The 288,358-nt window shown below is 36.3% G+C and overlaps 10 protein-coding genes across 16 annotated transcripts; 4 read left to right on the top strand and 6 right to left on the bottom strand.

Moving 5' to 3' along the window:
* Positions 1 to 518: 518 nt before the first annotated feature.
* LOC149083165 (uncharacterized) lies at positions 519 to 14,908 on the bottom strand. The gene is made up of 9 exons (XM_089236334.1): positions 14,725 to 14,908; positions 7,601 to 7,651; positions 7,368 to 7,448; positions 3,238 to 3,297; positions 2,020 to 2,085; positions 1,865 to 1,912; positions 1,692 to 1,766; positions 1,488 to 1,537; positions 519 to 721 (listed from the first exon to the last, which is right to left on the bottom strand). The coding sequence occupies exons 1-8, from the start codon at positions 14,803 to 14,805 to the stop codon at positions 1,505 to 1,507; spliced, it is 495 nt and encodes a 164-aa protein (XP_089092460.1). The 5' UTR covers positions 14,806 to 14,908; the 3' UTR covers positions 519 to 721; positions 1,488 to 1,504.
* A 31,683-nt stretch (positions 14,909 to 46,591) lies between these two features.
* dod ((peptidyl-prolyl cis/trans isomerase) NIMA-interacting 1 dodo) lies at positions 46,592 to 54,526 on the bottom strand. The gene is made up of 3 exons (XM_089236335.1): positions 54,332 to 54,526; positions 50,519 to 50,740; positions 46,592 to 49,263 (listed from the first exon to the last, which is right to left on the bottom strand). Exons 1-3 carry the CDS (start codon positions 54,387 to 54,389, stop codon positions 49,043 to 49,045), a joined length of 501 nt encoding a protein of 166 aa, XP_089092461.1. The 5' UTR covers positions 54,390 to 54,526; the 3' UTR covers positions 46,592 to 49,042.
* A 258-nt stretch (positions 54,527 to 54,784) lies between these two features.
* Positions 54,785 to 94,787, top strand: dor (vacuolar protein sorting-associated protein 18 dor). Of its 3 annotated transcripts, XM_089236337.1 has the most exons (30): positions 54,793 to 54,876; positions 58,559 to 58,639; positions 60,300 to 60,391; positions 61,771 to 61,877; positions 64,480 to 64,652; positions 64,853 to 64,937; positions 65,178 to 65,251; positions 66,214 to 66,347; positions 70,440 to 70,525; positions 71,258 to 71,371; positions 72,230 to 72,314; positions 72,976 to 73,044; positions 74,274 to 74,331; positions 77,124 to 77,227; positions 78,304 to 78,364; positions 78,600 to 78,664; positions 79,850 to 80,138; positions 80,435 to 80,528; positions 81,504 to 81,577; positions 83,179 to 83,334; positions 84,406 to 84,546; positions 84,679 to 84,810; positions 85,253 to 85,334; positions 85,481 to 85,608; positions 86,286 to 86,407; positions 87,034 to 87,151; positions 89,047 to 89,193; positions 91,702 to 91,760; positions 93,934 to 94,019; positions 94,622 to 94,787. In XM_089236337.1, exons 2-29 carry the CDS (start codon positions 58,559 to 58,561, stop codon positions 93,995 to 93,997), a joined length of 2,994 nt encoding a protein of 997 aa, XP_089092463.1. In that variant the 5' UTR covers positions 54,793 to 54,876; the 3' UTR covers positions 93,998 to 94,019; positions 94,622 to 94,787. The 3 variants fall into 3 exon arrangements, with proteins under 3 accessions (XP_089092462.1, XP_089092463.1, XP_089092464.1); XM_089236336.1 differs by lacking the exon at positions 94,622 to 94,787 and having other exon boundaries at positions 54,785 to 54,871; positions 93,934 to 94,030; XM_089236338.1 differs by lacking the exons at positions 60,300 to 60,391; positions 94,622 to 94,787 and having other exon boundaries at positions 54,804 to 54,876; positions 93,934 to 94,030.
* Positions 94,769 to 135,373, bottom strand: LOC149083168 (uncharacterized). Its single transcript, XM_089236339.1, has 6 exons — positions 133,975 to 135,373; positions 106,687 to 106,804; positions 103,398 to 103,540; positions 99,347 to 99,556; positions 98,022 to 98,156; positions 94,769 to 96,024 (listed from the first exon to the last, which is right to left on the bottom strand). Exons 1-6 carry the CDS (start codon positions 134,203 to 134,205, stop codon positions 95,251 to 95,253), a joined length of 1,611 nt encoding a protein of 536 aa, XP_089092465.1. The 5' UTR covers positions 134,206 to 135,373; the 3' UTR covers positions 94,769 to 95,250.
* Positions 135,374 to 141,964: 6,591 nt separating this feature from the next.
* LOC149083169 (sec1 family domain-containing protein 2-like) lies at positions 141,965 to 162,947 on the bottom strand. The gene is made up of 15 exons (XM_089236340.1): positions 162,367 to 162,947; positions 158,290 to 158,508; positions 156,439 to 156,570; positions 155,466 to 155,522; positions 155,198 to 155,326; positions 154,741 to 154,913; positions 154,310 to 154,419; positions 152,625 to 152,742; positions 151,161 to 151,358; positions 150,456 to 150,552; positions 149,871 to 149,934; positions 148,115 to 148,217; positions 147,870 to 148,019; positions 144,713 to 144,842; positions 141,965 to 144,200 (listed from the first exon to the last, which is right to left on the bottom strand). The coding sequence occupies exons 1-15, from the start codon at positions 162,544 to 162,546 to the stop codon at positions 144,093 to 144,095; spliced, it is 1,968 nt and encodes a 655-aa protein (XP_089092466.1). The 5' UTR covers positions 162,547 to 162,947; the 3' UTR covers positions 141,965 to 144,092.
* Positions 162,948 to 163,141: 194 nt separating this feature from the next.
* mRpL48 (mitochondrial ribosomal protein L48) lies at positions 163,142 to 171,111 on the top strand. Of its 2 annotated transcripts, none has more exons than XM_089236342.1 (5): positions 163,142 to 163,230; positions 166,051 to 166,161; positions 168,736 to 168,869; positions 169,786 to 169,888; positions 170,854 to 171,111. In XM_089236342.1, the coding sequence occupies exons 1-5, from the start codon at positions 163,216 to 163,218 to the stop codon at positions 171,046 to 171,048; spliced, it is 558 nt and encodes a 185-aa protein (XP_089092468.1). In that variant the 5' UTR covers positions 163,142 to 163,215; the 3' UTR covers positions 171,049 to 171,111. The 2 variants fall into 2 exon arrangements, with proteins under 2 accessions (XP_089092468.1, XP_089092469.1); XM_089236343.1 differs by having other exon boundaries at positions 169,786 to 169,843.
* A 6,951-nt stretch (positions 171,112 to 178,062) lies between these two features.
* Positions 178,063 to 185,099, bottom strand: LOC149083171 (leucine-rich repeat-containing protein 14-like). The gene is made up of 3 exons (XM_089236341.1): positions 183,652 to 185,099; positions 180,795 to 180,920; positions 178,063 to 179,167 (listed from the first exon to the last, which is right to left on the bottom strand). Exons 1-3 carry the CDS (start codon positions 184,800 to 184,802, stop codon positions 178,927 to 178,929), a joined length of 1,518 nt encoding a protein of 505 aa, XP_089092467.1. The 5' UTR covers positions 184,803 to 185,099; the 3' UTR covers positions 178,063 to 178,926.
* Positions 185,100 to 186,258: 1,159 nt separating this feature from the next.
* Positions 186,259 to 198,577, top strand: mRpL4 (mitochondrial ribosomal protein L4). 3 transcript variants are annotated; one of them, XM_089236344.1, is made up of 11 exons: positions 186,259 to 186,360; positions 187,643 to 187,749; positions 188,750 to 188,813; positions 189,949 to 190,141; positions 192,817 to 192,868; positions 193,890 to 194,007; positions 194,134 to 194,240; positions 194,328 to 194,378; positions 196,724 to 196,782; positions 196,883 to 196,956; positions 198,303 to 198,577. In XM_089236344.1, exons 2-11 carry the CDS (start codon positions 187,699 to 187,701, stop codon positions 198,494 to 198,496), a joined length of 963 nt encoding a protein of 320 aa, XP_089092470.1. In that variant the 5' UTR covers positions 186,259 to 186,360; positions 187,643 to 187,698; the 3' UTR covers positions 198,497 to 198,577. The 3 variants fall into 3 exon arrangements, with proteins under 3 accessions (XP_089092470.1, XP_089092472.1, XP_089092471.1); XM_089236346.1 differs by having other exon boundaries at positions 186,340 to 186,463; XM_089236345.1 differs by having other exon boundaries at positions 186,348 to 186,777.
* An 11,934-nt stretch (positions 198,578 to 210,511) lies between these two features.
* Positions 210,512 to 252,935, bottom strand: LOC149083173 (transmembrane channel-like protein 7). Its single transcript, XM_089236791.1, has 18 exons — positions 252,818 to 252,935; positions 251,574 to 251,873; positions 248,478 to 248,614; positions 247,010 to 247,143; positions 240,512 to 240,578; positions 237,989 to 238,070; positions 235,595 to 236,115; positions 229,204 to 229,349; positions 227,327 to 227,468; positions 226,972 to 227,133; positions 226,690 to 226,853; positions 224,053 to 224,170; positions 222,951 to 223,048; positions 220,270 to 220,377; positions 216,879 to 216,954; positions 216,097 to 216,224; positions 213,354 to 213,509; positions 210,512 to 213,183 (listed from the first exon to the last, which is right to left on the bottom strand). The coding sequence occupies exons 1-18, from the start codon at positions 252,933 to 252,935 to the stop codon at positions 213,027 to 213,029; spliced, it is 2,814 nt and encodes a 937-aa protein (XP_089092917.1). The 3' UTR covers positions 210,512 to 213,026.
* A 14,537-nt stretch (positions 252,936 to 267,472) lies between these two features.
* On the top strand, positions 267,473 to 284,542 carry LOC149083174 (proton-coupled zinc antiporter SLC30A1-like). Of its 2 annotated transcripts, XM_089236348.1 has the most exons (9): positions 267,663 to 267,892; positions 272,390 to 272,463; positions 272,754 to 273,017; positions 276,179 to 276,413; positions 276,553 to 276,714; positions 276,810 to 277,001; positions 278,415 to 278,497; positions 280,920 to 281,102; positions 283,556 to 284,542. In XM_089236348.1, the coding sequence occupies exons 3-9, from the start codon at positions 272,823 to 272,825 to the stop codon at positions 283,817 to 283,819; spliced, it is 1,314 nt and encodes a 437-aa protein (XP_089092474.1). In that variant the 5' UTR covers positions 267,663 to 267,892; positions 272,390 to 272,463; positions 272,754 to 272,822; the 3' UTR covers positions 283,820 to 284,542. The 2 variants fall into 2 exon arrangements, with proteins under 2 accessions (XP_089092473.1, XP_089092474.1); XM_089236347.1 differs by lacking the exon at positions 272,390 to 272,463 and having other exon boundaries at positions 267,473 to 267,892.
* The last annotated feature ends 3,816 nt before the right edge of the window (positions 284,543 to 288,358 follow it).

Genomic DNA, 288,358 nt, shown 5'->3' on the forward strand with positions numbered 1-288,358 from the left:
GCTCTCTGTGGCAAGACTTTTTAAAGGGGAGATCGGCTCGCATTCGTGCCTTGAAGTGGGGAACCACAGAAAACCAACTTCAGCCGACCACCACTGTGGTGACGATGGGGTTCGAACCCGAGACCTCGCGATGCGAGTCCACTATGACCACTCGACCACCACAGCGGCTTGTCTATATTACTGGAGGTGTAGGGGTCCCAAATTTCAGCACAATAGGAAAGAACGGGGGAGATATAAGTTTGGTAACAGAAGTCTGATATCCCGAGTAGAGTGGTTAAGGTTTGCTGAGCATCTCCCTCTCGGATTCCCGACTATTCCCATTAGCTTCATGTCATCTGTGAATTTGATAACAATCCATTTGCTACCTCGATCGAGTTCATTCATAATAAACTCAATCCAAACAGTAGTAGAAATCGAAATTCCACAGAGGAATGTGTATGAGGTGCATGTATGTTTAAGTAACAGTAGTAGCAAGAAATGTTTAAAACAAAAATTGTGAAAAAAAAAGATTAAACGAATTTAAAACAAACATTTTATTACCTTAACATTACAAGAAATTGTAAAAAAATTTCTGAATTCACATCCGTTCATCTTCAGCTGATTTCACTATACATTTTCTACAACACATAAAAAAAATGAACTGTTAAAAAAAGTGTTTCCTGTTCACTGGAATCTTCTCATAGTGTTGACGCTCTCAGAAAAAAGGCTTGAACAGGAAAAGCTAAAAATAGAAAGGAAAAAAATTCTTAATCTTAATTGATGCTCATGAATTATTTTCCTATGCACTGTTTCTAAAATTTCAAGATAAATAAAAAAAAAGAATTTTCTGCTCATTTTTTGAAATGGAAACAAAATAAGATATGAATTTTATTTTTTTTTCTGATGTTCATATTGCATCATAATTAGAATCAAGTAATTTTCTGATGATAAATTGATGATTTCATACATTAAGCCACAAGGGAAGAACTATCACACAGTTATTCTTGTTCCGTGTTATACTGGTTCTGCCACCTGTTTTTTATGTTTCATAAATGCCTGAATTTTCATGTTATGTAAGTATCGTGTTGAAGGTCTGCCTGCTCTCTGCGGAGACACTTTTTCAAATTGAGTCTAGGAAGAATTGCAGCCTGTTGTTTCTTATTTTATTTTGGTAATACTGAGAGGAGTGCAAAAATGTTTTGATAATTTTTATCATATTTTATCACAATCAAGATTTGATCTTTACATTTGTTATTGTGCAAATTATTTATAAATGCTGCATGCATATTTCTTGAATACTGGTATTTTATATAAAATATTTAGAATTTCTTGGAATAATCTTTTTGTGTTGTACTCATGATTCAAAAAGAAAATGGGGATCTGTGTAAAAACATTCTTTCAAGAGATGATTTGAAATTCTTATACAGTATATGTTTAATTTATAATTCAGCCTGTACGGAAATTGAAATAATTTTATTGATTATTAGAAGTGTTATATTAAATATTACCTCTTTTGAAAGGCTCTTTACGCAGAACCAGAGATCTTGATGTCACAAATCTGGGAAAAGAGAAAACAAAAACAATAAATTTTTGTATAAATAGGCTTTATTGAATCATATTTTAGAATCGAGTTTAAAAAATATTTCTGCGATGATAGTAAGTATAGATTAATCATCTCTCTAATTTGGAACCAAAAGAAAATATGAGCATACTTGTGTGATGTGATAGTCCATGCATGCTTGGTAGAGTTGAACTTGTTGGATATTCCTGTTGGGGAAGTTCTCCCTCTGCAAGATCACAATCAAAATTAAAATATGCACATGTGCACGCATGCTTTTTTTTCAAAATTCCTAAATGTTAACATTATAAAGATTAATATACTTACAGCTTCCTTTGTGCAATCTTCATGTTTGGCAAGAATCTGAGGAGCAACCTGCGCAAAAGATTACAAAAAATAAGGTTTTTTTTTCAAAATTGGGGGAAGGGAAGGTAGTACATGTACAATTCAAAAATAGCTTTTCTGTGTACACAGGGATTTACCTTCAAGTTCTTTCCTTCGATTTCCTTCTTTGCCCTGTCGAATTTGTAGGATCCATCAAAGTTGAACTGAAATCATAGAATAATAATTCCACTTTAGTAGTTGTATGAATTGCGGTCATTTTTTGTATCATTAAAATTGTATTTTTGATGTTATATGTGTATGACAGACTTATTTGATCCAGAACTTTAACTGCTCCAATCGCTTTCTGATGATAGCCTTAGTGTCCCGCTCAATCATCATGGGATTATTTGAGTTGTCTCGAGATGAAATTCTCAAAATGACGTATGGATGGCGTACGAACGTGTTCTAGTTTTTAATTATTATTTCAATATTCTCTGAAAGGTTCGCTTGTACTGTATTCCCCAGGGGCGTAACTAGGCTAACGTGGGAGAAATTTATCTATCCCGTAAAATACGGGACGATTCAACGAACTTGCACAATCCGCCCCTCCCGACACCGTCCTGGATCCGCGCCTGTACTGTGGGTGCTGGAGCACCCATTGCACCCTCAGCTCCTTAGAGGAGGTATAGGTAGGGCCGTCTTAAGAGCATCATGGGGCCCCCGGGCCAAGTGATTTTTCTGAAGCCCTACCTAGCAAATTCTCGAAAAATTCAAAATTCAACTACTCATTTTTTTGAGGTCCCGCTTCTCTTTAGGTGGTCGGGTGGGCCCCCATGCGTTAAGACGGCACAGGGTATAGGCTCTATACATCCTAGGCTTCTGTACCTCCTCTAATCCGATATCACTAAAATCAGATAATCGCATCGTAGACGAATAGTTTCGAACCTTTTCCCGTGAGATTTTCATCAATTAGTTTTCTTTTTATACATCGGCGATTTTTCTCCGCAAAGGAAAACAGATTTCAATGATGCAAGATTCTGCCTCTAGAAGCGCTTTTTTTTTTCCACATTAATTCTTTCACGTGTGGCCCTTCTGTTTCAACTTTCTGCAACCAAAAGCATTTTCTGTATGATAAAAGTGACCTCTACACGAGAAAGATTTGAATATTTTTCGCTGAAAGCGTTCGACTTGGAACGTCTTTCTCAATCGGCCCGGGTGTTGGAGTGTGTGACTGGCCGGATATTGCCAAACTCTTGTTGCAATTAAGTCGACATTAGTAACGCATGTTGACATTCGAATTAAGATAGAAATGTAAGGCATCTCTCGGTGAGTGAGAGGAATATAATAGTAACGAAAAAGAGAGATAAGAAACTCACCCAGCCTTCTGCCTGGAGGGCGCAGGTCGTGATAGTTTCTCGGTGGGATTCGAGCTGTTCCTGGAAGGAGAAAGTTAAATGTTTTTTTTTTCACTTTTGATATACAGTGATCACACTAATTTAACACGAGGAAAACCTGACCCACATCATTGACCCATTTATTTTGTCATCAGTTGAATTAATATTAGATGAATGACTAATTGCAATAAGTCCCTAGGATTTATTATTTTTGTCGTTATCATCATCTAATTCTGTTTCCGTTTGGTTGAATTTCCACGAAAATCAATTTGCATTTCGATTTTTACTTTATTTAGAAAAAGTGGATGTTATTCATAAAACAGGATTTTCAAGTATGACTAACATTTTTCTTTTTCTCCAGTTTGTTTGGTTTTATCATTGAATATTTTTCCTAGAGAGTTCTTATTCCTATAATTCTTTGAAAACTCGTTTCTCTCTGAAACAGGAAGTTTTTAGAAAGAAACAAAAACAAATGTTTTTAAAAACGATTTATCATTAGGTACCTGATCGACTTAACGGCGACTTTTTCATTTTGTTTCGTCGACGGATGTCTAGCGTTTTGATTGCTGATTAATTAATTAATCGAATCCAAGTCTTTTTTTAAACCACTTAAACCCCCCTGTAAAATACCATATATTTTTTTATGAAAAGGAGGCTTTCTTCCAATATTCAGCAGGTGCACAGTAAAGAGTATAGGGAAATGCGCTTCATTGAGAAATCAGCTTTACAAAATATCTGATATTGTCACATATTACTAAAATAAAAGGTTTTTAAGGCGAGATATCTCGTCAATGCCGTTTAAAGGGTTAAGGGGTATTCAAGTTAATATACCGTATATTTTATGAAATTAAGAAAGATGGAAAAATTTCGGAAGTTTTTTCCCATTTGTATATGATTCTTATTTAATGTACAGGAAAGTCCATAGGCCACATTTTACTGGCAAACCGTTGATCCTAGAGGAATACTTCCAATAAGAAAAAGTATCGGAACAACACGTGTAGAAACGTCATTCATATCCAAGGGGTTGCATAGTTATTAAAATACAAAAACCAACTTTTTATACGATCAACAGTTCGCTAGTAAAATGTGGCCGAGGGACTTTGCTCACTACCTTGTATATCGCTAATAGAAAATTGATATGATGCTATCAGCACCCCCCCCCCCCCGAACGTTTTGAGGGCTCCATGTTGAACCAATAAAAACTTTGATCTAGAGAGACCACAGATTTTTGAGCTTGTGGGAGTGGGAATAACTTTAATTATATTAGAATTAATTTTGGAGTCTGGCAGTGGACCATTTAGTTGAGAGAAACACTGTTCTAAAATATCCCATTTGAAAAATTCTCTCCACAGACCTTCAACGCGATACCCTCGTGACACAAAAACAAAATTCAGGCATCTGCCACTTTCACTTCAGAATATGGGAAATAGATGGCTGTGTCAGAAGGACGCGAAACAAGCATAACTCTGACAACATCAATACGTTAGATTCGTACTTACATTTAAAACAGGTGTTCCGGTATGCACTAATTCGTTAGAAATTCGTCAGAAGAATGTTTGCGAGAGAGTCATTATGCGGTTAAGTAGTTGTAGTAGTAATGCTCTTAACCACTTTGTCCTTGGAAAGGTTTTGGTTGAGGGGAGGGGGTTTTATAATGGGTAAAAAGTAATTTAATGTTCTTATATATGTGCTGAATAATATTCGCGGTTGTAAGGGTGTCTCTGGTTTTAGTGTTAATGGCGCAAAGCATTTAGAACACCCCCCACCATCCGATGTATAGTATTTTTCTGTCTTTCTCCTTCTCATGTAGCAATCTCTCAATACCACCCTTCTGAATATTTTCGTAAGAAAATACATAGACATTGGTTTAGTGATGAATAAACATGGGGTAATCGTATAATGTCCATGCTGTATAGTGTAGACTAAGATTGACCGCCTGATTTCTCACGTTTCGTCAGACTTCTAGATGGAGGGGAAAGACTTGGAGTTAGTTCAAACGGTTGCCCTTGGCCCAGAAAATGTCAGGGCTGAAATCGCCCTCCCGTTCTCTCCCCCGTCTCGTTCACTTGCACAGCATTAAAAACCGTCTAATTTGAATTCATGAGAAAGGTTTCTGGTTCTTACATGTCGCCTACACAACGGCGGCAACCTTCGAATATTCTCACTCAACATTTTTCAAGGTCCTCAGACCACATAGAAATTTGACCTTGAAAAAAAAAAAGCTACCCATTTTGTATTCCGGTGCACGATATCACACTGCACCTGCACATCAGATTGAAATGAAAAATATTGGAGACCATATATATATATCATGTAAACGTAATTAAAGTGATTCTAATTTAAAAACGGGACGCTTCTTGGAGGAAGAGAATTTCGTAACTCTTTTATCTCTGATGATTCCACGCTCTTCACTCTCTGAATTTTATGTAAGTGACCTACATTGTCCAAAACGGACCAAAATGATGTTTGATGGGGATTTTCCTCTCTCTGTAATTTTTTCCTCGTAGTCTGACAAAAAAAAAGTGAGGTGACATTTTTGTTAAACTTCAGTCGACGCCGCTCATTAAAATCACTGATAATGCTATCATTCGGGTATTGTTATCACTTTTGCAAAGAACATAACAAACCAGTATTATGACACGGGGGAAAAATATTCGTTTTTTGGTATCAGGACTTCGGATAATGTCATCTTTTTTCGTCGAAAGGTTTTTTTTGCGCATTCTGAAGCTGAGGTTTAACACGTATATGCTTAACTCATGACCAGCTGGCCAAATGAGACCCTCGGAGTCATCTGATGTGGCCCGTGACGTCAAACTTAATTTTGTAAAAATGAACGAAGCAGCACATGAACGGATTTCTTAAGTGGCCCGGGCACATTCCCAGACTGCTTTTGTTACCCGCAACACATTCCCAGACCACTCAAGGGACCCGGGGTGCTCTTTCGGATCACTTGAGTGGCCCGCAGCACATTTACAGATAACTTATTCGGCCCGCGACACGTTTTAAAACCAATTAAGTGGCGCGCACTCTTCAAAAGGTTAAGCACCCCCTGTTTCAACCAAACTTATTTCCCCCCTGTAATTTATCATTATCGCGCTGTAAGACTACGTAGGAGACTAGAAGGTGTTTCCTTTCACCTCCTCTCCTCCGTTGACAAACATTTCTGTAATTAATGTCGCGTAATCGGTCCGTAATATTCGCTGTTATGCATGTACATATGGAGCTGCTTTTGCAATGGCTTCCTATAGTGAAGGCAAATGTTTGACAAAAAAAAAAGTATTTTCCTTTCCCATTCTTGATCAGTTTCTTTCTGTTGACCAGATTCAATTTTCCTTTTCCGAAAAACTTTCTCAAGGGAATGTTCTGAACGTACCGTAACATCATAAAAAAAGCATCGTGATTCGTAATACACATTAGACAGTTTCATTCTAAAGGCTCACGATTTCTGAATAAAAGAAAAAAGCAGCATTTTAGCTTAAAGTAAAAAAAAGAAAAGAAAAAAAAGTCCCGTTTTAGAATTAAAAAAAAAAGAAAGAAATGGGATGAGTGAACATTGTGTGCAACAATTATGTGGGAATAATAACAGTTTTCCCGTTTTACCAACACCCGTTTAACATATAGGATGTATAGTTATCTCATTGCGAACGGGACTTTTTTCGGATATAGTTATCATTATCAGAATTCCCGATGTGATCGCATTAAGCGGCGTGGACTGTATTTGGTCTTAAATTTTTTTTCTGACTGGAAGTTAAAAATGTATGATGAAACTACTGGAACATAAAGAAAATGATCATAAAGATAAATTATTCAGGATTTGTCCCGTTGTTTTCTGGTGTAAAATGTTAAATTAGGCTTTTCGCACATAGTCCCCATAATTTATACACAAAGAAAAGATAATTTCGTAATTAAGGAAAATTCACATTCAATGAAAAAATAATTTCAGAATTCATGAAAAAAAAAAAGCCGCAGAATAAATGAAATTATCTAATAATATAGTGGGACCCCATCCCCGTTTAACTCCAAGGCCTCGGCCCAGTTGGACCCAGGACCCTGGTATTTGCCAGTTTCGGGAAACACTGATTTACAATAAGTTTGATAAATGCGAGTTATACCTTGGTAGGTTCCGAACCTGCAGCTGCAGATGGTGGTGGGTTCTTCTCCAGGCACTGCTCGATGACTTGTCCCTTGGCTCTCTGAAACACAAGCACAAATGAGACTTTCATAACTAAGAAACATCAATGTTTATCTCAGAAAATATGCATTTTCCGAGATATGCATCGATATTTAGATTACGCATCATCATGAAACTCTACTGAAATGTAGGATATTAATGAATAATATTTACCTGTTCAGATAGACTTGGCTCCAATTCAGGGCATTTTCCCCAGTTGACCTCCTATAAAATAATAGAAAGCATTCAAACATAAATCTGTATTCAAGAAAATGTGTATATATATATATACACTACATAACTTCCTGAAACTTCTACTCATTTCAGAACATCTGACTTGACAAAATGTTACACCAGTGTTTCTTAACCTTTATTGTCCATGATTCCCCCCCTTTGGACCATATTTTCTTCTCGAAACCCTCCCCCTCCCCTTTATCCAACGCCCACCCTCATTCACGAGAGAGAACCTTTATAGTTAATGAAATGATTTTTTGAGTAAATTTATCGCGTACAAAACTTAAGGTCAATCTCTGAACCCCTGGGCTTCGAGTTCAGTGAACTTCTTTGTTCCTTCTTGTGGAGGTTCAATGCAGGTCCATCTCAGCATCATGCCCAGGGCCGTCTTAAGAGAATCATGGGCCCCCGGGCCAAGTGATTTTTCTCAGGCCCTACCAGGCAAATTCTCCAAAATTTGAACTAATTCTCATTTTTGTGAGGCCCCTCTTCTCCTGAGGCCCCCGGGCCGTGCCCGGGTGGGCCCATGCGTTAAGACGGCACTGATCATGCCCCCCCCCCTTTCCCGAGCAAGGTGATGTTCTGTACAATCTTAAGAGCATCAGATGCCCCCCCCCCCACCCTTCCTGGTTAGATATAAATGCTTACCAGTTTACATACTTATTATCGAAAATTGTTATCAGATCTCATTATCATGAGGTCCCACTTTTTGCTTGAGGTCCCTAGGTCGTGTCTGGCACTGGTTTTGTGACCTCATACTTAGCCGGAAGAAACCTTGTATGTCCGAATACTTACTCATGAAAATCATTGCGCCATATCTCATCATGTAATCCCTCCTGTGGACATAAGGCCCCCAGATCATGCCGGGGTGGGGGAGGTCAAAGAGGGTCCAGGTTCTACATGCAGTTTTGTTGGATTCTGAAAGTATTTTTCCCCCACCATATTTCACTTGAACGTTCTATTTCTTTACAGCTCTTTTCGCCCCACTGAAACACCTATCATGGCTCACTTTCCACTTGATTTAAACCCGTGCCGCCCCCCCCCCCCAGAATAAAAGGCCATAATATGATTATGTTTAGGATAGTTTTTGCTGCTCAAGTCTTGTCAAACACATTAGATCTGTCCAGGGGCGACGGAAGTATTTTGAACCTGTGAATACTCATCTTGCATCTCATATAGGCAATTTTTTGACTTCTAAATCAATTCTGGTGGTGCTTGAACTAGAATCCTCTCTAGAAATATCCGTGAGTACTTGAGAACCCACTGCACCTCCGACTCTGGCGCCACTGGACCAACAAAATATAAAGTTCAAGTCCATTTACAACTATCAAATGCACCCATAGGCTTATAAAGTTATTGGAAATATTGGGAGCTAGGAGGGTTTAAATAATAGGGGGGGGGAAGGCTCAAACCTAATATTTCTATAGGTACTATGGAGATGGGAAAAATATTGGGGGTGGGGGGACGGGCTCACTGGCCGGATACAAGTTTGCGCTTCTGAATGCACTACGTTATCATGGAAACTTCAACGAAACCTTGAGCATTTCACCATTCTTTTTGGGTTTTTTTTTTACACTCGTATACACAATTTAAATGTTACAAATTAACCTTAATTATTGTGAAAAATGAATGAGAGCAATTTAGTTTCGATCATTTGATAATTTCGAAATAAGTCTGGCAAAAGTTTCGCGATGTTGTCGTCTTCAAAAGGGTGAAGGACCACTTTTGTGAACCTTATGTAGCGGGTTGTGGATTTCTAATTAGGTTTTCATTGTCGTCGTGTATATACACACACGCACAAATGTGTTTTTCTATGTCCCCCATTGGAAAAGAATCATTAGGAAGTCCAAAAGTCCATAGAGTGAGTGAATTCCGGAAATGGAATGCAATGGAAATGAATCCAAGTATGAATGCCATTGAGTGATGAAACCCACTTTGAATGTAGCCCCACAATGCGCAATCATTGATATCCGCCGATCCACTTGGCTGCACCTACAGATTTACAGCTTTGTTCTCACCCTCAACTTCAAAAAAAAACTTTCATCTTCTGTGACACTGTCATACGAAACGACATTATTTCCTATGGGTGACCTTCCCCCCTTTCTCAAAAAAAGGAAAAGAAAGATAAACATAATATGCAGGTATGTATGGAATTGGATCGCGTCCTTGCCACTACTACCATGTTAATTCCGTATAATAACCCCCTCGACCACAAGTTTTTAACGAGCTCAAGGACCTTTCCGCACCGCCTGAAAAAATCGGTGACTATCGTTATCTTGTTACTGTGGTGATATTCCATAATGTCACTAATACATTTCTATATTTTTCCGAATTCTTCAAGGAGCATAGCAAGGACATTATATTCTTATGCTTTTGCATAGAAAAATAGAAAAGGCGTATCGCTTGTATGTATACGAGGTGTGTGTTGCGTACCTTTCGAAATGCTCACGTAGGTTATGTACCCCCAATGATCCATCACGTACCCCACGGGGTTCGCGTGTCTCACAGGTTAGGAATCATTTCCCTAGTTGATGCATTTTAATTTCGTTTCAGTACTCTCTGCAATTTTTCGGTCAGGTGTTGCTGTATCCTTCGTACCTCCGTACGTCTGTCTACATGGTAGGAGATATGCACCCCCCCCCCACTCCTCCTCGCTAGCGCCAATGACGGAGCCGACTGATCTAATATATATGCATATGAATTGGCATCATCATTATCATGCTTCCCCCCAGCTTTCATTATCGTTCCCTTTCCAGCTTTTCACGTCTATTCCGCCTATGTCTGTCTACAGCAGGAGTTTGAGGGGGGCATTCGGTGGGAGAGGGGGATCCGTGAGCTTTGATGAGAAAATCTGACATAGCAACCGCTGCAGAAGTGAAAGTTTGTATAGATAATATCCGATGATATTCCGCATGATCTTATGGATAGTGGCCTATCCAACGCCTGTGCTACGCGACTGACACTAGTACCACGAGAATTTGAAGCTCTGCCCTCTTCCACCTGAAGCGAAATCTCATGTACTGCGCCTATAGAGAAACGGGTTTTCTTCCTCTTCCAAGTCCGATATTTCCGTAGAACAGTTACTGCGGAATTGATGTTTTGGTAAAACAATTTGACTAGGTAAACGCGATCTCGTAAATTTAACGTCATTGTGAGCAGCAAACACATTGAGAAACAAGATCTCCGCGAATGTTTCTAGGTTTTATAACAGCTGCTGTGTGACATCACATAAATTTACATGCTTACTACAAGAAATAGGAGCCCATGGAACGTAAAAGGTTGAAAATGCCTGGTCTACAGAATTCCCGTTTATTTAACATGCAACCATTGGCGTACGCAAGGGGGGGGGGGCTCTCAAGCCAAGATTATGGTGTTATTTTTCCGGTTAAAACGTAAACTCCCCCCCCCCACCCCCGAGAAAATTCGCATGCGACCAATGAAAAATTAAACCAAGTCTAACCTCACCCTGAGCGTCCGAAATACATATTTCTCTTAATGTGATAATAATTCCTCTTAATCTCAAAAGCTAATGAAAGAATCGTAAACGAAGCGTATGAGCCAAAGTTATCTTGACAATAAATTTAATAGTAATAATCCATATTGCACGCAATCATTGTCGAAAATTATTCCTTCTAGTTCCAGTCATCCGGATCAAGATACAGCAAGACTTGTCGCGTGTGTGTGTGTTCCGTTGTTTTCACACTGAATTAATTAAAATAATTAAAAGTAGATAATAATAATATCTTCTATTGCTAAGCAGCTTGTAACTCTTTCACGGATCAAGAATTCGTCGCTCTGATTAAATCAAACTATATTTTAATGAGAATTAGTTTCTTTTCTGTGGAGGGTAAAAAACCATCACGAAAGGGGGCGGGGGAATCAAATAAACATACGGGTTTTCAAAAACTAAAGCAACTGGCAAATTAATCGGAGCCTTATGATGAGTTCAATTTTAAAATGAGCACAAATAAATATTTACTTTTTATATTGCCACTGATTACACGGTAGCTTGCGTTTTGAATCCCAAGATTACGACAATTATCTGTTTGATAGTCATGTAATAGTTTTATTAATGTCCCACTAAACCCAAACGTTTAATTAATTTAGTTCTGAAATTATTGGCGGAAATCGTTGGAAAGATTAGTGAAATTTTATGTATAATTGCAAGTTTCTCGAAAGCATTAATATTATTGGATCGCGCGCGTGGTACGTATTTGACCAAGATTAAGCTTTTCATGTTCACTGCCGTTACGGTAAATGCTCCGTTGGACAACGAATTACTTTTTTTTCTAAGCTTAGACGAAGGAAAGTAAAAAAAAAAAGTGAAATGCGGTGGACACACATAGGGAGGAGAGTCGTCACAGAACATTTAAATCGGGTCAGAGAATCTGAGTCAATCTCCTCGATTGGGAAGAAAAAGCGTTTATGTGAAAAACCAGCCGAACTCTTACTTCCTTCCTGGTACCAGTAATAATAATACCCGACGTCCTTTTCTATTCATTTTGCATATGAGGTTTTTTTTTTCTTCTTCCATTTCTTTCTAGACTCTATGGTTTATCTTTTTTTTTTGGTAAAAAAAAACAAACAACTGGTTATACTTTGGTTTAATAAGATTTATAATGTCTATACTATATTTATATCTGCGTATACTTCTGTTGTGTACGAAATTGGGTCAATATTTTTTCTCTTATATGAATGAAATAGTGCGCTCTACATATCGAAATTATGCAATGAACGATATTGCACCTTTGTGTTGATATTCATTGTCCTGTTTGTAATTATTTCTTTTTTATTAATATTTTATTATTATATGCGGGTTTGATTCAGTCGAAATGATCGTCTTTTTTTTGCGGAATCGAATTAAATTGACCTGAAAAAAAAAAAGCAGACATAATGCAATTCTATAGGGGGTCAAATGTAGATTTTGAAAGTAGAAAAAAAATCACGAGTCAACAAATTCTTTTAAATTCTAGTTTAACATTTTGAAAGAGGCAAAAGAAATAGCTATTGTCTCTGTTTTTTGCCAGACGTTGCGAATCGTATTTATTGACTTCGATCGCAAATCGATTTTGGCCCAAAATTCTAGTTATTTGCCGACTCAACGAAATATTTCCAAAATTTCATTCCCCTCCCCACTTTCTCTCTTAAGATTTCTTTTCTTTTTTTTTCTTAGTTTTTCTATCCTATGTTTTTCACGTCATTTCACAATTGAATTTATGTTGTTTTACCTTATATGCACATATTTCTGTGTATACTCAAGCCGAGGAGAAGAAAAGTTATTAACTTGCTTAGAACTTGCAATTAACATAATCAAGAAAGCAATATTTTAACAATGCAATTTTTTTTAATATGAAGTTCAAATTGGTTTATTATCAAGAATGGAAAAATTCATGTTGCATTACTTATTTTATTCTAAGTTTAGACCAAACTTTGCCTCGACCAAGTTCTTAGATACTATTGTTTATTTACTATTTCAGTTGGTGATGGTGTCTAAGAAATTACTTATGCTATTATATGAGTTGACATGACATATGTACTTTAATAGTAGGCTGGTTGAGTGAAAATTCGGTTAAACGAGAGCCATTGAAAACAGATCAAAATTAATTAATAGCTTATGTATCACAAATTGAATCTGTTGGATATTTTCTAGCTTCTTCGCTCCAAGAGGTACACATATTATTTCTCCCTAGCATGGCCCAACCCAACCATGCAAACACCAAACATGGTCCCCGCTCTGTCCCTTGTGGGATATAAGCAGGCTACCTTGCGGCTGGGCCATGCTGGAAAGCCCAACCCAAACCGGGTAAAGGGCTAAAATCCCAGAAGGGACAGAGCCCGGGCCTTCTCTAGTCTGACACAGTGTACACATATGTGTACTCATTTTTAACGGTTTTAAATTGGTTTAAATAGTTAATATAATATATAATGATTATTATTTTTTAATTCAAGACCTGGGGTACACATATGTATACCTAACTAAAATGGTACTAGTAAAGATATCAACCCAAATTAATTAATTAATTAAAAAAATTCTTTATAAAGGACATTTTGACATGCAATAAACATAAATCAATTAAAAAAAATATTATTATTTTTGTCAGTTTTGCTTCAATGGAAAGAGGGCTGACGAAATATTTCAGCATGTATTACATTAACATTATTTAGCAGCAAGCACAATGGTGATCCTTAACGTAGGGGCATCTTTTTTTATCATGGGCATCTTTTCTCAGCCACCTCGTTTGGCATTTTGCCTGTTGTGGCGTTGTATTTGTATTTACCCCTTTTTGCGGCCTGAAAAAGAAATCGTTGAACCCCCTTTGAAATATCAGACTTTTGTTAATAAAACATAATTTCTTTCAATTTTCAGCAGGGGCGAAGTAAGGAGGAAAATTGTTCCATTGAGAAATCAACTTTACAAAATATCTGAGCTTGTCAATGCTGAAATTAGAGGCCTTTCACAAATTGCGAGATATCTTATCAATGCCTTTTTAGAAGGTTGAAAAACTCAGAAGAGCTCGATTATTTTGCACAATTTCATACTAGAGAGTTACTTATCTAGACTCCAATTTAAACGTTGGATTGAAAGATTAGCATTATGCTGATCTGATTTTGAGCGTATGCCAAAGTTGTCATATGTGTAGGTGTCGTATCAAAGAGGCATCTGAACACTCCACACTAAAATTGATTTTCTCCATGTGTGTATGTTCTCTATACAAATTTACAATTTAGACAGATCTTTGCCAAATTTTATAATTATGACAAAGAGCGAATATCATCGAGCGAACTTGAACGATAAGCTACTTTAAAAGTTCGTCAGAACTGAGCAAATGTCCGAAATAGGCGAGAAACAGTCGGGAAACAATGGTTTCTCGGCCTCGACAATGATTTTTGGAATGTTTACTTCGGCTACCATCGTTCCCAAACAATGCGTTTCAGATATGCCTAACCCTTCACAATGCCTTTGCCTTTTCTCTTATGCTGACAGTATATGAGGAAAACCCAGGTATTTTCGCTAGTAAGGGATTAAAAGTAAAATGATCGGATGAAAAATATTGCATACTCACCGGTGGTCCTGGAGGAGGATTCTGTCCCTGCTGAGCGAAAACCGCGACGATGACAACAGATAATACAACAAAGCACTTCATTTTAGGATGAGGAGTGAGAGGATTTGGTGTTTGGATATTATCGAAGAGGTGTTTTCACCGATGGGAATGAACGATCTCCAATGTACCGAAACCGAAAAGTGCGCTAGTATTTATATCGAAATCGAAGCCAATCCCGTGCGATCACGTGACCCTCCGAAGTCGTGACGTCATGATGGACGGTGGCACATTTCGAAGGGAAAACGCGATATCCATTATTATTAGGTTTTTTTTTCCGTATTTATTTTTTCCCCCTCGCTTTTATAAATTCTTTTTCCCTCTTTCAAAAGTAAAGGCTTTAGTTTTAAATTGCTCAGATTTAATCATTATGGCGGCGCCAAGAAAATGCACAATCGTGGGAAGCGAAACAAAACGTGCTTTCTAGAAAGTTTAATACTTAGGAGAAGAAAAGGAGGAGAGACCCACACACACTTTTTATTTCCCCTACGTGTGCGAGTGGAATTATGAGCGATTTAATTGAAAAAAAACAATTTTTTTTGTCGGGTAAATGCAATGGAAGTGCCTGAGTATATGCTAAGCAGAAATTTCAACAACCCCTACTTCAAACAACATTATTTATTAAGCGATTTCATCCACGCGTTTTCCATGACAAATTAAAATTCCTTCCACTTATTGCGAGTAATAATTGAATTAATAGGATGATAGTGTCCTGGTGTCTTTTCACGGAATTCAAAAAATATATAAAAATTGACATAGTTTCTGTTGCAAAAAATGCCCGGAATGAAAAATAACTGAGTTGATATGAATGGTCACGAAAGTTAGATTGGTGCTTCTATCTACACAGCATTAATATAGAACAATTTTTTATTTTACTTCAATATAGAAGAGGCTAGAACTATTTATTTTTAAAGTAGAAAAAATGTTGTTAAATTACATTTGACGTCGAATGAGTCATAATCGAAGTCATCTTTAACCCTTTATCTACTGATTGTGCTTTAATGTACCAAGTTAGATAACACTGGACAGCAATGAAATTGCGTCCACATGAAAATACAGCGAAACCTCTCAACAACGATACTCGATATAATGATAAATCTCTGTACAACGATATTTTCAAACCTCGTTTGGAATTGTCGATGGTCTAATGTTAAACTTCTCTCGATACAACGATATCTTTTACTATGATAAATCCCTCTATAACGATACTTTTAGGATAATTTTGAAACTACTATAACGATATTTTTGTTATATTTTGGTAAAAACTGATTCGAATTTAATTTTAACTTCTGTTCTTCTGAAGGTATCTAATAGCATCGAGATATTTTTCACTAAAGGATCACTGAAAGCTAAAGGAAGTTATTGGTATTTCTACTTCCTGTGTAAGACACAAAAGTGCGATGCAGTAAACTTCTTTATAGGGCAATGCATCTAAAAGTGAATTTTATTATAAATTAACCAATTTTTAATTTTTGAGGCGAATATATACATAAAAACACGTTTTCTGGAGTTATTAACAATGCCGATGTAGAAAAGATGACAAAAACCGCATAAATTTTATCACACGTAAGGATAATCTTGCCTCTCGATATAACGATAATTCCTCTACAACGGTATTTTTTCTTGGTCCGCAGAATATCATTATATCGAGGTTTCACTGTACACATTTTCAAATTGTTTAGACCAGCTGAACACGAATATCACCATGGAAATTGTTTTTGTTGGATATTACCCTGTTAACAGTTAAACAAGTACTTTACGAGCGTTAGTGTACAATGAAAAAGTGGTAAGGACCATAGAACAATGTTACCAGGGAAAAATGGTCAACCTCGATGCTGGCTGACTACTGTTTGACAATTGTAAGAGACGCTACTTATGCCCAGTACAAGCGCAAGGCAAAATGAAGTTCACCGATAAAGGAATTATTGTGCATTAGTAAGTACATTTGCGTTTCTTTGTATTTGTGTTGCATATTTTTATGTATACAGTATTAATGTTGTGCCTCTATATATTGGTGACATTTCTACAGAGGGTCGTTTGATAAGTAAGGTGAATCTGTATAAGATAGCAGCGTGATTGTTTTCAAATTATTACAACTGTAAGTACCACTCTTCAAAATCTGACACAACAAGTTTGAGTACGAAGAGCTCTGTGGTTTATTTTTTAATGCTTTTTCAAGTTCGGACTGTAGCAGCTACTTTGAAAGTAGATGATTATAAGTGCCTTGCAGTGAAAAAAAAAACACTTTTACCTAAAATAAAATAGTTGCAAGCAGCCCAGATCAAAGCCGAATTGTAAGTTCATTGAGACTCTGCACCATCAATAAATATCATTTGTTTGTTGATCAACGAATTTAAACCGGCCGCACATCCACCACGGGTGCCGGGATTGGTCACGATTGATCAAAAGCGAACGGAAAGGTCATTTCAAAAGAAAATCTGTCAATATTGGCTCATAACCCTTGGGCCATCAGTTTTTGACTAGGTGAAGCATGGGTTCGACTTTACACACCAGATTCAAAATCACAATCAAAGCAGTGGATGGAGGCGTGATGAGACGGTACCAAAAGGCAAAGGCTGTTTTGTCTACTAGACATTGTTTGCTGAATGTTGGTTTGATTACATCAGAAGGGCCAGAAATTGGACCAAGAGAATCAAAGAAGGTGATGCCATATTTCTGTGAAAATTTGAAAGAACAGCTGCAGGTGAAACGGCTAAGATTGGCACACAAGTAAAGCCACATTTCACTACGACAAAGCACCATCTCACAGATCCACCATTGCAGTATACAAATTTATGAATTAAGCTCTTTGCACCAATCTCACATTCACAAAATTCTACCGATTCGGACCCACGTGCTTTTTTCTGTTTGGCTTAGTGGAAAGAAAAGGAACTCATCAAATATGAAGAGGTCGTTGCAGCTGTAACATGAGCAGTTTTAAGAGCTAGAGGAAAACGTAATTTCTTGACGGGAAGAAAAATTTTAACACAATTGAAAAAGTGAAAGAGATAATGTTGAAAAATAAGACAGAATTTTTCCAAAAAAAAGAGGGTTGAACACTCTTTTTTTTTATCTTTCTTATCATATAAATTTGGTTGTTTTTCTAAGTGTTTAATTTGTTTTAAAATACTATCGCTGTGCTTCAATGTATTGTATTGTGTTATTACGTATATGTACATTAAATTTAGCCTTTCAGATAAACCCATAAGCAATCAAGTTTTTTTTTTATGGCTAGATTCGTATTCAGGGCACCCAATTACATAAGAAATAACTATTTTAGTTTTGGACGCAGAAACTTCGGCAAAATTTGTTGTCCAATGAATGTTATTTACTAACTCTGTATGACGAATGTAAATTGCACCGTGTCACAAAAGTGAAATTTAACAGGAGTTCAAAGGGGTTTTTTTGCATTCCTTTATTGTGGCATGATGCTTTTTATAAGGTAAAAATATCTCTGTCATTTATTTAAATAAGACTCGATGCCCTATACCTCTGTGTAGCGTAACGAAAGTACAGCAAGTTAATAACGTTATTTTAATATTAAACTACCCTTTACCTCCGTCATACATAACTAATTGTTTGAAAAAACAGTATTTTATTTATTCTTTTGTCTTTAATTAGAACTAAAGTGACCTACCAAATATTTTACACTATAATTATTTGTTATTAGCATTACATTTTTGTTTTATCTCTTAATCAGAATATAATAATTTTCCCAGAGGAAAAACACGAAGAAAATTTTATTTATTGTTTTATTTCTTATTTTATAGAAAAACTATCTTCTCTCGCATCAGTTACTGAGGCGGGGATTCTCGTATGCGTTTTGAATAATAACATTAGAATTAATAGTTATCCAGTCAAAGAGTATTTAAAAAATAGTCTATGAATTTATGAGCCAAACACTTTCACCATTTACAGTTTTTTTCTCATTTTCCTTCGACTTTATTAACGTTGACCTTGAATATTAAAATAAGACAAAATCCGTCTATTCATCACCACGCCTTCGGAATTTATTTCTTATAGTCAATGTCGAATATATCTGTATTTCTCAACCTTTTTCAGCCAATGGGCTTCTTTGGACCATATTTCCTTCTTATACCCCCCCCCACCCTCATCTAAGAGTGATATTCATTCTGCTTATTGAAATGAATTTAATCAAAACTAAATTTATGATATAAACAAAAAATTTATGTATAAGGTTGCGCTCTGGAACCCTGGGTCATGTGCAGATCCAGGATGTGGGTGATCTTCCCTCCCAAGAGCTTAATTATATGGAAAAAATAGATCTGCGTATATATAAAATTCTGGACGATCCAACGAACCTACGCAATAAATCGACCTTCTCGACACATCGCCCTGGATCCGCGCCTACCTTGGACAAGAGTTCAGTGACCTTTTTCCTGTGGGGGGTTTTATGCATGTCCGTCTCGATATTTGTTTTGTTCCCGGGTAAAGTGATGTTTTGGGGCCCCATACTTAGCTGCACATAAGTAACAGGTTACATATTTATATACTCATATTTGAAAATCATAGTACCAGATCTCATCGTGCTGGCCTCCTATAGATATGAAGCGCCTCACATATGTGTATCCGCACGGACCCAAGGAGTAAGATTATCACTGTTGCTATGGACAGCTCTACTGAATTCTGGAAGTAGTCACATTTTTTTCTACCATATTTCACTTGAAAGCTTTAATTTTTCACTGCCCTCCGTGACCCCTTCACCACTTTTCGTGGCTTTCCTTTCATATGATTTTTACCAGTGCCACCCCCCCCCCCCAGAACATCCCAGGACCACAAGAGGGGTCATATGGCCCCAGATTGAGAGGAGCTGTTACGGATACTTTATTTTTTTCTTCAACACAAAAAAAGCATAATTCCCCCTAAGCACTTTAGGGCCCCCTCACCATAGGTACGGTCTATGCATTAAGACATCCCGGTGGAAATTCCGGGAACCGGAAGTATATTAAAACGTGCGAAAAATGAATTGCCTCGGCGATGAATTTCTTTTATTGAATTTTTTTCTTTTCACTCGCGCTTGAATTTCGTCATCCGCGATATTCTCATTGTCATCACCAAGATCACCGCGAGTAATTTCTGTTCAACGTTAAGAGAAGCAAGAAAAGATAAGAAAGGAGATCGGCTCCGAATGGTCGCCGGGTAACCCATTAAAGCCGAATGTTGTGGCTCTCTATCATGTTGTTGTTATCTTTCACAATTCGCTTGACATGGAAGCGCGATCATGTCTGGAGGAAAAAATGCCTTACGCAATGAACGAGATGACGAGGAATTTTGAATGGCATAATACTCTTGTAATCCGAGTGAGAGAAAGAGAATCACTTTTTTCTCCATATTTATACACACACATATGGGTCACGTACATTCATCGGAGAAGAGCTCGCGCGTCGATGAATCTCTTCCAAAAATCTGTCTCTCATCACCCGTCTTTTAATTAATTTAGTGAAGACGAGCTGTGATATAATATACAACTTCAGGACTTTCTGCACATTCAATGATATCATTAAATTTCAACGAATATAGATTTGATTTTTCGATTTACGGAAAATTCACAGACAACAATTCACCGCCACATAATTTACCCGCCACACAATTTACCCCTATATTTATCACAGACAAATAATTTACCAACGGAAAAATATCCGCTGGGAAAATTCACCGACAACTGTTCATCACCAGTGAGTGAGTGACCGAGGGCATGGGTGAGTGAATAATCGTATGAATTATTGAGTGAGCGGGTAAGTAACCGTGCCAGTGATCGAATGAGTGGATGAGTTATCAAGTGAGTGTGTAATTCAGTGAGTGATCTAGTGACCGTATGAGTGAATGGGTAAATAGCCGAAGGAGTGAGCGATCGAGTGAGTCAGCGAACGTGCGAGTGAGAAACCGTAAGTGACCGAGTAAGTGAGACACCGTATGAATAACTGAGTTAGTGGATGAGTGACCGTATGTATGACCGAGTGAGTAACAATATGAATGACCTAGTGAATGACACGGGTTCGAACCCAACAGGCCTGTTGCTCTCTGGTGGTGGGATGAAGGTGGATTCCTGCGGTTAACAACTTTGAGGCTCGAATGCTAGCCGATCTTCCCTTTAAAAAGTCTCGCCACAGAGAGCAACAGGCCTACACACAACAGTACAATTATTCAATCATTGCACTTCGCTCACCGTTGGAAAAATAGATTGCAGGTAGCAGCACCACACATAACAAGTATTATACAGAAACAAACTTCACGTTGGGTTCACAGCTCGTACACGTACATTCTAACATGTACCAATTCGTTAGAAGTGCCTCAGAGGAATGTAGACGAGGCGCATGCTTAGTTTAGTAGTAGTAGTAGTTCAGCAAGCGTTCCATCAGACAGCTATTTGCACGAATTAGTTTTTGCATGAATAAATAGTTCTCATATGTCTGGCTGTTTCCAGAATAAACGAAACTCGAGAGGTTGTAAAGAATAAACTAACTGTGTGTGTGGATAAATCCTACGAGAGAAAGGAACCTTTTCGAGCTTTCTTTATTTTCTGCGAGAGATCAGGTTGTTCAAGGTAAAAATTATGTGCTTCGCATGACAAATTTCTTTATGCAAATGAAGGACGCCTATTGAATCTTATTGATTAGACGTATTGAAACATCAGTGAAAAGCTGCCCAATTGCATATATATATATATATACCTGTGAATGTGTATGTGTGTTTGAATACATGAAAGTGAAGGTCGTATACTTCGTTTACATGTCAGACAATTTTGTTCTTAATGTATAAGATATGAATATAAACGTGTGCATTGAGTGAGTGCCGGAGAAAGTCTCCACGCCTATTTAACTAATAACCTATTCACGTCGTTGTTTGATGCGTTTAATCATTCGCCCATCGACCGCGAGGCAAAATTAATGAATAAACAATGCCATGAACTCTCTCGTGACTTTTTTTTTACCATCATTCCCCCCCCCCCCTTAATTTTCTTTTTTTTTTAATTTTTTTTTTCTCAAACTCGTATTTGAAATTCAAAACTTCAAGGTTGTTGGGATTTCGTCGTCGTCGTTTCATTTTTATTCACCTCATTGACTTATGTAAAATGCTTATTTGTGCTGCTGTTAGGTAATGATTTATTCTCTTTTATCAAATACAAAATGGTTTGTCCTTCGCGTCTCGAACACATTACATATGAATGCCTATGTACAGGGTGTTTCGTGAAAAGTGTCCGAAAGAAAATAAAAATTTTAAAGTTTATTTTGAAAATTAAAAAGAAAAACAAACTCGAATCGATCCAAAATAAATCCACCCGCTTCATCCACGACTGCTGGTCACCTTTTGTATCCGTGTCCGAACTTGAAAACGAACTTAATCTCCTCTCTCCACTCTTCGTCTCACGGCACTATTCACAGTAAAAAAGTGATATCGGTCGCATTGTTTTAAAGCAGAAATTGAGATTGTTAATCGAGAAATCTAAATTTCTCGATTAACCTTGTTTTATAAAATTTTCATCTTTCAAAGCCATCTCAACTTTGACACTTCTGGTATATTCTAGCCAAACCATCCTACATCTCTAGGAGACTCGACCATTCCCTTAAAATAAAACCTATTTTCCTTTCACAACTGCTAATATAGCTTCTTTCCTCATACCATTGGTGAATAGAACAAACTCCCCAGCTCTATTGCCGACTCTCCCCGACTATCACTTTACAATATCATTTGATCATTTTTGTCGCACCACGGTCATCTTCTGCACACGAAGGCTAATGTGACCGGGACCTACAATTTATTACCGATTCCAAACAGCAACTTTTTCTTTACTCACCGAGAAGTTGATGCGCTAACCCCTCGATGTGGGACTCCCCAAGGTAGCAATCTTTCATCGTGGTCATGCCGCCTTACCTGTTGTACCCCTGTGTCAGGAAAGTTTCTGATAAGGACGAACCGGGTATCGAATTCGCGACACCTCTGGACATTCAATCGCATTCTTTTGTATAGGCCTACGGGGCCAACAATATTGTATAAATAGATTAATTAATTAAGAAGAAATACAGAGTAAAAGTACGTCGTAACGACAGTTTACAATCGAAAGGAAAATTGTCGTTTTAATGGATTGCTCGTTATAAGCGAATTTACACTTTTTGCTCTGTCAGGTTATAAAATAGTTGAAAATTAGTAGTGCTGTAATAAGTGGGAATATCAATTTTATATGGGTCTATTTTACATAGCCCCCTCCCCCCACACAATAAAAAAGAAATGTCAATAATTAAAATTATAGTACCTTTCTCTTCATTACACCGAATGAAATATACGAATACGCAAAAACAAAAGCCACGACAGGCAAACTGACTGGAAAAAAAGAAAAAGTACCCATAAAAAATGGGGATGGCAAATACAGGGTGGGCGAGAAGTCCTGAACACATTTTAAAAATTAGTAACAAATCAACCAATTGACATAAAAAGGTGTGGTTTGCACTAAAATACTGTCATAATACTTATCATGGCCTAGAGGGTTTTTTTTCCATAAATGTTCAAATTTTACTCACAGATGGCGCTGTAAAACGAAAAACTCGACATAACAGATGAAATGCGATACAAACAGTGCATAATTAATGTTTCTGTCGATTTGTGTTTCATGAAACTACCATATTTCAATTGATGAAATGATGATTGAGCATATGAGTGCCCTTTTTTGCTCGGGGCTGCATGTAAACGGGCGAAAGGGGTGCTCATGTTAAAATGTGATAGTTTTATGTAACGCAAATTATCACGAACATTAATTAATGCACTGTTTGCGTTGCATTTTATGCGTTATATCAAGTTTTTCGTTTTACATCTGCGAGTGGAAAATTTTAAATTTCTTTTTTAATTTATAAAAAAACTCTAGGCCATGCTAAGTATTTCAGTGTAAATAGTACTTTTTTTATGTCAATTGGTTGATTTGTTACTAATCTTAAGAATGTACCCAGGACTTCTCGTCCAACCTGTGTTTTTCAGGAATTGTTTTCAAAAATATAAATTTTTATTCCAAATTTACAGATAAAAGCTAAAGATAACATACGGTCTCTAATCCACACTAAGAAATTCAGCTGGTTTTTTTTTTACTTATAATAAACGGATTATACGCAGGAAGTCATGGGATAATCTTCATTCCATAATTATTTTATTCGCCGTGCATTTATTTCTGCTGTCACCATCAGTTCAACTTCAATATCATATCAAATCCATCTGCGTCATTAATATTGAACCTACCAAATTTCATGCTTATCGTGCAATTAACTGAAACTATTGATGCTGAAAAATACGTAAAACGAATAACAAATAGGTTGCCGGCACTCGTTCATGAGTTGGAGGGAGAGAAAAAAAAGGCTATCCCGATATTTCAAACAAGGTGGCAAACTCATCAATATTCGATATCGATGGAGAAAAAAATAAAGAGAGCCTTGGGATAAGGATAAAAAATGGTTTCTATTTTCGAAAGAAGTAATTCATCTCTTGTCCCTATAGGAATATATTTTTAATAGACGTCAAATTTTCTTTCACGAGAGAAGACCTCCCAAACCTTATTTTAACTTCGATGAAATACAGTTAAACTTCGTTCCCAAGCCTCGGTATACGAGTCGATCTCCCCTTTCAAAGTCCCTCCACAGAGAGCAACAGGCCTACACGGTGCAATTATTCGATCATTGCACTTCATTAATAGTTAGAAAAAGTTGATGGCAGGTGACAGCACACTACACATATAGCAAGTATTACACAATAACAAACTTCACGTTAGGTTCACAATACGTACACGCACATTCCAACATGTACCAATTCATTAGATATTCCGCAGAGGAATGTGGGCGAGGTGCATATGTGGTTTAGTTGTGGTAGTCAAACTTGGTTATAGTGATCCCCTCGGCAATAACGTCATTAATTGTTGGTCCCGACCAGTATTTGCCAATACGCAGGTAGATGCGTATTTTGCGCATAAAAAAATCCATTTTTACCCTCTAAGTTTTTTTAAGGAGTGAAAATACTCCTTAAAATTTCAGGAAGAATTTTTCCCTTTTTTTGAATTTCCGAAAATACGCATTTTTGTGCGACGAGAAAAGACAATAAACGTGTGGGGAAAAAAAACCCCAAAAAACTTTTACCAAAAAAAATCCCCAAATTTGAGAGAGGAGTGGAAATTACTCTTCGCAATTGCTTTCTCGGATAGCACTGGTCTCGACTGATGCCCATTGTGTGCCGGGGACCTCTGGACCGCGAGCTAGATGCGGCCCGCCAAGGTGTTCCATCAGTCAGCGGCGGAGTTCAAGATTAGATAAGAGAAGGAGCGAGAAAAAAAAGACTGCGTTTTCCCACCTTTCTTTCAGGACTGTAAAGAAATATACACCCAGTATAAGTGACACAAAATGATTTTTTCCCCAAAGAAAAGTATTTCCCTTCTCATAGAAAGCCACACACGTCATGGCAGGTGTTTGTATGTAACCCTGATAAAGGTTCGCGCTGCACGAAGAAGAAGTGAAACATACTTTGAGAACCACCGCTTTAGGGGAATATTCGTCTGTTGTTTCCATGAGGCTTTCCGCATGAACGTCGTAATTGTCGTCAGCATCACTTTGAGAGACAGGCACAGAAGTTTCCCCATAGAAATCAATGGTAAAAGTGCCGATTTCATTACGGAATAGCAAAAATTCAATGGGGTTTTTCGCTTCATGGGTAAACTTTTACAAATTTTATTGAATTCCTAATTTTTGAACTGATGATGATGCTTACGTCATCAACCACCCTTTATAAAAACATGAAATATTATTAATGGCATCCTGAACTAACAATCTACCTATTTATAAGTCTCCTAGAGAGCCACTTTAGTGATCTCTAAATGTTTCGTGGATCCTTCAAGTGATCTGGAAATGTGTTTGGGCCGCTTAAGTATTCTCGAACTGTGCCACGCATCATTCAAGTGATCCGTAATTATGCCGCGGATCATTTAAGTAATGTGGGAATGTGCCGGGGGGTAACTTGAGTGATGTAGAGCCACACTGGGGGGGTCACTTAAGTGCTCTAAAACTGTGCCAACTGTCACTCAAGGGATTTCTAAATGTGCCGATGGATCGCTTGAGTTTTCTGGAACTGCGTCACGGGTCACTTAAGTGATCTCAAGGAAACAGTTATTTTCCGGATATTATGCTGAAATGAACTCGGAAAGAAAAGTCATCACATCTCCGCCGGGACTCGAACCCAGGCCCTCTTGCATACCGGGCAAGCATGCTACCATCTACACCACTGGAGACATGACCTTGCCTCCAGTGGGGGTGATATCACGTGATCTAAAAACGCCTCATCGATACCTAACGAGAAAGAAAAAAGAATTAGTTGTATGTGGTTCGTTTCTCCGAATTTTGCTTATTGGTATGCTGGGACCATCCCGTATTTTTGATCGACTATTCGTACAAAAATGCCCCGTTTTTTCAATGAGGCTTATGTAAATTCTTTACAGAAATCGGATGTGGAGATAATTCGCGTAATTTATAAATGATATTTATTATAAAGGAATACGACTATAAATACAAAAATTAAAATCATTTACAGGACACTCTGTACATTGACGAAGTTTCTATACAAGGTGCACGCACCGCATTATATTGGCGAACCGTTGATCCTAGAGACATAGTTCCAACTAGAAAATGTATCCGAATAACGTGTATTACTCAGATATGTCACTCATATTGCAAGGGGTTGTATAATTATTAACGTAAAAATAAAAAATATTGACTTTTTATACAGTCCTCGTGTACCCAAAAACCCCATTAGAAAATTGTTGCTCTGTCCCTTCTGAGCCCCCCCCCCCCCCCACAACAAAAAAGAAATCCATGTTTTTAAGTGAATATTCGCTGAGATATTTGAATTAAAACAATCAACTGCGAAAAGAAGGGAAAGAAACGAGCTTGTCCATCAGTTTATGTGGTTCTTTCCCTCTCTGTATTTTTTTGGCCTTAGGAAAGAGACAGGGTATCAACTTTCTGATTCGGTTTTTTTACGACGGGGTGACCAAATAGAAAATTAATTTTTTTAAAAATTTTAATAACTATACAACCCTTTGCAATATGAATGACGTTCCATACGTTATTTGGATACCTTTCTTAATTGGAAGTGTGCTTCTAGGATCAACGGGGTTCGCCATTAATTTGCGGCGGGGGGGAGGGGCGGCGGCGTAAGCGTTCACCCTGTATTTTCCATACTTGAAACAGTCTCGAAAACGTCGATCTCAGTTGTGACGACAAAAATTTCGTTGTAACGTGAGTCCGGCTGTATTTCGTGCAGCATGACCTCACTCTCGACATAAATAGTTTCTATACAAATTCTTGGTGCAAATATTATAACCCGGTTATGGCTACGTGCCCTCAACTCACCAAAACGATTTTTTGATTCTTCTCGTTTCAAAACACATATATCAAAAGAAAGAAAAAGGAATAAGACGAGGTTCTCCTGAGATTTGTATTAAGATTCAGTTTGGAAACTGGAATGAATGAATGTTTTCAAAAAACACTCCGTGCCAGAGGAGGGGGTGGACTTTGTTGGATACATTCGCTTTCATCAATTCCGTCTTATATGACATTTTTTTTTATATTTATTTGCAAAGACACTCGTTAACAAATTCACGGCAGCGTGTTGCCAGAAAGCGAGAGAAAGGTGAATAATAATAATAAAAAAAAAGAGATGTATAATATATGGTTTCTTTATTATTTTTTATTTTATTTTGTACATGGCCTAGACTGGATATGGACGAGTGGTTTGATAACACACGTTTTTCGACCTTGTGACCCCATTCTTTCCGAGATGGCTGTGTATGTATGTATGAGTGAAAGAGGTGAGAGGCTCCCGCAGGCCAAGAAATTTAGTCAACATTCATGACATTTCCAGCTACTTGAGATTCTTGCACCAAATGGTCGAACTTCGTCTCTCGGATATTTTTTCTCTATTTTTTTTTAGGAGGAGGGAGTGCGAAAAATTCTGTCCTCGATTTTCACTTTTGGCCATCTTTTCACACATTCCCTGGTTCTTTCTTTTTTTTCGCATTTCGATCTACCTTCGTGAGCACCAGAAGAGGGCTTTCGATCAACCAGAACAACGTTTTAAAGACTGCTGCTGCTGCGTTGATCGAATACACGAAACTTTGCGTAATTCACCACTGAAAGAATATCGGCGATATTCGAACGGTTTTGCTTTCTGTCGCTATCATCGTATTATACAGGGTGGCCTTAAAATAACTGGGAAGATTCTGAACATCCGGTCGTACAGAAGACAAGTATCATATGTATCGTAACTGAGCAACCACCCCCCCTACTCCTCCTAATTTTATAACTCATACTAAATACGAGTAGAAATGCCACAAACTCATGTCAGTAATTTGCATACATATGCAGCATCTGCAATACAGTGTACGCGCCACTTAATGTGATCACATCGGAACTCGCGGTTTCTGATAACAGTAACCGATTGATAACTATATCCAAAAAAATACCAGTTGTAAGGTTGCAGGTTGCGGATTCCGGTTGCAGTTTTAACCACTTCACGTACAAGCTTTTGGCAACAAATTTTGATCATCTCTATTTTACGAATCAGCGATAAATCTGGTAACCTCGCTCTAACTTAACCCCGCGTTAGAAAAAAAAGGAAGGGGAAAGGAAAAGATATATAATATGTATAAAAGGAAAATGTATAATAGAGATAAGATAGTAAGAGAGGGGATTTTTTTTTAATCTCTTTTCACCCTCACACTACGTGTTCTTTTTCGCTCTTATATATATGGTAGATAGAAAGATACATTATATGTGTGGGGGGGGGGAATCATTAACAGAGAAAGAAAGGAGGGAAATAAAAAGCTACTTCATATTTGATAGGGTTACTATACAGCTTCGCGATGGTGCAGAGAGAGAGAGAGAGGGGAAAGAAAACACAGAGAACTTGTTTGTATTTATTCCACTCGTGTTTGGACGCAATATTACGTCCGTGATCGTAAAGAGGGTTAAACTAGGTCAAAAAATTCGAAATTATTTCAAGACATGACTCTTCACGATGAAAGTCACAAAAATGAAGTCGTACATGATGTTTGCGGATTAATCACTATTTCACCTGTTTGCATGAGAATGAGTAATGCTTTCAGTTTTGCAGTAGTAGTAGTAGTAGTTGATGTGGAAAAGTCGGTAGAACAGTGTTTCTTAACTTATTGGTCTTAACCCAAACTTGGGTCACAGGGTCTCTCGAGATGGGTCGTACAAATCCACTTGCAGGCCTGTTATAAATTCACCAATTGAGTTACTGGTTTCTCTGATTCAGAGCTGGAAAAAAAAGTCAAGAGCTCCTGCCGTAGAAATACAAAACTCACGATACCGCCCTCAGCCGAATCTATATTTGATGTCTTGCGGAAGATGTTTCCTCTTGAACGGAGCCGTTACGACTTCCGCATTTTTATCGGTTCCACCGGTAGAATACTAGTCTTGAAAATTTAGGAATGTTTACGAGAAGCATATACGGTTTAGCAGTAGTAGTAGTTGTCGACTTGGAAATAAAAATGAGGCAATCGACATTTTACTACGCCTACCAATCATCGAAGAAGAACATCGTTCGATAGGACAGACTGTGTGGAACTTCTATGCCAGACTCCCGTTTCTGGCGTTGTCTCTCTTTTATGTTGTCTCTTTTGTTCTGTTTAGCCTTAAGAGAAACGCTAAAAAGAGCGTGGATTATTTGCTTAAACTTCCCGGACGTTCCGTTTCATTTCATTCCATTTTTCAAAGATCTGCTCCGAAGAACACTCGTATAACAAAACCACTATAAAAACAAGATATTGGTCACGATGCTTATTTGAATGCTGTGCTTTTATTACTGTCGTGTGTGAATAAACTAATAGATGGACGGATGAAAATGCGCTCTGTTTCACGCGAAGCTTCTTTGTCGACATTTTTCCCTACCCTTTCCGTGAAAAAAAACAACTCAGACTTTGAAGCATGTCAACATTTGATGTCGTCTTTAGATTTCTAGATCTAGACCAGGGGTGGCCAACAGCCTGCGAGGTGATTTTGTGCGACCCGCAACTAGGTAAAAAAATACCGTGTACTAAATTTATTTTCTGATCATTATTTGAGCTATTGGTTCTAACAACAGACTTCCTGATAAACGCACTATTTATATACATTATTTCTAGTAACGCGATAGTAATTTTTTATAGTCACACCATACATGACAGGTTAGTGACATTCCATGTTAGAAAAGACTGGCACTTTTTCAAATCAATATATCGATAGTTTTCAAGAAACTGCACGGCATTTGAAAACTTTTTGCAATTGAAATTATGTTTCTGAAGTCTACGGTTGCATACATAGGCCTATCTGCTGTGTAAACAATTCGGAACAGCCTACATAAGTTTCGATCGTCACCAGACGTGTTGGCCGAACCCAGCTTTCCGCTCTTCTGAGGATTTGAGCGAAAGTTGCGAAAATGAAAGCAACACATGGGGATAAAGGTTAACGCCATCAGTAATTAACGAAACCTTAACTCTTGGGATTTAGAAAAAAAAAGTTCTTCGCTCCAGCGATGATCCAGAAATTAGGCTACCTCAGCAGTGTGAAAACACACAACCCATATTACTAACAACTTGGGTAGATTGCCTTGAAATCGCCGAGCCGTCAATCAATAGTATTATTATTAAAACCAATTAATGCTCGTTGATGTAAGTGAAGTACATAACTTGCACAGTATCGAGCAGTGATGCAGGAAAGGACTGTAGGAGGTGAGCTCCAGATTTTTCGTATCTATAACTAGATCTTCAGATTAGATTCATTATACAGGGTGTAACTAAACTGATGGTCACAGTTGTAACAGTCTTCGCAAGGAAACGATCTCATGCCCTCTCATTTACCGAACGAGTGCGCTAGACCACTACGCTACTAGAGCAACGAACATCTTTCCTTAGAGATTGTATGCGCTGAACGGGACCGTTCATGGAACCACCAGACATAACTTTGCCAACAGCCCGCAAATACTAACATTGCCACAAGATTGCGACTTATCCGAAGATGATGTCATACGAAGTTTTCCCCTCAAAGGAAGTTGAATTTTCTTTTCCGAACTTACTTTCACGTCAGCCAGTTGTGAAAAACTTCGCATGAATAGCGGAGATTGACATCAGCTTCGGATAATGCCAATCTATTTCATTCGCAGCACGTGTTTGTTTTGATGCATCCAAAATGTCAAATACCGTTTATTGTTATTAAAATGATTTTTAAGGGTAAGTAAGAAATTGCATTAACCAGAAAATTTAGGTGAGATTTGCTTTCGAGAAGAAGCGAGAAATATTGTTTTCAGAAACCTTATTTCTCGAAAAAGTAAAACAATAATTGTTGAGGTCGTGGCCTGCATTAAAGAAGCCATCGCTTGATTAATGGCTATTTTCTCTAGTTGAAGCGCCAGCGCATGAGTGCGAATAGTTTAGGGGACAGAAACTTGAGAGAATGTTTCTCAGATTTTGACTTTGTCCATCGGTCAGGAAAATAAAATAAATGAAGATCGAGGAGAGAGAAGAAAGTCGTTGGTCTTCTTTCAAAGGGCGATAAATCTTTCTTTCTTTTTTTTTCTCTTGCTTTAAAATCCGTGCTTTACCGAGATGACGACACGTGGCACAGTTCGGAAGTTGTTACGTGACAGAATTGCAATGACACGATAGTGTTAAGGAGAGCTCTTTCGATTCGCGTTGCGTCTCAAGGAGCGCGAGTTTTATTGGAGAATGAAATGCTTCCTGAAATTTCACCTCGACAGACCTTTCGATTAGAGCGGGTGACCACCACCGCCGGCAGAAAAGAATTCCACCGCATACTGTATTATGGTCACTTGATCTAGTGGTAATAGATTCACTCTTCTCCGTCGTTTGTTTCTAGAAAGAAATGTCTGTGTCTCGTCTTCAGGGACACCAAATTATCACCTCTACGTTATGCGCCAGAAACACAAACTGTCGGATCACATAGTCCGTGTCTGTACGTGCAATTCGTGCTGGTGACTGTGACATAACACAGGAAGAAGAAAAACAAGGCAAAAGTTTGAGAACCACTGTCCTAAGAGAGTGAGGGCAAAAAAATAAGGGTTCGGAACTATAAAATACGGGACATATGACCACTCACTAGGTCAAATCCCTTCCCGCTCTTGAGACACGTTGCTCTAGATCAGCACCTCCTCTCATGTGTTTTGACAGTGTTTTTCAACGTCAATGTTTGGAAGCCTGATGGCCAGCATACATACCAGCAACTCTGATAACATGTGAACACATTAAGTTCACATATACACACGTAACACGTTCCGGCAGGTACCAATTCGATATAAATTTCCCTAAGGAAAGTTTACGAGGTACATTTGCGGTTAAGTAGTAGTGTTTCTTAATCGGCACGTTCCGTGAATGCCAGAGTTTTTAAAGATATCGCTTTGAGCTGGGGTTTCTAGTGTAAAGCATCTTGCGGAACCCTTGATGATAATAAGGATGGCATAAGGGAATCGTCCTACCTCACCCCAGGTACGTCTCTCATCCCAATATGCGTTATTGGGGGGGGGGGTCAAAAATTTCTAAAAATCTTCTAACGTAATACTTGAATGGTCCCTTATACATGAAATGTGCCCTCTAACTTTCTTTCACAGATAGTGGGCATATTAATTTTATTTCACCTACACAGACCTGTTGTTTCTCTGCTCCCAGAATTTCGATATATCGATATCTGTGCGTAATGAAGAATAACATGCTACCTTATGCAATATAGGAACTTTTTTTTCTGCGCAGCGAAAAAAATCTGTGTACGCGGAAGCATTCTCATTCTCTAAACGGCTATAATTTGCACACCATAAAAAATATCACCTTTCGTTCTTACTTTTATCAATAACTAATAATCGGGTAAAATTAAAATTCTACCACTAATAATGTGCCTTCTAGAAAATATTGAAAATGAGTGTAAAGAGCACATAGTCAGGGCCGTCTTAAGAGCATTATAGGCTTCCGGGACCAGTAATTTTTCTGAGGGGGCAAATTCTTGAAAATTTCAACCAGATCTTATTTGTATGAGGCTCTTTTTGCCTTGAGGCCCCCGGGTTAGCCCATGCCTTAAGACGGCACTGCACATAGTATTGTCTTATATGTGGAGAGAAACATCAACGAACTGAAACCTCTTCTGCCACCTATCAAATAAAACTGTTATAATTCTTCGACTGAAATTGGTAACCGGTTTCTGATTAATATGCCGCATAGGAAAAAAGTCAATGTAGATATTAATAAATATTTCTATGAGCAATAATATCAATTAGATTGCCACGTTCCCTTCAAAATTTTAACAGTTGTTGTTTGTGTAAGGTAAACTAACGTTAGCTTTTTGTAATTATAATCGAATCTACATCATTTTCGATTGCAATCTCAAAAAAGCCCCGTATTTAATATTAGTTTACCGTACACAAACATCAACTGTTGAAATTTTAAAGCGAACGTGACGATCTAACTGGTATTATTGCTCATAAAATATTTATTAATGTCATACTACATTGACTTTTCCTATACGGCATGTTAATCAGAAACCGATCACCAATTTTAGTCAAAGGAATTATAAGTTTTATTTGATAGGTGGCAGAAGGGGTTCATTGATGTAAATATAATAATTTACACATTTATTACAATCAAGGGCGTACCCAGGATCTGAACTGGGGGGGGGGGGGGCAACTCACTGGTGCTAAATTGATACGTCTTTGCTGTGCGTCAATTACTACAGTTTAATTTCTCTTCGAGGGGGGGGGGAAGAAGTGGCAGGTGGCTCCCTCTGCCCCTCGCTGGGTACGCCCACGAATATAGTACTGTATACTTATTTTCAATGTTCTAGAAGGCACTACTGATAAAATTTTAATTTTAGCCGTTAATGTGTGAAAGGCACCATTTTTTCATGGTGAGTAAATTTACAAAGTATAAACGTTTAGAGTCTGAGAATGAGAATGCTTCCGCGTACACCGAGTTTTTTGCTGCGCAGAAAAAAAATTGTATATATTGTATAAGGTAGCATGTTATTTTGTCATTCCACACAGATATCGAAATTCTGTGCGTAGAGAAACAACAGGTTAGTGCAGTTAAAATAAAAGAAAATGTGCTCTCACCCCCCCCCCCCCAATGCGTAAAAAAAGGATCCCTCGTTTATACGATAACCATAATTGTTTTTTATACCACCGAAATGAAGAATTTTATTCAGCTCAGCCGGGTTTTTAAGCGGGCTGCATTTTCTATATATTGTAGATGGCAGCAAGGGTTCCAATGTAAATATACTCAATATTATTTATTATTTACTTACTCAATATGCGAGTGAAAGTATTGAAGTAAAGTGTTGGTTACGAGGTATATACTGTATATTCCTAGACTTGGACACGAGGAGGCATGCATTGGCTATGTTCCTTGCGCATGCTTGCAACAGAATGTGACACTACACCAAAAATGAACGACAGTAGCTTTTTCAACCAAAACAGAACCGCTTTTAATACGTAGGCTATACATTTTTGAAACGGTGCTTGCTTTTTATAACGGAGGGTATTTATTTATTCTCCAGAGTGAAACTTTTCGCAGAACCCTTGATGATAATGATGCTGTTCCACGGACCTCAAAGAAATTTTTTGAATATTTATCAAATCTCCTAGCACAGGACGAAACAAAAGAGGGTTTAGTCACCACCTCTTAATTTACATATTTATTGCCATAAATCATTGTGCCAGATCTTATCGTGGAGGCCGCCATGAAAATGAGGTTGCCGTGCCCGGGTGGGACTCGTGTGTTAAGATGGCCCTGAGTGTCTTCTCGTGAAGTACATTTGAATTCTGCAATTCGAGAATCCTCACTCTCAAGAATATCACTCTGGAGGATAAAAGAAATTTCGTTTTTTACAACTTATAATTTTCTGATGAAACGAAGAATGACATTTATGAACTCCTAGATCGGCAAAAAAAATGGAATGTTACTGTTTCTAAGTTATTGAGTCGTCCAAGAGTGGGTCTGATTTTTCTTAAACGAGAATATCTCGTTAATATTCGAAATAAAGAGCGGGTCTCAGCATAAGAAGAGATTTTTCTTCTTCAAAAGCTCTCCGGGTTCCGGGATGTCTAAGGGTTCCATGGCGTTTGATCATCTGGAACCCCGGGTTTTCGAGGAACACCAGTTGGAAACCCATGACTTGGAGGTCCGCGAGAATTCAGAAATAAATGACAATGCCAGATACATCGATTCAGGCTCGAATGCGTCAAAGTCTCGCCACAGAGAGCAATAGGTCTACAACGGTACAATTATTTAATCATTGCACTTTGTTCATAGTTAAAAAAAATTGATGGCAGATGGCAGCACTAGATAACAAGCATTGCACAGTAAGAAATTTCAGGTTAAGTTGACAACACGTGCACGCACATTCCAACATGTACCAATTCGTTAGAAATTGCACGGTTTAGTAGAAGTAATAGTGTCAGACACGGACGTAGAAGACAGATGGCAGCACCAATAAAAACACGAAAAAGCACAACTCTGACAGCATAAATATGTTAGGGGCACGCACCTCCCTAACACACACGCTACATATATATACAGCACGTTTCGGCATGCACCAGTTCCTTAGATATTCTGCAGAGGAATATATACGAGGTGCATGTATACGGTTAAGAATTTGTAGTGAAGATACGAATAGTTCTGGGATTACGGCAGTGGTTCTCAAATTTTTGACAACCGTGGCTCCCTTTTCCAATTTATGGTTTATCTACTGCTCCCTGTAATAGTTTATTTTACTTTATAAAAAAGCCAATTCCAAACATAAATAGGTACACAATATCTCCAGCTCTCCGCAACGCCCCGGCAAAGTTTGGTGATGCCTCTAGGAGCCGCGACGCACACTCTGGGGGGAGAGAGATTACACGGGTTTCCTGAAACATACATATTCTTACAAGTGTTCCGCAAGAGAAGAAAGGTTGAAGAACGCTATCGTAAAAGGAATGGGAACGATGGCCGAAACTTGGAAGATTTCTATGGTTTTTATGGTGATTTCTATGGTTGTAGAATTTCTCGCTGTTGTTGAAACGGTGCAAAAGTCGTTCCGTGCCGCAGAGATGATTAGCTTCAGAAACTCTTTAGATTCCGTTGGGCCAGGGTCGTTGATGAAAACACTTCCTCGGCTATTCTCTTACCACAGTAGATGCAGCCCATCTCTTTTATTGAACAGGAATAAAGGACTAGAAGATGCGGAGGAAACGGCATAAATCAGCTTGAGCCAAAAAAAAAAAACATTTGTTTGGTAAGGGCGCGAAAATAAGAGGAAAAAAAAGCGAATTGTCTTTCAAGAAAGTCTCTTCTTCAAGGTCTGTTGGTGCTTGTTTTACTTGAGAGAGATAACATAAAATGCTTTATTGGTGAACATCATAATGGCAGCTTTATGTGTATCGGAATCATTTTCTTGCTACAAGAAGTCACGGAAGAAGATTCCGTCTTTCACTACCAAAACTTTCTTTGTTCCGGTAGCAATTGATGGAATAACAGTCTTAGAAATCTTTGAATTGCGGGCGGCTTTCTTTCCCATTTATGTTAGAGAGGAACGCGTTGTTTCGGCATCCCGTAAAAAGGCATTGTATGGATCATTCTTAACAGCTATAATTACTAATGCTGTTCTTCAGATGACCTAGGAGAGTATTAATATTGGGAAGTTAGAACCAAGAACAGATGAAAGTCTCCCTTTTTTTTAGGAATTTACATACTCAAGTCATATCCTCATAGTTTTACCTAAAAGTCCAATGAGAATTGTAAAAATTTATACATCCCCCTCCCCCTACACAATTCCCGAAAAATATATAATAATCAATTAGTTTTCCTCTACTTCAATTTTCTCTCACACAACCCTCCTCATTATTGAAACTATAATAATCCATTGATTGGCAAGCATTGAAATATCCAGCGGAGGAAAATTTTAAGGGGTTATATCAAGCAAATGAATACTATTACATGACAAAAAAAAATATTGTCAATATTTTAAAAAATATGGGACGTTACACTTCAGGAACAAACACACTTATGATATACATGTGTTTCTCAAAGTGGGAAATATCGCCCCCTAGGGGCGACGGAAAGGTCCAGGGGGTGGGACGGTAGAAGCTTTGGATTTAGTATAGGATCTTATGGATTAGCTTGAGTTGGGGGGCGATGAGAAGGAAATTTTTTTGAACACGGGGGTGATGTGGAACAAAAAGTTTAAGAAACTATGATATATATAGATTTGAACTCTAATAGCATAATTTTCCCGATTCAACAACTAATATCTATTACGAAGGACTGCTTTCTGAAAATCCTCAGAGCTACTTCAAACGAGGAGAAAATAGAAATCTTCTTCAACTGTTTTCTAACTGCAGCTGAACACTTATTTGCTTCAACACTCACAAATGTCTAGTACACCAAATGTCGTGTTGCATAACATGAAGATCATGGCTTGGAATGCCCAAAGCTTGGTCTCTAGCATGACTGAGTTCAGGGACATCCTTGACACTGAGGGTGTTCACTTGGCACTGGTGGGGGAAACTTGGCTTCGTCCTTATCACACTGCCAAAGTAGCAAATTATGACTGTATCAGACAGGATAGAAGCTTTGGTCCAGGAGGAGGAGTAGCTATATATGTAAAGCGACACGTTAATTATGATATTATTCAGCTACCTCCCTCGACACAATGTGAGGTAATAGCAATAGAGATCTACGTAAACAATCAAAAAATTAGGATAGGAGTGTGCTATAAACCTCCGAGAAACACTATAGACATTCCACTTTTTAACGAATTTTTCAATTGTCAGTACCCAGTGATAATGTGTGGCGACATGAATGCTAAATCCTTTCTGTGGAACTCGTACTCTACAAACACCCAAGGCAGGGTGCTCGAAAATTTTTGTATCAGAAAGAGCATTCAACCTTATGCGCCATACACTCCAACTCATTTTCCTGACCAGGCTGGCCAGTCACCAGATATTCTTGACATAGCGCTTGCTAAGAACTTTACATTTGCTATGTCGGTTCACGTTCAACCTGTCACGGATTCTGATCACAACCCTATATTTCTGGTAGCGGATTTCAATATTCCTTTTATATGTAAACCAAAGAAAATAGTGATATGGCCATTATTTAAGCGAAAGCTGGCCAGAATCACCTTGTCTTCCTTCACGGGTGGCAATATTGATCAAATTGAATCTGACTTATTGTTTCTCACAGAAACCATCACTAACACTGCTAAGGAATCCACCCGAGATGCTCCCACTAATAATCCACTGGGTATTCCCCGCTGGATTAAGGAACGCATCAAATTAAAAAACAAATTTAGGAGGAAATGGCAAAGAACGTTAAATCCGTACTACCAAGATAGATACAGATCTATAAAAAGAGAAGTATCTAGAGAAATCAAAGAATTTATGAATGAGCGTTACTTCAGCTTTTTACGTGAGGCAAATTGTGCTGATGGCACGTTATACAAAGTGTATAAAACATGTAAGCCCACTTGTTTTATACACTTTGCAATGGGCTGCTGTTTAAAATGATTCGCATGGGAATGCCGTATAACATCATCAAATTTGTGAGCAATTATCTCGACTCGCGCTCCTTCCGAGTACAGATAAATGACTCAATATCTAATTCTAGACAGATTCGTTCATCAATAGCTCAGGGAAGTGTGTTAGGTCCCATCCTACACAATTTTCATATGAATGACTTCCCAGTTGCCCCTAAGGGTTTCACCGCTCTTTATGCCGACGATAGTGCCCTTTGTTGCACAGATAAGGACCCTGGCAAGGCCCTTTCAAACTTGCAAGAAATGGTAAGATTGGTCGAGCGCTGGTGTGTGCGAACCCGTGTTGAACTGAATGCAGATAAAACCAAATTCATGTGGTTCACTAACAAGTCCTCATTACCACGACAAGCACACATAGAGGTACAAAGAGTTATAATCAACCCAGTCATTCACAATAAATATTTGGGGGTGATAATGGACAAGAGATTCAGTTTCTCCCGGCAGTGTGTTGATGCCATCCGTAGGGCGACCGTGGCCTCGGTCATGCTCAACAGGCTAAGCCACAGGCACTCAAGTCTTTCAATTCGAAATAAAATTATTCTGTATAAGATGGCAATTAGACCGATTCTTCTGTATGCTGCGCCTGTCTGGTTGTTCTCGAAGAAAATGAATATCATCGCTCTGGAGAGATTTCAGAACAAGACTCTGAGGAGATACACCGGACTACCTTGGTACGTTAGAAACGTTAATATCAGACGTGATTCCGGAGTGGCTGATGTAACGTCATATGCAAAGAAACTGGCAAAGAACTTATTTGATAAATTGAACGATTCTGAATTTCCACACCTTGCGGAGATTTCATCATACGACAGTAGACACAAAGCACGATTAAAAAGACCAAAAAATTTTCTACACATGCCTCGACCTGTGTTGCCAGGTCTATGAAGATTTGAAAACTTTTGAAAGGAAAAAAAAAAAACCCTTGGGTCTCAGGTGAACCTACGTCTTCACCCACCTTATTAGAATCTAACTATCATTGCAAAGCGCACTACTGCACAGGAATTGGCAGAGTCATGATGAAGGGGGTTTGATGGATTATAACTATCCATTGGAACCCCGTTTCACCAATTACGGTTTTCGGTTTCATATCAGATAGGCACTCTGTAAAAATGACATTCTGTAAATGAAATTAAAAAAAAAACACCTGAACAGGAATCAAACTGCTTACATGCTCTTTGATTGTAATCACAGAATGCCAATGGCCGAAAACCGTAATTGGTGGAACGGGGTTCCACAATGGATAGTTATAATCCATCAAACCCCCTCATCATGACTCTGCCAATTCCTGTGCAGTAGTGCGCTTTGCAATGATAGAATAGTTGTGTTTTTTTTTATTTGATAGGTAGCAGAAGAGGTTTCAGTTTATATAATGACTAGCTGATACCCGGCGAGGTTGCCGGTCCCGTAAAAAAAATTATATATACATATAGCTTATTATAATTATTTCTTAATCAAAAAATTTCTGCATCAAGTAAGAAAAATTACTTTTATTTTTAAATATTTTAATTAAAAACTTGAGGCAATCGCTTGTGGTTACACAATATTTTTTCTTTTTCCATCTGGTGTGTAGATGTACAAATTTTTGGGATTACCAACGCGCGAACAGGCGACGAAAAGCTGTCCGTGAGAAATACAGGGCTCAAGTAGGTTGATACCTGCCACTGCTAACGACTGGCCTTGCGCTTTGTTGATTGTCATGGCAAAAGTTAAACCAATCGGGAACTGTAATCGCTTTAAAGTGAATGGCATTTCTTCAGTGAAAATTGGGATAGGGGCCATTCAAGTATTACGTAAGCAGATTTTCAGCCATTTTTGACCCCCTCCCTCCCCTTCCCCCGTCAGCAGCTTAGAATATTTCATATCTTCAAAAAGGGGTGGTTGATGACGTAAGCAACCTTCAACCCCCCCCCCCCCCCCTCGTAATGAGTCCAGTGCTTGGGTTCCTAAGGGAATTCTTCCATTCCCAAGTTTGATCAACTGACGTGAAAATGATAGCAGTGATGAGTCATTTTGCAGTTGAACTCGCATGTTAGTGGATAATGATAATTTTTTAACTTCGTGCCAGAGTGTTGATGATTTGAGGCAAGCATTGAGTTCATCAGCTGGCGTTAAACATATTTATTCCCAATTTTGTCGTCGTAATTGTTGTCCTCAGTTGTTAGCGACGTCATACGTCCAGCGAATATTATTCAAACGCCTTTTAAGCATTTTTTAAATTGCATGTAAAAAATATTTTTTCAATGTTTTCAATAACTTTCACATGCGTAGGTGCATGTACGAGTTAGTAGTAAGTAGTTAGTTTACAGGGTAAAAAAATGTAAAATGTATGAATTCAGTTCAGCTAATCATCAAAGCAAAAACATGTTTTTTTTGACTGAACGTTTTTCTTATTTTACTCAATCAAGTTTAAAATCAATCATTCCTTCCACGGCTTCGAATTTCGTTTGTCTGACCCTAGTAAGAGTAATTAAGGTCGATCAAGAATAAGAAATTTAAAAGGTGAAACTATTAAGGATCTCAGACTCACGTCAAATCGCTCTTGAGTTCAAGAGCTTTGAACATGAACATTTAGAGGAAAGAAGAGACAGACACGATCATTATTATTCCTTGATCCATTCGATTTTGTTTGATGAGCGGGGGCGGCCGGTCGTCGATCGCGTCTGAAACAACCTTCGAACGAAATCGAGGTCAACATGTTCCTTTTCTTGCAGGTGTTTTGATGGTGGTGGAGATTAGAAAGCATAATAATGACCTCCTTTTCCTTTGTTGAGTCTCACACTATTTTCTAATATGGCGACAAAAGAATTGCACTTCAACTCAAGGATTACGAAACAGCGTGCGCTATTAGCGACTATTGCACCTCTCCTTTGATGCGAATATACACAAAAAAAAAAAATTAGACACTTGCACACACAAAAAAGATCTGTATAAGCCTTTTGATCTTCAATATCTTGAAGGACAAACTAGTTTTGTTTCATGCTTAACAAATGTTTTTTTTTTCCCAGAGCAAGGAAATCCTTCAAAGATATGTAATTAATATTAAAAAAAAAAGCATTAATAATGATTTTTCAGGGAAAAGAGCAACGTGAAAGCGAGATAGTCTATTGCAAGTTGATGCAATTTTTAGTTTTTTAAAAAGAACTTTTTGAAGAAAACCTGCAATGCCCCATATTGGAAGTATTGCTACGTCTTCACCCGCCCCCAGTAATCCGGCGTTTTTTTTAAGCGATTTCGATAATCCGGCACACTTTGGTCTGATATGTACCGGATTAGCGGGAGTCTATTGTATTGTATTTCTGATTACTAATCAGTTTTTATGTTCTTCTAAGGCCATCTAATAGCATACCACTGTTTTGCGCAACGGTCCCTCAAAAGTTTTAAGTATTTTGAGAAGTATACAAAACTGTAATGCAGTAAACTTCTTTACAGGGGCAAAACATCTAACTGAATTTCATTAACTAAATAATTAAAATTTTTTGTGTTGCGAATAAATACTTGTTCGTACATCTTCCGGTGGTACTAACAATGCCGACTTAGAAAAGATGACTAGAACAGCATGAATATGGTAGCGCATGATGGTATTGTTACCTCTCGGTATAACGATAATCCCTCTACAACGATATTTTTTCCGGGTCCGCAAAGTATTGTATCGAGGTTTCACTGCATTATACCTGTAGCTTCCACCGCGGACGATGTCATCCCCCAAAGGGGCGATATTGCCCACTTTGAGGGAACACAGTTCTAGGAGCGTTCGGGTTTGTTAAAAAAAAGGATATATATATATATATTAACTGCACACCCTTCAAATACATAGTTGGATGCACAGCTCTCAATCAACGCCATCTATAGCTAGAGAAGGGAAAGGGGTGTTGTTTCAACTGACGGCATTTTAACTAATTAAGTGTTCTTAATCTCCTCAGCCCCTGCGTTGCCTGTGGCACTACCATTACTTAAACGTGAATTTACCTCGTACGCATTCCTTTGCGGAATTTCTAACGAATCGGTACATGCCGGAATGTGTGTTTTGTTTGTGTGGGGCCCCTAACGTATTTATGTAATCAGTTGTACTTGTTTCATGTTATACTACTTTACCGCACACTTAACTCCGGTCATACATCACCATACGGCAATTTCCGACCAGTGGAGTTGGGTGGGAAATGAAAACTCTATCCATCGGTTGTTACTCTCTGTGGCGAGACTTTTTAATGGGGAGATCGGCTCCCATTTGCTCCTCAAAGTTGGGAACCACAAGAAACCAACTTCAGTATGGAAGCCACTGAACAGCACTTCAGAAAAAAGTCCACCTAGCTAAGTGGAATGTTCACAGAGATGTCAAAATTAGTTCTAGATATCATAAACATAGTGACACATTTATAGTCGTCTGTCGGCAGAAACAAATTTTAGGCAGTTTCACACTGGTGTCCCCTTGTTGAAGCAGTTGATTGACAGTGTATTCATAATTCATGGTCCATCATATCCATCCCATTGAAAATATTAAACACTTTGATAACATATCCCCCCTTCCCCGATACTTGCATTCTTTCAATGTAAACATTCAAAAATCAAGTCTCTTTCCATAGCTCAAGCCTTGTGTGCCAACAAGAGCATGTGTGGCTCTTCTCTGTAACCCCCCCCCCTCCTGTAGGTATGTGGTCTCCAAAACCTTACAGCATACTCTAGTCCATGACAAACTAAGCCTAGGAAAAGTAGTTAGTATGTTATTCGAAACAATGGAACATATATTTCTTACAGATGGTCATATAACTACATATGGTCCCATGCACACTTCATTTCTCTGTACAATTGAATCAAATTTCCTTTGCTTATCTTATAACTGGAAAAGATTTTTTTTTTAAACATTCTAGCAGAGTAAAAGTGATATTTATTTTCAAAACAATCACGGAAATGTACACAATCTTAAGATATTTAAGAATGTCCAAGTTGACAACAGACAAGAACAAAAAATATTTTCCTAGTAATTGCTGAAAGTTATGCCATTCCAATAAGTGGAACGAGAAAAAAACAAATAATATAAGGTGAACAACCAATCTCCATAATTTCTCAAGGGGGGTCTAAAGATAGTCCCATAGATGATTAATGCTTCAATAAGTGTGCACCTTTATGAAAAAGGAACCCATCTAAAACAGAACATTATTTCGGTCTGTTGACAAAAGTGATAACAATATTTGTGATTCTAATAAGCGATGTTGACTGTATTAAAGAAATCTATTATATATATATATATATAGGTGATGTAAAATGTATCTTTCTTTAGCACCATTTATTGAGCGAGAACATAATAAAAAAGAAGAGATTGTACCAAAAACCATCGACTCCAAAACTAGAAGACTTACGAAAGAATTTCTTTGAGGAAAAACAATTTCAAAAGTTCTTGTTGATAGAACAATCAAATAAATCATAGAACTATTTAAATTACACTGATAATGGCTGGCACAAAATCAAATACAAATCTTTTGTTTTTCCCCCTCCTCAAAAAACTTATAACATAAAAAGATCGAGAACTGCACTTTGATCATATCCTTCATGTTTTGATTTTCAAGTCCTGCACAAAACTAGATGACTACAATTTTTTTAAATGGTCATCAACACTAATTATCATCATAATAATCATCATCATCATCAATACTAAAGTAAGATGATGGCGAATCCCAAAGAGACTTTTTTTGAGAAACAGTCTACCACATTTATAAGCTTTGTCAGAATTCTGCTTGATAAACCAATTAGTTGAATGACATTTATCAAAATGATTCTGCAAATAACATGGAAAGCACAAATTGTAATGCAATTTACAGCACACAGATTCTTCCTCAGATATTCACAACTAGAGCACAGGTATAGTCCTCCAACAACAAGATGAGAGAGACTTATCTATATCATGTCACAAAGTCAGATGACTATTATTTCCCAGAAGGAAAATTAAACAGAAAAAGCTATTCTCAATGCACAATTGTTTTACCTAAAAGAATTGAATACAACTCATCCAATGTGATGTGACATCAACTAGTCAAGTCTTATCTCATGGTTGGAGGAGTATATATAACAGTCGTGTGTTTTGTTTATATAAACATTCATATTATAAGAAAGGTAGTAAAAAAACTACAAAACCTTCAAGGTTCTTTCTTTTTCTTTTGTAAACATTACATTTTATAACATACAGCAGGATCACGATTTAACAAATGAAATTTCCAGTCTCACTCGCTTCGTTAAGTCAAGGCTCGACTGTATATGCATACAAATAGTTCAACAACAAACTCAACACAATATCAAAAATAGAATACCTCATTTCAATACCATCAATCAGCAAATACAATTTTCAAAATAAAAAGAAACAATTTTGAACAGCCAACGGAAGACTCTCATGAACATTCTGAGAGATATATTTTCTTTTGATTTGCATGAAAGTGAAATTGATTTGCTGAAATTTTTCTAGTAGTAATTTTAGATACGATACATTTAATGTTTATCCCGCTCAGATGGCAATGGCATAAAAAATATTATCCAACTAAACCATATCTAGTAAACTTGAATTACACAATGCAGTTCTTGTACATCAAAATGGGTAAACCTTGCCCCAAACAAGACAATTTGATTATGTATATATATTTTTTATTAAACTGTATTATGGGTAAACTGTATAACTGGTTTATTAGTAATAGTACTTACTGTAATAGTATTTATTCACAAGAAATGTTGATTCTAACATCAGGGGTGATAGGCATTATGCAAATTTTAAAAAAGTTTCTCTTACTATAGGTGCCAATTCCCCACACTCAAAAAATCTGTAGTTCATCATGTGACGAAACATTTCGCTGCTGAAGAAAACATCATGCAAGGGAAAATCTGGTATTTTTTGGGTGACCATGTGACCTATTCTCTTGGAACATTCCTGTAGTTTTCTGTAATTGTGTCCCTAATGACTTTTAAAAAAATAAAAATTGTCCCATTTTTCATCCTGTATTTTCAGTATATATAAAGCCTACTTAATCTTATTCTTCCCCACTACTGCTACACCACACAAGCATCTCGTTCATATTCCTCCATGGAATTTCTAATGAATGAGTACATGTTGGAATGCGCAAATATGTATTGTGAAACCAATGTGAAGTTTGTTTCTGTGTGATACTTGTTATAGTGCTGCCATCTATTCTTCAAACTATGAGTGAAGTATATGACTGAAATATCTATACTGTTGTAGGCCTGTTGCTATCAGTGGCGAGACTTTTTAACGAGAAGATAGGCTTGCCTTATTATTCACTGAAAGATGAAGCAAGATCAAGATTATTTTATTTTTATATTATTTAATATTTATATTATTAACAAGATTATTTTATTAAACTGAATATTAATTTCACATATTCTTCCCAATTTTTTTTCGTGGAATTTTAATACATTATGATTTGCAATAGCACTTTATTTCCCTTCAATGGTCATTTTCTTTTTTGGAGATTTTAACAGTAATTGGAAACTTTACTCAGTTTGGTACATATCTGGCAACAATCGATAATTCCCTACATTTTTTTGAGAAAACATGGTCATTTTGAAATTATAAGAACTGGGAGATCTTCTCTGAGGATTTGTTATTTGTGAAGCACAATTTGAGGATTTTTAGGGATTCTTCCATAAAGATATGAACGATCAAGAAGAATCTAATTTCTAAGCAGAAGATTTTGATAAGGCTAAAAAATCAAAAGGCCTCAGGGTGAATCCAAAGCATTGGCACCTATTGACTAAGTGTCCCCCCCCCCCCGAAATCAATAAAATTCCCTCTCTGATTCCAACAAAGATAGTTATATAATAGTGCAGGGCTGACAAATCCCCTTCGCCATAGTGAATATAAAATTGGTATTTTCGCCTCAAATTTTTTGCAAGTTATTGCTAAATTGCAGTCTATGGATGGCACAAAATTTTCTGATTTCCACTGCAGTGGGTATTTTAACATAGGAAAAGGATATAAAATCCTGGGAAAGTAAAAAAAAAACCAAAAAACATTTATATGGGACCATTTTTCTTGAGATTAAAATCATCCTTGTCTCCCAAGAAATTTTGCTGACACTTAAATATTTTTCAAGCCCTTTGTAGTAATATAATTGCACTAGGAAAAGCAGATGAATGGGCTGGTTCTTGTGTGTGGATCTTTGCTTGCCCAGCGAGTCTGGCATGATAAGCTGATAACCGTTTTGATCAAGCTATTATTACGGCGTATACCCAGCACGTTTAGTCTTTCTATAAAAATGGTTGCATAAGCCAGGAAATTCTCAATATCCCTTACAGTACCACATAGAAAATTTTCTCAATGGGGGAAGGGGGGGGGGTTATTTTTTACCACAAAAAATACTAGAACCAACCCTCCTCCATATACCAGTGATCCCTTGAGATATGACAGTTTTAGTCTAATTAGGATAGTTTCCTTAAAATTCTGACGGTACTGTCAATATGTCACTAAATGATGCTCATTAGTGAGCTCTGAGGTTGGGCATTTCATTGACATTTTTCTCGTCTATAACCCTAAATTAATCAACAGATTTTGACATTTCAACAATGACTTCATGTAATAGTTTAAAATTCCACTTTCCTAGGAACAAAGTTTTTTTACGCAGTATATAACATGAATCATCCAGTGCAACACACGTTTTACTCACCAATAGGAAAAGCAGCATGACCGTTTTCCTACAAAGCGAAACATGCCTCCTACCAGTGGTTTACGGCGGACATGATTGGCCGACTGGTTATGGACGAGTCCAATGTATCATATGCCTCTCATTTCACAGATCTTCTCTGCATTTTTGTCATGTTTAAAGTGGTTTTTATTGTGCAAAATGGCAAAAATATATGGCCATGAAGACAACAGAATTGATGTGCCATGTTAGGAAAATACAAATGTGCAGCGTGATAACATCATACATTTCTGCAGATGTGAAACGGTTCAATTCACTTGTTGCAAAAAACCTGCTCTTAGGAAAAATATGGCTTCAATCTTGAAAAAATGTGCTCAATTAAAATTAAACTCCAGCACAAATTTTACAGTACAGGTTGTAATTTCTTAAACTATATTCTCAAAATCTTGATATAGCGAAATTGTGTGAAGCAAGAGACTAAACAGTTTGGGTCACATAATCTGTTATTTACTATGGGTAATTTCAGGTATCTGAGGAAGAACATAAAACTGGCCAGAGAATGGCATAGATCTACTGTATTCTGATTCATCTTGGCATCACCAACATAAGGTATAGACAAATATATATACATAGACGTATGCAGAATTTTCTCTGGGGCAGGAGGTTCAACATTTTTTTTCTTCTCGGGGGGGGGGGGGGTGGTTATGTTCTTTCCCTGCAAAATTACACTATAATCTGGGCTTGAGGGGGGTGTATGTATACATATACACATACATACAATATGATACCTTGGCTAACAAAGGTTTTTTCATGTTTTTTCTGCCTTCAATAACGAATATGGATTTGGCTAATGACATTTTTTATTGATAGAATGTATGCTTTAACATAAAACAGTTGGGCTGCGAGCTGAATTTTAGAGCCAACCACCATCAAGATTATTGTCACTCAAGTCTGATTAGCCTAAGAATCTTTTTCAGATGTACTTCCACTTCTATATCTGGAAGTTTTGAACCATTCATGCAAAATGAAAGATACAGCTAATAGAAAATGTATTGAACAAAAAAAAAAAAAGAGCCTATGATTTCAGAGCATGTGACAAGACTCTGAGCATCAAACTGAATGGTATGGATATTCTAGGAGTTTATCTTTTGCATCTGCATAATTATGAGACATAGAAAAGAGTTGACTGAATCACAAATGGATGGGGACACTTACAAACTTGACTGGGTTGTGTCAACGTCAGCTTTATTAGACTGAAGATGGTGTTCGTATAGCACTACCTTGATGTCTTAAGAAAATTTTCTCTCTCAAAATTGTGGGCAGTACCTGGAATGAATCAAACGATTTTCCATAGAAACCTATGAGAATTCACGTTTTGGCTAAAGAGAATGGGATTCCGGAACAAATTATCTTTGCTTGCCAAGGTATCACTGTATTAACATTTCACACTAATAAAATAAAGCTTTTTATGATACTTATTTGAAAGACATTTGACTTTTTTTAAATAAAACATACGTAATTTCTGGGATTCAAAACTGCAAGTATACTAGTCTGTGGGGTCCAAAAAATTGGCAATCATGGCTTTAGTACATTTATGCAAATGATAAAATATAGGGTTGATATTAATTTGATTAATTTTTACATAATCAATATAAAACTAATTTCTTCTTTACATCAACTATACATATTTAAAATAACAAGCCAAACAATACTAAATGATTAGCAATGATTTGTTAAATGAATAATACTATAATGATTATCCAAAATTAAAAGAAATTAGAAAAGCTGATGAATGTCGAACACAAAAGCATTATGATAAGTAAGAAATGATAGATAAGGACTGAACATTGTCTTTGGGTCATCTGAATTTGTAGATCACAAGCCCATTACAGACGATGCCGGAAAAAAAATATAGGAAGTAATAGCAAAGCGAGACAACTTTTCAGGAAAAAAAGGTATAACTTTTCATAATATTCTACAATCGGGCTGATGATAATATCAAATTTACCAATCGATTCTCTATACAAGGCTTTAAGCAGTTCTCAGGATCAGATGAATCCCAGAATCTGTATAGACAGGTTGACTAAGTTCTCCAACTTTGAGTGTGAAAGAAGCATCTTCAAACGGCTTTTGCATAGCTCCACGTCCAAAAACGCCCAAATCACCACCATTTTTAGCCGAGTTGCAATCGCTGTGCTTGGATGCCAATTTTTCGAATGTAGCTTTTCCAGACACAATTTGCTTTCTGTGCTCTATAAAAAAAAAATTACCAAAAGTCAGTTTAAAAAATCATTAAAATTTCTTACAACAGATTATACGACACTGCATATTAACTAAAGTCCCCCCCCCCCCCAAAGTTGAAAAAAAGTATGCCACAAAAAATTTTCATGAACTAATGCCTTATGCAGGGTTAGGTTTTTGACGTCAAAAACTAGTTTAAACCATCAAAAATCTACATGAATGCTTTTAAATAATGTTTTGCAGGGATATAATATGATGATAACTTACTTTTTTGCATATTGCAATGTTTTATTTTGAAACATTAATTTATTACAATAACTAAAACAAAATATTAATTATAATTTACAATTTTGAATTTTTCAACATAGAGTCTAGAACATATAAAATATAATTTTCTGATTTATTAATGTGAACTACTATATAGATATGTTGAATAATAAAATATAAGGGCTATATATATGACATGAATGTCGCTCTCCACTTGTTAATACAAGATATACAGAAGACTGGATGTTGTGAAGATATTTATTATTTGAGATGTTAATTTTTTAAGGAAGGAAAAAACTCATCTCTGCCTCTACCGGGAGTCGAACCCGGGTCCCTCGATTGCCGGACGAGTGCTCTGACCACTAAGCTACAGAGGAGATAGAGATTTTCCTTCGCTAGAGCGTATATCTTGTATTAACAAGTGGAGAGCGACATTCATGTCATTTACTTTTATGTAGATTAAAGTGTTTTGCATTTTGAATTATAATTACTGAGTATAAAAATATCTATTTTAATATTTTAAACTTTCTGATCTCCCCAAAATGTTATTCCAAATTAAAAGTTTTCGCGCAGCATCTGTCAATACACTAATTAAACGAACTTATTCTTACCTAAAAGTTTCTTAGCTCAGGTTTTATAAATCCAGAGTTTTAAAGAGTATTTTTAATCAAAGCAGAACTGGCAGGACTTGATAACCAAAACATTGTTTTGCACGTTTGGATACAGCTCCAATAGGAAAATCATTGCATTATATAAATGTACCATACCATAGTCAAACTCTTATTTTTACAAAAGTTATTCTTACTTTTGCACTAAGAATAAGTTACAGGAGTTTCTTAAGCATCATATACAATCAGCACTGCCAAATTAAAGGACATTTTAGTATTTTGATTGCTAGGTATAATTCCAGCTACAAAACAAAAAACAATGTTGCAGAAAAATATACTTTGTGATCATAAGGCAAATTAATCTTCCATAAGATTCCACCCTCATCGTTACCTTTTATGATTTGAAGAGCTTCCTCTTTCGATCGGGTGATTTTTTCCTGCAGCCAGGAACTTGGACGCCTCGATTCTTTGTGTTTGACCAGTAGATGGCTGCAACGAACTCTATCGACATTGTTCTCAGCATCTGGAGGAGGACTTTGGCTGGGTTCAGCTGGTTTTGTGGGACGAACCCACTGGCTTTCTTTGGTATACACGTTCAGATAATACGACTGACCTGAAACAGTTTCCATTTGGACACATCAATAACAATAAAAACATCTCACTTTTACCCTCAAACAGAAGTTATTTATCATAAGTCCACTTGTACATTTCCATGTTTTGATTTAAAAAAAAAACACAGCAAATTCTGAGTGATACTTATATAGGTTGGGATACTCTTCCATTACAACCATACCACATATTTTTAAAACCAAATTGGTGTCATTTAGGCGTGTTTCTTCTTGCATGCCTTTGTTTTTAAAAAAAGAACAAATTTGTATGGACCACACCAAAGAAAATATTTAACGTTAAACAGAAAAAATAAAATTCTAAGAAAATTTACCAAAACAAAAAGGTACCAAGGGGTATGGTTATAACGGAAGAGTACCTAAGTTGACTATTATTGCCACTGTGATGGTCGAGTGACCATAGTGACAGACTCGTATCGCAAGGACCCAGGGGTTCGAACCCCACGGTGGTGCTTGGATGAAGTTGATTTTCTGTGGTTATCAACTTTGAAGCACTAATGCAAGAGAGAGAGCCAATCTTTTCTGTTAAAAAGTCCCGCCACAGAAAGCAACAGATCTACAGCAGTATAATTATTCAATCGTTGCACTTCATTCATAGTTAGAAAAATTGATGGCAGATGGCAGCACTACACATAACAAACACTGCACAGAAACATTGTGTTAGGGTCACAACATGTACATGCACATTCTAACATGTACCAATTCATTAGAAGTTTTGCAGAGGAATATGGATGAGTTGCATGTGTGGTTTAATAGTTAGTAGGTTAGCTATAATTAAACTGTTCAAAGCCCTCTGTAGCTTAATTTAAGAACCAGATTAGAACAAAATTTTGTTGTGGGTGCTTAGTATCCAACAGACATGGGCAGGATTCAGCTAAAATTTGCTGACGGGGGGGGGGGGGGGAATGGCATAGACCAGGGCTTGGAGAATTAAAAAAAAAATTCAGACAGCAGCAGCCAAATTTTTTTTGATCCAACCATGGGTGGTTTTTATCCCAGGATCACAGTCCTAAATAGGTTTTTTATTTTTCTTGAAGCTTAATGACCTCCTCCAATGTTGGAAAAGACAGTTATGAAATCAGAAAAATTTGTGTTATCTTTGGACTACTATAGCAGTCTTGCACATACACACTTGTGTTTCGCTCAGACTCCAATTTAGCAATCTACATAGGTGCCGGAACCTGGGAGCTTAGGTTATTTCAGCCCCCAAATAATTAATGAATAGACCAATACAATGCAGTGACTCCTCTCCTCCTACATACGGGATTGAGTCCCGTACACATGTTTGGCAACTTTTAGGCCCCCCCAATGCTTTTTTTTTCGTGGCAAGTCAATAATGATTTTCTAGTTGCCTTGGCAACTTGGGATTTGTCGAGTCCCAGCACAGACGTAAATAAGAACCTTGTAAGAAAATTTCACATGCCAACAAAAGAATTTTGCAACTAGGTCATAGATTTTTTTTTAAATTTCAATATCAACTATGTCTCTTCCATACACTCATCTGAAGGCCATTGAGCAACTTTGCACTTCCTAACCCAGCAGTGCTCAAGGGTATCTCTTGGAACCTATCTCAGAATCTATCACATTATGATAGTGCCAGAAAAACCGGCTTCATTTAGACCAGCGAGTCTCAATTACATGACTAGTGAACTCACTAACCAGAGTTGCACAAGAATCTCATTTCCCCCTTTTTTATTGACTTTTTTCTCTTTTGTTGTAAGCCAACGTGAATGGCAAAAAAAAGTAGCCCACTCTTCAACTTTACCTCCACTAGCAGAGCGAGTAACTAGTAACTGAGTCTTAACCACTAAACCATATGGGTCTAATCCCAGGAATTTTATCTGATTTTTATTATTGATTTCAATATTTGATTTAGGACTTTATATTCGAATTAAGGTTTAATATGGAATATATAGGATTATATGCTTGATTTCCGATTGTATACGTAGATTTGTGATCTCGCAATTGATTTTATAGATTATGATTTTACATGTAGATTATGATTTTATAGTTGTCATGAGTGTAATGTATGCTTTTTTATGAATAAATTGCCAGAGGTATCCAGTCCGTGTGGACAATGAGCCAATATTGCCATATGGTGATGTGGCCTGGGTATCTTTCGGTTTGACGGGCTAATCCCAGGGCTGCTACCAGTTCAACTGTGCATCTCACAAATGTGTAAATTTTAAACCATGAAACAGTGGTGCTTCAACAGCATCATGGAGGTCTCCCATACCTCTGAGAAAGAGGCATTTTGTGGCCCTCTAGCCTCTCAACAGTCATTGTACCAATCATCATCATCATGGAAACCTCCTACTTACTTAACAGCCCTCCCCCCCCCCCGTGTCTAAAGATGGCCCTGCTACAAGTTACATCTACGATTATTTATCGTTATTATTTATTATTTTAAGAATATTGTTGAAGCATCACAATAATTTTACAACATGCAAGCAATTAGTCAATGGGCATACAGTGAAGACCAAAGCTTTACCCATTTTAAAATTTTCTTGACCACTCATTTATCGAATTTGCTGGCATCAGCTTACCCATATGCTCTTATCTGTAAGTCATTCTTTTCATCACTCACACACTTTCATGCTATCTAGGCTATTCTTTTGTACACTAGGTCACTCCCATACTTACTCTTTTTGTTCCTCGCTCACTCTTTCACATGCTCTAGGTCAGAAGCTTTCAACCTTTCTTGTCTCGCACACTTTACAATTTCTATTTATGGTGGACATAGATATCTATGGTGGAACCCTGCAGGCATTTTTTAAAATTTATCAGACTTACTGATTCATTCTGTTGTCCTGGAACAACCGCGGAGCTCCTGGGACGTGCATATGGCATCCCAAGGGTTCCACAGAACACCGGTTGAGAACTGCTGCTCTAGATTACTCTTTCTCTCTCGTTCACTCCCATGCTTTCATACTCTATAGGCCATTCTTTTCGTCGCTCACTGATGCGGATCCTCACCCAATAGGTCTAATGCCGTAAGGGGTCTGGTTCCCCCTCCCCCCACTGAAATGTTTTATGGAATAACATGGTTAAATTTATTTTACCCCATTAGTTACTCTACTCATATCCCTCTCCTGTTATAAATTTCTCGCAATAGCCCTGGCTAGGTAACTCTTTCAATTACTTACTAACATGGCATCATACTCTTGAGGTCATTCTCATGCTTACACTTTCTATGCCACAGACATGCGTGTTTGCACACTTTCTTTGCAATTTTCTCGATCACTCCCATGCTCACACCCTTGAGGTCATTCTTTTGATAGCTCACATATAAATCCCTCGAGGCGAATTTAGTATTTCCCTTCCCACTTTAATTGCTTGAGCACTGTTCCCCAAATTTGCCGCTCTGGACTTTCCCTTCCCCCCGTAAATATATCCCCCGGACAAGATATAACCCATGTTGATGTTTGAATCTAATTTTCGAAGTTATAATGAAGAATAATGTATAAAAAAAAATTGGATTATTATTATGTACGTGTACACATATAAGAACCACGAGGGGACTCATGAGTAATGGATCGACTTTCTATTTAGCGGGATGCCCGCTAAATGAGACATACCCGTCGAACGACTCATTCGTTTCTCCCATCCTTTGGGCAATTCCTCTTCTTCACTCATCTTTATCGACCGACAATTATTGCTCTGATTGTCAATTTAGTTTTAAAAAAATCGTGGCTCTGGCGTCCAGTATTTTCACAGCTTTCACAGAAATGAAATTTAAAATGTTTATACGCCAAATCGATAAACTTCGACAGCCACGAATTATCGATATTTCACATTGAGATATTTTTTCATCGGTGGGGGAAAAATTACAATTCATTTTTCTTTTTTTTTTTTTGAAAAACAAAAATACAAAAATACTTTAAACAATAACGGAAAAAAGTATTTGCTTGATTTTTTTTAAAGACAAAATATATGAAATAAATCACGTTTTTCTAGAGTTGATATTCACGGTTATGAAAACGTTTTGATTTTGTTTGTGTGGCGGAAAGACCTCGTCGTGTTTACTGGCGGTTACTGTTTAGTGTGTATTGTTTGTGATTTTTTTATGTGTGGTGGGATTGTGTATATCGCCTCCCCAAGCAACTGGGTTGAATAAGGTGGAGTAAGTTATGATAATAATAATAAATATTATTTTTTCCTTTCCATATTGTTGTATTTTTATTCATCTTGTTGAAAATGTGTTTAAACATATTTTATTACATGCATTAAAAGAAATCGTGCACCAAATTTTAGTTTATAAATGAAACATCATACCGGACTAACAACAATGAAAAAAATGCCAGTATAAAAAAATTATGTTTGATATAAATGACACGTATACAGGGTGTAACAAAACTGATTGTCAGAACTCGCCAAAAGTGTTCACCCGTAGGTGGAGATAGACATGAAAGGGGGGGAGGGAGAAGCATGATGATGCAATTCATATACAGGGTGTTCTGTTAATGGACCGACAAACTCAGAGGGTTGTTAGTAGACAAAGGTAGTAGTAGGGAACAAAAAATTGCATTGGAACATGGTGTCACAAACCACGTTGAGATGGTGAAAATTGCAAAAAACGCATGCAGGTTTCAACATCATGCTGGAACGATAAAAAAATACGATCATAACTACAAAAAAGATTTATTTGATTAATTATTACAAGATTTGTTGGAAGTGGTGGCTGCTGACATCATTGCACAGTCTACAACGATGTAAAATCAATTCCTGGACACGCTCGAAAATACCAAGTATGCTTTTCATGGCTGCCGGAATGACAAAAATCCACGCCATGAGATCCTCCGGTGTGTCCAGAGGCGGCGCATAAACGAGGGATTTTAGGTGACCCCATAGGAAAAAGTCACAACGGATTGGGATCCGGCAAACGTGGAGGTCAAGCAATTGGTCCTGTGCGTCCAATCCACCTCCTTGGGCATGTAACATCAAAGTGATTACGCACCTCGTGGATATTGCTGTTGGTACATCCGCTGTGCTAAGCACCCGGAATCGCTGTCGTATGGTCCGCCACTTGGCGATTATTTGGCGCCACACATGCCTGATGGCCCAACGAAGAGTCGCCAAGGCCGCTGGACACTACGGACGCCGAAAAAAAACAGCGTGCAAAACATAATAGAAACCACCAAGCATAAGAATCGAAAAAAATATCAGTTAAAAAAAATTACACCTGGCGTATTTTTTTAATAATAAAAAGATTGGGGCATAAGGAATTCCGGGCATAAATATTCTATGTATTAAAACTAAAACCCGGACCCTTTTTTTTAATAAACGGATCCGGGCATGTTGAATAAGTAAATATTCTATGCACTAAAACCTGGACCCTTTTTTTAATAAACGGATCCGGGCATGAAAAATTCTGTAGGTTCATTTTAAATAATAAACCGATAAAACGGAAGGCATGGCAATGGATGAATAACTAATAAATACAACAAAATAATAAAACAGTAACCTATGATACAACCTGAGCAGTAGGTAATAATCCGTAATGACGTAAGCTACAGAAGGGAGGAATAATAATCAAAGAGAGAGAGAGAGACACGCTGGAAATGGAACAACTGCTGCTTAGAATTTTTGAAAAAACGCGGTGAACAAAAGAAAAATCCTGTTTGGCGAAGCTAGCACCATCTAGTATCACCCAACAAAACCGGAAAAGTGTTAAAAAATACGGCAACCCAGAGAAGCATTACGACGATCTTGGCGACTTATCGGGAGAAAAAAGTCGCCAAAGTCATGGCGGACCATACTGCATCTGTTCCAGCACCCATTGGCATCTGTTCAATGGTAAATCTGATACATATCACTGTATTCTTCGTTCGTGTAGTCTGCCATCACAGAACTCATTGAAACAGACAACTAACTGCTACATGTGCTTACTACTGCAATAGTGTTAATTTATGTTGTTTGCAGCGTGTGATCCTACCCCAGCGCATGCATTTCGTGATGCTGCATACATCAGATATAGTTAGTGAACCCATGAAAGCATTCAGCGATCAACTGACATCCACCTTTCGTCTCCTCTGGATTCAGAGCCTTCATGTGTTTTTTGCGATTTTCACCTTCTCAACGTGGTTTGTGACACCATGTTCCATTGTAATTTTTGTTCCTCTTGATGCCTACTAGCAACCCTCTGAGTTTGTAGGTCCATTAACCAGTCAACTGTCCAATTAATTTCTCCGAGTGTTACCCGCAGTGCCCACTTTTTTTTGAAAATGTGTGCGCTTTTCCCCGTTTTTTTCCTTTTCTTGGAAGTTTGAAATATTAAAATATTTTTTTTATAGCTCGAATGTGTCGAGACATAATATGACACCCTAAAAGTGGGGAGGGGCGGTCAAAATGTCCTGTGACTAAAAGAAATGCTGTTGATAGAATTTATGTGGAACCATAGTAGTTGAACCTTTGCTAAAACATATCTGAGTAATAAAACAGATGCATCTTCGCAAGGCAGTTGGGAAATTGAAGCAAAAGCGATGGGGATGCAGCTTTGCAAGTATAATAGTAATAATAATCTCAGACCTTGAAATATAATTGTCAACTCCATCTAGTGATGATATAATAAAGTAGAAAGATAGCTGTACAGAGATGGCAGCACATGTACAACAAATTATTTCGTCATTTCTATGTGAAAAAGACAGAAAAGTCTGTGTGTCTGCAAATGCCGTCGTAGGCAACACCATTACGTATATCAGCAACGGCATACGCCGTCGTAACCACTTGACTGGTTAACAGAACACCCTGTATATGTATATAGCAGTTCTGTCATTGATGCTTCCCCTCCAATGTCCTTTCCTATATCTCTGACCCTGCTTTCTTTTAACAATGCGGTGTCGGAAAGCAAGCAGCGAGAGGTAGCCTTTTACAGAACCTGTCATTCAGCTGCTATTCAACAGCAGAGATATTCGAATGTGGAGAAGGTCGATATTCACCTTACTTATGGAGCTGCGAACGGCCATGCAGTAGAAGTGGTAAAACTTTTCCAGGAGCGATTTCCAAACAGTTTACCCAATTGGAGAAAATTTAAATGCTTGCACAGGTAACTCATGGAGACAGGCTTGTTCCTTTTCCAAAGATATGACACAGGTCAAGCAACTAGCATAAGAGGGGTAAATCAGATAGAGGCAATCCTCGATGCAGTGGGCAACCAGCCTGAATGAAGCATGTAAACAATAGCTTGTGACCAAGGTGTCGACCATATGATAATATGGTGTGTTGCTTGAAGAAGGGTTTTATACTCTTACCACCTCCAACGGCCTTAAATGAAACAGATTTCCCACAATGTGTAACATTTGCATGTTGGTTCCTGCAACGGCATACTGAAACAACAGTTTGCAGCATCTGCCCTGTTTTTTGGACGAGAATATGTTCTCATGCAGCTGGTGGTCAGTCATTTGAGCATTTGTTATAATGTTTCCTATATTAAAGATTCTTAGTCCTTTATTATTTGTTTTTATTTTGTTCTACATTTTGCCACACAGGTGCCCTTTTTTGACTTTTCGTTTGCTTTCCAACCCCACATTATATAGTGAAAGTTTTTCTTTTTTTGGTGAGTTCTATCACCCCCTTGCAGTTCTGACCATCAGTTTAATTACACCGTATTTATATAATACAGTTCAAGTATCAGCATTGAATGCAGAAACGGGAAAGGGAGCAACTTTATGTCCTATAAAATTCAATTAACTACACTTGACACGTGTAAATGAGCACTTAGGTGCTCAGCACAATATAATAATTTAGTCACTGTAATTTGTGCTGAAAATCTTTTAATACAAGATTTTTAAAAAATTTCTTTGCAGATGGCGTTATTTGAGCAGTATCATAAAGCTTCATCCATTTCTTCTGATTATGTCTCTAGAGGTTCATTGATACCTGAAATGGTATGTTCAATTAATGTAACGTAATGTAATTGCTATGCACAGTAGAAATTCTGTATCCTGGTCCTCTTTTATTTGGATCCTTCCATAGCTTTGGGTTTTGAAGCAAAATCAAAAATATTTCCGACCTTAAAGCAAAATTTTTCTGACTAATGTTGTTATGATCAGAGCTTGACAAATCGAGAAAATATTGTGTTAGACGAATTTCCTTGAAGCCAATCATATATGTTTTCAAGAAGTTCTGAAATGATTTTTTTAGTCATTTTCCAGGACTTCTTACATGTTGGTGTACACATTAACATAATTTCAGAAAATGTTGTGTTGCACTCAGACTCCAATTTTGTATTTGCACATGGATAATTTTAGACATAAATGCCAATTTCTTTAGTCGCCATGGGGGACCTAATGCCTGAGATTCATCAATCCCTGATTATGACAGTTTTGTTTGGTTGTCGCACAAAGTTGTTATGAAAGATATGTGCATGAAACTCTACTAGAGATGTTCAGGCCCATCATTTAGGGGCTGAAAATACACTGCTTTTGAAAATACACTAAAAATGGTATATATATATATTCAAATATATATATATATATACATTGAGTACATGTGCTTTGTCCCCCGCCCCTCTGAAAAAGTTGAAATGACGGTCCTGGAGATGTTATGTAGAGATGATGATTATCATAATCTCTACTGAACAGTTTCGTGTATATCTTCCTACACAAGTAGGAAGTGATGTCTTATTCTATAAAGTGGTTGTGATTAAGAGGGGGGATGATCCCTTTCACTAAAAAGAAATGTATTTGGGGAAGGTGGAGTATTCCCGCCCTCTACTATACAAACTCACAGTTCACTATAACCTTCAGTTCCCCCAGTTAAAAAAGCCAGTGTCCATTTATGCTTCAGCATAATATGGTATTTGCCAGGGATTTTTTGAATACAGAACAACCTTTGGCCCACAAAAGGAAGAAAAGTATTAATACCCAAAACACGATAAATACCTAGGCTGACCATATTTCATTCACAAAAATACAGGGAATCAGGATCCGTACAGAATATTGCCAATAATTGCTAAAAAGTTATCAAAGCCTAATTAAGTTATCAGTTAGAGAAAACAATGATCAAAGTGAAGTAAATGTGTTTACAGCCGAAAAATTGTCAAAGATAAGTGAAATAGTTAATTACATTAAAAAAACTGTTGAAGGGAAGTAAAATTGTCAGTTACTGCAAAAAATTGTCCAAGTCAAGTTTGCCAATCATAGCTAAAAAATTGTCAAAGGCAGATAAAGTTGCCATTTATTGCTAAAATTTTTACTTTTATCCATTGGATAAAGGTGTAATTCACCAAAAAACATGTGGCAAATATGTAAGCCATATAGGCAAATATATATCTTGCCATATTTGTCATTCATCTTACTTGACCATAATTAATCATGATAGTCATAATTATCATAATATAATTTATGTCATGAATTTTCGGCCAAAATTACGAGAATTTTTTGTAAAATACATCTTATGATCACTCCATATATACAAGTTTCTGACCTACGAATGACAGAAATCCCGCATATCTGGCTCATGGACTGAAAAGTTTGTGCACCCCTGGTATTTTCCATTTACTATTTTAACGTACATAATTTCTTGAATTTTCTTTTTTTAATGCAGACAAGCACAGGCTTGATGAGTGCAAAAATGAAGTCCCTTGAAGCTCTTGAAGATGATGTCCCAATGTTCAGCAAGCAGAAAATCAATTTCCAGTAATCATTTTATTCACTCTTAAAATTCAACTTGTTCAATAATAAGTGAAATTAATTTTCATTCCCATATAAACATATTTAAAAAAAAAATCATAAACTATTTTTCTAGAGTTGTTTCATTGACAATAAGATTTCTTATAATGAAGTATCAAAAACTTAAGTTGGGGGGGGGGAAGGATACAGATTTAAATGATTTAAATTACATTTGTAATGATGAATAATGATTTGTAAGGAAACAGATATTTTCTGAATATTATGCTGAGGTGAACTCGGAAAGAAAAGTCCTCTTGTCTCCGGACGAACCCAAGGTCTCTTGCATACTGGGCAAGGATGCAACCATCTACATCACTGGAGACTTTTCTTTCTGAGTTTATCTCAGTATAATATCCAGAAAATATCTGTCTCCTTGATATCTTGGACTGAGAAAAAAAAGCTGTCTAATGATTTGTATGATTTAAATTCAAATTTGTAATTTAAAATAAGTGAAAGTCAAATACAACAAGTAGGACTTACAAGGAGAATCTCACTATAAGGAGGGATTTGCAAGTGATTTTCAAATAGCTAGTGTTAAAGATACAAAAAATATATTAGGTTATAGTGAGTTGAAAATTAGGAAGCATTTGCCATGACATCTTTTGAAAAATGCCAGTCTTTCCTGCTCTTTCTATTCAAGAATTGAACATGGTGACTCTTATCATGGCTCATGCTCTTCATAAAAATTACTATAAGGTGCTTCTAACAGAATGGACATAGAAAAGTCACATTTTTGGTCCTCCCCACTATACATAGGGATAATGTGATGATTTTATTTGCCTTTTGTCTCTCCCTGTGACTAAGAGACCACAGGACCAGAACTTACAGTTCAAACTTGTTTCCGAACGAATGATTGAAAAATATTATGCAAAAAAGACTTTTTGATTAGTGGAAAAATGTTGACGTGTCCATGAAACCAGTTATATGATAATTGGGAATTTTAATTGTTCTATTGGTTGACTAATATGTCAAGACAAGTTCTATGCAAAAATGTCTTGGGGAATCAACTGTTGTGAAACCAAAAATCAATTTCATGTCCAGAGTTCTGTTCATTCATTATTATTACAATGAAATGATCTAAAAGATGATTGCAATGCAAACAAAGCAGTGATTTTCTATAATTTTATAACTTGAGTGGGAAAAAATTGAAATTCACTTATAATGAGGTCTGCTATAATGACAATTTTCTTGGTGATTGTGAACTGTCATTAAAATGGACTTTTACAGTACATTGAAAAAAATTTCTTTAACACTTTTAAATCAATTGCATGTCAAAGTGGCTGTCAGGTTTCCAGCTATTTACAGTCACAAGCTCTATGTTAATTAGTTTCATTTCATCTCTACAGACCTGGTGACAATATCACTCATATGATTGTGTGCAGTAACCAACTTGCTTTGGGTATGAAAAACAAAATACGACGAATCGATCTTTTGAACCCAGATGTTATCGAAGGTATGGATATATTCTCTCTCTCTATATATATATATGAAAACTTTAGATTTCTGATCACAAACATTATCTCATTTGAAAATTCTTCTTTTTAAAATTCCACGTTTTTATTGTACATTGTTTTTTCTACTAAAGAATTCAAGTTTTTCACTTTTTACTGCTTACCAAGTTTTTGAAGTTTTAGGTTTTGACAAAACTTCAAAAAGTGTTTGTGAGATTGATGCACTTATATGTTTAACCCTTAGCAAAGTTTTATAAATTTCAGTGATCTGTATTATAACTGTCACATGGAAATAATGAAATCCTGTGGAGAATGCCACATGTTTTTTGAAGAAAAATATTTTTCTCCATATTTTGTGCAGGTGATAGTGCTTTCACTCCTCTTACTATTCTCTAACTCTGAGAGCAATAAACAAAGGAAGAAACATACTCTTACCTTTTTCTATTTTTTATATTGTTTACATATTCCTTTTCTATCTCAAAGGGAAGCGGGAAAAACCATCTCTCTCTCTCTATCTGTTATGAAACTTTGAACAAAAGTAATGCTGCCCACTGGCAGTTGATCTGACAGGTTGAAGATGGGGGGGGGGGGGGAAATGGAAAACATGTTCTTAGGTAAAGCATCATTACAAGTGTATTTGGGCTCGTCATTGCTGAAATGAGGGGTTTTAAAGGGGAGAGACATCTTGTAATTGTCAAAATACAAGAGTAAGTTAGGGCCAGATGTTTGGCATCAATGTCACTGTAAGGGTTTAAGAAAACTGAAATTAACTCCCTTCCACTTCACAAAGTAGGAATTCATTTGAGAAAACTTTATTGCTTTACTATACTTTATGCTTCCTACTTTGGTATACATTTAGTAGTCATTATGTGTAGAAATATGCTATATAAGCTATAAGCATTCACTTGATTTTTCCATTTGAAATATTGCTTGTATGGCATCTCTCAAATTCTATCACTGATCTCTTTCATTGATGCGTTGATATTAGGTAATTTATATCTGTCTATATTTGGGTGAACCTTTAAATAGGTGCTACAGCTCAGTATGGGAAATTTTTTAGACAATAATAAATCAAATAGATGGTTTATAGAGACACGCATGAGTGAAAAATTCTAGTTTGAGTGTATGCAACTTATAACTTTCATCATACAAGCATCACCGGGTTGGTAAAGTAACCATTCAGTTAAGACAGTTTGAGACAGCTTGTAAACTGAAGAGCCAAAAAAATTTGTACAGGCATGCGTATGCAAATAAAGAGATATGGAACCAATCAGAGTACGGCGCTGCGGTCGGCAACGCCTATATAACACAACAAGTGTCTGGCGTAGTTGTTAGATCGGTTACTGCTGCTACAATGGCAGGTTATCAAGATTTAAGTGAGTTTGAACGTGGTGTTATAGTCGTGCACGAGAGATGGGACATAGCATCTCCGAGGTAGCGATGAAATTTGGATTTTCACGTACGACCATTTCACGAGTGTACCGTGAATATCAGGAATCCGGTAAAAAATTAAATCTACGTCATCGCTGCGGCCGGAAAAAGATCAAGCAAGAACGGGACCAACGAGAATCATCAAACGTGACAGACGTGCAACCCTTCCGCAAATTGCTGCAGATTTCAATGCTGGGCCATCAACAAGTGTCAGCGTGCGAACCATTCAACGAAACATCATCGATGTGGGCTTTTGGAGCCGAAGGCCCACTCGTGTACCCTTGATGACTGCACGACACAAAGCTTTACTCCTCACCTGGGCGCCCGACAACACCGACATTGGGCTGTTGAGGACTGGAAACACGTTGTCTGGTCTGACGAGTCTCGGTTCCAATTGCTTCGAGCTGATGGACGTGTACGGGTATGGAGACAACCTCATGAATCCGTGGACCCTACATGTCAACAGGGGGACTGTTCAAGCTGGTGGAGGCTCTGTGACGGTATGGGGCGTGTGCAGTTGGCGTGATATGGGACCCCTGATACGTCTAGGTACGACTCTGACAGGTGACAGGTACGTAAGCATCCTGTCTGACCACCTGCACCCATTCATGTCCATTGTGCATTCCGACGGACTTGGACGATTTCAGCAGGACAATGCGACACCCCACGCGTCCAGAATTGCTACAAAGTGGCTCCACGAACACTCTTCTGACTTTAGACACTTCCGCTGGCCACCTAAATCCCCAGACATGAACATTATTGAACATATCTGGGATGCCTTGCAACGTGCTGTTCAGAAGAGATCTCCACACCCTCTTACTCCTATGGATTTATGGACAGCCCTGCAGGATTCATGGTGTCAATTACCTCCAGCACTACTTCAGACATTAGTCGAGTCCATGCCACGTTGTGTTGCGGCACTTCTGCGGGCTCGCGGGGGCCCTACACGATATTAGGCAGGTGGACCAGTTTTTTTGGCTCTTCAGTGTAGTATAGTGATGTGATACTTGTGGTTTTTAAATGGAAAGCTTTTATACATTGAGCAAGAAAAAACAAATGTAGCCAACACGACAAAAGTTAATGTAATTGCTATTTTTTATCTAGTTAAATTAATTACTAGTAGTGGGTGAATCATTTGCATTTCATCTGACAGAAGTAATTCTTGAATTTCAGATGTTAGCCTGGTCAAATCAGCAGCCGAAGATGTAATGATATATGAAATTTTTATGGATCCGTTTGGGAAGCATCTTTTAGTGAGTTTAGTGAATGCACAAAATGGAGAACCCCATGAAAATTTGTATTTGTTTCAAAACTCAAAGAAGCCGCAGGTGGCATCGAAGACAAAAGTAAACATTTCTCTCATTCAGTTTTTCTTCTATTATTTTATATTTTTACTATCAGTTTCAAATAAGTATAGAAGTGGGTATTAACATGTTATCACAAACTTTTCATTTTGTTATGTTGTGGTAAACTTTTACCTAAGTAGAGCAGGGGGAATTATAAATATATTTAAGGATAAGAAACATATATTTTTTTAATTACGTAGGGTCATGTCATTAGTGCTGTAGCTTGGAATTACCAAAACAAGAATGAAACTTCTACAGGGAGCATTTTAGTTGGCACTACAGAAGGTAATTGAATATAAGTTTTTTTTAACATTTCTTTTTCAACTGATTGTTGGAAACAGTTAGGGTTATCTGCATTTTCAAAGTAGTTCCCATGCAAAAAGGAAATAAAAAGTTGTGATTCTCTTTGCAGTAAACTACTAATAACCATTCATTATTTCATACATACTGCTGAACTATTAATAAAGGTTACTTTATTGTATTTGCAAGAATTTATTATTGACTTCATAATTTCTTCTGTTGAAGGTCTAATATTCGAAACAGAGTTAGCATATGAAGAACGATTCTTCCAGTCAACACCCGAACAGATTTGGAAGCAGGTTTGTCATTTTAGGCAGGATTTCTTAACTTATATGTATGCATTATATACATTCGCTTGAACATCACTTGGTTGTGATGGGCTACTGTGTGATCTACTTCCCTTTTCATAAGACCAAATGAATTAGTTTAGGTTTCAGCCTTACCCACAGTTGTTTAAAACAGGATTTCTTAGATGACAACCCAATAATTGTTTTTTCCTAGGAATTGTTATCAAGGTTTAACTTCTCTGTTCAACCAAAATTTCTTTCAAAACTTAATACTCAAATCAGATGACAATTTAAGTTCAAGATTTAACCCTGAAATGCATGATTTTTTTTTCGAGCTGATAATTTAATTTTTTTTCATAGTTACTGACATGTATAGAAAGCCGGAAAAAGCATTGAAAAAAGATCTATTTCGAATTGTATTGCTTATACAGGGCCTTAGAGAGGATGTGCAGAGCCTCAAAAATCTCATATGAAATAAATGTATGAAAGTAATATTACTTTCCAAATATATAACTACCTTCTTTATGATTCCAAATACAGTAAGGAAAAAAAATTGGTTTGCAAACTTCAAGGTGGAAAAAAAAAAGATGCCAACAAAACATTTTAACAAATTAGCAAAATCACAGCCACACATACTCTGCAACAAACAAAGAGTTGTTGGTATTAATTTGAACATCTATCAGCAAATTCAAAATATAAAATATCATGTGCAAAGGTGATTCTGAGTTTTTATCTTCAAACTGTCTGTAGTAATAAGCGTTTAAAGGACCCTTTGCACGTATGCAAATCTATGCATTTAAGGGTTAAGCTGGTTCAGGTAAGATAAAAGCTGGTGTTATCAAAACTAGGCATTAAATTATATTTTCTTCTGAAATTTGCCCTATGGTTCATATATTGTTTATGTATTTGATAATGCTAACTGGTAAACTGTAAAAAATATTTGTTCATATTTTTCTTTCGTTTCTCGTTGGTAGGTATACAATCTTGGTCAAAGTGGTGATAACAAAGGAGTTAAAAACCCTATTGACTCTGAATCATTAGCCATTACTGGTTTAGAATTCTATAGAGTTCCTTCAGGCAAATACATTGTATTGGCAACTACTCCATGGTACATACAATATTTAATCTGTTATTTTATCTATCCCGATGTTTATTTTTTTATGAATAAATAAATAGGTTTTAATTTGTATAATAATAATAGTTTTATAACATCATAAATTCAAACCAGAGAAATCAAAATTATTTAGAGTCTAAACTCAGACTTCCCAAAAACCTTTTTTGGAATAAAAAAAAAAATCCTCCTTTGTGAACATTCACAGGACTGCAAAATCCTTCTACAAAAAAAGAGGTGACCACAACAAAAGACAGGTTTGTTTTGAGACATCTAAAATATTGTAATTTTTAATTAAATTAATTCTTTTCATTCAGAAATAGACAATTTTGATAACTTAAGAAAAATTTGAAGTTGACCCCATGGCTTTATGTTCCCTTCAATATTGCAGTACAAAGAGGAAGAAAAACAAAGAGAAATACCACCAAAAAAAGCACATAATTTTTGTAACTTTGATATGCTATTTTTTAGGAATTTTTTATTGTTTTTTTGCAGAGTATGCCAATTTAAATCATTATTAAAATCACGATTTGAATCACTTGTTTTTTAAAAAAAATCATTGATTTAAATAAAAAAAATTTAATTTTGTTTTTTCTACCCATAACTTCAATGATATTGAAGTAAAAGCAACCTAGCATAATATGCATGTTGCTGATATGTGGTAAAGTTTGTGATTGAAGGAAGTATAGAAGATCTTTTTGGGGTAAATATTGCCTTAAACTTAATCCCTAGATACAGTGCAGAAAGAAAGCTGCTCTATTTCTAGATTTTGTGCATGGAAAAAATTGAAGAAAAAATAGGAAGTTGAACTAGCTAAACTGCACTAAGTATTTTTAATGCATTACAATGTGGCACTAGGATTCCCCTGATTAAAAACAGAGGAATAATTTTTTATGTAAAGCCTTGAATTCTATGCCCTACTTGCTGATCCAAAATAATAATAGATGTTGTACCCAGAGATGCCGCTGTAATTTACGGGGGTTCCGGGACCCAGGATATTCAAAAACTCTTGGTCCCTTTTGAGTGAAAGTGGGTCCCTCTCGAAAAAAATTATCTTGAATAAAAATATATCACCCCCCATAATTCACTGGTATCTCTATGAATTTTTTTCCAGCATGCCCCTGGTCTTTTATCACCTGTTCATATCTCTTCCTTGAGACAGAGCAGTGGGCCATGTTCTAGGTAGAAGGAGGAGGTATCTCTGTGAATCAAATAAACAATTCATTTATAAAACATGTTCTATCCAAATGTTCATTTACTCTTCATTGTCTACTTTAGTAGGAAAAGCTTGCAAAGAAGCCCATTAACACTGAGAATTTAACATATGGAATGTAGCACATGTAATAAATCTAAACCAAATATACAGTTGAGATCCTGCTTATAACATTCCCATTTAGAAAGTTTTTTCACTTAGTACAACTGATTTTCATGGTCCCAACTCTAAGTAATTCTTATTCAGATTTCCCATTTGAAGTGTTTTCCTGCTTACAATGTTTTTTATGAAAGTTTTTGAAAAACATTATAAGCAGGATCCACTGTAATTAAAAGTTAGAGGCACACATTTATATATTTACTAATAAATCAATCTATAAATTCCCTTCTGATTGACTTTTCATTTCTTTAAAAAATCGTAGCTCTTTCAATAATATCTTCTGATTAAATCATGGGCGGAGATACAGAGGGAAGGCATTGCCCCCTCCCCCCAGCAATAATGGCTGTGCCCCCCACCATACTTTCAAGTCTATCTCCGCCTGTGGATTAAATTTAAAGCAAATGAGATTCTCTATCTCTTCTCTTCTCTCAGTACACACTCTCTCAGAAACTTATCTTACCTATTCACAGGAGCAAAGATTTCATATAAATCCTTGTGAAGCGATGTCCTGGTAGAATGATTTTATTTTTCTCTCCCTGATGGTTCACCACTCTGATCTGTCGCAATTTAACTGCCACATATTTTCACACCTGAATATTGGAGCTATGTCAGATTTGTGTTGGTGAAAGTAAAGTGTACTTGTATGTGCTAAGAATTTAGCGTGTTTTGTGTTCAGTAGGTGGTGCCATCTATCTAGAGCCACAACTTGATACTTTCTCAAAACGGGGCGAGCACACATTTTGCACCTTGTGTAATGTAGAAGAAGCAGTTATAAAGGGTGAATTCGGCTCCTTCTCTAGTCCAGAGTCCGGGGGGGACACACACTAGACCTGCCTGCTCTCTTCCCCACCCTAGTTGCAGCCCTGCATCTATCCTCCATATTGGTAATGCATGGATTTGAAATTTAATATATGCATATCTGTGTTGTAGGTTTGTGTGATTGTTGTGGCAATCAGAGTTTTTTTTCAAAGGAATAGCCAACTCTCAAAACTAGAAAACCTTAGAAAATCATATTTTTAGCCAATTCCCACCGCGCAATTGCGGGTTCACCAAAGGCAAAATCTGGGGTATGAATGCTTGCCTCCCCCCTCCGCCCTAAGAAAATGTAAAATTTAAAATATTTTTATAAAATATTAAAGTATTGGAGAAAATAGTGCCATACTATGTTAATTTAAAATTCTTTTTGAGCGTTAGTGACCCACAATTTCTGTGGGAGAAATCCTTCTGCCCCCTTCAAAAGCTGATTCTGCATGCACATCAGTGATTTTTGTGATGAGATGCAGTGACACTACCGCATAGCAGATAGATGACAAAACTGTATATTCAAGGTTGAGTTTTTACAGATTCACTTGGTTTTTTCTGAACAATCTCGAAAAATGTTTTACACTTTGAACAAGTGTTCCAAATTCTTTATGATTTTTCAAAAAAATACATATTCCCAATCTTGTAAGAACAAGGCAAATTTACACCTTATAGAACGGTGTCTTTGAATGCCGGCAGATAGCTGCGGGAATACCGTAATTTCCAATATGTAACAGGAAGGGATAAAATCCGCAGGGGAATAGGAACTCAGAAATTCTCTTTGAAAATTCTGTACATGGCCCCTAATTAAGGGGAAACAACTAAATATTTTCAACAACCCTCGTATATAAATACAATACAGTTTACGAAGTAGTAAAACCACTTTTTCAAGGTCGCACGATCGTGATAGATTGAAAAGAAAAGGGAAAAAAAGTTGGGGAAGTTTTTTTCATCTTGGAACTAGGAATGAATGCATCCCGGAGGACGCGTGAACCAAATTTTTATGCATCCTTTTCTGAAATTTCGGGTATTTGACATGCTATAATGCATCAATGACATCTGTTGTACCAACATAAATATCATTGGGCTTTTGACTTTACTTTTTGTATTAAAATTTTGAGTTCACTTTTTTTTACCAAAACTCATCGAATCTGTGAAAGAATAAAAATGTGTTAACTATTAAGCAACATCATGCATGTTGGAAACACATCCACGAATGTGCAAGAAGCAATCTTGTCTCTAGAATTTATTTTATTTTGTTGATGCTGTATGACCCTTTGGCTGTACATCCAGTGAATTGAGGTACCTTCACCATATGAGATACTGAGTTGCCACCACTCATTTACTTTAATAAGGGGGGGGGAGGGAATTCATGAATAAAAGCACTTTTCGCTATAAAAAAAGTTGATCCACTGAGTTAATTTGAGCTCAATGACTTTTCACGTTACATAAACACAGATTTTTTGTGTTCGTATTTTTTGCTTATAGTTTATTCATTAATGCTGAATTAAATTTGGGCAATTAGGAGAAAAAGCAGTTAAGTGATATGAAAATATGCATTCTTAATGATTAACAAGATTTATTTTAATTCTTTCTGAAGAAGTCTGTTAATTAAAATGAAAAAAAAAAAAATCAGATTTTTTTTACTTTTTCATACCCTGGTTTTTTTGCCAAAACTGGTGTTAACTAGAAGAGAAAACTGAGAAAAAAACCATCTTTCTTGCTTTGAGTGTTAAGTAAATTTATTGCAATGATTAGTGTGGTGATTAAATAACTGTTAGTTAAATTTAAAGAAAAAATGATAGAATGCAATCATCTTCCATCCAATGAATTGTCTCATACTTTTTGTTTGTATGTGCATCTATATCAGTATAGCATAAGTGGATGGTGCTAATTTTTATGTTTTACCTTTGCAGTCGAATAATACTGTTTATTGGCTATGCTGCTAGTACTGAACCACCAGTTTTAGTGAATATTTTCAGTGGATACAAAGAAGTCCCAGGTAAGTCAATAATTTTATAATTTCTACATATTAAAGGAATTAATGCACCAATAGTCTTTTATTTTTTATATGATTGGGTACACTGAATTACCTTGTTAAAAATTTCTTGGTTTTGCTATCTAACTCTGAAAACAAGTATTCAGGAATCTTAAAGAAATAAGGCATTCTCACCAGAATCCCTTAAAGTTACAATGCCAGGAAAAAAATGTTATTGGACAGGCAACATGCAATGGCTTTGAATTATCTTTCAGAGCTAAAAATGTACAAAAGCTGTATTACCTGTAACTTTATTACAGAAAAATGTGGTGCATTGAACTGCATTGTTAAAACAACTCATTTAAATATTTTAGTCAAGTATTTAGCGTTGATGTTTATCTTCTAGCAAACATTATCTAACAAATGCTTACTTTGTGAAATAAAAGAAAACAAATTTTTCAAATGTTTTGCACGCGAAAGCTAGATTTTATTAAGAAGTCACCAACGAATAAGGTAAAAATAATATTCTTAATATTCTTGGGCAAAGTAAATCTACTCTTCCAAGCTAGAGAGAGAAAGGTATAGTGTATTTGGTAGATTTGTTTTTTAATCCTTAGTGAGCCTATACCAAACATACTAAAATTTAAAATAAGTTGTAAATAAACAGCTCAAAAAACATTTGTCTTTGATTTTTGTTTCATGATTGCATGAATTCCATTGCTTTTGTTTTTAAACAAGTGATATTTGCAATTTTAGAAGGCTATCTCCAACTTCCTGGAAGTATGCCATACAGTAAATTGCAGTTATATTACCCAAAACCTACTGAAGATACAGCAGAACTAAGGCCCCAGAAGCTAGCATGGATGACTGGTATTTGTGTTTCCTAACCATGAATTTAAAATGTTTTTACTGTGTAATTATCTTAAAAGTGTATGATTATGAAATTTAATAAAATTTAAACGTTAAAATGAGGAACAATTATTGTTTCTCAAACTCATTGATGCATATCCTCGTTGATCTTTCATTTTTTTTATACATGTCATGAATAAATGTTTAATGACGAAAAGCTGGTGAATAATAAACAATATCTTTTATATTTTATGAAGTATGTATCGATCATTGCCCAGACACCTATGTATATTGGTTGTAGATGAATTCTGGTTGTACGTGTTTTCTACTGGTACTGCCTCAGAACACTGTTCTTGGTTACTACGACCACCATTACAAGGAATAAGTACATCATTCCAGGCAATTACATTTATTGCTATATCTAGGCAGCATCATTGCCTGATTGTCTTTACCAGGATCTCAATGTATCATATCACAGAAGTGTGGCTGTTACAAAGATTTGGTTGTGAAATGATTTTTGTGGCTCACACAGAAGTCCCAGTTTCAACATAATCAAGTGGATAGGTGAGAATTTGCAATGGAGATTGGTGTCCACGTTCAGCAGTTCAAATTTTTCCTTATAACACTTACAGTGCCAGTGTGATTTATGGTCAAACCACAAACAGTTCGAGGACAGTGCCAGCAGAAAACATCCCAGATTAAAACTGCCTACTGCTGATACAGGCCTATATAAGTGTCTGAACATTTATTGGTTGGTAGTGTATATCTGATTATATTTGGTGTGCAAAAAATTTTACTGAAACAACTTATATTTTCCACTGCCAGTCTATTTTTTTCCCTAACGCATGTGAAAATTTCTTCTTTTTTATCCTTGTAAAGAACCTGGACTGCTCATAGGGGAGCTAAACCATAATGATCCTAAAACATTGTTAGAATGTGTTAATGGCACTAAAGAGCTGCTATCGTATCCTTTACATGATTAAATTGCTTTTCGATTTAGTTAGCTAATTTATTTTCCTTGATATTCTATGCTATCATGTGTTTAGAATGTTATGGCTTTTTAATTTTAATTTTTTGCTATTTTATGTTACATAATGCCATGATTATAATACTACTTCTATTACCACACTACATATGAATCTAAGGCTGGGATTACGGTGAAAGTTTGATAAAAGATCGTTTGCAAAACTTGAAATAAAGAACAACCAATAAGCATATTGGTTATATTTGCTCGAATATAAGCAGTACGCTTATTAATAAATTATAATCGTATTATCAAACCCAAAAGGTAATCCATTTCTAATTCTAATACGCTTATTGGTTGTATTTTTCAAGTTTTGTAAAAGAAATTTCTAGAACTTTTGTAGTATAATCCTGGCCTAATAAACATTCTTTTGAGGAACTTCTAATGAATTAGTGAATGCCAGAAAGTATACATATGTGTATGTCCCTAACATATTTTATTGCCTGAGTATCTTTGTACTATGTACTGCATTGATTATAACGCTGTGATCTTGTTGCTGTGTACATCTATCCACATTCATCCTTGAAATTTATGTGTGCTATTAATTAGTACTTACCCCCCCCCCCCTCCTGTCAGTATTTCTCTTAATTCCACATTTCAGATACAAAGAAAAAAATCCTTTGTCAATAGTTTTAACAGAATTTCATTTGTTGGTCTTATTTCATGACAGGTAATGAAAAATATCTAAAAATTCTTTTTGGAAATGTATTAAATTACATATTTTTAAACATATTAGAACATTCTATTTTGTATTCTTACATACACACTATTAAATACAAATCATTAACTATGCAGCAGTCTGTTATATTTTTCCATCAAAATTACCCAAATGGCAATTATGAATTACAATAGCTATTGCAAAAAAAAAAAAAAAACGATTTACATAAAATCATCTGTACCTTATGCAATTTTATTTGTTACCTTTTTTGCATTAATATTTGATGGGTTAGCATGCTGGTCTTTGTTTGTATGTGTGTGTTTTCAAATTCCAGTTTTATATAGGCATCTTTTTTTCTTAAGCTGTTCAGCTTAACAAATGAGACACATTCTAAAAAGTTACTTCATATTCTATAATGATAATCTCATTCTTCAAAAGTCTGGCACATTTTAAAAACTTGACTGTTTCAACATTACAGCACCAACTCTAAATTAATTTTCTGGTAAAAAAATTTAAAATTTGATAGTTTCCAGCATATTACCTTTATGTATGAACATTAAAATTAGGGAAAATGGGTTTTATATAAAAGTTTATAGGTTAAATGTTTAGGTGGTACTTTCTAGTGTCAGTGCAGTACAACCTCTGTTTATTGAATCCTCATTTATCCAGAATTCTGTTACCAGAAGTTTGGTTTCCTAATCAATATTTTTTCTTTAGTCACAAGATTATTGCTTAGTCTAAAATTCTGCTATCAATGGAAATGATGACAATGAAACTTTGCAATTACAAATAAGCTACAGGTTGCTTTGAAAAAGCCAATATTTAGGGTATCTTATACCGATGTGCAATCAAATATTTTACATTCCTGGACAAGAAACTTTAAGAAACATATTTTTCACAAAAATTGCCTTGCAAGAAATCACTTCCTTATGCCTAAATGCAGCCCTGCTTCTGAGTGATATATTTCAGGAACCATTTAGTTCTAGCAACAGGAAAATGTATACATGACCATTAATTTTTTTAAACAAAGAGTGTTTTTCTTTTTCAAAGGACCTTTGAATGGGGAAAAAGTAGGACAAATAGACTTGATGCTTTAAATAGATTGAAATCCTTATGATCTTTTCTATTACGTCTGGGTTTTAAATATATATATTTTCCTGTTGAATCTACTGGAATAATTTTATAAGGTTACAGTATTTCTGTTCCATATTTATAGTTTGTTTTCATCTTATTTTATTTAGGGTGAAAATATTCAGCATATTGCAGCGACAGTTGGTTCATGAAGACATTTTTGCTGAGGTTAATTTTTTCTTGCAATTATATATAAAATTTTTATATATAAGTTTTACAAAGAATATAAAAATATGTGCAAGATGGGCAAGGACATCCATGCATTCATACATTAAAATTAAATAAATATACTTATGTAAAATAACGAACATACAGTTTTCATCCATTTACAATGGATAGACTTACAAAATCTGAACCAATTATTGTTTGTTATAATTAAAAAATCCGAAGCAATTATTAATAAAGTTTATGTGGCCATCATTTGATGGAAATTGTTTGTTCGGGTTCGAAGATCGTTTTCATTTGAGTTAGTTCTCAATGTTTCCCCAACGCTAGTGGTTGGCATCATCAGGGGAATTGATAAAACTGGATCAAAAGTCAAGTTTTCCTGAGCTGAGCTGAGCTGAATTAAGATTTGTTTGCCAGTTCCATGTCACTATTTTTGATGGACATTCTACTGGTCTTATCCGCGGACCACTAAGGGGGTGGCCTATATTAAGTTTTCCTGAGTCTCAGGTTGTACCGTATTTATGTACACGAGTGGTTTGACATACACTATTGTTTTGTGATTGGTCAGTTGATCCTATGGCTGGCAGCGAATTGAAAACAGTTCTTATGCTGGGAGAACCTGAATGGCTGAGAGATGTGGAGTTATATGATTGGCTATTGTGGTCATTCTGTTGCTGGATCTTGAAGGGGAAGGTTCTCGTTCTTATGACAGCTGGTGTCTAGGATCTTCTCAATTTCAAAGTTTCTTCTCTTCTATTATAGCTGTTTTTATGCTTGTATATTTCAATAGCCCCTCTGTAGATTCATGGGAAGAAGTGGTCAACATTAGCTATTACCTGTGTTTTGCTGAATTGTACTGTGGTTGTCGTTAAGCGCATGGTCCACCACCACCAACTTTTCTGTTTGGACAATTCTGCAGCATCGTTCGTGCTCTTTGATTCTCGTGGCCACAGATCTTTTTGTGGTTCCAATATATATACCTGGCCACAGATCTTTTTGTGGTTTCAATATCTACCTGGCCACAGATCTTTTTGTGGTTTCAATATATACCTGGCCACAGGTACATGGTATTTGGTAGATTCCGGTGCTGATAGAGGGTCACGGTGGTCTTCAGCTGATTGCAGCATTTCACATATTTTTCTGGTTGGTTTGAAAATGATCTTTATATGATGTTTTTTCATGACCTTACTGATTCTTGCCATCACTCCGGGAATAAAAGGCAGCACAGCTTTTCCAATTGATTGTGACTCCTCATTTTTCGCTGGTGATTCCTTGATAGGGCGTAAGGCTTTGCCGATGTCGTCTTTGTTGTACCCATTAGAGCGGAAAACTGATTCTAAGTGCTCAATCTCTTTACTTAGATCTTTTTCTTAGATCGCACAGTCTTCATAAATTCATGAAAACATCAAGTTCACTATGGAAATAGAGAAAGTACAGCTCTCGTTTTTGGACGTTCTAGTCAGCAGTCAGGGTCAACGTTTAGGCCACAGCATCTATTGCAAGCCCACCCACACCAACAGATATGTCCATAAGCTCACCAATCATCATCCTCACCAAAAACGAGGCGTACTGAAAACCTTGATCGAGAGGACAAGAAGACTGTGAAGAAAAAGATCTAAGTAAAGAGATTGAGCACTTAAAATCAGTTTTCTGCTCTAATGGGTACACAAAAGATGACCGGAAAAAACCTTATGCCCTATCAAGGAAGTCACAATCAATTGGAAAAGCTGTGCTGCCTTTTATTCCCGGAGTGATGGCAAGAATCAGCAAGGTCATGAAAAAACATCATATAAAGACCATTTTCAAACCAACCAGAAAAATATGTGAAATGATGCAATCAGCGAAAGACCACCGTGACCCTCTATCAGCACTGGGATCTACCAAATACCATGTACCTGAGGCCAGGTATATATTGGAATCACAAAAAGATCTGTGGCCACAAGAATAAAAGAGCACGAATGATGCTGCACAATGGGCCAAACAGAAAAGTTGGTGGTGGCAGAGTATGCGCTTAATGACAACCACAGTACAATTCAGCAAAACACAGGTAATAGCTAATGTTGACCACTTCTTCCCATGAATCTACAGAGGCTATTGAAATATACAAGCACAAAAACAGCTATAATAGAAGAGAAGAAACTTTGAGATTGAGCAGATCCTGGACACCAGCTCTCATAAGAACGAGAACCTTCCCCTTCAAGATCCAGCAACAGAATGACGACAACAGCCAATCAGATAACTCCACAGCTCTCGGCCAATCAGGTTCTCCCAGCATAAGAACTGTTTTCAATTCGGTGCCAGCCATAGGATCAACTGACTAATCACAAAACAATAGTGTATGTCAAGCCACTCATGTATGTAAATACAACCAGAGACTCCGGGAAACTTGACTTTTGATCCAGTTTTATCAATTCTCCTGATGATGCCATCCACTAGCGTTGGGGAAACATTGAGAACGAACTCAAACGGATGACAGTCTTCAAACCCGAACAAACAATTTTCATGTACCAAGTATTGTTTGTTATAATTCAAAAACTACATTCTATTAAGTTTTATTCCTAACTTTCCATTATGAATGAACCCTAAAATTTTCTTTTAGTATTCATTTTGTTTTCTAATTTATTTTTTACTTCTATATTTTTCTATTTATAATAAAGGCAATAAATCTTGCAAATAAATGAAATCAGCTACACATATTTTTATCAGTAATGTGTAGTTGTTTATTTTCGTATTAAAGCTCATTCAATATATAAACTTGTTTTTATTATTTATGTTTAAATGTTTTTTTTTAGCTTTATGGTTCTTTAAAAGGAATTGTAAGAGATCCAGTGAAGAGAACGATATGGGTGTACTCCGATCAAGTGATATATCGTTACAGTGTTATTCGAGAAGATAGGTACAGATTTCTTAGTTTGAATAAGAGTTTATTTTCACCATTTATATGGTAATTGATAAATTTGAGAACAATTTATGTACAGATATTTAGAAACCTTCATGTATAACGCATTACAGATATTCTGCACTTCCTAATATTTAGATCCATTCCCGAAACTTTCTGAATTTTAGTCTCTTCAACCAAAGAAAAATTCAATTTAAAATCGGAAAACTGAATTTAAAACTGTAATTTTATCATTATATAAATTATGTAATAATTATTTTGTAAAACTTGCATAACTTTCACATGGTAATTATTACAATAGAGCATGTGTCTGCTGATTCGGTAATAACTACAGTTTTTGCATTTTTATTTAGGACGAGGAGGTAGTACACCCCCTGGTTCTTTGGCTTGAAAAAGCTATCAGGATAACTACGTAGCAGGACGCGGTAGCCCAGGTTGATAAGATACTAACCTAAAATACCGAAGGATGTTTCGAGGTCTCACGAGTTTGATACCGGTTCGTCCTTGTCAGAAAATTTTCCTGACACAGGGGTACAATAAAAAAAATGGCGACATGACCACAGAAAAAATTGCTACTGCAGGGAGTCCCCCATCTAGGGTTAACGCACCAACCTCTCAATGAGTATAAAAAAAACAAGCCTGCCATTCTGAATCGGAAATAAATTGTAGGTCCTGGGGGGGGGGGGCCTGATTAGCCCTTGTGGTGCGACAAAAATGATCAAATTAAGTTCGTAGCATTTGATATTGCAACTGTAACTGGAGTTCTCATGATTTCTCTACAACTTCATTTTACTTCATAAGTAGTTAGTTGTTCAAGAGTTTAGTTTTAAGTATTGATTATTTTTTAAGAATTCATAATATATATATAATATAAAATGTTTAGTATATATATTAATGTTTATATATGTAATGTTACTCAAAAAATTCATACAGCTGTATTAACACAATATTAAGAAGAATTTCTCTTATTTACCTGTAAGTTTTCAGTATGCGAGAATGAAATGACCATATTTTTAACCATTTGTTCATGCATGTTAGGTGAATAAGAATAATTTTTGTGTAATAACTTATAGGCATGTGTGGGAATATTATCTAAAGGAAGGAAACTTTCAAAAAGCAGTGCTGTATTGCAAAGTGAGTTATTACTTTTTAGTTTTTCTTTCCTGATATATCAATGCAAGTCATAAATATTAAAAATATCAATTTTTAAATCGGTAGATTTGTTTTAAAAATGCAAAAAATGAATCTTTAGTATTTATTTATTCTGGTGGACTATAATTGGAAATGTAATGTAATTTAGATGGTTAATTTAATTGTTTTGAAACATTAAAAATATATATTATTATATTTTGATTTCAACTGTTATCAGAGAGATGAAGAAAAGTTGAACCAGGTATATTCCAAACAAGCTGATGTGTTGTTTGAGCAGGAGAAGTAAGTTGATCGTGATTTTTAAATTCAAATGTTAATGTTAGTCTATTGTTCATATCAACAGATGGTTATTGGGCTTTTAATAGTACAGTAGCACATGCTCTAAGAGGAGACCTTGTGTATAATTTTTTTGCTAACACATTGTTAATAAGGAAACAGAGAAAGTTATTTATTCCAAGAGTTGATTTCAGGGAAAAAACAGTTTTCATTTCTCAAGTACATGAGATGGCAAACGCAGGTAAGGACGTAGTCCCCCCCCCCACCACCACCACCACTTTATAACCTAACCACAATACAACAAAATGTATAAAAATGCTTTTTATTAATTTAGTAAAGTAATGAAGAGCATGATGGTGGATGGAATATATCCAATTCTGCAGAGTTTGTCGAGGCCTACATTATACCAAAAATATACAGCGATTGAAGATATTTAGTTAGAAATCCCCTAAAGGAAGGTTTAAAAGGTTCATGTATGTATTATTTAGTAGCAATAAAAGATGTAAGATGCTTTAATGATAATACTTGATTCTGTGTCATTACATTAAAAAAGTTATAAATTATCGACCCACTAAATGGAGGGCTCAGCAGCTAATAAGTGCAAGTCAATTTTCTAAAAAATGACTTTCATATTGCAAGTTCCTCTTCATTATTAAAACTTTCAGTTGCCAAAGCATTCTAGTCCTTATCTTCATATTGCAACATCAGATAGCAACACTTATACTGACCCACAAACTAAAAAGGTATTTTATTAGTTTGAACATTTAGTTATATAAGCGGTTTTAAGATAGAAACCTTTGTGCATATGCTTTGGTTTTGTGATTCTGTGTGAACTAACTCATAGGGGGAAAAACATTTCTTACCCAAATTTATATGGATACATTACAATTTTATTTGAAAATAAAATTTGATGATTAGCAGTTATTCTCTTCTCGCTTGTGGCTGGTGATTGTTAGTTAATTGATTCATTGTTAGTTTATTTGTGAGGTATTGTGTTTTTTTAATTGTTTTGCTTTTGAGTGAGACAACAGACTAAGAGGAACTTGCTTCTTTGGTGGTTAGTAATCAAATGTTTTCAAGAAGAGATTCCTTGTGTTCTCTTCAAAGATTGGTTTTGTGTATGCCTCTGGGGGAGGAAGTGATCGATGGTGAAATAACACATACATTCAATTTGTTTTGGTTCTTTTGCAGATATGAAGAGAGTGCCAAAGTTTATGCTAGAGTTCATGGATCTTTTGAAGCAATAGCCTTGAAGTTTTTGCAGGCTGAACAAGTATCTGCGATAAAAGTTTTGCTTCTGGAGAAGCTGGATATGCTGGATAAAAATGACAAAACACAAATCACCATGACTGTACTCTGGCTAATAGAATTGTACTTGAATGAATTGGGAGTTATGCGAAATTCTGGGAGGCAACATTTAGATTCTTACAAAACACTTCAGAATGAATTCCGTTCAATATTTAGTAAAGATAGAGTCAAGGTATATTTGACATTGAAGTACATTGAATTTTTTTTTACTTTAGTTGAGCAAGTTATATGTTCTTTTTAAAGTTTTAAGTATGAATTGTACATTACTTCTTATCAGTGTATATTGGCCTTCTGAAATTGCCATCTCTGACAGACACAAAAGAAAAGTTTTTACTTATGATTTTGTTAAAATTTTATTTATATTTCTTCCCTTTTCCATTTTACCTATTCACTAATGTTTATATGACTGATGTTCTTTTGAATTTTGCATTCCTCTTTGATTGTATGAAATAATCTATCTTTTTAAAGATATCAGTATCGAACAATCAAGGAGCTGTTTACAAATTGATGAGCAGTCATGGGGATGAGGAAAACCTGATATATTTTGCTAAAGAAATGAAAGGTATGAATTTTTATTTGGTTTATGATTTTTGACAATTAAACATAATTACGTATATTTGCGATATATTCACGATGTTTACTTCTTCTTAATGCTTGGGAAATGTCGGTTTAAAAACACAATATATGATGATCGTGAAGAATGTTAACCAAAGATGGGAACAATATGTTGAAAGCAATATACCAAAGTTATGATAAAAATATTTTAGAAATTTTATGTACATCAAAAAGAGAAACCGTAATTATTAGATTGATCAACCATAAACACAATAACAATGAGGAATTCTGAAACTGGGTGTTAAACCTCTTGTTTGGGTGGTTATAGTAAAAAATTCACATTGTCATTTTGCAAACAATCAGGTCAAAATTAACTAAAGTTGTGGGTGAAATATTCTAATTTATGTTTGTTGCCATGACATGATTAATGGAAGTGGGTGGATATAGATAGATTTGGTAATGCAGATTTACCCTTAGTTATCACTGCACTCATAGGTGGAGATAGACATGAACGCTAGAGGGGGGCATGATGATGTCAATTCATATATATATGTATAAATAAGTCAGTCAGCTCCATCATTAATGCTCCTTCCCTTATCTCCATCCATGATGGTACTGTTTCAAGAGATTGAACAAAGATCTAATTATAAATTCATATAATGAATATTGAGATATAATTTTCTGTGTGGACCTTTGCTTTAGTAGAGTCAACTGTTCTTTATTCCAGCAAAGAAAAAGCTCTTTAAAATCCATCAAGCTCACAATTCTCTCGAAAAATTTACTCAATGTCTCTTTGTAATTTATCTATTTATCTGCATGCTATTATCTCAAAAAGCCACATTGCTTGAGATCGAAATAATTTCAGTGCAAATGCTCTAAATAAGCTTTACTTGACATTGCTAATATTTTGTTCAAATAATGACTTATTTAATTCTTGTTTCCTATGACTTTAATGTTTCTAACAAATTATTTTGATTTCCAGATGAACAAAAAGTAATTCAGTATTATATAGAACAGAAAGATTTCAATTTTGCCTTAGAGCGACTTACAAAACAGGCAAGTGTCAAAATCTGTGAATCATACATATTTTTTAATTCATATATTTCTTCTATTGTTTTATGTTTGAAATTTTTCCCAAAAATTGAAATTAAATCCGATTTTAACTGAATTAATTGAACCAAAAGTTCTGTGTTTTTTGGTCATCCAGAACAAATTTCCTGAGATAAGCCGCAACACATCCACCCAGAGTTGTAACTAGGATTTTTGTGGTGCAGGGCAGACATGATTTTGCTTGCCACTACAAAATTTGATGATTTTATAACAGTATTTTTGTTCTTTCCTAAAATTTTCTGCCCCCAAAGGTTGCTACCCAGGGCAGTTCCCCCGCTTTGTCCTAGTTCCAACCTGGTTAGCCAGGTCTTTTAGTTAATGCTTCAGGGAACAGGGCCATCCTATCATTCATGATGAGTCATCATATTCCCTTGGTTTCACCTGCTGCTCATAGATATTAACACTCCTGAATACGATTCCACCACTCATCAAGTGAAACTTGTTTGAAAGAAATGGGACCATTCTAGTACAGTTGAACCTCGCTATAGTGAACCTGGGATATAGTGAACTCTCGGTTATAGTAAACTTTTTCAGTTGTCCCAACTGAACACTTATTTAACTAACTTCAGTGTTCCAACAAATTTGGTGAACCTTGGGTTATAGTGAGCTTTTTATTGGGTCTGCAGACAGTTCACTATAACAGGGTTCGACTGTATAACATATGCACTAATATGGAAAGGAAGTTTTGCATTCACTGACTTTTGATGAAAAGGCTGGGGAGGGGTTCAAATGATGATTACATAAGCAACTGGGTATGAAAATACAAAACTGGGAAATGATGTATGATTTCCAAAAGTATGTATGTAAATAGGAAAAGCCATGTCCTTCTCTGGTACTTGCAATCAATTAGAGGAGTCCAGCAACATCACTTGGTCGAAGAGCCCCCCATGATGTTGTCAAGTTTTACAGAGATGGATTATAGCAAGATCAGGGTTGGTGAGGTAATGAAGGTTACATGTTGTGGGTGGCAATCTTGAGGAGACAGCAAATTTCAAGGAGAGGGGGCAGTATTGTTTTAAGTTTTCCTTTGGGGAGGCACACTGGTGGATGAAGGGTTAGGGGGAGAGCAGGATAAATCTTCAGAGAGAAGTTTTAAATTACTATCTTTCAAAACGCATTTTAAATTAACAGAAATTGATTTAAACTATGGTAACCAGATCTGACCCAAGGAATTGAATTGTGATAGAATGGCTAAATATAATTTAGTAGTTTGAAGACATAGTATGTTACACATAAAAAAGTGAATATACGAATACATAGACATAACAATATATAAAGGATTTTTTTTTCAATATTTAATTTTTTTTGCAAAAATATTTTAATTTTTCATGTTTGAGGAAGGGCAAGGGCTCCCTATGCCCCTGCATATTCCTCTTGGGGTCATGGAATCTCCTAGATTCATCAGTGCCCAACTAGGAGGCTTTGGCTCCAGCTTGTTTAATTTTGCTGACAAGGGAAAGGTCAAAATAGCCAAAATTCTGCTTATACACTACTTTAATGGCCCCAATGACATAAATGTCAATGAGATTTATGTTTTATAATTTCAGAGTCGTGTAGATCTATTCTACAAGTTTTCTCCTACTCTCATCCAAGCCATTCCTCAGAAAACAATTACTGCCTGGATAAGCCAAGGTTATAGGCTCGATCCAGCAAAGCTCATTCCTGCTCTCGTACATTATGAGTATAGAAAAGAAGCTAGTGAAGTAAGTGGTAAATTGTTTCCTATTTAGTTGATAGATGCTATCGGACTTGTGTGGTGTATATTTATTGTTTGCTATAGCTATAATTTTTTTAATGTATATTATGTTAAAATTATAGTTTTTTTAAGAATAAAAAAATTGTTTCCAAATTTTTAGAATGTATTCTTATATGTTTTTCTGCAATGAAGTAAATGAATGTGAATTTCATCTTTTATATTATTTACAATATTCTAACCTGAATATTTGTGATTTTGCATTTAAAAGAAATTTGATACAGGATCAATTTGATCACAGTGATAATACTAAAAAAAGAAAAAACTTGTTTGAATTATAATTTTTCGTTTTTACAACCATGTTGCAATCTGAAATGTAAATTATAGCTCTTATCTATTTGTTTGAAACAAGATATGAATAGAAAACTGACACGATTTAAATTCGGAATGATTCAAAATTATTCATCAGATTAAAAAAATATATAACGTGAAACATATAACTGCTTAATAGTAAGCAGGTATGAAGAAGCAAAGGTGAAATTTTTATTCCCACGCATCAATATTCCAAAAATGTTTTGTGTTTTGGAACATGCAACATCTTCGTTGTTTGTTTCAGTACTACAAGTGTAGCGAAGAAAATATGAAACACAGTCACTGTCCCATCAGACGAGCCTTTAAAGGTCTCGATCTTTTACTGTTTGTGACTTTTTCCTTTGGGATTTCATTAAAGGCATTGTGTACATTCCTCCACAATCAGCCACTTTGAATGGGCTCAAGAACTGAATTACCACTGCTTTTACAAACATTAATAGGCTACTGACATGTGGTACCAGGATGAATTGGACTACCATGCATATGTGTGCTTGTAAATGAAAGGAGGACTCATAGAACACTTATAAGCAGTGGAAAAAAACCTTGAAATGTCACTGCTGCTTTCAAGGTATTATCCATCTTGCTATCCATAGTACTTTTTGAAATGTATTATTTTGAAATCCAACTATTATTTTTGAATCACCCTGTATATTTATAATTGATTTCAAATAAGTTTTTTCTTATTCTCACAAGAATTCTTCACTTCCAGGTAAATTACGCGATAGAATATTTGAAATACTGTGTTGAAGAACTGCAGTGTAAGGATCCTGCTGTGCACAACTATTTGCTTTCTCTGTATGCACATTACGATCATCAGAAACTCAAATCATATTTAGAAGCCCATGTACAGGTGATTTACATGTTCGTTATATTTTACATTTATATTTTGGAAAATATGGGAATTTAATCAAAAAGTGTGTTTTTGTGAGATTTCTTTCCAAACACACAGTTTGAATTTTGTTTGCCTTATCTGTTTTTGTAGGAACCAGAATCAGTGCCTTATGATCAGAAATTCGCTTTACGACTATGTTCAGAACTTGGCTTAGATGAAGCTTGTGTTCATATGTATACTACAATGGGTCATTATGAAGAAGCCGTTGACTTAGCATTGAAGGTGAAAAAAAATATTTAATATTCCTTAAAATAGAATTTTATCTGAATTATAATTGTGATGTGTTTTTTCATTTAATGAAATTTTTTTCACAAAAATGATATTTATTTGTGAGAGATTTTAATGTTCATTTCTCTGGAAGTTGCTTTTTGAAAGTCTTGAGAAATGTCTGTTACCATCATTTGATTTTTTCACGCCTTTTCCGTTAGATTTGAAAAATAAAAAATATGCGGATGTTTCTTATATTCTACAAGATTTTTCACACCCAAATGTGTAAACTTTATTTCCATTGTAAAAACTACAATTTATAAATATGAATAAGCTTATATGGATTTTTCCCAACAATGCTTCATAATTTTAATCGAAATTCTCTTCTATGGCTCTTCAGTCTTTTTTTATTTATTCTTTTTAAGTTAAAAATGAAATTACTACCATTAAACTATAGGTGGATACAGATCTTGCAAAACAGAATGCAAATTTGCCTGATGATGACGAAGAACTTAAAAAGAAACTGTGGCTTAAGATTGGTAATAAATAATTTTTTATCTATTTATTTCTAATTCTTTCATTTTTCCAATGTATAATGGCTATTAATCTTCAAAATTTTCATCCATTTGACTTTTTTCTTTGGAATCGCAGTGTTTTCTGATGTATTTTTAATTTTCTGACATAGCTGAGCATGTTGTCAAGAAAAAGAATGACATTAAGGAAGCAATGGAGTTCTTGAAACAGTGTGATCTGATCAAAATTGAAGACATCTTGCCTTTCTTCCCAGACTTTGTTACCATAGACCATTTCAAAGTGAGTTAATGAGAACATAAAAAAAAGAATGTGAAAAAATAGAAATATTTTTTTACCTATCAGTGCTTCTGGAATTGTGATAATTTTGAATCATATTTTGTGTGTGAGGTGAACAGGCTATTGGAATTTTTTTTTGAAATATTCCAGTGAATTTCATTAGATAAGACCTATTATTTCCTTGTCTAATTCATTTACTTTTGCTGTTATCATATTTTGCATAAAGCTTTTTTTTTGTATTTCATAAGTGTACTGTTTACAATTTAGTTTTTATTTATGATTGTTATGATATAATACAGCATATGATATTTTTTATGAATAGTGATTCACACACACATAATTTTCATATTTATGAGATAGATGCAATAATGCAAAAGTGTGATTTTTATTATTTTCCCGTGAAATCTTGACACTTTTTGAAGTGAAAATAGTAATCTTTCTAGATACTTGAATTTCAGAACACACATACAGTACAGTAGTAAGATATACCTGGCTCCGCAGATGAACTATTAAAAAAATTGCATCGATAATTTAGTTCGTTTTTAGGAATGGATGTAAAATTTTTGATTTGAAATTTTTTTTTAAAAATTAATTTTTTTAAATAAATTTATGTATTTTTATTTATAAGTATAAATTTACTTTGAAATTTGCTTGTTTCTGAAAAAATGTTTGTTTGGTAGGATGCAATATGCTCTTCTTTGAAAAAGTACAATGAGCACATTGACAGCCTGAAGGAAGAAATGGCTGAAGCCACTCAGAGTGCACAAGATATAAGAACTGAGATACAGGTGTTTAGGAGCAGGCATGTATTTTTCCTTTTCTTTTCTTGTATGTATGTTACTGCTAAAGCCCAAAGTTGGCCACTGCGAACTGGCCGGCCCAGTTGAACCGGCCAATGTCCAAATTTCAGGCTTTCACTAGTCTTTGGGTGGCCCTATAAGTCTATCCCTTTATATAGATCACTAAGATAGTGATATTCAGATTCCTTTGATGGTTAGGGTTTTCATAGCTAACCATAATAATTATGGTTAACTATGGCTAATTATAAATGGTCATAATTATAGCAACAAAAAAAATAGCCAATGGGGCATTGTCTCAGAATTATAGGGATCAATATATAGGAACTGCCGAAAGTCCAAATTTCAGACATTGTCCGGGTCAACTAGACTGGCCAGTTTGCAAAGTGGCCAACTTCATTCTTTGGTAGCAACATATACGATCCGCAGTAAAATAAATGACATATCTAAAATAGGCGCGTTATTTGAACCTTTTTGTAATTGAAAATGTTTCTATAATCAACGGTTCACAAGTTATTTCAGCTTAAACTGACAAGTTTTCAACCTGTATACATGAAGCATCAATAATTTTTTTTTAAACTTCCCTACTATGTTTCTTATGCATTTATTTTTCTCATTTTTATAATTGCAGGTACAATCTTGTGAAAGCTGAGCAAAAGTGTGACATTTGTTCCTATCCTATTGTTAGGAGGTCGTTCTATGTTTTTCCTTGCCAGCACATGTTTCATTCCGATTGTCTTATTGAAGAGGTACTTGATTCCTGTGTTGAATTTTCATGTGAATGATATAAATTTCTTTGTAAAAGAAACAATCTGTTATGGATCTAAGACATCAAAATTTGTCATGTTTGTTAATGTGCCTTGAAATGCCTATATAACAATACTCAAGAGACTGGAAAAATATATCATTATAAAGGAATTATAGAGATAGAGTAAATTTACACTGAAAAATGTAACGGGACCAAAGTGTAATATCGTTATATGCAATTATTTCCAATGAGGGTATCATTATATAGAATTTTCACTGTATGTATGTGTATATGTATGGCTCAACATTCCCCTTTACAGAAACTTGAAAATGTACAAGATATTTTGTTATTCAAGATTTATCGTTTAACACTGAAGTACCCACCACATGTATCGTCACAAACTTCAAATATTCTTATATCCAAACTTCCTAGTCCATATATATAATTGATACAGGGCACATAAAAATTGGTGATCAGTAGAGCCCGGAGGTTTAGGCACCAGAAATGGTCGAAATAGGCAGGCAAAAAGGTCCATACATATACTTGATGCAGGGCACATAAAAATTGGTGATCAGTAGAGCCTGGAGGTTTAGGCACTAAAAATGGTCGAAATAGACAGGCAGAAAGGCACTAGAAATGCCTTAAAATAGGCACTAAAAGAAGGCGGTTATAATTTTTGGAAGGGGAAAAAACTACAAATAACTAAAACCTAAGGTATTAAGGGTCCAAAAACTAGCTGAAAAATCTATTGCTCTTAATCCGTCTATTGTTTTAATTACAGTGTATAATAACTGCATTATTATCCAAATTAAATTGATTTCAAGTCCAAAATAAAATGTTACTAGACACTCAGGATTAGGCCTTCCAGGGCTGCCATTACCAGAAGCAGAGTCAGTAGGGATAATGATCTGTGTGGCTCTCAAGTTGCAGATGATTCTCGTTTATTTGTTGTATCATTTTAAATAATCATTATAATTTTTATAGTTGAAACATGGCTTTCTTGTTCTATTTTTTTAAAAAGAAAAAATATTTTTTATATTACCCCCATATACAGGACTCCTTCAAGCATGGGGCCCTGGGTGACCTCATCTGTAACACACCCATGAGGGGGAACTCTTGTCAATTTCATCGAATACTAAATATGCATGTTTAATAAGTAGCTATGGTTGTTTGCAATGCATTTACGGTGCAAAAAAAAACAACATGGGGGGGGGGGCCCAGAGCCCTGTCTGCTCCTAATATGTCCTCTATGAGCCATAATGTCAATTCAAAACCTCTTGGGACAATCATCGGCCCACTATACACAACGCAGTTCAATTCTTGAGTGAGAAATAAATGAAGTCTGTGGGGAAACAAATTTCTAACTTTCTTCTGCTTTTCTAACATGGGCTGCGTTCATTTGAAACAAAATCATTCATGTCTGACACCATCCGGTGAAAGCAAAATTAATGCATCAATCTCTCAGATCACTTAGTTGCATCTAAATGGGGCTGGAAATGGGGGGGGGGAAGCTTTCTAATGATAATTAATACTTAGAGTTGGCAAATTTTTAAAAATAACAATTCTTTTGAAGTTTTCAATGCCCAAAATTTCTGTTTTACAGATTATGACCGCTGAGATTCACTAATAAATTAAAACTATGTTAAAATAGGCGCACATGCATTTATGGTGCAAAAATTTCAAAAAATGAATTTTTACCAAAAAAGTTTGAAAATAGGCAAAAAAAGTCATTTATGGTATTTTGCCTGAACTTCGGAGCTCTAGTGATCAGATTTACAATCATTCACTTTGGAAAAAATGTTTTCATTTGAGGATTTTGTTTAATAAACAATTTTAATATGGAAATTTTTTATTGTCATCATTAAGTATTGCTAGAATAAATTTTTCTTTTGAAAGGTATACCCTCGTCTTGTACCAACTAATAGGCATAGAGTGGAAGAAATACAGAGGCAGTTACAGATGCTTTCTGGCCGAGATGATACTGTTTCAGTGTCTTCAACTTCCATCGTGTCAGATGCTGTAACTTTCAAGGAAAAGCTTTGTGTAATTTTTTTTCTTGATGTTCATTGATATCACTTAACAGAATGCACATTATGAATATTGAATATATTATCAATTACTGTAATGAATTTTCTATTAGAGTTTCTGTATCCATGTTTGAACCGGAAGAAAAATATGCCTTCATAAATAAGATTTCATCTTCCTTCATAAATGAAAAAATTAGATTATACTTGTATTTTTTACTTTGAATCCTGTTTCTTATTTCATGTTTTACTATACTACTACTCCTCCTTAACCGTGCGCACACACACCTTGTTCATATATTCCTCTATAGAATTTCAACGAATGGGTACGTGACTTTCAAGCAGTTTCCAGGCAAGACGTGTGCCTGTGAATGGGTATAAGTCTGAATGTGTGTGTATAACTAACATGAAGTTTGTTTCTGAGAAATGCTTGTTATGTGTTCAACTATAGTCCGTTTCAAGTTAACTTTGCAGTGAAGAGGAAGCTACGGGGGAACCTCATCACTCGTTGCTATGGCAACAAAAGCCTCTTAACCAATGTATCGATACGCAGCCTCGGTAAGGTATGGACGATTTCTAGGGTATCGCACCAAAATGTCGTTGTGGTTGCTATAGATTTTTGGATGATGGTAAAAAATATTTTTTTCTAATTTAAAAATTTTAAACGAAGAAACATCGGTTCAAAACGATATTTTTTCATTATTTTTTCGAAATCAATAAAAAGAATTGAAATATTCTGCATAAATGATCATCATAAAACTACGATTTATGGGAACTTTATTTTGCGGCGAAGGAATGCACTCTCTACCTTTCTCTCCACTGCAAAGTATTTCTAGGGTATCGCACCAAAATGTCGTTGTGGTTGCTATAGATTTTTGGATGATGGTAAAAAATATTTTTTTCTAATTTAAAAATTTTAAACGAAGAAACATCGGTTCAAAACGATATTTTTTCATTATTTTTTCGAAATCAATAAAAAGAATTGAAATATTCTGCATAAATGATCATCATAAAACTACGATTTATGGGAACTTTATTTTGCGGCGAAGGAATGCACTCTCTACCTTTCTCTCCACTGCAAAGTTAACCTGAAACGAACTATAGTGCTGCCACGTGTCTTCTGAATTCAGTCAGACAACTCAGCAGACCATTTTTTACTGATATCATACATGAATTTTAGATGCTGTAAGCCTGATTGTGCTCTCCTCTGCAATTTATAATGTAAATGAGTCAGATCATTTTTCTATGTACATTACTTGAATGTAGAAGGAAAGAAAAAGGCAAAGAAAAGATTAGAAAGATGTAAAAAATTATGAAAATTTAAAAATGAAAAATATGTATGGATCCCCTTCATCACCCGTTTATGAATCTTCACTGAAGGGACCTGGAATAAAAATTTGAATAAAATCGTAAAAAAAAAAAATGTTACCTTCAATAAAAATTTGAATCATCAATTGTAGGCTTTATTTACATTTTTGTGACCTACTAATTAGCTATTGCAACAGAATGAAGAAGTGGTACTTTTTTTTGTAAATCCCCTGAAAACGAGAGTGCACAACCTTTAGCCGGTATTCCACAAGCGGAGCTCTATCTCACACCAGGGAGCTCTATCTAGCCAGTGAAAAGTGTTCCTAAAAGAAATACCAATCCACATAACACATTTTTGACCGCTCTTACAATTCATGACCAAATTGCACAATTTTTTTATATATGACGAATAGCTGCTTAAATAACGTATTTGCAAAGTTTCAAAAAATTGGACATCAATTTAGCATGTTTTTCTTTTCAATATGCAAATTTTCAATTAATTATTTAATTTAATCAAAGCAATAATTATGATTTCGGGAAATCTCATGTTCCATGTGAGAAAAAATTATTTTTATCCTATTTTTAAAAAAAAATATATAATTATTTCTTCTGATTTCAGGAAAAAAAATCCAAATAGGAAATCAGGATAAAATTTCTGAAAATTTCATAATTGAAAAGTCATAAGAAATCAAATTTCATTGTAAACAAATTTTAAAAAATACTATAACACGCCTTAGACCTTTTAGTTTCCAAAAATGTTCACTTCATATAAATTTTTGTATGAAAAATGTTTGAAAACAATTTTGAACAAAGTGTTGCACAAATGCAACATCAGTCGAAAATAGGATAACTTAATAGGTATACCAAATTTCAGCCGGTGAACGATAGCCACATCACATATGTGACTACTGAAAAGGTTTTGCACACCTTGTCTGACAACATTAGTGAAGGAAAACAAGAGCAATATGAAGAGACGTTTCATGTAAAAAAAAGGTGTTATTTTTCATGTTTGGAACAAAATGATAGTTAAGCTGACATCTATGAGGAATCAATCCTGTTTTTCTCTTTCAAAGCCTTTTCTTTTCAAAAATTTTATGGGTGTGTCATTTTTAATTTGATTACATTCAAAAGAAATCTGACAATATACTGAAGTTTCAAATATAAATATGTGATTATCTTATTTTGTTGCTCATGTGTTTTTTTATATATCTTTATGAAGATGGAATTGGATGATCTGATAGCTTATGAATGTCTTCTTTGTGGAGAGCAAATGATAAGGTATTTTAAAAACTTTGTACAAAAAATTAATTCATATATTTTCCTTATAGCATGATATTTCTGCTATTATACTGTTGGTCTTTGTTTGCCTTATCTTTTTTATTCCATCTTTTCGTCATTAAAAACAATCAGGATATGTAAGATATCATAAATATGAGTGGTATTTGAGCTCATTGAAATATTTATCTCTTAGGCCTGATTTGAATAACTGGATTGGTTAATTGATCAGATGTTAATGACAGTTAAGAATTTTAGTTGAGTTAATCAAGTTGTTCAATCCAATTAAAATTTGATTAAAGTTTTTATTGATAGTTTGAAATTTAACTTGATTTATATTTAATGAAACCAACTAGATGTCTCAAATTATGTTCTTATACATAATATTTCAAATATGTGACCATACTTAAAAATATTTGCATCCATGTTTCAATCAAATTTTTCAACATGGGAAAACAAGTGAATCCAAGGAAAACTGGTGATAATTTCAGTTTCCAAATTATTTTGATGGAAGTTTTGGAAAATAAGACTAGAATTTATTGTCTCCACAGCAGTTTTCGTATTTGGGAAACATCAGCCCCCCCCCCCCTCCACACCATTTGGGTACAATTTGTAGAGGAAACAAGGGACAGTATGAAGATCAAAATTAGTTTTGAAATCAGTTACTGAACTAAATATGAAGGTTTCGAGACAGCTTGCTGAGGAAATCCAGGAAAGAAAATTTTGCTGCCCTTATGGGGAATCGAACCCACATCCTCTCACTTGCCAGGTGAGTGCACTAGACTACAAAGGCAATGATCCTCTTTCCTTAGAGCTCATGTGTGCTGAATGGGACCGTCCATGGACAGCCAGACATAACTTGGGCCAAAGCTCACATTGCTGACACTGCCACCAGGTGGCAACTTATCCAAAGATATCACTCTCCGCTGATTAGTGGAAAGTGGCATCATCTTTAGACTAAACTAAATAACTGGTTTTCTGATAAAAATCTAAGTGAAAAAATTGGGTTTGACTAATGTGTTTAGCATATTAAATTGCTTCCAGCTGGCAGCCTTAATCCTTAATCTCTATTCCTACATCTGGCGAACTGGAGCAGTGCATGAAATGAATGAAAATATTTTTATACTATCAATTAATATTATCGTTATAAACAAAATGTTTGTTAAAAAAGGTTAACATTTGTAAATTTTTTATTAAAATTGCTTGATTAACCAGTTAAAAAATTTTAATCAATTCCCAGCCCTATTACTTATTAATTCATAAATAATATTCATGGAATCAGCAAGTCAATCGGCGAGCTAAATATGTTACAGGGTTTTCAGCATCCTGGAAAGTCAGGGAAATGAAAAACGATCAGGGAAATGTAAAATATTTGTCAAAAGAAAGAGAAATATGCAAAAATTTGCATATTTCACTGGTCACAAGTCAGGGAAAAGAGGGAAAAAAACAAACTTGAAAACATTTGGAAATTGAGATTTTGAAAAATATTTCTTACTTCCAGAGTTTTGGATAAAGTCAGGAAAATAAGGTTTACTCTGAACCTTGTGTAAGATGACTGCTACTTGCTGGCCACAAACTGCTATACTTTATTGTTTTATTGGGGATTGATACTTATTCTAGGAACACCTTTTGCAAGCTAGATGTTTTACTCTTGATTCAATTCACTTCTGTAGTGCATGTATTAAAAGAAAGCACTGCTTTCTCTCAACTAGCAAATTTACCCTGTCATCCAATGGTTCATGGAACATGAAAATAGATTTTCAAAATTGCCAGAGCACCTAATTCATGTGACTATTTACTGATTAAAATTTGTGGGATGTGTTTGAATAACATTTTAGCTTGATATACGTGAGAATTGGCAGATGTGGCTGTAAGAGACATAGTGTAATTGAACAAGCCTATGGAAAATATCTCTCAGTGGATTCAGTTGTATTTTATCTGTAAGCCAAAATTTGCTGAAAATGTGGGCTTACAAGACAGTTGTTTCAAATGTTATGCTCAATGTATACAGCATTCTTTTTCCTTTCTGATTTGAAATTTAAAAAAATAGAATTTTTTATGTATGATGATGATAATTGTATGTATTGTATTCTTATGGCAATTATTTGCCATGCAAATAGCTTGACACTGCTGCATTGCAATTTTTTTAAAAACGACCTCAATTTTTATATTTTAGGAGCATTGATGTCCCTTTCATTCCAATGGAGTTATATGAAATGGAACTTAATTCCTGGAAATGAAATAATGTTCCTTGTGCCATATGTAGGTGAAGAGTTGATCATTTTTTTTATTTTACTATAAGAAAAAGAATACAAGAAAGAACATATAAATTATATATTTACATAAACGTGTATGTGTGTACTGATGATATGAAGTGCAATAATCTATTTTGTTTTGGAGTCATCAAATTCATGAGAATAAATGCTTGTAATATATGCTAGACTTGCTCTCCTGTTTGTTTTTTCATTCAATTTTTTTCTCATTAAAAAATGTTTTAACACATATGTTCCTGTGTATAAATATATAAAGCCTGCATAATTGCTTTAAATGTTTTTAGTATATAAAGTTTGGTTTGAAATCAGTTATAAAAGGTCACACATTTGCATCATACAGTGACATATTTTGATGTACATTGTAAAAAATTCTCTTCGAACCCCCTTATTTTTGGCTTGCTATGTAAATTCATTGGCCAAACTCAATTCTTACTATGAAAGTATTCTCTACTTAAATAACTCCTCTTTAAATTTGACTACATTTTTTTAATTATTAATTTTTCTGATCTGTAGGGAATTTATTTCAACAAGAATCTGCCACATTCTTTGTTATGGCAAATTTTTGCTAAGTGTTGTATTTATATTGTTTAGGTTTGACAGTTTTTGCCACATGCGTTCATCTCATTCACCTATTAAAGTACAGAAAATCAATTCAATTTAATATGATGGAAAATTCCTGGAGAATGTTTGTCTTCTGTTTCTTTTCATCCATGATTTTAATATTGATCATGCACAATTAAATTTGACATGAAGTGAATTGTTCATTGTTTTGCCTTTTATATTAATTCAAGGTTTTGTCTGAGGCATAGATTAGTGTGATTTAAAACAAGCAATATACATGTTCACATGCATCATTCTTTAGGACCTGCTTGAGTTCAATGACATCATCTCCCATATCATCAACTTACATTCGAGTTTTTGTGAATCAGTTCACAATGGACTGCAGTCTATCATAAACACTTTAAAAAAATGTAGACATCAAACACTGTTGCACATTTTTTTTTTTTGCAAACCATTGCTGAAGATTTCTTCTTTCCATATAGACTTGAAAACATCTTGGCACTTCGTGTGACATCTCTCCTGAAGTCGAGGAGATTGTTAGCTTTGAAAGCTAATGAGAGAGAAAGAACTGCTCATTCAGCATGCTGCAGTATCATGAGATTTTTTAGATACATTATGGTTTTTGTTTAAAACATCTCGGTTAATCCACCAGGGAACCCTCAGCTGTTGAATAACCTGAGCGTTTCTAAAGACTGTGCCAACTTGCTGTGATTTTCTTTTAGACCGAAAGAGGTGAAAGTTTTTTTTGACGATGCTGTTCTGCTCTTGCTGGTCAACTCTTTAGACATCTGATCCGAACAGTTGATGGAAGATGATGATGTTTCTGACCTTATTCTGTCACTGTTGGCACCCTGAGATATGCCAGCACCAAAATCATTTCCAGTGTCTTCGTCACCAATTATCAGACTATCGTCAATTGCGATGGTTTTTCTGCTGGTTGCTCTGTCTAATCCGGAAACGGATTCGCTCCTTCGGTGACCGTAAGTCACTGGCAGTTGCTGCTGCGGATGTTTGGAATCCGCGGGAATTTGTTGATTTCTGGTAGGTGAAGGACCCGTGTATCTATCGCTGCTCCCTGCATCAGATATGCTGCTCTTAATTCTGGAAAAATCGAGCGTGTTGTAGTTACCAGAAGATCCCCTGCGTTTCGCTCTCCAATCGACGTCTACGAGAGGGCTACTATACTTATAACTGTCACCTTTGCCACCGAGAAGCACCTTCCTACTATTTTCTGCCTGTTGCTCTGCGGTGGGTGACAATTCGCCTGCTTCTGCCTGTTGCATTGGTAAACTAGTGGCCGATCCCCTACGGCTGCCTGATGCCATATAGGTCGGGTTCAACAGGCCGGGAGTAGACCACAGCGATTGCGTGCTCCCACTGTTTCTTCGGTAGGATAGTTGGGCTCGCCCATGGGCATCTTGGTGATTCTGAACCTTTGGTAGAAGAAAAAACAATTACATTGACCCACAAAAAAAAAATATCAAATAAAAGTACAGTGCACACCGCTCAATATGATCACGTGGAGACCCGTGGTTTCTGACAACAATAACCAATTGATAACTATATCCAAAAAAATCCTGGTTGTAAGTACGATGACCACATGTCCCATTTGAATGAATGAAAACGGGACTAGTCAGTTTTTCTCTCGCCACATAACAGGTTTTAGAATGCTAAATCGGGCTCCCTTCCCCCATATTGTTCCAAAACAGGATTTTTTCTTCCTTCAAGTAAAAAGATTTGAGCATACAAGTAACCAAGAAGGACTAACTTTGTGGAAAATTTCTCTTTCGTTTTAGGGCACACAAATAACAACTGTTAAAATTTGAGGTGCACTTAATTTAATTGCTTATAAAAATATTTATTGGTATCATATTGTATTATTTTTTTTATGTGGCACATCAATCGAAAACCGGTCACCTATTCAAATCGAAGAATTATAACAGTTTTTTTTTCTACTTAATAAGTGGCAGCAGAAGTCCAGTGTAACAATATTATTATTTACACTCTCAATATGAGAGAGACAATGTTGAACTAGGGTTACCAGAGATTGCGAAACGTGAACTTGGAGATGCATGCACGCCCATTTTCGACTATGCCCCATACATACGTTTACAACAGGGCTCCACTACACCAACAATGAGCAAATTGTTTTCTAACCAAAACACAGAACCGCTTTCGATATGTGTACATTTTTCACAACGACTTTAACGGTGCTTTCCAACATAGGGTACAGTGAAACCTCCCATAACAGCCACCCTCCATTAGTGGATACGTCCCGTTAACGAAAGCTTTTTAATTATCAATTCAGGCCTCGATCTGGTTTACCATTCATTAACGGACGATCCTCGTTAGAGAACAAAATTTTCGGTCCGCATAGTGTCCGTTATCAAGAGGTTCCACTGTATTTCCAGGCATTGAGTGTTTTACCAACTTTGTTTATTTGTGAATTGAAGAAGGAAGAGATCGTCTGATACTTTAATATATTACCCCAGGGCCCGCCAGGCATTGCCCGGGAAGACCTTCTCGGATGCATATGGACACTCCACGATAACGGGATCAGGTGCTATGATAAATAGCAGGTGCCGCTTAGACAAATGCTTCATTTTTTCAAACTAAAATTCGAGCGATTGACAAGGGCCACATAATTTTAGGAACCTCAGATTATAGCTTTGCCCCCCCCCCCTCCACAGCCAGATTAATGGTTTTAATCTGAAAATTTGTTCAGCCTGAAAGGCTGAACAAATTTTGCCATCCCACACCCATTCTAGTTCAGTTTTCTTAAACCTTCCCCTAAATTTCCCGCCCTGTGAAGCCCGCTTAGCCCCCCTCCTTACCGTAAACGTGCCTCTGAGTTCAAGTCACTCTTTTTGTTGTGCACATGCTTGCACACCCTCTAGGACACCTCATTCATACGGTCATTCAATCGCATACTCACTCGCTCATCCATACGGTCATTCAATCGCGTACTCACTCGGCCATCCATACTGTCACTCACCCACTCAGTTGGCCCCGTCCTGGTTGAAATATCCCAGGCGCCAAATGTCGGGGTCAAAACGTCGGAGCGGAGGCGAATTTTCCGGATCGCTCCCCCCCCCCCCCCTTCCTATACACGCGCAGAGTAAGTAGGATTTTTGTCGTCCCCAGAACTTTAAAATTCGATAATTCTATAACGGTGTTCTTTGTTCCCACCTAAAATTTCCCGCCCGGGGGGGGGGGGGCAGTTGCCCCCTCTAGTTCCGGCCCTGTACACGGGTAGCGTCATCTGTGTGGGGGCGCATTTCCATCATTAAACAGAAAATTGAGACGTAAAACTCTGACGGTAAAGACGAACAGAACAATACTCAAAACAATATCTGAACATTTTAGGCCGCATAAATAGAGCTGGATATGACGTGAAGTAAACTATTCATAGAAAAGGGGCTTTGGTTACCTGTCTGGAATCATGATTCAAGGCGTCCGTTTCCAACACTTCTATCTTCTTTTCGAGATCTTGAACTTGATGAAAGAGTTTCTGGATGTGATCCAAAAGCTGTTTGTTCTTCAACATCAACTGGTGGTTGTGCACCTGAAGGGGGGACATATACACAGAAATTATGAATTTGCTGTAACCAAGCTTTCTTTTTTTTAAACCGAGCCCAACTCCGGTCTATCGGTATGGGTAATTTACTACCGATTGAGTTGTGCCGGAAGTGTGAGTATGTGGTGCTTGTGCGTGAATTAGTGCTGTCATCTATGTTTCAAATTGTGAGTGAAGTGTAGTGATTGAATATTTGTACCGTTGTAGGCTTGTTGCTCTATGTGGCGAGCTTTTTCAACCGAGAGGTCGGCTCACATTCTGGCCGCGAAGTTGGGAAGCACAGAAAACCAACTTCAGTCCACCACCACTGTGGCGACGGTGGGGTTCGAACTCGGCGAATCCGTCACTGACCATTCGACCACCACAACGGCGCTGTAACCAAGCACGAAAAGTAGCGTAGGGGTCATTTGTAACTTTCCTTTCTAATTTTCAGTTTGTTTTAGCATATGCGGGAAAATAAATGGCTGTGAGATAGGCTTAAAATAGAGCAAATATTCTGTTATTTATTTTTTATACAAGCGAATACGTCAGGGGTTAACCTATGGGTTTCGCGAAGGGCGGATCTAGAGCTCGCTGTTGGGAGGGATAATTTTACAAATCGCTAAAAAAAATTAGTCTCGACATGAGATGACCATGTGTCCCGTATTTTCTGTTTTTTTTTCTGGATCCTGACTATTTTGAAAAATGCCCTGGTTTTACCCGTTTCTTATAGTCGAAGTTTTCTTGAATTTGTTGTTGCAATATTATCATATAGAAGTTCCGAAAATTTTATGAATTACCGCATTTCGCTTGGATCGCCTCGCCCCCCCCCCCCCCATAGATCCGCCCCTGTAACAGCCAGAGATTCTTGATCTATGGAACCTACCCGAACCTGATTAGCAGTGGCTTTTTTTTGATGTATGGTCGTACAAATCAGTTTTGTTAATACTGCATTTATTGCGTCACTGGATTCACTAATTTCGAAAAACAGTCCCATGGGTCGCGAAACTGATCTTGTTGATTTTTGGTCACGGCTTAAAAAGATTAAGCCCCCGAATACGGGGGGGTTATGTTTAGGCATTTTTTGTGCGGTTATGTTCTGTTTCTGCAATGCATATTCGTATCATGTGTGTGTATAAGGCATGTACAATTTCAGCTCCGTGATGTAATTGCGAAGGAAAGAAAGAAAGAGCGTGTACTTGGGCTTTGTAGCGAGCCGCGCTTTCGGCTTCCAACTGGTCCTTCAGCAGTTGAATTTGGTACATGGCCGTTTGCGTCTGCTGACGCTGTTGTTCCAACTGGTAGTTCAGGAGCTGAATCTGATGACGTGCGCTCGTGGGCAAAGGTTCAACGTTAGTTCCCAGATTCTTCACGGGCGACGTCGCATTTTCCTCCTCCTCTTCTATGAACTACATTGGGGGGAAAAAATTAGAAGTCATTTCAGCCCATTTTTTTTTTCATCGCTGATGCGAAAAATAAACAACGGATGACGTACGTATATTAGAGAAAAGAAAAGAATAAGAGCGAAATTTTTTATTTCCAAATGATTATGGACACGGAGACTTCTTTCTGACGAAGGAAGAAGAGCAATGACACGATGTTAGGTGAAAAGTATTTTGATCGCGAACACTTCAAGAATAGTTTTACCTACGATATCTTTAAGGTATCGTAATACCACGACCTCCTAAATTTCACAAGTTATCTAGGTGGTCGTGGTAATACTACGACTTAAGCTATCACGAGTTGCACGATTTCGGAGTTATCTCATTTTTCTGAGAAAAACTGCATATTTCTGAGATTCGAACATGATCACAGGATTGTTGCTGAGAGAGTAGATGCAATTGATTATTAAGTGAGGAATTTTTTTATTCGACCGACATTCATGATGTATGCAATGAAACTACACCGATTTTCGAAAGCCCAAAATGAAATATTCATCGAGATTTGTATAAATGTGTGCCCAAGACTTCTTGTATGGTAACTGACATTTTCGCAGAGGTCACAGTTTCATACCTGAAGTTCAACATTGTTGCCAGAACTAAAATAAAACAAAGATCGCTTAATGTGGTCATCAACATTGATGGCCACATTTTAACATATTTTATATGTTAAAAAAAATATAATAATAGTTCGTCTCTAATTAGCTACGAAAATTTTTTATTTTTCGCGTGGCATCTGTTTACTCAAATTTATCTTAACAGCCATGCTTTTGATTCCTGCATTGAATCCACGAATCCACCATCATTGAACCATGGATTCAATCGTTGATTCCATGATTGAATAGAATTGAAAAAAAATATTTTTAGAACTGTGATAAAAATGTACAATTAATGAAATAATAGTCGCAGAATTACTGACAGCGATAATTGAAATACTACTGATAGAAATTAAAACTATATTGAGCCGCCTGGCAGTCGAGTGGTTAGGGAACTTGCTTCTCACAGTGCAGGTCTGGGTTCGAATCCCGGTTCGGGCATGGATGTCTACTAACGCTAACAAATTCCCTGGACGGATCATGTTGATCCCTTGGGAATACGTGAAGATCACGTTGTTGTTATTATTATTAAAATAATTTTGGAATTAGCTATGAAAGTATTTTATTTTTCGCATTCTATTCGTTCACGTGCGTTTTTGGCCTAATTGCTCGGATGTAATTATTTAGTTCATTAAATTTGAATTTTTATTTATTTTCAAATATAACTTCCTTTCATTAATTAATTAACTCTTTTCGATTAAATCTGAAATTTGTCCCGATAATTTTGAAATGATTTTTTCCATTTATTTTGAATTTTCATCAATTATGAACTTATTTCTTTCTGATAATTCTGAAATTACTCTTGACAATTTCGAAATATTCTCAATAATTTTGATTTCTATCAGTAGTTCTGCAATTATCGCTTTCAGTAATTCTGTGACTATTTCTTCATTAATTGTTCATTTTTATCAGTTCTAAAATTATTATTTTTTCAATTCGATTCAATCATGGAAACAACGATTGAATCCATGGTTCAATGATGGTTGATTCAAGTGATTCATGGATTCAATGCAAAAATTAAAAGCATGCCTATTAGGATAAATTCGAGTAAACAGATGCCACGCGAGGAATAAAAGACTTTCGTAGCTGATTTTAGAGACGAACTATTATTATATTTTTTTAACATTGAATGTTCACAAGAATTTGAAGTTTTCATTTCAAGAGCTCACAAGTCCTATTTGATCATATTTTTTAAGACAAATAATTTAAAAAACTCCCCTACGTCCTATGGCGTTTTTCTTTGTAATCCCGCGTAACTCATGTTTGTTTGAAATTAGCGCTGCCGGTCGTGACGTCAAGCATTCCACACGTGACTTTCCACAAAAATTTCCACGATCATTTCCACAACCTTTTGGGAATAAGGCCTATTTTAAGGACTGAATTGCAGTCGAGGGATCTTAGAGAGTACACCGACTCAGCACATTGAATTTAGTCAGTCGTGATCAGGCCTACAACATTTAACAATCCACGCCAAGCAAAAATAAACCAGCCCCAAATAATTTATAATTTTCACTTTATTGGAAAGGGAAGGCAGATGGCAGCATTAGTATAAAACGAAACAAGCGTAACTCTGACAACATAAATACGTTATGACCACACATACACATGCAACACGTTCCTGGATGAACCGATTCGTTAAAAATTCTGCAGAGGAATATTTACGAGGTGCGTGCATGGTTAAGTAATAGCAGTCGCACAAGGCAAGTTAAATTTTATGAAGTCATATCAATGTACCATTGCGGTACATGCACACCAATAGTAAGAAAGAAAATGCCATATTTTTCAGAAATTTTGCTCCTAATTAACCCTCTAATACAGCGGTTCTCAACCCTTTTTTACTGGAGGAGATATTTTTAGTAAAAAAAACCTATCCCATTTGTTAATTATTCATCAAAGTTATTGATTTATTTTTTCCTCCGTGGAGCACCGGTTGAGAACCGCTGCTCTAATAATTGAATGTATTTGTACGCAAAATCGTACCCCGACTCACGTGGTTTCCGTCGGTCTCACCTATCGCGTGACTTCGGGGTATTACTGCATTTTAAGAAACTCTAGTTTTGCGATGTCTTTTTTTCTAAACATGTATGCAATTGGTGGTTCATCTCTCTTCATGTAAATTTCTCAAGGAACACATATCGTATGCACTCTGTGAAGACGATGAATACAAGCCAAAAGGCTACGTCAAGCAAACGAGTTGACAGGAAAAGAGATAGTAATTCCCATGGGACGAAATACGAGTGGTGACTCTGTACCGAAATACTATAATTACGCACTCAAGAGAATGATGAAGAAAATAAGTTATGCTTAAGTTATGTGGGAAGGTGCTTTGGGGCGCTCAAGTGCCACATAAGTGATGCAGAATCGCACCACAGAGCACTTCAGTGATCTGTAAATGCGCCGCGGGTCACTTGACTGATGTGGTGATGGGCTGCTTCGTTCATTTTTGCAAAATTGGGTGGTTTGAGGTCACAGGCCGCATCAGATGACTCCGACGACTACGGGTTGAGCATATGTGGTTAAGAGCAGGTGCGGCTCGAGCTTACCCGCCACACGGGTACCTCATGTGTCGCCCCTAAAGACGAGAAATTTATTTCAAAGGCGCTTCTGGTATTCCAGGGACCGGGCAAGTGAGAAACCGAATTATTTCCTTTGCGTTTGTTTGACTGTTCCGCAAAAATTACTGTTTGAGAACACCAAAATGCACACTTGCGCCTTGTGATAGAGTAGGCCTACATTTTTGTTTTTGGTATTACTGTCCCACGCCTTGTCTTTTTTCTCAAGTTTGCTCAACACCTCCGTTATCAACGTTTGGCTCAATGGCGTGATGTCACGTGAATTTTCACTTTTGGAAGTTTCAAATTTTTTTCGTGTACAACGAAAGTCCAAGCTTCCACCCAGGTGCATCGCACCCCTTGCATCCTCGCTGAAGCCGCCCCTGGTTAAGAGAGAATGAATTCGGGTCCAATCTTAATGATAGTCGTGAATTTTCCTACGATGTATTATTGAAGTTCGTGAAATGCTAAAAAAAAGAAAACGTATTTTGTAATTGGAAAATAAATGATCAAATGAGGGAGCTAGCTTCTGACTGCGCAGGTAAGGGTTAGAATCCCGGTTTGGACATGGATGTCTACTAACACTAACAAATTCCCTGAACAGATTATACAGATCTCTTGAGCACACGTGAGGATCACGTTATTATAAAAAAAATGTCTCACCTCGATAACCGGACACTTCATGGCGGCCGCTTCTGGCTTAGGAGGGGACAATACTTCCAGGTAATCTTGGTTTGTTGCTGTCGCTGGCAGCAGCAACTTTTGCCTATTCGAAGGCTTCGGCTTGACGTCTTCAAAAGGAAGTTCTGCGAAGGAAGAACACGCGTGAGTCGCAAATTAGTAAGAATCATTCCAAATCAATGAGCAAAATTATTCAACACACAATCGTAATGTATTTTTATATTATTAACCATAAAGAGCCCCTTTATAAGAAGGTTCAGAGCTCTAACCGTGAAGCCCAGCTACTACACAAGCGACTCGTAAACATTCATCTGAGGAACTAATAACGAACTGATGCATCTCGGAACGTATTTGTTTATGAGCAATGCCTGTAACGTGTTCCAGCACTGCTGCTATCTGTCTACCGAAAGCATCAACTCGGTAGGGTAATATTCCTGAATGCCAAACTTTGTCGGCCTGATTTCTTTCTGTGGAAAGACTTATTGAGATGAGAGATCGGCTCATATTCGCATCTTGAAGTTGGAAAACCACAGAAAACCAACTTCAGCCGACCATCACATCAGCCGTCAGCGGAGTTCGAAGTTGGGTCGTGGGGATGCGAGTCCAACACAATGCTCACGTGACCGCATTATGAAGTCCAACTTCTGTGCGGTCGTGTTGGCATCGCGAGTTAACGAGTTCCTGTATCTCTCTCTCTCTCTCTCGTCTTCCGATGGTAGATGGCAACACGAAACATGCACGAACATGCAAATGCACGGTTAGGTTTCACACTAATCAATTTCGACATAGCCTCATAAACAAACGCATTTTCGGAAATATAATGGTAGTGAATTGCCACTGTGTGTGTGGTGATAGGCCAGAGCTGTGTATGGTTAGAGACGTCTCTCTCTCGAGGATATCGTTTTATTTTTTACATTATATTTCATTAATTTCATTATCTTAAAGATAAAGAAATTTCTTAAAAAAAACGTGACACTGGCACTACTAGTATTTGACCGTACATACACTTCGTGAACATTCCTCCGGAGAATCTCTAACTATTTGGTGCATTCCGAAACGTGTTGCGCGTGTGTGTGTGTATGCGTGGCTCTAATGCATTTATGTTGTGCAGTTATGCACAAAACACCCAAACACGAAACCGAAAAAAAACATCAAACAAGAAAGCGAGAAAAAAAAAACCACGAACATAAAAAAGGGGGCATTCAAGTATTACGTCAGCATCGAGGGGGGGGGTTTCGGATTTGCTGACTTTTGATGACCAGGGGGGAGGGACGTTTGAAGGTTGCTTACGTCATCAACCACTTCTTTTTGAAGATATGAAATATTCTAAGCTGCTGACGAAATTTTGCTGACAGTGGGAGGGGGAGGGGGGGGGTCAGTGTTTTGCTGACTTTTGCTGACAAGGGGGGGGGGAAGGGGGTCAAAAATGGCTAAAAATCTGCTTATGTAATACTTGAATGGCCCAAAACTACCAAACAGGGAAAAGGGAAAAACATCCAAACACGAAACCAAAAAAAAACATCAAACAAGAAAGCCAAAAGAACATCAAACAGGAAGCGAAACAAACAAACGAGAAAAAAAAAAAACACCAAACAGGGAATCTGAGAAAATCGCGTTCAAAAAGTGTTTGTCATTTACACTCTATGAGTCATTATTTCTTCCTTTTATTTTGATAGAACAAATTGACAGATTGACACGAAATTTTTAGTATTTTATTTGCAATTGAATGCAATATTTTTTTGAAGTCTCAGAGGTCGTGAAACCTCTTAAATGCGAAGGAATTTGGATAGAGAGGGAGAGAGAGAAAATCAACAGAAAAGTAACGGAGAGAAAACGTCCCGGAAAAAATTCGAAGCATCTAAAAATTGAAAATTATTATTATTATCATTTCGCCAAGTTTACAAAAATAGCCTGGGAAAATGAAAAAAGAAAGAAAGAAAGTCGCAGCATGTAGCAGCGCAGGCAAAGACGACAAAGCATGTTGTCAATCACCGTGACAGTTATGACTCGCCTACTGCTTCCAGATGTCTGGCAATTTATTCTCGCGAAGAAATAAATACTGAAGGCTGCTGCTATACACGAGCAAATACGGGACGGGACGGACGGGGGTGGCTTTTGTTTTACTTTAAGGGTTTCCTTCTCAGCCTGCAAAATAAAAGTTATTGGCATGCTCGAGGACACGCAGCTGGAACATCTCCGCTGTCGGCTAATTTTCGTTTGCAGCCATGTTGTTTCAAAAATCAATCATTTCGTTTTATTAGCGTAGTACTTATTTTTTGACTGATGTGCACTGGTTCGAAATAAAATATCATTTGACGTTTTCCACACGCGCCCTCTTTTTTCTTCTGCCTAAAATAATATTCGTTAACCCTTTAAGCGGTTTTTAAAATTTACCTGATTCTCATTATAACTGCCACAGTGGAAGTCACTGAACCCTCTGTAAAATGCCATATTTTGTTTCAAGAAGAACGCTTTTTTTGTCTGATTTTGTGCAGTTGATAATGCCTGCCCCCTCCAATTTCGAGAATAATGTAAAAAAACAACCGAGGAAGAGAAAAAATCACAGTCTCTCTGCTTCTGTTATCAAACTTTGAACAAAAGATGACTCAACCCAATGGCAGTTGATCTGTAAGGTTGGAAAACATGCTTACGAACAAAGTCAGTTTTACAGGGATAGTGATCTCTTGGGCTCAATATTGCCGAAATAAGAGGGATTTAAGAAGGCGAGATGCCGAAATACAAGGCATTAAGTTAGGGGAGATATCTCGTCATTGCCGCTGAGAGGGTTAAATCGGGGTTCCAAAGTGTATGCCCTGGCTATTTATTCAGCCCCCCCCCCCATAACGGGAAGCCTGACGGGCACAAACCTTATATATATATATATATATATTAATTTTTTACATTATAAATTTACGAGAAAGGGAATATATAACATGTCCGCTGAAAGTCCCGGACTGGGGGGGCCCACGAGATTCTGGAAGAAAGACGTAAAATGGACGATTTTTATATAAAAAGAACCAAGCGCCATTTTTAACATTTTTGAGATATACCGACGTCTGAACTGTTGAAAGAGGTGGTATTTTTTATCTAAATAGAACTAAGTGACACATATAGGCTGTGATGCCGTCTGTGTGCACTTGAACCAACTACCAAACTGAAGAGATAACTGAATCGAAGATAACTTTAAATAGCTTTTTTCTCGGTTTCGATTTAATGGCGCTTGGTTCCTTTTATATAAAAGCCGTCCAAATGTCGTTATGCATTTATTAACCTGCTTCTCGGTCCTTGGAAACCTTAGGTTGGTCGATGTGCCTGCTTCGAGGATCTGGGGATCGAGATCTGTCTCTACTGCTCCCTGCTGGTTGCTGCTTCAAAACTTGTTCTTGGTCCTGAACAACAACAACAAAACAATAGTGATATTAATAAACATAACAACAAACAATATTCAATAGAACGTTTTTATACTAGCTATGTAATTTTCCAGTAACACAAGATGGCATAATATGATTAATTTCAATTTGAAATTCATTACCTCCTCACGAAAAAAGGGAAAAAATGACTCTCTCTCTCTAACTTGAGAGGTTGAACCGATCGATTGCAAAAATTTTTGCTCTGCACCTGGATTAGCATAGTTCTCAAAGTTATATAAAGTTGGCGATCATGGGTAGGAAAAATCATAAAGAATTCCTATTTCCATTCAACTTTCATTCCTGCGAGTCATGACGAATGGGAAATCATGATTAAAATGTTGAAGGTTTTCGTAATTGATGATGACGACGACTCTAACGAAGCTTCTGAGATGGAACGGCTATGCGGCGGGATCCGTAAGTTCCTGCTCGGATTCGAACACGATGCCGATACTATCTCAGAAAGCCCAAAATAGCTCAAAGTGTATTATAGGGGCGATGTTCTCTTTCGAAGAACCTTTCGTTTACATATGGAAGTTCAGAGCATGGCGAATCAAGGCAGCGTTCAGAAAGCTGTTTATGAGATTTTCGAAAATTTCTATATTCTCACGAATGTCACTCACTATGAATGACTTCTGTGACGTTAACAAGAGACGGAGTAAGTTTAAACCAAAGAAGAAGGAGGATAAAATCATGAGAGCAATACCAGGACCTAAAAACCTATGTTCACTCCGGAGAAATTTCTTTCTCTCGGGAAAAACTACTTCTGACACTGAAGTTGAGAGGTCCAGCCTGTTGCGAAGCTGACAAAACAGAAAACGGAGAAAAAATTGAGTCCCGGCTCTGGAAAAAATTCTGACTATCTGACAGCAGGACAATTACAACGTTCTGGGAGGATAATCAAATTGATGTTTGAAAGTGAGAAACCGGAGAGTTTCGTCATCAAAGGACTGGATCTTGCTATAGCCACTACAATAGGGGCCTTACAAGTCGCTTGTAATCGCTTGCTTCCTCTAGCGAGGATGTGATTCCCCCTTTTCAAGAACTAAACTTTCAGGTACTCAAGACGTAATAACTTCGAAGATGGCGGGATGGGATGGGAGGGGGGGGGGAACTTCCCATCTGGAGGGTAGACACGCGGAAAACGCATCAGCCTAACAAGATCTTGCAGCCGAGAGAGCTGGACCATCTGAAGATCAAGGTGGAAAAGTTCCGAAGCTTTTTCGGCAAAAATTTCTTCAATGTTTCCTGTGTATGGCATGGGACTATCATAGGTCTAGATCAGGGGTCTTCAACCTTTTTCCAGTCGCGAGCACTGACTGTACCCATCATCAAAATTAGAACACCCTTACGAATCAACATACGAATGCATGAAATAACGATGATTTCAATCCTTCAATGCACACAATTTTTCCAAGGTGTTTAATTGAAACGTAGATCAAGTGCTTGCGAGGACGAAGTCGGAAACGAGCATCAAGCACTCTGGGTACTTCAGGGAGCACCGTGGTGCTCGCGAGCAACGGGTTGAAGATGTCTGCTCTAGATGTTCTTCGGCATAGGCGCAGATACACATTATAGGTTGGGGGAGGGGGGGGGGGTGGCGACAAGATAATGGAAGAAGAAGATGATGATGATGTCAATTCATATACAGTTGAATCCCGTTTTAAAAAACACCATTATAGCGAAAATCTCGTTTTAACGAACACATTTCTAATCCCCCAGATCAGTTTACGTAAGAGCAAAATGCAAAAACCTGGAATTCCTTTATAACGAAATGATTTCTCCGGTCTCTTGGAGTTCGTTATAACGGGACTCGACTGTATATGCATATACCAGCTCCGTCATTGACGTTGGGGGGGGGGGGCGTATCTCCACCCATGATGCTCGGCACCGGAATGCATCTTAAATTGTAACCAACTGCACGCAAGCTGGCATGACCAAACGTACGTGGGGTAGACAAACCCCAGTGCTTCAGTTGCGACCTTTTCCACACGCCGAATTATAAGAACTGCGCCTTCTCGCCATATAGTTAGATTTTGAAGAAATCAGAGGAGTCAAAGCCCATTCCTGGGGCTTACATTAGGTAATATGGTGCGTATCCCGAGGAAAAAGCATTCTACTGCACAAACTGAGGTGGGAAGTTCACAGTCAGTGGTCTGCTGACTGTGAACTCAACGGAGGAAATTCCTGTCTCCGAAAAATCTGCAAAAACCGACAACTATGCTAGCTAATTCAGCTGGACACCTTACTCAAAAAGTCGTTCCATAAAATCTTGAGAAGAGATGGTAATAATCTGAATCCCAAGTAGATAATACAACTTCTACAAGAGAAGATCAACGAGGCACTGTCGAGTATTCGACTTTCCGTGACCCCCGCAAAGGTGAATAAAGTCATCACCAAGAGGTTTTATGCGTTACACCCTTAACAGTGCCGTCTTAACGCATGGGCCCACCCGGGCACGGCCCGGGGCCCTCACAAAAATGAGAACCGGTTCAAATTTTCGGGATTTCGCCAAGTAGGGCCTGAGTAAAATCACCTGGTCCGGGGGCCCATGATGCTCTTAAGACGGCTCTGACCCTTAATTGGGTGGTGATCCCCCCCCCCCAAATGTTTTATGTGAAACTGCAGTTTTCAAACGAAATTGTGGTGAAAAATTCCCGAAGCTTCAAATCTTTAATTCTAACCAGTGAGGAACAACATCTTTTCAATGAAGTTACAGAAAAGGAATTTGTATTTTATGGCGATAGAAAACTAAATGGAATACATTGTGGGATTTATCTCTACAAGATATATCTCCATCTCCGTTTTTGGGTGTTGAATTCAGTAAAAAAATCTCTTTATCACGTCACAGTTCTAAGTGAGATACACAATACAAAAATGTAGTATTGGCTAATATATTGACTGGTTTCAAATAAATTAAAAATAACCCCTCATAGTTTACTGATATTTTCCAGTTAATGTTTATGTAAAAGCATTTAAATTAATTATATATTTATTATTTTAGGTGCATTTGATTTGGAAAAATGAGATGAGACTTTTTCCTGTTGTGAAGTGATCAATCTCCCTGAACCAGCAGTAATAACCTTATCATTGAAGGGTTCCAATGCCGCTGATAACGATGCTCCATAGTGAGGATGCCTTGGTAAAAGCGTTCACGTTGTTCATCGCTAAAAGCACCTAAAGTTTTCGAAAGAAATCAGTTGAGTAAAAGTGAATTTTTAGTGATACATCTTTGATCCCCTGTTTTTGTTGTTGACTAATAAATCACTCACTATGGAAACATAGTTACCGTTTCACCAATTTTTTGAAGAAAAAAAGCACACAGGTATCAACGGAAAAAAAAATTTTAATACGCTACTTGTCGATTTTTAGTGAATAATTATTATTTCATAATAATATTAAAATTCGGGGTTTTTTTTTCTTTGAGAACTCCAGCATATTATATCACTCACATTCCCGCGATTCATGGTTTTTGTTTTCATCAGCAAACATGATGCAAACCCCCATTCTGTAGTGGTAGGTGGTAGTGAATGGTAGAAGTGTTTGCGAAGCCTTCCCTAGTTTTGGAAATGGTTTCAACTGAGCTCTCAGAAAAATTGTTCTAAATTAGAATTTTGAAAGTGCATTTGAATACGCTGGCTCACATTTCAATGAAACCATTTTGCACTAAATTGCCATCATTCATAGAATTAAGATCGAAAAAAATGGATCTAGTGTCACAAACAGAAAAAGAAACTTGACAAAAGCATGTCATAATTGCATATACTTTATGAGTGTGTGCTCCTCTAAATCCCTTCAAGCTGGAACATTCAAATTTCACGCAACACATTTCTGCAAGCGAAAGCTAAAAAATTACTTGTCAAAATTTAGGTTATGGATTCGTATTTTTGTATTTAAAAATTGAATTTTTCTCATCATTTCAATTTCTCCGAATAATCGATCAGCATGTTACAACGTTTTTTGGTTTTTTTCCCATCTCGCACCCCCAAAAATGCTTTCTCGCACCCCTGGTTAAGAACCACTGATTTTTAAAAGATGCTTTGACGTCAAAACGCATGAAACGGAACGTTAGTAACCTCCGGTCTAATTATTTATCAAGCATTCCTTTCGCAATAGCTGAAATACGGACAAGTAGCCACCGAAAGATTTCTTACGGGACAAAAAAAAGTCTCTTTCACGCTCGCTTGTGGCAAGCCCTCTCATATAATGACGCGTCATCTCTATTAATCATTTGCGTATTTGTTAGAAACATACTGAAACTGGAAACCGAGTTCAGCTGCAAAAGTGGCAACTCCACTTGATAATATTCATTTTATCCTCTTCAAACTTGAGCAAAAAAAACTAACCATCGAAATAAATTTTTTTCGATTCATTTGTGTTTATTGTATATCAAAATGCCCTTTAAAAAAATTAATTAATTAATTTGGGTCGATATCTTTATCAATACCATTTGAGTTAGGACCCCTCTCACGCATACCTCAAGCCTTAATTTGAAAAAAAGAATGATTAAAACCATTAAAAACCATTTAAAATGAAGGCACGCTTCCTACCTCCGGAGTGAAGAGGCTGTACTACTGTTTCATAATGAAAACTTACATTCATTTTCATTCAACTCTAACCCTCTATTTGGCAATGCTGCTCTCAAAAAAGCAACATGAGTTTCTTATATTTTTTCAAATAAAGGCATTGCGTAAGTTGAACTCGTTTCGGCATTGATGTTTTTACTTGTGGGTTGTTCATGAAGTTTCTAGAATTACCGGCAGAATGTGGATCAAAGGTACATGTCTCCCTATTTCTTGACAATCCAAACAAGAACGATTTTTAACCCTTGCGTTTTGGAGGGAAATACCTTGCGTGGGGAAGACATACTGCTGTTCATTTTTCAACAATGACAGAAAAGCAAGTTGGCAAACAATAAATGACATTTTTGTGCTGTTCAAATCCATGAATATCATGCAAATACAGTGTGCGTTCCCTGAAATGCACAACGTCCCATATTTTTTTAAATATTCACATTAAATTTTTATTTTGTCATGTAATAGCACATTCGGGGTATCTCATTTACTTATAATAACCCCTCAAAAAAATTTTCTTATGGATATATCAATGCTTGCCATTAGAAGGGTTAAAAGGCTTAAAAATCATAAACTAAAAGACTTTGACTAAAACAGAAAGAATGAACAACGTACGGAAAATTTATTTGCCGCACGTTGCCCTTTCTTTTTGTTTTAGTCTTATAAGTAGGCCTACGGATGGGAGGAAATACGGATCCTCCAGCGTCAATAACGGAGCCGACTGATCTAATGTGCAGGGTGGCCATAAAAAACGTCGCCAATATACGAGTCGCGAGCGGCCGCAAAAATCAACTAATGCAAATGAAATTCGAGATAAAAATGCTTATCTGAGTATGCGCTCGAGAATGAGAAGGAGAACAATAATTTAGCTCTTTCGGTTACTAGAACAACAAAATTTCGAAAAATTCAAAAAGTAACAATCACTTTTATGCAGTGCAAAATTATCGGTGCAGTAAAAAACCACGAATGGTGTTGAAACGGTACCTGTAGCACCATACACGCCGGCGCAGACAAAGAAAAAGAAAAACCTCTCCAAGGAGTTGGTGCGCTAACCGATCGGTCGGGGAGGGACTTCCGAGAGACATCAAATTGATGTAGAAATTTTCAAAGTTACACGTACCGTTTCAGTCATTTCCTTGAGGCATCCAAAAAGATGTTTCGATCATTCGGAGAAAGTGATGACATAGAGTCATCGAACTGTCCGTAAAATGAAGAAAGAAAAGCCGAACAACTTCCAAAGAATAAAGAAGGGAATGGGGGGGGGGGGAGGCATCCGACAAAGTAATCGGAAAATTGGAATAAAGAAATATTTGTTCGGAGAATTCTAATGTTAGGTTACGCGACGGATTCTTTCTTCTAATTAGATGTCTGTAGAAACAAAAGGAAGTTTGAAAATAAAATAAAATCACACACGTGTGCACGCACAGTGAGAGATTCTTCTCTTGCGCTGGAGAGAGAACAATAAAAGAGCGCAAGAACAAAAAGCGTACGCAGCCGCGGCGACGCACAAGAAATATGTTGTTGGTTCGGGTGCCAGAAGTCGACCTTTTAATTACGTCTTGATGTGTTTGTACATAGGCTTCCTTTTTCTATCTGTGGTGGCAGCAATGATCCCTTGCTCGCTCCGAGGAATAAAAGCTATATCTGGAACCTCCAGATTCGGGGAAATTTCGCTGCAACCACGAATACCTGTTTCTTTTCTTTTTATACGTACGGTAAATAACGCCCCCCCCCCACTTCCCATCCGTTCTTTTATACTTTTCCAGGTACAGTAGACGGGACTGATTGGAATCACAGATAACGTTATCATTTTTGGGAATTGTTATCACTTTCGCCGCGTACCGTATACCGGAGCAACTTTGCGACACATACGCCCCACAACACACTTTCGAATTTACCGGTCTTTCCAAGGGGATTGAGGGAGAAAACATTTCTGTGCGGACACAGATTCTTTCCTCCGTTGGTGCCTCTAAGACAGGGGTTTCTAACGTAAAAGCTCTCGCGGAACCGTTGATGGTGATAATGCTGTCCAACCGCACCAAACTAATTTCGAATATTTCTTTAATGACGTAGTGCCCCCAAGGCAAACCCGACACTATCAGAAGACCTCGAGTAAAGGGATATATATATGCTGGGGCTTCATCTCCTAATTTACACAGTTTATTTTCAGAATTTCCAAAAAAGCGTTACGAGTATAACTCCTTACGAGTATCAATAATTAGAAAATTCTTTCCCGTGAAAACCCTGTGTTCTGGTATTTTTGAGGGTTTGGTGGTTTGATTCCGAGGAACCGCCCAAAAAAAGCTTTTACGGAACACCAGAGGAAAGTCGAGGGAAAAACCCATGTTCCAAATTCAAGAAAAGAAAGCTGGTAACCCACTGAACAGAGTAGTTCAGAATCGATTACGCGGACGCGTTCAAGAGAGAGAGAGAGAAAACGAATCGGTAAGAGAAAATGTAATTCAAAATTTTATAGAGAGCACCTGAATCAGCGAAGAACTTAATTGAGACAGAGAAAAGGCAGACAAGAAACAGAAGAATCAATGAGGCGGCCCCTGGGAAGAGCACTTCTGCGTTGGATTTATAGAATTCATCAGTTGCAAATATCCCAGCACTTTCTGCATCTAACACAAAAAGTGACAAAAACAACTCTCGCCCGAAGATTCAAAACTTCTGATTCTTGATGTTAAAGTAAAGCAGAGTCTTGTAAGCAGAATCAAATAACAATTGGTATGAAAATGAATCAGAAGCCAATGTATTCGGACGATCAGGTAGCAATATAAAAAAATTAGGGGGGACGATCTATGTTGTTTTAGTTTATGAGGCTAAACATTATCCAGGAACGATTACCAAAGTTGGTAAACGAGGTAGAGTCTAGTGCAGTGGTTCTCAACCTATTTTAGCTTATGGCCCCCTTTGAACCACATTTTCTTCTCGTGGCCCCCCTCGTCTTACCTAGGACCCCCTACCCTCATGAAGGAGCGAAACACTTTCTACTTACTGAATTTAGTTTAATCCAAACTAAATTTATAATGAACAAAAATTTTTTATAGGTAAAATCAGTCAAAGCGGGTGGAAGGGGGGGGGGGGATTGCCACCTTTCTTACGGGGCAAATTATATGGGAATAATAGGTATGTGCGAAATAGCTCAGTGAACTTCCTTCTTTTGGGGGTTCTATGCATGGCCGTCTCAATATCGTGGTTCCCCGGGAAAAATTCTGGGGTGCCCCTTTACGTAATCGAAACAGCTTACACATATTTACACTCAAAAATTATAGTACCATATGTGAACATGAAGGGCCCCCATGAGCACCTCAAGCCATGCCCACATAGGTTTAGATGGCTCCTGCTTCATATGGACAGCTCCGCTGGATTCTGAAAGTTTAGTTACACTTTTTTCCCCAACATATTTCACTTGAAAACTATGTCTTCATATGCGGGGCCCCCTTCCTTAATAACTCCCTTTCCATCTGATTTTCACTCGTGGCCCCCTTAGAATATCCCATGACCGCAAGGGGGCCATATGGCCCCACGTTGAGAAACACTGGTCTAGTGAATGTGATGGAGAGATCAGGCAAACACTTTTGATGGCCTAATGAGAAGGTCAAAACCTGGTATCAAGACAAAGAAATAGTGCACAGGATAAATTCCAGTAAGCAAAGAGGAAAACGAGACATTTTTATGTTCCTGAAATAAATGGGTTGCCAGCAGAAGTATGATTATTAAAAACTTGTGCCTGTGCATCTTGATTTTTTCTTTTGTTTTCCTACATAATTTTCTTGTACTAACATCCAGTTATTGTGTTTTTGTACGTTCGCTCAAAACTGATAAATTCAGAAATAAATTCTGCCAAAATTCTATCAAAATTATTCAATATTTGTTTCCTTTTGTCCTTCAGTTTCAGTCTTAAAATAACCCCCCCATCCCCAAGGTAGAACTTTATGAGACATGTGCCATAAAGACGGCTAATGATGGGGGGAAACTCTGAATGTCACAAAGTTGTACTATAAGCAGGGGTAACTTTGTTAATAAGTGAAATGTTATCTGTCCAAATAATTCTTAACTAATTAAAAGACTCATCCATAATTAAAAGATGAGAGACCTACAACATAATATTTTTAAATAACATTCATATTTTTAATTTGGAACTTTACAAAACCATCAAAAAACTGTCACAAAACAGCACTGGTTTACGGTATGGAACGGACCATTGAGAAAAATTCGTTTTTAGTTTTATCGGGACTTCGGTTGATGTTAGCTTCGGATGTTATTCCGAAGCTAAGGTTCAATCTGATCCATTCCCCTCCCCCCATAAGTTATCATTATCAACCTGCAAGACTATGTAGGAGGTGGTCAGAGGGTGTACCTATTCCCTTGTTTAAAAACATTTTCGTACTCCAGAGGTCTTCAACCTTTTTCCAGTCGCGAGCGCTGCCTGTACCCATCATCAAAAGAAGAGCACCCTCACGACAAGTTTGACATATGAATGCACGAAGAGGCGATGATTTCAATCCTTTAATGCAATTACTCCAAGGCGTTTGATTGAAACGCTGATCAAGCGCTCGCGAGCACGAAATTGGACACGAGCATCGAGCACTCTGGGCACTTCAGGGAGCACCGTGGTGCTCGCGAGCAACGGGTTGAAGATGCCTGCCGTACTTGGTTCACAATGCCCTATTCCGGCAGTAGTAGCCGCTATAATCCATGCATCCATGTGAAGGTACTTTGAAGGAGACTTCCGGGTTTACTGTACTCATGGCCGTACAAGCCCACAAGGGTACAATTATTCAATCATTATACTTCACTCGTAGTTAGAAAACTTGATGGCAGATGGCAGCATTATACATAGCGAACATCACACAGAAACAAACTTCACGTTAGGCTCACTACACGCACGTTCATGCATGTACCAATTCGAGTAGTAGATTTCATTGCCCCCCACATTATGGAGAAGAGACCCTAGGCTAGGATCTTTGGTGGGTCCTTCCATAGTTAATTTATAGCATGAAAAACAAAAAGTTATGGTAACTGTCCTGGATCTCTGTCGGCCCCACTCATGGGGGGGGGGGGAGGGCCATGACAGTACTCTATGCAATCAAGCTCGTCATTTGGAGGAGAGGTCGGGGGGGGCAATATTGCTCCCCTTGGCTTTAAAAAATACAATAGAAATAGACAAACAAGGTGAAATATATACAGGGTGATTCAGAAAAGATGGGGAAAATTTTAAGAAATGGTAGTACACACCAATGCAAACAACTGTCATCAAAGAATGCATGGTCTAACATGAAACACAAACGTGCTAGCACGTTTCGAAACTGCCGCTCCGCAAACGTTAAAACGGCATCCCTCTGTTGACAGGCCCGTCATTTAGAGAGGAGAGTCCCCTGTCAGTCAAAACTGACTTAAAATTTTCTTACGTAATACTTGAACGGCCCCTATTATATTGAGGAATATGATTAAACTGGAATCCCCTTCTGTCATCTATCAAATACAAAATACAATACAATCACTAATGTATTCGAAATAGAATTAGTGAAAAATAAAGTGTGTATAAAAAAATATAATATAATGATAACATTTTAAGCAATAATATTAGTTACACTTTCAAGTCTGCTTTATAACTTTAACAATTGATGTTTGTGAAAAGTAAAGTAATATGAGTAATTCAAAAAATGTAAACTCCTTATTTTCTTTTAATTAGAATCGAAAGCATATATAACTAAAATGTGGGTAGTTTTTTCAGTTATAATTACACGTTGCGCTTTTTAATAATGTTATTTTACTGTACGAAAGTATCAACTGTTAAAGTTTTTAAGCAAATTTGTTAATTTATATATATATATATAATTTATATTATTACTTAAAACATTTATTGATATCTCACTATATTGTTTTTTTATGCTTACATTATTATTTACTAATTCTATTTTAAAAGATCATTAATGGTTGTGATTTTATTTGATATATATATAGGTGACAGAAGGGGTTCAGAAGGGGGACAGAAGTTTCATTGTTAATAAGTTTACAAAATATAGACATTTAGTCTCAGAATGGCGTGTATATAGTTTCTCTCTGCTGCGCAGGGGGAAAAAAAAGTCTGTACAGGTGAAATTACAGAGAATGTGCCCACTATCTGGAGAATAAAAAAGACCCTTAGTAACACCAAAATAAAACATTTTTTTCAGTTCAGCAGGGTTTTTTTCTCATTTCAGCCTCATTTTTCCACGAAATTCCAGCAATTTACCAGAACCACATAATTTAAGGCCCTCCGATGCCCCCCCCCCCTCCTTCCGGATGAGAATTAATCGTTTTGTGGCCTGTGTGTTATACAAATTTTGACGCAATACATTCATTCATTCTAGTCTATTGTTCTTGACTATTCATTTCCCCAAAACAGCCGTCAGGACCATAGCCTGAATAACCACAACGTGTGTGTCATATATGTCTGTGTGTTACTATCTTTCGGTTGTTCACATGTTTTCCCACCCTCTAGGTCACTGTTTTCGTCCCTCGCTCACCAGGTCATCCTTTTGGTCACTCACATACTTGCACACTGTTTTGGTCACTCCACATTCTCTAGATTAGTCATCCAAGTGGTCTGGATTTTTTTAAAAGGCGGCACTATCTCATTTAAAATTCAAAACAAAGACTACGAATATCAGCAACAAGAAAGTTTTCTTCTTTGAAAGCTCTCCGGTATCCGGAATATTTAAGGATTCGGTGGTGTTTTATCATGCGGAACCCCCAAAAGAACTGTCACGGAACCCCATGGTTCCGCGGAACACGAGTTGGAAACCCGTGTCCTAGACCCGCAACTGCCCACGTCCGGTCCTGCACCGATTATCGGCTATAATTCTATGTGACTATCTAGTGACTTCTTTTGGCGTTCTGACTAATTTTAGATGTTTAATTGATGGATGACCACATTCCTTTTGAATTTTCGTTATTTTTTCTTTAAGATCCTTTTTCGATATTTTTTATTCAAATGAATCAAATTGTTTTCTAAAATGTTTTGGAGTAAATCTATAGTGATAATATTTTCCGGGCGTACAAAATTTTGATTCGGGCATCTGTTATTCTAAGTTGTATGTCCGACCGGACATGTAAATGTTTTGAGACTTGTCCAACCTGTTTTCAACGTCACATTTGTAGAATAAATTTATTTTATTTTTATTTTTTTTCATTTATGCCGCATTTAGAATGATTAATTTTGCCAAAAATTTTCACTAGGAGAAAGAAAAAAAAAAAAAGAGTTATTGTTTTTTGTTTTCTCGTTTTAAACGTGCGTTGGTAGTGTGTTTGTATATGACCGACCGGATACTTTTTTGCCATGGGTTGAATAGTCTTTGATTGTGGTTTCTAGAATCGCGAACACACTCTGAAACATTTTAGTGTCATTCATAATACGCTAACTTGGTGACTCTCAAACTTTTGACACCCATGGCTGCTATCCTGCTTCAGTACGCCCTATTCCAGCAACGCCCTCATTGCAGTAACGCTTGTATACGTCCAGTAAACTTATTTCTCGTAATCACGGAGTAGGCGCGCATCAATATTCTTCGGAGTGACGCCTTTGACAAATTTCGTCGACGCCCCTACGGGGCCAGCCCACAGTTTTAGATCCATTGCCTAAAACATTTTTTTTTCTGTCCTCTAATGCCCTCCATGTTTTTTCAAACCCATTCGAACGCCTGAGCTTTAGCATTTGCTTGAGCCGTAAGAGAGCATCGTGTTGGCATCGCATCACCAAGGCCTCAGCGACACAGTGGTGGGCGGTTGAAACTGGTTAATTGCTAAAGAGCAACGGTTCTCTCTCTCTCCCTCAACTTGGGACCATATGACCCCCTTGCATAGGAATTTCTAAGGGGAGGGGCAGCAAGGTTAAAAATCAACCCTATCGTGCATAGAACCCCAATAAGAGAGAACAACTAGAACTCCAGACCCTTTGTAGCCAAAGGGTCACTCATATTCATTAAATTTTTGTTCATTATAAATTTACTCAAAGACAAATCAATTCAAAAAGAGAAAATGGGTCTCGCTCCTGGATAAAACAGGCGAGGAAGGAAGGGCGGAGGGGCACGAGAATAAAACATGGTCCAAAGAGGGCAATGGGCGAAAAAAAAATTAAGAAACGCTGAACTGATTCAGAGCAATACCTCCCAGATACTACGTCTAATAAAGCTATACTAATCTAGAAATAAAATACCTTTTGGGTTTGATAATACGATTGAATAATCGACGTTTGCGTGTACCCAAAATTCCACACGCAAACGTCGATTTTTCAATCGTATTATACTAATCTATCTTGATCATTTGATCATTTTTGTCGCACCACGGTCATTTTCTGCACACGAGGGCTAATTAGACCGGGACCTACAATTTATTGCCGATTCCGAACGGCAGGCTTGTTTTCTGACAAGGACGAACCGGGTATCGAACTCGCGACACCTCTAAACATCCTTTGGTACTCTAGGCGAGTATCTTATCGACCTGGGCTACCGCGCCCATAAGCTATCTTGGAGGTATTGTTCAGAGGCGTCGACGCATAGTGTGTTGTTTTGCCCATCTATAAGGGGGGGGGGCAAAAATATTTTCTCTGTTTTAAATTGATCGAGATTGATTTTTTGTGCCCTATCTCTTGTATCATTCGTGAATACATATACACTGGTGTAAGAAATTAAGAGAATTTGCAGACTTTTTCGATTATCTCTAGAACTACTGCACCGATTTTAATGAAATTTGATATGTACGTACATACATTGATACAATACAAAACAAATAACCATTCAATAATTGTAATACACACGCATGATCGTGCGCAACACTCGTTGGAGTCGGAAGGTATGAAACAGCGGTTGCAGAATAAACAAAAAAATAGGTTAATAGGGGGTATGGTCCCCTCTTACAGATATACAGGTCTCGCAGCGTGATTTCTTACTTGAAATAAGGCAGTTTATCATTTCCTGTGGCAATTGGTCCCACTCGTTCAGCAACGCTGTTTTCATTCCCTGGATGGTTCCCGGAGGGGGGTTGCGAGTTGCAATTGCCCTCCCCAGAGCGTCCCAGACATGCTCTATAGGGTTAAAGTCTGGAGATCTGGCTGGCAAATCCATCCGACGAATATCCTCACTCTCTAGAAAATCGTCGATCAGAAGAGCTCTATGTGGCCTCGCGTTATCGTCCATTAAAATGAACTCAGGGCCAACTGCACCCCTGAAAAGGCGAACATAGGGCTCCAAGACCTCATCCCTATACCTCACACCAGTCACAGTGCCTCTTTCAAAGACATGGAGAGGTGTCCGGCCATCTAACATGATGCCTGCCCAGACCATTAAACTTCCTCCGCCATAATGATCGATTTCGCGGACATTGGAGGGTAGGTAGCGGGTCCCATTCTCTCTATACGAACGTAAACGACGGCGAGAATCGGTGCTTAGGCTGAACCGGGACTAATCAGTGAAGAGAACGGTCGCCCATTGATCCATACTCCAATCTCTATGCTCTCTGCACCATGATAAACGGATTCTCCTGTCCGTAGAAGTGAGCGGGACGCAAACAGCAGGTCTTCTTGCAAACAACCCTCTCTCTCATGAAGTCTTTTGGAAACAGTCACCCTTGATACACGGGTTCCCTCTGGCTGCATACAAGTCACGAGAGAGCTGAGAAGCAGTAGCACTCCTGTTACGCCTCGCTATAATCGACAAATGGCGATCTTCTCTGGCCGTCGTGGCTCTTGGACGACCTTGCCCAGTCTTTCTCTCGATGGATCCGGTATCCTGGAACTGTTTCCATAAGTTACACACGACGCTGGGTGTTAAATTGAACTCTACAAATCTTGACTTGAGATTGGCCTGCTTCTAGCCTCCCCACAATTTTCCACCTCATTCCATCATCTGAACGTTGGTGGTTACTCATTTTTACTGTTACAATTTGAAATTAACCGATTGCTGCAAAATAACACCAAGAAATTCGCCGAGGTGTGCTAGCGAACGAAATGCGTCTTGACTTACGCGCGCTTATAAAGCCTGTTTCTTTACTGGCTCCGCCTACACACACGTGTACGCTTACGTATTTGACGTACAAGATTTGCATTTTTGTCTAGAAGCAGTGGTTTTACATTCAGTTCAGTTCTTTTCATGAAATTCGATAAAATATGCAAATTCTCTTAATTTATTTCATCAGTGTATATGTGCTCAGTAATATTTAGTTTATCCCATAAATTACAATGAAATTGCAACAAACGTTACACTATAATGCAGCATTTTTTTTTTTTATGAAATGCAGATATACATGTGGATTGGCTCCTTAAAATTCAACCATTACTCTTTTACATGAAGATAAACATGCAATACAAATTACATCGGGTGTTAATTCCATTATATCTCGCGCCGAAAATTACAAATAATTGTAAAAAAAAATACATGCAAACAAATAAAACAATAGTAAAAAAAATGTTAATAAAAATGATGGGAAAAAGCCTGCTCTTCATCACTGTTATGGATTTGATTTAACACAATATGGATTTGATTGGGATTCATCTGGATGATGAGTGGGATTTCTGTTGACATCTCTGTTATTTTGACGCCAGGTGGATGACAGAACAATTTTGATTCCTTAATTCTACAATAAGCAGGATGGAGTTCACGCTTAGTCTTTTGCTTGTAGGCGTAAGACTTTAGAATTGTGATACAAATGCTCCTAAATAGCACGAAAGCGTACCACTTTCGAGCACATGCAGCCAACGATATGTATTGGTAACCTTCATGCAATGTTACCAATAGTTTCATTGGTTGCATATGCTCGAAAGTGGCAGGTTTTCGTGCTACTTACTAGCATGTGTATCACGGGCCTTATACTCATGCGTTGAAAGATTAATATCCATCACCACAGCAAGCTCTTGATCTGCTGATAACGAAAATGATTTTTAAAGAATTGATCTGCAGACATTCTTTATCATACTTTTGAGAGGTATTTAGTTATTTTACTATAGTCGCCGAATCACTTTTACGAACTTTTCTCAGTGTTACTTCGATAGCTACGCATAATTCTTCTGTGCTGGTGGAGTTCCGAAGAGGTTTCACTTTTCGTGACTTCACTCTAGGAACGTGGTTGGTAAAGAGCTTATTGGGTCTTCCAGATCTTTTAAGGTACCCGACTACGTTGAAAACGTCATTTTGGAAGAAAATATCGATTTTTATTTTTTTATTTTTTATAAAAGCCCGATTGTTGTGATTCCAAAACGGGCCTTGTTTTGTTTATATGATGCTTAGAATCAAAGTTACGTTAACTTTAGTGTTGCGTTTTTACATACAAGTAATACGCGAATAAAGACTTCAAACGTGTTTTACGAAGAATGCTATTTTTGACATTTTACTTGACTTTGTGACATGATTTGTAAAAATTGTTTCATTGCATCCTTACGAAATTTTAATGTCATATTTTTCTATATATTGTTGAGGTTATGAACCAAAATCTAAGGTCTATCACATATATTTTTTGAATTACAGTGTTTTATAGACAAAATGTAGGATGAAATTTCAAAAAAATTCACACGTCCTTGAACATATTTTGGTGTAACTTATGAACATATCATGCAATCCTTTAAATTTTGGTTCATAACCTGCAACATTACTAGCTAAATGCACTGTGAAAAATCACAAAGCATTTCATTAATAAAATTTTTTGCAATCGTGTTTCGAATATCACATGAATTTTGCCTAAAATTTGACACGAAAACAACTTTTTCATAGAAAACATAATAGATAGACCAAAATTTGTCACTGTTTTCACCATTTCGAGACACTTTCTATCAAAAAATGTATTTAAAGTTCGTTCCAGAACCATTTTAAAGAAAAGTGACAAGATAGGTAGTCGGATAAAGGTAGTCGTTTCTTAATGGCAAAATTTTTTTATGATGGACCCGGAGCAGCTTCAAATAAACCTTCAGCATGTAATATAATATTTTCATATTGCATATATAGAAAAAAAAGAAATAAATATAATTTCATAATAATCTTTAAGAAATTGTTCCTCGTATCTTGCCACTTTTTTGCTACCATTTTTCAATTTTTTTCAAAATTGCCAAACAAAAATATTTCGAACATATACTTTAAAATTTTCCATTCATGCCTTAGAAATATCTTTATTGCCAATTTCTCCCAAAATAAAATTTAAAATGGCTTCAAATCTTGTAATGCTCTCGTTTCCTACCCCACATGCCAAACAATGACGTACGAGTAATTTGTCGACCCATCCGAAGAAAAAAGGCTAAATTGTTTTAGTCCGCAGATTTTCCGCAGCAGGTTTCTGAAGTTTTAATTAGTCAAACAGCTATAACTTGCACATGGTCAGAGCGCTCAATAACGCTTAATAATATACTGAAACCTTAAAAGAAATTAGAAAATAAAAATTTGTGATAAAAATCCCTTACTTTACAGAACAACGTCCTCGGGTTAATTATAAGCATATTAGAAAAGGATGTAAATTATTACCACTGAACAAAAACAGCGCAAAAGAAAATGTATGATATTGTGAGGTGTATGTCTGAAAACGGGCATGTTTAGACATGCTCAAACAGAATTGACAATGCTTAAAAAAGAAACTACCATATTTCTACAATGTGAGGACATTTTGCTATCGAGAAATATTATGTTTTCCCCTCTCCAGATCAGTCGAAAATTTAATGTTCTCTCGCCTCCCCCCCCCCCCCCCCAAGATCAGAGGTCTTCAACCTTTTTCTAGTCGCGAGCACTGCCTGTACCAATCATCAAAAGAAGAGCACTATTACGGCAAGTTTGACATACGAATGCATGCTTTGAATGCCGTTTGTAAAATGTGTTTAATTGGAACCTTGAACAAGTGCTCGTGAGCACAAAATCGGGCACGAGCATTGCGCAATCTAGGAGCCTCAGGGAGCACCGTGGTGCTCGCGAACAACGGGTTGAAGATGGCTTCCCTAGATTGCCAAAATGACACACTGTGTGACACGTGAAGAAAACATTGAGGGAGCTGAGAATTGCTAGTTGTCTCGTATATACAGGACTCGAACCCGTACGCGTGGAGGGAAGGGGGTGCGTTGCATTGTACATTCATTAATTATGGGGGGGGGGGCGCTCAAATAACCTGAGCCCACCAAGTTTCGGCGTCTATGAATGGAGTCGACAGCAGTATCGTTGCTTTCGAAATTCTAAACATCTATTTACTATTGTAATGCGCCAAAGATGTATCTAAAATACCGGTAATTATGGTGGGAGCACAGTTTTTTCTTCTGTTGTTTGCGGCATAGAGAGAGGGAGACAACGTAATGTCTCTCGACGTAAGACAAAAGACATCACGTCGTGGCAAAAGGACCAAGAAGTTCCCTCCACGAGTGGAAAGATTTGATACTTGTCAGCTCTGGCTCCGATCCAGAAAAATATCTCTTTCTTATTCTTCCCCTCAAAAATGAGAAGAAGAATTCCCAAGACAAATCTTTTTTGTGGGGGGGGAAAACATTTTCGATCATTTTTCACGCAAACCATCGTGACAAGAGAATTTTAATGAGCATCGTTCTGTCATGAAAGAAAACGGTTTAACCTTTAACCTAACTTTTGAGATTCTAATGAAAGTATTTGAACCTGGTACCGATGAGCGAAGATCCAAGAATTACACTGGACAACAATGAAATTGAGCGCCGACATGAAAATATATAATTCCGAATGGTTTTGAGCTGCTAAATATCCACGGCCGCAATTAGATACTTTGTCACCCGGGGCAAACCGGAATTTGGGTGCCCCTTGCATGTAGAAGAAGCAGTTAAAGGGTGAATTTGGCGTCCCTTCTGGCCCAGCGCCTGCTCACCATAGTTGTGGTTCTACAGAGACCGTGGAAAAGTTTTATTAGATTTCGTTTTGATATTACCCTGTTTACAGTTAAGTGGTTTATGAGCGTTATTGTATGGTGAGTAATGCAGAGTGTAATAAGGGCCATATAACAACGTTACCAGGAAAAATGGTCAATCCCGATATCGGCTGACTACTGTTGGGCAATTGTAGATGTTCGTTATACAAAGAGATGCTCCTCTTATATTATGTGTGTTATTTTTATGTATATTAATCCCTTAATTGTGTTAAATGATCACCCCCTCTAATCATAAATATTGCACTCACTTATCAATTGCTCAAACACAAATTCGGAAGACAGGAAAGTGGTTAATATTGGGTCACTGATCATTTTTGTCGCACCACGGTGATTTTCTGCACACGAGGGCTAATTAGACGGGGACCTACAATTTATCACCGATTCCGAACACGGCAGCTTTTTTGCATACTCATCGAGAGGTTGGTGAGCTAACCCCTTGACGTGGGACTCCCTGCGGTAGCAATCTTTTCTGCGGTCATGTCGCCATTTCTGTTGTACCCCTGTGTCAGGTAAGTTTTCTGACAAGGAAGAACCTGGTATCGAAGTCGCGACACCTCTAAACATCCTTTGATACTTTAGACGAGTATCTTATCGACCTGGGCTACCGCACCCCCGGTTAATATTGGGTTAATATAGTGCCTCTATACAAGGTGCATAGGTAACTCACCTTAGCCGCAAATTACTAACAAACCGTCGATCCTAAACGCATACCTCCAACCAGAGGCTATTGCATAATATCCAATTAAATCGTTAATCTAATTTATATAGACCCACTGTTATGACTTTTAGTCCCTTGAGGTCACAGAGTGTCTGTGACATCGTAATGTCTTTTTTGTCATATTTTTTGTGTTTTTCTCAGTTGTTTTGATTGTATGTTTTACGTGTTGTGTTCAGCCAAAAAATTTAGGAAAAGTACCTAAATAAGGTGTAGACTTCAGATACGCCATTCACATTCCAAGGGGTTGTATAGTTATTAAGATTAAAAAAATTAACTTTTTATACGAACATCCTGTGCTCAAAAACCCAATTAGAAGGCTAACTAAAACTGCTCCTTTGCCTCATTTATGCTGTTCTTCCCCAATTTTTCTCCGATGTTTGAATTCAAATACCTCAGCGAATATTGCACTTAAAAATGTGGAACTTTTTTTTATTGGCCTCAAGGGAGACAGGACAACATTTTTCTAATTGAGTTTTCACGACAGGGTGTCCGTATACAAAGTTAATTTTTTTATTTTCATAACTATACAACCCCTTGCAATGTGAGTGACGTATCTGAGTTTTAAAAGCGTTATTTGGAGACTTTTCTAATTGGAAGTATTGCCTCTAGGATCAACGGTATTACGAATGAAATAGAATTTTATTATTACTCAAACAAGATAATAAAAAAGTCATGAAATAAAGAGCTTATTTGCCTTTAAGCACCTTCTATAGCAGTGGTTCTTGACCTTCTTCCCGTTCCGCACCCCTAGCGCAATACCATTTAGCTCCCTGTACTCCCTTGATTAAAGTGTTTGCCCTTTCTTAGGAAATTTAGTTTTTCTAATCAATATTGACATTAAATTGATAAATTAATTATTCAGCAATTAATTTTCGTAAATTCTACATACAATAGTATTAAATTCTTTTTCTGACTATGGTTTATATATATATATATATATATATATATATATATATATATAGTTAGTTTCGTTTTCATTTTTTTCGAACACTAATTCAAAAATTAAACGAAAAAATAGGTATCATTTTTCAACATTTTTCATAATTTGGAAGAAAAAGATTCAATAAATTATGCGCGTTTATTGATTACTTATTGATTCCAGCTAAAACAACAATACATACAGGTTCGTATGACAATTGTTTTTTGACGTTTTTTCTGAGTCGTATACCAGATAATCGGCGTATCCTGTGCTCACCATACTATTAAATCTAAGCACAGCATTCCGTTAACACCACGAGGTAAGAATTTAAACACACCGTAAAATATTTTGAGTGTTAATGATGTTTCCTCAATCGAAATAAAAAACAAGTACAATTTTGCTAACCAAAAAAAAAAAAAAAAAAAAAAAAACTTCACAGCGGATTTCACGACACATTTCAACGTGAAAAGGTCGGTATTTTTCACATTTTTTAAAGAATTGAAAAATTCAATTTTCCTGAGTAATCAGTCAGCATATTATTATTATTATTATTTTTTTTTAATTTCGCACCCCCAAAGAATGTTTCGCCGCACCCCTGGTAAAGAACCCACTGTTCTATAGTGTCTGTATCATTACAGGTAGCACTCACTTTACATGATTTCAGTGTAATTCGAGTTTAATCCTAGAAATGCACTTGCAAATAGAAGATACATAACATAGTGGTTATTAAATCCTTTGACTATGAAACACGTTGGATTTGATGATGTAGATGAGGCAAATATGAGAAGAATTCTCAGCTAAAACTCACCGGAACTCACTGATGAACAGCGTTTGGGGGCACGTAGACAATGCCATGAGAAATTTAATCGAAAAAAGCGGTTCCAGTGAAACTAGAATTTTCATATCTGCGAGAAATATGCGGAAAAGTCTGACATTTTGCTACTAAAGGTTTTATAAGGAGACGAAAAATGTGCTGCTTGTCAGCCGAATCTCGACTGTTTCATTAAAAAGAGTTATCAGCCTATCATGGCAGGCTCTTCAGGAAAGGAAAACATCTACACACACAATAGAAAGAGTCAGAAGACAAAAAAAGTATTGATTCAATTGCCTAAATTTTCACGGGATTTATTCGTAAGTTTGATTAATTAATTCATTTAAAAAATCCTTGCTGTTGGGTTCACTTTTTTTAATTCTTCTAAAGAAAACTAACCCCCCCCCCCCCCCCATCCAGAGGCGTATTCACGGTCCCATTCTAGTCTAATTTTCTTGACTACTCTTTCCTCGAATTTGACACCATGCGCTATAACTCGCTTGGCTTGCCCCCACTCCCTCGAGTATAGCAGATATCTTTTGCGGGGCCCCCTACCCCCGGTCAGACTTTTCATCGGCCCTTCTATAGTTAGTTAATTTACAGCGTGAAAAAGCCAAAAAATGATGAGCATTGTCCCGGACCCCAGGGCTACAGCCCTGTCAGCCCCACCCTTGTGGGACACCACGGTCTCTAAGTCACTCTTTTGATCACTCCCAAACTCACCACACACACTCACTCATGCTTGCATTGTTTTGTTCACTCACGTGCTTGCACATTGTTTTTGTCACTCGCATGCTTGCACATTTTTTTGTCACTCGCATGCTTGCACATTTTTTGCCACTCACATGCTTGCACATTTTTTTTGTCACTCGCATGCTTGCATATTTTTTTGTCACTCGCATGCTTGCACATTTTTTTGCCACTCGCATGCTTGCACGTTGTTTTTGTCACTCACATGCTTGCACATTGTTTTGGCTAATCACATACCTGCACACGCTCTAGGATACTCTTTTGGTAGCTTACAGACATGGTTCATTACTTTATTTGTCAGTCTTTCTGTTGCACACTGACATGGTTCCTTGCCTTTTATCATTTATACGTTTACATGGTCACTCTTTCTTATCATTTGCACATGCTCTATAGGTCAGGGGTCCTCAACCTTTCTCGAGTCACGAACACTGCCAATGCCTGTCATCAAACGAGGAGCACACCCTTACGGCAAGTTTGACATACTTATGCTCGAAATCTGCATAATTGTAATCCTCGAAGGCAATTTTTACAAGGTCAGGCAAAGGAAGGCAATTTTTACAATTGAAGCCCATGTCAAGGGTGCATTGAAGCCTATGCAACTGCTATGTCAAGCGATTTCATGCTCGTGAGCATGAAATCGGACACAAGCACTGAGCACTCTTGATGCTTTGAAGAGCACCATGGTGCTAGTGAGTAACAGGTTGAAGATGGCTGCTCTAGGTCATTCACAGGCTTTAAGTCCCACTTTTGCTCACTCACGTGCTTGCAATAGGTCACTTTTTTGGTCATTCGCCGATCTAGTCCCTAGCTGTCTGGGCAGAGGCGGATTTATTAAGGGTAATACAAATTTTGCTACCCTTGTTCCATTCTACTAAATGTCTTTGTTTGGGAAAAACGTACGAAGACACTCCTATTTTTTTTTTTCTTTTTGCGATTGCAACTATTTAAAAAGAACTGAGTGATTGTTCGCGAATGTAGCTATTACTAGAGACAGAAATGAGCGCTTTTTATAGCAATCCCCATTATCTGCACCACGTACATTAAGGGCATAGAGATACAGTAAAATCTCCCAACAACTGCCACTAACGGGACCGTGAAAATGTGGCCGCTATTGGGAGGTGGCCGTTATAACATGTGAAATGACAATATTCTGCAACTGATTACGATAATTATATAATTTATTATTTTCATTATTAAAATACTATATGATTATATTTTGATTATATTATAATAATTGATTAATCGATCTACTGCAGTATTATGACATTCTAAAATTCAGGCCCTACCTGGCAAATTCTCGAAAAATTCAACTACTTCTCATATTTCTCAGGCCCCTATTCTATTTTTGGCCCCCGACCGGGTGGGCCCATGTGTTAAGACAGCACTATCGATATGCCGAAATCCTGCTGTGCTTTTGGTTGCAACGAAACCAAAGGTGGTAAGATTTCATTTTTCACAGGTGAATTAAATTTCCTTTTCTTTTTTGTATTTGTATTTATTAATTGCATACTAATGCTCCGCGAAATGTCCCACTGATAGAGGATTGGCGCACAATTTCATTTCCGATAACGCTGTTTTTCCTTTGTGTTATGCGTTAAAATACTTACATTATATAATATACATTATTATTTAGATAAATAATAATGTATATTGTCATAGTATATTAATTTAAAATGAACATATTGTGATTAAAATTTTTGAAATTGATAATTTCGGGTCTTCGAATGAGAAATATTTTTGCCGTTCAAAATTAGCGAGATTTTGACTATTTGGCAGATTAAATTAGGTACGGAATGTTCATGAAAATTAAATTTTCAGCTCTTACGGCTAGTTCATAGCCGTGGCTCTTTCTTTTTCTTGATGTTCTGGCCATAACCCGCAGAACTCCAGCTTGGGAGCGCGGAACAATTACCTTTTTTTTTTTAGTTTTCGGCACTTGGAATCACAAAAGGGTCTCGTGAAAAATCTGGCCCAGAGCACAGAGGCATACACAGGAGAGGGGGAGGCTTGTGGACTGCCGAAAACAACAAAAAATTACAAAAAAGTAATTAATATTTCGGTTAAGAAATTTGAAAAATCAAAAAAAAAAAAAATCTATGTGCAATTTTAACCAATTTCTGTTAATTTAAATGTATTTTGAAGGGTGCTAACTCTCTCTCTCGCAAAATTACTTGTGGGTAATATGAAGCTTCAGCGTGAAATTACTAATATTTAATTTTTCTTGAGCAAAATACTATGCTTGGCCCCTAAGAAATTGAGCTGGCACCTAAATATTTTTTGATTTGTCAATCCCTGTGACGCAGTAATATTTGTTATGGGCTGTTGTTTGTATTGATGGTTTTTCTTTCTTCTAAATTGCTGTATAAGTTTCAACAAAAATGGGACTAATAAATTATTATTGATTGCAACTGTTATCTTCTAGATTTAACAAAGACAAAAGTAGAAAATAATTGTGGGAGAAAGCTTTACTAAAAGAAAGGTGCATTGCATTGTTTTTTCTGAAATTATTGGGGAGGGGCTCAAAGTGCCTCAGCCCCCGGTGCCTATGATTGTGAGCTATAGCTCACCAAGTCCCCCTTTAAAAACGCCTCTGATAACACACCGCTTCCCTGTTTGTGTGTGGTACGAAAGCTGACAAAATTCAATCATTTATGAGACCATTTTGATCACGTGACATTTTCCTCTTTCAGTGAAGGGTTTAAGGGACATACAAACCGTATCCAAGGTAACCAATATGGCGACTTCCTCTGTGACTTATGAAAGAAACAACAATAAAGAAATGTAAAAAGGAATAATTTTTTTTCTTGTGGCGAGCGCTAAATATTTCTAAAATTGTTTTTGGAGTGCAAGTTACCGATCTGCCTGTTTTTGTTTAAAAAAAAAGCTTCAATTAAAACTGCGCAATTTCTTCAATGTAAATTTATGGGTCGTTATTAATTTTAAAAATCTTAAACTATATGAATTAATGCAGTTGAATATTAAAAGAGAATACGGAGAGATGTTAATTTTCATTGTTATACTTGGGAAGATATAAATAAAAAGTTCAAATCAATGTTAGTCATGAATATACAACTCATAAGTAGGTCCGGCTAATTATTTTATATTTAACTAGCTATATTACCCAGCGCTGCCCAGGTTTTTTTCAATTGCTGGGAGGACTGAAAGAGTGACAAACCATTATAAAGGAATGGAACTATTGTATTTATGGGCATCTTTTTATCAGCCACCTCGTTGGGCATTTTGCCTGTTGTGGCGTTGTATTTGTATTTGTACATAATACTGGTAGCAGGCAGTATTAAAGAAGTGACAAATCATTGTAAAGGCATATGCAATATGCATGTCTGAAGCGCATTGGTAAGGAACCACGGTGACCAAAGTAAGCATTCAACAAAGTGATTGTTGAGGCCCAGAAACCATTGTTTCCTGACGGTTTTTCGCTCTTTTCGGGCATTTGCCCTGCTGTAAGAACTTTTAAAGTAGCCTATCGTTTCATCCGGGCTCTGCTTGGTATATATGCAGAATTTGGCGACGATCGATCAAAAATTGTAGATTTGTATTGACATACAAACAGAGAGAAAATCAATTTTATATATGTAGACAGAGGCACCGACATGAAGAAAACATTGAAGGGGCTGAAAGTTGCTGGTCGTCCCGTATATACAGGACTCAAAAGCGTATGCAGGAGAGGAAGGGTGCATTGCATTGTTTTTTAAAGAAATTATTGGGGAGGGGAGCTCAGCCCTCTTATAAAATTTATTGGGGGCCCGAATGGCCTCAGTCCGTAGATTCCGGCGCTTATGTACAGGGTGATTATAAAAAAACTATCCCGACATATGGGTCCCTAACTATCATACCATTCACAGAAACTGAATGAAATTTTGGCATAAGGTATTTTGAGGTATGCGCTCAAGAATGATATGGAAAACAACAGTGTCACTCTAACAGTTACGGTTACAGTGAGAAAATTTCGAAAATATCAAATGGCAACACCAAGTTTTTTGTATTGGAATGTGATCTCCATTGTGAAAAACCCTAAATAGCGTTCGAACGGCAACTGTAGCATGAAAATCACCGGCGGTAGATAGGCTAAAAGTGAGGACAACCAATAAGGACAGAGAAGCAGCATGAAATAAAGCATTTTATTGTGTTTCACAAATTTTCCACATGACCTTGAGGAGGACTAATCAGGCTGGGATCTCAGCCGAAGAAACGGTGTGACGAATGAAACGAACATTAATGCTCTGGTGCACGGCAAAGTCCTTTTTACTTTTTCCTTGCCTAGCTCCGGGGATTTTCGTGCTACAGGTGTCATTCCAACGCTATTTAGTGTTTTTCAGTATGGAGATCGCATTCCAATACAAAAAACTTGGTGTTGCCATTTGATATTTTCGAAATTTTCTCACTGTAACCGTAACTGTTAGAGTGACACTGTTGTTTTCCATATCATTCTTGAGCGCATACCTCAAAATACCTTATGCCAAAATTTCATTCAGTTTCTGTGAATGGTATGATAGTTAGGGGCCCATATGTCGGGATAGTTTTTTTATAATCACCCCGTATATAGATTTTCTGAACTTCATATATCTCTAAGAGAACTCAATATTTCGAAAATCGAGAATACAATTCAATCTCAAAATTATTTGTGGCAGAAAAGCGCACTTGATTTCCGCATTTCTACTGTAAAACTGGCAATTTGAACATTGATTTCTAAGGGGGGGGGGGAATCATCCTGTGCCTGTCCCTGAAAGTGATGCTGATATGATTGTGTGATGTCTATGGGAAAGCCTCATATGTATGCCAAGTCTGTAAGTACATGTCTTTAGTTTTCCTGAGTTATATGTGCTGCTACTTGATAACTACACCTTCCAACAAACTGATGCCTACATTTTAGAACAAAAGTGATCAACTGATTAATAGATCAGCGTAAACCATAATTTCCTAAACTTTTTGTTCCATCGCCCCACCCCTTCCTCAAAATTTTTTTGCTTCTCATCGCCCCCCCCCCCCACATCATTCAAGCCACCCCATAGGATCAACGCCACACTAAGATGTGTACTGTACTGTATTTCTAGTGTAGTATTGATAGGATTCTATACTAAACATAAAACTTCTATCACCCCCTTTCCCAAGGGGTTATTGTCACTTTGGGACACATTGGTGTGAACCGTTGATATAATGATTTGACAGCCGGTAAAGTCCCAAAACTATATCTATTTCCTGGTACTATTGGAAATTTTGAATAATCATCACAGTGAATATTACCTCACTATTAGTGATTCAATCTGATTCTGGTTTTTCTATATTTATTTTTCCACTAGAACTATTCTTATTGGCATGATACAGGTCAACTCTTTGCCGCAATTTCAGTTCCCCCCCTCCCAGAGACCTACCCTTATGTTTCCCAATTATATCACCGGAGATTTGATGATTAAGAAGACTTTCCTGTGGTGCCATGTGGTATGTCAATCTATTATTACTTACCTCAGGATAGAAATCTTCCAAGTTTTGCGCTTCTCCTCGGAAGTAGTAATCCTTTTCTCGGGAATGTGAAGGTGTGAGTCCTCCTGGGGGTTCCGGCGGTTTCTCGACCTCGGGATCTTTGAAAGAAAGTTTTTTCTTCTGTTTTTGTTTCTCACCCTCGAACTGTTGTAGTTTGTTGTCGCTGCTGCTGTTGAACTTGGCAGAAGAGCCCTGCCTGAAGCTTTTGAACATTTCTCTTAACCTTTAGGAAGAAGAGGCCGCACTTCTATATCCTGACGCGCCACTTCGTAGTCTGGCATCGTTCCCGACCCTCGTGCTCTTGCACTCAAACTACCAAGAGTTGCTGGCGGCAGCGCGAAATAAAATATGGGCACTCATAGAAACGACTGCATACGTATGCGTGTCTGTATAGCTGCAATTCATACGAGGTGTATTTCGATTCCCCGAGTGGGAAGCATTTCTGGGCACAGCGAGCCCAACTCAAACACTTCGCCAATCGCTCGTATAGCTCATGTCATGATGAACATATCGAACGCCAACAGAATTGAAGTAATCATCAGAAAAAAAAAATCTGAAATTAAAACAATCCGATTATTCGAAAAATTGAGCTCAACATTTTCCGTTAACTCGTCGCTTGAAATCGATTTCGTTCGAAAATGACTCATTTGTACTTGATTAGTTGGCATCAGAAAAGTTCCCACGTGGAGCAACAACAATAATAATAATAATAATAATTACAGAATGCTGTGAAAACACGTGAATTTGAGATTCATTTTTGATTCGTCGTGAAACATCACGTACTCCGTCAAGAAAGAGGTAATCCAACCGCACAAGAAAGATTTCACATTCAAACAACCAAACATCGAGCTTGTACGCGGGAGAAGGTCAATGTCACGATGCAACGTCATCATCTGATTTGTTTTATGGATGTCGCAGGTTGAAGTATCCTTGTTACGTTAGGTGTGTTTTCTTTCGGACACAGATATTACGATTTATAGGACACTGAAAAAGAGGATTCAATCCTTCGTTTAGATTCATCTGACGGGCGCTTCTTTCACTGGGAACAATCCCGCGCAGCAGTCGATGCAATGGGATATAGAGATACTGGGGCCTCGGGCTCACCGTTTGCGACGACCGACATTCACGGGAAGCAAAGACAGATGGAGACGCGTATCTTCGTTTGAAATTTTCGAATTTATTTCTTACGTGTCCTCTATAGAAAGGAGATGATGATGTTTCCCGCTGTGTATTATGGCGATGCCAGGGAACCCGGATCAAGGGAGGAGAAAAAAACACCGTCACGAGCAGCGGGACGAGATCCCTGCAAATACACTTGCGCCATCAAATGCGACGGGTAGTGGTGGTGGTACTTTTCCTAGCAGCTAACCGAGAGATTTGTCGTAAGGCAAGAGAGAGAGAGAGAGACATGCCGCGCCAAGAAACTGAAAAATAAAATAAATAAATAAGAAAAGAAATTGCTTATGTGCGGCCAAAAAACTCCGATCTCCCCTTTTTTTAATTGTACCTTCTTCTGTTCTTTTCTTCACCTCCTCCTCACAAACCCCCTCCGTTTGCAAAGAAGAAGTATGTCAAACACGAAGATAATGGTGCCCGAATTGTTTTTGTTAAAACTGTGACATGTGCAGGGCGTGAGTCATTTGCTAATCGAGTTTTGAGATCTTCTTCGCCGCCGGTGCGAAATTGCAACTCGGGCATCGGAAAGCTCCATTACGATCCAAGCTGCAGCTGTGACAATGAGTGTCGTAAATCTTTTTGCTTCGGATCTCGATACATCTTCGTCATGCTATGCATTTGTTCCACCAATCAACGAGCTGATGAAATTTAATGAATTGAGCTCCACTCATTGTATCTATAAATGCTGATCTAATATTTCCGATCTTTTCCGACCATTTCCGATCTTTTATTTCGGAGAAATTTTATATATATATCTAGGGTCCAACAAAAAAAACATGTAAACTCTTCGACAAAAGTATTCATCTCAGTTGTCAGAAATTTCTGAAGCACCTTCCAATGGGACAAAAAAATGTTGTAGCTCACTCGGTTCTAACTACATTCACACACCAAATAAGAATGGAATGATCTTTGCAGGCATCATCCTCCTATTTCATTCAGGCATGTCTCTGTAGTATGACATTTTTCGTACATCAAATGCAAATACAAATGCACCAACAGGCAAAATGCCCAATGAGGTGGCTAAAAAAGTATTCCCATAAAAAATATGGATGTCAAATTAATTAAGTACAGCAGCAACCCAAAAAAGAGTAATTACCATGAAAAAAAATTAGTAATTATGGTAAAATTTAGGTCTAATGAACACTGTCCATTAAAAAACTATACTTGTCTTATGCAAGTATGGATATCTTCTCGATTTCTCCCAATATGAATATAGTATTTCGTTTTAAAAGTGTAAATTGTGGTGGAATTCAAAACTCCCAGAGATAAGCTATTCCATTTATTTACAACCCTGTTAGAAACCAATTCCCTGCGACACCATAACCTGGTGTCCCTTTGTCGAAACACTCGATCGACGGTGTAACTCATGGTTTATTCCATAGTTTCCCAATCAATAACGTAGGATCCTATGTTATACCCGTAGCTTCTATCCGCCCCCTGGAACTTTCCATCACCTCCAAGGGTGGGGGGGGGGGCGTTAACGCTCACGTTGAGAATCACTGGTCTATCCTACACATTCCGGTCCGGGCTTGAGCTGGTATACCAACAAGAGCGCGCGTGGCTCTTCTTTGTGCACCCGCTCTCAACCAACTCTATGTCCCTCAGTAGGTATGGGTCCCCAAAACCTTGACGCCTACCCCAATCCAAGACGAACTGACCCCCGGAGAGAACGCAAGGACTTTTTTAAGAATGAAACCGAGTATTCTACCAAGAGTCTACCATGTTGAACACGATCGAATGTTCTGGAAATCAAGATACACAACGTCCAACGTCAACGTTTTCGCCTTTGCCCAAGGATGTAGTCACGTGATGAAGGAAAGAAAGAAGATCAGTTACACAAGACTTTCCCTTCCTGTGAACAATAGGCGGAAGTCTGGGGGGCAAGATGATGATGATGATAATTCATTTACACATTAGATCAGTCGACTCCACCTTTAACGCTGGGGGAACAATGCACCCCCCCCCCTTATCTCCGCCCATGCTGGTTTTCCGCCAACACATTATTCTCGTCTATCCACTTCACCAGTTGTCTTTTGATAATAACTTCCAAAATTTCGAGAGAGCTCGTCAAACTCACCGGACACAATTTCTCTACTACAGCGGTTCTCAACCTTTTTTGACTAGCGGAGCTCTTTTTAGAAAAAAAAATCTATGGCGGAGCCCTGTATATAGGGAAATTTTTAATTATTCATCAAAGTTATTGATTTATTTTTACTATTAAGGAACATTTATAATTATTATTTTTAATTTCCCTGTCTTTTTTATTTTTCTTGAGCGGCCGCGGAGCCCCTGGAGAGTGCACCGTTTGAGGACCTCTGCTCTACTACATTTTTTTTCAATATCGGAACCACATTAGCATGCATCCAATCAAATATGACCAACCAAATAGAAACCGATTTTAAAAAAAATATATAGTTTAATACCCTGATCTTAAATTCATCATGGGCCCTTACTTAGCTCTAAGAACCTGTCTACCAATTTCTATTACTCTCGGAAATCATGGTACCAAACCTCATTATGGCAAAGACCCTACGCACTTGAGGCTTGTGCAGTAGTGTCGGAGTACAAAATTGATTTAGAAATAAAAATTTCTATATGAAGCTCAGATGTTGAGTTCGGGTCTGATCACTTTCGATATCACTGCCCCACAAGTTTCTACTCAATATCAAGTTTCTACTCAATATCAAGTTTCTATAACAATATCGACATCTGTTTACATTTTACTACATAAGAAAACGGATTTCGTGTAAACACAATGATCACTTCTCCATTACAATGAATCTAGAAACGTGAATATATATTTTTTGTCGAAAATGGACGAAAACGAAAAAAAAAACGCCATCTGCACTTCAGAAGAAAGGAAAAAAACAATGAAAGAAGGGAGAGAGAGAGAGCACGTGTAACTGCCGCGTTTCTCTGCAGTTTCTCTCTCTCTCTCTCAAAAGATGTGGCATTTGGGATGATGATGACGATGCTATCTCCAAGAAAGAAGAGAGTGCATGTCGAGAGAGAGAGCAGGGCGTTTTCGAAGATCATCCAGAAATAGAAGACGTCACCACTTATCTAGATGGCTACTTGCGGGGATGCCCCCGATTTAACTCCAAGGATGATCCCATCGGTTTTAGACAACAGCGACTACATAAGAGCAGCTGCGTCAATCTGTTTCATGATGGGGAGAAAAAGAAAGCAAACCCGTGAATGCTTTTCAAATTATCGACACCGGCGAGATAAGAAACCTTGTTCTAAAATCAGGAAGAACAACGCGATAAAGCCTATATATATTTAAAAAAAACCCCGAAATCCACGACTTGGTTCGTCACAAAAAAAGGTGGTGAACGCACACAGCATAAGTTCCAAAGAACGCATTCTCTTGTAACCTCAATTAGGTTGTTAATCCGAATCCAGGAGCAGCTTGAGCTTACGTGCCGCCCCTAAAGACGACTCTTGCGAGAGTTTGACCGAGCTTTAGCCTACGGGACCCTGGGATAAACATGATTTTTTTTAGCGCCGTAAACGCGGCTACTTTGGCCCAAAACGATAAAATAACGAAACTGTAATCTACTCTATAATCTCTACAATATACAATCATCAGTGCAACGTTTTATGTCTGTTTCTATGCAACGGAAATTGGTGACGGAAGTCAGTTACAATTTTGGGTCAAGCTTTTATTTAACTCCTGAATATTATCGGGAACCGTTTGACCCATCGGGACCAAGTTATGTGTATATACCGAGAGGTATGCATATATCACCAGTGCTCTCAATGTACAGGGTCCGGGTACCAACGGCAGGGACACTGACAAATACCTTCAATGGCCTTCCTGTACTGTAAAACACTGTCAACCCATTCCCTTCCATGTACAACCACCATTGGCGTACGCAAGCCCCCCCCCCCAAGCCGAGATTACAGTGTTATTTTGCAGAAAAAAAGTATCCCGAGAAGAAAAAAAAATTTAAACCCCCCCCCCCCCCGAGAAAACTTGCGTGCGCCTACTACAACCACAACAATAAAACATCATTTGCATGTAATGTACCAACCATATATTCATTGGATATGGGTGCTCTTAGGGCTTCTGTAGGAGCCCTGGGTTTTATCTATTGGTACAATTTCAATTTTTTTGTTCATGGCTTTTATATGGAAGTCCAAGGTTTCACCTGAAGGACCCGAGATGAGTCTCATTGGAATCCATGCTAGAGTGCCCACCTTGGGGGGAGGGGTCCTGGTTTAATTCATTTAGTTCTTGCAAATAAGTTTTATTATGTCACGTATATTATGGGGGGGGGGAAGGGTTGACAGGTTTCCTTAAGTCCGGGATGAATCTGATTGATTCTTGCTGCTTTAACACCATAAATTGGCAATAGAGGGGAGGCCGCGATAAATGTCTGGAGTCCCCACTAAATATCTGCGCACATTGGCACCCCGGCTTCCTCTCTGCCCAGGATGTGGTGATTCTTGATTTTATTCATTGATAAAGTGAATATAAATTAAGTTTTTTTTCCGTGGATCTCAAGGGTGGGAAGTTGACAGGTTTCATTTCGGAGTGGGAGGCTTGATGAATCTCATTAATTTTTGCTGTTTTAACATTGAAAAATTTGCGATAGCGGAAGCCCGAGGTAAATCCAGTCTGGGACCCACTAAAAATCTGGGACTGGGTCTCGAGTGCTTGGATAGGATCTCTTGAATTTTATTGATTGGTAAAATGAATACAAATGAAAATTTTTCGAGGCCTCATGAGATGGGGAGTGCAACAGGGGTCCAGGCTGGAGATCCCCTATGGGGAACTTGATTCATTTCGAGGGTCCTTGATGAATCTCAGTTTTTGTTGCTTTTAAGATGGTAAAATTCGTCAGTAAGCTGATGATTTCGCGTGCCACTTTTCATAGTACTCTTTCGAAGTGGGACGAAATAAACAAGATATGATGTGAAAAGAAAAAGCCCCCCCCCCTCCGCCAATTACTCTATCTATTACCCTAAAATCATTTTTGGAACTAGTTTCTGTAGTTTTTGCCAGGTAGCTGCACTAATGGACAGACTTTCTTCTCATTCTGATCAAGGAGAAAGACAATTTTTTTTTCTTACTACTTGTACTTTGCAATCATTTTTTGCTTTTTCATGTACTTGATTCAAAATGATACACCATGATAAAGTTTATACTGAATGGCACCCATATACTAGTGCATATGAAAAAGTGGTAAGCAAGAGTTGATTGTGAAGTAGTAGTAGTGAAAGCGAAAAAATTTTTTCTCCTTGATCTGGAATCACTTCAAATGATTCTGGAATCACAGATTACTCTGAAATCACCTATAATGATTCTGGAATCTCTAAAAATGATTCTGGAATAACTTAGAATGATTTTAGAGTAGATACACAAATTGATTCTCTGGAATCAATTATAATGACACTGGAATAATTTCAAATTGTTCTACAATCAGTTATGATTCTTGTATCACCTATTTTGATTCTGGAATTAATTCAAATGACTGCAATCACTTTACTGATTGCATATAACAATGTGTGTGTGTCTCACATCACCTATCTACATAGGCGTACAGAATTTTCTTGGGGTTTCAGATTTTTTCCCTTATGAATGGGGGATTACTTTTTTTCCTGCACAAAATAACACTATAATTTTGGCTCAAAGAGGGGGTTTAGAACCCCAAAATCCCCCTTTGCGTAAGCCAGTGCCTATCTAGTACATAACATTATGAGGTTATTTAATGTCATGTTGAGACATTTTCTGGCATACCAGCTTTTCTTGTTTTAGACATAGGTCATATTTTGGTATAGCAGTGAGCATAAAAGGGGAACCAAATCAGGGGAAAGCGAATAAAGTAATTGTAGAAATATTAGGATTTTTTTTTTTTTTTTTGTCAGTATAATTCAAACCTGTATATTGGATGGAATGACTCACAGAGAAAACTGCAGTTTTTCATGTATATGCATGCATATACAAATCTGAGTGTTCTCGTGCAGCTTATATGTCGGAGAGGATATTTTTTTTTAAACATACAATAGACATACACATCACCATTTATCAAAAAAAAAAAAAAAAAGAAGACAGGAAAACAACAAACTATCCCTATACAGGGCAATTCAGTAATTCCTCTTGCCTCATTTTACTGGCAAACCGTCTATTCTAAAGGCACACTTCCAATTAGAAACTGTATCCAAATAACGTGTGGAACTCAGATACGTCATTCATGTTGTTAGGTGTTGGATTGTTATGAAAATATAAAAATAACTTTTTATACGGACACCCTATCCTAAAAATCCCCCTCCCCCAATTAGAAAGTTGTTGCGCTGCCTCTTCTGAAGCCAACAAAAAAGAATTCCACATTTCTAAGTGCAATATTCACTGAGATATTTGAATTCAAAAAATAGGGAAAAGTGGGAAAAGAACAGCATAAATGAGGGCAAAAAATGTTTTTCGTTTATGCTGCTTTTTTCAACTTTTCTGTGAATTTTGAATTCAAATATATCAATGAATATTGCACTTGGGAACATGTTTTTTTTGCCTTAGAGGAGACAGGGCAACAACTTTCTAATAGGGTTTTGGATAATATTGGGTCTGCATATAAAGAATTAATTTTTATATTTTGATAACTACACAGTCCCTTGCAATATGAATGACATCTGAGGTCTACACCCTATTTGGATACTTTTCCAATTGGAAATATGCCTCTAAGATCAATAGTTCGCTAGTAAAATGCGGCAAGAGAAATCATGGAAATCACCCTGCATGTACAGTGCAGAAAAATATTTGCAAATAGATGTACACAAACACTATGAAAATATATAAATTCCATTAGCTTTATTACAATAGATTCTAATCAGATTTCACAAATATGAACTTTTTTTTAGATTTCCAATCTGAGAACATTCATAGTACAAAACAGGTTTTCAATACCATATTCTTTGGGTAAATGTTCCATACCTCTTTTATTTGGCTAGCTGAAATTTTCTTAAATTGTTTTAACACAAATTTCCATATTTGAAGGATTTTTTAAATACAACCAATTTCTATTAACACAGGGCCATTTTTACCCTCTTATATAATATACAATATACACATACACTGATTTTTCATTTATAACAGGTTTACTGGAACTCATAACACAAGAAAATTGAAACATGCATGCCTCTAAAGGTACGCAAACTTAAACGTTTTATATGTTTGCCAGAATGCATTCTCGATCATTCCATCTGAAAAAAACGTTCTGTATGCATGTTATGGCTGATGTCCAAAACAACTAGTCAGTTTGTAAAATGACCAGCGACTTTACAAAGAGACCTGACATAAACAAAGTTGAGTCACAGTATTGTAACCACCTTATATTTTTGACATCAACTGAGTGTAGCTAATAAAATAAGGCAAGAGTTGTTAGCAAGCTTGGAATGAATATGAAGTGAGATGTTAGCATTCAGAAAATGCATTTTTATGGTAGACATTAGCTAAGGGTGAGTTAGGATACTCTACAGTTGGGCCATTTATTCCAAATGAACCAGGGAACTACCACACTTTGGTCCAAAATATCAGGGTAACAAACCCAGCTGTTTGTAGTGCTCCAAAGTAGAAAAATCCAAAGTAGATGGAATGTGACTGCAATCGTGGTAACATCAGAAAAAAAATGGCTTCAATTAGCAGGGCAGTATCAGAGTTTCTAACTCTTTGTGCTTTTTCTAAGCCCTCAACTTTGCCCGTCTGACTGGCAAAGAGTTGCCTCCTTGGATGAGTCACTTTCTCTGATGCATAGAATAGACAGTTGCTGTTGTATCTCAGAGAATAAGACTCTGTAACCAGTGCTGGGAGAATACAGCCTCACTGCCAATTGTTTTTAAGCCATTTTCAACCATTATGAATTCATACTTCATCTAAGGTCATGCATACCATTAAATGCCTATTGTCTTTCTTGAGGGTGTATGGGATTTTCCAGAATGGTAATATAATATACTATATGGGCCTTGAAATGGCTGAAAATTGTAGAGAAAAACATAAGCAAGACTTCAACATATTTGATTTTTGAATTCTTCAAGCAAGAAGCCAATTGAACAAATTCAGACCAACTCTATCATCATTGTTCTTTTTCTCTATAGATTTTACGCTGTGTAGGCCTACACCAGCTACTAAATAGAATATAGTCTGCTTGGACAGCCGCTGTAGTGGTTGAGTGGTCATAGTAACATTCACAATGCAAGGACCCAGGTTCAAACCACACCGTCACCACTGTGGTGGGTGCCGGAAATTATTTTTCTATGGTTCCCAACTTTGAGGTGAGAATACAAGCTGATTTCCCTGTTTAAAAATCTTGCCATAAAAAGCAATAGGCCTACAACAGTAAAATCTTTCATCATTACTCTTCATTCATAGTTCGAAAAATAGGTGGCAGATGGTAGCACTATAACTATATTAGATTCACAAAACGGACACACACATTCCAACATGTGCCAATTTGTTAGAAGTTCCACAGAGGAATATGGATGAGGTGCATCAAGAACCAGACTAGTCTCAGGCTCTGTCCCGCAAGGGATGAGGTTCACGTGTGGCTTAGTAGTAGTCTGCTTGGATCTTGATGTAACAACCTTCCAGAATCTTGTGTTGCTTTCAGACCATCTTGCCTACTTTACCACACATCAACTCCAGTTATATATCACCATATGGCAGTTTCCAACCAGCGGAGTCGGGTGGAAAATGAAGGTGCCATCTATCAGTGATCACCCTAGGCTTGATAAGTAAAGAACTTCTTTCTGATATTCTTACCTGGATTCGAGCCCATGGAACTTGACGGTAACCTTCATAGTGGAAGACAGCGTGTCTTACTACTGCATCCAAGTGGCATAGTGGATTCTTTCCAGCTTATGCTGATGGTTACATTAATGTGACTCAACTGTGCATATGCACACACATACAGAAAATTATCACAAAATCAGAAGTCTTCAGAAACTTCTTTCGTTATCAATGCTTTCTGCACTGTTTTGAACAAATCTTGCATCACACATTCAGGCGTCAATATACTGGTGCTTCCAAACAAAATCTGAAGCATGAAATGCATTAATGTTAATATAGAATGATCCGATAAATTAAGCAATTCATTGACTAAAAGAGTACAAAGAATGAAAAACATTAGAGTAGATAGAAATATTAATTTTATAATTTCTTTTATGATATATTTTCTCAAATTAATTGAATTAAATTAAAATTAGAGCAAAAAAAAAAAAAAAAAGTGCTGGGATTACTTCATTTTCAGTGAGAAGTAATTTCCCATGGTAAAGTTTTGGTGCAACTTCAAACAATCAAATATTGAGCATATATTTTTTCTCTAATTCTATTTCAAAAAATACTTGTGAATCCAACTTCAACATGGTGACATCATTTCTATAGTCAAAATAATAATCCTTTGCATGAATAGCATAAACAGCTCATGCATCATGAATAAATTGCATTAAAATTGAAAGATCAAAATTTGAATTTTTGGAAAATTTTGATCTTTCAGCTGAGACACAGGAAAATGACAAAAATAAAATAACTGAAAACGCAACAACATACCTTGGTTGTTTTTTGATGAGAAATAATTTCATTCATCATCTTCAGTTCAGATGCTGTTACTCCCCCAATGACAAAGACGATAATTACAGGGTTGTCTTTCGGCAAAGGTTTAGCCATATTTATGAACAAACTGCAATGACAGATTATTTACCTGGCTTAAATCATGCACATGAATAATAGAGCATCATATAACTTGTTTTAATTTACAAAAAATAAACATACTGTCAGTCTCTCTTAAACAGATAAACGTATACCCTGGTTATTCAAATAAAATCCTCCTGAACCAAAATTTCTCCCATAGAAATTAAGTTAATTTTTCCTACTTAAATTAAACAAGTTCAGCAATTTTTTCCCTGTTTAATGGAATATTAGATTCACTCAATAACTGTTAATACACATCCACCACTATATATATAATGTTTTTTTTATATTTTTTTTAAACTGAGCACAACTCAGGTCTATTGCCATAGGCAATTTACTACCTAGTGAGTTGTGCCGGAAGTGTAAGTACCTAACAATCTGTGTGTATCTAGTGTTGTGTATGATTTTTCAGTGCTGCCATCTATATCTCAGAAGTGAAGTGAGTGATGTGTAGTGACTGAATATTTGTATTGTTTGTAGGCTTGTTGCTCTCTGTGGCGAGACTTTTTAACGGGGAGATCAGCTCGCATTAGCGCCTCGAAGTTGGGAACCACAGAAAACCAACTTCAGATATAATGTTTTTGTTGGATAAAATATTTGGAGTTAATAGCAAATATGTTGCCAAGTTAAGACTTGAAAAAAAACCAAGACTCGAGAACAGGTACTGGCCTCAAAGTATCTAAGTTGCCTTCAGTAAGTACATTTAATTGTTTCATTTTTGTCTTCTGTTGAATCCATACAGGGCGTTAAGGTTTTTACTTTTTATTGCAAAAGTTAAGATATTGAATTACAACAATTACAATAAATTTTCATTTCATTTTGATGTCTGATTTATTCCATAAGCTTTATTAATATTGAATTTTCAGTAGTTTTTAATATACAAGCTATAATAATGGTGTTAAACAGCAATTCAATTGTTCCCAGAAAAATCTAATATTAATCTAATATTGTGTGCTAGAACTGTTGATATCCATTTAACCAAGCCCGTTCATCGTTTGAGCCCTGGGCAAACGTAAATTTTGGGACCTCCTTATATAGGTTCTTTGAGATTATGTTGTTGGAGTTATGAATGTTTGTGTTCCATGGGTGCTGCCATATTTTGAAGTGAAATGGCATGACATCAACAATTCTTATGCATGCTATGGTATTAGCTTACTTTTCACTTTTATCAAGGTATTCAATTTTGCATTTGAAAATTCAACAAGATGAGAAATTAAATATGCAGACAAACTCATAATTTTAGACTGACAATAAACATGATGAAAATATAAACAAACATTAATATGCAGTGAGGATCTGTTTGTTCCAACTAGAGTATATTTCCATGAAAAAAGGCTTTTAGATATTATTCATGAATCGAAATTAATAAACAATTACGATAGACTATATTAACAAATTTTTACAAATTAATGAAAAGCATGAATTGCAGTCAGGTATGTTCATGAATTTGCAGTCATTTATTTGACTAGATGGAGTAACAAATGTTGTGTGGGTCAAAAAAGTCAATCGAATTGGCTTTTTTTCTTGTGCTGCAGTCTCTAATAAGATTATCATATTGTGAATTAGAAGCAGTCATTTCCAAATGAAAGTATCAAAAGTTCTGTAAGTATATCTTGACTCAATATGGTTCCTGGGGAAGACTTCAATATTGTTCTGGATAATTTCTCACAAGTTCTTGAAATAAGCAGAGGATGAAACAATTTTCACGATGTCACAGATTTACTCACAGAACCCACGTCTTTTCACTTTCCGGATGAACTCCTTAGACGACTATACTGCAGAGGCAATGAATATCTCAATCTTTCCTTGGAGCTCCTGTGCACTGAATGGGACCATTCATGGATGGTTAGACCTAACTCAGGCCAAAGATCACAATTGCTGATAATGCCACCAGATTTCGAGTTATCCAAGGATGATGTGACTCTCCACTATCCATACAAAGGTTTTTTAAAAACCTTTATATGGATAGCAGAGAGTGGTCCCGTTCAGTGCACATGAGCTCCAAGGAAAGATTGTGATATTTATTGCCTCTGTAGTCTAGTGGTCTAGGGTGTTCACCTAAGAAGTGAAAGGACATAGGTTCGATTCCCCGCAGGGGCAGTTGAATTTTCTCTTTCCAAAATATATCTTCACATCAGCCAGCTGTTGAAAAACCTTTTTATGGATAGCAGAGAGTGACATCATCCTCGGATAAGTCACCATTTGGTGGCTTGTCAGCAATTGTGATCTTTGGCCTGAGTTACGCCCGACTGTCCATGTACAGTCCCGTTCAGTGCTCCAAGGGAAGATTGAGATGCTCGTTGCCTCTGTAGTCTAGTGTGTTTACCCGGAAAGTGAAAGGACATGGGTTTGAATCCCTGCTGGGGCAGTTGAATTTTCTCTCTCCCCAAAATATATTTTTGCATCAGCCAGCTGTTAAAAAACTTTGTACCGACTCTATATGTAAAAATTAACAATAAAAAAAAGTTAGTTGAGAAAGTTGTGAAAAGCAGTTGGTTTGAGAAAATAAAGCTATTTTGTACACCTCACTCTTTTGTTTTTGTTTCCCCTTCTCTCATCAGACATAGGAAAAGAGAGGAAAATGAGTGCAATAGTATTAGATAGTCAAGATCTAATTTGATTAATTTACCCAAAAGACCTTAATTTGAACACTATTTCTTTCACTCTGTTTGAACATGTGAGAAAGGATTCCACACTCAACAAATTTTTACAGCTGAAAAACAAGTTTTAAATTCCAGTCAGACCAACTAAAAAGTCTCCACTTGTGCGATACGCTAAAGATGGTGCATAGGTCAGTCTGTATTTTCAAGGAACTTAAGGGTGGGGTGTATTTCTGTAGGCTTTTTGCGTAACGCATAAGATAAAAACTTGAACATTTTGGCAATCACCAAACATCACTGGTTGTCATTTTGGTTAAGCTATATTCTGTGTCAGGTTATACAAGAGATTTGTTTTTTAAAATTGACAAAAGGCAAATTATTGCACGAATTTCTAAGTTAATAAAAAACAAATTTACCTGAAACCTGTTTTTATATAATCTCGCAGACCTGCTGAGTGGAATTCCAGGTCAGCAATTTCATTAGAATTAAATATGTTATCCATAACTTGCTTCAACATAGGCCTATAAGTTGCAGGCATTGCTGCATCTCCCGGCTGAAGTATATTTCTAAAAATAACAATAGATATTTTAGTGAAAGCTTATTCAAACAATTGAACAAAAGGTTTTCATGAACTTTTGGAAAGAGAAAAAAAAAATCTTACTTGTATACTTTGAGATCTTTACGGGCATCCCTGAATTGTTTCAGAACAGAAAAAAATACCTTCACTGCATTTAAAATATCTTGGTCATCTGCATCATAGCCAGCTTTGATAAATAAAAGTATTTTAACAAAATAAATTTAGTGATTAAGATGAATAATGAAAGTGTAATGCATACACATCATGACAAAGCTCTTTTTGAGGGAATTAATGAAGAGACATAAGAACAAATTAATTTTATTTATTAAAGTCATAATCCATCTGAAATAGTCATTTTAAGTATAATTTTTAACAATACATATAATAATAAAAAATATATACAATCAAGTACAGTAAAAGACCTCTTAATGGATACCTGAGATGTGGTCACCCCCTCTTTTACAGCTAAATAATAATTTTCCTGTGTATAATAAAAGTACAGTCTTTAAACCCCTGATTAACGGTCAAACCTTTTTATGGACAAGTTTTTTTTGTCCCACCAGTGTTGGCAAGAGAGAGGTTTTACTGTACATAAAACCAATACATGAATACTTTAAAAAGAGACCACAACTGATATAATTTTATTTTTTATGATGATAAAGCTGAAAAGTTTAGACATATAACTATGTTATGTCTATGTTATATGTTTTGTAAAATCAGGTTTTTGACTGAATAGTGTTCTATGTAGTTTCTGTGCCTAAAAACAATGCCATAGGAGTTAAGGCAGAATAAATACAAATACAAATACAACGTCACAACAGGCAAATTGCCCAATGAGGTGGCTGACTTAAGAACATCATGGATCCCTGAGCCCTACCTACTACTGCTACACCACACATGCACACCCCCCTCCCCCGCGGAACCCCCAACGAATCGGTACATGCGGGAATGTGCGTGTACGTGTAGTGAAACCTGACGTGAAGTTTTTTGTTTCTCTGTAATGCTTGTTATGTGTAGTGCTGCCATCTGCCACCAGTTTTTCTAACTATGAGTGAAGTGTTATGATTGAATGATTTATCGTTGTAGGACTGTTGCTCTCTGTGGTGAGACTTTTTAACGGGGAGATCGGCTCGCATTTGCGCCTTGAAGTTGGGAACCACAGAAAACCAACTTCAGCCGACCACCTATAAAGGTCTATGTTACTTCCATGTAAAAAAAACACATTTCTCTAATTCAGCTATGACTTCCATTGTGTTTCCTCTAAAGTTTGAAAAACACCACATAGACGTTATTCGGCCAAACTGTTGACTTGTTCCAGCAATGCTGAACTCAGTATGAATTACTGCCAAAAAAAGTTCCAAAATAAATTCATACTTTTTATTACGTATGTAATACCTGTTCAGGTTATAAAAAATGCCATGAATGGAATCGTCTCATCTAATACATGACTATCTATGAATCCATGAATATCTCTATCGAATTTTAATTGATACAGTCACTTATTAGATGCAACATTCTGGATGGAATTTTTAAAAATTTCATTTCATTAGACATTCATGGAATTCAGATTTTCATACTGATATCATAGCCTATATGACAAAATAAAGAAAAATTATTAGGCAAAACAGCGTATACAGTCAAACCTCGTTAGTGCGTCAACTGGTTAACATGTCACTCCGCTTACTGGGTCACTTTTTGGAAGTCTCCATTGTCCTCAGGCAGGAATTGGCACAGCTATGGCTTACTCCGTTTAACGAGTCACTCGGCCTACTAAGTCATATTTTTGCTCTCTCAAGAGTGGCTCATTAACTAGGTTTGACTGTATATTCATCATTCTTACCTATACACTGCGTTACATTTCGTGTGTTTTCATCTTCTTGAAACAAGGCTTCAATAATAGATGCCTGTTGCAAATAAAAGCCATGTAAAATTTTTATTAAGTCCATAATTAAAAAAAAATTTTCATTATGAAAAATCAACAGCATCACAACACATTCAGTAATAACTATTATGAGAAATTGATTCTGTTTACAACGTTCCCACTTAGAACGTCTTCTCCCTTAGTATGACTTATTTTTGTGGTTTCGTAGTTCTAACTCTAATTTTCAACAAGATTTCCTGTTTAAAGCCTATTCCCACTTACAATAATTTCCATAACAGTTTTTTGAAAATCATTATAAGCGGGATCCACTATTTAAGAAACACACATGCAGTTCTTGAACATTCATCTGAAGAATTCAATGAGAAAGTACTGAATTGACAAAGAATTTTTCAGAACTGCATTCTTCAAAAGAATTACCCAGAAAACTCAAGAGATTGTTCATTCAGTGTTGTGATGTATTTTTATATAACTTTTTTTAAAAGAAATTCTTCATAACAATTTGAGTTACAGAAATTCATATTTGACAATCATAAAATATCCTACTTGAATAGATGCTTCTGACTCTGAATCCAGCACTCCTACATCAGATAGTGCATATAAAAATGCAACCAATGATAATATATCAGCCATCTTGTAATTCCTGTTAAAACAAAAAGTTATTAATCAAATACAATGTAAATTTAAAGAAAAATATGAGTAATTTTGTGTGTATAAGTATTGCATCTGTATAACATATCATAAATTAACGAAAAATTGCATTACATTATAGGAATCTTGACACATATATTTAGCTTTAATTAATGAAGATAATTTTAGGCATCTAAATTTTGTAAATATTTTCTTTCTTGTCACCTATAAAAACATATATGTCATGCTAAAAAGATTTTTTGTCAGATATTCAATGCTTTCATCTTCAACAGTTCATGATAAATCATTTCTCTTAAAAAATTTTTATAATATAAATACTATACCTTAGACCAGTGTTTAACAAAATGGGCAATATTGCCTCCTGAGGGCGATGGAATGGTCCAGAGGGGGCAGAAGCTTTGGGTTTTGTATAAGATTCTATGGGTTGGCTTGAGTTGGGGCAGATAAGAGAAATTTTTTGAAGGGGGGGGGGGCGATTGCACAAAATTTAATGTTTGGGAAACAATGAATTAGACCAAATTCTTCAACAATTTCTAAGATACCATCACAACTGAAAACATTAATTAGGTTGTTAATAATGTTAATAATTTTAGTTGTTACCTTTCTTTTCTGCTTGCTATCAAACGAGATAAGTCTTCGGCAATACCCTGTTTCGAAAGGGAATAGTTTTGAACAAGAAGTTTTTCAGTAGCTAGAAGATTATCGATATAGCCACTATCAGAATGCTCCAAGGTCTGGAGAATGCTAGTTGCTTGTTGAAGCAAACCACAATACTTTGAGAGTAAACCAGGCTTTTCCCTATAACATAAAAGAAAAATATGTGAAAAATACACATAAATGCTACAAATACACCCCTCCCCCAAAGCATCTATCAATAAATTTAAGTGATACTAGAATCAATATCTAATCATATTGTATGTATGTCAATGTGAAAATGTATTTGAAAAAAATAAACCAAACAATATAGCATTCAATATTCGGTTTATAAAAGTATGAATAAATATAATTTTTGTACCAATTTGATATTTCTGATATGGATTTAGAAAAACATCAAATATTCATTTTAAATAATGTGTAAATGAAGAAAAATAAAACTTCACAGGGTAATAAATATGAGAAGAGTGGGTATGTGTGTGTGTGTGAAAATCTGACATGTGCCACAAAAAAAATGTATGGAATTTGTTTCTCCCCATTATAGCAAACATCCAGGTGTTATTTTCTGCTTTTCTACTCTAAAAACTATGAAAAAAATAAAAATGTTTTTAACTTTTCCACAGAGAATTTAATTTCAGCCAAAATTCATAATAGAACGAGCGTAAATCTATTTTTAAAAATGCAACCTCTTTTCACAAACTTTAACCATGGCACATTCTGTCTCTCACAAGCGAATATTTTGATTTGCTTAAAGAACCTGATCCACTATATTCACAGGTAAAATTTACAAGGGAATAAAATTTTGCCACAATTTCTCACATGAAAACATAGTTTAATAGTCTTATTTCCTATTAGCTGTTACCTGCAGCTTCACTAGCATGGATTTTGTAATCTGAAAATTCCTAAAAGTATAAAAACTCACCTAAAAATTGAGTTTCATTTACCCCAGTAAACCATGTTTATGGTATTGTCTTTTGGGTTTAGATGACCAGGCTACTCGCGGAGCTCACTCTGGAACATGTGATATAGAACTGTCCATATGAGAAAACGTCCTCTTTCAAATTGTTATTATCTAAAGTTTTAAGAAAAATTTAACGATGTTTCTCCACATAAACTTTGAACCCCTTACGATCAGTTTGGGAGTTGAATTTTAAAAAATCCCCTCTTAGTGCGAGTATCTACATTATAAAATAAAATTACTGACCAAATTTCATATTTAAAGCTTCAGGAATTTCAGCGCGTGATGCCAGGATTCAATATTGGCAAAATTACATAGGTTCCTAAGTTAACCTTGAAGACTATCGAAAACAAAGACTGCTAAAACAAATCACAATATTTTCAAGGCAAATCAGATTGCTTCCAAAACATTTTTGAATGTAAAAAAATACAAAGCCAAAATGTAAAACAGACCCTAATGTAGATAATCCTTTTTTCAGCAGTTTCACAGCATTCATGTTGCTACCAGGTTCAATAGGCAATCCTTCAGTAGAGCTCAGCTGAGCAATTTTTCTATTAATATTCATAACTGCTTCCTAAAATTCAATTAAAGAGAAAAACATGCAAATAAAGTCAAAGGTGAAGAACAGGATAATCATATATTTATAAAGAACTAGAGATCTGGATGTAAACACAGTTTAAATTAAATTTAGATTTTAAAATCAATATGCTTACACAAGATTATTATATTAATAATGATCAAGATATCATTAAGATATCATGATAATATTTTTGATTATTCTTTGGATTAAAAAAATATTGAAACTTAATTTTTATGCACTCAAACAAAATTTTTTATAAAAGCAGACAAAATTATCTGGTTTTATTTTTTCCCCAATACTAAAAATGATGAAGGAAAATGAAAATGTCACCCCCCCCCCTATAATGGGGAAATTTCTATCATTTGATCATTTTTGTCACATCACGATCATTTTCTACACATGAGGACTAATTAGGTTGGGACCTACAATTTATTGCTGATTCCCAACACCAGCGGTCAACTTTTTTTTTTTTGGGGGGGGGGGAATTTCGAAGCAGTTATAAAAAAACTAATTTATGTTCATGTATCAACTAGATTACAACACAAAATAAATACCATTTAAGGCTATTTTTCTTGCACTAACATTAGAATTTGAAAATTTGATAATTTTAATATGTTAATCCAGAGGTTCTTAACCTATGGGTTGTCTTAAAAGTGTCATTTTTTTCTGAGGATCTATGTGGCAAATTCTCGAAAATTTCAACCAAATCTCAATTTTGTGAAGTCCTTTCTTCTGGTGCCCAGGTGGGGCCATGCATTAATACAGCACTGCCTATGGGTGGCAGAGCTTCTTAGATGGGTATGACTCAATAGAAGTGGTTTACGAATACACTTTTGCAATTTGGTTATAAATCCATTTGTTGCATAGTTCACTAGTTTCAGGGATATCTTAATGACTTTGGCGGCTTGGGCTGAGATGCAGGCATTTTTTGGCCCCCCCCCCTCTTGAGCCTTGATTTCATATATATTATTTTTGGGGAGAATTCACATCCGAAATGGCATGATATAAGTACAAAATGCAGAGGAATGCTGAAAATTATCTATGCCTATATGAAAATAAACAAGAACTCATCAAAAAAACATCAACCCTAGAATGCTAACTAAAATATAAACTGATAAAACTGCATGTTAACTGACTATATATCTACATTTCTGAGACGTAGAGTTGTTATTCTAGGATTAATCAAAATTCTATGAAAATTTGAAATTGACTCAAGGACAACTTAATTCCAGAATTAATGAAAAATATTTTCATTACCAATGGAAAACAATTCTAGAATAGATGAAAAATAATTCTAAAACTAATGAGAAATAATTGAAAAATAGCGGGAGAAATAATTCTAGGATTACTAAAAATTCACAATATATGAAAGAAACAATTCCACAATTAATGAAAATTGAGTATTTATGAAAGAAATACTTTTCCCCCCATTTGATTCTGAGCTTTAGGTCAGGCCCTGTGCCCACTCTTTAAGACACCATGTAGTGGTTTCACTATTTTGAAATTGAAAAATCAATTTCCACAAGAAAAAAATTAGTCACTATAAACTTCAGTTACCTGCCTTAAATTTACTTGTTAGCAATATCTTCAATAAATCGTCTTCCATAGAGTTATTTTTGTGGGCAATGCATCCAGGTGCAAGCAATGGAAAGTCAAAAACTTTTTCACTGAAAAAAATTCAAAAATTAGTTACGTAAAGCTGATGTAGAAAAGAATTGACACGATATAAATGATCAATGGCAAAATTAAATTATTACTAAAGTTGCTTATTGTACTTTCACTGCAATGATAACCATTTCGACTCATTTGCAATCCACTAAATATTAAATAAAAAACCAAATTCAATTATTTTTATTTCTTTTTCACATATTTTTATTGTCTTCTTTGAGAACAACAGTAAAAAATATTCTGAGAGTTTTAGACTACATTAGTCTCACATTTTAGCAATAGCAAATTCTTATGTAAAAAAAACCTGAAATTTTCCTTACTTTTTACAATTACATAAGTTTTCCATGTTAACACTAATGTCACAAACATGGCCAGGTAAATGAGACAAAGTACGTAACATCTTCCCATAAGGTGTGTCAGTGGTTTGGCTTAGTGGACCAGCTAAATCAAGAGATCTGTCAATGAGCACTACTGAAGCTTTTGATGAAATGACCTAAAAGTAACAATTATATCCTCACATAATGTACTTGCCATATTTATAATATTCATTTTGGTGGAACTCATTATTTTCATGAAATTAATTTATTTACTCAATTTAGGAATCGATACAACTTTGACTTTAATGAATTTAAATAATTATTTTTAACATGCAAAAAACCTGAAATACAAAGAATGTTTCAAACAAGCAACAAAAAATTACCAAAAAATGAAAAAAATAAAAATCAATTCCCCCAAGCAGTGAGATTGAGAGCTAGTTTAAAAACTATACATTTTTACCTTCTTTTTTGATGTGTGAATGATGTTTTCAAGTTCTACTCCAACATTGTGACTTAATTTACCCAAAGAAAAAATTTCACCTTTCAAGTGCATTCCTTCTAACATAGCATTCAGAAAATATGCCAGAACCTAAAACAGAAAAAAAACTATACAAGCATGCACAGCAACTTGAGAAAACATTTTTTGCAAATTCAAAAAACAATTACAAAAAATTATTCCAAAAAAATTAAGAGCTGAAATTCCTGAAAGATAGAAAAAAAAAACTTGCCTTAAAACCAAGTTTCAATACGTGAGGTATACTTTTCATTCCCCCTTCTAGAGCATACTAAAAGATGCAGGAAAATCACATCACAAGATAAAAAATTAATTATATGTATAATAAAGAGGTTGTAGTTATGTGTGTGTGCAACCAAAACATATATGACACAGTAAAAACATAGAGAATGATCAAGTCAAGGATGGCCCTCTTGCAATCTGAGCAAGTGTGCAGAGACTAGTGGACTCTTCTTTGATGAAAATGACAAAAAGAAGAAAACACGACAGTTTAGTCCATTCTTCAGTAGAAAAATGAAGAATTTTCTACTGAAGGGATTATATTAGTCTCAAAATGGCTGTTTGGTGTTTTAATGTTTTATTTTGAATCATTTCCATTAGACCTTACATCTTCTACACTGTGCTAAAAAAGTATTTTCCTTTCTATCGTCTTTCCAAGTTCACCTTGACATAATATCCAGAAAGTCTAGTAGTAGTTAGTATATGTATGTATCAATGTTTAGAAATTTCAATTTGACCTGGTTAAATTGTTGTAATTCCTTGGACAATCATGTGGGTGGGTGAATAATTTCATAATGTATAAATACAAATAAATGCATATTTGTATTTTGTGTTTGTGTGTATTGTGTTATTGTGCATGTCAATGTGTTATAACATGTGTTTGTGTAAATAAATTTCAAAATTTCAATCTTTTTCCTTGATTTATTGTGCGCAGAGCATAATCACCTTTATCTATTCAAAAAACATCTTACAATTTTTTAAATGAACTTTGTCAGTAGCAATAAAACACACACTTAAGCAAATGAAAGAATGATTAATAATGCATGACTTGAATGAAAACAGTAAAATTTAACAAATATAATTTTTCAAAATTGAACTTCTGTTGATGTTATCATGACAAATGGACATGTGCACATGCAAGATAAACTTTGCAGCACTATTATACTATATAGAATATTATACTTTACCTTCATGGAATTGTTCATTTCAAAATCTGAACTGACTGGAAAAAAGAACTTTGATAAGGTAGGAATGAAAAATAACCCAGGCAGCAAACATGCAGCAAAAACTGGAATGTGTAATACCTTTGCAGACTGCGCCTACATATATATATGTAACAGATTAATACAGATAATATAGTATAATATACAGATAATAATATAATTGAAAAAAATATACAAAACAATACGTGAAATATACCATAAAAATATTAAAATGCAAAATGAAGTGTTTCTAAACAGTTTTCTTGAAAACAGAATAATACAAGAAAAATCCTACATTTTGTAACCTGATGAACATTGTTCTGTAATGTATTTCAAGAAAGTTAATTTTTTTTCATTAGTGAAGATTCGTTAACATTTTCAAATAAAGCAAATCTTTCTAAGAAAATTTATCAACCAACACAATTTATAGTCACTAAACAAAGCACAAACTTTTATTAAGACCTTTTATTTTATCGAATTCAGTATTATTGTAATAAAAATCACTGTGGATATGTACACAATGCCATACATTTATTTGGTGCACTGCAGAAGACTATAAGCGTAAGTGATGTAATGCGCATGCACACTACAGCCAAAGTTGATACATATAATAATTTATTAACACTGCTAATGGTAACTCACATGGTAACGCCCAGGTGGTAGCAAGCAAGATCAGCACTAGCATGATCACTGGTTCAAATTAAAACTTGTGTTCTTCAAATTTTATTTTTCTGCTCTTTCATCTCTGTGTTTTTTGAAGATTTTTGATTTATTTTCCTTCATGATGGCTTCCTTTGATACTTACATATGATGCCGTCAACATTTTTTGTCAAAACCTGCAGAAATGTGGTTTAAAATATGTGATAAACTTAATGTTGACACGTGACTATATACGTTTAAATGTATATATATGTCATACGCCCCGAATAAATGCACCTACAATATACAAGCCATTAGCCACCGTATGTTGAATAAATGCAAAGTGTATTTCATCTTTAAACAATATGTCTGTGATGTAACTTCCATTACTCAGCCTCCACACATTAAAAGAACACATGGCAAAAGTGTACGTATCCTCAGTCAATAAAAATATCTTTCATATTAAATCAAGTTTAGTTCATGAAACTTCTAGGGAATTTAAAAGCATAATTCAGATTCAACAATCAATAAGATGATTAGGTATGTGGAATGAATGGTCAAGTCCCATGGCCACATTTTACTCATGAATCGTTGATACTAGAGGCATACTTTCAATTAAAAAGAGTATCAAAACATGTAGACTTCAGATACAACATTCATACTGCAAGGGGTTGTCAGGTCATTAAAATATAAAAAATAACTTTTTATACTGACACCGTCCTCAAAAACCCAATTCGGAAGCTGTTTCCCTGTCTCTCCTGAGACAAAAAAAAAAAATTCCACGTTTCCAAGTACCATATTTATTGAGATATTTTAATTCAAAACCAGAAAAGTGGGGAAAAACAGCAAAAATGAGGAAAAAAACAATCCTAAGTTTATGCAGTCCTTTCCCAAATTTTTTCCAATTTTTTTAATTTAAATATCTCCATGGATTCTAATTAGAAATGTGGATTTTTTTTTGTTGGCCTCACAAGGGACAGAGCAAGAACTTTCTCTAATTGGGTCTTTTAGGATGGGGAGCCAAATAAAAAAGTTAGTTTATTTTAATAACTTGCAACATGAATGCTATATCTGAAGTCTACACTTTATGTGGATACTTTTTCTAACTGGAAGCATTCCTCCAGGATCGAAAGATCACAAGTAAAAAGCGGCCAAGGGACTAAACCTTTCACCCTGTCTAATTGCATATTATTTTACTTTGTATCCCATCCAACTAATCAGCTGTCTTTCCAAATAACTAAACATCTGAGTGGAATCAGGCACATCAACTTCGTGACACTGTGCAGGAAGTGAACATATCACAATGCAATTGTTGAAACCACTGTTCCTCACGATAACCATTATAGTCCTTAAGATTTCAGTATCCAGAGGAGATGAAATAAGAAACACTCCTTTCTTATATGATGAATGCACTTTCTGAAAAGAAAGAGATGGGAAAAAAAACATTAATTGTAGCTACAGAATAAAAAAAGAAACATTAAAACTCTGCTTGGAAGGAAAAAAAATATTCTTCACAGCCAATATGAATTTGCCTACACACAGAAATGGAACTGAAAGGAGTTCTCTTCCTATATGATATTCTTGCATTAGATTCTTGCCTCTGGGTTTAGCAAACCAAATTTCTGGCCCTTTGAAGTTTGTAATAACAGGGTTTGAGCATGCATCCCCCTTCCCCACATACTGGAGCAGGGTTCCTAAAATGAGATCATTGGCTGGTCCCTAAGCCAGATTTCTTACAGGCCCTTCTATAGTGAATAATTGCCCTGAGTCTGTCAGCCTTATCCTTGTGGGAGATCATGGATTTGAACTGTATGCAATGAATATTTAATATGTATTTATTATTGACACTTGTTTTGTTTTATTATAACCTGGTATGATTTTAGGTGCATAGCATATATATATGTATCGTCAACATTTTTGGAGCATGTTTATATATAATCCGAGGATATCGTTATCCAATTCCAATATGACCCTGCTTTACTGAACCCATTACCCTCACTTAAACGAAGCTCTACTGTATTCAACTAATTCTCATTATAAATTACTATAACTCTTAAAACTAGAGATGTAAAATTCCCAAGAATAATCTTTCGGAGAATATTCTCATTGAGGAGAATATGCTCTGCTAGGACTACTATTATAAATAACTTCACAATATTCTTATAAGTTCTTGATGAGAACATTCTCCTCTTATTTATAATTTAGTTACACATAATATCCTTGAGAATATTTTCTGGAAGGACTACTTTCATAAATTACTGGGAAATATTCTTACAGAAAATAATAAGAATTATTCTGAAGTTATTAATAACAGTCCTTCCAGAGAATATTCTTCTTGATGAGAATATTCTTCAGTTACTGAAATCTTTCCAGAGAGTATTATCAAGAATAGCCTATATGTAATAACATGTATTATAATAAATAATCTCAATAAATAACTTGAGAATAGAAATTATTATTTTTGATAAGAATATTCTCTAGTATAATTTATAATAGTAGTCTGGAGAATGTCCCTGTCTCTTTTCCCGTCAAGAAGCTGGGAATATTGAAGTGTCTAGACCACAATATTAAAGTTTGAAAGCAAGAAAATTAAACCAACAGGGCTGAATTGCACAACTTCTAAAGAAATGTGAGTGATACAGAATTTAAGTGTATGTGCATTGAAGAAGACAACAGTTCTGTATCTTAGAATGAAGGTGATTATATAAGAATAGCTTCCTTTATCAATCAACTTTGATTTAATTTCTTTTGTGTTGTGAACTTATTTCTGAAAATTTATCTAATTTTAAAATAACTTTTTAGGTTTTAATCTAAAGGTTTCTAAAAATCATTATAACCAAACTTTTAAAACCTCTCATCATGACCTGGGGAATATTATGAGAATATTCTTGAACTAAAAGTTGTCGTTGGGGAGTGATTATACCAAAAATTGTTTTGTTGTAAATGTTTCAGGTAATGAAAACCGATTTATATTTCACAATATAAACAAAATTAGTAAAAAAAATTTAAATTATTCAAAAGAAAAATGAATATTCCTGATTATTCTCAAATTTTTACATCCAGGAGAATATTCTCTGAATATTCTTGTTCTCCGAGAATATTCTCACCTCACATCTCTACTTAAAACTATGTTTTGGATGGCGGGATTTTTACTAAGGAATACAGCCCTAGACTCTATACATAACGTATACACTGCACCATATTGTTTGGATATCATGCCAGAAGCACGAATGTGCAATGACCTTGGAGAAAAACAAAAAAAAAAGGGAAATGACATTTTGAATGTTTACTCTACCCATAGTACTCTATAGGAGTTATTTTTATAAATGTTTTGTAACATGTGTTTCAAAAGGGATACACATTTGTGTTTCAGGCAAAACTTAGCAAAATAAGGTATCAAATTAGCAGATTAAAAAAAGGGGGGGGGGAAATTCACACATTTGTGCTTATGGCAGGCAGGGGGATGATTTTTATACAGTGAAACCCCACTACAATATTCAATATAACAATAAATCTCTCTACAATATTTTTTCAAGTCTTGCTTGAAAATTTCTATACTCTAATGTTAAACTGCTGCCTCTCGATATTATGATAATTCCTTTACAACAATATTTTCCCCTGGTCTGTAGAGTATTGTTGTATCAAGGTTTCACTGTACTTATACACAACAGAATTCAGACATCTACCACTTTAACAACTCACTTTTAATATGAAAAACAGATGGCAGCACCAATATAACATGAAACAAACATAACTCTGACAACATAAATATGTTAGGGCCATGTATATACACACTTCACATTCCGCATGTGCCAAATTATTAGAAAATGCCCAGAGAAATGTTTACGAGATGCATGGGTTAATCATTGATGCATCTCGTAAAAAGGAATGCTAGTCATCTATAGATAACTAGCATTCTTGTAATCGACTGCCAACCCTAGTTATCAAGGTTTAAATGTGTAGTTAGCACATGTATACAGTGGATACTGCTTAAAATGTTTTCCTGCTTAGTACAACTTGCTTTTTGCTGTCTCAATTTTAACTTCAACTCGTCAAGGTTTTCATTTAAAGCATTACCCCACTTATGCTTTTTCATGATGATCTTTGATAATGCTGTGGATACATATATGGAGCCGGATATTTATTCAGTGCACGACAGAACAAGAAGTGAGGCCACTTCTGCGTGTCTAATGTGAGAGCGAATGCAAATTAGGGAGAAGTGGAAGCTGAACAATTGATAAATTAAATTAGGGTGCTGCTAGCATTCGCTGTTACTTCAGTTGTAATAAGTGCATAACTAGCAGTACGAAGGTTGATGATTCAAATCGCGCACACAACTGTAGTTCCCCTCCCCAAACTTACATCTACAATTTTTTGCACAATTGCTGATTTATTCATTTTATTCACTTGTTGATATTACGGTTGTTATTATTATAAAGATGATATTAAGGGTCCAGTCATCACTGGAGGGTCGTCACAAGGGAGGTGTACTCATAGGGCTCCAGCGTGGGGGCCTGGTACCATTCCATTCATGCAATTTTTTGTTTTTCACGCTAGACGTCACAATAAAAAGTTCCACCAAAGGTCCCAGCAACAAGTTGTGGAGGCCATGTCATGTGCCAAGACAATTTATTCCTTTTTAATGACTTGTATTGGGGGGGGGGAGGGTTTGTTAGCCGGGTCAGCATCTGGTGAAATTTGTATTTGGGAGTGAAGGGTCACGATGCTCTTACTGAGTGGGGTGGTACATCAGTGAGGGAAGCACGCACACCACTTCCTCCACACCACGCGTGCTCTCATGACAAAATAAAAGCAAAATTGAATCACGCTAATTATAATATAAATGCGATAATTATTTTCAAAAGGTAAGGCAAACTCCTGTACATAAACTAAGCCGAGACGTCATCAAATTTACTGTATATTGTATAAATGTCTGGTGTCACGTGACTTCAAAAGATTCTGCAAAGGAGAATGATGTCACAAACTCTTCTGCCACACACCGAATAAACATCTGGCTTTCTACATGTATCCATGTACAAATTGCCTTTTGAAAAATGCTATAAGTGGGATCCACTGTATTTAACATACTAGCTTATATGTGTGTCTTTCAAAAAAAACCACCACAAAAGGTGTAAGCAAGAAAACGCTATAAACGGGAAATATCAATGAGTATTAGTAAAAGTTGTGACCATGAAAATGAGGCATACTAAGCCACTTATAAGAACATTATAAGTGGGATTCACTGTATTTTTTTTTGAAGGACAGTTGACAAACCTCGAATATAGACAGATTGCGAACGGCAAGAACACCGTTGTCCAGCATTCGTGGCAGTCCTCCGTGCCAATGCAAGACCTCTGCAGATGCGTCATCCATCAACAGTATCGAGGAGTGTGTGTGTAAACAAACTTCTTTCAACCAGTCGTCGATTGCTGCACTTAACGGCTTCAAGGCCATTTCTAAAATTATATACCTCTGACAGTTTTAAAGACTTGAAGAATAATAGCCACTTGTAAATAGAATCCAAATAACAGCTCATATAAATGTAATGAACAATAATATAAAAACACTGCTCTTATCTAAAGAACAGTTCATTCATAATAATGAAAATGCTTGTGGTCTCAATATCTTTGACACGTTGAAAGATACAGCACACATTGATAGTTATAATAGACACGTTGATACAACAGCGAAAGCGTGCATGTCAACATCAACTTGTAATCTTCCTATCAAAGAGCACTTCTTAATACAGCTTTGCTTCCTACAAACGTCCGGTGTTTACGTGACTTCAAATACAGCTTTACCTTTTAAAAACGTTTACCAAAATGTTTACAATGAATTTCATCTCAAATGATGGTGATGATGCTTGTTGATTCCAGCTGGTCCTAGAAATTAAGCACTTTTATGTAAATTATATGTTATATACATTTTTTAAAAGCTATTAATATTTCTGAAATAGAAAAATGTGTCAAAAATGTTTCAAGGTGGGAATTTTTCGTTTTTTTTTGGAGCACCTAAACTCGGCTGTAACTGAGCCCTAATGGATTGTAAGCATTTTTTTTTTATCCTCACCAAAATAGTAAGAAGGTTTGTTTACATTTCGGTATCCACAACATTGCTTTGAAGATGCTAAAAATTTTGGTAATTTACTGGTTAAATTGATTTGATCCTAAATTGTTTTTTAACTAACGAAGGTTAAAATGATTATTTACCCCGATTAGGGTCTAACTGGAGCCAAGATCTCTCAGAACCCTCTGTGTAGTCCAAGTGTACTCACCTTACCTTTTGGGAAGTGCGGGCCACCTCATTGATTTAGATGTCGGGCCACTTGAGTTGAAATGTGCCTCGACTCACTCAGGCCATCACTAAGTATATTGAGTCTTCGGAAAATGTGTCGCGAGTCACTTGGATGATCTGAAAGTATGGCATGGGTCACTAGAGTGATCTGGAAATGTGTTGTGTGCAATTTTAATGATCTGTAATTGTGCCAAGAGTCACTCAGCTGATCTGAAAGTGTTCCGTGGGCCGCTTTAGTGGTTAAGAAATATGTCGTGGCCAATTGAAGTGATCTGAAAATGTGCCCAGGCCACTCATTTATTTTGTGCTTGGGGTCGCTTAAGTGACCTGGATGTGCGCTGTTGGCAACTTAATGATCTGCAAATGTATTGCAGGCCACTTGAGTAATGTGTAACTGCACCGCGGATGACTTCAAGGGATCTATGAATGTGCCTAAGCTAATGAACTAAGCGGCACATTTATAGATCACTTGAAGTCACCCGCGGTGCAGTTACACATTACTCAAGTGGCCTGCAATACATTAGCAGACTACTCAAGTGGCGCACAGTATATTTACAGAGCACTTGAGTGTTTTGTGACACAGTTCCAGAGCAATGAATCAGCCTGTGGCTCATTCCCAGATCACTTAAAAGAGCCCGCTGCATATTTCCAGATCACTTTAGTGGCCAGCGACATGTTTTTGAACAGATGAAGTGGCCCACACAATTCAAAAGGTTGAGCACCCTTGGTGTCATTATAGTCAATTCGTGACCCAAGGATCAGATGTGCCCCTCAGAGTCCTTTGACATGGCTTGTGACTGCAAACCAAATTTTTAAAAATGAAAGATTTAAAAAAATGAATGAATGTAAAAAAATATAATAATAGTGAGACTCACATAATGGGCTCCTATCAGCTTTACACCTCCCTCCACCTATGAGGGGTTATGCCGAGGGTCAGCTCATTGCAAAAATATTGATTTTGATGATGTCGATTGAAATCAATGCTAATTTAATAACTTATGTGTTATAAAATGTGGTCGTTTCAAAGAAACTGAAGATGAGCTGAAGAAAGGAACTTTTTATAACTAACACATGCCTTTACTATAGGAAAGAAATTGCAAAAACATTCATGTTTTTGCAATTTCAGTGTTTGCAAACAAACATTCTACATGTACACAGAATCATAGTGGCTATTACGACCCGATTAGGGCATTGTGTCAACAGAGCACATACATTTTTCTGAACAAGGGAGCTTGCTGACATCCTAGTCTTGCAGATTGATAATGATTGGGCTACTTGTAGGGAAAAAATGAGTCTGGTTGAACCTTAGCTTCAAAATATGAAAAAACCTTACAACAGGAAAAAAATTGTCCTGATAACTAAAAACAAAATTTTCCTATGTTATGATGTTGGTCCATTCTGTACATAGCGAAAGTGATAACAATACTCAAATGATAATATTATCTGTGATTATAATAAACAGGGGTCTATTGTATTATGATTTTGTCTTTTCAATTCAGAAAAATTTACTTAAAAAATTATTATTTAGCACATTTTGGCCAGAAACTGACAGTATTTCATAGCTGCCAAGTCTCCCAAATTTCACCCGTGATTGTAAAAAATACCTATATTTTGGGAAAAATTATTCCTCAAGAATTTACCCGGGAAAAAAAACAAACTGCTGCTTAATAAGTGTTGTGTAAATTGTAGTAATTTCTTCAAATCACAAAAGATATTTCATTTTTGGGAAGAAAACACAAAGTTCGTCAATCAGCAAGCGTCAGTCTGGCCTTTGGATATCTAAAATTTGCATGATCGCGTGTACCTGCTTTATTCATGTGTCCCGTTTTGGGTCCGAAGGAGATTTTTTGGTCTGCGAGATTTGAGTGGTAATTTAACCCAAGGACTAACCTACTGGTTGGACATGATTAGCGATGGCTTGCACAGTGTCACTATGTTTGCAATGGGAAAATATCCCTAACATTTCCCTTTTACTAATGAAAAATCCCTAAAATGTTTTAAAAGATCCTTTTTACATTTATTTTTGTACGGACTTCGAATCCTTGCGAAAACCTCCTGAATCTTCATTCTCCAAAGTTGGCAGCTATGGTATTTACGTTTATACTTATTGAAAAAGAATGATATGCTCTTCCTGGTGATTGCTAATGAACATTGAGATTCTATGCCAGATCTCCATGGACACTAGTTGAGAAAATAAGACACGCAAATCCTGATAACCATAAACAAATTTTTTCCCAAGTTATGATATTGGTCTGTTCCGTACTTAGAATTACCTGAATGATAATATTATCCGTGATTCTAATAAGTAGGTAGCATCTACTGTATCATGTGTTAATGCAGCCAAGGATCATTACACAGCAACTGTCCCATTATAATGACCAGTATGATTAGTTCAGAATGTTGTCTTATTTGCCCCATGTTGTTGTTTTTTTTTTGTCCAATATTAATGACCCACAAAGAACACATTCATTCTAATAAAACATCTGAACTGAGCCTATTTAAAAAAACAAAGCGTAAAATTCATCCTTAGGTGTATGCAATCTTGACCTTTAATATAAGAGAATTCGGTGTATAAGTAATGCGTGTCAGTTGTATTATGAATAATATCCGTACTTTGAGCAATACATACTTGTATAATCTTTTTGGGATTTTTTTTTCTTTCAGCGTGCATCACGTGGCCATCTGCAGTCTCTATCTATTTCCAACTTGACAAATAAATCTGGATTTCACTCATCAGGAATTAGATCTTTGGAAATGGAGCCAGATTACTTGAAAGTACTCAATGAATTACATTTTTTTAATAACCATTTCATCATGTTTTTGAGAACTCACTATCATTTTTAAAAATGAATCACATTGAGAATGTGACCCTCCTGAGTTGGTCATCAATTGAATTTGTTGCTAGTTGTTAGTTTTTATGAGATATTATACTGTGGAACTTCAGTAAATGAGTAACTTGGTTAATGAGCAGTTTGCATAACGAGCAAAAGTTTAAAAAAATTTTGGCTTGATTAATGAGTGATGATTCCTATTATGAGAAAAAATCTTGCACTTTGTTGACTCAGTTACGCATGATCACAACTGAACCGATGGTTCTAAGCTTTTGCCTACACACGTACTGTGGGTAATCTACTTCTGAGCGGTCTCCAGTCAGCATGCCAAACAGAACAAACCCTTCTAGAGTTTTAGAAAAACCATTTCCACATCTTGCACTGGCTTCAAGATCATAAAGCGTGGAATGAATGTCACGAAGAGAACCCTCAATTCTGCTTAAAAAATTCCGGGCTGTTTGTATTATTGAATGTAATTCTGAGGGTGTTAACTCAGTGTTTCTCAAAGTCTACATTGTGGTTCTTGGGCCGTTCCGGTAAGCTGGAGATATTCATTTGTGTGCCTTTTTATGCTTTGAAATGGTCTACTTTTAAGAGAAAATATCCAATAAACTATTTTGGGAGCCGCGGATGAATTATGAATTGAGCAAGGGAGCTGCAGGTGGCAAAAGTTCCAGAAACATTGGTTAGCTCACGAACAGAAGCCACCATTTGTCAAGATTTTGTCCTTGGAAAAGACCATGAGACTTGAGTTGAATCAGGATGACATTCAAGAAGGGATGGCATTGAAGTGGGAGAACATGGCAAAGAGTCAACCACAGATGAATTAATGGATCTCCATTGCATACAATAGCTTGTGGATGGGAATTTCTTCTAGAGGAAGAGAGAAATGAGAAGAAATCCCTCATTTATTTATTTATACAATATTGTTTGGCAGAGGTCTATACAAGAAGATGCAGTGATGGCATTTGACATAGGTGATTGATGCTATATACAAAATCAGAGATTGAATTACAGTCTACAGAATTTGATGGGAGGTTGTTTTAATCAATAATTGTACTGGGAAAAAACTAAATTTGAAGCAATCTGTGGATGCAAGAAATGGTTTCAATTTTTGGGAGTGATTGAATCTATTGGAAAAATGTGAAGATTTGATTAGAATGTGGGTAGTGTCAATGTTAAAATAGCCATGGACAATTTTGAAAAGCAGGGATAGGCGAGCGATATATCTATGGGAGATAAGTGGGAGGATATTAAGTTGGCGTTTGAGCTGTGCAATAGAAACAGGAAGATCAGCAGTTTAAAATAAAGTGGGTAGATTTATTTTGGATAGATTCCAACTTATCTATATTGCTTTGTATATGGGGATCTCAAATTTCCCCAGACATAGGAGAGGACAGGAAAAATATATAAGTTTGGAAGCATATGATGTCGGAGGTGGCAGGTGGAATATTTTAGGTTACAATGAAGGAAAAAAGTTTTTAAAGGCATTTCTGAAATATATAGTCCATGTGGAAGTTCCAATGAAGTTTAGCAGAAATTATCACACCCAGGTATTTGTAATGGGAAACCTCTGTGATTAAAGAAATATTAATTGAGTAAGGGAAATCGAGGGGAGATCTTTTACAGGTAAGTTTCATAAAAACTGTTTTGGAGATGTTAGGAGTAGTTGCCAAGATGAGCATCATTTGGATATAGTGTTAAGGTTGTGCTGGAGAGAATCTTGGTTGGATCTACTGTAAATTCTTTGATAAATAACTCAATCATTGGCGAAAAGTCTGATGAAGCAATTGGTTGATAATGGTATGTCATTAATATAAATTAGCAATACGTACCAGACTTGACCTGGAGGTATGAGGAGTTTCATTCTAATTTCAAATGAGATCAGAGATTTATAAAATGTGGGAAGCCATCCAGAGTTTTCCTTCACGGTAGGAAAGAACCACCCAAATGAATATATAGCAGTGCAAGCTATGAATCTGTTCAATGGCAATGTAATTTCCCATTTCCTTAAAATTCTCAAAAAGAGGCAAAGCATATGTTATTGAATAGATACCTTTTTAAAGTCACACAAAAAGAAAGGATTGCAGTGAGCCAGCAGATATATATAACAGTGAGTTATTGATTACTTAGATGGCATTTTTTTCAGTCATTTTTAGGTGCTTAATTGCAGAGCAAATCATTTCATTATTTCCTATGTGAAAGTTTGATTTGATATACGAGTGATTTGGGTAATGAGCATGCTCTCGGAACGAATTATATTCGTAAACGGAAGTTTCATTGTAGCTATATGATAACTACATAGGTGACCTAACAAAATAATTTTTTATTAATTCAAAATTGAAACTCTATATGTAGTAGCATGATAAAAACAAGAAGTTATAAATTACTTTATTATTATCTGTGAATAAAATCAAATTCATGATAAAGATAAGAATTATCCTTGTTTGTGAGTGAAGTTATAGTTTCCTTAAATGTATATGATGAGACACATTCAAATATTTTCTCATCTTTTCAGTTTTTGAAACCAGCTGTTCCTGTTTATGAAAAGCTCAATATTCAGATGAAATCTTTCGATTTTACGGTTTTAGAACATTATGGGCGTTATGTTCATCGAACAGCTATGCATATGGATATCGACGTAAAAGATGCGTATGTATGCTTATTTTGTATGATTTTTCTTTTTTTTGCGAGTAATTTCTTTTTCCTCCTTGAACTCTACCATAGTTATTAAAGTTATGCACATAGTGGTTATAAGATTCTTTTAAAGTTCATTAAAAGTTTGACTGCATTTACATTTGTATGTTGGAGGGGTGAATCCCAAGAGAAACTGGAATCCTCTGGTGGCAGCCTATTGTAGTACATGCTTCTGGCTTCTAGTCTTCCAATTAGTGTCATTGAATGAAGTTGTGGCGCTATGTAATGAAATTTTTTGTTGAGCGGCTCTCACTGGTTGGTTAATTGTTGTGTTGGCTGAAAAATTGGAACAATGCACACTTGCTAAATTCTGTTTCCTGTTAAGGAAAATGTGAAGACATATTCCCACACACACTCAGATTTCTAGGTACACACGCACACTTTCGGTACAAGTCATTCGATAGTAAATTGTCCATGGTAATAGACTGGAGTTGTGGTGGGTTGGGAAGAAAGAAAGACAATATAAGGGAATAAGTTGTAATGCTTGAAACAGTTGGAAGGAAGCTGCTCTGGGAAAAATACAAGTTTATTAGTGGGTTTCTTGATTCAGAAATGGTAACTAACATGAAAAAAATTCACATCATTCACACCATTATTCTATTTAATTTTAAAATCTAATAAGGGCCATACTACCTGTGTCTTTAGTTATATGCAAATACAAAGCTACAACAGGCAAAATGCCCTATGAGGTGGCTGAGAAAAAGATGCAATGTTCACATAAGCTCAGGTAATCAGAGCCTCATGTACTATGCATAAATTTTTATAATAAAATTCTGGTTTCTTTTTGGATCTCTATTGTGTATTTCTCCTGCATATAAGTAAGAACATGTGAACCAGTTTCAAAATAATCACCAATGTTTTCACCCACTAGATGGGCCACTCCTCATGAAGCGTGGAAAGTGACAAATGTAGAGGCAAACTCCACTAAGGTGACTGCAGAATATCAGCTTAATTCATATGAAAGAAATGTGCAGGTGACAATTTAAAAAAAAAAAATCAATTTCAGTGTTTTATAATTTTTTTGTTTTTAGTATTTTACAAAACCATTTTGTTATTTTTCTGAAAATATGGCAACAGGTTCTTTGAATCATTCTATTTTGAGGCAGGGCCATCTTAAGAGCATCATGGGCTCCCAGGCCAAGTGATTTTTCTGAGGCTCGATCTGGCAAATTCTCGAAATTTTCAACCAGAATTCATTTTTGTGAGGCAACTCTCGTCTCACGAAGCTCCTGGGCTATGCCTGGGTGGGCGTTATTTTTTAGTGGAGTGTTGGGTCCACTTGCCCCTGTCCACTCAAAGAGACAAGTGGAACCTAATGCTGATTGTACTTTAAAATCATTCATAAAATGATGATTGAAAGAAGTTTAAACAAAGAGAAAAATTTATTTAAACCATAAAAAAGCCTAAAAATTTTATTATTTTGGTATAAAAAGCTAATTACAACTTTAAGATGCAGAAAACTCACAATAATAATTAACAACTTTGAAATGTAGAAAATTCATATTAACAATATCATAAATCAAATCATAACTAATGTACGATACAGGACTGAACATAGGCTGGTGTGTACCTGCACCATTGACTCCCATGTAGGGGTTAACTGTTAGGGCTCCAGCATATATGCTCAAGATGAATCACATTTTTTACTTATATATTTATTATAGAAAGGCTTGTGGAAGATCCTTGTTTCAGGGACCTGCTCAATCGCAGAATTTAGATCCATGGCCACATAGGGTCTCAAAATATTAAGGCCATTAAAATAAATGAAAAATTTATAGGCATTTTTGAAATATGAACATCTAGCACATGTTTGATGCATGAAGTTTTATGTTTCTGATATGTGTGTTAAAAAAATTGTAATTTAATGAACATTTCCTTCTCCCAATTAGTCTATTCAAATGAGGATTAACTGTATATTTATTTTCCAAACTATTCACAGATATTAAATTTGCCAGCTTATTCTGCGCCACTCTTTTTTGAAGTGATAAGGACTGCATTGCCAGAAGGTGTAACAATATTAATTCAGCCACATGAAGAAGTTCATGAAGAAATTCGCTACGTACCAGACTTTGAGTTGATTGACTTGAAAGAACAGTTACAAGAACTGAATGAATTTTGTGAATCTAAGAAATGATTAGTCAAGTATGTAAAAAAATTAGCATGAGAGTTGACTCTGTAAATAAATATTCTACTTATATATTAGTTTTTTTAAACTTTCAAGCTATTTTTTTTTAATCAAAAAGAGTACAAAATACCTAGAATTTTTCAAGTATCAATGTTTAAAAAAAAGACATTTGCCCTGCTGACATAGATTTCCTCTTTTAACCTTTAAACTGTTCAGTCCTCAAAAAGAAAAAAAAACCTGTTAAATATGACTTCTTAAAACTTATGTACTACCATAATAATATTATCAACAAATGCATCTAAACTATTATATTACCTTAAAAAAATCTATAAAATGAAGATATTATGTTATGAAAAAAAAGAATTTTTATTATTAGCTTGCTGACAGAACTTATATGAAAAATATTCGTTGAATTTAAAAATGTTCTTGTTATAGCATAACAAGTAAGAACACATGATAAAAAAAGTTTTATTAATTTTGCTATTATAAAATCAATCTTTTTTTTATATTCACACTCTTTATATTGTAATTCAGTGATCTTTTTTTTCATAAATTCAATTCAATATACTGGCATTGTCAAGAGATCTTGCTAAAAACAATCATTGAATTTGTTGATAAAATTAAAATAAAAACTCTGATAGAATAGAGTTTTTTTTTTTAAATTTTGAACAAGAGAAGCAAAAATGTTATATTTTCTGCAATTTATCTTGACAAAGATTATGCCAGATTCAGAGAGATGTGATAAGTTATCAGTTCTTATATGGCTACATGGTGATACAGGCTGTCCTGGATTGTTTGCACTGCAAATCTCTCTCTAACCGATCACTTTAGAAACATACTTTCAGTTACAAAAAGTTTTAAGTTATGATGGTGCGGCACAGAGAAGTTATAGATAAAAAACCACATTTTTGAATCCAATATTAACTGATATTTGACTACGAAGTTTTCAGCATTATTGTTGCCAATGGTTGAGGGTGTGGCTGACAAAGTGTGGAACTTAAATTAAATTCAAAGTTGTAAAAATTCTGTAACTGTCAAAACAATTGTCAACAAATTTAATTGATATTTATTGTGAATGAAAAAAATAAAATGGTTGAGTTCATGCTATTTGTGTACAGTCCGTAAAATGGCAACTTTTGTAAGTCAATGGAAACATGCCAACACAATGACGGCTTGCCAAAAAATAATGATTTCATAGGTATATAATATCTCAATAAATATTGCATTTAAAAATATTAAATTGGTGACATATTAACTACACTAATTTTGGTGATGAAGTCCCCAAAGAGTTCAATAAGAGTTGCATAAATAATGCCCAGGAGATGAACCTACAAAAAGAAATCATGGGAAACAGGTGCTATGTAATAAAATAATTGTATTCAATCCATTGCAGCAGAAGTGTAGTGTTTGAGTAATTCCGTATTGCATTGAAAAATGGGCCTACTTCATTTATGCTGGAACCACATGCACCTGCAGATTGAATTTTTTTTTTTTTTTTTTTTTTTTTTGGAGAGAGAACCATCAAAAAATCATGCTGTGCCAAAAGATAATAAGCGGGTAATGACTTGTGGTAGATTTTGCATTACCTAGGTTGTACTACAAAAAGGCTTACCACATTACAACCCCTGCACCCTTAAATAGTTAGTAGCACATTGTATAAATCTGTTGGAAAAATATAATATTTGCTAAAGGCGAAGTGCTATCTCCTCTATTACCTTTCTTATTGTGATTCGACCATACATTCTATGACCAAAATGATTGTTTAGGTGCCTTATATCACCTCTTAAAGTTTGTCCCATGAATGGAGAATCACCCTGTAGTTATACAAGTATAACATAAAAAACATATAGACAATTCATAAATTTCCAGTTTATTCATGATCCAAGCATTGTAGAAATTTCATTTCATCTTGTGGAGATAAAAAAGTGAAATATGTCACAGCGTAAAAAAAAAAATTAAATAAATTGAAGATGAACACATTATAGTACAGATTCTCGATCTTTTTACACTCATGGCAATCTTGAAATTTAGATTAGAATTTTAAATATTTTGTCTCATCACAGAAGTTTAGAATCACTGTTCTTATTGCCACTTAATAACTTTTAAACTGCTCCCATCATGAATAGATGAACTTGGAAATAGATGGAAAAGTGATGTCAGTTGACAGAAAATAAGGGTCAGATAATCAAGTTTCTACTATCTCCAAAATATCTCGCAGCATCCTGGCTGATCTCACCTCATCTGGCAATCACTGCATAAGGCTGCTGGGTTGTTACATATAACTGCCATTCTCCTTAATAATATTCCAGTTTAGCATTAAATTAGCATAGAAATGGATTACCTTTTGGGTTTGATAATACGATTAAATACTCGTACGTTGGGTAAACCCAAACGTCGAGTATTTAATCGTATTAAATTAGCATATCATTATTTTTACCTTTTCAGCAATTTGTGAGTAATAAGTGAGATAATTTTGTGATAGCTAAAAAAGGTAATTCACTCATAAATCTAAATGGTATCTATCTATGGAATTAATACATCTACTTTTCATAACTACAATGGAAATTGAGCTATTGAAAGCTAACATTAAATCGGAAAACACTGGATTACACAGAAGGGGGGGGGGGGGGAGTTCCAGAGAAAATACTGCATACACTGCTATTGGAAAGCAACACAAAAGCTTCAGAAAATATCATTTTTATTGTGAAAATAGTGCAATGATGATGTATAAAAAGTCATATCATTGATGGTATAGTACCTCATTTCAAAGATGAGCAAAATTTCTCAGATAATATATTTAATTACCATCATGCAATTTTATTTCATGGTCTGTATGTGTTCAATTGAATTTAAATCTAGAAAACTATGCCAAGAGATTTTTCAAGATAATCTCTGAACCCCATATAGGGATATATTTTATGGTAGGGTCATCTCTTTAGAAATTTAGTGATACAGTGTAATTAACTGTATCCTCGTAAAATTACCATTATTTCTAGTACCATAATTCAGTATCATCCATTTTGTCCCACTAACCCATAGCTGCCAACTTTCAAAAATGAAAATTCGGGAGATTTTCGCGCAAACCCGTATTTTATGCTAAAACCACTCCCTAATAAATACAATAGGGATTTTTCCAAATAAAATAGGGATTTTCAAAACATAAAAGTTTAAACATAGGGAATAAAATCCCTACTCAAAAACTGAAGTCAAATTAAAATACGGATTTTACACACATGGAAGTTAAAACCTTGGGAATAAAATTTCTACGTGAAAAACAAGTGAAATTGGAGGCCAAAACTTCAATGATGTAAAAATAAATATTGTGTTCAATCAGAAACGCTGTGAATAAACATTCTGCGTGAATGACCCCAAAATCATCGGAAGATGAAGGAAAAAAAGCATAAATTTTTGAAGAACACTGACTTTTTGTGACACTTGCTTGATGGTTTTTTTTTTTTTCATTTTACGAGTGATGATGGCAGTCTTTCCATGACCGATGTTTATGTCCATAACACAACTTGTACAAAAAGGAAAAGTCTGTCCTCTTCTGGAACGTTTGATGAAAGGAAATTCATCGGAATAAGTATCTTTAAAATTGATTAAATATGTTTTTGTTCATCAGTATTCATGTTTTGTTATATCGCACGTACATAACTTCAACAAAAGAAATTTTGACCACATGCGCATCACTATAATCTTCAATTATTATCCAGGACTAAGCTATCCAGCCGCTAAGCTATTTCCCTGCACGATACGACAAACAACTTTCTTATTACCATCAGAGGGTTTGTAAAACTTTCTTAAAAAAGGGAATTCCCCCATTTACGACGTGTGACGTCATTTCGAAAGGGAAAAAAAAAGAGGTTTCATACCCCACAAAAAATTCCTTAGGGATTGTTTTCATAAGTGGGGATTTTTGTAATGAAGTAGGGAATTTTTAGGGACAATAGGGATTTTTTGTGATTTTTGTAAAAATTCGGGAGATTTAAGAACTTTTTGGGAGGTCGAGCGATGAAGCTAAAATTCGGGAGACTTGGCAGCTATGCACTAACCTAACACAAATTTTATTCAACTTATCAAGCTTTTTATTTTCCTGATTTAACAAGGTGCATTCCATTAGAACATAAAGTAAAAATCATAAAAAATCATAAAAAATCAAGAAATGTATTAGGTATAGCAAGGAATAATTTATTCTTTTTCCAAGTATCTTCTCTCAGATGATATACAATGGTCTCAATTGTTCAATCCACTTTTCAAAGTAAGTAGAGAAGGGAATTTTCTTTTTCTCCGGAAGCTGCCTCATCAAACCTTTTGCGCAACTGAAATTTCAACCCACAACACTTTCTCAGTATGTGTTGTCACAAACTTTAAAACTGAAACATAATAAGTAGATGCAATATTAAAACCATGCTACAACTGCCTTGCAGTCTGGATCTTGTACCATGTGATTCTTCCTATTTCCGCCATTAAAGGAGAAGCTCTGTGGGAAAATTATTAGTTATTTCAGCTGTGTGGAGGGATTCACTTGAAATTCCGAAAAAAACCAGGAAAAGCCTGGATTGAATGATAGGACCATTGCATATCACCTGAGGGAAGATATTTTGAAAAAAATAATTTCTTGCTGTACCTATATTCTTGATCTTTTATGATTTTTATTCCATTCTCATGGAACACACTTTATAGATTATAATCATTTTTACAATGATAAAATTTCTACAAACTGCCATTAAAGTAATTTACAATTAAAAACTATTTCTTATTTCTACTCCAACTCAAATTTATATAAAAGCTTTCAGTGAAAGTAAATATTTATATAACTTTTAATTCAATAGATTCAAGGCACCATCATTTTATAGATAAGTCTATAGTAACCTTTCTTTTAAATAATATATGTGTTTTTATTTGCATAAAAATAGGCTTTTTTTTTAATTCCTTGACATTTTATATATATAAGCTGTACATATTTCACGAGTTCTTTAATTGAATGGATTAAACTATGGTTAGAAATGCTATATCACCAAAATATTGACTCTATTTTCAAACTCGAGCAATATTTTCAGAACATTTGCATTTCTAAATAGAAAAATTAAGCTTCTGGCTTGAGAAAAATGGATTCAGTTATTTTCATCACAATTTTTCCAACTTTCCAAAGATAATACAAATTTCAAGCATTCTAAATTCAAAGTTCTATATCTAATCAACTATTATCTCATCAAGAGATGCTTATTAGGAAAAAAAGAAAATTCAAAATCAGATCTCCTGATTGTGTGGCTACTTGTATACGAATAGAACACAGGCAAAAGTAAAAATTGCATCAAAAAATATTAAACTTCAAACATAAATTCTTTTTGAAATAAACTCTCAAAATTTATCTACAGTAGAGTCTTGATAATTTGAGGTGAACGTGACCAGAACCACCTGGGATTTCTGAAAACTTGGATTGTCCGAAAAGTGTGTGGTTCTCATACTTCTGTTCTGCACTTAATTCTACAGCTTAATTCATAACATAACTGCCACGACCTATGGGCTCTGCATAACGAAGGCGGATAAGGAGCTCCAGCCCTGGGGAACCAAAATGAATGTTATTAATTTTGGTTTTTTTACTGTCGAGGAACCTATGAAAAATTCTGGCCTGGTGATCTGCTGGAGACCCCAATTAAGACCACTTCAAACTGAAATTACTTGCATTCCTTAGAAAAATGAAACAAAACCCATTCTTGATGAAAGACAGAGGTTTTGAAAAGGAATTTCAGAAAATTACACAACCTCTGATTAATCGGAACCTCAATGTTTCGGGGCTCGAATTATCAAGACTCTACTGTAGTTTCAATAAAGCTATCTTAAACTGAAGAGCCAAAAAAACTGGTACAGGCTGATGGAACCAATCAGAGTACGGCGCTGCGGTCGGCAACGCCTATATAACACAACAAGTGTCTGGCGTGGTTGTTAGATCGGTTACTGCTGCTACAATGGCAGGTTATCGAGATTTAAGTGAGTGTGAACGTGGTGTTATAGTCGGAGCACGAGAGATGGGGCACAGCATCTCCGAGGTAGCGATGAAATTTGGATTTTCATGTACGACCATTTCACGAGTGTACCGTGAATATCAGGAATCCGGTAAAATATTAAATCTACGACATCGCTGCGGCCGGAAAAAGATCATGCAAGAACGGGACCAACGACGACTGACGAGAATCATCAAACGTGACAGACGTGCAACCCTTCCGCAAATTGCTGCAGATTTCAATGCTGGGCCATCAACAAGTGTCAGCGTGCGAACCATTCAACAAAACATCATCAATATGGGCTTTTGAAGGCCCACTCGTGTACCATTGATGACAGCACGACACAAAGCTTTACGCCTCGCCTGGGCCCGACAACACCGACATTGGACTGCTGAGGACTGGAAACATGTTGCCTAGTCTGACGAGTCTTGGTTCCAATTTCTTCGAGCTGATGGACGTGTACGGGTATGGAGACAACCTCATGAATCCATGGACCCTACATGTCTACAGGGGACTGTTCAAGGTGGTGGAGGCTCTGTGATGGTATGGGGCGTATGCAGTTGGCGTGATATAGGACCCCTGATATGTCTAGATACGACTCTGACAGGTACGTAAGCATCCTGTCTGATCACCTGCACCCATTCATGTCCATTGTGCATTCCGATGGACTTGGACAATTTCAGCAGGACAATGTGACACCCCACACGTCCAGAATTGCTACAAAGTGGCTCCAGGAACACTCTTCTGACTTTAGACACTTCCGCTGGCCACCAAAATCCTCAGACATGAACATTATTGAACATATCTGGGGTGCCTTGCAACGTGCTGTTCAGAAGAGATCTCCACCCCCCACTCTTACTCCTACGGATTTATGGACAGCCCTGCAGGATTCATGGTGTCAATTACCTCCAGCACTACTTCAGACATTAGTCGAGTCCATGCCACGTTGTGTTGCGGCACTTCTGCGGGCTTGCGGGGGCTCTACACGATATTAGGCAGGTGAACCAGTTGTTTTGGCTCTTCAGTGTATATTTTCACTAGAAAACATTAAAAACCTTTTAAAGCAGCATTCTTCAACCGTTGATCCATGCAGGGGTGCATGCAGGACATACTTTTGGTTGAGGTACACTGGTGGGTGGGAGCATAGGGAGTCTTTTTCAGGGAAAAAACTTGGTAACTAACCTTCAAAGAGCATTGTTTGAGCAGCAGATGTTGCATTTTAACTGCGCTAAAATTGATCAAAATAGAATTTTAAGGTTTTTCAATATTTAAATTTTTTACAAAAATATTCTACGCTTTAGATAATGGCATAGAGGAGAGAACCCCCATTTTTGTATGCCCATAGGAATTTCCACTGGAATGACTGGACAACCACTGAATAACTGGAATGCTACAGCGTTGTGAGCCAAGTGGGATGCCTTTCAATTTTCCTACTGTATATAGATTTTTTCAGCTATGTCTGTAATAAAATCAAAGAAATCAAATAGATATTAACGATGGACTTCATCTCTCAGAAACAATGCTGCAGCCCTGTACATTGATTTTTCTAACAAAGAGGCGGCAGATGTTGCATTCACTAAAAATTGTAATTTTATATAATAAGATTTAATATATAAATTAACTGCTATGTACATTGGTTTATGATACTGTCTTAGCTGCCAGCTGGTTGTGAAATATTTCTCATATTTCCACCGGTTACTAGGTGTGAAAAAGTTGAAGAACGCTGTTTCAAAGCAAACACTCATCATGATCGAGAGACTTAGATTATAGTCTCACTTGAACAGTCCAAATGAAATAATGAAAAATAATGTTTGAAAGACATTTGGTTTTTGCTAAGCTTTGCAAATAGATAAAATATAATAATGGGGAATACTAATAATAATCAAACAATAACTTTGACAGATCTAGATGCATCAAAGCCATATTGCTGTAATGCAGTCCTCAACTTTTCTGTGTAATCCTTTTCAATATTGGGTGAATGCTTTGGGAACAAAAAACAACCATTTCTGCAGTCAGGATGCGAAACCTTCAAGCACTTCAAGTTCAACATGAGACTGATAGTATTTGCTTCCGACAAAATTTGCTCTATGTGGATACCTTCGAAATGAGCAATGTTTAAGTACCTGTAATTTAATCAAAACATGAAATTGCGTGATAATATAAAATATTTTTACATACAACACCCCCAAAGCAGAATGTTTCGTACTGTTCTGCGACGAGCCCTTGGCTGACTGGAAATGTTCTGCGGTAAAAATCCCCATACATGTAATAGTGTTTTTTGCACTTTTTCTTAAAATTCTTCCAAATTGTTCTGCAGTAGCAGTAATTGTTCTGCGACGTACGCCACAGATTTCGGCACATTCTGCTTTGGGGTGTAACACTACTTACAAATTTTATAGCACACACTTTTGTTTTTCACAAACATGCACTTGAAAAAGTAATTTATTGGTTACTAGCAGGTTATTGCTGCCATTGTTAATAGAATGAGAGTTTTTCAGGATGAAGGGCCAATCGTTAAGTTCATCCTCAATGTTTCCCAGTAGTAGATAGCATAAGGAAATGTTTGTGAATAGCTGTTGTCTATATCAGATATGTTTGGCTGGCTCAGTGCTTAAAAATGACGTGCTTGCCTCTTCAGAATATAAAACTACTACTTAACTAGAGATGCATCCCATGAACACTCTTCAGAGGAATTTATAACAAATTGGTGGCCCTAATGTATTTATATTGTCAGAGTTATGCATGTTTCATGTTATACTGGTGCTGACATCTGACTTCCATATTTTGAAGTGAAAATGGCAGATAGTAAGTATTATGTTGAAGGTCTGCCTGTTCTCTACAGACGTTTTCAAAAGGGGAAACCAGCTCTTATTCATGCCTCGAAGTTAGAAAACTGTCATCACATGTATTTGCAAATGATTGATCTAAGTTGCTATAGAAAATCAAAAGGGCATATTTTAAGCATTCCAAACCAAACAGTGCCCTCTACGAGTGATAAAAACAAAATGCACTGTGAATGTGAACATCATAAAGAACTTCACCAGGAATGCGGTGGTTAAGGAATTTGTTGCAGTTCTTGTGTTGATCTGGTACCTTGGATAATGGATTAATGGATCTAATTGATGATGAAAAAAAAATCAGTGTGATTTAAAGCACTTTTGATGGTAGCCCGACGTTTTTATTCATTCTTGTGAATAAAAACAAACTTGTGTGTTTGAACAGCAACTTTTTTTTGGATTATCAGAACACTCCCAAATAAGACTCAGTAGTTTTTTCATTACGATTGGCACTTGTCCCGATAGTCAATTAGATTTTCACCAGACATCACTTTAATAAATCAACAGTTTGATAGATTGCTAGAGCCTAAACATCCCTTGTGGATCATTGGGGTATTGTTTGAAAAGAAATTTTCGTTTGAATGTGCTGTATCATTTCTCTAAGAAGTTAATATTGAAAATATCTGTAAAGCTGTGTGGGAAGATTTTGGAGTGTTTCACTTTCATGAATTATTGAGATAACTCTACATTTCACTTGCACGAGTGTCAAGCACATTCAGCAAATAGTGATCAAGAGAATGACAAAATCATCATTTGAGCACTGTCTATTGAACATCTTCACCATTAATATGGGCTAAAAGCTGAGTTTTTTCACTCGTTCCCAACAATCGAACAGTACAAAAATTTCCATCATGGAGAAACTATAGTTGCAAAAGCCTAATAATGTTCAATCTATAAAGTTATTTAGATATACCTGAGATTCTTTAATTGAGAAAGTGATTCGAAAATCTCTGAAACGCTTGACTGATTTCCAGAAAATCTGCAGGATTCCATTTCAAGAACCGCCAGGTTTTCGCAGGCTGTCAACAGAGCTTTCAAGCTGTAAGAAAGAAAAATACATTTAATCATTAAACTTCATCTTGTTTAATCATCATATTTATATATATTTATCAGTGAAAAGTTTAGAATGTATTAATTTGTTTAAACGTTTACTTTAATATAAGATACACAGAAAAAAATTGGCAGTTATGTAGAGATGCTGAGTATTATTTTTATTTTTTTGAAAGAAGAACTCGCCTCTATGAGAACACAAACCCACGCCCTCTGGCATTTTGAATGAGTGCACTGCCACTATGCTATAGAAGCAGATATCTTCCTTGAAGTATATATAGAGCCACAGAGGCACATTTTCTTTCCAAAAAAATAACATCTCCACAAAACAATCAGTTTCTGTAAATCTTGTGTTTACCCCATTAATGGCCAAGTTATTTTAAAATCTGATTTTTGAAAAAAAAAATTCAGGTTACGTTCGAAATGTGTTGAAGACAGCGGGCAGATGTGTATTCCAAAAGTTGAAAATGGCAAAACAGTATTTTTATGTTGAAACTACTTTCCTGTTTGTACGGGGGAGGGGAGTACTCAAAATGACTGGAATCGCTTTACGGTAAGCAGAGCATGATGATACACTCCCACTAGGTAAGTGTAAAACCCACTCCTCTTGAGTCAATGTGCCCAGTGGTGTTGCTCTGAAAGGTTGTGATTCGCAGTCGTGAATTTTTTCTATGGAAGCTATTTAGCCTGTTCCTCATTTTCGGTCACAGCAGACTTATATGAACAGTGCTGGGCTACGAAGTTTTGCTTCCTGCTCGGGAAAAAACAGCAGAAAATGTTAAGATGTTGGAAACAGCTTACAGGGATGCTACTGTGGGTAAAACTTAAGTGTATGGATGTTTTTTACAAACTAGTTGCTAAGAAGATTGCACAACAGTATGCAAAGAAAAAAAATCTGATTTGTGAGAGACTGGTTTTTGCATCATGACAATGTTCTGTTTCACATATCCTTCACAGTGCACCAATTGTTTACAAAAAATGGTATGAATCCTGTGTCCCATCCAGACTATTCACCTGATTAACTCTTTGTGTATAGGATGTAGTAAAGGATATCAGTATGTTGAGAGGAGGACTATATAGGTAATTCCAAAGAAGATTTTCAAAAAATATCGTTGCAGAGAGATTTATTGTAATATCAAGTATTGTTGTAACAAGGTTCAGCTATATTATTATCTCCCTCAATCAACAACAATAGGAATGGCTATAGTATATTCCCTTATTTCGCTGGCAACTTTTCTTTTGGCAATTTCCTTTCTAGCCTGTCGATGCTTTTCTTCCTGGTTGATGATGATCGTCCATTTTTCTTCCTTTGGTGTTTTGTTTTTTTGCTGCTATTATTATTATTCCTTCTGCTTGTGGGTTACTATTTCCTTTTTTGCTATTGGTTATTGTCTGAAGGTGACACCACCTTTAGTGGTTCACTATCAATTAGGCTTATATATATATATATAAAAGGATTTACTGCAGCATTTGAATTCGAGTTCGTTAGCACACACACACATTTTCAGAGCTTATTTTTTTGCTTGTTATACATTATATCATACATACAGTTTTCGAGTATGTCACTTGGAATTTGTTCTCAGGATTACATATGGATTCTCTTAGGTTGTACATATTTCATTTCTATTTTAAGTAATTTTTTGTATACTGGCGGTTATATCCCAAAAAAAATTGTGTTTTATTCAACCCAGAGAGTTTTTTTGCTGTGACTATTGTATTATTTAAAAGAGAGTACAGCTTTATACTTATATTCCAAAGAATATTTATAGATGGTGTCCTGTAAGTGCTAATGCCTTTATCTCATAAACCGTTTGTCGTAAAGGTATGATTCCAATTTAAAAAAATACTTAAAATGTGTTTAAAAACTACCCTGTACCAGTTTTGAGAGTGAAAATACAGTGTGTAACAAAATGAAAATTTTTTATACAGTCCCCTTGTCCTCTAACTTTGAATTATAAAATTGTTGCCATTTTTTTCTGAACACAAAAAAAACCATGCTTTTAAGCACAATTTCCACTGAGGTATTTGAATTCAAAAATTGGAGAAATGTTGAGAAAGAATAGCAAAAACTAAACTCATTTACATTTTTCTACTTAAACTTTTCTCTAATTTTTGAACTTGAATATCTCAGCGAATATTGCACTTAAAAACTTAAGTTTTTTAGTTGGGCTCAAAAGTGACAGGGCGACATTGGAAGTTAGAGGATGGGGACCATGTAAAAATTTAGATTTTCCATTTCGTGACACACTACATTTTCAAAACTGGTACAGGGTGATTTTTGAACACATTTTGAGCATTTTTCTTTAAAATGGAATCATAAATCTGTGATGAACGGTTGATGAGATAAAGGTGGCATCAGCACTTACAGGGCACCCTGTATATAAGGAGGGATGGTTGTTTATGTGTGCGAGCCCTAGTTTTTATTATTTTCAATCTCATACATCTGGTCTAGAATATTTTATTTTTCATCTGGATCCACTATTTAGTCTGAGAATGTTATTGTTTTTTATGTTTGCTTTTTATTGTTTTAACAGCCATAGTGTTATCCCTTTTTGGCGATGCATTGGCAATTTTTTCTTCTACAAGAGAGACACCCAAAAGTATGACTCTGTTTCACTCTTGGCGACTTCTCGCCATGCTTTCGGACATATTTCTTACCAAAGGATAAAATTTCCAAAAGGAATTATACTAATTATAGCTGTTCCCAGCAGTTGTTTTACCATTCCAGAGTCAAACCATTTCCACTTATTTCCAAGTTTCTCAGAGCTGTAGCGTGATGCGACTGGCTCAAGAAAAGGAAGTCTGATTTCCCGAGGAAACAGCAATAGATCCCTAGATGTTTCAGCTGGTTAACTTTAGCAAGAAGCATTTGCAGGCATCCAGTGATTCGACTAAAGCTTAGGTGTAACTGTTCCAAGCGGGTTAAAGTTTGCAGCACTTCTGCCAGGACAGCGATTATTTCTGGGTTTCTCACACTGTCCAGAGCAATGTAAGTTAAGTCTAGAGTTTTCAAATTCTGAAAAGACTTCAAGTGATTATAGAGTGCAAAATGGGACACATTCGGCAGGTGACAAAATGAACAATTAAAAACTTCAATGAAGTTTGGATCCAAAACACTCAGACATCCAAGAGCAGGCTCGCAAAATGCTTCCGGCATGATACGTAGCGATGATATTTCCAGTTCTACGGGCGAGGATCCATTCTTACCGGCGACCCACGCTTCACAGAGGACCATCATCATCTTGCTTTTCTTGATTATGCAATTTAAGCGTATGACGACTTTGCTTGTGCTATAACACGAACATTTTCTCACTTTATACCTATCTTCTTTGGTTCGGCTACTGCAGTGTTTCGGAAGTTTCTGCAACCTGCACAAAGTTTTAATATTGTTGCATATCTTCAAGATAACCGTATCAGTAACAGGCAACTCCCTCAGATCTATACACTGGATGGTCTCGTGAATGTCCAAGTGCATTTGCAGCGAATTCATAACGCAGTCGATTACGGTAAGGACTATACTCTGCTGTTTTGATATTTGGTCGAGAATATCGTTGTTCGCCCAGCAAAATAGACGCCAAGTATCGAAAGCCAGCGGCGGCCGCAAATGAACAGTGGAGTCCTTCCAAGTAGTCATGAGTCGACGGATCGCCAAATCACGGTTGTGTCTGACGGCGGAATCCCATAGGATTTGTTGTATTGGCTGAGGCAGAGCTCTTTTCTCCGGGATGATTGAATGATTGGACACCAACTTGGTGGCGCAAAGCTCTGACAGAGTACTCGGATCGATATCGGAGATCTCGTCATCGTCTCGATCGTAAAAAATCTCCGTTCGGAGAGAAGAAAACTTCCTCGGGAAATCGATCACATTCATTATGTGCGATAATAAGTCCAACTATAAATAAAGCTCCACAAATTTTCCCCCTTAAGGTTTCAATGTGAAATAATCAAGATCGATGTTAGAGGTCGTCATACGTGGCAAAAAAAATCTCAAACCCCGATCTTGTATTGGTTGTAAATAAAATAACTAGCCGAGTTTCCATCACTCATAACTCTTTCCAATCTTCAACAAAAGTTTCAAGTTCAATATGAGTATTTTACACTTTTTTTTTTGACGTGACTCCACCTACAAATTTGAGACTTTGTTTACAATTTTTCGCGAATAATAGACGGCTATGACATAACAAACAGAAACCGAAAAAAATTTATGATTTTAATGACCATACGACCGGCATATTTCCAACTTCTTACTTTTTTTTGCTGTTTAATAATAGAAAATTTGGAAAATATAGTGATAAATTTTAATTACATGATCAAATAATCCGTATTCTCAAAATTCATAAATTATGTTATCATAAATACAAATATTAATCTTTTGCAGTAACCTTTTATTTTTCACTGATTTCGTAGCAATATCAGTCATGAATAGGCTGACCATATTTCCTCGAGAGAAATACGGGACATCGGGATTCCAAATACGGGAAAATACGGGACATCGCCAATTATCACCAAATACAATGCCAAAACCAAACAAAGTTGCCAAATATTGTTGAAATTACGAAAAACTCACAATGGCGGGAAATGATGCATTACTGCAAATTGCAGTGGATTAAAATGTATTCCACGAAAAAAAAAACGTTTACCAAAGCAAATGTGGGAGATTAATATCCCATATATAGTTGTAACTATCATAAAATAATTTATGAGTTGAAAAATAATCTCAATCTTCGACTTCAGTAAAGAATAAAAATTCAGGTAGGTGTCGTGTGAAATACGGGAAAAACCGGGACACTTTTGCCAAAAAGTCGGGACGGCCAAAAAAAGAGAAAATACCGGGACTGTCCCGGGAAATACGGGACGTATGGTCACCCTAGTCATGAATGGCAATTTCATGCTTTTTTGGCAGTTTTTTAAAACAAAAATCACTGATACTCCCGTATCTTTTCACATTAAATATGGTCAGGTATAGAATATATCACCTTGTCTGCTTATTGGATGCAGTATGGTGTCGTCATCTATCAGATGCAAATTAAGCTGTAACGTCTGCGAAAGGTTCACCTGTCTAGGGTTCAAGTATTACGTCAGCATCGGGGGGGGGGGGGGTTTCGGATTTGCTGATTTTTTATGACAAGGGGGGAGGGGGGGGTTTGAAGGTTGCTTACGTCATCAACCACCCCTTATCGAAGATATGAAATATTCTAAGTTTCTGACAAGGGGGGGGGGGGGTCAGTGTTTTGCTTACTTTTGCTGACAATGGGAGGAGGGGCTCGAAAATGGCTGAAAATCTGCTTACGTAATACTTGAATGGCCCCCTATCAGCGACATTACAGTTTTAATTTTATTTGATAGATAGCGCTGCCATATCGCAGGGATAATAGCATATAGTTGCGTAAAAGTTCCCGATGGACTTATTTTGCTTGTAAACAAACTCGGTAACTACCACATTCAATTTGTGTTTATTTCTATCGGAAAGAAAAATTTGGTGAAAGAGTTTTAAAAATTTTTCTGAAGATGAAAAAGAAACCTATTCACGTAGTAAAAAAGAAAATATCCAATATCCAATGAAGATTTTTAAATTGATGAATAAGATTTAATGCTTAGCTCCCCATATATAGTTTGAGCACAATTATTTCATATTAGATTTCTTTGAGGTTTCCTAATTTTTTTGTCGTGCTTTTTGATGGAATTCGTTTCAATAGAAGGTCTTCCCTCCTCCCCACATACTGTGTTTTGGGGCCCCAGTCATAACAATGAATTAATAATGTTTAGTGGGGTCTTTAATAAAGTGGCATCCTTTTCCGTGAAATCTAATGTTGAAAATGAAATTATAAGATTTATCACGCCTAAGGGTAAATTGAGCATTTTATTGACTTAACTCCGGCATGTTTGAATTTATTTTGTGGCAATAAAAAAATCTGTACCCCTCTAGTCTTGAATACAGTGAAATCAAGTGCGAATCCTGGGGAATGCGATCGCCCCTCCTACAAGCCAAATTATACGGGAGAAATTTATGTGTCCCATAAAATAGGGGGATGATCTAATACACCTATACTATAGGTCACGTCTCCGACACATTTTCCTGGATTCACCCCATTTTAATCTGAAGATGCCTGCCATTCGCTGCTGAAGCTGTCTGCCTTCGCTCAGGCATGGATCCAGAAATTGAGAGGGATCATTCTTATTGCCCCTATGAAAAGCCGAATAACATGAAAAAATTTGTCTGTCCTGTAAAATACGGGACGATCCAACGAACTTACAATCTGACCCTCTTGAGACATCTTCCTAGATCTGCATCCGGTGAAACATCCCAATAATAAGAATACCCATGAGACTAAACTTTATGTCCCTTAGATAGAGGTGTCCCTAAAAGCTTGTTTGCATGTGTTAAGCGATTTATTAGTTAATTAAATTTTAAGTTGTCAAGTACTTCAAAATGTATGCAGACGTTAATGTCTATTTACACACACTGTCAAGTTGTCAATTGATTTAATCAACAGGTGATTCAGTTGAGAAGTAAATAAGCCGGATTCTATTTTTTCAGTTAAGTAGACCTATGTACCAGTGGGCCTAGTACAAAAATTATCGAGTGAGCATATACTGAACCACACTTTTTTGAGAACTTGACAACTTAAAAGTTAGTTAACTATTAGATGACTTAATTTTAAGTCAATATTGAGTTAATAATAACTTAATATTAAGTTAATTTTATTCTAGGTTATACATGGATAAGCATGATTGAAATCTTTGAACACTGATCAAGACAAGGAAAAATGTTGAGTTTGCGCCAGTTTCTTCATCTTTCTTTTAATTCAAATCATCAGGTAAGTTACATTTTTAAGTGTATGAAAATCTGACTCTTAAAAGTATGTATGCAAGTATTAGACTTTTTTTTTGTAACTTTCATCACTGATCAGTGTTTTGAATTATGATCAACAATTATGTGTTGTGCTTTATGAAGTTTTATGCATGTTACTGCCAATGTCTGAAGTGTGGCCAATCTGTGAATTGGCAGAGAGTTTTGGATTGCAGAATGTCTGATTTGCAGAAATGATTTAGTCTTTGGCCGGCCGATTCACGAAGTGGCTGAAGATCCCTGGCCAATGTTTGATGTGATAGTGTAAAACGGTCCGGTAGGCTGTCATGAACGCCATTTACCCCTCCAAAATATTTAAACTTCTGAAATCGCATAGGTAGAATATTTCTCATTTTAATCAGAGAAACACACTTTTCGCTTTCAATCATCTCTTGCTTACCACTTTTTCATGTCCATGATTAAAACTAATGTGGCATGACTTTTGTGTACACTGATGGCACCCAGACATTAAAACATAAATGAAGATATCATTCCATTCCCAACAACTTCAATTAACCAGTCATATTAGAGCTTTTTCTTTTAACAGAATAAACTCTCAGTTACACTCACTTTCTTTGCTGCTTGCACGTGTGTAAGGGTTCGCATATAAGTAGCTCCCTGGAATGCTCATAATTTTTTGAGCAAGAGACCCCTTTAAAATATTAAAAATGCATTATTTAGTGCCTCTTGGCCTCAAGGGAGCCAGTGGAGATGAGCAGTACCTTGGTAAGTCCCATTTATTTTTGTGTGTGTGACATTTCATATATTTCAAACTTTAGCCAGAAATCTCCAGCCACTTCAGGCCAAAGCATGGAATTCGAACATTGTCTGGGTCAATTTGCAACAAAATTGGCCAATTTACGAACTTGCTGATTTTGGGCTTTGGCAGTAACATATATGAGATTTTTTCAAATAAAGAACAAGAAAAATTTATTAGTAGGGATTTATTGTATTGTTTAATTTTTCAGATTCTTCCTCGGCTGTCTTCATTGATTTGTTCATATTCGACTGATGAGTTTAGAGTTATTCGTGGTAAGTTAAATCCCTTTATTTAAGTTTGCTTTAACTACTTTATGTGTTATTTCTGGGTTTTTTTCATATTATGTCGGGATATGAAAGTATACGGTTTGACTCTGATTCAACAAATTGCTTGATTTGATTAATGTTTTCTGAAATTCTGGCAAAAATGGAGGCAAAACTCCTATTTAACAAATAAAAAAATAAAAAAAATCTTGATATAATGAATATTTTTAATATATCCAATTTTTTTCCTTATTTCTTATCACTCAAAACCACAATCCGAGGATTTGACTTTCTGGGCAGGCCCGTCATTTATGGGGGGGGGGGAGGCGTTGCCCCTCCTGGCTTTTGAAAATACATTAAAAATGATATATATATATATACACACACACATAGAGTTCATGTGCTTTGCCCCCCCCCCCGGAAAAAGTTGAAATGATGGCCCTGTTTCTAGGAATTGACCATCAGCATTTCTTTAGAGACAAACAAACAAAAAAGAAAAAAAAGGAGCCAGTAAAGCCATTCAGAATGACATGGGAAGGTTTTAGCAATCAGTGTAACACCAATACCATAAAACATTGTGCTGTCTGCATGTTTACATTTCAGTAGAAAAATAAATTTACTTTAATTTTGTGCTCTGTCTTTGCAAATAAAGAATAGTGGGTCACATCTAAAGAGAAAACATTTTTCGATCAGTGAAAAAATAATGATTTCAACAGAATTTGATAAAAAAAATTTATTTATCAAACAAACTTCTATCACAATTTTTTCATGCATTGTGATTTTATTTCAAGTTTATATATATTTTTTCAATTGCTGTCAGAAATAAGTTGTAACAGCAACCTCCAAAGTAAGTAACTTGTAAAATTTGCTATGTGTGTTTTGAGTGTGTTTTTGCTCCTGATCAATTTGATCTCGATTTAACGAATAAAATTGTTGATTTCTTCTGATTGTGGTTAAATCAGGGTTTGACTGTATTCACTTAACTGTCATCTAATTTCTCAATCATACGTTTTAGTTTGATTCTTTTGAATTACTATAAACTTTTCTTGCGACAAATTTATGTATGGCTCACACTGAAATATGTTGCATTTCTGAAACAACTATCAAAATAAACAGATTTATACATATTTACCTTTTGAATTAGAAAATGTGAATGAATCCGTGTCATGCACAGAAAATGAAGAGGTTGATATGATTTCTCAAAAAGACTTGCTGTATCTTCATACAATAAAACATATGGCACCTCGTCAGTCCTGGGTAACAAACTTAAATACGATAGAAGAAAAAAAGCTTGGTCTGATTGAACTTCATCCATCTGTGTTTGGAGCTATGCCAAGGTATGCTTCCACTTTCCAATGTATTTAATGTATTTTCAATGTACAGTAAAACTTTGGTTTGCAAACATAATTCGTTTGGTGAACGTGCTTATTTCCAAAACACTTGCATACGAAAGCAAACCGTCCAATAAGAAATATTGGAAACTAAAATGATTCATTCCACAACAGTCATACCAGGCACAAACCTTTTCAAAGATGAAGTTACAGGTTGATTTGTGTTATGTTATTGTATTTTTCACTCATTTTATATTGAAATCTTGATATATTTAGGAATGATGCGAAAGAGCAGGGATTCACTTTGTCCACTTGCATTAACACACAACAAGCATGTTGGGGGGGGGGGGGGTTGTATAGTTCTTCATGGATTCATGGACCTAGTAGTACAGGTAGTAGTTACTTGTGTTTTAATGAATGGGTCTATTTGGCATGAGCCCACCAAATTCAAACAGGGGAGAGGAGCCCTAAACTATTGAAAGTTTACATCAATACACATGTATGCAATTTTTTTTCAATTTTGTCCTTCATTATAATAATAAGAGCCCAGAAAAATGTTTGGACTCAGCCCCAAACTCATTAACACTAGAAAGATGGATCGGGAAGGTATACCTAGAAAGACGGGATGGGGTCAAAATGACTCGCCATAGTTTTTTTGCACTGTTCAGATACCTTAATGTTTCAAATCATGGTATATCATTTTTAATATATAAATAGAGGTTTAACACAAAAAACAAAGGGTGCAACCACTGATCTGTTAATATATTTTGTTTTTTTTATCTAGCACTCAAAGCATTCTGGGCAAATCACCTCTCTCAATGCGCGTTTGCCGCACACTGGTTTTTTTGCATTGCGTACAAGATTGAAGTGTTTTATTGAGTGTGCAGTTTCTTCTCACTTGGCGTTTTTGTCTCCATCAATAGGTGTTTTGCATATTATCACATTTTGAATTTAGTTTTCAAGTTGAAATACTCAGCATGGAGTTCTTCACATAACTGCAATATGTAAGTTCTCAGGGTGATTTTTTTCCTGTCACTTGTTTGCACAAAATCCAAGCATTTATCGCTGACATATCCAAAATGTTAGAAAATACATGCATTGGCCAGCGACGACTTCCAGTCTTGGTCGTGTATAATCGCACCATTTGATCCACTATGTCAAGTCCATAGGCCTATTTAGTTTTGTTATTATAGGCAACTGTTTCTGGGGTCTTTTTTTTTGACAAGGTATCATTTCTCACGATTTTATGTTTCTTATTTCTCAATGGTGTTCTATTCTGTAGCAACTGATGCACCATTGGAGAAATAATTTTATTTTGATTTAAATCTTCGTCATCAGAACCTTTACTTGCTTCTCCACAGTTCGGCTTCGGCATAGGGCAGATCTCATGCTCTTCTACACTTTCATCATCACTGCTTCTAGAGTTTCTCTCATCTAATCTAATCTTTGCAATTCCTGGAGTATTTCTTCTTCAGTAAATATACATTTTCTCGCCATTTCTAAACTGTTTGAAATGAACACGGGCACTCAAATTTTCTACATCTGAGGGCAAACAATTTATCAGATGGTATGGAAAGAATCTTGACAGCAACCGAAAATTACACACCTGCTGACGGACACTTGCAGATAAGAATGGGAGGGAAAGAAAGGTCACAAGGAAAGTCAAATGCAAAAAAAAAGACTTTCAGAAGGATTATAACCTACTTAGAAATCAATTGCGACGATGACAGTAGTATTTACTGCATAGTGTGCCATGATATAAGGAAGGGTCACAATGACTCCTTCCGTCTTTCTTTGTATTATCCGCTCGTATCTTTGTTGTTAAAAAAAGATAACAAAAAAAACTTTGGTATACAATAAGAACATGCTAATTCAGGAAAAGTCGAGCAATTTCAGGTGGTTCGGTTTATTCTTAGCAGAGATATACAAGCTTAAACAGTGTGCAGGGTCATAAAGACCCCCATCCGTCTTTCTAGTGTTAAGGTAACCTTTCCCAAAGTGAGAGAAATATAACTATTAGCTTAATTGTGTGATTACGCAAAGCCTCTTAGAGACTAGTCATCAAGGAGAATTTGTGATGTAAAACACTCGCATTTCAAGATATCGCTAGTTCACATCAAAATTTTAAATTTTTGCTAGTATTACAAAACACTTATAAACAGAATTCCCAAAATAGCTAACAAGATCAAATACATCCTGCCATCCTGTTTTACTGTTAAAGAGCACGACTATTCCAAAGAAAAAGTATATGTAAAGGCCTTTAGAAAATTCTTATCGTATCATAATCAAGTTCAACCTTCTTACATCTAATAACTAAGATTTCTAGATAGACATCGTAACATTATATCAATCAACACAATTCAGACTTTTCTGAAATCTGCTCTTATGTAGATCTTGAGATGCCTGTTTTTTGAAATTCCCACTGTGCTTACCATGAGTTAAGTTGACCTTTTATAGAACCAACCTTTGGATAACAATAATTGGGTTCAATAATTTCTGTTGCAAGAATGATGATTTCATCATAAACTTCTTGAAGGATCTCTTTGTCTTTAATAGAAATTTCTCACTTGTAATTTTGTTCAGTTTATGACATTCTTAAAATTGATTGTGTGCCTAATACTCTCACATTGCATCATTAATACTGCGTGCAAAAATTTACCTCTCTTACTCTTTCTTAACAGGTTGGATATACTGTATCATAATCTAAAGTGGCAAAGGTTGTATCGCAAAATTGTAAGTGCTACCCTTATATTTTTATTTGTCTTATGATATTGTTTTGAAGAAAAAAAAATTAGATTATATGAAATTTACATGATCATCTCTAAACTTCAACATTAGAAAAACAGGAGGTGTTTGTGTGACCCTCATATCTTCTTTCTTTATTTATTTTCCGCACATCTATCTCAATAGGTTGAGCCCAATTACAGAGATGGAAAACCACCACAGACATAAAAATACAATAAAGTAATGAAAATGTAAAAGAAAAGTAAAATAATACTTCCATCAAATTTACAGGTTAAGAATTAAATCATCAAACAAACACATAATGCAAAAGTATATATATGTAATGGAAATACAAATTGATAATTCTATCAAAGGAAGACAAAGCTACGTCTACTAAAAAAAATTGATTCAATATAGTTCATTATCAACGATTTGGAACAAAGAGGAATTGAAGAGAAAGTTCTTAGATAGTTCAAGAGGAGATTTGGAAAAAGTGTTCGTATTGATGGGGAAGCACTTTTTGAAGAGTTCGGATTGCATATTCAGACAAGAATGTGCAATAGTGACCTGGCCCTTGCTGAAAAAAATAGACATTAAATTTTGCATGATTATTATTCAACAGTTATTTTAGTGCAAAACATTTACCTTGCACAATCATATTAATTGGGGGGAAAAACAGTAATTAGTGATTGACAAATATTTTCATTGAATTATGTAAGATTTAAATTAAATTTTAACTTTTTTTCTAAATATATTATTCAATTTTTATTTTAAGAATGCTTAAAGTAGTGAAATATGCTTAATATGCATGTAAATTATGCTTCATTTCACTTCAAAGCATCATTTTCAAAACTGGTACAGATGTAATGAAGTTCACTTATACCGAATAGTTTTGCTGTTTTTTTTTCGACTTTGTTATAAGCAGGTTCAACTTTATTTGCATTTTAATGAGACCACACTGATGCTGTGTGAAACTCTGAGCTAAAACTTCTTTCCATTTGAGTTGAATTATCAATCTTTGGGTTTATAGGATTTCAAGACTGAGCGTTCGAGAGCAGAAATGCCTGGTGGTGGTAGGAAACCATGGCCACAAAAAGGAACTGGTAGAGCTCGCCACGGGAGCATCAGATCACCATTATGGATAGGAGGCAAGACATGTTACAAATTAGCCTTTATAGTTTTTATTTTGCACAGAACAAATTCTCGTAAGGTTATGAAGAATATATAAAAAATTGGACAGATCTTAATGCTAATTTAATTGTTATGAATTCCAGGAGGAAAGGCACATGGTAAACGAGGTCCAAAAACATATTTCTACATGTTGCCATATTATCAAAGAGTTCTTGGTCTTACAACGATGCTATCGTGTAAATTCGCTCAGGCAAGTTAATAGCTTAATTTTTTTTACATTTATCTGGAATTAAATTAATTTTCACATGTCTTCTATTAAAGAAATTTATTTTCATAGGATGATCTGATAATTGTGGATTCATTGGAAATACCTTCTGCTGAACAAAAGGTATACCTTTGGAATTTAATTTGTTACATGCCAGAGATTTCTTCCTTTGTTCTTCTAAAGCAGTGGTTCTTAACCAAGGGTCCTTTGAGAGATTTCGGGGAGGGGAAAACAAGCTTTTGACCAAAAAACAATTAACTCATTGTTTTTACATTTCTATCTACTGAAAATTATTTTTTGAAAAAGTTTGTTACATTCATTTTACTGGCACTGGGGATTGGTGGACCTCATGTTATTGGCTCAAAGGGCAAAATAAGGTTAAGAACACTCTGCTCTAAGGGTTAAATAAAGTTTTGGTAATTTTATTACAAAAGTATTTATTATTTTTAAATTCATCGATACACATTCAAGTTAAAATTATGCATAAATAATTTATGCATGTATATTAGGTTCAATTAAGACTAACTTTATCAGCTGCATAGATGCAAATCTTTCGTGTAATAAATCTTCAGCTTGGAATCTGCTGTTTGTTATACAGTAAAACCTGAATTAACCAATGTAATTATGACATACCCTACACATTGGTTGATCCGAATTTTCGAACAATCGAATATTCATCTATTCGAGGGTTTAGTATAATCTATACTAATTATATAATATAATTATAAGAATATAAATTGCACCAGAAATTGACAATTTTGCTATTTTTTGGGCAGATAGATCCATCACTACCATTAGTTCTGATGAATCACAATGTTATTACTAGGTCATTTTCACGAAATCAGACAAAAAATGAAAAAAAGTTATTAAAAAAAATGCAACCAAAAAATTCATGAGGATACTTCTTTACTTGCTAATAAATGCAATACAGTCAGCAATGAGGTTTGTTAAAAATTCATGGTGAAAATTTTTTTTAATTTAACCTTGTTGAGAGAGAATAAATATAGTTGGAGGTAAATCTGACGAGGCATTTTGCCTATTTCAGCACTTATTTATGCTAGAAAATCACAACTTGTTTTCTTCTATTTTGGTTTCTCATTTTCAAATTGAACGAGCATTGATACTCTGAAAAGTTATTTTTTGAAAAATATTTTTATTTGGGTTTCTCACTCTTTTTAATCAATTTTATGGGAATTGAAGATTTCTAATTTGTCGCTGTTTTGCTACAGCACGATGTGCATTCTCAAAGATGAAACATTACTGCAGCTTGATGTTGCAACCAAGAAATTTGGATTTTGTTTACTTCCCCCTCGACTTTTAATCTGAACCTTCCTTCTGGTTACTTAATGCCAGGAGTAGGAAATTTTTAAATGTTTTGCAAAACTGATCAAAAACTAAGCACGTTGAAAACCTGTGCTTTTTCAGCGATAACAGGTGAAAATAATTTTCAATTATATATTTCTCACAAAAAGAATAGCCAGGAGAACAAACATTTAATAAAAACACTCGCCTCTTTTTTCCTCAATAAACCTAGTTTGTGAATTAATTTAAGGTTCTAATTGATTTAAAAGGAGGTTCAAGTGATGGCTACAATCTTAATCTTCTCAATACTAAGTTTTTGATAGGTGGTAATTGGTGTTGTAGGATTTGAACCAATGTTTTCCAAATGTAATAAGTGGGGAAATTTTCATTTGGCTATAAACTATTGATAAAAAATATCTAAAATTATGAAAAAGATGAAAGTATACTGGCCTTAAAATATATATATTGTTTTTATATTGAAAAAAATAATATATTTTTGTTTTAGAATAGAATGTTATTTTTTAAAATTTGAAAAACGAGCTGGGGATAGCCAGGAGGAGGACATTTCCTTAGCAAATGAAAATTTGTTGGAGCAGTTTTTAACAATCTGATGATGAAAATATTGAAAATAGAGTCGCAACTTTTCAGAAACTGGAATATAAATAGAAAGTGACAAAAAAAAAGTTGTGTGTCAAATATATTCAGTCTGAACTGCTGGGGACACAATTTAAGCCAATTTAGAATGACCCTCCTACTGCAACCCAAGCCTTTTAAATACTCCAAGGAAAATCTTTTCTGTTTAAGCCATTTGTGCCCACGAGTATTTTTTTCCGGGAAAATTTGCAACACATGTTTTCTTGTTAAGCAGCACTCAAATGAGTAAGTACAGTGGGTACAAATCGGTTGGAAAGTTTTTTCTTTATTTTCATGCGCAAGAAAATTTCACAGTTTGGTTGATTTTCTTCATTATGTAGGGAAAAAATTATACTTAAGGAAACAAACGTCAGTTTGCAGAAAGGTCTGGATAAACAAGATTTTACTGTAATCAATTGTGAGCTTAATAACTGGAAAATAATATTTTCAACATAATTTAATTCAAGTTCTTAAAATTATGTTTTTATGTTAAAGTTTGCTTGAAATTGTTTTTTTTAATTCTTCATTCACAGTACATCGATGATATCGTGCAACATAGAAAATGGGGCCTCTCTGTGCTATTCTTAAATGAGTGAGCCTATTTTGAGATTTTTTTTTTTTAAATTTACATTCATATCGAGTTTTATTTAAAAATTGTGTGATATATAAAATATTTTCTCTTTGTTGTTTAGAATTGATGTAATGCCAAGAAATATAACAATTGCTACAGATAAAGCAAATTACTACACATTGATGCCTTATTATGGTAAGCTGATACACAAAATTCTTTCTCAGGTGTGGTTGCATATCATAAATTGGTATTGTTCACAAAATTAGCACTGTGACAAAAAAAAAATTGAATGGCAAAAGGATCTGAAGAATATCATTCTATCCATATCCTCAATTCTTGCAATTGATTGCAGTGAATTCATCTAAGTGAAATAAGTGATGAGATACCCTTGGACCTTAAATTGCACATACACAGTGCATACATGCAATTATGAATGCTTTATTATTTTCTAATTTGATACATTTTCATAGTGACTGATTACATAAAATTAAAATTATTATTATAATAATTAATTTCTCAAAACTTCAATATAACGACCTCCCAATATAAAGTCTGTTTTCCATGGAACAATGAGGGTCGTTTTAACGAGCGTTGACTATGTATTTTGAAAAAGCCATGATTTTCTTACATATTCCAAACATCCAAAACGGCTGCTATTCTAGCTTAGTCTTATTTCATCCCTGCAAAACTGCAAGTCCACGTACTTTTAGAATTTCATGTTAGTAGTTTATTTGATGTGCTAGGTCTCAAGGCACTTTATTATAGCATTTTATTTTCTCATTTCAGATAACTGATGTCGATAGTCAGTGAAAAAACAATGATCAAAAGTTAAGTTTTTGGTCACTATAAAAAGGGGGAAAAGTATGACGACTAAAAATAGAATGGACATGCTTGACCTTTAAAATCGATTGAGTAGGGGTGCACAACCTTTTCAGTCCACGGGCCAGAAAATTTCATATGTAGGGTGACCATATTAACTGTTATTTTCCAAGACATTTCAGTCATTTTTTATTGTCCCAACTTTGTAATAAAATGTCTTTTTTCCCTCTTATTTTCAACTAGGCTTACTTAAAATAGAATTTAGGTTATTTTCATGACATAAATTAATGCCTTTGGTAATATTGTTTTAGCTATAAGAGGCAACTTTACTTGCCTGTGAAATTTTTTTTTTTGGCTGTAATTGGCAACTATACTTGGACTTTAAAATTTTTTATGATAATTGGTGATTTCCCATATTTTTATGAAGGATATATAGTCAGCCTAGGCATTCATTGTGTGGTGTGTATTGATACTCTTTTTGCCTGCCAAATGAAACCTCTTGGCAGGTCGCATTTGGCTCTTGGGATAGAGGTTGTACAGTAGAGCATAAGAGATTCAGTATCTGTGTCTGTATTAATAGTATTGATTTGAATGTTCAAGAATTTCTTGACTGAAAATTACTCAAACTGAAAATAATTTAGGGGAAAAAATGTTTCTTGAAATTTTCTACTTGCATGCAATCCGTATTTGAATCTCAATTTTTCTTTTTTTCCCCGTTTCAGGTATGAATGTCCACAGCATGTTAAAATATGATAAGGTTGTCATGACATTAGGTGCCTTGAATAAAATAGAAGAACGTTTATTGTTCAACCTGAATAGAGCTGATTATAATGACTTAAATAAGGCATTCAACAGATTAGTGGTCAATCAGAAGGTGATTATTAACAGTACTCCTGATGTAGTGGGAAATGTTTGACTTGAAATAATGAAACTATTACAACCTGTGTGTAAATGTTTTAGCTTTAATCAATAAATTGATGTATGTATGTTGAGCTTATCACACTAGTCGTCGTTGTAATGGAATGGTCACTACTACAACAAACATTGACTGTATACATTGAAATCTTGCTACAATAATATTTTTTCAAATCTAGTAGGAATTGCCTATAGTCTAATGTTAAACTCCTCTCAATATAAAGATTTCCTTTGCTACGATTATCCCCCCCCCCCCCCCCATAACAATATTTTTTATATTTCACTCAAAAAATCACCTTTTATATACTTTTAAATTTTTCACCAGTGTTTTTCTCTCAAGAGTGTGTAATAAAATCAGCATTTTCACTATCCTTGGAAAGTGTTAATGAAGTTGTCATGAAGCTACTTTCTACATAGTGCACAAAGTGTTGTGCGGAAAACTACTTTACAGAGCAAGAACAAATATAACTGAATTTTATTAATCAACTAATCAATTCGTATTTTTTACTACAAATTAATACTTATCAATGCATTTTATCATAGTACTAACAACTCCAATTCAGAAAAGCCACCAACAGAAGCATAAATTTGGCAGTGCCCGATGGTAAAAGCTACCTCGTAATATAAAAATAGCCCTTCTACAACAGTTGCTTGGTCTGCAGAGTATCATTTTATTGAGTTTTCATATCAGTAGACTCTCGATAAGCCAGTGTTTTTTCGGAAGGTTTTCTCTCAGTATAGAAGAGGAAAACATGCCACTGTGTATGTCTACCAGCAGAAGTTTGTTATTTGAAGGGGCTTATTCAATTGACTTCCAGTAACTTGTCAATTATCTCATTCGGTAAAAAGATTTCTGGCTTTCTTCAAAGATTAGCTGTGTCCAGTATTGTGGCCCAAAACCGTTTTTCCTTCAATGATTTCATAACTCCATAAGGTTTGACACCTCTGCTCTGGATCAGTGCATCTAAGTAGGTGTTGCCATAAGCTAGAGTCCGATTCTAGCAACTGCATCTCACTGTTCTTTGTTTTAAAATCCCAAAGAAAAGGAAAAAAAATTTTTTTTTTTTTTTTTGGAAAGCTTGAAACAGCAACGGTTGGCCTAAAATATTTTGAAGCTATACTAGTTCCCTGTTCAATGCACATTTGGCTAATTCACGCTTTCAGTTAGAATCAATGTTAAATATTTGACTAGCACATCAGAAACTAGATAAATTTGTCAGTTACATTGTGCTTTCAGTATGGCACATCTCTTAACATAACGAGGCAACTAGGTGTAACTATATATTTAAGATGCATGTGGGTTATTCTTGAGTGGTTTGCCAAGATTTCCCATCCATGTTTACGGCTGTCACAAAATATTTCATTGTGAGCCAAGCAATGCACTCCAGACAACACTAAACTTCTGAGGCTTCACTCATGATGGAGACTCAGGAAAGAGCTACCATTGCCTCTTGATTTTGCATAGTCACGGTTGTGGTTGAAACCGGGTTGTATGTGGGGAGAGTAAGAAAAGAAAGGGAGGAAAAGCACAGCGAGCAGAGGTCAGAGCAAGTGAGCTTATGTAGACGCACAATCACTAGGTGGTCCATACTGAACATGCAGAACCAAAAACCTATTTGAAGGAATTGGCACCCACACAAATGATCCAATATGTCTAATGTAACCACACCCAGTGGACCATGTTTGTCCAAATGTGAAGTTGCTCAAGCAAACACTTAACTGCCAGAATAATTTTTGTTGGGCGGAGCCACTCCTCCAAATAGGTTTTAGTTTGGCTCGTGCTGCATGGTCATATGGACACATTTTGCAGCACCTACAAATTTGCAGCTCCAGCACAACTCGCTAGGTAGAAAATTGCCTATGGCGATAGACCTGAGTTGTGCTTGGTTTAAAAATAAAAAAAAACACCTACAAATATCATACACACATACGTAGAAACAACTTCTAAACAGCAACTAGCTCTTTTTTTATTAGTCTTACTGGAAAAAAGTATAGATAAAACAATACAGGGTGGACGAGAAGTCCTGGACACATTTTAAAAATAACAAATCAATTATCATAAAAAAAGGTGCAGTTTGCAATAAAATATTTATCATATGGCCTAGAGGGTTTTTTTTTATAAATTAAAAAAATTCAAATTGTATTTCACAGGTGGCTCTGTAAGGCGAAAACTTAGTTTTACGTAACATAAATTGCCGTAACACAATCACATTTCCAATGTGAATGCCTTTTGTTTTAGCTTGGGCTACATATAAGCAGGTGAAAGGGTGCTTAAGTTGAAATATACAGTTATGGGTTCTGGGAAGTTTTTTGTTTTAAAGTGCCACCTGTGAAGTGAAATTTGAACTTTTTAAATTTATCTAAAAAAAAACTTGAGGCCATGATAAGTATTTCAGCACAAACCGTACCTTTTTCTATCAATTGGTTGATTTGTTATTGCTTTTTGGAATGTGTCCAGTACTTCTCATCCATCCTGTATTTACTCGAGATTCATAATGGCCAAAACATAAAAAAAAAAAAACCCATCACATTCACTGTTTTTTCTTATTTTTCATCAATTTTTGTATCAAATAAACTTTGTCTTGAGATACCATTCCAATTTCAAGTTTCAGCATCTTGATCCTTGCGTTATATGCATACACTTGAACAACATAGTAAATGGAAAGCATGCTATAACAACCAAAAATTAATCAGTACACAAGGAGAAAACATTGCTTCTTACAGAAAAAAAAAACTCAATTTTTTTTCCTAATATAATAAAGTTTCATTTCTTAACTACTTAAAATAACATGAACTGGAAAAAAAAAATTTATCATTGAAAATTAGCAAAAATATTAGAATTATAAAATTCAGGGGAACGATCACAGGTATACATTACAAACAACTTCAAAGTACCGTGAAACCTCGCTACAATGACACTTGATATAACAATAAATCCCTCTATAATGATATTTTTAAAAATCTTGTTTGGAATCACCTATAGTCTAATGTTACACGACTATGTCCTTTACTATGATAAACCCCTCTATAACAATATTTTTTATATTTAGCTTGAAATATCCTTCGATCTATTTTCAAACTAGTCACATATCGGTATTTGGTATCACCTGATCACCGAAAGTGTTGATGAATTTTCTAGTATTGCTACTTTGTGTGTGATACACCAAAGTGTATTGCAATACCGTAAACCATAGTTTCTAATTTGGGGGGGGGGGGGGTTCTTATGGGTAGTATTGCAATATATATAAACCGTAAACCATAATTGGTGACTCGGGGTTCTGATGGGTAGTATTAACCCATCAAATCCCCTTCATTATTACTCTGCCAATTCCCATAGCAGTCCATCTTTGCAGAACAATACATTTAACTGAACTTTGTTTATCAACTAATCGATTAAAATTTTTCACAGCAAATAAATACTCCAAAGCACATTTTTGGTGGTACTAACACTAGATTGTCAGATTCAGAAACTGAGAACGGAAGATGCCTGCCCCCTTCTCATAATATCACTTGATAAATTTTCATAACAGATGGTGCCACTATACTAACAATATTTCACAATTTTCTCCAACTAAAACGGAACTGGCAGAAAAAAAGGACAAATGGTGATTTGTTCTGCTTTGCTAAAAATGAATTGTTTCCACTGTCTGGCCAGTTTTATTGCTTTGCCTGGAGCACGATGAGAGGTTTTCTTCGGCCAGCAATCTTGTTTTTTGCAAAAAAAAAATTCCACAGAAAAAAAAAGAAAAATAATGCCCAAAAGGATGGAATTTTATTAAAAACCTTGGAGGATACTTGAAAAGACATCAAAAAGGCAGGCGAATGTCTGGTAACCCTAACTAACAACATGATTTAGAAAAGATGCCATCAGCAGCATAAAAACGGCACATGATGATAATATTACTTCTGGATATATCTTTTCTGTGATATATCAATGTTTCATTGTACTTCAAGTACGCACTGTAATGTTCAAATGTTGCAAGTAAAATATAAGTCTGATGTAACGAGTACAGCTTATAGAATCTCACTATAATGAGAGATGTCAAATAGTTGATGCTACAGGTACAAAAATATTCGGTTATAGTATAAGCTTCATAATTATGAGTTGAAAATTATGAAGCTTTCGCTATAACATTAATAAAATTTTCCTAAAAAAAAATTCAGTTTTTCTTTCTCTCTCCTTCACGAATTAGACTAAAAGGATGGATTATTATCACTCATCATCACACTCACTTCTTGTAAACATCACACTCTACGGTACCTTCTAACAAAGAATGAATACAGAAAAATCACATTTTTTATCCCTGCCCCATCTTCATATGCACAAGATGTATAAGAATTTCAGTCAACTGCTGTATTTCTCAGAGATACTTCCTGTCACTGCCAGGGCTTATTTGACAGAAACTGGCAGTTTGAAGTATGTGAATGAATAATGCTAAGAAACTTTAAATAATAATTCACTGAAAAATAACTAGAGTCCACACAGCCATGGAATTGAGCAGTGATACACCAATTGAAAATTTTAAGTATTTGGTCAATCAGCTGAACCATTCTTGGAATACAAAATTCTATGCAAAAAAATGCCTTGAAGCATCAACTGCTGCAAGACCAATAATCAGTTTCATGATTGGAGTCTGTCCTGTTCATTTGCTATTATCAGAGGTATATCTACAGGAGAACTTAATTTGAAGAGGCTGCAAATTTGAGGAATAATTGGTTAAGAAAGCCAATAGAATAGGAGAAGGGCAGCAAAGTTGTAGTTGCCTCTGCATAGGTTAGCGAGTCATCATCACTACACATAACAAGTATTACACAGAAACAGAGTTCATGTTAGGTTCACAGCACATACATGCACACCTTCCAACATGGTCTAGGTCTTCTTTGACTACCTGCTAAAAGCTCTTCATTGAGACAGAATGGCGAACCATGATCTGGTTAGGAGGAGTAATCAAATGAGTGACCTGGATAGTTTGAATGCATGTGAATGAACAAAACAATGACGTAGAGAGCAAGAAACCAAGTGAGTGAGTGATCACAAGAGAGACCTAACCAGAGTATAAGCACGAGAGTGACCAAGACAGTGTTCACAAGCGAGTGACCAAAATAGAGAGCAAGGTACCAGGTCAGAGTGAATGAACTAAAGAGGAACCTAGAGCATGTGTAAACATGACAAGACAATAACCAAAAGAGTGACTTAGAGAGATGGACCATATCAGTGAGTGACCTAGAGATTTTGTGAACATAGAAGTAACAGTAGTAAAAAGGTAGGAGTAAGTTTTTGTGAGCATAAGTATGACCTAAAGAGCAATATCAGGTCAGTGAGAGACTAAAATGGTGACCTAGAGTGTGTGCAAGCATGGGAATGACCAAAAGAGTGACCTAGAGAAAGAACTAGGTCAATGAGTGACCAAAAGAGTGATTTAGAGAGAGTGTGGGCATGAGAATGAGACCAGATTCGTGAGTTACCAAAAGAGTGATCAAGAAAGTGTGCAAACATGTGAGTGACCAAAAGAATGACTGAGACTGGAGTATTTACAGGGATGAGGAGCTACAGCCGAAGGTGCCCTGAGTGACTCGGAGAAGGGGGGGGGGAGGTAAGATGCTAAGTGGCTATGGCCCAGGGCTGCAAAATTAGACTAGAATGGAACGGCAAAATGATTTGCATAGCCCACAGGCGGCAGAACCATAAATCTGCTTCTGGCAACAATTGGTACAAAACTATCTAAAAGATGAGTATAACGCACGAATTCTCTACAATTCGTCACCAGACAGAGCAAAAAAATGAGAGGAGTCAAAAAGGTAAAAAAACTTACAATGAGAAGTTTGTTACAATGACAATTTTCCCTGTGATCGTGAGCTCTTATTATAACAGACTTTTGCTGTACTTGATATAAACTGAAGAGCCAAAAAAACTGGTAGAGGCATGCGTATGCAAATAAAGAGATATGGAACCAATCAGAGTACGGCGTTGCGGTCGGCAATGCCTGTATAACACAACAAGTGTCTGGCATAGTTGTTAGATCGATTACTGCTGCTACATTGACAGGTTATCGAGATTTAAGTGAGTTTGAACGTGGTGTTATAGTTGGCGCACGAGAGATGGGACATAGCATCTCCGAGGTAGCGATGAAATTTGGATTTTCACGTACGGCCATTTCACGAGTGTACCGTGAATATCTGGAATCTGGTAAAAAATTGAATCTACGACATCGCTGCAGCCGGAAAAGATCATGCAAGAACAGGACCAACGACGACTGACGAGAATCATCAAACGTGACAGACGTGCAACCCTTCCGCAAATTGCTGCAAATTTCAATGCTGGGCCATCAACAAGTGTCAGCGTGCGAACCATTGAACGAAACATCATCGATATGGGCTTTCGAAGGCCCACTCGTGTACCATTGATGACCGCACGACACAAAGCTTTATGCCTCGCCTGGGCCCGACAACACCGACATTGGACTGTTGAGGACTGGAAACATGTTGCCTGGTCTGACGAGTCTCGGTTCCAATTGCTTCGAGCTGATGGACGTGTAGGGGTATGGAGACAACCTCATGAATCCATGGACCCTACATGTCAACAGGGTGGTGGAGGCTCTGTGATGGTATGGGGCGTATGCAGTTGGCATAATATGGGATCCCTGATACGTCTAGATACGACTCTGACAGGTGACAGGTACGTAAGCATCCTGTCTGATCACCTGCACCCATTCATGTCCATTGTGCATTCCGACAGACTTGGACAATTTCAGCAGGACAATGCGACACCCCACACGTCCAGAATTGCTACAAAGTGGCTCCAGGAACACTCTTCTGACTTTAGACACTTCCGCTGGCCACCAAAATCCTCAGACATGAACATTATTGAACATATCTGGGATGCCTTGCAACGTGCTGTTCAGAAGAGATCTCCACCCCCCACTCTTACTCCTACGGATTTATGGACAGCCCTGCAGGATTCATGGTGTCAATTACCTCCAGCACTACTTCAGACATTAGTCGAGTCTATGCCACGTCGTGTTGCGGCACTTCTGCGGGCTCGCGGGGGCCCTACACGATATTAGGCAGGGTCACCAGTTTTTTTTGGCTCTTCAGTGTAATTCCATTACTGTTATTTGTTTTTTTCTTTATTGCAGTGTATAGTAATTTAAAATAATCTTCATGAAAATGCTATTCAACCATTCACATCTTTATACGGTAGACTGAGGTTAGTGGAAAGTGTGGGGTAACTGAAACTCGTACAATTCCTAAAACTCAGGTACCTTCTGGGAAAGATCCCTGAAGTGGACTTATACTGGCAGTATTATTATTATTCTTTTATACTTATCTTATTTTATCTTAATTATTTTCTTTCATACTTGCTCTATTTTTAAGTAAAAATATAATTGGTACGATAGTTGCCCATACAAGATTACAAGGAGCTTTCATGTGGAGAAGTAAGGTTTATCATCATGTTGCTACTCTTTTTGTGCCCTTTACATTTAAACCATTTCTGAAAGCTTGAATTGATCTAATATTGGTATTTTGGTGTTAAGTTCTCCCTTTCTTAATGTCATTTTAATATAACTACGAAATTTTATCAAGGAAAGGAGGAACTAAGAAGGTTACACTCCCCCCCCCCTTTTCTTCCATTGAGGCAAGTAGAATCAATGAATATATGCTTATCTCGTACCTTCTTGCATTGGCTTTATCAATTGTGGTATGAAACTAAAGAAAGGGATAAAGCTCCTGATGCTTCTATAGATCTAAAGGATGAGTGTCTAGAAGTAGAGGAACAACGGAAATTCATAGATATAGTGTTAAAAACCATTCCAGAAGTAAAGGTTGGTGACTGGGTTGTTATCAACCTCACAAATAAAAAGTTAGTAAAGATGTTGGTTGTGCGACTAACCAAAGACTGATCAGGAAGCAAAATTTGGAAGAATCATTACCACATATACAAAAGTGTGATTAGAAGCACCAATGAAATTTTGTCATTTTTTTCACCACACATTTTTGATAGCATAGGAAAATTCAAATTTCCCTTCTCATTTGTCTCATATAATGTTGGTTAATATTTATGGAAAGGGTGGGGTATCATGTTGTGAGTTTTCTACATAGAAAGGTGGTTAATTAGCTCTGTATAACAGAATAGTAAAATGTTTGGGCTTTTTATTGCTCAAATATATTTTTTCCCTTTGTGTACACTTTTCATTTATTATCATTTTGAGAATGATTTGGAAGCACAATCAGAACCAACAACCCACTAAAAACTAAAATTAATTTTGAAAAGGGGACCTGCTGAGAAAATAAGGCTAAAGCAATGGCCCTAAAAAAGAATGATTTGAAATCATTCTTCCATATATTCAAGAAGTTTCATTGAGTTCTCCAATATAGTTGCTACATTTAACTTCCACTAATGAAAAAGAAAAGGTTTCACTTACCTCAGTCTACCTTACATTTATTTTATTTCAAAATGCCCATGTTTTCCAAGTATTTTGGTTATCTGAGTCTAGTCTACATTAGCTTGGATGGTTGGGACCTTCACTGTACAATTATTTTATACTCAAACAATGAAATCTCTCCATTTTGACTTGCCTGGGTCCATGGTATCCAATCATTGGAAAAAATGTGGATCCTTGCAGAGTAAAAGTGTGCTGCTAGATGTGTGAATCAGAGTTTAACACACCTTTTCCCAAAATATTAGACATTTGACATGCTACAGCACATCAGTGACTTCATCACTCAAAAGAATGAAAATTAAAAATAATCTTAAAATTGTCGAACACTACAAAAATCGTTCCAAGTACAAGGCTGAATGATATAACAGTTTAAAGATTTTGGCAATGTGTAAATTCATATAAAAAAACTGACAGAAAACATATTTTCATGATTGCAACAAATAGATTAAATTTTCTGAGTTTCAAAATTGCATTCAGCAAAAAATGTTTTGGCACATTTCATCTTATGAAAATCCTGTCATACAAAAATAAAAAAAAATCTTGTCACACAAACCATAGGTGGAGATAGGCTCGAAAGTCTGGGGGGGGGGGAAACAATGATGATGTCAATCATATACATTAGATCAGTCGGCTCCACCTTTGATGCTGGGGAAGGGGAGGCAATGCCCCCATATCTCCGCCCATGACACATACACATGAAATCTCACATAGTTTTTTCCGAAGCAGTCTCTCCTTCAATTAAACAATAAATTTGAAGGGGGAGGCAAGTAAATAAGAATGAAACAATTCCATACAAAGTACACTCATGTTATAAATCAAATGCTCACTTTGATTACACAAATACTTTAGAACCTCTCAAATCCGGACTAATGAAGAACTAGGTCATTCCAGATTAGGGAATCTTCTGGATTATGCTTAAACTTTTGTTTATTTCCCAAGTTTTCATATTTAGCACAATAATATGCCTCTTTGAGCGCTTTGATTCATATTTATCTTTTTCATATTTTTCTAAAATTAATTAAGCAATATACACAGTGTCTTGTAAGTGCTAATGCATAGTCTTTATCTCATTAACTGTTTGTCCTATAGATATGATTCCAATTTAAAAAATGCACAAAATGTGTTAAAAATCACCCTGTATTTGTTTTTTTTTTGGGGGGGGGGGAAGACAGTGTGTTACAAAATAAAGAACGTATATACAGCTCTTTTATTCACTTCCCCAAGTTCTCTAACTTCCAGTTAGAAAGTTGTTGCCCTATTTCTTCTGAGTCCAACAGGGGAAACAAAAATCCAATATTCAGTGAGATATTTGAATTAAAAAAATTGGAGAAAAGGTGGGAAATAACTGCCAAAACTAATTTTCAATGCTAATTTCCATCATTTTTCTGCTGTCTTTTCTCAACTTTTCCTCAAATTTTGAATTTTAATATCTCAGCGAATATTGCAGTTAAAACCATAGGATCTCTTTTGTTGGACTCAGGAGAGACAGGGCAACACCTTTTTAACCAAAAGTAAGTAGGTAAGTCAGGGAGATGTATAAAAATTTAGATTTTTTACTTTGTGACACACTGTATTTCTACTCTCAAAACTGATACAGGGTGATTTCTGAATACATTTTGAGCATTTTTTTAAATTAAAACCATACTTTTAGGATAAACGGTTGATAAGACAAATCAAATTAGAAAGTTGCTCTGTCTTTTCTGAGGCCAAAAAAAGAGTTTGTAAAGAATAAATTGCAATATTCACTGAGATATTCAAATTCAAAAATGAAGGAAAGTTATGAAAAACAGTTTTACCCACATTTAACACTGTTTTTTCCCAAATTTCATTTGTTTTTTGAATTCAAATATCTCAGCAAATATTGCACTTAGAAACATGGCAATTTTTTTTTGTTGGCCTCAGAAAAGACAGGTCAACAACTTTTCATGTATACGATCCCTCAAAAAATGTTTGCATTTTTAAGTAACTGCACGTCATTTGAAAACTTTTTGTGATCGAAAGTATGTTTCGAAAGGCAACGGTTTGCGAAGATATTCGCTGTGCAAACAATTTGGGACAGCCTGTGAAGTAACAGATAATTTAAATTAAAACCATAATTTATAATTTCACATTTTGTAACAAGTTATCCGTAGGAACAAAATCATTATTCATTCTTTAACTATTTTTTGTATGCATTGCTCTGAAGTAGATTTTCTGATTAAACAAACATATCAATGTTCATTTGTGTCAGCCAAAGTTGCTACACACACATTAATGTTTTTCGAGTCCATTCAAGTTAACTTTTCTACTTCCCAAGTTCCTGTTTTTGAATGTATGATATTTTCGTACCAGAGGAGAAAAACATCATGCAGTCTTGACTGAGAAAAAAATTCTTGGCAAAAATGTCCAGATTAGAGAGATTCTACTGTAATATAAAATTTTCAACTGCATACAAGACAAAAAGAAAGTCAACTCTCACGACAATCCCCCTTTGTATGATAGACTAATTTTGTTACTGCGTGGTAGTCAAACCATTACACTACTACTAAACCAGACATGCACCTCCTCCACATTCCACTGTGGAGATTCTAACGAATTGGTACATGTTGAAATTTGTGTGTATACATATAGTGAACCTTATATGAAGTTTGTTTCTGTGTAATGCTTGTTATGTGTAGTGCTGCCATCCGCAATGAATTTTTTAAACTATGAGTTTTTCTCAACTCGTGGTGAGTGAAGTGTAATGAATGAATAATTGTACCATCTGCAACAAGCCTACAACAGTACTTTTCAACAGGGAGATCGGCTCACATTAGAGCCTCGAAGTTGGGAACCGCAGAAAACCAAGACTGACCACCACTGTGACTATGGTGGGGTTTTTAACACTGGTTGAGATTTAAGAGTGAGAAACCATTACCACTGGTTGAGATTTGGAAATGAAAACAATCGTCTCCAAATTTACATTAGATCACAGAGAGAGAGCTAAAATAATTACATGTAAATCCAGGGGTGGAGTTGTCACATTCTCTTAAACACCAGATATGAACATCACAATCAAATAATCATATCATACGATTCTTATTTTAAAAAGTAATTTTTTTTCATATTAGACTCATATGAAGGAAGATAAAAATATTGTTACTTAACAAACAAATGAAATTTGATGCACACACATCACAAATATTTTGATAACGTAGTAATTCATATATAATTGTACAATGAAAAAAATATTCTCTCAAAGGTCTGTAAAATTTCTAATAATGTAGAGACATTCAAGATATTTCAGCAGATGTTATACTATTATCTCCAACAATAAATATTTTGACAAAGTTTGTTTTCTCGAATGTAAAAATAATGTATATAAAAATATGATTAGCATTATGGTATATACAGCAATTTATCAAATCTAGGGGGTTATTTTTAAACATTCATTTCACAAAAAATTTGAAGGGATATTGTTACAAAAATAATCAATAATATTTTTTCAATAAACAAGTTTATTAAAATATAAAATATATTGGTTTCAGAAGGGTAATATATACACAGGTGATATTAAAAATTTGAGTTATAGACATTCATAGGCTGTACATATAAAAAATTATATAACTGAAGCACATTTTTCAGTATAATGTTTTTTAACTCTTCTAGTGGTCATAGTTCCTTGAAAGATAAGAATAGTTTTCTGATATTTGATTTGATGCTATATTTAGTTGCATCATAAACATTTTACTCATGTTAACTAGACTAGAAGTTATAGTTCAAAAGATGGCCATATTCATTTTCAGGGTATATCCTACATCAAACCTGTATAACACCTCTTATGATAGTTGCTAAGCTCTAGCCTTTTCAACTCTTAAATGCATAGTCTTGCATATGTGCAAAGGGTCCTTCAAAAGTTCATTATTACAGCCAGTTTGAAGATACAAATTCAGAATCGCCTTCGCACATATGATGAGGTCATATTTTTTATATTTTGAATTTGCTGGTAGATGTCCCAATTACGGACAACGCCTTGTTTGCTGCAGAGCATGCGTGGCTGTGATTTCACTAATTTGTTTATATGTTTTGTAATATATATACACATATATATATATATGTGTGTATATGTATATATATTTTACTTTAACGTTAACAGTTCTAATTTTTTATAATTAGAGTTTGCATCATAAAAAAGGTAATTTTATGTATTTGGAAACTAATACTACTTCAATACATTTATTTCATGTGCAATTTTTGAGGCTTTGCATGTCTTCAATAAGGCCCCATTTAAGCAGCACGACTTTAAATAGATTTTTTTTTAGTGATTTTTCTGGCTTTCAAATATATGTCATTTACTATGAAAAAAAATTATCAGCTTAAAAAAAAAATGAGCATTTAAGGGTTAATGATTCCATTAATCTTCATCAGGGGTGGCTTGAGACAAAATTCTCACACTATGCAAGTTTCTGCACCCCCTCTGGAGCGTAAGCCGCACAGTGCCAGATTTCTCTATAGGCTAAGCAGGCTGTAGCCTAGGGCCTCGAGGTCTGCAGAAAGTCTGAAAAATTTCAAACCGTTATTTTTTGCAGTATTTTTTCTTCATTGTATTTCCGTGACTTCACAAAATACTATTTTGTTATGTGCGATTGGCTTTAGATATGTATTAGGTCCATAAATTACCATATATTATACATAATATTCAACACAAGGAACAATGACAATTTGTCATTGACAAAAGACAGCTAGAGTTGGACATACAGAGTGAAAATACTCTGTGAAATCTAAATCCAGCCCTGAAGCTGTATAATGTGTCAGAAAACTTGCAGCTATGTTTCCAGATTAAACGCATAAAAAATTACAGCTGTCTCTGCTAATCATTCTATGCAACATATTCATAGTTTAAATTTCACACAGTAAACATTTTTCTTAAATTTTTCTGTTGCTATTTTTTTCTTCACCTCTAATTTGGCACTCCTCCTATAATAGTCGCACAGCTCTAGAACTGCCCTTGATCTTCATATATATACATATGAGAAATTCACTAAAAATATTTCTTATATCCTTGTATGCAGAGGTGAATTTAACAGCGGTTCTTTACACTTCTTTCTAATTTAAGGGTGCCCAATATTTTTTCTGTGCCCGGGGCCTCAACTGACCAAAATCTGCTTCTGCTTGTATGAGTGAAAAAAATTGTATGATAAATAAAAAATGCGGGAAAATGCATTTTCTCCATAAAGGTATCACAAACCTCTTTTCATATACAGTATGAATAATCTTGATATATTCTTGACATATTCACTTGAACTGCTGAGAAAATCATGTAGTTAATTTCAAGCATCAATAATTCAGTTACACACAAACTAATAAAAAATGATTTTCTACCCGAATTTCTAAAATATCCAATGGTTCTGAATTATTTTGAACTTATTATTATTGTATGCACAGGTTCAGATAAATCCAGTGAGAATAACAGCATGGATCCTGACCAGGTATTGAGCGTAATCAAGAATTTTAATACTGTTTGTAATTCAACTGAAGAAAGCTTCAACTTAAGATTTTTTTCATTCTCTTCCACAGTCCAGTCCAATTTCATTAAAACAAACTTGTTTGATACAGATTTTAACTTCAGATTAACACAAATCAAATAATAAATTAAAATTTCACATTAGACATAATCAAATCGCTGTTTTGTTGGTTAATATGAAATTTGGTTGGTACAAACTACTTTCACTGTTTCTTCAACTTTGTTTACACAAGCATTGACTGCATATGATTTTTTCAGAAGTCATTTCATAGTTGAGGAACAATTTTTTGAGCAAAACTGTATATATGATCAAACTTTTAAAAAACACACACACATACACACTATAAATAACTTGACCTAACTAACTAACAATAATATTATAGTTATTGCACTAAATAACACCCTCATAATGCCCAAAAATAAATAACTATTCTAATGCACTTCGATTTTTTAAGGAAAATTATGTTCAAGAAAACAACAACTGAACAATGTGATTCTAAGAGAAGAAAAACAAACACACTTCAACATAACAATACACCAAGTACAAAAACGGCAAAAAAAAAAAAAAAAAAATCTTGAAAAAAATACTCTGATCCCAGCCCAAATGGTCATCGCAAGGTCATGGTGTTGAATCTAGGATTGATTTTAAGGATGCGACGCAAGAGGAATTGCTTGTCTTTGCCTTCCATGTTTAACTGGACTTTGAGAACTTTAATCATTTGTTTATGGGCCGCAGCTTTTGTGAGGTAGAAATATAGGACTAGGCTGCAAAGGAAATTAACAGGATGAACAAGTACAGTACTTAATATCATGTAAACATAAGAGTGTATGAGCCATTTCGAGGCTCAAATATAACAGCACTATTTCAAATGCTTGGAATCACTGTTCTGATCTTTTGATATTTTCAAGAAGAAAAACAAATTGAATGATCTTACCATAATAGAATGACAAATGGTACAGCAAATAATGGACTGAACATAAACAGCACCAAGTTACCCAGGACATTCGAGTAGGACTCCATGGATATTTTCATGGCATTTGTTGTCTTGTTATAGAAACGATAGGGGCCACATGCTGGAGAAGGTGGGAGCCTGTCATGAAATTCATTAGAAAACAAATTTTAGTTCACCAAAAAAACTTTCATGGAAAATAACTAAGTTCACACATATGTGGGAGGACACTGAAGAAGCTCAACAAGACTGCTAGAAGAGTTATTGTACAGTGAATAATACATTCCATAATTACTTTGCTAGCAGAAACACGATTTTCCATTGGTTTCAATGGAAAATCATTTAATTCGTTCCAGAAATGGTCCAAAATTTGAAGTTTTACTTAACACTAAGAAGCACTGTAAAGAAATAGAAATTGACCAAAGGCTGAAATAAACAACGTCACAATTGAATCGTCAGTTTTAAGAAGGGAATATAAACCAAAAATGGGAAAATCACTTTTTGTACTTTTTTTTTTCGCAAACGACATCAGCACACAAAACATGCTGAATTGATGTTACTTTTTTTACATTTTAGTTGCTTATTTTACTGTTTTAAGTGAGTGATCTCTCATTCATGGTCTTATTTCAGTGTTACAGGTATTTTTATTTATATCAAGTTATTTATTTTATTTATCAGACATATTTTAATTTTTATAATCTTTTTATAATTTATAAGCTAAGAAATGGATTAAATCCAAGAAATATCATAACCTTTGTGAGTTTATAATGTCTTTTGATATTAGCATTCAAAATAATAATATCTTCAAACATTTTACATTATGATTTTTTTATATATTTGCTTCCCAAAAATGTTTTTATATTGCAGTTGTATTGGTGACAACAAAGTCCAAGACTTCTAAAAGCTACACCTAATTCAAATGAAAACAAAAAGATAATAAAAAATTATTAGAAAGTTCAAAAGATAATTGAAATTATGTTTTGAATTGGCTTTCAATCAACACAATAAAAATTGGCTAATGTATGTGATTCAACTGAAATGGATGGATCTGAGAAAAATATTCTCAGTGGAAGTTACCTCAAAAGCAAATGCAAAATTTCTTATTTTAGATGTAATAATGGCAAGCCAATAAATATACAGATACTAATGAAAATAATCAAAAAGATCAGTCTGGAAAGAATTCAGTAAAAGGGGTGGTACAACAGTTGCAAACTATTATAATTATCAAGGTAGCAAAGCGGGTGCACTTGGTTCTGTTTGAGAAATGACACCACACATGACATCAGCTTGTACCACCTTTGTCGTAAAAGAACCCTTTCATGACATGAAATAGCCCTGATGTTATACAGTCAACTCATTTCTCTATCACACACATCAGATAGAAAAGTCCCTAGAATGTCCACGCTGTTCAGTTTGTTATAAAGTCTTACCATAACCACTAAAACTAGGGATAGACTAGTATAGGATGTTTTTTTTAAATGAATTTTCTCTTAGCTTAATCATTCAATTTTACATGAAATGGCTGAAACTTTTTCTGAAAGAGGGTGTATCTAAGAAATGATTCAGAGGTGGAAATAAATTGATCTGGCTCAAGTGACAATTACTGATTGGATTCATTGATTAGTATGAAAATTTAGCTCACCCTACGGCTGTTTTATGTTAGTGCATGCATCTATATTAACTAAAATTTTAATTAGCAAAATCCGTATTTGTAAGCCAAGGCATAAAAATGTCGAAAAAATCTTCGGTAGCCAAAAAATTTGTAAGACTGTTAGCAGAGATATCACTGTATAAACTTCTAAAATTCGCACAAGGGCGAAGTCATGAATCTTGATTTTAGGAAAAAAAATTGGAAAGATGTGTCGGACACAAAAGCGGCATAACACAGTAATTCAAAATGAATGATACAAGAAGAAAACATGTCTGTAACTGCTTTAATTAATTCATTTCACATATACAATATAATATGAAAGGTTGACTCTCTAAGTTTCACTTGGCAACACTGGAAAGCTGCCATCTCCTAAAAATGTTCACTAGAAACGCTGTTATTCGAAATGAAAGCACAAAATAAAAGCTTATGGTGTGCTAGAATAAGCAAAAACTTCAATGACTTGTGATTTTTTAGACTAATTTTGGGAAATTGCGGAAGCAGCTAGGTGATGCGTTGACTCAATTGCCTGGTTAATCTGGTATTTTAAGGAGCTTTTGATCAGGCTGTGTTGGCACAGATGCGGTAAAAACTAGCATCATTTCTATTGAACATATAAGGAGATGTCAGCTTTTTAGTGTTGCCAAATGAAACTTGAAGAGTTAACCATTCACATTATGTTGATATGTGTGAAATAAATTAAACACAGCAGTCATGAGAATGTTTTTTTTCGTACCATTCGTTTTGAATTATCTTGCATTGTAGTTACAGTGAAAATCCTATATAACAATATCATATGTATAAAAATGGTACTCTATGGTTTCTATGTGCATTTTCCATAGTGTTAACATATGCCATCTGTATAGCAATACCTCCTTTATAACAATATGTTTCTCACTTCCTTCGGGTATTGTTATATAGGCATTTTACTGTAGTAGAAAAATAAATTATAGCTTTTGTTCAGGATGAAAGAGTTTCAGTTGTGTCCTCCAACATAAAAAACGACAACAAAGATTGAGATTGATTAAAGAAATTTTCTAATCAAAAGTCATTTTGCATCACATGCACACATATACCTACTCTGTAAGCGAATATCCAAAGACAATGATTGTCAAGAAGAAGGAAACCATAAGTACGACAACAAAGATGGCATTAGATCGTGATGCTTTGAATCTTCCAGGAGTAGAACAGTTGTTTAAAACTGTGTACTAAAAGAAAAAACATAAGTGAATCGAATCAGTAAAACAATGTCAATCTTTATCAGCTGCTGTTGTAAGCAACAAACTTCAAATAGTTAAACATGAATTATGGTTAATATGATAAAATCATATGTGTTAAATATATGGTTTGATTATTTTCATAATGATTATTTTAATCAAGGTTAAGGTGTTATCAAGTTTTCATAAATTTAACATTAGTTGAAAAATAAAAAATAGTCAATTTAAATATATCCAGAGGATCCAAACACACACCAGCTAGTTCTGTGTCATCATAATTCATTAAAAATACAAACAAACAGTAGATTCTGCTTATGGGAATCAGGGATAATGTTATCATCTCAGTATTGTTATAACTTTTGCAAAGTGTAGACTGGTCATACATCATAACATGAGAAACATTTATTTATGGTTATTACAGGATTTTGGTTTATAATTTTTTTTATCCAAAGTATATGTATATTTTTTTTTTGCACATTTTGCAGCTGCTAGAATTGATCCAGGCATATTTTTTTCTCATTTCCGTTAGTTAGTTTGGTTTGTTTCAAATATAGTTATCAATCAATTATTATCAAAAACCGTGAGTGCCTGTGTGTCATGTCTATGGAAAATTAAAACTACTTAAGCAATAAAGAAATTAAATACCTTCTTTATATAAAACAAAATAAGTATCTTTAGAGCTGTAATGGCAGGTAATATTGGGCAATAAAATGTTCCGGCCCTATAATACAGAAACAAAAACAACCGAAAATAAAGGTGAGGAGAAAAAGCAGCTAAAGTATTGAATCAAAATAAAAATGAAGGTAAATCTAGTTTACGTGCATGGCAACAAAAATAAGAACACATTTTGGATGAAGTGTTGATGTCATGTATTGTTATGTTACATTAACTTGGCAGCATGCACATTAAAATCATTGATTAAGCATGTAAGACTTGATAATGTGTGTGAGGTCTATAATAAGTCTAATGTTCATTTTAGTTTTATTATTAAAATAAAGAAAAATTTATAAGATTTTCACATTCATGCAGCTTTGTTTTCGTTTTCAAAAGGAACCCACTTGAGCTTAATCAGAATTTTCTTCAATTAAACTAATTGCATCACTTTGTTTAATAGCTCTGCCACCTTATCTTGGTTGCTGAAAATTACTTCATGATTGCATTCAAGAGTTTCTGGTTCTGGAGAAAAATTTTGAATTTAGAAAAGCTCATGAAGCATACTTAAAGCTTACTAGACCCCCGATTGGTTTTCCTTATTAAAAAAAAAAAAATGTGTGACCAAACTGACATGTTTTCAAGTGCACTATGAAGAAAAGTATTTTGAACTCAGCTACACTGAAGGAATAAAAGTAGTTTATGTGCATGAGTTGAGAGGGCGAATCCTCTTTATAAGAGGTGGGGTCTGTTAGATTCCTTGCTTGTGCTGCCAGGTTGAATATGCTTTGCTCGGATCCTAGACATATAACATATACTCAAGAGCCCATGAGAATAATTCTTTGTCACTTTATTTACATAGATGCTCAAACCAGAGCATTCGATCTGCTCTCTTGTTCAACAGTCAACAGCCTTTTATCTCTCTACCCCCATGGATGTAAATCCAGATCTGGTTATCATACATTCATCTCACGCTCTGACACATCCTCCCTTTTATGTTAATTTTTTTAAAAAATGACTAGTTCAGACCATCAGTTTGAGGATATTGCTAGGGTTTCCTCACCACATAACTGGATCATGTTGCTCTGATAGTGATGGATGGTTGTTCTCCAGGCAACTGTCCAATTTACTTTTAAGGCATAGCATCATTCATCCTCCTGACTGACTGATCCCCTTGGCATCTTAATGAAGGATTTCAGGGTATCTGCCCTGTGCTCAATTTCACCCCATGTCTTCATGTCCACAATCCACACTGTGCCTCCAACACTCAGCTGCTCTCGACTGCGAGCACAGTGGCGATTATTATAAATTTTTCCTCTGACTTTGAATACTTGCCTTCTTCCTCTTTAGATGATCATCGTCGGGTTGGGAGATCTTTAGCAGATGAGGGTAAATCAGAACCATTGTTCTAAAGTGATGACCCCCCCATTAGCTGAGCTGGACTATAGCCATTCTCGAATGGCATGTTCCAGTACTGCATGAATGAATGTACGTCAGAACTTTGCCACTGGACTTATCCCGTTGTTGCCGAGATCTCTTCCAGCCCAGCTTTGTGGCAGAGTCTGGAACACTTTATTTTGTGTCAAAAAAAGAACAAAAAAATTTTTTTACAATATATTTTGCCCGGACAATTGGGTACTGTCGCGATTAACAAATTTTGTGGGATTACAGACGAGATGGCAGTGGGAGTTGGAGAAAAGTTTCTGGGTTTCGTTAAGACGGATGAATGTACACACATTAGGATGGAGGTATATTTTAAAAGCAATTGGTGGGGCCCCATGCCATCTCATCTGTTATCTTAAACTTGCCATATTATATTCACAGGATACAATACAAAAAAAAAGTGAATCTTATTGTGAAATATAAAATATCCATCAGAGCGAGTCATCTTGCTCAACATCTTATTGGTGAGCAAATGGGTTTGATAACTAGCAGACAAGAAGCCAGCATCAGTTTTATTGGGTTGAATTCACTCCCTCCGGTGGATTTGATGAAAATATGCAAAATAGTTCCAGTACTGCAGCATTGCTAGGCACATTTTTCTCCATCAGCCCTTTGGCCACCTTGAATATGGATTTGATGAATTAATTCATTTGCTTGCAGGAATCTTGGAATCGACATCACGTGTTGGAATCCATACATTTGTGTGAATTCTTGGAATTGAAAGTTTGTCACTGTGTATTTGAATTGACCCCTTATGCCACTGTGTACCTATTTCAGAATGCCAGGGTGGGCAAATATAGATTTGCAGTGCTTGATAATATTCGCTGCAGTGAGCGAGTCCAACTCTCTGGGTACTGAATGTAATAATCAGCTAGAAGTAAAAGCCATTTTCTGTTTAGCTTGAATAAGTAAATGTTTATCCTTTTCATGTTTTGCTTGGCCCTAGACATATAAGGTGTATGTATACTCTATAGTCAACAACCATATATAATCATTTTATTTACATAGATGGTCAAACCAGAACATTTGATCTGCTCTCTTGTTTAACAGTGAACATTACAACCTTTTATCTCTCGCCCCCTTGACCTTACATCCTGATCTGGTTATTCTACATTCATCTCACTTCTGACAGAATAAACCTTTTTTTTTTTTTTGGAGTTATCACAAACATTAGTATTTTACATCTTATTATAGACACTCTGAAGAGGAAAGTATCCCTGCTGAAAACATTGAACTAAACTCCTGAATGGGATACAGAACTTAATGATAATCTCATCACATTTTAATACAAAACTTGTTACACTTTGATTTTATTCATCAAAGCTTATCATGAAATATTGTACAGTGCTAAAATAATATTCCATTTCGATTTTTGTTTTATAAAGGTGTAAATCAAAGCACTTATCATTGAACAAACTATATTTTGATTCTGTTTAAGATAGTTTCCATCTCATACAGTATCTGTCTTAGACAGGTTTCACTGTATTCACTGTGTTTTTTTGTGTATCATCTGAGGATTAAGCTGATATGTTGCGAAAACATTGGTATTTTGTAGTGCGGATTAAATAACACTATGTTTTATCTGAAGATTTTCTTCTGAGAGGTTGGAATAGAAATAAGTATTTAAAAAACTAATTTGTAGGAATTTTTTTTTAAAAGATTTATAGATGGCATATAGATAATATAATTATCAACTGGTTTTTTTTTACAAAAACTTGGTAAACAATGTAGGAAGAAACAGGTAAGCTTCCATTTATTAAGATTTCACTATTGATGGAATTCTCATGAGATTCTTAGATTTTTTTATACTGCTGATATATGACAACATTTTCCTCAAATTAGCAAAATTTTTATCTGCAGATTATATATGGAAGAAATTATGGTAATTCTACAAAACAAACTCAAGGATTTCATGAAGAAGAAAATATATAAGCCTACTCACCAGCAAAGGGTTTGGGTGTACACTACACTGAGAACTTCTGTTGGAATTTCGAATATCGAACGACCCAATGCTTCAGTTATTTTATTTCGATATTTCTTGAAGAAATAGCTGTGAAAATAATATTATGTAGCAATATAAATATTTTCTATATCACAATATTTTCAGTAACTAATTCAATACATTGGCTCAAGAAAAAGTCTAACAATTACTAGATAAATTTCGCTTTGATAGCTGATCATAACAGCCTATCGTAATATAGTAAAACTTCTCTAATCCCTGGACTACAGAGACTTTTTTTTCCTCAACCAGGGACTTCTGATGTTTTTCCTCATCCGAATTCTGTTTCGATTTTTTTTCGAATGCAACTGCCATTATATTTCTTTTCTGTTGGCATCCGCTGTTAAAAAAGACTTGCTACAGAGAGCAACAGGCCTACAATGGTACAAATATTGTCTTTACACTTCACTCATAGTTTGAAATGTAGATGGCAGCATAAAAACCAGCATTACACAGAAAAAAAACTTAACACATACATGCACAGCTTCCAACATGGCCCAGGTTTCCTTCAACCACCTGCTTGTATCTCTTCAGTGAGACAGAGCAGGGAGCCATAATCTGATTAGAAGGAGGAGGCGAGATTTTCAGGCTTCTGGGAAGCAATGATGACACTTGTGTGTCTCAATGAATGTGGGATTCAGAAAGTCAGATTTGATCAAAAGAACTTTTCTGTCTTCATTACATTTCTCCATGCTGTACAATTAACCTTAATGTGTTAGAACTTGTCCAGTACTTTATCATTTTCTGTGATCGTCTAAGTGAATTTCTGAACGTGCCGAAAATGTCAAGTGATGTGACAGGTACAAGCTGCAAAAGGAAATACAATGTTTTACGTTTTTATGAGAAAGTTGAACTTTTAAAAAAATCTAGAACATGGAACACCAGCACGAATATTGTGTGGAAAATATGGAATAGGAAAATTTGCCATTTACGATATTCCAGAAACAAAAAAAAAATACTTTTGTTTTTTGCATCTGAGCAATGTTTAAAAAAATGTTCAAAGAATGAGTGAAGGGATTTTTTTTAAATGATTAACTGGTAACAATATACTGGGGGAAAAACAACGTGTGCAGACCCAAAATTGGAAAAAGGAACCGTGGCTAGACTCATTTTGAAAATGTATGAAGTTCCTTCATCAGTAGCAAAAAAAAAGAATTGGAAGATGATGAAAGTGAAAAACACTCCTTATAGCGGGAGTTACTCGCTATTCCAGACAAAGAGTCAAAATTAAAAATTGAAAAGAGTCTATATATAATTTTTGACACTTTGTCTGGAACAACGAGTAAACCCTACTATAAGGAGTATTTTCACTTTCACTATTCTTCTATTCTTTTCTTTGCTACTGATGGAGGAACTTCATACAGTTCTGAAACACATCTAGCCGTGGTTCCTTTTTCCAATTTTGGGTCTACACACGTTGTTTTTCCCACAGTATATTGTCTCACCCAAAAGGCAATTTCTATTTCTAACAGGTAACAGTAAGTGAAGGATAAATTATATGGTTAAAAATAAAAAATTATCGTTATTACATGGATATACAAGGTCTTTATAATTAAAGTTCCACTTTGAAATGGCCATAAAAGGAAAACTACTGGACAAAATGTTATCAAACTTGTTAATAGTTTACAGGAGGTCATGCAATTCAATTTTCCGCAAAAAAAGTTCAAAAACTCACCACCAGTGGGGAATGGCACTGTATGCAATATTTTGAGGCTTTGAGGTAACAACATAGCCAGAAATCACAGGAGTTGAGGTCTGGTGTCCGGGGTGGCCAAGAAATGCCGGATTATAAGCCCATTTATAATCCGGCCATCCGTTAAATGGTGCTGAAGCAACTGTTTGACACACGTACCAATGTGAGGTGGAGCCCCATCCTGCATAAAAATAGTGGTGTCTAAAATGCCATGTTGTTGAAGTTCAGTTATCACAAAACGTCTTAACATTGATTTAACTTGCTTTCAGAAAATGGTGGACGCCACATTGAACATGCTTTGTAACACGTTTTACAAACGATTAAAAACATTTCAAACCGATGTCTTCATGTCTTATTTCATCTAACAATATTGCATACAGCGCCATTCCCTGCTGGTAGTGAGTTTTTGAACTTTTTTTCCCCAGAAAATTGAATTCCATGACCTCCTGTAAACTATTACCAAGTTTGATAACATTTTGTCCAGTAGTTTTCCTTTTATGGCCATTTCAAAGTGGAACTTTAATTATAAAGACCCTGTATATTGCCTTACTAATTTTTTTTAAAGGAAAATGTGAATCAAAGTGCTCAAAGAGGTATATTACGGCTTTAAATATGAAAATTTGAGAAATACACAAAAGGTGATCCATAATAGGGAAGATTAACTAATACAGAACCACCTAGGTCCCAAGGAGTATGGATTAGAGAGGATCTACTATAATCAAATAATGCATTAAATATAAAACCCAAATATAATATTACATGTGTAAAGTCATAAAATGTCAAGATACCACATATCTCATGAATAAACAATGGAAAAAAAATGTGATCACTGAGTGTTTAAGTTCCAAAATTTTCAACCAATTCAATTATCAAAGTGGTTCAAAATCACGCAAAAGTTATACACACTTTTCCCATCGAAACTAAAACTTACTTTCGAGGTGTGTCCCACAAAAACACTATGGCCAATCCTATTAGAAAATCCAATACTGCAAGACGATACATCTGCTGTCCAATGTATGTCTCCCAGCACTAAAACAAATGTGAAAGCATTAGGTTATTCACAACAAGTCTAATGAGAGCTGTTTTTTTACACTCACATTATGTATTGAACCTATATCATGTTTTAAAATATAATGGAATGGTTTTAAAATTGCTTTGCTGGCTGGTAAAAATTCTCAAATTGGATCTTGACTTACATGCCAGGGTTTGTGCATCCATGTTTTAGATGAAGGATGTCAAACATTTTCAATTTCATGGGTTACATTAGTACAAGGGAAAAAAGCACACTGGGCCAAATTAGGAGGAAAATAAATTTTTTTGGGCCTCACATGAAATGTTAATGACAGCCAATGAGACAATTTTAAAGCCAAGTTTACCATTTTAAGTGGAAAAAAAATGTGCAAAGCTTTTTCCTTTTTTCTTTGTTGGCGACATATACTTAACTTAATAACAGTTAATAATAAATTTAGTGTAAATTACCATCATTCATAGAATTAAGACTGAAATGTAATGGATTTAGTATCAGTAACAGAAAACTTTGCAAAAGCATCTGAAAAGTGCATATATGAGTGTGTCCAGTAAATCCCTTTGAAATGGAAACATTCAAATCACATGCAACACATTTCTGCAAGAGAAAGCTTAAAAATGAGGTGTTCAAATATAGGTATGATTGTGCTATGGAATGAAAAATTAAATTTGTTTTATCCATCGTGCACCCAAAAGTGCTCAGGGGTGCAAAAGTCACCCCTGGTTAAGAACCACTGTATTAGAACAATATTTATTTTTGTAAGGTTGAGAGTGGTTGATGGACCATCAATATCTGTCTAGGCCACAGGCTGAACAGCCCTGATTTAGATGGAATTTTTCTCACTCATGTATCATTATAAAAAGAAATGACTATGGATTTTCTGACGATTGATATTATTTCTTTAAAAAAATCAAGCTTGTACAGTATATTGAATCAGTGGCATATCAGAATGGAAATTTTTTTCATGAATACGACACAAATGAATATGGCAATGAATATAACATACCATTGGTGATGAACATTTTCCAATGCCTCTATCACAGAGGTCACGAGGTTCACACATTATCTGTTTATTGAACGTAGTAAACAACAAGATTATGGATGCCAGTCTAAGGACGATGATTCTAAAAATAAAAAAAAAACACACTGAATGGAAAAACTTGTGAGTTTACATAGAAGAGTCATCACACAGGTCAATAATTTTAAGAGCATTTCCTGCCAAAACTAATAGGAAGAGACATTACTTCTTTAAGAAATTTAGATGCATGTATGTATAAAGCTTGTGTCTGTATCTCTTTTAGACCCTGTGCACATACAAATGTGGGAGTTGCTTTTTTCCTTACTGTAGATATATATATATATATTTTTTAACCACAAGGAGCGAAGCCCTGACTAAGATTGTGGGTGTTTTGAGTTAGAAACTGATGAATATGAACTTTGGGGGCATCCATCAGAGGAAAGCACTTGAACTTGCTATTTTTTTTCAAGATGGCTCACAGGAGAAGGTGCCTCCAGGATAAGTGTGATTATTACATAAAATTTAGCAATAAAATTCTGGGGAAAAAATTGTATATCAATAAAAATGTACCCTTCATCATCATCTTAACTGAAAAAATTCAAATGAGGTGAATTATTTCTTTACTTACGAAGCTCAAAACTTTGAAATGCACAATTCAGGATTAAACTGTTCTTTTATGCAAAAGTGTTTAAAATATTTTAGAATTTTCTATTTATTTTAAAGCAATTGCTGATGTTACATAACTGATACATTTTTATTCAAAATTAATGAACAGTTTTTGCATCCTAAGACTGAAAGCAGTTTATTTTCCTAGTAGTTTACAGATACAATACAATACAATACAAATACAACGGCACAACAGGCAAATTGCCCACCGAGGTGGCTGACTTAAGAACATCATGGATCCCCGAGCCCTACCTACTCATGATGGTTAGTCATTTGATTCAAAAAATGAGCTCTTAAACAATAAAAACTTGATGCAATACAGACAGACAAATATGACCCTCCCTTTTTTTACCAGATGTGCCCCGTTCCCCATCCGATACAGACATCAGAGCATTCCAGAAGGCCGGACACGCCCAGACATACCATTTTGGGATGGTTTGCACTTTTATGCAATACAGATAAAATTAAAACGAAAACTTTGGAACCTATGTAGTAAGAGATGAGCAATACAAAATATAATATTTTAACATGTATAAAGAACCCCCCTTTTTGCCAAAAATAAGAAAAGTCTCTTATACATATGGATAGTATTAGTCGAATCCCATTTTAATGAATACCGTTACAGCAAAAATCTTATTGTAACAAAAACTGTTATAATCCTTAAATAAGTTTATATAGAGACAATGTATTGCAAATTCCAATATTATGAAATGAAAAATCTGTTACAATGAATTCAAAAACAAGCTTCAGAAAATCACCAAAAGAGTTCTTTCTTTCAAACCGAGGACAACTCAGGTCTATATCACCATAGGCAATTTACTATTTAGTGAATTGTGCTGGAAGTGTAAGTGTGTGTACCTAACAGTCTCAGTGCGTATTTAGTGTTGTGTCTGATTTTTCAGTGCTGCCATCTATATTTCAGAAGTGAAGTGTGATGATTGAATACTTGAACAGTTTGTAGGCCTGTTGCTCTTTGTGGTGAGACTTTTAAGGAAAAGATCGGCATGCATTTGCGCCTTGAAGTTGGGAACCACAGAAAACCAACTTCAGCCAACCACCACTGTGGTGATGGTGGAGCTTGGACCAGCAATTCCTAGAGATAGAAGGCCTCCACACGCTGCTCATGACGTCAATAAGTAGTCCATTTTCCCTCAGAATATTCAAAGGAAAAAATTCCCTGCTCGTGCCAGTATCATTACTGGAAAAGAAATGATCGGGTTCAGAATTGGCGATTTCTATGCCCCACATCCAATCACCATGCGGTATTTGTGAGCCAATCAGGAAGATTCTACGCCAAAATAAGAAGAAACGAAATAGGATGCTGTGTTTCAAAATGTGGCAAACTTTCTGGGTAGTCTGAATGACGTTTATGGCAACCCATGCGGAGTCCTTCTATCTCTAGGAGGTGCTGCTTGAACCCGGTTCCCCGCAGTGTGAGTCTGTCATTATGACCACTCGACTACCACAATGGCAACCAGAGTTCAGAACGTTACAAAAATTATCCTCTAAAGTAAATTTTAAAGAATTAACTTGCTGAACTGTTGGGAAAAAAGGGTTGTTTTTCTATGGCTTATGAAAAGAAATTTTAACCAATGCAGTGCGTGAAAAAAAGAAATAAAATATGTGGTAAGATAGTGGGCTGTGGAAGAAGCATGAGATGCCAAAAATGTGACATATCTATGTCTGAGCAAAATCAAGAGCTGAAGAATACAGAATCAAACTGCTTTTACCAATATCATACCATGTCACATTTCATTTGCTGAAACCCAGACCACACATTTTTGTGGGTTCTGTATTTTAGATAAAATTTGAAAAAAAAATAAAGATTTGCTGAAATTTATATTTTTATTACATTTTTTTAACATAAATAATGCAAAAACACCTTAAAAATTTCAGAAAATGAATGCTTTGGTCTGAAAGGGTAAACAAATACGTACATACAAAATGCATATACCTCACCTGACAAGCTTGACACTTATCATTTGTCTTTCACTATAGCCCTCAAACTGGATCATAAAATTAACATACAAAGGTATTATGAAATTCAGGAATGTGAGAGTGAGGGACGGCAGAAAATTCACATACAGAATATACATCCCAGTACTTTTTGATGTTCTCTGCACCTGTGAAAAATGATTTCAGAAAATAAAAAAATACATTTGATTCAAAACACTAGTGGACAAATAATGTTAAAGGGGAGGGTGGAGGAAGCAAATAGGAAAAATTTTTAAGTTTAATCACCTTTACTTGCCAGTGAACAACATACACCAGCAAATAGTAAGTGCCGATCAGAGCAGCAATGTTTATAATGGTACTGATCACTCTTATACAATAAATTCTTGTTCTGTCCTTATTTGTCAATTTCTTCATCAGTTCTTTCCTACGATCTTCTGACAACAAACTCTGGAGATTGAATATATTGAAGCAAAAAAAAAAAAATTTATTTCTGAGATAAACTGGAGTAAAATCAAGTTTACATGTAAGTTTATCAGCAGATTAAACTGAATAATATTATTCATTCATCCAAGAAATAAAATTGTAACACACAACTTATGGAATATAAGCTTATCAGGTCAAATAATAATGAACTGATTACCATTAGTTCATTGAATATGTTAAGATGTCGATCTTTGGATGCCTTGTTTTCTTCTATGCAAAAGTCCCACCCACAAAATACAATGCCTGAATAGGCTCCTTTATGTTCTTCCAAAATTGATTCCTTCACTCCTTTTGATGCACTGCAGGAAAGAGTGATAAAAATTTTTATAGCATCTCTAATTGCAATTTAATTTTTTCTTCAAATAGGTTTTCATCCATCAGCATCCTTCCCAGAATTCTTTTGAAACTGGGTAGAGTGCGTAAAACATCTGGATTGAAAAATTGTGTGCAACGCATGATAAAAATGAGCAAGCATTGCACAATTTGTGAACGTAATGACTAAATCTTTACGAGGTAATTTACAAAAACTTCTGGGTCTAACGTGAAAAATAACGAAATATCTCTGAAAGAATGCCATAGCTGTGTGTATACACAGGGTGGTTCCAATTAAACTGACACTACTCAGACCTATATAGCAATCGTTCTGGTAGATGTATATATCTGGTATATATGTTACATGGATAATGGCAAAAAGAAAACTGCAATGGGGCCGTTCAAGTATTACGTAAGCAAATTTTTAGCCATTGTTGACCCCCTCCCCCTTGTCAGCAAATTTTTGTCATCACTGCCCACTACCTCCTAGCGCATATTGGTGGGATCAGAAACGTATGCGGGAGGGGGGTATGGGGGAACCCCTGCCCCCCCCCCCCCAGATGAAAAAAAAAATTTTAATGCAAAAATATTTTAAAAAAAAATTAAAATTTCGAAAGAAAATACCTTTTTTTATATGTTATTATAATCAATTTCAATGCTTTGATCTATTGATCATTTTTGTCGCACCACGGTCATTTTCTGCACACGAGGGCTAATTAGACCGGGACCTACAATTATTGCCAATTCTGAATGGCAGGCTTGTTTTTATACATTATTAATTTCAATGCTATTTGAAGGGTAAGAACTCAAAATTTCTCTTTTTAAGAAATTTATTGCGACCCACTCTTTAAGCCATATATGGTAAACCCTGACCTGCAGACCAAATGTGGCCCTGAATGTTATCTGATGTGGCTTGCACCCCAATTTTTTGCTTATGCTTACGGGAAAGCCTATCAAACTGAACTCTTTACTCAAACAAAATTATATTCGCGTATTTAAGTAAATTTCTTATATTTCCTTGCGATTTCCAATAACAAAACTTTAAGTTTGAAATTTTTTTTTCAGGGACACGATCAGGCGCAATTCATTTCACAGGTTGCATAGGCAATATAATAATCAATATCATTATTTCCTATTCAGATAATGATAAAGTAGGGGGCTGGAACATGTATGAACTATTGCAGGTATATAAAAAGAAATATTGATAACAATTTTGAAAATTCTGAAATCAAAAATACCTCTGCAATTGAGCAATTCATCTAACCGATTAATGTGCCCCTCACAAAAATCAACAGTGCCCTGAGAAGAAACCATGATACCCTTGTGCAGTGGTGGAGAGTCAGGAAGCTACTAGAGCCCCGCCCCCCCCCCAACCATTTCTCAATAAACCCTGCTCTTGACATGGAAAAAAAATGGGTACTTAATGTCACAGATTAGATGCGCCAGACTAAAGGTTTAACTTAGTTAATCCAGCAGAGCTTAGTTTACTGGGACTCAAATTATCTGGATAAATAAAATTTGCTAGAAATATGATTTTTCAATGATCTAACCAACCATCAATTTTAAAATACTAGTGAGTTAGATTTAAAAGAAGAAAAAAAAGCCACAAGGACACAGATATGGAAGAAAATGTTGCAAATAATATAATGTATAATCCAAATAAAGGATTCTCATAAAATGCTTATTTTACATAATGCAGTCTTTTGAAAACGATCCACTTACTAAGAAATCATCACAAGCATGTTAACAATACCACTAAATGCAATGACTAATATGAAGGCAACTGCTGGTGAATATTCAATATTTCCAAAATATTTTTCAGCCGGGAGATAGTAGCCCATAAACATGGTGGTGTTCTCCATCCATCCCTATAAAAAAAAAGTGAAACCCTTATGAAGAACTTTTGAGGTAGTTTAACTGAGCCTCGAGACAAAAATATCTGAAGAGAGATAGCATTTTGTTTTCATACATATTTTTATTTCTTTAATAATGGCAACATTGCCGTAGTTAGGCCATGAAGCAGAGCCAGACAATGTCATTCATACCAGGTAAGTAAAATATCTACCTTTCTTCAGAGCAGAAGAACTCGTCCTTTTCCCACCACATGCATGAGCAGTGATAACACGATAAGAGTAGTTGTAAACGGTATATTGCAGAATACAATCACAATGCTTCCAAAGCCAGAGAAGAGGACCCAGTTGAAAACTATTGTGCTAGAGGTCGCAATGCATGACAGTGCCACCAAGGATTAGTGTCATTCATTGCAACCTCCAGCACATTCAATTTTAAATTAGCTCCTCTGCTCTTACTTTGAAAACATTGTGACAGTGTTCAGACCAGGGTCATAGTCATATTTTCAGTAAAATGAGAAAGAAAATCTGAGAATGCAAAAGAAGTAGTAGCCACTTTTGCAAAAATGCATACAGGAGGTATGAAACGAGTAGACATCCATCCATCAATCATTAACATTCTGTGTGTGCTAAAGCTTTTTTTAATTTTATTTTCACTTTTTTGCTAAAGGAATTTTTTATCTAGCTTAAACCCTGGTTCAGACTGCCTCGTCCACAACTGCTCTGTTCCTCGTATCACTGCATATGCGTGCATAGAGGAGGGGGGTTCATTTGCTCTGAGCAAGGGTAGGTATTTAACTTACTTGTGGTATAAACGACATGGCCTGGCTCTTTCATGGCGTCACTACAGCACTATAAAAAATCAACCCACGTATATTCCCTAATTGATTCTCTCATACTGCAAATGACAGATTTTTTTTTAACTAAATAAACATGACTGGTCTGTTATGCATCCAATTATTAGTATGTGAAATTTTGCTTTCCAAAATTATACCCCATATATATAATGTTCTATCCAGTGTCCAGGAAAGAGCTCATAATGCTTGCTTGGCATTGGGAGATACAGTCTAACCCTGATTGAACAAATAGGAAGGGACTGAAATTTTAATTCTCTAAATTGGGGCTAACAATATAAATACATACTTTGAGACTAAGAAATAATTTGTTAAATCAAGGAAATTTTTAAAATATGATTCATTGAAAGTTCATTCAGTTCAACTGTACTTACATAATTTAAATTAAATGACTAGGTTCTCTTGATCTAAATTAATTCTTAAACTGCCACTTGATACTTCATAACCAAATATACAGTGTTTTTCAACAATGCTCAACAAAATTTCTGGTGTACAAGATGTGACTCAAATGACTGTTTCTTTGGGCTTGCAATAGCAATACGAACATCACTGAAGAATTTTTATGAATGTTTTCTCTTCACAACCAAACCACAAAAGAAGATATTTCTCACATTGAGGCAAAATGCATTAATTATGCACTTAGGAAGAATATCAACTTCCTATGAACAAACTTGTAGCAATGAAAAGGGTGGCACATCAGCAATGACCACTATTACTAAACCATGCATGCATCTCGCCCCCATATCTTGCATATAATTTCTAAGTAATGGGTACACTCATGTATGAGTTATGAATCTAATGTGAAGTTTGTTTTGTGAAATGCTTGTTATGTGTTGTTTGTGTCATGGATGCATGTTTAAAGGTTGTAGGCCTGATTGATCTTTGTGGAATTTTTTTTTAATGGGAGAGAGACTTACATTTGCACCTCAAAAAGTTGAAAAACAGAGAAAACCAACTTCAGCAGACCACTACTATGCCATCAGTGGGATTCAAATCAGGATCCTCTCAATGCCCCGACCACATAGTGGCCGTCAGCAATGACTGACGAAGTTTTGCTTAAAGACGATGAAAAGCAAAATTGAAGGAGATGTGTTCAGAAAATCTTGAATTGAAATATGTCCATTGCATCATTTACCAGCAGATCGTTTGCTGCAAAGAGCTGGAAATAACCAGCAGCATTCTCAAGCCTGTGACAAAATTCATCCAATCCAGAGAATCAAGCACAGTGCTTATTCTCCCAATTTCTTTAAAGACCAGGAGCAAATTCGACACGCTGCCCAAAAATATGTTGGTTGTCTTATCATAAAGTTCAAAAACATCTACGTTTTTGTTTTTAAAAGAGTTAAAACTGTTCTTAGAAATGAAAGATCAGTATGTTTCATTTTTTAATGATATGACAAGGGTGAAAAATTTTGCATTATTAATTGATGTCGCAGGACATTTGAATGACTTTAAATATCCAACTTCAAGAGAAAGATCAGCCAATAACAGATATTTTTTGTGCAGTGGCAAATTTCAGGAGTAAATTTAATTATGAAAGAGTAGATAACTTTGCTTAATTATACTAAAAAAATCACCAACGAATAAGGCAAATACAAGGAAATACTAAAAACTAATGCAATTCGGCATGTTATGAGTGTGCAGAAAATAAAAATATCATGTTGACAGAGTATCCAACTTGGATTGATTATCAAAATTCTCTAAATTGGGGTAATTAGATCAACCAAGATCAAAATTGATTCAACCATTTTGATCTTGGTTGCTCAGCAGAACATTCTTGTCACAACATTTGACTTGAACAGATGTATAGGCTTTTCGTTCTGCTGAACCAAGATTGAAGATTTGATGCTCAATCAAAGTGGGATACTCTCTCTCTGTCAGCATGATAATTTTATCCTCTGAAGAGTTTTCAGTATTTCTTTGTATTTGCCTTATTCGTTGGTGATTTTTCCAGTAAATTGAATTTTTCTCAGTCATTTACAATACTCAATTATTTTTTTATGTGTTAACAGTTGATCAATATGAATCATAATAGGTAGGCAGGGTTGGTCTGATTTTGCCCAACCTGAAAAAACCCAACAAACACTACACCTTAAAACTGCACTTACTTGTAAACAGTATACTTTCTAATGATGTCATTGCATTGTCATACTCTATCTCAAAAGAAATACATAAATAAATCTGTGTATTCAATGCTATTTAGATTATAGAGGTTAGAAAAAACCCTTGAAGGGTGGGGCTTGCAGGGCTCCAGCCAGGGACAAATCTTATTATTTTTTTTACACTATAAATTCATTACAGAGGGGCTCCACGAAAGATCTCTGCCAAGGGGTCCTGGCTCCAGGATGTGGGCGGGGGGGGGGGGGGGGGGGTCATGACTCTATCTTAAGAAAAACACATAAATAAATCTATGCATTTTCAATGCCATTTACATTATGTTTCGCCCATTATATTTTAAATGCCTTTTTTGTACAAGTAAAGAAAATAAACATTTTCATGAATGTTTTCTAACTAAAAATTACCAATCCTTTTCAATAACACTTTTTGACTTGAGTGATCTATACACTTTCACTAATATTTCTTTGCTTTTTCACATCCAAGTTTGTTTCTCAGTTTTGACCATGCTAGTCCAAAAGTAGAAAAAATACGCTAAATTGATACAGATGTGAATGTAATTAAATGCAGGTCTTCCAAAAATTTACAAGTCTGCATTTAAAATCTTATTTTTTTCTATCTTGCAACGCATGATTTTCCACCACTTTTTTGCTTCAACAGATTCCATCAAGTTTTGTGAAAACATTGTTCCTGGATAGAAATCTGCATCTTCTATTTGAAGCATCTGTAGTGCAGTAACAAATTCTATATTCAGTTTTTCAATCCACTGTTCAGCGGAAGCTTCTTGTTTCTTAGTTAATCTTTTTCCTCTTAAAGCAGGATCAGTCATATTTGCAAGGAAATGAAATGGAGTTAGTGCTTTTTCAAAGTGATGTGTAACACACTCCATTATACAAAGATAATTCTTTACTTTCCAATACATCTAGCCATATTTTTACTGTCTGCCCAAGAGTACAGCTATCTCTTTGTAAATTATCTAGGGCTTTACCAATACTCGAGAACTGTGCTTGCAAGTTGACACATTCTCTATATATAATCCTTTGTTATCTAAAAACATCATAATACTTTTTTCAATTTCTTCTTTGTGCTCAATGAATATTACTATGTATTTTTGGTAATTATGGATGAATGAGAAAAGACAAGCTTCTTCAGAATTCCACCTTGTTTTATTAGGTATAATTGTGGCTTTTGTCTTTTTCCATAAGCTACCCAAGTGGTCTATAGTGTTGTCTAAAATATTTTTGTATTTCTACTACATATTTTACCATATTTTTAGGGGTGATATCTTTAACAAGACGATTCATAAAATTGACTGAACAACTAAAAGCAAGGACATGTGGATGGTTTTGGACAATTGTGTCACAAAATTTTTTCATTTTGTTCTTGTTATCGCAATAAACAGGTAAAACACTTTTATTATACTCTTGCTTGATAGTATCTATAGTCCTTTCAGCTATTTCTGCACAGAATTCTGCTGTTTTCTTGTTTGAGCCACATTCTGCATCATCTATTAAGTGGGTGCTCTTGCCAGTGTGGATACTCACTGCGATGATGGAGTGAGCATTTGCATTTGACCAACCATTCAACTATCAGAGTGATAGTTGAATTTTTCAATTCCTCTATCATTAGCATATCAACAGTTTTATCTGCCTCATCTAATAATAGCTAATTTCTTCCTATTAGGAGGGATATAACCCAGATGTGCAAAGCATTAACCATTTCTCTAAATGCATCAGTATCGGCTATGTTAAAAGGTATATTATTAGCATTAAAAAATTTGGATACTTTTCGATCAGGAACTAACTTCTGGCAGTCACTTGTTTTAACAATAAATTGTCCTATTGACCTTTTGTGTTTGGGTTTTGATGTTCCAGTATACACAATAGTATTTCAACTTCCGCATGTAGAAACATCATCTTCAAGAAGTTGAGTTTTTTTCAATGAAGTAGATGTCTCTTCACTGCATGAAGATTCATTATCATCAGTGTTTGATGAATATGAAAACTAGGAATGAGCTTCAGATTTCTTATTCACATGAGCACAGATTCTTTCCACTTTTGTACTCTAACTATAGTATTGCAAAACTTACAAGTCACTGGCCATTTATTATTAGTTTTAATCACCATAGTCCATTCAATGGACTATTTTCTTCCAGAACCTTCAGTCCTTGGCATCGCTGACTAAATTTTACCACTGAAATTTACACTGCTTTCAAAGTAAAATTTTAGAACTTGGACAGTTTATACACACAATTCGTCTAGCTAAGCAGCAGAAAGAAATGGTGAAATGCTGTATCCAGAAGGGAAACATCCATTATCCAGTCCAGTCCAACTGTACTGGTATTGTTGAAACTGATCAAAGTAGTTTGAATGGGGGAAAGGGAGATAATGCTGAAAAAAAAGTGGAAAGAATTTTCATTGGTGCAATTTGTATATGTCATTGTAAACTCTATCCAATAAGAGATCAGATGGCTTGCAGCTGGTGCTTTTCAACTTAACTGTGGTGCAATATAAATTATTTCTAGAATGTCTCCCTTTCCCTCCACTTAAAAAAGAAAGTGTTGTAAACAAATACAAACAATACAAACTAAAATTATCTAAATACAACTTTTTAAGTATTCAGTTAAAGCAAAGGTATATACATCTAGAAAAAAATTAACTCTCAACCAACACTTTTGCAGAGAATAAGATTGATCTGTTTCAGAACTTAGTTGCTTACAAATAATTTGTTAGGGTTTTTGTTGTTTTAATCTGTAATAAACTGTTATACTCCTTCTTATCATTTGGGAACAGTGTTTTTCCACTAGAGATGTTAACTCTAGTTGTGCTTTAAGCACACATATAACCAGCTAAAATTTTTATCAATATTGATTTAATGTTCTGTGCTAATGATTATTAATATACTTATATACATAATAATTGTCATAAATTACTCAGTTTATTATACTTGTAGTTATTTACAGAATATATAACTTTCTTTCCTTTATGTTTCAATATCAAAAACCCTAAAAAACCCATTGGGTTGGGCTTTTTTCTGAAAAAACTCGGGTTTTTGCAAACCCTGTAGGTAGGTAAAATTAATTTTTTGTGTGGTTTATTTATTACTCTTTATTCACTTTCCCTCAATTCAAATTGAACAGTTTTTCCAAATGCATAAACCAATAACTTAAATAAACCAATTAAATAAACCAATAACTTAATCCCCTTCATTTACATTAAGAAATTGAAATATTTTTTTCATTTAGCTCTCTCAAAAAAATGAGGGGATGCAGAAATTACACACAAAACTACTTACTGTTCCTTCAAAAAGATCTAGCAGCTTCTCATGCCACGTTCTTCCCTCAGTCAAGTTTTTTAAATACTGTCTGTAAACATCCCAGCAGAAATCTGCAACTCGTTTTCTATGATCAATTGTACCATTGATGTGCTCAGAAGTTTGATTCATGAGCTCTTGGTTATGCTTCACATGATCATCTAGGAGAGATCCTAAGTCTTTTATCAGATCTGGGCTCGATACTAGATTTGCATATGGTTTTGAAGACACAGATAAATTTTCATCATCATCAACAAAGTGTAACATCTCACCAGTAAGTGGGATATGTTTGTACAATAATGCTGCATCGTGAAATCCTTCGGGGACATGGATGTTCGTATTGTGAGCCAAGCTTGGGAAACTCGTGTTATATCGCATCGGTGAATTTGAGAGCACTGAAGGCATGATAATGAAGAAAAATTTTATGGCAAAAAGGAAAACGTTCAACATCAACAGCCATTTGAGGAAAATAAAGTAAGACACTACGCCAGTACCCAAACGACCTATATGAATATAAATAAAAAGTATTTAGAAATTGAAATGGACATCATTCATAAAATAGATCATTTATAATCTTGTTCAGAATGACACCTAGAAAAATATAACAACGCTTTTGCCACTGCTGAGTGGCTATGACAATACCAGTCTCAAAAAAAAAGTTTATTCACAGGCAATTGTCTGCTAAGGATATCTATGGCTTTCAGTTCCAATACAGCAATCCTCGACTTAAGTCACCCTAGATCTACATTAGTTTTGCGACCCTAAAATCATTTGCTTTAAGGCAGGGATACACAACCTTCAGTCTGTGGGCCAAATGCGGTCAGCCAAAAAGTTTTATCTGGCCTGCAAAAGGTGTTTCAGTAGAAAAGTATTACAGTGGATTCCGCTACACTTCAGTTATAGTTAGAAAAACTGATGGCAGATGGCAGCAGTTAACAAGCATTACACAGAAACAATTTTCACATCAGGTTCAACACATACAAGTACATTCCAGCATGTAGGAATTCATTTGAAATTCAGCAGAGGAATGTGGATGAAGTGCATGTGTGGTTTAGTAGTAGTATTGAATCCTGTTTATTATAACGTTTTTCAAAAAACCATAATGAAGAACATTGTAAGCAGGAAAATGCTTTAAATGGGAAATCTTAATTAGAGTTGAGACCATGAAAATAAGTTGTACTAAGCAGGGAAAATGATCTAAATGGGATCTACTGCAATAAATACACAACACAATATAATATAATTATCCATAGGCTGACCATATTTATTTCATAAAAACATAAAAATACAGGACACTACAAAAAAGAAAATTGTCAAAGGTAAGTAAATTTGCAACTATTGCTAAGATCGCTGGAAAACCCCTGATGGTGGGAAACAGGGCTACTGCACATAGCAATGGATTATAATGTAATTCCAGAAAGAAAGAGTATTTGAGATGAATCCATTGATATGAATATAATTTATTATGGTAATTAACCATAATTATATCATAATACTAGCTATAATACCCGGCGCTGCCCAGGTTTTCTTCAATGACTGGGGGGATTGAAAAAGCAACAAACCATTATAAAGAAATAAACTATTATACTTGATACTGGCAGTTTAAAGAAGTGACAAACCATTGTAAAGGCATATACATGCCAAAAAACGCATTGTTAGGGAACCACGGTAATCATGAAACATGAACTTACATTCTGAAAGTCATTTTGAGGCTCAGAAACCATTTTTACCTGACAGTTTTTGGCCTATTTCGGGCATTTGCTTAGCCCTGACAAACTTTTAAAGTAGCCTATATCGTTCAAGTTGGATCCACTTTTGTATATATGGAAAATGACAATTATTGCAACACATTTATTTTATGTACTCAAATGAGAAATTTTGAATAGCTCATTTAAAAATTAATTTTAAATAACTATACACCCTTCCATGCTCCAGATATGATTCTGACCTAAACCAGCTGAACTTGAGGTTGTGAAAGTTACCTTTCAACAAGGTGACTGTGACTATTGCATAATTACAAGCTTAGTGCCTTCATTTATTAGCTACTGATCTATTAATACTAGATACAAACATCTTACCACCTACAGGTTAAAAAGTGCTAGATAAAGGCTCACATCCAGACAGAAAAGAATTGAGTAAGGTGAAAATTTGCTATGTTTAGAACATAGATCAGGAGAGTGTACAACCTCTCCAGATATGCAAGATATGTACGGCTTGTGGGCCATATACTGGTGCACTTATCATTTTGCAGGAGTAAATTCTTTATTTTAGAAACACCTGTCATGAGCCGGAGATGTGTATCTCTGGTCTAGATTTTAGTTTTTCCAAATGACACTGAAATAGGAAATAAATTCAAATGTTTCCCTTTTTATCTACCTTCTATTTCTTTGAAAGAGGAATCCCAAAATGAAAGTCTTTGAATCAGGAGTCTATATTTTTCAAAAAGTACTTCTTTAGCCTATAAAATAAGATGAAAATCACATTTGAACAACAAAGTTAGACGAACTAACAGAAATATACATAGTAACCTCATTAATGTTTTGAAATAAATTATATTTTCCAGACAGCTAAAGTATAATTTTATAAGTGTGACTACATGTACACTATATGCTGTCTTTGAGATTATCCATGTGAATGGCTGTCACAAAAAACTTCATCGCAAGCCAAGCAATACACAGTAGACAAATGCCAAACTTGACTTGGAAGACTCTGCTGACTATGGATTCAGGAGAAGAGCTAGTATTGCATCTCTTTGATTTGTATAGCAGATGCTCTTGGAACCGGGTTGCTCGGTTGTGTGCAGGTGAAAGGGGGGGGGGGAAGAAAAAAGAAAGGAGAGAAAGAGCACATCGAATTTGCAAAACAAAACCACAGTGAACAGAGATTAGGGTGAGTGAGCCCATGTTAATACACCCTAACATGCTTCTTTTTTTCTAACCCTTTCTCCTTTAACCTGGCAGCTCGCATGTGATAGTGGGACAGATCCCACTTTTCATAAAGTGAACTCATCCTCTCAACTCATGAACTTCATCCCTTCGGTAGCTATGCTCAGAGTTGTTACCTAATAGTTTAATTGAATAACATGAACTATTGTGATCATCAATTCGTTTTTTTTGATAAGGAAAATAATTAGGATATAGTTAGCTCCACCCTTGATTCCACATGATTTTTAAAATGTCTCAAAAGTTTTCCTCAGAATCAGTTATTGATTCTTATGAAGATGAAATACGATTGTTAGAAGCTATTTTGGCCATAATGTTCAAGGTAATCAATTTTTTTTTATTTAAATTTTTTGATTAGAAAATATTGAGAAAACAAACTATTGTAGATAGAGATAATGATTTAAAAAAAAAACCATCAAACAATTTTTCGTCACTAAGATGCACACAAAAAAAGGTAGAAGATCCAGAGAGGAATATTCAGATGAGGAAAAAAATTATTAAATACAATCAATCCTTATTGGGGGGGGGAGGGTCACCCCCACCTTTGAGAATGAAAAAATATGACCTCTTGCGTAATCAGAGTGGCCCAATAAACAGAATAAACCATGAGTTCACTATTTCCTCTTCCCCATTGATGCACATAAAACTAACTTTTTGTTATTAACACGAGTTTTTTTGAAAATTTATTAATTTAAGTTTAATTACATTAATTTATATTATTTCTTTTAATTTTCCCTTTCATCCAAAGATCATGGAGTTTTGCAAAATACAAAATAGGGCCATATTGACTGCAATATACTTTTATAATTCTATGTTAAAAAATTACTCCAATAAATAATAAGAAAATTTTCAAGATCATCAAAATGCATTGAAAAGAATAAAAATTACAATTATTCATCCAGACAATACTTGCTAAGCTCTTAAAACCACCAATAATTGAGCTTATCAGGCACATTATATGAAGAGTTTCTGATTTTTATGAAAAGTTTCGAGAGTGTACTTTCACAAGTGACCCCTTAAGCAGAGTGTGGAGATGCATTATCAGGAGTTAATAACATGAGAATGCCACAGAAGAAAGTCTGGATTTAAAAAAAAGTGACCTAGCACAGTGATGGGTAATCCAGGTAACCGCTAATGAATTTTGGCTGCATTAGTGCAGCATTTCTGAACTTATGGTCCATGGCAATGAGACAGATAGTCCTCAATCAGACTTGACAATTGAATTCCATTTAATGAAAAATTATTCAATTGCTGCGATATTGATATCTCTCTCTCTCAATAATATCCTGTAATATCCCTATGGGTTCAAAATGAAAAATTAGATCTTAATACTCAGGATGGCATATATCAAGGAAAATACTGGAAATTGCTATCCTAAAGATGAAATATCACTGATTGTAGCCAAAGAACACAACTATGTACAGATTTTTTTTTAATTATCAAAATTGCTGAAGGGTACCCATAATTAAAGGGCTACTGCAAATTGCAGACAACAAAAATCTATTTCATTAAAGAAAACATTCAAAGTGAAAATATTTTATTGATAAAAACACAGGGAATTATAATCCTATGGAAAAATACGGGACATGGCCAATTGTTGTTAAATTTATGAAAAAATTATCAATGGACAGAAAATGAAGGAGCAACTGAAAATCGTTCTGCATTGAAATTCACAGGAAAAATGTTGAACAAGAGAAATATGAGATGAATGTCTGTATTTATAGCCATAATTATCGTATTTTAACACTCAGTTGACTCTGTACAAAACAAAATCACTTTGTTTCTCAAAAAATTTGTTAAATACAAAATTTGTCATATATAGTTTTTTATGCAGAGTGAATTAACAAAAATCTGAGCATTACAGTAAAAGGTTTGTTATATGAAAAAATTTATTACATACATAGAGACACTCCACAGTATTATTTAAAAAATTCCATAAGTAAATGACTTAAATTACCTCCTTAACCGATTCCCACCTGTATTTCTTCTGCTCCTGAGCCTCAGTAGATTTGGACAATTCACGCCTGAGATAAAAATGTACATGTAATTTGAAAAATTCATCAAATTGTTAGTGCAGTGATTTTTTAAATAAATGCAGTAACAAATTAAAACCACTTTTTCTTTTTCTCACACTGCAGGCAGGTCTCGACTGGTTTAGGGAAACAAGTTTTTTTTTGAAATGCCTCTTACTATTTCAATATAAAACAGACTTAAAAAATATATGAGTTGCATGCATGTGGACCTTTAATAATATTGAGTCCTTGTTTGATTCGAGGTCCACTTGTATAAGACACCACTGACTGTGGTAAGTACGTCATCCAAAGCACAAGCCTCTTTATTACTATTACTACTACTACAGTGAAGCCTCAATAACTCGACACTCCAAAAGTATTGAACATGCCAACTTAAGTGAATGTCAAGTTAGTGAGGTTTCATTTGATCTCACTCTTTCAATTTTTAACATCATTTATGTCATGTATACATTATAATAGTTGAACAATTCCATTCCATCATTTATAAATTAACAAAAAAAAAATTATCCACAATTTTCTACGAGAATTTTCCGAATAATCTTGAATTATGGTGAAAAAAACCCATAAAGGTATTCAAATATCTGTTATTTGTGGAGGAGCAGTGTCATTGCTGAAAGTTAGAAACACTTTCATTTGTTTAACTTATAAATTTTGATAGAAAAAAACCTTTATTTTTTTAGCTTACTCAACCATTTCTTGCTCAAAAATTTCAGATATCATCCCCGATTATCTGTGACTTTCCTAAAGTACAGCTGACCCTGCCTCTATAGTATGAGGAAATATTTTCGACCAACAAATGAAAAAAAAGAAAAGAATTGTTGAAATATATGAGTTGTAATAAATGTTGTAAAAATTTATTAACTGGCCAATCCAAATAAAGAATGACATATCATATTGAAAGATTATCCTGGCTGCATGAAAATCAGTAAGGATTCCGAAAAGGTAAATCGGCTGAGCATGCTCTGTACATTCTGAAAGAGATAGAAGGAAAGAAAGCAAAAATGTGGTAGTTATTTCATTAGACATAAAAAGTGCTTTTGACAATCTACGATATGCCTCTATTATAGGTAAGCTTCGCCAATTTCCGATATCTGAGCAACTTCTGAAAACAGTCGAAGATATACTCCATAATAGAGAAGTAGTAATGATTACAGCTAGAGAAGAGGAAAGGAAACATCAATACAAAGGCTGTCCCCAAGGCTCATGTTCTGAACCACTCTTATGGAACCTTGTGGTTGAAGAAATCCTGAAAGAGCCATGGCCATCAAATGTGAAAGTACAGGCATATGCAGATGACATTCTCCTGATAGTTTCATATCACACAGTGAAAGGCACTGCAAAAATAGCGATGGAAGCCTTAGAAAAATTTATGACACGGTTGAGGAAAACATTACTTGACAGTCGCAGCAGATAAAACAAAGTTTCTATGGATATCTTCAAAAAACCTCCCACCATCAGAATGCTTGGGAAATCTAAAAAAAGAACAGATGTATTAAAATACCTCGGTGTGTACATCGATTCTAAACTAACTTGGAGTCCACAAATAGAAAAACAAACTGATAAAATTAATAAGCTTCTTCTCCAGCTCCAAAACATCGGCGGAGCTAAATGGGGAATCAAATATCAACACTGATGAGTTCTCTATTGGACAATAGCAACACGAATAATGGCTTACGCAACACCTATTTGGTACGCAGGAGCAACCAACTCCATGCAACAGAAATTAGACTCAGCTCAACGTAATTTATTATTATATATCACAGGAGCGTACCACACACCAAATAGTGCACTATATGTTACAGGTTGTCCGCCTTGGAGCCTATGGATGAATTATGAAGCACAAATGGGTTTACTGTTATGTCTACACCGACCACCAAAGATCGGTGCATTAAACTTTGCTCCAGAAGAGTACCAGCGATGAGAAAAAACAAATAACTATCCATCCATCTGAAGACTTACATCAACACCAAGTATCTATCGAGAATAACCAGAGCAAAGAAATAGGAGGTCAAAGAACTCATATATACACAGATGGCTCGAAAACTACACTGAAGAGCCAAAAAAACTGGTAAACCTGCCTAATATCGTGTAGGGTCCCCGCGAACCCGCAGAAGTGCCGCAACACGACGTGGCATAGACTCGACTAGTCTGAAGTAGTGCTGGAGGTAATTTACACCATGAATCCTGCAGGGCTGTCCATAAATCCGCAGGAGTAAGAGGGGGTGGAGATCTCTTCTGAACAGCACGTTGCAAGGCATCCCAGATATGTTCAATAATGTTCATGTGTGGGGATTTAGGTGGCCAGCGGAAGTGTCTAAAGTCAGAAGAGTGTTCCGGGAGCCACATTGTAGCAATTCTGGACGTGTGGGGTGTCACATTGTCCTGCTGAAATTGTCCAAGTCCGTCGGAATGCACAATGGACATGAATGGGTGCAGGTGATCAGACAGGATGCTTACGCACCTGTCACCTGTCAGAGTTGTATCTAGACGTATCAGGGGTCCCATATCACGCCAACTGCACACGCCCCATACCATCACAGAGCCTCCACCAGCTTGAACAGTCCCCTGTTGACACGTAGGGTCCATGGATTCATGAGGTTGTCTCCATGGCCGTACACGTCCATCAGCTCGAAGCAATTGGAACCGAGACTCGTCAGACCAGGCAGTCCTCAACAGCCCAATGTCGGTGTTGTCGGGCTCCCAGGTGAGGCGTAAAGCTTTGTGTCGTGCAGTCATCAAGGGTACACGAGTGGGCCTTCGGCTCCAAAAGCCCACATCGATGATGTTTCGTTGAATGGTTCGCACGCTGACACTTGTTGATGGCCCAGCATTGAAATCTGAAGCAATTTGCGGAAGGGTTGCACGTCTGTCACGTTTGATGATTCTCGTCAGTCGTCGTTGGTCCCGTTCTTGCATGATCTTTTCCGGCTGCAGCGATGTCGTAGATTCAATTTTTTACCAGATTCCCGATATTCACGGTACACTCGTGAAATGGCCGTACGTGAAAATCCAAATTTCATCGCTACCTCGGAGATTCTATGTCCCATCTCTCGTGCGCCAACTATAACACCACGTTCAAACTCACTTAAATCTCGATAACCTGTCATTGTAGCAGCAGTAATCGATCTAACAACTATGCCAGACACTTGTTGTGTTATACAGGCGTTGCCGACCGCAGCGCCGTACTCTGATTGGTTCCATATCTCTTTATTTGTATACGCATGCCTCTACCAGTTTTTTTGGCTCTTCAGTTTATCTCCGGAACAGCATCAGCATATGTAGTAGCGAAAGATCATAAGATCATCGAGTGCTGGAGTAATAAACTAGAAAACGACAATAATATCTTTCAAGCTGAATTACTAGCATTATGTATGGCAACCATAAAAGGTCAAGAATTCCAACAAGCAACTATAATCTATAGCGATAGCCTTTCAAGTATATATGCAATACAGAACCCGATGACCATCCATGTTATGGCTAGGGATATTCGGCAGGTCCTCCACAAGAACCCACAAATTTGCATATCTTGGATCAAAGCACACGTGGGTGAGTGGGGGAACGAAGAAGCAGACGCAATAGCCAAAGCAGCGACAATCAATGGCACACAATCAATTAAAAAATTATTATTAGTATCATCTACAGCAAAACAAAAGGCAAGAAAAGAAATACTCAATCTATGGCAAACCCAATGGAATGATGCTAAAACTGGAAGAAGTGTCCACAAAATAGTACCAAAAGTTTCATACAATGTAAGAAATCAGAGCAGAGAACTTGTATTTTTTACAACCAATCACAGACCTTTTCCAAATTACCTTCGTCGCTTCAGAAAACGAAGAACAGATCATTGCCTTTGTGGTGAAATTGGCACTCACATCCATTACTTGACAACATATAAATTAACTGCACATCTAAAGCACATGGCTGTGCCCGCTGCTAAAAATGAAATGCCATACTCTGGATCAGAGAGATTTTTAAAAACAAAAGTAGAATAAAGTCAAGAAAATAATTAGATGGATAGAAGACAATGAAGACAAAGTGATCCCACAGACGCCATATCAACCAATAGCACAAGCACAAACTGCACTATCTCGCCGTTCACAAAGAAAAAAGAAACTGATCAACTATAAAGAAGATTGACTGATAGTACAAGAGCAGTGTAATGCCGTGGAAATCGAACGATTTAAATTGAGGATGAAATCAATTATGAATTTTATCTGATTTATTATTGATTTCAATATGCAATTTAGGATTTTATATTCAAAATAAGATTTAATATGGAATATAGGATTATATGCTTGATTTCCGATTGTATACGTAGATTGTATATACAATTATACATACAAATACAACGCCACAACAGGCAAATTGCCCAACGAGGTGGCTGACTTAAGAAAGATTGTGAACTCCCAACTGATTTTATACTTAGATTATAATTTTATACTTAGATTATTATACTTAGATTATTATACTTAGATTTTATACTTATATGATTTTATACTTAGATTATTATACTTAGATTTTATACTTATATGATTTTATACTTAGATTATGATTTTATAGTTGTTATGATTGTAACGTATGCTTTTTTATGAATAAATTGCCAGAGGTGTATATATCCAGTCCGTGAGGACAATGAGCCGATATTGCCATATGACGATGTGGCCTGGGTATTTTTCGGTTTGACAGCTAATCCACAGGCAATTTGGGAAAATTTGTTTTTAATAGCACAATGCAAATTGTAGTCACCTTAAGTGGGGTTTAAATTCAAATTTTAAAATTTTAAATTCATTGCTCTGGTCTGAAAACCAATTGCAAAGGGGTCATAAAATCAATTAAGCAGGGTTTAGCTAGCTTGTATGGAGTTAAAAAGATTTCTCTCCATTGAATTTAGTATTATGCCAACCATGAGAATAATAAATGTTGAGTTATTGAGATTTTATTGTATTACTTAACTAGACATGCACCTCGTATACATTCCCCTGCAGAATCTCTTAACGAATTAGTATACACTGGAATGCCTGTTTAAGTTGTGTGTGTGTGTGTGGCTCCAAACATATTTATTTTTTTCAGAGTTGTGCTTGTTTTGTGTCCTTGCTGGTGCTGCCATTGTCTTCCATATTTTGAAGTTAAGATGGTAAATGCTTGAATTTTCATGCTATGTAAGTATCATGTTGTAAGTCTGGCTGCTCTCTGCAGAGAGAGAGACTTTTTTAAATGGAAGACCAGCTCGCATTCCCCCTCAAAAATAAAATGTCAAAAAACCAACTTTAGCAAACCACCACTGAGCCGCCAAAGGAGTTCAAACATGGATAATCACGATGACAGTCCAGTACGATGCCCATGTGACTGCACAGTAGCATAAGCCCATGAGTGCGTCACCCTCTTGTTTTGTGTTAATGTAAGTGGATATTTCAATTAGAAGCCCCGTTCTCTTGTATCACTGAAAATGCTCAAGCCATCTCAATATTTAAAATGAGTAAAAATACTATAAAACAAACCTGAAATTTCTTGTTGAAAAGAATTATGGCTTATGTGAATTGCGAATGATTGTTGTGGAATGAATCATTTCAACACAGATGTTCACTTTCATATAAAAGTGTTTTGGGTTATAAGTACAGTTACAGAACAAATTATGCTCACAAACCAAGGTACTGCTGTATACATAATACAAAAAATATAAGCAGTGATACACCTATACATGATACTCAAGGTACTAGAGAAATATATTATAAGAGTTAGCACTATAGGCAGGAGCAGCCTCAGAAAACATTTTTTCTTTTTTTGACCTATTTTTCGCACCCCTCAAGAAAAATCTTGACTCATTCAGGATGTATTTTTGGCTTCACCCTCTACCATGCATCTTTTTTGGTTGGCAAAGCTTACCAACCAACTTAGCTATCTTTTACTTTTGTTTTAACTTTTGTTGTAACTTTTGTTTTACTTTGACCTTTCAACTTAGCTATTTGGCACCCCTCCAAGAGTGGAGCCCAGTGAAGCCACATGGTCCAAGAGTAGCCACTAATTATTGCAGGTGTTATTAAGGCACTCTTAAAAATGCATTGGGACCAGAGAGTAATATATAGAAGTATAGAGGGTATCATCATATAGAACTTTCACAGTGTTGCCTCAACTACAACTGGAGAATTACAAGTAAATACACAGACTCTTGCTAATCCGCACACAGCAGACTAGGGGATGCTGGATTACTGGAAGTTAGTAGAAAAAAGTCTATTTCAATATAACAAGCTTCTGTGCACAGACATGAAGTGACATATTTTCATCCTCTGTGCTCGAAAAAAGCCCACCTGAAAATTTTGTACTACTGAATGGGCCGGATTATATAAAATCTACTGTAATTAACAAAAAAACGATAAAAAGAAAATAATGAAAAACTATATATAATTGAACCAATGCAAGCTCACCAGTATTTTCGCTTTGTATCCATATTGAAAGGGAGACCTTTTATTTCAGGAAGCAGGTATTTCGGTCGAACCAATTTCTGGGGCTGCTGTCCCTGTAGCGACTTTCTATCAACTATATGCTGTCCTATGACACTCTTTTTTTTTCACCAAGAATAAAAATGATTATTAGTCCAAAAAGAGTACAAATGAATTGAAAAATAATAATAATTATAGGACAAGTCCTGTTTTCCAAGACAAGCAAACCTATTAAATAGCGAGCAGCTTTGTTGGGGTGTATACTATATTTGTCCTGCAAGTAATATTACTCTTATTCTGCATAGTGCTATACTGCACTTGTATCGTGCTAGTTTATCTCTATAACAGCATTAAGCTCAATAAGAGCATTCGTGATACCTACGGGCCTAAATATGAGTTCTACATCTGTTTAACAAAATATAGTTTAATGCAGTGAAGTTTTATTGTTTCAGTCCATGGCGTATGTTTTTGCTGGCACATGTATGGGTCATTTTTTGGGGTTATTTACAGTAAATGAGCAGACATAATTCATTTAGAGCATCATTATCATTTGGAATATTTTTGAGCCATTGGTTGTATTTTAAGCCTTTTTAAGTGATCAGCCATAATTTAAGAATTTTCAAGCCATGGATCATTTTTTTGTTCATTTATTAGCAAAAATTTTAATCTGTAGTCATTTTTTTTTCAGTGATATAGCATGCACTTACAATGTGAGTTCTTGTTTTTTTTTTTAATTTTTTGCATTCCCAGTAGCAATTCTTTATTCTTGGAGAATCTTCTTGTAATGTTTCTGAAGGGAAACACTGAATAGCACGTCAAGAGAGCATGCACAAAAGATATTCATTCAGACACTCAAAATCAATGCTTTTTTCATCATGCTTAAATACTGGGATTTTCATCAGGAGAAGCAGACTTGGTTTTGCCATCGCTCCCCATTACTGTAAAATTCCAAAACTCTATAACAATGTTCTTTGCATTATGTTTTGAAGTAAAAATCATTTTTTTATCCCTAAAATTGCCTTTCTGTCAAGTTTGATAGTTGCCCTATTTGTCCCTTCATGCAATTCTGGCGCTGCTTAAAGCTAGTAAAGAGTAAAAAGTCTATATTTTTTTTTGAGTCCTTTGGGAAGAAGATATCCAGCACCCTGATGGTAGCTGCCATACGATCATCATGAGGGATTCATATCATGGATTGGATTGGATTCTGATTTTATTGGCGCAAGGACCATCTAAGTCAAGCTGCGCCAGATTCACATCACAAGGTCCTGGGTTTGAATCCCAGTGATAGCACATTAATGGTTTTCTTCTACAACAATGCTAACTGCTAGGCTATTTCTACTTTTGTAACAGTCCATTCTGGAAAAATATGTTTTTTTTTTTTTACTTCTACTGTAAATTTAGTAGTTGTGAAAATGTCCCCATTTGAAAATAAGCTTCTCATTTGAACTTGTACCTCTGCAACTTCAGCACTATGACCGCAATCACCAAAGCGAAGTGTCAGCTTTATGTTTTCCAAAATCTGAACGTGTTGATCAGAAATGACTCTCAAAGGCTTCCTGGCAGAAGTTTGGCTTTTTCTTCCCATTTCACCTAAGCAAGTTGAAAATGAAGTGCAGCGTTAGAAGAGAATTTATTAATAGGAAATCAAGAAACCAAAAATTTCAAATTATACAAGGCACATTCATTTTGAAATTAGGGCCAGTAAATGACATGTAAAAAATGTTCAGCATCACAACAAACTGGCTTACAGAACACTACAGCATGTAAATGAAAACTTTATGGGTTGTGAAAATAGAAACTTAGATCAGTGTTTCCAAAATGGGCATTATTGCCAGGCATAGACCCAGAGGGAAGCGATTCTTCCTTCCAAGAGCTAAGAGCTACTACTACTACTATTTAACCACACATGCACTTTGTACACATTCCTCTATGGAATTTCTAATGAATTGGTATATGCCAGAATGTGTGCTCTGAATGTATTGTGGGCCCAATGTATTTATGTTGTTGAGAGCTGAGCTTGTTTGGTGCTTGTGCTGCCATCTGTCTTCCATTTTCTGAAGTAAAGATGGAAATGCTTGAATTTTCATGTTATGTCCCAGTATTGTGTTGCAGTGCCCGAGTGGCATGGTGATAAGATGCTTGTCTACCATCGTGAAGGTTGTTGTCTGGGTCCTGGGTTCGAACCCAAGGGAGGATATAGATAAGATATTTTCCCTAACGAACTCGAGGCGACCACCGATATGGCCAGAGTTGGCGTTTGGTGAAGTATTGTGTTGTAGATCTGCCTGCGGAGAGACTTTTTCAAATGAAAAACTGGCTCCCATTTGCACCCTGAAGCTGAAAAACCCACAGAAAACCAACTTCAGCTATCCACCACTGTGCCATCATTGGGGTTCGAACCTGGATCCTCAGGATGAGAGTCCAATTTGATGCTCACATGACCACACAGTGGCCACTACTACTACTGCTATGTTTTCTTGAAAATAAGCCCTAGCATAATTTTTCAGGATTCTCTTAATATAAGTCCTACCCAAAAATAAACCCTAGCTAAAATCATCAATGAGACACATTTAGCATGTGCTTACAACACATGGTGGATGTGTGTGTGTTGAATAGTCTATCCTGACACAGGGGTACAACAGAAACGGAGACATGACCATAGAAAAAATTGCTACCATAGGGAGTCCCCAGAGTTATTCTACCAAAAAATAAGCCTTAGGGTGATTTTTCCGGATGCTCCTAATATAAGCCCTACCCTAAGATCGGGTCTTATTTTTGGGGAGACACAGTACTACTAAACCACACATGCACCTTGTTCGCATTCTTCTACAAAATTTGTCCTCCCAAGAGCTGAATAATATAGGAGAAATTAGTCTGTCCCGTAAAATACAGGGCAATCCAATGAACCTACAGGAGAAATTGCCCCTACTAGCACATCAACCTGGATCCCCCACACGGATATTGCCCTTGACACAAAATGGGGGGTTATGGAATGAATCGTGGGAAGGGAGGTAGAAGTGCAAATAAAACATGCAATCTTGTTGGTTGGCTTAGCTGCGGGACAATAAGAATTTAATTTTTTCTGAGAAGGGAGGTGATGATGAAGTTTAAAAGACTAGCTTACAAGGAAAAAGGGTCCCAAGGTGACCTCTTCAAAAAGTTTTCAAAAAATTACCACCGATTGTATACTCATTTAAATATGCAAAAAAATCTAAACGAATCCAGTGGAAGTATTATGGATCAATCAGTCACAAAATATTGTAAATATTAATATTTTGAATGCCAATACAGGTTAAGAATAACCAAAAATCTTGCAACCCCTAGAGTGATATCATTCAAACACAAAGAAAAAGAAAAAAAAAAATAGAGAAATCAATAAGTTTCTAGAACAGAGAAGCTGGAGGAAAGAAAAGAAAGGAAGTTTTGTACAGATATCACCAAGAAGCGCAAGAGGTAATGAGTAGCCAACTGTTATCATTTTAAATAATTTTTTGCAGCTTTAATAATTGCATTCCACCGCTAGTTTTTTCTTTTTATGTGTTTCTAGGTGAGATGAATATATTTTTTCATAATTTTTTCGGGACGACACCTTGGGACCCTTTCATTGTTAGATGAAAAGTTTAACCCTGTTGCTTTCAAGCACCATGATGCTCTCTGAAGCATTAAGAGTGTGATTAAGTTAGCTTGTATAATGAAAACGTATGCATTTCAAACCCTCGATTAGTGGTTGGGGTCCCTTTTTATAGACAAATTTCATTGTCCCACTTGTGTCTGCAAAAGAGAGGTTTTACTGTATATAGAAACTTCACTAATATATATATATATATATATAGAGAGAGAGAGAGAAAGAGAGAGAGAGAGAGGTATAACATTAATATACAGTGATTTACACAAGACCCCAACCTTTTTGGGGGTGCAAAAGGATTGGGGGTCACAAAAATTTTCTTTCCGAGATAACCAACCTTTAAAAACTATTTAAATCAACAGAAACTGATTAAAATAATATATGAAAGGTATTTTATTTTGATATTTAAACTTTTTTTATCAAAATATTAATTTTTTTCTTATAATTTTTGATCAGCTTCAGGAGGTGCCCTACGCCCCATCCTACGTACGCCTCCATTAATATACATAAAAACACAGCAAATATATATACAAAAACAAATGTATTGTAGCACATTAATTCACTTATAGAAGTTTGGTGTCTGACACATTACTATGTTTTCCATTGCCCTTGCATGTTGCACAAGGAGCATCTCTTACAATTTTCCAACAACAGTCATAATATATATATATATATATCGGTTTTATATTACATATAATTTAGTATAAAACCAATTAATTTGTTTTTGGCTGCACATCATTTAACGATATTTTTTCTTCCAACCAAATTTATTTAAAAAAATTGATAAAATTTGGGGGTTTTTTTTTTGCCTGAAACTCATGAAGTGAGAAATGCGAAGTCTGCTGCAAATATTTAAAGAACAGCGAAACATAACAATAATAAAAAGGATGTTTACAGCGACGGGCACTCTCTAAATCGACTCACCAAAAACATCAGCACTTAGCTCTGAAAGTGACGTTGGAGAAGGTAAGGTTGAACCTTTCATGATTTCCTTCAGAACAACATCAGACATTTCACTGTTATCCTCCTTACCCTGATCCTTAATCTGCCTAAAAAGTTTTCTAGCAGAACTCATACTCATTCGTTGTTTTCTAGGAGGCAGTCGAGTTTTTTTGGCAGCTTCCACATCTACTTTGCAATGACTTTCACTGTTGTTAGTTGAAGTTGAAGCATCCAAGGGAATTTTAGGAGCTGGCTTTTTTGGTTTCTCCAGCTTCTTCATCTCTGCGGGAAAGAAAAATAAGCAGAAATAGTTATGCAAAATCTATGATATATAAGTTCATTTGTAAAGATTACTAAATCATGAAGTGAGTTTTAGATTTATATTTCGCTAGGAATTTTGTTGACAAGATTTAAGACCCCGTTACACCAAAAATAAACGATATCCTCAGCCCATTCACTAATGCTTATCAAAAGAATAAAATCAGTAAATTTTTCTGTTGATTAAAAAATTTTTAGATTAGAGTTCTTTAAGCTTATTTTTCTTGCCATCATTTTCTAAGGGGGAAAAAACTCATCAACACACATTTCACATGAAACAATGTTTCCCTCTTCGGGAACTGGTTTATGGTGGCCATCAAAAGGGTTTCAGACCTATTCCATTTCCTTTTGACCAGTCCCTTATTCTTCAAGAGGTTTCAATAAATATTTAGAGGAAACCTTCAGAATGTTAATTGTTGTGGTGTTCAAACGAGTGGATAGGCATTGCGACATAACTGAATGATTTTCTATGGAAGTATTTAATGACTAATATAAGGAGGATCACATAAAAACAGAAGAGTGGTTATAATGTGGTTTATTTTTGTATGAATGTGGCAACATCTTTGTGCAGAGATAGAGTGAAGGTAAAGAAGACAACCCCTACTGGAAAATGGACTAGCCCCAGGTAGTCACCTGGATGCACGTGATACGTGCTGGCCATCAGCCAACAGTATCATCCAGCAGGCAATCAGTTGTTTTTTTTCATCCGCAGAATGTTTGCGAGTAAAGAAGAGCATTGTAGTGTTATTCTTTTAGTAGTGGTGGAAGGAGTTGGAGTTCGCGAATGCATAAACGAATGAAGGCAATGTATGCAGAATATGAACTGTCATTGGCATTTCCACTGTACACTCACTTTTCTACATTGGAATTTCTCTGTTAATGATTGCACAAATGGAACTGGAACTCACTCCCACCTTCTTGCTGATGTCCCTTATGGTGTGTCGTCTGTTTGAGCTGATTATCTGGTGGACTACTTTCACCAAAGCATTCACATGGTGAGGTGACCTTGACCAGGTCACGTATCATCATACATAGATTACTGTCCCTCACGGGAATGCTTATGCCAGTCCTGCACACAAGTCAATGACAGTGCAGTCCATGTTCTTAGTACACTGCCTTTCGCCGATGCACTTTGCAAACTCCAATTCCTTCTGTCACTAAAAGAAGAATAACACCATACTTCTTCTCTCACAAACATTCTGCAGACGCAGATAAAAAACAACTGATTGCCTGTTGGACAATATACTACTACTACTGAACCAAACATGTACCTCGTCCATATTCCTCTGCCGAACTTCTAACGAATTGGTACATGTTAAAATGTGCATGTCAGGGTTGTGAACCTAATGTGAAGCTTGTTTCTGTCTAATGCTTGTTATGATGCTGCCATCTGCCACCTATTTTTCGAAACATGAGTGAAATGTAATGATTGAAAATTTTACCATTGTAGGCCTGTTGCTTTCTACGGCGAGACTTTTTAACAAGGAGATAGGCTCAGTGGCTAGGGAAGATAGATCCCGCCCCAAAGTTGGTGGATGATACTCAGCCGGCCAACCACCAGCATATATCGCAGGGGTGGCCAACCTTTAGGACAGTGCGGGCCACTTCATTTGTTTGCAAACTAGTCATGGGCTACTTGATTAAGTGGTCTGGAACACTGCCACATGTTGTTCAAGTGATTTGGAGCCGTGTTGCAGTGGTGGTCGGCTGAAGTTGGTTTTCTGTGGTTCCCAACTTCAAGGCGAGAATGAGAGCCTATCTCCCCTTTAAAAAGTCTTGCCACACAGAGCAACAGACCCATAAACAGTAAAAATTTATTTCAATCAAAACACATCACTCGCTCCACTTCTGAAATATAGATGGCAGCACTGAAAAATCAAAACACAATGCAGTTACACCTCCGGCACAATTCCCTAGGTAGTAAATCACCCATAGATGGTGATAGACCTGAGTTGTGCTCGGTATGAAAGATGTGTTGCAGGCCTCAAACTATGTGCTATAAATTAGAATTTAGGTGCTCTGCAACTACGCCACAGCTCACTAAAGTGATCTGTAAATATGCTGCAGGTCACTCAAATGATCTAGATTTGTGCCACACTGATTTGTAAATATGCTGTGGGTCACATAAGTGATCTGGATCTATCCCATGGTGATCTGTAAATATGCTGTGGGTAACATATGCAGGGTCGGTTAATAGAAATTTTGCTGCCCTTTGGATATAACTATCTGAAAATATTCTTCTTTTTCTTCATGTCTATTAATTTTATGCAGTGGCTCCCAAAGTGTGGGTCATGACCCCGTGGGGAGGAGAGAGCCACACTGATAGTTTAGGGCAGTAGTTCTCAAACCTCAAACTTCTGCCATCTGTAGCTCCTCTAGTTCCCAGAAGTCTAAAAAAAGAACCATTTCAAAGCACTAACTAAATACGCAGTTATACGCAGCTTGGTGCAATGTCTTTGAGATTGACGATGCACCCAGGAGCCACAGTACACACTTTGAGAAACACATCATACAGCATACTGCTATGGCGTCAATAGCCATCGCTATCAGATGAAGCGGGAGAGGTCCAATTTCCATCCCAATATAATATAATAATAAGAGAAAAGGGAAAAGGGGACTTGAGCCATTTAAATTGTAAAAAAACATGCTCTTTCGCCTCTATCAACACTCCTTAATTTTATGGCCACTTACTTAAAGGGCCCCTTCAAAGTTTGTGTAATAGCCGCTTCGTATTCTTCTTTTCTCTCTCTCTCCCCTATATACTGAAGCCTATTGACCATTGTATTGCCACCTGCAGGCAATTGAGTTTATTTCTGACTTTCTTGCTTCCTCTCTACTTTTCTTTTCCTTCTTTTCTGTACAACTCCCCCCCCCCCCCCCCCACAGAAAACATCTTCCTCCCATATGCTTCGAAAGATCGTAGGGGGTGAACCTTGACCAATGATGTCAATTTTAATACTATTTGTACCTACGTAATCCTCATCAGCCAATGGAAGGATCTTTCTTTGAAGCCGGATTACCAATTAGAAATAGGGGGTTGGTACCCCTCAAAACTTTACTTTTTGGAATCTTTGAAAAATTAAAGCAGATTGATTAGTGAAAACTAGAAATCAAGTTGGAAAAAAAATGTAGAAAGAGGAGAATTTTTTGTAAACACATTTTTCAACTGTAGCATCAGGAGCGGCGATCATCCGTGATGAAAGGGATGGAGGAAAAGGTAGGAAAGAAATTCTTACCACAATTCTAGTAAATTATAGACGTTTAGTTAAGATCTAAATTAGGAGGAATTAACAGGGGTCAGATGGCGAAATTAGGCATAAAGAGTGATTAAAAGAGAGTTATTCCAACATCAAGTTAAAATTATTATAATTGAACATACAGTATTTTGTTTATGTATTATGCAGAATTTGATATCGTGGAAATGGATCTTTCTAATTGACTTTAATTTTGTGTAAATATAACTCGTTCTTTTCATATGATCATTTGATTAAATATTAAAAGCTAATGAAATTTAACTGATTCCTTCTTTTCATGAGTCATCGTTTTTTTTTAAATGTATATTGGACCACTAGGAGCCTGGGTTAATCTGATAATTACATATATATATATTCTTCCAGTGGTTCGATATAACAATACAGATTCCAGTCATATATTGCCATGTGGCAATGTATGACTACTGTGTGGCAGGGGGTTGCCTTCCTCTCTAACTCTCCACAAAAATGTCGCTACACTCATACAAAAATAAACCCAATTGTAACCACTGTTCCGTTTTCATTTGATGTATGCTAAAATTAGCAATAGTACAGTAACACTTTGATATAAGGTTATCACTTTCAATGTCGGCCAGCATAGTTAGTGTGAACAGGATAACTCGCTATTAAGTCAGTCAACTTGTGAAGTGATTTTCATTCAGTTTCCAGGAATGGTGTTACACAGAGGTTGGCTATAAGGTGAGTTTATGAAGGATTGCATCAAATTTGGTGATTTATAATTTCGCCAAGGTTTTTGCCCCTTGGTGACGTAGAATTTTTTTTTCCTCGCAAAAAAACCTTCAACACCTCAAAAATGGGGCTAAAATAGGGATAGCACTTTGGCTTGATAAATATCATTGTCGCCAATGAAAATTTTTGAGAGATCCAAATCGCCAAGTTAATCAGTTCGTGAGAAAAAAAACCCGCCAAACTTTGCGCTTACGAAATCTTAGCCCTGAGGTCTGACCGCATAATGTCTGACGCTGTCTGATAATTTATTATCATGAGTTTCGATTTATACTTTAGCAAGTGATTAAAAACATTATAGAGTGTAAGCGCTCATTTCACCTTTTTTTTTGCCTTTATCATCATCATTCATGGCGCACTAAAGCTCTCTTGGAGACACTCAGATCATGAAAGCCTCAGACAATATTTCAGACACTTAGATCGTTGATAAAACAGACACTAAGCGCAAAATGCAATTAAGTACATATATACAGTATACAACATGTATATTTTCGGCTCTCTTCCTCACTCGCATACAAGAACGAACCTCATGTAAACAAACTTGTGATTATTTACCATAGTTACCGACTTCTGTAAGGGCAAAAGTTACGATTTCGTGCAGCAGGCATGGGTGGGGGAAAAAGCAAACGTTCACTTTTTTTAAATATCTGGAAGAAATTTGACGTGACCATACATCCTGATTTTTAAAATATTTATTTTCCGGTTACCGAAATTCTGATTCTGATAGAAAATTATCGCTTTTTCACAATAACTTCATCTCATTATTTTTCCCTGATAATGGATTATAATGTTGTGAAAATAAAAATAGACACCTCTTTCTCGGAAAGCTGTAAACTTGAAATGTAGATGACAGCACCAAATAATGTGTATGTGTGAATTCTGTACCCAGAACACTGAGCTATAAGGGGCCGTTCAAGTATTACGTAAGCAAATAATTTTTAGCCATTTTTGACCCCCCCCCCCCTTGTCAGAAAAACTCTGACCCCCCTCCCCCACTTGTCAGCAAAATTTCGTCATCAGCTCTGAATCCTATCGAATATTGGTGGGATCAGAGACGTACGCGGACGTGGGGAGCATGGGGGCTCCTGCCCCCTTCCCCACGATCAAAAATTTATTTTTTTAATGCAAAAAAATATTTTTTTTTTAAATTGAAATTTCGGAAGGAAATACCTTTATATGTTATTATAATCAATTTCTGTTATAATTTTCAATGTTATTTGAAGGCTTTGAACTCAAAATTTATCTTCAATAAATTCATTGCGACCTCCCCTCCCCCTAAGCCATATAATGATAAATAGCATAAAGGGCCTTGGCCCATGGACCAAATATGGCCCTGGGGGTAATCTGATGCGGCCTGCCCTCCTCAAACATAATTTTGTAAAAATGAACTAAGCGGCACATTTTCAGATCACGTTTAAATGACCCGGGACTCAGTTCCAGTAAGCGATCCGTGACACATTTAGAGATCCCTTGAGGGACATGTGACGTAGTTTTAGAGCACCTAAGTCCCCCCCCCCCCCAGTGCCGTTCTACATCACTCATGTTACCCGCGGCACATTCTCAGATTATTTAAGTGATCCGCGGCATATAATTACGGATCACTTGAGTGATGCGTGACACAGTTCCAGAACACGTAAGCGATCCGTGCCACATTTAGAGATCCCTTGAGGGACATGTGACGTAGTTTTAGAGCACTTAAGTGGCCCCCAGTGTGGTTCTACATCACTCAAGTTACCCGCTGCTCATTCTCAGATTATTCAAGTGATCCGCGGCATATAATTACGGATCACTTGAGTGATGCGTGACACAGTTCCAGAACACGTAAGCGATCCGTGCCACATTTAGAGATTCCTTGAGGGACATGTGACGTAGTTTTAGAGCACTTAAGTGGCCCCCAGTATGGTTCTACATCACTCAAGTTACCCGCTGCTCATTCTCAGATTATTCAAGTGATCCGCGGCATATAATTACGGATCACTTGAGTGATGCGTGACACAGTTCCAGAACAAGTAAGCGATCCGTGCCACATTTAGAGATCCCTTGAGGGACATGTGACGTAGTTTTAGAGCACTTAAGTGGCCCCCAGTGCGATTCTACATCACTCAAGTTACCCGCGGCACATTCTCAGATTATTCAAGTGATCCGTGGCATATAATTACAGATCACTTTAGTGATGCGTGACACAGTTCCAGAGCACTTAAGCGGCCCGGACAAATTTCCAGATCACTTGGATCCGCGAAAAATTTAGAGATCACTAAAGTGACTCTGTAGGGCACTTAGCAATGGGGGGGGGGGGTGTTACTTCAAGTGCCCACAGACTATCGAAAGGTTTTTCTCGTTTTCGGCTCACCGAGTAAGATGCCATTAAGAATATTTCATGTTTTCATAAAGGGTGGTTGATAACGTAAGCATTACCCCCCCCCCCCCCCTTTCCCCTTTGTCATCAAAAGTCAGCAAATCGGAAACTCCCCCCCCCCGATCGGTGATGACGTAATACTTGAACAGCCCCTAAGTAAACTTCCTTATAGTTCAGTGACCCAGAATACTGATAAAATGACTTCCTTTATTTTTAAGAGATGACGCCACCAGCCAATTGTTGTTTCATTGCTCTTCCAACATTCTATTTTTAGTCATGGAGGAAAGAATAACAGGAGGTGGCGCTACTAGCGCGTCCGTTGTAAAAGTATGGGTAATCAGGGTTGCCAGATGAAGCCAGTGATCGCACTAATAAAGGGATCAAGTAAGCCCAAACAAAACGTGGCTTCCCATGCTTTCCTATGTGAAACATTCCCATTTTTAAAAAACATTTAAAAATTTTCTTTTCACTTCAGGAACTCTATTTTTTTTCTCGAATCTGTGTATATATTTATACAATTGAACGAGAGCTTTTATGATTTTAGTTGTTATTTGTTTCCGAATATTAACTCCACAACATGGAACCTTTTTGCAAAAATAACCAAAATTCACCCATAACTTGTGCCACAAAATTTCTTTTCGGCATTTTAATTTTCTAAAAATTCTGTGAAAGCATGTAAAACCTGAGAGAGACACAATGTTTTAAGACACTTGAACAAGCGGTGTTAAAAAATATCGGACTTTTTTTGCGAAAAGAGAATTTTAATGCAAACCATTAGCATATATAATGCTGCCTTTCAGCTGTTTATATCAAAATATTGTAGAAATACTTCTAGTCCAGGTAGAACAAAAACTCGAACACAGACAATTTTAAATTTCAAATTCAATTTGTGAAACTGTGTTTTTTGTCAAATTTTCGTACACAAATTTTCTTTCGAAATTTTAATTTTTTTTAATGTTTTTTTACATTAAAAAATACTTTTTTTCGTCTGCGGGGGAGGCGCACCAGCCCCCATGCCCCCCTCCCGCGTACGTTTCTGATCCCACCAATATACGTTAGGATGGGGGTGGGAGCTGACGAAATTTTTCTGACAAGAGGGGGAGGGAGGGGTCAAAAATGGCTAAAAATTTGCTGACGTAATACTTGAACGGCCCCTTATGGGTGATCCGTTGAAAACTTTATGTACGAAATTTTCATTTCTGAATTTATCCTGCCGTGTTGCTCGGCCCAGGGTTGCAGCGGGGAGGGGGGGGGGTGGAGCAAGTAGGTAGCTCGCAATACGACTCGCAAGTATGACATCCATATTTTTATGGGCATCTTTTTATCAGCCACCTCGTTGGGCATTTTGCCTGTTGTGGCGTTGTATTTGTATTTGTATACGATAGCTAATGTTGTAGGAGGTTTCGGTAGCTTTGGCAGAATCACTTTTGGAAGATGCAAAATATGTTTTCACGTTTAAAGGTGCACGGCATTTCATTTTGGTGTTTCATTCCGCTTCCGCAAAGATCTAGTTTTTAGCCACTGATCCATAGCGCAAATCACGTGAATAGTGGGTGCTTGGTAGAAAATTGCGGGAGTAACACGCACACGCCTCAATACAAACACCCACAACAAACGTTAAATACAACACGAATTAATTCTTCGCTTTTATGTGAAGCCCGGCATGTGTCAACAATCAAATCTAAAACGTCGAAGAAAAGTGAGCCGAGAGGAAGGAGTACGTGAATCTGGATCATAGGTTGGGCGCGGGCGGGACAAGGGAAGGCCGAACCTTCCAGCGCACGCAACCCCTCTTTCATAGAAGATTTTATTCATAAGGAAGTCAATATATTGCAACTGGCAATATTAGTAAAAACATCTACCTACTTTTAAAAATTCTTTTTAATGTTTTTAATCATTTTGCTCTTTTTTTAGATGGATGGCCGCCATTACCATTTTCTTTTCGCGTACCCCCTAACGGCCCCCGGTTGGGAATCACCGTCCTAAAAGATGGCGGTTAGTAACCCTAACTTAGCAGACGTCCTCTTTTGTGAGGATATGTCTGGGGTTATCAATAGGCGGAGATTGACTTGGAGGTCTGGGGGGGGGGCACGGTCATTATTTCTGGGGGGGCACGATGATGATGATGATGATGTCAATTCATATATATACATTAGATGAGTCAACTTCACCTTTGACTCTGGGGGGACAATGCCCCCCCCTCCCGTATCGCCGCCCATGGGTTATCACATTTGGAAGCTCCAAAATGAGGACTCGTGCTTTTGCTACTCATTTATCTCTGTTTGCAAAAGATGTCGTCACTATATTCAGTGCCGTAACCAGGTTTTTGTCAGTAGAGGAGTGAAATTGGGAAAGGCACCTTCTTTCTGTTCCTGATTTAGGCGCAAATTTCTCTGTTGGAAAGCACTTGCCGGAGAGGAACCTTTCCAAAAACAAGAAGATGGGATCACATCACATAAGCTCTCGGTTTTTTGCTTGAGCGGTGTCGGCTTGACGCATATAGGCCCATAACCAGGGCCGTCTTAAGAGTATCATGGGCCCCCAGGCCAAATGGTTTTTCGGAGGCCCTACCTGGTAAATCCTAGAAAATTTCAACCGGATCTCATTTTTGTGAGGTCCCCGGACCATGCCCGGGTGGGCCCATGTATTAAGACGACACTGCCATAAATCGGGCACGGCTCGGAGACTCAAGTGTGGGGGGGGGGGAAGCGTGACCTCAGGGTAATGTGATGGGGCATGATGATTTTAGTGAGCAAGAGTGAAATTGCTATACTTCTATAGAAGTATCTATGCACTAGCAATTTAGTATCATAGAAGTATCAATGCACTAGCAATTTAGTATCATAGAAGTATCAATGCACTAGCAATTTAGTATCATAGAAGTATCAATGCACTAGCAATTTAGTATCATAGAAGTATCAATGCACTAGCAATTTAGTATCATAGAAGTATCAATGCACTAGCAATTTAGTATCATAGAAGTATCAATGCACTAGCAATTTAGTATCATAGAAGTATCAATGCACTAGCAATTTAGTATCATAGAAGTATCTATGCACTAGCAATTTAGTATCATAAGAAGTATCTATGCACTAGCAATTTAGTATCATAAGAAGTATCTATGCACTAGCAATTTAGTATCATAAGAAGTATCTATGCACTAGCAATTTAGTATCATAGAAGTATCAATGCACTAGCAATTTAGTATCATAGAAGTATCAATGCACTAGCAATTCAATTTAGTATCATAGAAGTATCAATGCACTAGCAATTTAGTATCATAGAGGTATCAATACACTAGCTCCCATGGCATCGAAACAGCAACATGCTGCTTCTAGGCTGAATGAATGAAAGCCAAAACGCTGTCGTCGGACTAATCTACGGCCTTCTATATAACTGGAGTTATATAGGAAATCGTGACTAACCCCGTTGATCAAATCTCTTCCAGTCCAGTTTCGTGGCAGAGTTTGGAATTTATGCTGTACTGAGTAAGTTTTTTTTTTATAAGAAACAGTTCATTAGAGCAGCAGTATCAGGACCTTGTATTTTTTTATTAACTTCGTAATTTTAGGCATCATGCCGTAGCACATGCCATTGCGTCTATAGTTCTGTGGTCAGATGTCACAAGTCACTTTTCAGAACAAATTGAGTTATTCGCATTCTGGAGTCTCGTTCGTCAAAATTTTGGAAGGTGAAAAAATTTCGTCGTGAAAATCTTTTTCTGTTTATGAGGGACCAACGGAGTTAAATTTCAATAAGTCAAAAAAGCCACATTATCACATTTTTGCAAAATATTGTTTACAAATTGTTTGCAATATTGTTTGCCCTCATGAAATTTCGAAAAAGTGACTTATTACATTTTAGTAATAAGTCAGGGTTAACATAAATACAAATACAAGGCCACAGCAGGCCCAACGAAGTGGCTGAGAAAAAGCTGCCATGACAAACATGGATACATATTTCTAAAATACAGCAATCCAATTAAAAATTCAATTCTAAAAACTAAAATTATATGTACGTAGTAAAATATTATACACTCGGTACGAAATTAAGAGAATTTGCGTATTGTGTTTATTTGAGGCATCACGTTTGACTGCCGCACACCCATCCATGTGTTTGGCAGAGGGTCCCTAACTTGTCTTCTTTTAGTATGGATAGCTTGTCGATTTACCCCAACATGTCTATCGTATTTATTGTGTTAGAATTTACTACCCCCAGGGGTCAGCTATTCCATTTATTAACAACCCTATTAGAGAGAAATTCCCTGCGACACCACGACCTGGAATTGTCCCTTATCAATCGATACTGGTCTCCTTGTCAAAGCAGTCGATTGACGTTTTATTAATAACTAGCTATAATACACGGCGCTGCCCGGGTTTTCTTCAATGAGGCTTTTTTGGATCACGTGTTATCTCCCTCTCTTTTTCTTGAGGGACATACAAACCGTGTCCAAGTTAACCAATATGGCGACCTGCGCGATTCATGAAATAAACAAATATAGATTTACACAGAAACGTAGAAATGAATATATATATATATATATTTTTTTTAAGGGGCGCTAGGTATTTCGATCCTTCCCCCCCCCCCCCGAACTTATCCATCTGTCTGTTCCAGCTTCCAAAAATCCTTAGTTAAAGCTGTGGAATTTTTCCGATGCACTTTTCACGGGCTCATAACTAATTTTAAAACATCCTAACCCACATGAATTTATGCAAATAAATATCAAAAGAGACAATATGGAGACATTAATTTTCATACTTGAGAAGATATAAATGAAATCAATGATATTGCTCGAATATCCAACACAAAAGTATAGGTTTGGCTAATTACTTCATATTTAATCTCCTGGGCTTCGTATATCTCTGAGCGAACTGAATATTTCAAAAATCGAGAATTCAATACAATTTTTAAAATTATTGATGGGGTGGAAAATAGCACTAATTTCCGCATTTCTACAGTAAAATCGACAATTTTAGCACTGATTTCTATGAGGATCACCCTTTTCCTGACTCTCAAAGCGATGCTGATGATGATTATGACGTCTATTCAAAAAGCCTCATTACTGAGAGTATATTGAAAATGTGGCAAACCATTATAAAGGCATAAACTATTATACATATACTAACAGGATTAAAGAAGTGACAAACCGTTGTAAAGGCATATACACGTCTGAAACGCATTGCTAGGGAACCACGGTAACCAAAGTAAATGTTCGGAAAGTGATTGTTGAGGCCCAAAAACCATTGTTGCCGGACAGTTTTTTGCCCGTTTGGGGCATTTGCCCTGGTCTGACGAAATTTTAAAGTAGCCTATCGTTCAAGTCGGGTCCCATTTGGTATATATGCAAAATTTGGCGACGATCGATCTAAAATTGTAGATTTGTATAGAGAACATATACACACACACACACAGAAAATCAATTTTATATATATAGATTCATGGTTCATCCTATCCATCTCATCGAAAATTTTGAACACTTCGATCATATCCCTCCGACACCTGCGTTCATCCAATGTAAACATATTCAAAAAATGAAGTCTTTCTCTTCATAAGGCGGTATGGAAGTTCAAACTCTCTAGCCAAGGTGCCCATAGATAGTACGTGCTCTTAGCTTGAAAACAATTTTAAAAACGGTGGTAAGAAAAATCCTTACGCTTTTGCGTCTTTTTTCTCTGAAATGAATAGTGCAAACCCGATCACAGTGAGATTGCAAGAGTATATTATCAGTAAAACATACGAAAGGTGTTTTTTTATTTTTTAGTTTTTCACTTCGATATTCATTTAACGGTAGAGATGTTGCTAATCTTTATTTTTTAAAGGCATTCGATCGGTCCAACATGGTAAACTCTTGAGGCGTCTACACGAGATTGGGATTGGGGGCAACTTGCTGAATTGGATAAGATTCGTGGTTAAGAGATAGGCCACAATGAGTTATGGAGAACGGGGAATTCTCTGATTGGACAGGCGTCACACGTGGAGTTCCTCAAGGAAGCGTCCTGGGTCCCATATCTTTTTCACTTTTATCGATAAATTCGATCAGGGTATCGATGGAATTGCTAGCGAATTCGCAGATAACGTGAAGCTAATGGGGAGTAGTCGGGAATCAAATCGATAGGGAGTTGCTCCAGATCAGGATTGGAGCATGGTCAAATGAATGGAGCATGACGTTTAGCGTTGACAAGTGCACTGCCGCTCATTTTGGTTCGAACAACCTACGTTTCTCTTACGAGTTGAATGGTGTCACTATCCCGGATGCAACTAGGGTTACCGATTTGGGAATTCTCCCTGACGAGCGCCTTAGGTTTTATGAACATTGTTCAGCGGTGGTCAAAAAATCGAATAGGATGCTAGGTTTGATTTCCAAAAAAGTCTTTTCGCGTTCTCCTAAAGTAATTTTTTCGCTTCCCCGAGGCTTAGTTTGCCCTGGACTGTAAGGTTTTTGAGACCATACCTACAGAAATACATAGATTTGGTTGAAGGGGTGCAGAGAAGAGCCACGCGTGTGCTTATTCGGATCCGGGTTCGAACCCCACAGTGGTGGTCGGCTGAAGTTGGTTTTCTGTTCTGTGGTTCCCAACTTCAAGGCGCAAACGCGAGCCGATCTCCCCGTTAAAAAGTCTCGCCACAGAGAGCAACAGTCCTACAACGATAAATCATTCAATCATAACACTTCACTCATAGTTAGAAAAACTGGTGGCAGATGGCAGCACTACACATAACAAGCATTACAGAGAAGCAAAAAACTTCACGTCAGGTTTCACTACACGTACACGCACATTCCCGCTACCGATTCGTTGGGGTTCCACGGTGGGAGGGGGGGGGGTGCATGTGTGGTGTAGCAGTAGTAGGTAGGGCCTCCAAAAAATGGCTCGGGGATCCATGATGTTCTTAAGTCAGCCACCTCGTTGGGCAATTTGCCTGTTGGGGCGTTGTATTTGTATTGTATTATTGGCACACGGGGCTTGAGACTTGAAGAGAGACTTCGTTTTTTGAAAATGTTAACATTGGATGAACGCAGGTGTCGGGGAGTTATGATCAAAATGTTCAAAATTTTCAATGGGATGGACAGGATGGACCATGAATTATTAGTGCACCGTCAATCGACTGCTTTTACAAGGGGACACCAGTATCGATTTGTTGACAAATATTTTGGTACTTAATGTCGTAATCAGTCTGTAGTATTCGCTGTGATCCATGTACGCGTGGAGCTGCTTTCGCAATGGCCTTCCTATAGTAAAGGCATATTCGTGTGATGACAAAAAAAAAACTTATTCCCTCAGTTCTTGATAATTTTTTTTCATTTGACCAGATTCACAAATTTGTTTTTCCTAGGGACCTTCTCCTCAAGGGATCTATGAAACGTATCTCACAATGGGTTGAGTAACAAAAATACAGAATTTCAGCTCAAAGGAAAGAAAGTCCTGTTTTAGAATAGAATTAAAAAATGAAACGTGATTTGAACATTGGTTGAATATAATGCAACCAATTATGTGGGAAAGAAACACCTGTCCAAGAAAACAAGTTGTCCTGTTTTAGTAATTTATTTCCCATTTGTCCCGTTCAACCAATCGAGATGCATGATTACCGCACTTGCAAATGGGCCTTTTTCGGATATAGTTATCATCAGATTATCGAGTCCCGATGTGATTACAATAAGTGGCGTGGACTATTTCTTTTGCCTTCTTAATGTTTTTTAATGGAAATATGAATCAAAGTGCTCAAACAGGTATACTTCCGCTTTAAATATAAAACTTGGGAAATAACTAAAAGTGGATACATAATCCGGAAGATTCACTAATTCGGAATCACTTGGGTCCCGAGGAGTCCGAATTGGGAAGGTCCTACTATATTTTGCTGCAAAACTTGTAATAAATAGCCACACACCATCCATCTTCTCGCAATGCGGTGCAGAAGCCATCGTCGCACTCCCTACTGAAGTACTTAGCCAGGTTTTCCTAGGAGCAGTGACGGATGGAAGTCAGTCGAGGTCCCGGGCGCAAAAGAAAATATAGGGCCCCCTTAAATTGGAAAAGAGTGTTAAGTTTGGTGTTTTCGTGGCATCAAAATGAAGAGAAGATCGGCAAAACGCGCGGCGCACGATGCCAGACCAGACTAGAATGAGAGGTGATTTCCCGTGCCCAGCTCTTCCGAGCCATAAGCGGGATTATAAAGTGTGACCCCGTGGGAACCACGTATGAAAGGAAAGACAAGTGCGTAATGTATGTGCCAGTATAGAATGCGTATGTATGTGAAACAGAATAAAATTTTGTCAAAGTCGGGGAAGCTGGTTTCTGGTTATTAAATTTAAATTTATCATTTAAATTTAAAAAAATTGCAGGTAAAATGCCGACACAACCATCAGATGATTAGTGCGATTATAATTAGTGCTTTCAGCTGTGAAGAAAGCTCGAAAAGATTATTTTTCTTCGGCTACGCCACTGGCTCGCATGCCATTGGCTGTGTGGCTCCTCTAGAAGCAGTTAGCCAACCAGCCCGACGTAAAGCGCTCGCGTGAGGCGTGTTGCACTTTGTAGGAAAACAGTCATACCGCTTTTCCTATTGTTGAGTGGATGGCTTGCCGCGCTGGGCGATTCACATTGCACGCGGCACAGAAAGCCTGCTCCTGGGAAAACCCGGCTAGAAGCTGAGTATCACTCGCTTTCCTCATTCCTTATCATGCCACTCCCACGAGATTCAATCCCACGTATCTCTAATTCAATTTATTGCTCTTGAGTTTAATACGTATATATATTTTTATATACACTGTATATTTTCTCTCTATATTCTCTTTTAATATACATATACTATTTTACTTTTTGTGTGATCTTTTTTTTTTCTTCGTGATTTTATTGCCTTCTGCTGCCCAAACAGGAATAAAGATTTGATTTGAATACGAATATCAATCAATATTTGTTGTTTGTTTATTTAAATGCTTTCGGTAATGTATGTAAAACGAACAGCCTTACTTGGAGTGCATTTAGGCATCAAAAAGCGATTTATTAGAATATAGTGAAAAACAACACACAATACTGAAAGAACGCATAAGCTTTTATTTATTTTGTTTTTCCAAATATTCGATAGTCAAAGGAGTTTTTGAGTCATCTCTATGAAAACAAGTAAATTAGGGGATAAGAAAGTGTTTTTCTAGGCAATCGCTTTTTATCAGTATTGAGATTTTGAGAGCATTAACAAAAACACTTAGTTTAGTTAGTCAGAACTTTCAGCATTGAATCGTATCTATATGAAATGATTGTGTGTTGTGTGAAAGCGATCTTCAATCTCTTTCCTCTAAAATTCAGAGAGAGAGAGAGACCGAACGAACCTTGGTCCTTGATAAGGAAGTCGTCTTTTTTTACTGCCAACAACCGTTTAAGAGAAACCACGTTTGATATTCACAACGTAGTGTAAAATTCTTTCGAAACCAGAGACTGGTTTTTTTCCTCTCTTCTCTATATCGAGCTTAACTAATTCACATTTTTGTTAATTGCTAGCAGAAGTTTCCTCCTTTAAGTATCAATAGATCTTTGATCGTTCCATGGGACCAAGTAAAAAGAAATGTTGTGACAGTTTCTTAGTTGTGAAAGTGAAAAGGGAAAATGAAAGGCTTCTGGTTCATACTCATTTCTAAGGTAAGTGAAAAACGTTCTTTTTTTCCTCCCGTTTATGTTATGTTATCAATTAACGTGTATCAGAGAGTGGTCTGAATGTTCGCTTTGGATTCATCTATTTTTCTCCTCCGATACTTTACCTTGCAATTTATCATTGAAAACCCGAATTACAGTGGACCCCACTTATAACGTTCCACTTAGACGACCCATTTTCGTGGTCCGCCAACTATATTATTATAATACTTATTGAGATTTTCTGTTTTAAGCCGTTTTCCGCTTAGGATGGTATTTCACGACTGTTTTCTGAAAAAATGTTATTAGCGGGATCCACTGCAGTAGCTTATCTACGCAACTAGTTGTCCGTACCGGGGTATTTTCACACGCAACCCTAATCTATCACCATAGAGGCAATATACACGAGGTATCATCCGAAGAGGCTGTTCAAACATTTTTTTATCGTGGAACCTAACTGTGAGTAGGGCCGCAACTAGATGTTTGGTCAGCCGGAGCAAGCACGTATTTTGGCACCCCCTTACAATGTTGAAGGGTGAAATTTGTGCCTCCTCTGGTCGGGCACACGGTGCATATTTTTGTACAATAACTGAACGCAGTCAGATGTAATGTTCTAGAACTCGCTTTCAAGCCAAGTCTCTCCCCCCCCCCAATTATTTACACGTTCGTTTAAAAAAATTTAACCATCCCAGAAACTGGCAAGCTCAGTTCATGAAATGCTCAAGTTCGAATGCTCAATTTTACAGTACACTTGGAATTTGCATTTTAGTTTCTTCCGAAGTTTTTCTTGAGAATATCTTTGGCGCAGGATGTGGACGAATTGGCAATTTAATGCTTACCAAAATAACAAAATAATCTTCCCCTTTAAAAACCATCTGAATAAAAACGCTTTGTTATATGAAACATTAGCAACAAAAGATGTAAGTGAACATCGCCTTTTCGAATAAGTTTTGTTCTTCCTTAGCCAGGCACAGATCTATGGAGAGAGGGTGGATGATCGGGGGGTGAACACCCCTCCCCTCCCAAGCGGAATGCGATAATTCATGAAAACTTCTCTCAGAACTTCTATATTTGACAATATTACAACAACAAATTAAACAATAAATTCAAGAAAACTTCGCTAAAAAACGGGTAAAACCGGGATATTTTTCAAAAAAATTAGGAGGGGAAAAAAAGGGACTGTCATGGAAAATGCGGGACATATGGTCACCCCATGCTGAGATTCTGAGACTAAATTTTCTGTGATTTTTAAAATCACCCCTCCTAACAGTGACCTCTAGATCCGCCCCTGCCCTTGGCTATGTATTTAAACCTTGAATCCGTCACCATTGACATCAGCGGTGCTATAACATTTCTACGAATATGAAAACTATAAGCCAGTTGTTGTTGCCTTGTATGTTTACTGGTGCTCTGTGAGCACAGGACCATAATTAATTATGGTATTGTCTTCTCCCAATGATGGCACAATTAATTTTTAAACAAAAAATCTTCCGAGGCAGTCTAGGCCCTGCCACAGGAGCAAAGGATGCACCACAATTTACGACTAACACCGGGTGCACCATAATCAAATATCGTGAAAACATCGAAGCATCACGGAGCTTCTTGGGCCTAAGCGAATTTCTGATGGGGATGTTTCCAAGGGCGTCGGCAGTGTTTCGAACCTGTGGGTGTTCGCCTTGAGGTTTATGAAGGAAAAAAATTGTGATTTTTAAATAAATTCTGGGGATGCTCAGGCTCACGCCGTTGATTACCATAAGTGCTCAAACACCCACAGAACTCCCCAGCTTTGACGCCACTGGATGTTCTCATCTCGAAACGAAATCTTTGACTGCTAGAATGATAGAGTGGAGACAAACGCATTAGAAGAGTGCTCTGAATGCAGATGCATGCTTCTCTCTTCGTTCTAAATTTAGAAGATGAAGATTTGTTTAGAAATGGCATTTTTTTATGATAGCCATCAAGAATTTTCTCATTGGAATTGCAGCAGCCTTGATGTAGTTTTGTGGTCATGGGCAAAATCCTGATGAGGAAATGAAAAGTCGATGCATTTTTATACTGTTGGTGCATTCGTAAAATCATACCAAAAAAGTGATATTCAAAACACACAGAAAGCGAATACCAACAGTTTAATAATAGTTTAGTGAGCATGACATTTAGGCGACATTCAAATCGAATCTGGGTGGGGCAACTCACTTGAAATGACCGATCTTATTCTCGAAGGAAACCAGAAACAACCTCCACGTGTGTTTCTAAATTCAGTAACCGGGTGAAAACAAATCATGCAGCGAAGACGTGAACAAATGGTCAAGGTCAAACAAACACGCAAAATATGGCGCGTAATTCAGAAAACGAAAAGATTTAATCACGTGTTGAATTTCTATGCAGTTTGAATTTTGATATTAAAAAAAATTAAACGCGTAAACAATGAATGCTTATCTCTTGTTTTTCCTACTGATATTTTTCAAGTGTGTACCAAACAAATGATATTCCGATGAAGAGGTGGGAAAAAAATTTCTTATCCTTTTCATTTTTTCCCTCCTTATTCGCCAAAAATTAAAGGGGGAAAAAAATGCATCAGAATATACTCGGGGAAAAAAGGGGGGATTCCAAACAACACCTTCTATAACTACAGCTACTCTAGCTATAGATGGTGTTGTTCCAACAAAGAATTGGACATTTGAAAATTTCAATGCAGGTCAACGGTTCCCAATCGGTGTTCCACGCACCCTGTAGTGCTGTAAGATCGGCCAATAATGCTTTAGATATTTTGGATTAAAACCGAAAGTATTAGTATTAGGACTATAATTTCAACTTGTTATATCACGTCACATCGTGGTACAGCCTCGAGATCCAGCTGGGGTGCTAGCGAGATATCAAAACTTCATTAAATACACATTCACTAGTAAAATCCTGTTCTGATTATTTTTGGAAATATTTCCAGGAAAATGTTGTCTATATTATACTCACGTATTTAAAAATCTACTTTTATATATTATTTCTATGTACAAAAAGAATAAAATGTTTTTTTGGTTGCGCTCAGCTCAGTAGACACTTTTCCATTGTCAAGTTTGAGAGATTCATTTGCACCCGTTTGATGAAGCCCTTGCAATAAATTTCCTTTCCACATGTGCTTTGACAAATTTTACCTTGAAAACAGATGTCTACAGTAAAAGACCATTATAACGACAGGTCACAATCACGAGGAAAATTGTCATTATAACGGACGTATTCTCGTTATAAGCGGCGAACTTCTATTTTTTACTATGTTAGGTTACAAAGTTGTAGAAAATTGCTTCTTTGTCTGCATTAAAACGTGTTTTGGATCGTTTCGTTCTCGACGAATAAACAGAACTCTAGTCATGAAGTTATTTATGGTCTCACAGCGGTTAATTTTCTTGAATATTTTTACAAGAATTTCATATTATCAAAGCGATTTTTGGTCGACCAACTGAGCAATCAAAATGCTCGATTATTATATATCACTACTCACTTCCATGGATGGTTTCATGTACTCGTCAACATTTACCCGCTTGTCGAAAAGTTTTTAGAACGATTTTTTCAGTGTCATTCGGACGACTTTAAACTGCAAGTTCTGGTTTCTTAGGGCAGTGGTTCTCAACCTTTCCGAGGTCGCTGCCCGGTTTCATTCATTATCGTGGGTCGAAAGAACAGTCAAATACATGACCAACGGAAAATGAATAAGGAAAAATGAAACGCTAATCACTCGCTGCCCGGTTTGAATGAGGTCAGGGCCCAGTACCGGGCCGCGGCCCCGCGGTTGAGAAACGTTGTCTTAGGGTATCCTCACAAGAAGATACTAAAGTCTGGCGAGTGATACTAGACTTCGTATCCAGAGAATCGAACTCCTAATATTTCTATTAAGCTTTTCACATGGGGATATTGTTACCCGGGCCCACAATACTCTTAAGACGGCCCCGAACTGAAATAGTCTACAATGAATAATATTTTCAATGTATGGACGTACCTGTAATTTCTTTTACAGCGGAGATAATTTAGCTACCCTATTGTTTAGATAACATATTATTCCTAATACAGAGTGGGCGAAAAGTCCGTAGAAACATTAAAAATGAATAAAAATCAGAAAAATAACCAAAATAAAAAGCCGTTTGTAGGGTTAGCATCGCTAGGTCACGGGAATTTTTTAAGACGGGGGGGGGGGGAACAACTAAAAAAACAGCCGATAGGGGGCACCGGTACGAACGACTTCGGTGGAACTATGCAAATGAGACGCGGTTATAAGACCTTGCGCTCCTAATCCACCACCAGTTCACCGTGTATGTGGACCTGCTGCACTCTGCCGTTGCCGGATTTGTGACTCGCCTGCAATGTGTTATTAAATGTGGTGGTGGTCATGTGGAACATATACTGCTGTAATAAACGATTTGGAGGCATTCTGTCCGTTATTAGCGTATCTTTTCTTTGACTTGTGTACGTCAGTGCCACCTATCCGCTGTTTTTTGTAAGTTTTTTTTCGTTCTGTCTTAGGTACAGGAAGATAAGGATAAGGATGCATTGACATTCTTCTTTGGTAGCGGCGTGTGAGGAAGAAATATATCAGAGTAACTTTTTTTTACGAGGTTTTATGTTCAATTCCGGAAGAGCTTTTTGCGAGATTTTTTTTTTTGACGGAGTGAATGCTTCCTAATTTTTAACTTACTGTAACCGAAATTTACTGTATGTTTTTGCTATATCTTTAACACTAGCTATTTTAAATCCCTTGCAAATCACTCGTTATAGATATATTCCCGTTATAACGAACTTGTACTGTACGAACATGTTGGCATTTATTACAAAGTATTGTTATTCACAGAGGTCATGACTGTTCCATTTTTTTTTTTTTTTAATGTAGTATTTCACTGAAACAAGTCTCGTCAAATAAGAAGTTTTTAAAGTTTTCAGAGAAAAAACAAAGTTTTATATGTGCAATACGACCACAGATAGAAAAGGAATGATGAAGTCTGCAAAGCTGTACGTGATGATAGTTTTTTCGGGGATGATGTTCGGAGCAGAAATCGTTGCGAGTCACGTGACGCAGTCCTTGGCTCTTCTCATCAGCGCTTATCACATGTTGTATAACATCCTATCACTCCTACTGCTAGTTATCAGTCATCGAGTAAGTGACCTACTACTATTTCTTTTCATTATCTTTTCTTTTTCTTTGAACACTTGCACATACCACAAAAACTAAACACCATTCTCCTTGAGACTCGGTGTCGAAAGCTATTGAGTCGTGGCTAATTATTTCTCCCTAATATTTTTACGGAACAGTAATACGTAACCAGTTTCCTATTGGTAGGGTTTCCAGGTTCTAAAATTGAGAAAGGAGGACGCCTGCGTATGCGCCCTCATTTTCTTCAATTTCAATTTTCGCATCAGATGGCACCGCTTTCTTTCCAAAAAAAAAAGTTACCGCCACCATAATATTTTTTCCCAACTAAAAAAAAACTATATATATGTTATGGAAATTTGATAAATCCGGTTGTTATGCATAATCAGTGACTATTACGCGTAGTTAAAAACCATTTTTGTAAGTTTAATAAGTTTTGTTTTTCACATTTGCCGGTGATTATGCGTAATCCTCAGCTCGTATTGGTAAATACTATGATAAATCGTCAATAAATTATTTAAATTTACCTCCTCTTCCTCCAAACCAGATAATGGCCTGCAGCTCTGGTCTCAACAAAGAGATATAGGTGGTCACAAACACAATTTGTTTTACAATTTATTTAAATTTACCGGAAACTTTGCTCAATTTTAAGCCTAGGATGATGCATTCGATCAGTGATGTTTCTTATGTTTAAAAATGTAAAGAAAATATGCAATTTTATTCATTTGTGTACATTAATACTGAAATATGTCAAAATTTTCAAACGCATATGCACGTATGCGTTTACGTATAATCCAGGCTCTAGTTATGAAAAAGGTTATTCGAACTCATCCGATAAGTGCCAACAAAGAGAGGAACAAGTATTAATGATATAGTAGATGTTTGTGCAGTAGAACTGTCATAATCTGCAAAAAGTGGTACGTCGCTCCTACAGTTGTCAAGCTTATTTAATGTTGCCGTCCATTGGTTAATTTTTTCCCCCTTCTGAATTTCAGAACAGGTGGAAAGGGGAGTAGGATGATGACGGCCAAGAAGCTATAATTATGTTAGGTTTAACATAATAACTTACCTATAAGTTAGTTTTGGACTTGAAACGTCTCGACATTTGGATATATGTCTAGCTGCACATTATGAGTTGGAGCAAAAAAGAAAAGGAAAGAGGATCCGTCTTCCCTTGATTTCAATGAATTGTGCCCACCATCTGGTCAGTTTTATTACTTCGCGTGGAGCAAGGAGGGAGGTTTTTCTTTCTATACCCTCAGAAGTTTTTTATTTCTGAATAGAACAGAACTCCCCCCTTCCCCCCCCCCCCAGTACACGGCATTAGCTGTAGGTGAACAAACAATGGTATTCTCCAAATGGATATTGCGGTTTTCTTCTTTCAGAGCTGTTTTTCCAACTGTCTTCATGTTATCTTGGAGCAAGGTGCTCTGGCCAATGGGTATCCTGGGCTATGGCTAGAATAGCATCTGCCCTGCTGGGAGGCAACTTGGATTCGTCTGGGAATTTCGAGGACGTTGGTCAAAGTATGTAAAAATGTGTGTGAAAAAACACACATGCAAACACTAATGGCGATGAAGAGATATATGTTTCAGAGTGAAAAAAAATTCCCTGGTGGGGGGGGGGGGGAATAGAATGATTCTGGAAACCTGAAAAGAAGGGCAAAAGGACAAATTTTCTAAAACGTAGGAGGACGCTTGAAATGACACCAAAAAGGAGGACGGATGGTAACCCTACTTATGGGGGACTGTGTTGTCGATTCGGTCGCGAATTTGGACATGAATAATATGTCTTATGCATTCGTTACAAGCGCAATACAGTATACGACCTCCGGTACGCAATCTAAAGAAAAGAAAAAAAATTTCACATGAATGATATACGTATCTGTAGATTTGTGTGTTGTGATTAGATCTATCATCTATCAATAGACACCGCTCATTAACCGTAAACAGCCCTGATCTGTCACCACAAAGGCAATTCGCTGCCACTTTACCTCCCAAGAGATGAAAGAATTAATTATGAAATGAAAATATACATATTTATGAATTTATTATTAAGTTGTATGAATGTATGAACTCTGCTACCATCTAGCTGCTAGAGATGAAATCGGCAATGATTGAATTATGCAATGCTGAATATATTTTGCAGTTTAAATGTTGTAAGGTCTGTCATGACGAGATTTTTTACAAAGAGGAGACCGGCTCACATTTGCGCAACGAAATGGGGAAACGGGCCGCAACTACAAACGAAAATTTACTCTTTCGCCCTGGGCCAAACAAGAAAGAAACAGTAAACTCAGCTCCCATCCTGATCCAGTGCCTGGATCACCAGACTCAATTGCTCGCCTCCCAGTTGCTCCCTGGTTACGAAACCTCAGAAAACCAACTTCAGCCGACCAGCAAAATACCCTCTTCACGGATCGAACCTGGTGCCTCATGATGCGAGTTCAACACGATGCTAACACGACTGTAAAGCGGCAATAATAGGTACCAATTTTCTCAGACGTATACTTTTGTATCAAGTGTTTAAACTGTGACCTAATCTCCTTATGTAACGTTCCATTTGATATTTCGGAATGCTGCCATGTAATTGGTCATTGATGCGCGGTCGTGTGGAGCTGTGGACATCATGGTGGACTCTCATCCTGAGGATTATCCAGAGATAGTTCAACCCTGAATCTTGTTGGTGGCACAGTGGTGGTTGACTGAGGTTGGTTTTCGGTGGTTTTCCAACATCGGGGATAGAATGCGAGCCCCGGTCTCCTACTTGAAAAAGTCTCTCCGCAGAGAGCAGCAGACCTTCAACCCGATACTTACATGATAATTCAGACATTTGCCATTTTCACTTCAAAATATATAAGACTGATAACAGTACTAGTAGAACACGAAACAAGCATAACTGTGATAATGAAAATACGTTTGGGCCACGCATACACACACATAAGTTCTTGCATGTGTCAGTTCGTTAGAAATTCCCCAGAGGAATGTTTACGAGGTGCATGTACGGTCCAGTAGTACATATTCTTAATGCATAATCACTCAGATAACCGATTCAAAAGACATATTCACGCCAAAAAGTAGCAGAGACGTGCATTTCGTTATTGTTATTTTAGTAATTTTCGAGATAGATTGAAGGGAGTAAGTTCTGAAAAGATTTTTGTTTTGCAGACATCCAAAGGAGGTACATTGAAAAACACTTTTGGTTGGGCGAGGGTCAAAGTCTTGGGCATGCTCGTCAATATGCTGTTTCTATGCGCCCTGTGCTTTGCGGCGTGCGTCGAAGCTGTGCAAACGATGGTACACGCGTCCCACGAGAACACCGAGCCACAGTTTCCTTTCCTACTGCTCTGTCTCGGAATTCTAAATTTCACACTCAATTTAATCTGTTTTCTTCTGATCGGAGGTGAGTTTTGTAAAGCCTAGAATATCTATACACAGTGGTACCTAATTATATCTATTACACGTTGAAAAAATTTAGTTGCCTTATCATACATAACCTCGACTGCACTTGATCTGATCAGAACTTTGCTCCTGATTTCCAGGGTACACGCACCACCAGGGATGTTCCATGATAGTGCGAAGAGACGACTCGCGAATAAACTACGTGCTTGCTCCTGAAAAAGACGTCACTAATGAAGAATGCCATGGTCCAGACTCCAATTCGTGTTCACAAAATGGCCCTGGAGCCGAGAGAGGCCACGAAAGTAAGTTGTTGAAAGTCAAATAAAAACACTATGTATTCCGATTATTTTGCTAATATAACGATAAGCAATGCTCATGTCTCTCCATCCATTCGAAGATCGACAGGGACAGCAGAGAGTTGGCGGTGACCACAAGCTCCTCGACATGATGAGAGACTCGTCATCGTCTTTGTCTGTCATCGCTTGCTCGTGCATAATCTTACTCTTGGACGGGCTGATACTGAAGTACGCTGATTCGACGCTCGCCATAGCTTCTGTTGTAGTGCTGATGGCGACAACATATCCCTTCAGTAAGATATTGATCTTTCTTATTTTTAAGTCAATGCTTTTCAGCTGGCATGAACACCCGGGTTTGAACCCCCACTGGCGTCACAGGGGTGGTAGGACTGAAGTTGGTTTTCTGTGGTTCCCAATTTTGGGCACGATTGCGAGCTGATCTCCCCGTTAAAAAGTCTCGCCACAGAGAGCAACAGGCCTACAAACGGTACAAATATTCAATAATTACACTTCATTCATTTCACTTCTGAACTATAGATGGCATCACTGAAAAATCAAACACAACACTAGATACGCACTGAGACTGTTAGCTACACACACTTACATTTTCAGCACAACTCACTAGGTAGTAAATTGCCCATGACGATAGACCTGAGTTGTGCTCGGTTTGAAAGAAAGAAAGAAAAGAAAGCTTCCTCTTGAACACACACACAACGCTGTAACGAATTTTTTTCTCACAGTTTAGTGCAACTGGACCCTCCAGCACATGATGCTTAGGTGGGCCGAACTAGAAAAATAGGAGGGGAAAAACAGTTGATGAGTCAATGATATGACGTGAATACATGTACAATGTTGACAATCAGGTCTAAAACACGTAATAATTCCCATAATGGCCCTGGAGCCGAGAGCGGCCAAAGTAAGTTGTTGAAAGTCAAATAAAAACACTATATATTCCGATTATTTTGCTAATATAACGATAAGCAATGCTCATGCCTCTCCACCCATTCGAAGATCGACAGGGACAATAGCTAGTCGAGTTGTTGCTTCCGAATTCGAGAGACAGATGGCAGCACTTCTTCCACACATAAGAGGCATTCCTTCAGAAACAAACTTTGTATTATTAACTACACAGCACTCACATACACGGTACATTAGAAACTTTACGTTAGGTACACATACACCGCACATTCCTATCACATGCAGAGCTACAACTGGATACTTTGTCAGCTGGGGCAAGCACGCATTTTTGGCACTCCCGTGTTAATTCGAATGACCCTGTATACCAGTGATTCCCAACGTGGGCGATGGAATGTTCCAGTGGGACGGTAAAAGCTACGGGTATAACATAGGTTTCTATGGGTTAGATTGCGTTGGGGGGCAATGGGAGAAAAAAATTTCTTAAGAAGGGGGGGATGGGACAAAAAAGTTTGGGAAACTATGATGTATACTATAGGTATGTCGTTCAATAACCTCACGAAAGTAGGACAACAGAATTCGGAAGAAATTCAGTTCGCTTCTGAGCTCGTTTTTCATTCCGGTGAAACATTCGTTCGATGGTTCATCACTTTATTATTATTTTCTAGTTGTTTCGGGAAAAAAAGTTTTTCATATCATCAAATGCTTTTGAACGTATTTTCAGTTTATAAGTTATTGATTATATTAATTTCTTGAATTCGTTTTTATTTCTTGATTTCTTTAACTGGCAGTTCGAGAATCCGGATTGATTCTGCTGCAGAGCATTCCGAATCACGTTGATGTCGCCGGTTTGTCGAGCAGGCTCCGCAAAGAAGTAGGCCACTTTGATATTAAAAGCGATGCATTTTTACATTACTATTGTGTTGGGAAACTTCTTTTCTAATTTCTTCGAAAGTAAAATTAAGAGAAACTCACTACTTATAACATAATACCCCACTGCAATTACTATAAAATGATCATGGGGCTCCCACATCCTGAAGCAGGTTCTTCCCCAACAGGGATCTTTGGTGGGTTCTCAGACCAGGACTTTTCAATTGTTCCTCTATAGTGAATTTACAGCGTTATAAAAACAAAAAAATAATGAGAATCTTCCCGGGCTCTGTCAGCCCACCCTACTGAGGACCATGTCTATGACAAGGGCCGCTACTAAATACTCAGTCAACTGGGATGGGCATGCATTTTGGCGCCCGTCCCAGACCCTACCTGCAATGTTCAAGATGAATTCGGAGCCTTCCGGCTAATACAAGAAACCGAAGATACAAGACCCGAATTCAATCCACTCCCACCTTTGGCCCTGACAATAACTGTTCTCTAGTTCTGAGCTATCTACAGCTGCTTCATCTACAACGCTACGAAACTTAAAGGGTATTAAAATGAAGAGATAGGGGAATTTTTCGAAGCCTCTCTACATCACAACACAAGTTGATGTAAACTTGATATTCTGTGAGAAGGAACACGATGAGAATGACATCAGTACATATATATAAGTTTATTGGATCAATCAATCCCCCAACATTGATACTGAAGCATGTCCCCTCACATCCTGCAGCGTGGGGTCATAGGGTGGGATTCTTGGTGAGCTCCGAACCCAAACTTTCTAAGGGAGCCTCCATAATGAATTTATAACGTGAAAAAAAAGATAAGGATCATATTTTGGGCTCCCGGACTGGAGCTTTGTCAACACCACCCTTGTAAGGGCTATCCGCTTTTGCTGCATGAATTCCGCATGCCCACCCATGCCTATCAAAGGCAGAAAATCGTAAAGCTTCTAATCAGTAACGGTGATTCCGTAAGCACCGTTTTTGTCAGAGAGTTCCACCAGCAAAGCATGTTCTCGTCAACTCGACGTAAATAAATAAGAATGGATGCAAACCGAGCACAACTCAAGTCTATCGCCATGGGCAATTTATTACCTAGTGAGTTGCGCCGGAAAAGTGTATGTATTTAACAGTCAGAGCGTATCTCGTGTTGTATCTGGTTTTTTCTCAGTGCTGCCATCTATATTTCAGAAGTGAAGTGCAATAATTGAATATTTGTACCGTTTGTAACTCGACCACCACAGTGCCTGGAAGCAGTTCTGCTGAAGATATTTAGAGATGCAAGGTTTCTAGATTTAGATGCACCCATAGGTGCGCGTTGGAACCTAGGGCTGAGGGAGGCCATTTGAGTCCCCACCCCCTCTCCATTAAATTTTGTAAGGGGGTGAAAGCCCCAATGATTTCTGAAAAACAATGCAATGCACCTTCCCTCTCCTGCGTACGCACTCGCGTCCCGTATACCCGTGACAACCAGCAACTTTCAGCCCCCCCCCACAATGCTTTCTTCATGACGGCGCCTCTGGATGCACCTGCTATAAAGATTGAGCTCATGACTCACGTAATAACAAAAACTAGCATGTGTGTTATCATTTGCAAAGAAAACACCCTCTAGAGGCAAATATCGAAGCTGATTTTTCTGCCTCTCAATTTTTTTTTTCACATTTTCAAGATGTTCCCTTCCTTCGTCGTCGGCCAACATCTACAGCAGCATCTCTTCGAAAATCGACGAGTTTTCCGAAAATGGAGGCATCAACCTTATCACTACACATAGCCCGAATTCAACCATGGCACCCACAAAGGTCGGGGCTAACAGGGCTCCAGCCTAGGGACCTGGGATGATTCATAAATTTTTTTCTATTTTCAAGCAAAAAAATTCACTTTCAGGGGCCCATTAAAAGTCCGGCTTCGTTGCCCGCCAAAAATCTCAGCATAGGGGGACCACTGCAGGATGCTGGAGGGGAGTGGAGGCATGGATACAGCGATCGACAGTTCAGAATAGGAAAATTTTAATTGTAGGCATTCTGCGGAAGTAATAGTGTTTCTGAGATCGAAAACAATTTGTATCTCAGTGAACTGCCAACATTTGCTTATTTAAGCTCGCTGCTCCGATAGAGATCGTTTGACTACGTTTGGCGAGTGCCGTCTTAACGCGCTCAAAAGAAGAGGGCCTCTCAAAAATGAGATATAGTTGAAATTTTCCGAGGAGTATGCATGTAAATTTGTCCGGTAGGGCCTCAGAAAAATCACTTGGCCCGGGGGTCCATGGTGCTCTTAAGACGGCCCTGGATAGAACATGCAAAGCGTCTTAAACAGATGTAACGATAATGCAAAGTTTTCATTCTTTGTTTTCCTCGTTTGCTCAGTTATTTTTATTGGGCAAGAGTGAATTTCTCTATTTTTGCTTTTCTTCTACTTAAGTTCCCGGCGATACAGAATGTTCACGATTTCCACGTGTGGCGTTTGACGGCGTCAGAAGTGATTGCCACCGTACACATCATCCTTTCGTCGGCCGACATCTACAGCAGCATCTCTTCGAAAATCGGCGAATTCTTCGAAAATGAAGGCATCAACCTTGTCACCATACAGCCCGAATTTCACGAAGTAAGCATAAAGTAACATGTTTTTATAGAAAGAAAGATGAAACCAATGCGGGAGAATTTGCGGAGGTTCCATTCGTAGTGGAGGTAAAGATTCATATAAATTTACATTTAAAAAAAAAAATCTTATATTGTTTGATACAAATACTTTGAACTGAAAACTGGTGATTGAAGCAACGCGGAAATACAGTGAAACCTCTTTTTCGCGGACACCGGTGTGACAAAATAATTCGTCCGTAAAAGAGTATTGATCGTTAATCAGGGTATGAAATGTATTTTTTTATTATAGAAGGGGAAATTATTATTTGGTTGTAAAAGAGCGTGCCCAGAAAATTCACCGCTAGGAAAATTCACCGACTAGCAATTCATCGACGGAAAATTCACCGACAAGAAATTCATCGACAACAGTTCAACACGAAGCTACTCGCTCACTTACCCACTTGTCCACTCACTCATTCGCTCACGGATTCACTAGCTCTCTCACTCGCTCCGTCACTCAACATTTCACTCGCTCACGGACTCGGTAGCTTCATGACGACACTCTCCCACCCACTCGACCCACACGCTCGTTCACTCGCTCCCTCACTCACTCTCTCACGAACTCAGTAGGTCGCTCCCCTACTCATTCGCTCACAAACTCGTCCGTTCACTCACTCACTCACTCGGCCATTCAGTCGCTCACTTACCCACTCGGTCATTTACAGTTCACGGACTCAGTAGCTCGCTCGCCCACTCATTCGTACACCCACTCGCTCATTCATTCGCTCACTCGCGCACTATTTCACTCGCTCGTCCACTCACTCACGAACTCAGTAGCTCGTTCGTTCACTGAGTGGACGAGCGAGTTAATAAAAGCTTTTTTTGACGAGCCGGAGTCGGTACCAGCTAGAACCCCTTAATACATAAGGATATACAGTATATGAAGGCGTCTTAGTACCAGCTGACGTTATGCGTGACGTCATTGCTTAAACAGAACCGAGTACGCCCGCTTTGCTACGCTGTTAATTACGATAGTTTGCAATTGTTGTGCTGCCCATTTTATTGAATTATTTCCAAAATTTAATTATTTTCCAAAAACCTTTTCGGTTATTGTCATTAGTTATATGTATATATTTATTGGTCTGCTTTTTTCAACATTTTAAACACTTAAAAGAGAGAAATTTTGGTATTCGTTTAAGAGGTAACTTCCCTGAGAATATTTTTCTCGGATCCATTTTATTTGAACCACGTACGTTATTTAATTTAAATTGTGTTGATTGAAAGCCAACTCGAGGCACACAATTTCAATTTTCTTCTGAACTTTCTAATAATTTTTGATTATCTTTTCGTTTTCATTTAAATTAGCTGTAGCTTTTAAAAGCCTTGGACTTCGTTATTACTCATACGATTGCAACGTAAAAAGTTGTTTGGATCATGAGTGATCAGTTCGAAGCAGTTGTGCCAAACATTATTCGATTTTTAATTAAAAAAAAAGGGATATTCATGAATCTTTTCGATGACGACGGGAATCCCCAAATCGCCCATCTTCCGTATTGATTCCATCTCTTCCCCTTCTCTTCCAGTCAAAGATCCAGCTCTACTTAATAAGTAATCAAAGATTAAGCTTCAGAAAATCGCTCAGGTGCCCCTGAGAGGTGAGAAAGAGAGAGAGATAGAACAACTCACACACACACAACTCAACAAACTAAGTTTTGACAGCAGTAATTATCGTGATTCTGGTCTCTTTTGACATTATGCGACATTATCTATGTCTATTAATAGCTTTCCTTAAACCTTTCAAGCCCTGCATGCACAAATGTGTGGGTTGCTTTTCTCACGGTAGAAATTTTTTTCACCTCAGGGAGTTAAGCATTGATTTAAAGCAGTGTTTCCCAAAGTGGGCAATATCGCCCCCTGGTGGGCGATGGAATGGTCCAAGGGGGCGATAGAACCTACTGATTTAACATTGGATCCTATGGGTTTACTTGAGTTGGGGGCGATGAGAGGAAAAAAAAATAAAAAATTTGATAAAGGGGGCGATGGAACAAAAAGTTTGGGAGACTATGATTTAAAGGATTATGTAAGTTTTGAGATAGAAATATGGTGGTATATGAACTTTGGGGACTTTCATCAGGGGGCAGCACTTAAAGTGGAACATTGAAGGGTTTTTTAAAGATGATTTCCACAGGGGAAAGTGCCTCCGGGAAAAAAAGATTTGGTAACATTTATGTTTTTAATGCATTTTTTGAGTATTAAAAATGCAAAAACATCTTAAAAATTCCAAGAAATGAATGCTCGGGTCTGAAAGGGTTAATATAAATTGCGATCATTTAACATTATGTCATTAACATAATGTAAATTGCGATCGTTGATTCGAAGATAATAATAACTTGAATCCGCAGGCACTTGTGCTAAGATTTTATTTGTTCTATATGTGCGTGGGAGATCTGAATAGTTTTTTTTTCTTCTATTTTTCAGCCGACTTTGAAAGCGATCGACGGTGAGTGCATCCTGCAATGTTCCTCCAATAACAACTGCGGTGCTCTTACTTGCTGTGGACCTACAAGTAACGTTCGCCAGCGAAACTGTGCAGTTCCTGCCCAGGCGCACTGTCCCGCTCACTCCACAGAAGTTACGATCGCCGCTAACGGATCATCGTCTAATTTCGCTTGTTTTGACATTTCACACCCTCACAAATACGATTTCAGCAAATTCAAAACGGCGACAGAGACTAGCGTCTGAAAGGCGAATGTGAATTATAATGCGTTTTTTCTCCTCTTTGCTTTTTTCTCCCTCGACGTATCATGTTCCAGCTCTTCGCAACTGTCTCTTTTCATGAAGGACGCGGAGAAGCTTTCCGAAAATCCAGTCTGCACCGCTCCAAGAGCCGCTGCATTGGAACTTAGACGTAAAGAGAACGATTCTGTTTCGCCATGACTTCAATTCATATCCAGCATGCATCATTGCAATACCTCGAACTATACTCACGTAACATCTGAATACCGTATAATGCTGAAGGGGGAAACTTCTCTTCTTATGTAAGTGTGTGTGTTGCTCTAATCAGCCAAGAATGGCAATACCGTATTTCCCCGCATTAGCCGACATACCGTTAAACTCGGGCACCAGCTTTTTTGCATGTTGGGATGTGGTGCATTTCCGGCATGCCTTGAAAAGAGAGGTTTAATAAGGATCACAGTATGCATTCAACCAATTCAATGGATTTTTATAATAAAGATATTTTAGAATTTTTTCAGAATCTGCGACTCAAATTTCTCGGCATGCCGGAAAATACGGGTATTTCGACATACTGTTCTTTATCTGCTTTCAAGCATGCCGACTAATGCGGGGGAATACGGAAATACTGTACATAAAAAAGAAATGCCAAATGGAAGAACCAAATATGTTTCACGTTTTTTCCCCCCTAAATAACGAAACTCTTCATCAAATAAATTTTAATTAGGCTTATGTGTTTTTGCGCATATTGTTTATCTGTCTTTTATGGAAAAAAACCACTTCAAAAACTCATTCCTACTACTGATACAGAGAGGGGGAGATGAATTCCTCTAAAACAATGGGCAGTTTTTGAGCAGGAAAAAAATCAACCTGAATGAAAACAACACTGTTCGTTCCACCGCCACCCATCGTACCGGACCAGAACCTCCTAGAGATAGGCCTCCGCAGTCAGCTTGTGACGTCAGTAAGTAGTCCATTTTCCCTCAGAATATTCAGTGATAAGAAATTCCCTGCTCATCGTTGTGAGGAAAAGAAATGATCGGGCTCAGAATTGGCGATTTCTATACCCCACATCCAATCATTATGCCGTATTTGTGAGCCAATCAGGAAGATTATACGCCAAAATAAGAAGAAACGAAATAGGATGCTGTGTTACAAAATGTGGCGAACTTGCTAGGTAGTCTGAATGACGTTTATGGCAAACAGTGCAGAGGCCTTCTATCTTTAGGAGGTGCTGACCGGGCCCGCGGTGCAAAGGCGTCTCAAGAGTCTCACGATTTCTGAGCCTCAAATTCATAAACAAATTTTATGGTGAAAGAAATTGGCATTAAAGAAAGCTAAAAGACATCAATTAAAAATAAATACAGTCGAATCCCGTTTTAACGAATACTATTATAGCGAAAAAATCTCGGTTTAATGAACGCTTCTCTAATCTCTCAGATAAGTTTACATAGGAACAACGCAAAACCCTGGAATTCCTTTACATCGAAATTTCGTTATAGCGAAGTGATTTCTCCGGTCTCTTAGAGTTCGTTATAACGAGATTCGACTATATAAACACGAAATTGTTGATTGTATATCAACTCTAGAATTAATGAAAATTTTGAATGGATGTAAATTCAGAATCGAACCATTTAAATGGAAGAAATAATTTCAAATAATGAAAATCGGGAACTGATAAAGAAATAATGTGAGAACTACTGAAATTTAGAATTGAATTAAGAATAAGAAAAATAATTTAAACAAAACAAAACAATTCCAGCATCTACGACAATTCATAATAATTAAAAAGAAAGACAAAGAAATAATATGAAAATTCAGAATTAAAGAGAAAAATTCCGAATCGATGAAAATTTAAAATCAATGAAAGCAATAATTCCAGAACTGATGGAAATTCGGAATTAATGAAGGAAATAAATAATTCGGAATTACAGAATTATTGGTTAAAGCCTTCAATAATCGGTCACAACCCCCCCACCCTTTTAATTTCTGCTCTGGATCCCTTTATATGTCAAAGTCAAAATCAGGCATTGAAAATAATTTTACACAAGGAACCTCTATTGTCAGGTAGGCCTATATGTTCAGAGCCATATTTACATTATATATACGCGCTTGGTGGGCTATCGCCCAGGGCCGATATCTATAGCAGAAAGCCTCCGCGCGAAGCTTGTGACGTCACTGAAGTCGTCTATTTCACCTATAGTCATTGGATATGATGACATTATGACATGATGATATCATTAAAAAAAAGGTAGATTTCGCATATGTCGCCCTGCTATATCTAGTGGCTACAGGTGAAATGGCCTACTTCAGTGACGTCAAAGCATGGCGCGGAGGCTTTTTGCTATAGTATAGAAGGTATTGCCAGGGTGGCTAGTTTGGTTGGTTGCTCACTGACCTGGTCCCTCTTCCTCCAGGCCATTCTTTTGGTCATTCCCATACTTTCACACATTCTAGATGAGTGGTCCCCAACTTTTTTTTAGGCGGTGCCCCACCAAAGCATCTCTGAAATCCTGATTTCCCCCATAACTAGAGCTTCTGTCAGAAGCCCCCCCCCCCCTACTGAAACTTCATAGTTCTACAACAAGGTTTGGTTTTTACACAAAAAAAAAATGTTTTTTTTTATCTTCGCATATTTTTAAATTTTGCAACACACCGGGATTCCTCCTCGGTAACTAAAGTAAAATCCCATTCACGTTAAGGAAGCCAAAATGGTCATTTACTTAGTTAAAAGCGGTGGTTCTTAATCAGGGGTCCTTGGAAAGACTTCAGGTGGACTGTGAGCTTAGATGAGAAAACAGTTAACTCATTGAACAGAGTAGGTAGATTCTCATGGCTGGAGTTTATGAGAGCAACCATACTTTTCGGACTGCTACAAAGGAACTTCCCCTAACGGACAATCCTTGTTACCGTTAACGGACACTTTTCTGATCGCCGTCCCGTGGAATAGGGCTTTGGAGTCATTCAAGTATTACGTCAGCGGATTTTGTAAGCAAAATTTCATCAGCAGCTTAGAATATTTCATATCTTCAAAAAGGGTGGTTGATGACATAAGCAACCTTCAAACCCCCCCCCCCCTATTATCAAAAGCATGTTATGAAATTCAATCAAACTTTCTTTATCGAGACGATTGGTGATTATGCATAACCACCGGTGTTGTCACAGTAATATACACATTTTATAGGAATAAATTGATCATCAAAATCTGCGTGCTCATATTTTGCCACCGACCTTCTCCCATAGGCGGAGATAGACTTGGAAGTCTGGGGGGGGGCACGGTCATTATTTCTAGGAGGGCAAGGTCATTATTTCTGGGGGGGGCACGATGATGATGATGTCAATTCACATATGCATATATACATTAGATCAGTCAATTTCACCTTTGACGCTGGGGAGGCAATGCCCCCCACGCCCTTCCCCGTATCTCCGCCCATGCCTTCTCCCATTCTATTAATTCATCACGTATTCCGAAAATTTTCCGCCCCTTTCGAATTTGCCCCCCTCCACCACCCCTGGACTATAGCCCGCTAAGCTCCCTTCTAAATACAGCCAATTCTTGGTTTGCGAAAAATTCGGTTTACGAACACGCAAAATCCAGAAGGAAACATACTTCAGAAGTCTGAGATTACAATTTCTTTTTTACAGAATTTGGGTTGAATTTCATCAGAGTAAAATTCCCGCTACTACGTACGGCTTCCCTTATTACAGAGAACCATTAGTTTGGCTTGGAGCAGCGTTAGAATTGAAAAATAAAAGACTGGTCCCCCACACGGACCAGTGAATATACGCGAACCTACTGGTCGACAGACATCATGACTGGTCCGCTAAACGAAATCTGTTCTAAATATTAATTATCAATTTTCCCAAGTATATTAGCATTTAGAAGAGTGAGGGTGCAAAAGCCATAAAAACCCACTGCGGACAGGTGTGATGATTCTCCCATAAGAAATTCTTTCGCGATTAATGTATCATCGTGGAGAGGTGCACGCGAAGGTTTTCGCCACTGGTCAGACCACCACAATATTTTTCTCGGTGGTCTCGGACTAGTAGACCACCAATGATTTTGGACGCTGCTTTAGCGCATATTTTGTGGCTAGATGCTAACGGAGATTTTGAGGGTTTTTGACAGAGATTATTGATAACTAGTAATACCCGGCACAGCCCGAATTTTCTTTAATTTTTGGGAGTATTGAAAAAGTGGCAAACCATTACAAAAGAAATACCTAATACTGGCGGCAGCATTAAAGACGTTACAAACCATTGTAAAGGCATATGCATGTCTACTACTACTACTACTAAACCACGCGTGCACCTCATCCATATTCCTCTGCGGAACCTCTAACGAATCGGTACAGGTTGGCATGTGCGTGTACATGTATTGAAACCTGACGTGAAGTTTGTTTCTGTGTAATGCTTGTTATGTATAATGCTGCCATCTGCCACCAGTTTTTATAACTGTCAGTGGAGTGTAACGATTGAATAATTTATCGTTGTAGGTCTGTTGCTCTCTGTGGCGAGACTTTTTAATGGGGAGATCGGCTCGCAATT

Source organism: Pholcus phalangioides, unplaced genomic scaffold (assembly GCF_987345545.1).
Source record: "Pholcus phalangioides strain wild (caught in Gottingen) unplaced genomic scaffold, Ppha-v1.0 ptg000009l_1, whole genome shotgun sequence".
Taxonomy (NCBI): domain Eukaryota; kingdom Metazoa; phylum Arthropoda; class Arachnida; order Araneae; family Pholcidae; genus Pholcus; species Pholcus phalangioides.

Bases quoted from the DNA above. Each gene is read 5' to 3' on its own strand.
- LOC149083165 (XM_089236334.1), bottom strand. From the start codon at position 14,805: ATGAAGTGCTTTGTTGTATTATCTGTTGTCATCGTCGCGGTTTTCGCT. The intron at 2,086-3,237 runs GTGAGTTTCTTA...CTATGATTTCAG, and splicing joins CCCTCCAGGCAGAAGGCTGG to TTCAACTTTGATGGATCCTA. The intron at 1,913-2,019 runs GTAAATCCCTGT...TCTTTTGCGCAG, and splicing joins TCGAAGGAAAGAACTTGAAG to GTTGCTCCTCAGATTCTTGC.
- mRpL4 (XM_089236344.1), top strand. From the start codon at position 187,699: ATGTTGAGTTTGCGCCAGTTTCTTCATCTTTCTTTTAATTCAAATCAT. The intron at 194,379-196,723 runs GTATACCTTTGG...CTTCATTCACAG, and splicing joins TACCTTCTGCTGAACAAAAG to TACATCGATGATATCGTGCA. The intron at 196,783-196,882 runs GTGAGCCTATTT...TTTGTTGTTTAG, and splicing joins TCTGTGCTATTCTTAAATGA to AATTGATGTAATGCCAAGAA.
- dor (XM_089236336.1), top strand. From the start codon at position 58,559: ATGGCGTTATTTGAGCAGTATCATAAAGCTTCATCCATTTCTTCTGAT. The intron at 78,365-78,599 runs GTGAGTTATTAC...AACTGTTATCAG, and splicing joins AAGCAGTGCTGTATTGCAAA to AGAGATGAAGAAAAGTTGAA. The intron at 81,578-83,178 runs GCAAGTGTCAAA...TTATAATTTCAG, and splicing joins TAGAGCGACTTACAAAACAG to AGTCGTGTAGATCTATTCTA.
- LOC149083174 (XM_089236347.1), top strand. From the start codon at position 272,823: ATGTGCAATACGACCACAGATAGAAAAGGAATGATGAAGTCTGCAAAG. The intron at 273,018-276,178 runs GTAAGTGACCTA...TTTGTTTTGCAG, and splicing joins TGCTAGTTATCAGTCATCGA to ACATCCAAAGGAGGTACATT. The intron at 281,103-283,555 runs GTAAGCATAAAG...TCTATTTTTCAG, and splicing joins TACAGCCCGAATTTCACGAA to CCGACTTTGAAAGCGATCGA.
- LOC149083169 (XM_089236340.1), bottom strand. From the start codon at position 162,546: ATGGCCTTGAAGCCGTTAAGTGCAGCAATCGACGACTGGTTGAAAGAA. The intron at 154,420-154,740 runs GTAAGGAAAATT...AATTTTTTTCAG, and splicing joins AACTTATGTAATTGTAAAAA to TGAAAAAGTTTTTGACTTTC. The intron at 148,020-148,114 runs GTAAGATTTTTT...TGTTATTTTTAG, and splicing joins AAAGATCTCAAAGTATACAA to AAATATACTTCAGCCGGGAG.
- LOC149083173 (XM_089236791.1), bottom strand. From the start codon at position 252,935: ATGATACGTGACCTGGTCAAGGTCACCTCACCATGTGAATGCTTTGGT. The intron at 240,579-247,009 runs GTGAGCTTGCAT...TTTTTATCTCAG, and splicing joins GATACAAAGCGAAAATACTG to GCGTGAATTGTCCAAATCTA. The intron at 213,510-216,096 runs GTAGGTATATGT...ATTTCATGACAG, and splicing joins TTTGGATATTCGCTTACAGA to GCTCCCACCTTCTCCAGCAT.
- LOC149083171 (XM_089236341.1), bottom strand. From the start codon at position 184,802: ATGAATGTGATCGATTTCCCGAGGAAGTTTTCTTCTCTCCGAACGGAG. The intron at 180,921-183,651 runs GTAAAACAACTG...TCTTTCTTACAG, and splicing joins AATGGTTTGACTCTGGAATG to CTTGAAAGCTCTGTTGACAG. The intron at 179,168-180,794 runs GTATATCTAAAT...ATTAAATTACAG, and splicing joins TCTCAATTAAAGAATCTCAG to GTACTTAAACATTGCTCATT.
- LOC149083168 (XM_089236339.1), bottom strand. From the start codon at position 134,205: ATGTTCAAAAGCTTCAGGCAGGGCTCTTCTGCCAAGTTCAACAGCAGC. The intron at 106,805-133,974 runs GTAAGTAATAAT...GTTGTTGTTCAG, and splicing joins TGGAAGATTTCTATCCTGAG to GACCAAGAACAAGTTTTGAA. The intron at 98,157-99,346 runs GTACACGCTCTT...TCCCCCCTTCAG, and splicing joins CGGCTCGCTACAAAGCCCAA to GTGCACAACCACCAGTTGAT.
- dod (XM_089236335.1), bottom strand. From the start codon at position 54,389: ATGAGTGAAGAAGAGGAATTGCCCAAAGGATGGGAGAAACGAATGAGT. The intron at 50,741-54,331 runs GTATGTCTCATT...AAACTGTTTCAG, and splicing joins ACGAATGAGTCGTTCGACGG to GTCAGTCGTATTATCTGAAC. The intron at 49,264-50,518 runs GTAACGATGAGG...TTTTTTTTATAG, and splicing joins AGCTCTTCAAATCATAAAAG to AGCACAGAAAGCAAATTGTG.
- mRpL48 (XM_089236342.1), top strand. The intron at 168,870-169,785 runs GTATGTATGCTT...TTCACCCACTAG, and splicing joins GATATCGACGTAAAAGATGC to ATGGGCCACTCCTCATGAAG. The intron at 169,889-170,853 runs GTGACAATTTAA...AACTATTCACAG, and splicing joins CATATGAAAGAAATGTGCAG to ATATTAAATTTGCCAGCTTA.